Genomic DNA, 288,358 nt, shown 5'->3' with positions numbered 1-288,358 from the left:
GACTCAATCGGTTTGCATTTATTTATCCTGATGGCATCAGCCGTTGTATAACAAAAAGAATGGCCCTCACTCATTCTCCTCATCCTACTCCATCTCTACTTCTTACACTTGTAAACTTGATAAATCTTCATCCCGATTAAGAACTGTTTGCGCCTGAAAATAAAAGTTCAGCCTTTCAATAAACACCGATAGTTTCATTTGTTTCAGATGTCTTGACTGTATTCGCATTTCCCCATTCAGCGGCTTTTTAAACAGGTTCATACACTATTTCACTCTTCATAAAAGATCACGTGTGTTCATTTCTCAGGGCGGTACCGATTTAAAAAGGGTAAATGATGAAATGATTTTAAAAGTAATGGACATTCTTCAATAGTTAAATGAAAAGAGAAATTTATATTTTAAAAATGAGCTACTTACTTTAAGGATACATCTGAGTCATGCTTTTTGTTCTACCGAAATTCCAACCCTAAAAATGCAAAAACAGTCTTCTTTTTTCATTCACATGCCGAGATTTACTTAATATACTTATCATTACAAATAGGTGCCCGTCGGAATGACTCTTTTTGAGAGCAGTATTCAGCACACAAAATGAAATATATCTCAAGAACGACAGCGCATTTCAGAACGAAATTTGATACACATACATAAAAAGACTCGATGAATCGAATGATTAAAAAATCTCGATTTCTGTCATGGAAAAATGTCGAGAGAGTGGTTATTTCACTATGTTCATTCACTGAGTTCATTCAGTCGGGTACTAAATGTGTCTATTTCAACAAACATGTCTTTTCGTTCATTTTCATCGACATCCGTTTTGTGAAGCTAAATAACAAAGTGACGGAGGCATTTCGTTTTCTGGTTGACGACTGCACATCGACATTTCTAATTCAGAATATTTTGTGTTTAACTGACGATCTAGGTCATTCAGTCATTTAATGAACACGAATTAAGAATAAAGTACTTATTGCTAAATGAATTGGTTCGGTATTATCAAATGAGTTGTAGTACAGACAACTTCACTTGCATTTTTTATTTATTCTCTCTCTCTCTCTCTTTCTCTCTCTGTATATATATATATATATATATATATATATATATATATATATATATATATATATATATATATATATATATATATAACCACGAGGGGTCTCCCCGGAACTTTCTCGCATACTCTCTAATAAAACTGTTACACCAGAGAATGGCTGTAGATTAGTAACGAAATATGAACCTTCAGCGTGAACGTAGCCTTTTCACTGAGTCTATCGTGTGATCCTTGGCGATGAATCCCTGGCGTGCGGGTAATGGTATTCGAAAATCGGATTTGTGTTTTGGACACGTTTTTCCTAACTTATTGAAACCAACATCAGAATGACAGTTGTAGTAACAAAAATCACATACCAAATTGGATACATTTCAATCATTGCGTTTTTAAGTGATCGCGTTTCCATGCTTCTGAAAGTAGAGAGCGGCAGACAATCCACTTCGTTGCTCTGTTTCATTTCATTTCTGGCTGGATTTTGGCCCAAAATTTCTGAAGCATCTACACAAAAGATGCTAATTCGGAATTTTTTTCTATCTACCTCTTTACGTGTTATAGTTATTGTGCTCTTCGAATGGCCGGAAAGATTCAGTAACGGATTTTGCTAAAAAATGGATAGAAATCTACAAATAGGGCGTAAAGCCCATGCACAGATTGGATCCGCCTCGCTTAAAACGTTTTGTCTTTGTCGCAGACAGACAGACGGACGTAAATACATACCTATGGACGGACATGATGCCATTTTTCTTCGCTCAACTAGGTTTGAATCGTGGAGATGTGTCAAAATGTCGAGTTCCAATTCCTTGACGATAGCTAGATTTTCTGATACCCTTCGTGTGGGGAAAATAAAAATGCTTGAAGCTGATGGATATTTCTTTCCATGACAGGGAAAGGAGAAGCACGCAGCAGTGATTGCTTTCTGAATATCGTCCGGAAGGACCTTTCAAAGGATGCCGTCCTGTTCCATCTTTTCTAGGAAATTCCTTCTTTCTCCGGTTGGCCCTGAGGGTCTGACATTTTTATGGATCGATAATGAACACGAAGATGGTAATCGTTCAGGAATATGATTTTCTTCCTCTTCGAATATCATTTGTAACTTTTAAACGTGTCAGAAGGTAATAGAATGAAGGAAAACAAGAATTTCTCCTTTAAACTTAATTTTACATATTTAATCAATCATTTTAAATTAAATTCTCAAAAAAATGAATGATCCGAACTAAATAATATTTTCCAATCTTCGTATCTTTTTTAATGTGATTTGTTTTCTCAAGATTGCAATTAAAACATCACTTTTCAAAGCGAAAGTCTAGTATTCGCGAGGAAATTTAAAATCGACCGTTTTCAGGAAGAGGGAAATACACATTTTAAGAGACTGCATGAAAACATGGAAACGTGATATGTTTGATGCTTGATTCATCTATTTGTTTTTATTTTAAAATTGAACCCTATGCATGCAGATCTATAATATGCACCAAAAATAAACTTAAAATCCTGAATCCAATAACTAAATCAATAAAAAGCATTGTAAAACACGCTTGAAATTATTTTTTAGAAATTTATTAGAAAAAGAATTGTACACAAAAAAAGCTAGTATTGATTTTTTTGATGGAAAAGATTTATTTTTTAAAATTTTTAAATGGCACGAAATTGGTTTTACTACAATAAAATGCCCGGAAGATAAAGGGCTAACTAACTACAATTTTGATTCATTTTTGGAACAAAAAGTCTAATTGAAATTTTTAACAATAATTCCATGATCAGCTGTTAGCCAAGAAGTTCAAAATATGGTAGCTCTGGGTTCAATTGTCTGTCTTTCTGTCGAACTGTTTTTCCATCACGCAGTTGCAAACAGAAGCGAGCTTGTAAGCGTCATCAGGCTAAAAAAAAATAACCAACGGGAATGGTCTCCCCAGAACTTTCTCGCAGACTCTTCAATAAAAGTGAATTTGAGTTTTAGATCATTTTAATTTGCGTTTTTTCCCAACCGATCGAAATCAAAATTTGACACAGAACTGCAATTATAATCACAAAATCACTTACCAAACTTGATGTATTTACGTTTTTGAGTTATCGCATTTGCACGCTTCTGAAAGTACTGGTCGGAAGACAGTCAACCTGCTGTTAGATTTAATTGAAAACCTGATAAGAGTCTACAATATAGATGCTAAATCTGTGTACCGAATTTTATCCACCTAGCTCTACCACTTTTGTAATAACCGTATTGACTCAGATTAGAGCAGCCGCTGAGACATATTTCCTCTGAATAAATTTTGCTCACATTTTGACGGAAATCTACCAATTTGGTGAAAAAAAAAAAAAAACATATACAAATTTCATCCTTCTAGCTCAAAGCGTGTTTGAGTTATCTTTGGCACAGATAGACAGACGTTTCCAAAAATTTGTTTTTCTAAACTCAGAGAGTTTAAAACGTGTAGAATCGTCAAAATATCGTGTTCAATTTTTTTTTTTAATTTCTCTTAAGAGAAAATAAAAACATAAGACAAGTCTGTTAAAAATAACAACCCATTATATTTTATATTAGAATTTTAGGTTATACTGCCGTTTAAATTCTTGTATGATAATGTTGTCAATTTCATTTCAATGCTTCTTTGAATTCTTAATAAACATGTGTTTATGATTCTGATGGGGTTTCTATATGATGATGATTGAATTTGTTTTACATAAAGGTTTATTCTATTTTTTTTTCTCTTTTTTTCTTTTAATTAGTTTTTAAAAATGTATATCGCATGATTTCAAGTTGTTCTGAAAGACATGTAGCCGAAATTCAGAGTTCCAGAGTTCACTCCAAAATAGAGTAAATGTGAGTCTCCGATGTGGTTGACAAAGTTACAAAGAATTAATATCATGCATTAATTATTTAATATTTTTGAAATGCGACAAACTTTATATCTGACTTTAAAATTAAAAGGATTTGGCTCCTTAAGAGTAAAATAACTTTCTTTGTTTAAATTGCAGTCACTTCACAGATATTTTTCGGCATTACTAATTTCGGAGTTAACAAGTCACCATTGCTTCAGTTGTGTACCAAAATTCATGGTGACATGATAAAAATATTGCCATTGCTTCAGTTGTGTACCAAAATTCATGGTGACATGATCAAAATATTGCCTACCTCGGTGAAATGAGTGATGCAGACTTCAGAAATAATGCATTTGAGCTATGTAGTCCTTCTGTTGATGTAGTGCTCGAATTTGGAGAAGATGCTAGCTCAGATGTCGTCCACACAATCTGATTAGAATTCAAAATGACGTCCATCCCACTATAACATAGCTTTACTTCCAAACGGACATTTACCGTTAGAAGCCTAATTTTGCAAATTAAATTTAAAAAAGAAACCTCATTGTGTTCATTGCAGATAAAAAAAATAATAAAAAACCACAGCATATATTTTATCCTGAAGTATCCAAACTTATACTCACAAAAATAGCAAGATTTTTTTTTCAAGCAAGACAAATCCTTGCTAAAAATAATTACATTATATTAAAAATAAGATACTCGCCTACCTCAAATAAGATACTACTTTTTATTTTTCGGAAAATTCAAATGCGTCAAATATTTATTCCATTAAACTTGTTCTAAAAATATATCATTCGTTCAATGCGGCGGGAAAACAAAATGCCATATTTTTTAAACAATTTTGGGGGTTGACGTTTATTTTTAAACTTTTGTTCAAAAGAGCATTATGCAACGATAACATGCATACAACCAAATATTAAAAACAAACCAGCTGCAAGTGCACAGTTCGATTTAAAATTCCAGTATCAAATTTGAAATGAGGGAATTTAAAGGTTAAGATAACAAACCAAACATCAGGCTCTATGGTCGAATGCCATTAAGTGCCTCACGTGCTACCACCTCTCAGACAGACGTACGATTCGTCATTTGCTCTGAGCCCCTTTACTACCATTTCTGTGCACCATGAGGAGGCTAGAACCACTTTTCTTTCTCCTGTTTTCTTGGAATTTGCTACAGTCAGTTTCTCGTGAAAACTTTGGTTTCAGTTTGATTGGTCCCTTACATCTGAATTAAAAAACTGAACGTTTAAAAAAGAAACGAAATTCTAAAAATTAAACTATTAAAAATTAAACTTCGAAATCAGAAAAACTGGTAGGTCTCTTAAGTATACGGTTTTTTAAAATGCATTCTGCGTTCTGATAATAATGCAATCAAAATATTAGCTAGAAAGTGAGAGGTTTACGGGAGGAGCCAAATGAAATAGTTTTCATCCTTTCTTTCAAGAGGTCTGAGAATGGAATGGATTCAATGTTCCAATGCCACACAAAAAAAAAAAAAAAAAAAAAAAAACTGAATCGACCTACTTTAAGCAAATGAAAGCTATACACTGCAACTGTTTACTGTTTGGAACAGATTGAGCGATCAGTTCGAAACAGAGAAAAGAGTTCGATTCCTCTGAGGAAGAAAAGGTTCGATTCCACCCCCACCTCACCCCTCCTCCAATTCTCAAACACTGATTCTAGCAAATTTTACTTCTTGGCCACACCTAGAGCTTTATTATCAACCTGTTTGGGAAAAAAAAAAAGCCGAAATTTTTGTGAAAGACAGTCTTTGCTCTGAAGTCCTAATTTCATACTTTAAAAAGAAAGATACTTGTTTTCGGGTTACGGCCGATCCTTTTTACCTTGTGTCGAATTTTACAAGCACAATTAACTGTAGAGGGGGGGGGGACTGTATTTTTTTTTGCTTCAATCAGTGATTGCCTCATCCAAAAGAAATCACAGCGGAGGATCGTTTTCACTGTTATTATCCCACATTAACTGCGAACCGAAGTGGGTCTCTAAACTTTATTGAATGTCCGTCCGATTTCATTGCCTTTGGAAACCACACCAAATCCAGAGATCGATCGACAATATCCAACAATATAACCAACCTGTAAAAAATATGAGTGACCTGAATGTAAAAAATGCGAAAATATTCTGAAGTGCAAGCTAATATTGTTTATTATACATATTCAATAACTGGAATTAAGTTAAGAAAGTTTACTATAAAATCATCGAAGGTATTTTTCCCTCAACAATCTTGAATCCTAATACAATATAATGTTTTCCATTCATTTATCCTATAAAAATGTTTTTACACTTTTGGCTTGTTTAAAATTTTCTTGACAAAATATTTAATATAATATGAATCCATCTTCTTTTGTTATAAGTCATTCTTTGAAGCGATATATTAATAACTTTCTTTTCTCATATTTCATACCAAAGGAAGTAGTTTCACCAAAACTTTCTCGCGCTCTTTCTAATAAAGGTGATTTTCTCCAACCAAAAAAATGTGGAAACGAAATATCACCTTTTAACGTAAATTTGGCCTTTTTACTGAATCTATCATACGATCTTCGGCGAGTGTTTTTGTGATGAATAGCTGGCATGCGGTTAATAGTATCCGAAAATCGAATTTGTGTTTGAGACGTATTTTTCCCAACTGATTGAAACCAAATTTGACACAGAACTGCAATTGTAATCACAAAATCACATACAAAATTTGATATATTTAAGTCATTGCGTTTTTGAATGATCGCGTTTACATGCTTCTGAAAGTATACTGACTGAAAGACGTCCTACCCCTTGTCGGATAAAAAAAAAATTCTAATGCTGAAAGGACAAAAAATGAACCTTACATTGAACAGTAACAGCAATAGGGCCTAATTTGACCATTTTCTCTGGATTTTAATTTCAAATGTGAAAACCTGGCATCCGGTAAGGAACCTCACATTTTTGCACAGCTCTAGGAGAGCGGCATACGCATCTCAGAAATGACACAAATCAATAAAAAGTGATTGTAAGCATTCATGTTTACAATTCGATTCTGTGACAAATTTTGGTTTCAAGCGATTGGGGCGTGTCTGGAACACAAATCCACCTTTATCAGAGAGTATGAGAGAAAGGTTTTAGGGGGACCTCTCGCGCTGGATAGTTTATGATTGTTTTAACAAGATTTTGAATAATCGAGAATTTACTCTATTTATCGAGAAAAACGGAAAGAAAATGGTCACCTTGTGATTTGAATTTGTAATTCTTGCATGAAATGCAGGTTTCCACAAGTTCTTGATTTAGTGAATTCTTGATAATTGTATACAATCAGAAATTTCTTTAAGAAGGACTAATCAGAAGTTAAGGTTAGGGAATTTTTAATAATCTTAAATATGGCAAATTGATCCGAATGCAAAAAAGGATATTGCAATGCATCATGAGTGCGAATATTACAGGAAAGAAATGTTTAGTTATTATTTTAATCATTTTGTCGTGGAAAAACTGAAAAGGACCACTTCCTCTTTCAGAAAGCAGCCAAATTATGCCTAGACACGGCTGATAGAATACATTACTTCCGCATTTTGTTTTGATGGAAGTTACTAATATCTTCATTAATTTCTTTAAAAAATGTGCGGCCTTAATTTTTTTTGCCGGGGTTGTTCAGTTTGGCCGATTAATCAAAGAAACGGTCGAAAGGCAATGATTGTAACACTGCCTTTGCAACTTTTTCTCAAAACATCTTTGAGAAAAAGTTGCAGAGAACTGTACACGGTTTTTGCTTAAGGATAATGGAGTTCAAGCACCATTTAGCAAGTGTTTTTGCTTTTTTCAATAGGATGTTTGGATGCCTTCTCATTTCAGAACAATTAATTAAAAAAAACACACACACACATATGAAACGAGTAAACAGTTTACTCTCTTTTCGAGCTTCAATATGCAGAAAATATAAACAGAGTCTTTGTTTTACGAAAAGTGCGCAGTGTCTTACCTCATTGATATTTAACTCCTTCGCATTCAATGTCTATACTGATTCATGCATGAAATCATTGAATTTTTAATTTTAAATCTACAGTTGAGTGAAAGTATTTATTAATTTAAAATGCAAAAATCACTTAAAAAACGCATCCATTTCCTCATATTGTTATAGGAATTGAAATCATTTAATTAGGAAGTTTAGTAAATTCGCAGGTTAAGCGCGGCCATGTGCATCAAGTATCTACCATCTGTCGCATTGACAAGCCTGAGCGCCCCTTCCTTTACCCATTACTCCAACCTGATCTCTGCCACAGTCTCGTGCGCGTATAACGTAATCTCTGCATTTGCATGAATCGATGTATTTCATACTTCTGAGTCGTCATTGCAATAGAGCACTGAGATAGTGGATATTTTTGGAAAAAAATAGCCTAAACTGTTTCCGCAATAAGTTTAATTTTGGGACCAATGTAGGCGACTTTTAACTCTGCTGAAATTTATTTGTTCACTGGGTTTTTAAGACATTCTTTGTGGGCCATATTGGCCGCAGACCATCAGCTTGAGGCCCTTTCCAACGCTTTCACTTTCTTCTCAGGCGACCGTGACACGTGAGATAAACGAAGCAATAAATACTCACGACGAACCTTCCGTATGCAATGCAGAATGGAGTGGGAATCTGAATGCTCCAGAGTCCAAACCAAGGTTCTTAAGGAGATTTCGAAAGCTTTAGCCTAATTCTTCAATAAGAGTCGCGAAAAATATTTAGAAAACATTTCAAGAAAAAATATGAAAGAACATTAGTTAACAAATTTTATTTTTACTTTCTCTTATAATTAATTTGTCGTCGAAAAATTCGATATCGAGATTTCTTCAATTCCAAATTTAAAAAAAAAAACTCTTTATAATGATACCACCTGTTGCAATCATTCTCGTTGAAAATCCTGCAGATCCTCATCGATTCCGATTCTATAAAAACACTTTCAAAGTTATATATATGTACGTGTGTGTGTACTAATGATCTAATTTAAACCCTAATTAATTTCTTCATTTTTATCTTAATTCAGCCCTATTAACTTTATTTTAAACTTTTCTTATTTCCTAATCCGGCTCCCACTTTTTTATTTAATTAGTTCTACACGCGCTCGATGAAACTGCTGTTTACAGCAGTTTCATGTCATTCCACAAAAGCGTTTTACTATTGTGGAACCAACAGCGCCGAATGGAAGCAAAAAAAAAAAAAAAAAAAAAAAAATCCACGTTACGTCTCGGATATCAGTAATTCGTGATAGATTACTCTGCCGACTCTATGAAAGGACTACGACAATTTCATGCGGTTATTTATTTTGTCTACTAAATTTTCTACTCGTGCAATTTCTGAAAGATGTGGCAAAGACAGGTTGAGGTGCCCATAAAAAAAGATGGCTCCATTCTTTCTCAAATATACAAAAACAGAAGAAATTATGACGATGATGCGCTTATTTATTGAAGAGAAGAAAAAAGTTTTTTTTTTTTCTTACTAAAATGGTCGCAGTATATCCAACGAATATAAGATTTATACTATGGCCTGTTTATTCGTTATATCTGTAAGGATGAATATGAATGAAAATAAGCACTTGGCCAAAATAATTTCATTTGTTATGCTTATCTGTTAGATATAACGTCTGAAAGACGGTTGATTGCGCGTTAACTTTCAAATGAATACATCTTTCTTGCATCCACGCACATAATTTGCTTCTTTTACTTTCTCGTATACAAGGAATTGTGAAAGTACTGAAATCGTCAAAAAATTTGAATTTCATATTTTGACGAATTTCTACATTTTAGACCTCCCTGAATTCGAAAAACACATTTTAGCCTTTATGTATGTCCGTCCGTCTGTTTCTCTTTGAGCAACATCCATTCAGCAGAGGCCTGTCTCTGGCTGTTCAAAAATAAATTAGGACGATGATTAAAAAGCAGAGGAAGTTAGAAATTCAGCACAGAAATTTAACATCTATAGCATGTAAATACATGTATGTCAGTGAAATACTAATCCAAGTTCAAAGAAGGATTAACGGTCTGTCGGTTTGTATTTTCAGAAACGTGTAAACGCGATGACTTAAAAGCGCAATGACTTAAAGCATATCAAATTTGGTACGGAATTTTGCGATGACAAGTGTAGTTTTGTGTCAAATTAGTTTGGGAAATGAGTCTAAAACATGAATTCGATTTTTGGATATTATTAATGGCTTGTCAGGGATTCATTGTCAAAAAATTCGCCAAGAATTACACGATAGATTAAGTTAAAATGCTGAATTCTTGATAGAAGTTCTGTTCGTGTCTGTTGTGCGCCACTGCCGTGCAAGGCATAGTGAATTTATTTAAACCTCTCATTGGATGCCATATTTTATTTCCAACCTCAAAAAGATGGGAAGGATGCTAGCGATACTAAGCGCGTCTGGATTTTGATTTTTAAATTAATAACCACATTAAATGAAATGATTTAAATGCACTGAAATGAAGTACATGAGTCTATCATTCAAAGAAGAAAATTTAATACAAGGAATTGATAATAGCTTCTTAAAAAGTGAAAAAGTCAGAGCTTCAAGACTTCACATGAATAAAATAAAAATAACATTTTATCCTTAACTCGTTCTAAAAATGCAACTATTTTAGAAATGTTTCTTATTTAATTTTTAATGAACTGCATAAAGGGAGCAACGTTTCACATTTGAACAGTTCCTTCACTTACACACACGCACACACACACAAAAAATTATATTGAAGAGCCATTTCCCTAATTCGTGTGTCCGATCACTGACTGAGAACACGATTATTAAGCGAAATTCTATAAAAGCAAAAGCAAACAAAGAAAGCTAAAATGAGTCTTTTGATAATTGGTAATAAAATAGTCCATGAGTCGAATGAATTATTTTTCAAAGTAAAAGAAAATTTAAATTTCCTTCGAACAACTAATGTTATCATAACTAAATTTCAAAATACACTCAATGTTTTACATTCCGTCGATGCATTCAAAAGTTTCAAAATAAGCAACCGAGAGATATTGCCACTTTGAATAGCCTTCGGTAAGAATTGACCTCATCATTAACTGCAGAGACAAAATATCATGGCTAAACAATATCCGTAAACTCGAGCCATGAAGCAATCCTAACTTTTTGCGCTGAATAAGAGAGCTACGTACAGTCACGGAAAAAAAGGAGTCACCCAGCTTTATCCTGGCATCGTTTATTGTGTAATCATTAGAAAAATGTCATTCGAAAGAAATGAATGTAAGCTTTTAGATTTTGGAATTAAAAATTTCATGAAGGACAGTCTGTATATTGAAATTGCAATTTTTTGAATGACAGCACTCGTTTTTTTCCCATCAAATTTTAAACCTACATAAAAGATTTTTCAAGAAAATGAAGTTAGGCCTATTCGTTTCAAAATTATGAGTTAACGAAATTTGGATATTCGAATGTTAAAATTAAATTTTGAACTTTTATTCACATCTTATAAAGTAACATTGTTATTGATCTAAACTTTTTTTTGTTATGGAAATATAAGGTATTTTACATAAATATTTATTATTAAAAAGTAATTTTCCATATGCAAAATTTTAAAAATTAGGTTTAACATTTTTTCAAAATGGCAGCACACTGAAATCCGGTTCGAAGAACAAGACCATTTTATGGGGGGTGGGGGGTGGCATGAAAATTTCAATTCATTTCTCCGAGTAGTTTCTCCGTTACATAAAATTTTCTGTAGTGGCCGAAAAACGATGCATTCAGGGGTGCATTTATAAATTTCAGAATGTTGACAGTTTTTCATTTGGCATGGAAATGTTCTATTCATGCATTCCTTGAAACAAATATCGTTTTCTACGCTGTTCTGGTGTAATAATATATAATGATATTTCGACTGGGGCAAAGAATATGAAATCATTGCAAAAGAGTGTTTTCCATTGCCATAATATTTTATTATTAGTCCCTACTGTTAAATATAGGCTATAATCTCTATCTCTGTGACTAGCTGGAATTTTTACTTGTTATTTCATCATTTAAATCATATGTAAAATACAAAAAATTTCTGAAAAATGAAAATTCAATTTCTTTATAAATAATTTATCCGATTTAATTATTTAATTTTACAAACATTCTGAAAAATTATTTCTCTTAATAATTAATACGTAACGAATTCCACAATTTTCAACAAGAAAAACGCTGTTTATGTTTATTTAATGATTGTTAGATGTTTATTGAAATTCTCAACATTATTAGATTAATCTGCAGTCATTATAATTATTATAATATTCTACATAATCATAAATGGAATAAAAATATACAGGCATCAAAACGTTATTTAATGCAATGAGTATTTATATTTTGGATGAAAAATAAATATTACATTTATCCTCCGCACGCATTAAAATAATTTCAGTCATTCATAAAGTATCGATTCATATTTCAGTTTATTTATGAAGTTATTATTCACAAAGGATCGATTCATATTTTAGTGCGCCGCTGCTTTGGTCAGAATAAAATGATGCATATTTCTTAGTATTTAAATGAAAGGCAAAAGCATATAAAATGAAACTGAAAAACAATAAATTTTATTGGTTTACTACTTAAAGAGTTATTTTACACTCTTTTCTATAGAATTACAAACTTCCAAGAATCATTCATCAAAAAATGAAACTTCTATCTAATCTCAAACTTTTATGAATGGTTGTTGTTTTTAGTAAATGACTTTTGGATGTATTGTTATTCATTGCAATCCCTTTTATTACTTTTATTTTTCCATTTAATGTAGTTGGTTGATAAGCGTTGCATTTTTCTATGCCAATTTAACTAAATTTCTTTAAGCAAATTGGTTTTAATATAAATTTTTGATTATTAAACAAACTCTTTTTTTCAAGATATCCGATGGAATGATTATTCTTATAATTATATACATATATTAATTATTCTTATAGTTATATAAAATTATTCTTATACCTGCTTTCAAATTTCTATTCATATAAGAAGCAGCGAAATATGCGATGAGCTTTATTATTTTGTTTATTAAGGATATGAACAAACATTCAGGTGCCATGTCTTGCAGTTTCCACGTCTGCAACACGCTCGTATCCAGTATCTGTTATATGCTAATGCAATCAATGAGCATTTGCACAGAACACTGAGCTGACGGAAAAACCTTGAGAGATGGATTGATTTACACTCATTAGTGAATGGAGTGGTGTGTCTATTTATGAGAAGTAAGCAGAAGTAGTATTTGCTGATAAGTAATGCAGGAATAAAGCATAAAAAGAATAAAAATCAGTTCATTTTCTCTCTTTATTGGTCAGATATTAGTTTTACCACTAAAATCAAGAGTTCTTTTAAAGAAGGAAAATACATTAGATTTTATTTCTTTTACTCAAACAACAAGACTTTCCATTTTGGTGAAGCGTAAGGGCGATTCCTACTCAGGCGCAATTTTGAAGAAAAAAATTTAATAGCTTTGAATCTTTTTTTTTTTTTTTGAGAAAAAGAGTCTAAATTCTCCCAAAGTATTTTTTCTACAAATATAAATGATCACGGATGAAATAACAATCAATTTTAGCATGAATATTATAATATTGCATATACATTTAAAATGTTACAAAAGTAAAAAAAAAAAAAAAAAGAATGCTTATGCCGACGTTCTGAAAATATCTAAATATTCTACATTTAAATAACCCCTTAACAGAAAATGCCAAATATCTCCCAATGTAATCATGGTATATAAACCGTGGTATATCCAAATAATTTTTCCATGAGAAATAAAATAATGAGATGAAAAAAGTGTGTTGCCATTGGAAATTTCAAATCTTGTACATTTTTAAATGTGCAGACAATCCCATATGAAATTTTTAGGGGCAGCAACTTTTAGTATTCCTTACTACCTTTAAAACAGTACCTTTAGTTTTTTCACAGGATAATTGATAATAAATCTGGGTGACTCTTTTTTCTGCATGTTTATCGCTAATATAATGATGGCGTGCACTTTTTCCCGTATTTATAATCAGGATGAGGAACAATATAAAGCTGTAAACCTTTTTCTGCACTTTTATTCACTAACCTGAAGAAAACGAACCTGATAACGTTTACTGTTGAATAATGGCCCTTCTGTGTAATGATGGATCACAGATATAAAAATGGATACATTATTAAGATCATTGATATGTAGGAAAAATTAAAAATAACTCAGAAAATTTTCGGAAATAGTCCATGGGGAAAGTCTTAAGGACTAATGGAAGCGATTCAAGTCTTTCTTGGTCAATGCCGATACCATACCCCTTTGAACGAGCATCATTGTGCAAAGAATCTTTTATTTCTAGTAAGAAAACTCCTTTGTCACAGAATGTAATCATTTTATGTCACACAATGAAAATGTAAACATAAACGGAACCTACAGGAAAAACAACTTGTTCCTGCGATGGGCTGATTAATTTTTGAATTGGATAAAGCTCGGCTAAAGTAAACTTGGAGTACGAATATAAGAATGAAACTTTCCATTTCTAGAAGCTGAACCATTTTTAGATTTTTTTTAAAGGAAGGCTTAAGAGACTCAGTTTTAAAACTAATAGCTATATCATGACAAGCACGCCTGGCTTATTGGTTAGCAGTTTCTTTCCCTAGTTCCCCCGGTCCCCTTAAAATCCAGAAGATGTGTTCAGCTTTTAAGGAGCGCAAAACGTTTACAATTTCGCTAGTAAATGGTTGAATACGTCAGGTAAGAATTATCAGGGATGACTGACTTATCTGTTTGAATGGCAGAGAGCCATCATTTCCAGCATATTGTTCACACTTCTCAGCGGCTTCAAATGGGAAATAAATTTCTATGTATGTGAAAAGTACTTAAGTGTTCAAAAGATATGTCTTCCGAAACTCTACATGTTTAATGTCGTCTTATGCAAGTCACTGCAATAATTGCGCTTGAATGAATTTGTATATCATTGCCGGACGTATTTCTTCTTTTATTTGATTCAGAAACAAGTGTCTCTGCACGCTTTTAAACTTTTCCAAGGATTTATTTTAAAAATCCGATATATTGCACCACGAAATGCTAACTTAAATTCATTAAAATAGCCTTCGATTTATTGAAAGTTCTTGAAAACAGCTGCCTGACTAAAAAGTGCGAGATAAGTAAAGCAGTGCATCGCTTAAAAAACAGTTAATAATAAAAGCAGCTTCAAATTTTCGTTCAACAACTTCTTACACACTTTTATTTGTGTTTCCTGAATGTAAAGTAAAAAAATCTTGTAATCAATGCCATCCGGATGGGTTACAGCTCCGAGATTTTATATAATTGCAACTTCCTGATGAAAATAAACTTTTTTAAGAACCAGTTTTTCGATTAACTAAACAATATATTTTTTTTTCTTTACGAATGACGCCATATCGTCGTAAATTTAGGAAACAATAGATTTCAAGATTCCATAGTATGTAGGGTTCAATTGCAAATTAAACAAAAATAAATATAAATTAAAATTAAATCTACTCTTTATGCACTAAGAGTAGAGCTAGTAGAGAGTAAGTACAGAAGAGTGTATTTAAAAGTTTTTTTTTTTTATATTGCTATTAAATTTGTATCACAATTTGAATCGGCGTGTTTTACGCTTAAATTCGAAAGCGGATAGTCTAAATTCCTCAAGTAAAATGAATCGTTTCGAGGGCGATTCCGAATAGGATGCTCCCTTCAGGAAAGGGCTCATGAGAAATTGCTTTTCTTTTAGCATATTTACTTTCATTACAAATGTAAAGGTGGACTGAAATAATAGTGAATTACTTTAGGAACTTTTTTACTTTTCTTTATTTATTCAGATGTTTGCAATGCAGTTCAGAAAATGTTCGGTAAATTTGAAATTTGAGGAAATTGGATTTTGTCTAGTTATAAAGTAGTATATTCATGATTGCTATGCTTTTTAAACTATTTGGTTACGCTTGCGATTTTCATTTTAGTTTCATCCTCTGAATAAGGGATTGCTTCCCGTAGAGGCGCGTTCACTGAAGACGCAGATGCCCGCATTTGCTTCAATGGATTTAATAAAATCATTTTAAAAAATGTTCGATTATTAATAAAAATGCTAAAAAGTAGAAATTTTTTATTTTAGTTATTTTTACCTTTTTAGTTTTTAGTTTATAATTCATTTTTTAAATATTATAAATCATAAATATAAGTTTTAACGAAATTCATTCCAAGGGGACACCATTCGTATTGCTAGAAAATTTAATTAAATTAGTGGATACACTCATATACGTTCGAATAATGCGTAGAACAGAGTTTTGCTGTTATTATGAATGCACAAATAAATGTTCAAAATTTGTAAGCGGTGGCATCAAGGAAAATGAGTGAAGAATCCATTACAAAATTCCTTTTTCAACTCACGAGGCCAGTCTAGTGAAACAAAATCTATGGAATCGGGATTTTTGTGTATTATTTATTTTCATTTTCATTTTGAGAGTTCTGTTCAAATAAAAATGCTAATCACAAACTGCCATTTAAGTATAAAATCACTCATCTTCGCTTGCCATTGAAATGAAATACAAATGGATATCAAAGAGTACCGCGTCTAGGCTGCTCTCCATTCAGATGAGAAAAATTCCCAATGAAGCAGTCAATCGCTTAGTGTACAGTAGATTTACTGCGCAGAATAAGCATCGATGGTGTTAAAAACCAAATTCTATTCAATTATGGTATCGGGATTCAAATGCGTTGGGCTCGGGTTGTGAGCTATTTAGCGAGAGATAGAGGCATGACTTTCAAAACATCTGAATTTTACACCGACTCAGGAAAATTTATAAAATACTTAATAAAAGAACCCCTAGAATTATTCTTAAGGGATGGGGGTTATCCAAAGTAATTTAAATGAAAATTTTCCATCCATTTATGTCGGAGAGTTATTGCAAAAAACATTTCGAAAGGCAAATGGAAACTGAAAAGGATACCAAGAAGACATGTCTTGACCGAAAAATACACGGCCTTCTCGTTAATCCTTAAACTTTTTCTTTAAGACATGAATAATTTTTTTTTTGCATAAAATGCAGAAATGGTTTTTTTTTTTTTTCTTTCTGTCCTTAAATTCAGCGTATAGTTTAAATCCATCCTCGCGAATGAATCATGAAAAATTTAATAGTGAAATATTAGCGTAGGGATGATTTATAATGAAATGAATTTTTAATCGCTATGAGCCACAACTAAAATTATTTCTTGATCATCTCATTCATTACTTATTGATAAAAAATACCGTGAATTACTTCATTGTGCATCGTGATTTTTTTATTGGTTATTTTAAAGAAAGGATTTTCTTTCCACTATTTATCTTGAATTTTTTAAAGATGGCATTTTGTAATTCATTTTCCTCTCTTTATCCCTGATCTGTTAGAGTTTGAAATATTTTATGTCTTTTCGACATTATTTTAATAATTTCTGTCCGAGACACAGCTTTAACACTTTCGGAACTCAGCTATTCATTAACCGATTCGATTAAATTTCGATTCCACGTGTGTGGTGACACCTAGATACGAATTTGACAGCAAAAGTGATTCAAAGATTTCTTAATATATGAATTATGAATAAAAGAGTAAAGTGTTAAAAATAATTAAATAAAATTAATTCTACCGTTTAGTAGACTCATAAAAGCATGTTTTTTTAAAAAAAATTTATTTACCGAATTGTATATTAATCGAAAGTATTTCTAAATACAATCAGTCATTTGTATATTAACAAATATCATTTTTCATTCAAATATCCATCTTAGAAGAAATGAAGTAAACAATAAATGGCTATTTATTATATTCATCGAGGTTACTGAAAGTGATAGAAATCCATTTGTAACAACAACAACAACAAATGCCCACAGTTTCAGAATGCATCGAAAGAAAGAGAAATGATTGAACCGGAGGGGAGATTGTGATTGTTTACATATTGCAAATAACAGCAATGGGAAAAAAAATGAAAGAGCCCTTTTTAAATAAAAAAAGCAACTCAAATGATCTATAAGATCTTCAGACAAATGAAAAATATTTTAAAATAAAAGCTTCTTTTTACTTTTGAAAATCAATGTGCTGGCCCATATTATTGATTTTGTAGGCTGTTAAAATATTAATGTGGTATGCACATTTTTTTAAAAAAAATGAGTCTTTTAATTGATGAGAGCAAAAAACCTGAATTTAATTCAACAGCTTAAAATGATAGTTTGTGCTCCTTAAAACAGGTATATACAACAAAATAAAAGCAGAGGGGAAAATTCAATTTCGGACTTAATGTCCATAGAAAGCATTCCTTAAAATCTTTGTTTTAACATTGGGAAAAGCACACGACGAAACATTTTAATGGAAAAAAACTTTCAAAACATTACAAATCGGTACAATTAGTGAATTGCATTTGAAAATTTATTAGAAGACATTAAAACATTGTACATTGTACAAAGATGTAATTGATATAATAAAAAAAAGCCATTTTCTGAATTTTATTATATTTTACTCGAGGAGCTCATTCTTACAGAAGCCGAATAAAATTTAAATCCAACATATGTTGCTGAACTGATTCCTTTCGTCAGAATGCTTAAGCATTATTAATATAAATTCTACACGCTGGGAAGAGATGGAGAACTCCAAATCAAGAAAGATTTAAAAGGGAAATGCCGTTTCTTCGGACGACTGATGAAAATTGTCTTGAATGGAAAATATTTTCAGATGAGTATACTATTTTTGTTATTTTGTAGCTTCTTCAGTGTAAAGAAGCCTTTGTTAAGTGAAAAAAAAAAATGTTTTTCATTTAATACTCCTTCATTGTTTCCTTACTGTGAAGATGAAATTTTGCATTTGATTTTTCGCTCATTTCCTAAAGTGCAAAAGTTTTGAAATTTTGAATATTTGTTTGTTTTCGACGGCAATGCATTAATTATAGATAGTTTTAAAGAATACACCATTTATATATAATTTTAACAAAAATTATTTTTAGTAATATTCTTAGAACTAAGTTGTCAGTTTATCAAAGGATTTTATTGATCTTTTATCCCAATCAGGTAGCATCAAATAATGGGGAATTTAAGCAAAAATTAATTTTAAGCTTCCATAATATTTACAAGAATGATTAATAAATTGAAAAATTGAATTATTCCAGATACTTTGTGCCTTGTTTTGGTAATAATGACTGATTCAATCCTTTACAAATCAGTATAATATCGAATAGAATAATCTCTGTTATTTTGATTCTGGACTCTTGAAGATGACTAAGAAGTTGGCATTTCACTCTCCAAATTTCGTCAGCACAGTAGAAATAGTCTGATTCTCTAAGATAGATAGGATGCACACACGCAGTATATTTCATATATCACAGTTTCCATTGCCGATTATCAAGCCATCAGAATCCTCCAAAAGAGGCTTAAATTTCACTTTATAATAAATAACACATTTTGGTTTTTAATGTATGCAACGAACAGATGAACTGAAAGATAAAAGAAGTAAATATTTTTAGTACGAAAAAAAGAAAACATTTTTAACTTTAAATTGTCAAATAAGCAATGCATTATAAAGTGAATATGAAATGCTGTTGGCAGTCGAAAAAACCCGTAAAAATGTCATGTTAATGACTTTTTTCTGAACAGTTTTTGTGATTGCTCAGCATTTATGATTTTGCTCTTTCCATTTTTAATCCTCAGTTAAATACGGTTGGGTAAAAACCCGATATTTACTATATTAAACATGTTATTATTATATAAGAAGTAAATTGTTTAAAATTACTCAAACTCTAAAATGCTCACCAAAAATTTTAATTTACTGAAAATGCACGCTGTCGATGAATGAACGTATGGAACGATTTCAAAACCCAGTGGCTCAGATATATTCTGTGTAAGAATGGAATAATTCAAAAAAGCAAGCAGGTTGATCAAACTTTCGCGGTTGAAACTATTTACCTGACCTTGTGTACCTACTACTGACAGCACAAGAGTAATCGGAAATTTCATTTTAGCAATGCAACTTGAAGCTTGATCAAAACATCCATTCGTACACATATATCGTCTTTAGATATCGTCGGTGAAAGAAAGAACTCAATATCACACAACAGATATTTTCTTTCTTTTTGTTTAAGGATTTTTCTTTCATCAACAAAAGAACTCAACGCTCCGCTGCTCTACAAAGGAACAAATTTGTCCGCTAATACAGCACGGAAGACAAAGAAAACCGAGAATAACACCAGTTCCATTCATTCAACCCTCCCCAAGAAATATGTACGAATATAATAAAGAAATGTTTAAATAATAATGAATTTTATAGGTTAGAGTAAGACAAAACAAGACTGCATTTTAAACAGAAGTCATATCACAGCAGAAATCGACTCATTAATTGTTTCTTCAATTACCGTTTTATTTGTTATTTTGTGACGCTTTCACAATTAATCCGATCGCTGGAAGGTAATCTCTTCCAAATGTTATTAAGTTTTCTTCCTTCCAGTATTTTATTCTCAAGGTACTCTACACCCCTTCCCCCATCCATCTTCTGTCTAACATCACGTAACAATGGCGCGCGACCACTTGTCAAGTGACTTTTCAAAGGTCGCAGGAGAAAGTTTCGACTGGGGGCGGGGTTTTTCAGTTTTCTTGAACTTAAGTCAACCCAATTTCTCGAACGGATACCGCATATAAAAGGACTCGCGGATGACTAGAGCTTCATTCGTCAACTCCTTCTGCATTGGAAAGGTTCTCTTCCTGCCACAGTATGAACCAACTTGTGGTGAGTTGCATTTTCATTTCACCTACGCCGATATCATCTTCATTTCTGGCAGTCTCTTCCTCATTGCCGGAAGAATTCTTCTATTCATTTAGTTTTAATAAGCGAATAATATATATAGATATATATAAAAGTATTTCAATTTTGGCATCAGGAGTCTCTTTTGTTCCTTATATCAAAATACTGTGATTTCATTTCTAATCACTGAAACCAATTCCATGATTTCTTGCGCATAGACTCTAAAATAAATGATGTTTTAACAATAGAAATAACCCTTGAAATAGAATAATGTGTTTTTGTATTTTCTTGGTGGTTATACTGCGTGTTGTAAAGTTCTTTCATCCAACTGATACATCATGGTGTTTGTATGTCACACAGGAATTAACATTGTACTTTCTGGGAACCATTTTTGCAATTTCATTTAGCTTTTATTTCGATTTCGTTTCAGGCTTTTAATTTTTTTCCAGTTTAATTATTTGTTGCTTGCAATATTTTATTCTGTACTAGTGCTCTACAGACTGCTTAAGAAGTCTTTACAGGCATCATGCTTGGGTCGTGATGACCCCAGTTTCGATGAGTAGCTTCTCAGCTTTGTCCCTCCTCTTTGCCGAGAAATAGAGGCCATTATGGAAGACTCTAGGCTCGAAACCCGATTTCATGAAAGATATGAGGTGCACATGGGCCTACTACATGCTAAATATGACATCATGAGTTTTTTCTTTCGTCTGCGAAGAAACCAAACGTTCTTCCGCCGGTGTGGTGCGGAAACTTGGAGGAAGGAATCTGGGTTCAAGAGTCATCTTTTTTATCTGCGGTTTAAAATGATGCGCCATAACAGGCTCTTGCGTTACTTTGAAACGGATGTTAATAAAAATTCGCTTAATCATTACTTAATCAGCAATAAGAAAGAAAGTCATTGAAAAAAAAAGCTGCTACTGAATCTTTATAGAAACAACTTTGTACCATGTGTGGACCTTTTCTTATTTAATAAATATATGGAACAGAATGAATGTAATTTTTTTTTTATTTTCTTAAATCTTTCTTTTTTCAAAGAAAGTATTGAAAGACTTGTTTAACTCGGCGGCTGTTATTTTTTTAAAGTTCTTTTGCTTAATCTAGATTTATTCCAAGCGCCTTATTTAAAATTTTCAAGTTATTTTTGCAAAATAGCCAATAATGTTTGTTTATCTTAATTATAAATAAATGAAATACATTTTAGGTTGAGTAAAAATGCATGGATTATGTTCTAATGAACATTTTTATTAATGTTTATTATGGATGACCCAAATAATAAAAAGAAATCTTTTGAATTTAAAATGTCTTTTTATCTTTTTTTTATTATTGTAAAGAAAAACATAACTTTAAAAAAAATTCTGGATTTCTCACATACTTCAAAAATGTAGCAAATTTTATGTCAAACTTCTACGCATAGTAAAAGTAATCGAATATACCTTTGACTGATCAGGTCCAAAATTTAATGCAGGAAACACAAATCATAAATATCATTTCCAAAATTCTGCATTCCTTTAAGTTCTCGAACACGCAAAACGATAGGCAGGCATTATTCTAAAAATACGTTTTATGAGCTTAAGAAAGTTTAGAATGTAGAGATGTATTTTTAGAAAATTGAGATCTGGTGTTTACTTTTTCGTATACAATATAGAGAAAATATTAAAATTGCCAAAAAAATTTGAACTCGATATTGCGAATTTCTACCTTTTTCACCTCTCTGAGTTCGACATTTTTCACATTAGGTTTGTCCGTGACAAAGATAATTCAAAAACGCTTTGAGCGAGAGGGATGGAATTTGGTATAAGGGGTTCACATAAATTTGTTGATATTTTTTTTTTCAAATCTTGACCTAAACGCATTCAGAGGAAGTCTGTCTGACCGGCTGTTCGAATATAAGTTAACACGGTAGGCATAAAACGAAGAGAGCTATACATATTCAGTACCTATAATGTCGACACTTATCAAATTTTGAGCCCATTCCGATAAAGTGTTCATGGTCCGTCGGTCTGTACTTTCAGAAGCATGTAAACGCGTTTGGTCAAAAACGCCATGACTTCAATACACGAAATTCGATATATGATTTTGTGATTGCAATTGTATTTTCGTGTCAAATTTTGGATCAATCGGTTGGAGAAAAACGCATCTGAAACACAAATTTATTAGAGAATATGCGAGAAAGTTTGAGGGAAACTACTCCATCTGGTTTTAACTATAGCAGTAGTTTCTCTTCTTATCGGAGATTGTAAAATTTGAAAATTCATATTCCCCATTTTAATAATAAACAATTGATTAAATTTGAATTTCTAAGATTTAATTTTTAAAAAAAAGGCGTCCACTCAATCGTTTTTTGTAAACAACTACCACGGCATTGGATGAACTCTTTCGTGATTCGATTTCCTTAATGGATCCATCAGCTGCACGCATCTGCACCGTTGTCACAGATTGCAGAAAAGGCGAAGATCCGAGAAACGCTTTCGTTCCGCCAAGTGATTTGTAACCGGTTGGCCTTTCATGATCAATTGTTGGACAGTCTTTACAGGGCTTTGTCTGGACGTTTTCTGTGATGTGTGTCCTCCTCCGCACAAAACGCTGGCTTTCCAATCAAAACATGAATTCTGCAGGCCTGAAGAGTTTGTTAAACTCCTTCGTTTCTTCAAATAATTCTTTTGTTTCTGATTAACTATAATTCAAGGTCAGAGACGCATTTATTTGTATTTAAGGAAATAATTTTCCAGGGCTTATAAGAATGTCAGAAAACAGAAGTTTTTTTTACTTGCTGATCTTAAGTTAGCAACTATTTTGAAATTGAACAAATTTTGAATGGCTATTTATAGTCCTATAAACCTTTTTATTGAAAAAAGAACAGGAAAGTAGAATTTAATAGTTATTGTTTCCAAAGTGAACATTTTCAGAAATTACAAAATAGTCACATTAGTCAAAAATAAAATATGACTATCACCCTAATCAAAAAATTTTTTTATCAAATCTTTTATCTCTAGAAGACTTTGGTTTATTTTTAAATGTTGAAGACCCTCTTTGTTGAAATAGAACATTTTCACAAATAAGTAACAATTTTTGGTGTAAACAATACGATATTTTGTCGAACAGTGCAGGTTTTGAAGATATTTTGAAAAAAAAAAAAAAAACTGAATGTGAAATTAAACAATTTCTTTATATATCCCCTCTCGTCGCTCCAACATCTTGTGAGGTTCTTAGAAGTCATATCAGTTTAAAACTATTGAATAATTCAAAATTCCCCAGCTTTTTCAAAACATGAATATCAGGTAACAAAGAGTAGCGAGAAAAAAACTATTCTACCGTTGCTTGTTTGTCCTAAAACTGTATTTCACTCTCGTTTGCACAGAAACGAGAAATTTCGTCACATTCTAAATATTCAAGATTTAACTGAATTAGACAAATACAGTTTTGATGTTGGATCGATCTGATTGTTTCCCGAGATGAAAGTTCACAGAACTCTTACCTTTAAATGATAAAGACGAAAACTTTGATTCATTATAATACAAGTTTTGAAACAATTTCTCTTGATACCCCCATTTTTTTCCCCAAATTTTTTTATCATGAATTTAAAGTTGAAAAATAATTTAGAAAATCAAATAATAATTAATTATCTTTACCTTCACTTATGATAAAGATAAATGTGTATTTGCATGTGTATATGAGTGTGGAATGGGCGTTGCTGTACACGTAGATCGCTCGACCTGGAGCAACCGAATTTGGTACATATTTAATTTGGGAAGCGCAAATGTGGCCATCAGAGATTATTTTTTTTTGAAATTATAATTAGAATTTTAATTAAAAATCGTACAAAATTATTACATATTTCCGTGACAACTCCCAGAAATATTAAAATACCAAAATGATTTTTACATAATCTTAAAATTCAAAATAATGTCTTTTCAAAGATATCTATTACTTAGCGTTATAATTTATTTTTAATTTTTAATTAAATTTAAAAAAATATTTAAAACATAATTCTTTGCAATATATTTCGCAAAAAATAAAAATAAAATTTAACTTGCACGAGCATGTTATGCTGGCATGAAAAATTATTTTTATCAGTGTCATCATCATGCTGACAAAAACCGAAATTAAAAGACTAATTCTGCTGGCCAATTAAAACTAGGAAAGTTTAATTTTTAGCACGTGCCCGAATAAAATAAATATGAAAGGACATTTTTTAGATAACTAGATACAAGAATAAGATTTCCATGACTTTAAAATATCTCTATTGTAAGCATTATATCCGTCTTATAAACGTAGTTTAATAGGATGATGTTTATACGAGTTATATGGTTATTAAAATTTGGAGATTAAAATGATTTTGCTGAAGAAGTAATTCAATTAACTTTACTTAAAATATTTAATTTAAAATTTTGGCGACCATTAATCCTGGCGAACCATCTGATCGCTAATTGCACCTATTATTTCATCGCATATTTTGAGTCCCTAGCTTTCATTTCTTATTCATACTGAAAAATATATAAAATGCATAAGCTGTGATTCTAAATTGTTCTTCAAGGTTCCTCTTACAATCATGATTGGCAATTAAAAAACTTCTGAAAGCATTGAAGATCATGCTTCCTAAACTCATGTTGACTGCATAGTTTAATTTCATTACTGTATCACACTCAACCTGTTTCAATGTTAATGAAATATTTTTAAAAATGGAATTGGAACCTTTCCTAACTACTTCAACTTTATTTCACGACTCCGATTTGAAACCAATAATAAATAAAGTTCTTCTCTTTCGCAGATCGCCCTCCTTGTCTGCGCTGCGGTGGTTGCTAATGCCACCAGCTACAAAAGTGGTTACGGTGGTGGTTATGGCGGATACGGAGGCGGCCATGGAATTATCGTCAGCTCTGGCTACGGGAAAGGACTCAGCGGTTACGGTGGCGGTTATGGACTCGGTGGGTATGGTAAAGGACTTGGCGGCTATGGAGGTGGTTACGGACATGGAGGCTATGGAGGTAGTTACGGACATGGAGGCTATGGCGGCTATGGTAAAGGTCTAGGAGGATATGGCGGCTATGGACAGGGCGGATATGGAGGTTATGGCAAGGCGCTTGTCGGAGGATATGGAGGATATGGTCACGGAGGTTACGGAGGTTATGGTCTCGGCGGATATGGAGGACACGGTGGATACGGCCTTGGAGGTTATGGAAAAGGATATGGTGGTTATGGATATGGGCATCATTAAATTACTTCCTCTAATACAATGGGTGAGTATAAATTGATCCATGTATTTAAAATAGTTTTTAAATGGAAATATTTTGATTTTTATATCGAGATTTGGTTTTCTACTTCACTCTGGCTATATCAGAATAGTATTGCTCGTAAAAAATGTATGTAACACATTGACATGGCTATGTAATTATTTTTTTTATTATGTTATTAGAATAGTTCGCAAAGAATCAATTGACAGCACTTCAAAACAAAAGAACAACTCGTTTTCTTATAAATAAATATTGTTTATTTTGTAAAAGTATTTCAAAAATGTAGATGGAATTGGCTAACAGATAACTCTGTTAGCCCAAAAACTTTTTACATTTTTTTCACATTGAATTCTTCATGTCATGGATAGATTTAAGTCGTTATCGATTGATTAATTTTGATAACAGTTATTGTTCTACAAAATTAGATAGATTTTGTTATTATGATTTTTCTGAATGTGAATTCGATTTTTTCAGACTTACAGAATCTTTTCGATGTTACAATGAACTGATAGTATTTATAGCATTTCAAAGGTATTAAAGAGCACATAAACAAAGCTTATGACTTTTGAAATGGAAAATGTGAAATCGAATTTCGTTGCTAAGAGCTCATTTTGAAATCAGTTTTTTTTTTAAATTTATTTCTATACTTGTATGCATTACGAATTTTTTGTGAGAGTAATTAGGGTTCAGAGAGCCTAATATCGATTACAATTTTGATTAAAATTTAATTTTGTGATAAATATTCTATAAATAATTTTGACTTATAATAAGACTTTGATAGCGTACCTACGGCATTTTATATGTCCGCTGCTGCTTTTTCTAATCTAATAACATCTTCATCAATTTCAGACAGTAGAGCATCAGTGAAGCCAACCTACTCTCACGTGATGTGAAGATCCTGGAAATGGCTTAGATCGAAGGCAAAGAAGCTATGCGAATGCCAACTTTTGTAAATGTTTGTAGCAATAAACTCTCTTATTTAATTTCACGAATTCGTTATTTTCTTCGTTATTTTTAAACACTTTATCCATGGTTTGCATGAATATCTAAATCAGGCCTTTGAAATCGCTCATGACATTTGAAACTGTAAAATTTCAATTTATTCCAGCAAGCACAAAAACTGCATTAATATTTTTAAAAATTCATTTAAAATTATTCAATTAATTTTAAATGTTCAAGGTTATCTACCTGACATGCTCATATAATAAACTCGGTAATTTTTATTTAAAGATTAAACGAATTTTTCCCTATCTCCCTAGAAAATCGATTTTTAGAACAATTTAGTGCAGTAAGTCATGTTTTGGGACTTGGTGACATTTTTCAGAGAACCACTTATAAATTCTATTTGGAATCCTGTCTAGCTGTTGTTTCGAGCGATGAAAATATTTTCTTATCTGTTTAATAAATAAGAATGTTATTAGTCGCTTTGGTGATTCGCGGCTTTGCCGGGGAAATGGATTGTATATAATTTTCCACCATTCATTTATGCATAACTTTTGTGTTCATTGCACCCTCAGGAAATATTTTAAGTATCAAACTGAGATATTCCGTGTAGTTTTAATTGTCCTGCACCTATTGAGCAAAGGAACTCTCCTAATGCAGTCAAAGTCCGGAACATTATAAATCATTCAAAATGCATTATCTTCATTTGATATCATTACTATTATTTCACTTCTCATTAGTCATAGAAACCACACAGAAATAAAATAGAATCCTTTTTCCAGAATTTTGAATATTTGTTTTTTTTATGGCAACGCATTATTTATAGATAATTTTAATGAATACACTGTTTATAGATAATTACAGACAAACACTATTTGTAGGTAATAATTTTGGAACTTATTTAGCAGTTTATCAAACGATTTAATAGAATTTTCATCCCAATCAGGTAGCATCAAATAGTAGGGAATTTAAGCAAAAATTAATTTCAAGACTCCATAATAGTTACAGCAATGATTAATAAATTGAAAAAAATATAATATTAAAAATAAAAGAAACTCCTTTTTTTCTGCACAGTAACTGAGGTGGATTTTTAAAACTGTTTTTATTAAATTTATTCAAGATATTTTGTGCCTTGTTTTGGTAATAATAAGTGATTAATTTGTCGTAGTTAAGGTTGCGTGTAATTGTTGCTGACTCCAATTATTGCGATATGCTAGAAAAATAAGTTTATTTACATTTAACTTACGAAAATTTACATTTGATTTTGACTACAAGCTTCACTGAGGCGAGTGCGCGAACGTTCTGAAGAAAAAGGAAAGAATAATTTTTTAGAAGCATAACGCGTGTCAATATCCAGATGAAGGCAACGCGCCAGTTTCGTCACACACAGCCTCGACGGAGTTTACATATTCATATTGATATATGATTTATGATAGACATTCACCACAAAGTAAGCCTCCAATGACGAAGGGAACGAGAATGACTGGGAAGTGAATGCGGTCATGAAAAGAAAGTAATTACATATGAACTGAATGAATTACAATATTATAGAACAAGATTTTTAGAATATAAAAATGTTTTAAATTTCCTCACTCAGTCTCTAAAGAAAATGAATAACTCTGCCATATATGGTAATTTTATATATTTAAAGTTATCATTTTATTGCAAGTTTCCATTTCGCAAAGCTACTTTTGGTGGGTTTTTTCCGAAATTTCATTCGCAGGTTTGCATCGGTCTATGGTGACAATTACATTTTTACCATTTATATCTATTACAAAACTTTTATCTCTCCGAGATTTGACCAAGTGAGGTCCAGAATAAGGAGGAATGAATGGTGGTTTAACTCTGTCATTTCTAAAAAATATGTGACTGCATGAAGTCAAGCATGGATTTACGAAAAATTTAAAATTTCCATGAAGAATAGGATTTATTGGATTCAGTTTTTTCCTTATTGAAATTAAATTTATCACGTCAATGGGTGTTACAGTTGCATTCACAATAGAATCATCACTCAAGATATCAGATGGTAAACGCAATGTAGTACCACATGCGAGTTGAGAACTAGTAGCATTGATATCTTTTTTAATAGCAGTACGCAAACCCAGCATAACGATAAGCAAAGTTTCTGTCTACTTTATATTTTCGTGAGCCATAAGAGAACCCTTAAGATGTCTATGTGGTCTTTCTATCAAACCATTTGATTGTGGGTGGTATGCAGCTGAATGTATTCTGTGACTATCTAAAATATTCGTGATTGCACGAAAAAGTGTGGATTCAAAATTTCGACGTTGGTCTGTAGTGATTGTTATTGGTGTTCCAAATCTAGATATCCAACTATGCACAAATGCTCGTGCAGTGGTCACGGCTGTCATATTAATGGATGGAATCACCTCAGACCATCTGGTGAATCCACCCATAATGGTGACACAATACCGATAACCTTCAGAAATGGGAAGGGGTCCTATGAAATCGAGATGAATGTGAGAAAATTCGAACTTCCGATGCGGCAAAGGTGCTAAGAGGAGCTTTGATGTGCTGAAAAACCTTAGCACGTTGGTATTTGACACATGCACGTCCTCGATCTCTTATATCCGATTTTATTTTGGGCCATATGAATCGTTTCGAAATTAAATTTGTGGTAGCTAATGTACCAGAATCAGATAAAAAAAATGGACATATTCAAAAATTATTTGTCGAAATATCTTTGGAATGAAAGGTCTGGATTGGGATGGAGACGCATCACAAATTAGATGGATACCTTCTAGGGGAAAATAAAGTTTTTGTAATTTTAAAAGATGTGTCTGACTGTAATAATTGATGCGACTCAGAGTCATTTAATTGCTCTCGAGCAACTTTTTATAGTCCAATTTTGATGGAGTTGTGATTGCGTCGATTTCTATTTGCGAAAGAGCATCAGCAATTATGTTATCTCTTCCGTTAACATGGTGAATGTCGGTTGAAAATTGTGATATGTAAGCTAAATGTCTGAGCTGACGTGGCGTACATTTTTCTGGTTTCTGTTTGAATGCCGAAATGAGGGATTTCTGATCAGTGTAAATTGAGAAATTTCGACCCTCAAGCATATGACGGAATTTTTTAATCGATGCATAAATAGAATACAATTCCCGATCCTATGTGGACCAGTTTCTCTGACTTTTTTTTGAGTCTCATTGACAAAAAGGCAATTGGTTCCCATTTATCATGTATAATTGCATCAAAGAGCTTCCAATGGCTACATCTCATGCATCTGACCAAAGACTTAATTCAGCACTGGAAATGGAGTATTTTAGTAAGGTAGCATTAGCGAGAGCCTGCTTGGCCAAAGTAAATGCTTTATTTGCTTCATCAGACCATTAAAGTGGATTTTCTGGCTTTTTAAAAGGACAAGAGGATTTCTTTTTATTTTTGTGACCTACTAAGAATTTTTTGAAAGGGTCTAAAATCTAAAAAGCTTTAGGAATAAATCTCCTATAAAAATTATACATGCCCAAAAATCTATGCAATTGCGTAAAAGTTTGTGGTCTGGGAAACTTCTGAATAGCGCCAACACGATCAGGTAATGGTTGTAAACCATTTTCTGAAATTTGATATCCTAGAAACTAGATGCATCAAATTTACATTTAATTGTCAATCCATAATGATACAATTTAGTAAAAAGAGCTCTCAGATAGTGCAGATGCTCCTGACGAGTTTTTGAAGCTATTAAAATATCATCGATAAAGGCATATACACCTTACAAGTCTCTAGTTACTTCATCTGTAAACCTTTGAAAAGTGGCAGACACATTGTATATACCAAATTGCATTCTTGTGCTTTCAAAAAGACGGAAAGGAGTAACTATTACGGTTTTATGGATATCCTCGGGAGCTATAGGAATTTGGTGAAATGCTTTTACAAGATCGATGTGTAAAAAAACTTTATTACCATGTAATTCACTAATAAAATCAACTATGTATGGGATTGGATATTTGACCGTTTGGGCATTTAAAAAGCGATAATCGCCTACCGAACGCCAATTAAATGATCACTTTTTCGGAACCATATGTAATGAAAATAACTGTTTGCTGCTTGACGGGCGTATTTGGCCTAAATTAAGCATGTGTTGGAATTCCATTTTGACAATTTTCAGTCTATCAGGTGCCAGATGCCTAGCTTTAGCAAATACATGTGCACCAAATGTTTGTATATGATGCATTACATTATGCTGAACAGTTAACAGGAGCATTAAATTAGGAAATTCAGATAACAGTTTAGTATACTGATCATTGACGCGTATAGTTTTTACAGAAATACAACATTAACCTCTTTAAATACAGCATTACATTTTAATTTAGTATCTTTATCTACAAACAATGTTTTTTAGATCAGCTTTTAAGTTGAAATGATACAAAAAATCAGCACCCATTATTACTCTAGAAACATTACAAACATTAAATGGAAATATAAAACATTTTCGAAGTCCTAAATCTAAAGCTACCAATTTTTTCCCATAAACCTCTATTGGTGAACCGTTTGTAGCATGAAATATTTGAATGGTTTTTTTTTGTTTTTGTTTTTTTTTTCATTTTCATTTGCCGGGAAAATACAACAGTCACTTCCAGTATCTATAAAGAAAGAAAGATTTAGTTTTCTGTCATATATGAATAGGCGACAATGTAGTGATGTCTCAGTGGGCAGGAGGTTTGTCGCCTCTAAGTCCGCCCTTTTATATTTCCAGAGAAGGAGCACGGCTTAACACACTTCTTAGCGTTGTTTTGGAATTTTTCATGATACCAACAAATGTCTTTGGACGCAGAAGAGCTGCGCTTTCGAAAGCGAAAGTGATTCCGTCGCCGAGAGACACTTCTTGATCTGCACAAAGACACAACTTCTTTTCGAAGTGCTCTAATCTCTTCATGAGTGAGAATTAGCGCTATTCAAAATGGCACTAGAACCAGAGCTTGAAATTTTGCTTACCTCGGGTAGTGTCATTCCAAAATTCTATCAGCCGTTTTTGCTGCTTCAGGGGCATTTAGAGGAGTGATCGCTGTGAGAATAGATTGCACGTTACTTGGCATTTGTTGAAGAAAGAGTTCTAACAGTAGGGCATCTGAAATGTGGTGACATTCCGCACGCCTCTGCTCTCTGGACTTCCGATCTCCTGATTGCTCGCCGGTGAAGATTTCTTGAGATTTATATTCTCGTCTACTTTTTATGACCTCCGATTTCAGTTGCTGGAAAGGATCCTTTTTATCAGGATTGATTATGATGTCAGGAACAATAGACGCAGCTTCAGGTGGAATATGCGCAGCGCAGTAGTTGAATTTAGTTTTGCTTGCAGTTATCGGTTTTGGCACTGGTAGTTCAAACGTAGCTTCCACCATGAAAATCAAAGTCGCCGATCAGCACAATTAAATGGGGGTATCTTCACTGCAGACACTTCATCCATGTCGGATTTCTTTGAAAACGGAAGCATTCTTAATCAAATGACAGATGATAAAATTTTTAACGTAAGGAGGTCGCCTGTAGTTTATAGATTCATATTGATATATGATTTTTGATAGCCATTCACCACACATTCCTATACAAATATAAAAGTACAATACTTAATAGAAGAGCCTCCATTATTTTGAATCTTGAGACCTGAAGGTGACTAAGAAGTTGGTATTTCACTCTCTAAATTTCGCCAGCACAATAGAAATAGTCTGATTCTCTAAAATAGATAGGATGCACATACACAGTATATTTTAAGTTTAAACTGCTTAACAGTTTAAACTGCTAAGTAGCGAGCCATCGGAACGCTTCAAAACATGTTTAAATTTAGTTTTATAATAAATAAAAAATTTCATTTTTTTAATCTATGCAACGAAAAGATGAACTGAAAGAAAAAAGAGGTAAATGCTTTTAATACTAAAAAAAGCAAACACTTTTAACGTTAAATTGTCAAATAAGCAATGCATTATAAAATGAGATGTGAAATGCCTCTGACAGTCAAAAAAGAGCGTAAAAAAGTCACTAATGTGAACAGTTTCTGAGATTGCTCAGCATTTAGGGCTTTGCTCTTTCCATTTTAAATCCTCAGTTAAATATATGTGGGTAAAAACATGATATTTACTATATTAAATATGTTGTTATTATATAGCAAGTATATTGTTTAAAATTATTCAAACTCGAGAATGCACCCCCCCCCCCCCCCCGAAATTTTAATTTACTGAAAATGCACGCTGTCGATGAACGGATATGTGGAACAATTTCAAAACCTAGTTGCTCAAATATATTCTGTGTAAGAATGGAATAATTCAAAAAAGCAAGCAGGTTGATCAAACATTCGCGCATGAAACTATTTACCTGACTTTGTGTACCTGCTACTGACAGCACAAAATGAGTCGAAAATTTCATTTTAGCAATGCACCTTGAAGCTTGATCAAAACATCAATTTATCTTTAGATATCGTCAGAGAAAAAAAGAACTCAATATCACACAGCAGATATTTTTTTCTTTTTATTTAAGGATTTTTCTTAACCGACAGGCATCAACAACAAAAGGACTCAACGCTCCAGCGCACTACAAATTAACAAATTTGTTTGAAAATACAGCGTGGGAGACAAAGAAAACCAAGAATAGAGCCTGTTCCCTTCATTTAACCATCCTCAAGAAACATGTACTGATATAAATAAAAAAATTGTTAAATAATAATGAATTTTTATAGTTTAGATTAAGACAAAACATGGGCGCATTTTAAACAGAAGTCATGTCACAGCTGAAATCGACTTATTTTTTTATTTCTTCAACGAACGTCTTATTTGATATTTTTTGACGCTTTCACAATTAATTCGATCGCTCAAAGCCAATAACTTCCAAATATTATTAAGTTTCCTTCCTTCTTTCTTATTCTCAAGGTATTCTACACCCCTTCCCCCATCCATCTTCTTCGGTCGAACATCACGTAACAATGGCGCACGACCGCTTGTCAGATAACTTTTCAAATGTCGCAGGAGAAAGTTTCGACTGGGGGCGGGGTTTTTCACTTTTCTTGAACTGAAATCAACCCAATTTCTCGAACGGATACCGCATATAAAATGACTCGCGGATGACTAGAGCTTCATTCGTCAACTCTTTCTGCTTAAGAAAGGATCTCTTCCGACCACAGTATGAAACAATTTGTGGTAAGTTGCATTTTCATTTCATCTACGCTGATTCTATCCTCATTTCTGGCAAATACTCTTCATTTCTGGAAGAATTCTTCCATTAATTTAGATTTATATATATGTATAAAATGTAACTTGTAACAAGTAAAAATAAAATTTAACTTGCACGAGCATGTTATGCTGGCATGAAAAATTATTTTTATCAGTGTCATCATCATGCTGACAAAAACCGAAATTAAAAGACTAATTCTGCTGGCCAATTAAAACTAGGAAAGTTTAATTTTTAGCACGTGCCCGAATAAAATAAATATGAAAGGACATTTTTTAGATAACTAGATACAAGAATAAGATTTCCATGACTTTAAAATATCTCTATTGTAAGCATTATATCCGTCTTATAAACGTAGTTTAATAGGATGATGTTTATACGAGTTATATGGTTATTAAAATTTGGAGATTAAAATGATTTTGCTGAAGAAGTAATTCAATTAACTTTACTTAAAATATTTAATTTAAAATTTTGGCGACCATTAATCCTGGCGAACCATCTGATCGCTAATTGCACCTATTATTTCATCGCATATTTTGAGTCCCTAGCTTTCATTTCTTATTCATACTGAAAAATATATAAAATGCATAAGCTGTGATTCTAAATTGTTCTTCAAGGTTCCTCTTACAATCATGATTGGCAATTAAAAAACTTCTGAAAGCATTGAAGATCATGCTTCCTAAACTCATGTTGACTGCATAGTTTAATTTCATTACTGTATCACACTCAACCTGTTTCAATGTTAATGAAATATTTTTAAAAATGGAATTGGAACCTTTCCTAACTACTTCAACTTTATTTCACGACTCCGATTTGAAACCAATAATAAATAAAGTTCTTCTCTTTCGCAGATCGCCCTCCTTGTCTGCGCTGCGGTGGTTGCTAATGCCACCAGCTACAAAAGTGGTTACGGTGGTGGTTATGGCGGATACGGAGGCGGCCATGGAATTATCGTCAGCTCTGGCTACGGGAAAGGACTCAGCGGTTACGGTGGCGGTTATGGACTCGGTGGGTATGGTAAAGGACTTGGCGGCTATGGAGGTGGTTACGGACATGGAGGCTATGGAGGTAGTTACGGACATGGAGGCTATGGCGGCTATGGTAAAGGTCTAGGAGGATATGGCGGCTATGGACAGGGCGGATATGGAGGTTATGGCAAGGCGCTTGTCGGAGGATATGGAGGATATGGTCACGGAGGTTACGGAGGTTATGGTCTCGGCGGATATGGAGGACACGGTGGATACGGCCTTGGAGGTTATGGAAAAGGATATGGTGGTTATGGATATGGGCATCATTAAATTACTTCCTCTAATACAATGGGTGAGTATAAATTGATCCATGTATTTAAAATAGTTTTTAAATGGAAATATTTTGATTTTTATATCGAGATTTGGTTTTCTACTTCACTCTGGCTATATCAGAATAGTATTGCTCGTAAAAAATGTATGTAACACATTGACATGGCTATGTAATTATTTTTTTTATTATGTTATTAGAATAGTTCGCAAAGAATCAATTGACAGCACTTCAAAACAAAAGAACAACTCGTTTTCTTATAAATAAATATTGTTTATTTTGTAAAAGTATTTCAAAAATGTAGATGGAATTGGCTAACAGATAACTCTGTTAGCCCAAAAACTTTTTACATTTTTTTCACATTGAATTCTTCATGTCATGGATAGATTTAAGTCGTTATCGATTGATTAATTTTGATAACAGTTATTGTTCTACAAAATTAGATAGATTTTGTTATTATGATTTTTCTGAATGTGAATTCGATTTTTTCAGACTTACAGAATCTTTTCGATGTTACAATGAACTGATAGTATTTATAGCATTTCAAAGGTATTAAAGAGCACATAAACAAAGCTTATGACTTTTGAAATGGAAAATGTGAAATCGAATTTCGTTGCTAAGAGCTCATTTTGAAATCAGTTTTTTTTTTAAATTTATTTCTATACTTGTATGCATTACGAATTTTTTGTGAGAGTAATTAGGGTTCAGAGAGCCTAATATCGATTACAATTTTGATTAAAATTTAATTTTGTGATAAATATTCTATAAATAATTTTGACTTATAATAAGACTTTGATAGCGTACCTACGGCATTTTATATGTCCGCTGCTGCTTTTTCTAATCTAATAACATCTTCATCAATTTCAGACAGTAGAGCATCAGTGAAGCCAACCTACTCTCACGTGATGTGAAGATCCTGGAAATGGCTTAGATCGAAGGCAAAGAAGCTATGCGAATGCCAACTTTTGTAAATGTTTGTAGCAATAAACTCTCTTATTTAATTTCACGAATTCGTTATTTTCTTCGTTATTTTTAAACACTTTATCCATGGTTTGCATGAATATCTAAATCAGGCCTTTGAAATCGCTCATGACATTTGAAACTGTAAAATTTCAATTTATTCCAGCAAGCACAAAAACTGTATTAATATTTTTAAAAATTCATTTAAAATTATTCAATTAATTTTAAATGTTCAAGGTTATCTACCTGACATGCTCATATAATAAACTCGGTAATTTTTATTTAAAGATTAAACGAATTTTTCCCTATCTCCCTAGAAAATCGATTTTTAGAACAATTTAGTGCAGTAAGTCATGTTTTGGGACTTGGTGACATTTTTCAGAGAACCACTTATAAATTCTATTTGGAATCCTGTCTAGCTGTTGTTTCGAGCGATGAAAATATTTTCTTATCTGTTTAATAAATAAGAATGTTATTAGTCGCTTTGGTGATTCGCGGCTTTGCCGGGGAAATGGATTGTATATAATTTTCCACCATTCATTTATGCATAACTTTTGTGTTCATTGCACCCTCAGGAAATATTTTAAGTATCAAACTGAGATATTCCGTGTAGTTTTAATTGTCCTGCACCTATTGAGCAAAGGAACTCTCCTAATGCAGTCAAAGTCCGGAACATTATAAATCATTCAAAATGCATTATCTTCATTTGATATCATTACTATTATTTCACTTCTCATTAGTCATAGAAACCACACAGAAATAAAATAGAATCCTTTTTCCATAGTTTCAAGCAGGGAAGAAAATCCCATAAATAAATATTTGTTGAAACAATACAACGGTTTAAGTTTCAGTGTGTAATCATCAAATCTATTGTTGAAAATCATGTAGAAACATTTTTTTAATAGAATTACTTAATTGCGATAAAATTTTGCTTGACAATTTAAAAAAAAAAATAAACTTTAAAATGGTGAGAAAATTGGTTTTTTGAAATAGTATTTTCTGGCCAAATTTTTGAGTAATTTTTAATTAATTTGAAAATTCTGTTCACTTGTACAGATAGATGTTTTAATAGATGTGTACATATTTTCACCTTAAATGTAGATCAGTGCAAAATTCGGTAGTTTCAGATCAAACAGCTTGTCCTGTGGAACCCCACCGCATACATTCTCCTTTAATGTTAGAAAACAGAGTTTCAGCTAAAATTAATAGCAAATGTGAAGTTGAATATTTTATGGAACATTAGGTAGCATGCTACCATTGAAAGGAAGACCACGGAACATTAAAATAAGCATATTTCTTTAAACTAGTCGCCTTTAGAGACCAGTTTATTTGACCACATTATTGATTTTTAGGATGTTAAATGATTAATATGGAATACATTTTTTTTAAAAAAAAATCTATTCACTTTCTATTTAAAACAACTGAAAAACATAAATTCAATTAAATTTAGTTTATTGCAAAATAAAAAAGTGAATACATATATATAATCATCTTCGAAGGATGCTTTAAGATAATACGATGACAATTATATATATTTACACACTTTTTAATTATATATATATATATATTTCTAAATAATATCTTAATATATAAATATGAACATCCATCTCCATAGGCAAGTAGGGATTGCAATACCGGTATACCGCGATACCGAATACCGGTATTTTGAGCCATTTGTACAACTTTGTAATACCGGTATTCACAAGTTTAAATACCGTTTTTTTCGCTATTTTTTAGAATTTTTTTGAATTATCTCCACTATGTTCAGGGACCGCCAAAGTGGTATACGTTTTTGTTTTTATGTCTTCCTAACGGGCGAAATTAATTAGACTGTGAATACAAAGTTGCATCGTACAATCATGAGAAGTGATAAAATACTGTTTGACAACGGATTATAAAATCCTCCGTGCTTTTGCGCATGTGTTAGGATGGGTTTCATTTGACAAAATTGGGGTGAGAGGAAAGATGAAAGGAGGAGATGTTTACATTTAATAATGAAGACTTGCTGCTTTATGTGACATAGGCATTACAGATCATTAGAAAAGCAGAAGGAAAAAGGTACTAATGCACAGTAAAATATTTCAGAGCAACTTTTATTTAATACAAGGGACATAAACATTAATTTCTGTTCTTAAAATTTGGTAATTATTTTTTTTCAAAATAATAATTACCTTTTTTTATATTAAAATGTTTCTTTTTTATATGTTATTAAATTTTTTCAGGAATATTTTAATTCCTCGTTTTCTGCTTCTTGGTCACAATATTTAATGATATTATGTAAATTTTTCTTCATACGATTCCTGAAAGCCTTTTTGTCACTTTCGGCTACTCATCAATACAAAATTTTGAGTTAAAATAAAACGCTGTCAGAAACAACGCAACACTCACATACACGTGGAAAAAAAAAATTGAACTAAAAAGTATCTAATGGGGGGAAATCCATGGTCAAAGGTGAATACTGGTATATATTACATATTTTATATATATATATATATATATATATATATATATATACTGAAAAATCGCACAGAAGAAAAACATACCGAAATAGAAAATGTCTTACGGTATTTACATAATTATAATGATTTTAAAAATGAAAATGAAAAAGAAAAAAGCGACTCACCGGCTCAAATCTGGCCAAGTTTATAGTAAATTTTCTTAAAGTTTTTTACTCACAAACCTAGCGATAAATAGAAAATAAAAAAAATTCAACGAACCAAAATACAATACAGATATATCCAAAACCATCCGACGAGAAATCGATTTATTTGAAGATGAGGGATTTAGAGGCAAATACTTGGAAAAAGTATATCGCACATTGCTAACAGTACCACCAACTAGCGTAGATGCCGAAAGAGCGTTTTCGACAGCTGGTCATTTTCACACAAAATAACTTTTCAGGCTTAATGACATGCATTATGGATGCATTATGTTTTTTAAGATTGCCTTTCAAAAATTTGTAATAGCATCACAAACTGAATAGTGATATTTACACTTTTTTTGTGATTTAAATAAATAAGATGTTTCTTTACTTTTTTGCGATTATATACTGTTAAAATTTATAAATTACAAATTATTTTTTGTGATATTTACACTCTCTAATAAAACTGGCAAATAAAAGAAAGAAACATCTGTGTTTTCTTTCTTTTTCTAAAATTTCTACTACCGGTATTAATATCGGTATCAAGGTATTAAGATCCAAAAAATACCGAATACCGGTATTGAACTTTTGGTCCGATATTGTAATCCCTATATGCAAGTCATAACGATTACTTATCTGGCAACATTCAGACAAAATATTCTGTTTGAAACCTATTTCTTGACCTCTTTCATATCTTCTTCCCACTGACTGAATGCACTTTTTCATGACAAAAAGAAACATCTCTTGAAACAATACCACAACACTACTTCCATTTTTGAAAGGTGAGATAAACTCAAATGCATTAATGATAAAAGTTCGAAGTAAGCACCCGTTAAACATCGAAAACAAAAACGAATTGCAGGCTTCGTCTCACTGGTTCGCCCTTCAGCGGTCGAGGGCCAAAATTCGTAGTCAATAAATCAATTTTCAAATACTGACACCGAAAAAATTGATTTTTCTGGTATATTGATTTTTTATTCTGTCAATTGAAAATCGGTGCCACTTAAATCGCCAGTTGTATAGTTTAAGGAGTAGCATCTGTGCCAGTATTTACAAAGAGTAAATATTTTACTGATTCGCAACCAGTGGAAGAGGTCTCGCCAAAACGTTTTCGCAGTCTTTCTAAAAATGGAGAATTTATGTTTCAGATCCATTTTTTCCATACTGCTTGAAACTGAAGTTTGACAGAGAACTGCATTTGCAGTCCCAAGATCACACATCAAATTTGATATGTTTAAATCATTGCGTTTTTGAGTCATTCGCCCTTACAAGCTCCTGACAGTAGACATTGAACCCCTGGTTGGATTCGGTTCGACATTTGATGGGCGTCTGCCACATAAATGCTAAAACCGTTTGCCGAATTTTATCCATCCAGCTCTCTCCGATCTGTAGTTATATTGTTAACTGGCATTTGAACAGCCCGACAAACAAAATTCTTCTGAACGGATTTCGCTCAAAATTTGATTTATATCAAAATATTTTATGTGAAGACCGAATTGCATCCGTCGAGTTCAAAGCTTTTTTGAGTCATCTTCGTCACAGACAGACATTAGGGCCCAAAATCTGATTTTCACATTCAGATAGGTCTAAAAAATGGAGATTGTCAGAATCTCGAGTTCGAATTCTTTGACGATTGCAGTATTTTCTTTACACTTCGTACACGAAAGAAGGAGAAAAAGGAGACGGAGCATTCTAACAAACCTTCAAAGTCATGAAGACAAAAATCAAAGTTTTAAAAATGAATCATTAAACTTTTTTTTATCCTCTTCCAAATCAGATTACAAGGACTTTGCATTCCTTTATCTATCTTTGAGAAGAAGAGATGAAAGAATTAGCTACTTTAATTAAGAAAACACAATTTCAATCTTTTGGACTGCTATCCATCTCCAAAAACGCAGGCTTCGTGTCTATCTTTCTTTCCATTTTTAAAATTGCGCACTAAGGTAAAGATGAATACAAAATGAACTTCATGCGGTCCTTAGAAATGAAAAATAATTTGTAACGTTAATAAGTTTAATGCTGGCACTTTTTACTTTCTCATATACGAAATATTGAAAAAGGAGAGTCATCTTCAAAAAATACAAACTCGATATTATGGCGGATCTACACGTTTTAGACCTCTCCTTGTTCAAATGACACATTTTTTGTATTATGTCTCTCTGTTCGCCTGCGCAAAGATAACTCAAAAACGCTTTGAGCTAGACAGATGAAATTCGGTATACGGTCTTTATATCAAAATAGTATATATCTATCAAACTTTGAGCAAAATATGTTCAGAGGAAGCCTGTCCGGCTGTTTAAATGTAAGTTAACAATATAACTACAAATCGAAAAGAACAAGAGGGATAAAATTCGGTACATAAATTTAACATTTGTTGTGTAGGCATCAAACTTTGAGCCAAATCCAACAAGGGGTTGACTGTCTGTGCTTCCAGAAGCGTGTAAACGCGATAACTTTAAAAAAAAAAATGCCTTGACTTAAGTACATTAGATTTGGTACGTGATTCCGTGACTGCAACTGTAGCTCTGCGTCGAAATTTGGTTTCAGTCGGTTGAAGGAAAAATGCATGTAATACACAAGCTCATCTTTATTAGAGAGTACGCGAGAAAGTTTTCGGAAGACCACTACCGCTGGTTTCTGTTTTTAAATGGCCTGTAAAAAAAAGCAACAATTGGCATAACAATAGTTTGCAAGATTTTTCGGAGATGCTTTTACAGTTAGTATGAAAATAATATAATAAATATCGATGCGAATATGTTAGATTCGGATATTTCGCTATAAGAAGGATTATGAATTAAGTCAATGAAAGATAAAAACTAAGAATAAAAAATGTGTGCCAATGGTAAAGATAATGTGATCACTCCATTAATATGAAATATATAACAGCTACGCCTAACGAAGGAATGAATACCCACGAATGAATAAAAAGAAAGAAAGGAAGTCTTAAGATATTTCTACTTACTTTCTCAGTGGGCGATTATTCTAAAGAAAAAAGCTTACACGAGCATATTACAAATAGTTTTAACTGTAATTGTATGTATTTTTCAAGCATGCCGAGGATCACTCCATTCAAGAGTGCTGAAGGCTCGAATTGCTTCATTTGAGAGTCATATAATATGGATCAACATGTACTGAAAGTATCTTTTGGAAATGAGTTTTAAAAATAAAAAAAAAATTGCAACGATGTAAAAAAAAGCACTTGTATTAAAAAGTGCCATATTTACATGCAATCAAAATAAAGATAGGCAATTAAAATTTTTGTTATAAATACTTCAACTTCATCAGCAAATGGGATCTGCTCAGATTTTTGAACAAGTCATTCTATCATATCATCACTCATTTCCCTCGCCATTCTCTACTTCCAGAGTTTTCTCCTTTAGTATTATAGAATGATAAGAGCCTGTTTCTTTTCTATTTCTTTCATGGATCTGCAGTCAAAATGAAATTGGCTTAAGAATTCTGGATAAATCGTGGGCCCTCCCGTCTAACGCCAGCTGTGAAATGTCTCACAGAATGGAGGAATCCCTTGCAGTGTTTATAGGAAATATAATATAAACCGAATTCTATTACAATTGCCATGATTAAGAACACAATAGCAAGTCCATAAAAATCGTTTAAAGGTTAAAAAAGGCAATATTTGCAGAAAATTTCAAAAGTATTCCTTTAATATAAGAATTTGAAACCTATATTTAAAATACATTTGTAAATTTCGGCTCTAATCCACTTACCAAGATGAAGTGTGCAAAAGGTTCGTCTCCACACCTTCGCATTTCATTCATTATGCAATTAGTGAGGCCCATTGGTACATGGAAGTATCGAAATCACGTGAGCCGCACAGATGTCTTCTCATTATTAATATCTGATTCTTTTTTTTTTTTTTTTTCATTTCGATTGCCCCGGCCAAAATAGATGCCGCTGTTTGTTCTAGTATAACAAAAGTGACTCGCGTCATTTTCAGAAACCAGCGGGAGTGGTTTCCAACACACTTTCTTACATACTCTCTAAAAAAGGTGAATTTGTGTTATAGATGCTTTTTTTTTCCTGATCAATAAAATCCAAATTTGAAACAGAACTATATCAGCGGTCATAACACCGCATACCAAATTTAGTAAAATTAAGCCATTGCGTTTTTAAATAATCGCGTTTGCCTGCTCCTGAAAGTACAAAGCGGCTGACTTTCAACTTCTTGTTGCATTTCTCAAACTCTGTTAAGTATATACACTAAAGATATTCCATTTTTCCTATCTTCCTTTTATAGTTATCGTGCGCTCTGATAGCCGGACTTCTTCTGAACTGATTTGGCTAAAAATTTGATAGAAATTCACAAGTTTCGTCTCAGTTTTGGTATATGCCATTTGGTTACACGTTTTTATTTGCATGTATAAGCTTCACGCGACTCTTCCAAAGAGCAACAACGAGCCTTTGGAAAACACTTCTTGTTTTAAATATTTTTGATAAACATTGGTATGAAGACTGATATATGGCAGTAGTGGTTGCTAGAAGGAGATTTAAATGAAAAACGTAGAAAAATACCTTGATGGCCTTTGTATAAAAAATTCTACCATTCAAAATGCTATCAAAATATTTTTTTTCCTTGCATTGAAAAAATAGGATGGTAAAAATGGATTTTTATTTTTCGTGCAGAATTTTTATTATCTGATTTTTGTTACTGTGATATTCTTTAATGCATAACGTAGTTATAACGAACACTTTAATTTTTTTTTTAATTTCATGAAAAAAATAACTAAATTTTTAAAAATAATTTTCTTAAATTATATGCAGCTATTCAAAACACATTTATTTCTTTATATATAAAAAAAGTAGTCACACATTCCAGGGTTAAATTTAGACCCCCTAGCTTAAAGCGTTTTTTAGTTACTTTGTTCACAGGCATGCAGACTTAATGCCAGAAATATGTTTTTCGAACTCAGCGAGGTCTAAAACCTGGAGAGTCATCGATATCTCGTGTTCGAATTTTTTGACGGTTATAATCATTTCTCTACACTTCGTATGCAAGAAAGTAAAAAAAGTAGACAGGGAACTGCGTCGGAGGAGAGACGCAGCGGAAGATTGAATATTAAAACTGAACTTAAAGCATGGTTAGTACATTTTCAATCTCAAACAGTCAAACAGGCTTATCATTCAATTAGTTACACGTTTTAGATAACAAGCTCAAAATCTCAGTAAAATTTTTACAAAAGCTTTTGCTGCGTTCTTTTATACTGGCTGGGGTGTCGCAGAAGATCGCGAGTGTGACATATTTGCTTCCGAGAATACATTTTTTTCCCCTACTCGATTTGAATGAAAGAGCTAAATGAAGGTTCTGAAAAACTGGAGTTCACAAAAGAATTTTTTTCCGCTCATTTCAATTTTTCCTTTTCAGACCACTGCGAATTTCTTTCACAATCCTCACGGCATAACGCGCTCTCCACTTCCGCCACGCTTCTGATCCATTACACAGAAAAACTTTTGTTCTTAGCAACGTTTTCGCTCTAAAAAGTGTTTCGACTCGCTAAAGGGAGCCCCCAGTTGCATTCACAAATATTCCACTCTTATCTGTTTATTTGAAAAGGGATTGTTTCGGTGATCTATTTTGGTGCTCGAGTATAAATACTTGAAGTTTTAAGTCTCTCCATCGAATTCCAGTCCTCAGATTTGTAAGATTCTGTTTCCCTCGCAGCTTGGAAGTAAAATGCTGACTCTTCAAAGAACCGTGAGTATACTTTCATTCTTTCAACCGCATGGTATTCTTACATTTTTGATATGCGTATTTCTTATTTAACCTCAGCTATCCCACGTTTGAAAAGATGGTAATTTATTTCAGCCATGATGGCTTCTTCATGCATTTGCTTGTTTTTAATGACAGCACACTCCTCAAAGTTCTCCGAGAAGCAGGAGCTGCGGTCTGTTCAACGTTACAGAAATCCATTTCTTTCGTCTTCATGGGCTTGGACCTTTGATTAAGAAATAGGAAGTGTAATGAGAGGATGGAGAAAGTGAAAAGAGAAGTCAATATAGGAAATATTAGAAATCAAATTAAAATGGATTATTTTCTTCTCAATATGTGATTTAAGGGTAGTGCGTCTTCCCCGTGATCTGGGCGTCCCGGGTTCGAGTCCTGATTCGGGCATGGTTGCTCTTAACCCTGTGTTCTATCTGTGAGGTGTGTGAAAGAATCCCCCTGTAAAAAGGAGTTGTGCAAGCGAGTGTGTGAGTGTCATCTTCATATGAGCTAGAAGTCAGACTTCTGCCCTCGGGTGCTCAGGGCTTTTTACCCTCATAAGCGACTGCACCCCTCTTTTCGTTGTAACACGGACACAGAATCATCATGAAAAATACTAATTTACCAAAGTGATATATTCAAGTTCCTTAACACAGAAGAAGAAGTCGTCATCAAACACTTGGCCCTTTCATCTCTCAGCGATGCCCAAGTGTTTCATCTGGGTCCAGAAAAGTTGAAAGTGCTTTCTAAAACGAATAAAAGTTTTCTTATCTATTTCTCACTATCAAGAAATAGGGGGAAATCTGCAAGAAAAAATCAATCATTCAGTTGCTGAGAATGAAATAAACTAATTCATTCATTATTAGATCTACAGGCTTCAGATAAAACTGATGATATTATGACCCATTTATCAGCAACTATGAAGGAATTGCACCGGGATTGGCCTTCTCTATTAAAAATGGTATTGGAAAAATGAACCTTTTTCTTATCGGCATTTGGTTAGATAAGATCCAACCAAATGCCAATTTCAATTATTTTCAAAGAAAATTATAATGATTTCTTGGATTAATGAACTTTTTCTTAACATGTGTCTTAAAACTCACTGCGCTGGAAATAATGAATTAGGTTTTATTGAAATACGATTTTTTTTCTCTTCTTCCAAATATGGAAACTCTTCAGTTTTGGCTTAGAATGTAGAGTAGCAGTTGAAAATTTAATTCACTGCACTAGAATCTTTGAACTTTGAAGATGTAGCATTTACGATCCCTTTAATACTTATGATGCCAATTCTAATTATAATGTGCATTGTGTAAGTTGAGTTTTTAACCTCTGCTATTTTACATTTTCTCAAGATCAGTTTTGATTACGAAATTCATTGGGTGTGGTTTCTTCAAAACTTTCTCGCAGACTCTGTAATAAAGATGTTATCCCTCAACCTAATCCACTCAAAAAATTGTGGACCCAAGTTAAGGCAGAGAGCGCCTGCATAGCACTGGCGTATAATAGTTGCGAAATATCAACCTCTGGTTTAGATTTAGCATTTTTACTGAATCTGCGGACTGATCCTTGGCCATTAATCCCTGCCATGAGGTGAATTAGATCCGAAAATCTAATTCGCGCTTCAGACACTTTTTTCCGAAACCGAATGAAACTGAAACTACAATTGTAGTCACAAAATAACCTACCAAATATGATATATTTCAATCATATCATTTTTTGGATATCGCGTTTACATGTTTTCGAAAGTACAGACCGACCGATGTTCAACCTTTTGTTGGATTTGGCTCAAAATTCGATAAGAGTTTAATATATAGATGTTAAATTTATGTACTGAATTTTATCCATCTTTCTTGGTTTTGTAGTCATCGTGTGAGTTCATATTCGAACAGCCGGACAGATAGACTTCTAAACGGAGCTTGCTCAAAATTTGATAGGAGTCCACAAATTTGGTGTAAAGATCACATTTCATTCTTCTAGCTGAAAGCGTTTTTGAGCTGTCTTTATCATATGATGTCAAGAGCGTGTTTCTTGGATTCAAAGACGTCTAAAACGTGAAGACTTATCAAAATCTCAAAATTTTGTCGATTACGATGCTTTCTCTGACTTCGTATACTAGAAAGTAAAAAAAAGGAGATTTCTCTTTTGAAAAAGTAGTTTACAAAGTTTTTAACTACACTCATCCAAGTATTTCAGGTTTAATATTTATGAAGTAGTAAAGAATAGTTTTAGCTCGTAGCACAATGCCAACGTTTTCTTAACAAAATAATAATATAAATGATTATGTAATACTTCATTTATAAGGAAGAAAATGTCCAAATCTTAACCTATGCATTAAAATTAAATTTTAGCTTAATATCATAACGAAAGACTTTGCAATATACTTTTTTTATGATCCCAAAAATATCTGAACTCGTAATCTTTAAAAAAAGGTCAAGGTAAAGATGTCATTCGATTTGGAAGAATGTCCTCTTTAAAAATGTATTCGAATAAGGGGCAATCTAGATATTTCTTTTTGCAAAATCTTCAAATTTTCCGATTGTGACCCTAATTCTACATCTTTTTATTACTTCTGCATCATGAATATATATATATATATATATATATATATATATATATATATATATATATATATATATATATATATATATATATATATATATATATATATATATATATATATATATATATATATATATATATATATATATGTAATGATATTTTAAACTATAATTTCAATTTAATTAATTTCCAACATTTTATCTTAATTTAGCCCATAGTAAGTTCATTCGCTTATTTCGTGATCCCATTCCACTGTCTCTACTTAATTAATTCAAGAGAAGCTTTGTTAAACTACTGAATCAGCTAAAACCAACTTTCCCACACTCCGCGTGAAGAGATAAAATACCACTGATCAGGCAAATTCTTTTTTAAAATCTCTCTCTGTTTCCCCTACCTTCTCCGCGCATGTAACGAAAATCCCTATCGAAATCTCGTAATATATTAGTACTATGAAGAAATGTTTTCCCTATCAAAATCATAGGTTATATAAGACCAGGGATAAAATGTCCAAGAGCTTTTCCCTCATTCCTTTTCTGTGTCGTTCTGTGTGCTCATCGCTTGTACATATGCCTGCTCCTTCAAAATGAAATAAAACGACGCCACGAAATTAAAAGTATCTTCACTGTCTTCAAACTGCATTCTGCTTCACATAAAATAATGCTTACATATATATATATATATATATATACAGGGAGAGATAAAGCTTTTGTTTCGTTAAGAAAATGGCATTTTGGGGAAATCGAATGATATTGCGTTATCTAAGTACAAGGGGTGACTTTTATATTTTAATAATGTTTTATTTATTCATATACTTCATGCTATATAAATTTTGAACTCAACGCAGAATTTGCTTTTATACCTTTTTCTTTAACGAAAGATGGCGCAAATAATTTTTTTCAGCCGTCATAGATTCTCATTTGTCACAAGAGAAATTTCTCTTGAAATGGAACCGGAATAGAATTCGTTTGCATGTACGTTTGTTCAAAAACATTCTTTATTTTTTGTTCCATTTTAGCAATTTTTTTACTCCTGGTAGAGAATTATTTTGCCGAAAAAAAAAAAAAACCGGTAAAGCGCTTATTATTGTTTTTTTTTTGAAAATTTTTGTTCATTGCTACACATCTTAAAAACTATTCGATGGGAACGGATCGAATTTGGAATAGAAAAGTTTTAAGTATTTTCATTTTCGACTAAAATCAAAATTTTTATAAATTTCTATTAAAAAAATGTTTACTTGTAAATTTAAAAATAAACTAAAAAAAAGAAATATATTTTCATATTTTTAAGAATGCATAACTTTAGTCTTGCTTTATTAATATTTTAATGTAAATATGTAAATTGAGAATTATTGTCAAAAATTTCATATATCTTGAAAAAAAATTGGAATTATTTAAAATTAACATTAGGTACACAAAGGTTTAATTTTTTACGACTCAGCAACCGTTACTCAAAATTACAAAATGGCACGTGCATGTGAGCTATTTTATTCTGGAAAATTTAGATAAGCATTCTAAAATGAGTATTGCTGTTTGGAAAAAAAAAAAAAAAAAAAAAAAAAAACGAATTTTTGTAAATCTAAATATGAAGATAGCCTCTTATAGGTGGTATTCGAATTCGTTTAGACTAATTGCGCATCTTCTTTCTTTTCCCTTTTTTGGGGTAGGAAGGGAATAAAATCAGTCATTTTCTAACAATAATATTTATGCGATATAACATTTTTTCCGCATTCTTAAATTGCCAAATTGCGATTACTACGCCTAATTTATTCTTCATTTTACACTGAAAACAAATTTCTCGAGTTGCAGTGATGTATTGCCATCTATTGGATTTATTATGTATTAAAAGATCACCTTGTAAAAGTCAGTCGTTAATATAAAATCTACGTAAACGAAACATTTAATTCATGCGATGTTAAGATTTTTGAAAGAAAAATTATTGCTAGATACTTTCGAATATATTTTAAATATATTTACTTTTTTGTCATCATATAACAAAATAAGAGAATTAAAAAAAAAGTGGGCTGAAATATGGAAGAATATCAAACAAATGAAAATTTTAATCATCGTCTAAACTGTAAAAAGTTAGCGAAGGATGAATGCTTTTTTCTTAAAAGTTTTAGTAAATGAACAATAACAATTTAAAATAAAATAAGCACGATATTAAGAAATAATCTTTGATAAAATGTAGACGCAATTTTTTGTGACTACACTTTCTTTTTCCTTAAAACAACGAATTTGAAATGCAGTTAGAAGTCGAAATCCACAAAAAAGTTCAAATTATTCGTTACGATAATGCACTAATTATGGTGAATCATAAACTTGCAAATTAAAAATTATTCAGTATTAAAAAACGGTAAAAGAATGCTAATAATATAATTTAAAAAATTTAAAATCATATTTTTACTAGTGTACTAAACTGTAGAAAGTTTATTTTGATTTTGATTGTTTTCCACTTTCTAATCTTTAAATTTAAAATTTCTTAAACTTACTGTCAGGTTGTAAACTGTGGCTGGACGATCCTCTCGATTCTTTCCCTGACGAACTTTTAGGTCTGACACTCTTTCGGATCGCTGTTTAATCCAATTTGTCAGTGAAATCCTTAAATATTTACACGAAATGTCAGCTTTCGACTGAAGAGATATGGATTAAAATAGACTTAATTCTTTAATACTGTTAATAATGCAAAATAATAATAATAATAATAATTTGGATCCAAAAATTAAAAGACCACTTTTTAAAAAAAATTATCTATTTCGAATTTGCTCTATTCTAAGTTTACAGAACATTTTATGTGTAAAACAATTACACTTGATCAAAAAAGACCTGCAAATTAACAAATTACTTATACAGCAAATGATTCTTTTCAATTAATTTTAATTGCGTTTTTTAATCTAATATTTCTTTTTCCTATTTACAGCTCTTATGCTTGGCAACATTAGTTGGTGGATGCTGTGCGCAAATGTATGGACTGGGAGGAGGCCTTGGCATGTATGGAGGAGGCTTTCAAGGAGGATACACTGGCGGAAGCATGATGGGAGGCACTGGAATCGGCATGATGGGTGGAAGAGGCATCGGCATGATGGGTGGAAGAGGCATCGGCATGATGGGAGGCACTGGAATCGGTATGATGGGAGGAACTGGGATCGGCATGATGGGCGGAAGAGGAATTGACATGTTGGGAGGCGCAGGTATGATGGGAGGAAGAGGCATCGGCATGATGGGAGGAAGAGGTATTGGCATGTTGGGAGGCGCTGGCATGATGGGAGGAAGAGGCATTGGCATGATGGGAGGTACAGGCATGATGGGAGGAAGAGGCATTGGCATGATGGGAGGAAGAGGCATTGGCATGATGGGAGGAAGAGGCATCGGCATGATGAGTGGAAGAGGTATTGGCATGATGGGAGGTACAGGAATGATGGGAGGAAGAGGCGTCGGCATGATGGGTGGATTCAGTCCTATGATGGGATATGGATTGTTTGGACCCATGCTGGGAGGACTTGGATATTGAATAATGATTTTATAACAATTGATAGGCCATTGCTGTGAATTGTGTGTGCTGTGAATTTGACTCTGTGAATTTTGAAAATGTCGAAATAAAATATATATTAGCATACTTTTGCTTGCTTACTTTTTGTCCTTGTTTCCTTTTGATTTATATCTTTGGCATTAACTTAGATCATCTTAGACTTGCAATCCTCGGTCAATGTTTTTAAGAATCTGCTTTCATAACAGAACAAAGTTGGCTTCGGCAGTAAAACAGAATAAAACAGTATAATAACGAAATCTTTAATTTGGCCGATTCTTTTGGTCCCCTTCTATTAACCTCTTGTGCTAAAATGATGAGCAAGTCATGTTCAGTGTTGCAAAGACATGGCAATATTCATCATCCGTCTGAAATAGGCACCAATTAGAAAGTTAATGAAAATTTTAAAAATCCTCCAATCTGTCTAAAAGCAATGTAATAGTGATTTTCCCTTACATATATCCCGTCTAAAGAAGGGAAATAAAAACTTCAGTGAAGGTACACATTTAAAAAATGCAGATGGTGTGTGGGAAATATCTCGTGGCATGACATGCTTCCTGTTAATCTGATAATTGTAAGTTCCACTTTCTGAGATGAAACTTTTGTAATTTTATTAAAAATCCCAAAAATGTTTCTGAGCTAGTAAAAACTTTCCATTTTGTTTGTTTGTTCCAAAAGCACACAAATTTGAGTATGCTTTGAATACTTCTCCAGAATACGCGCTGCTGTGCGTGCAAAAATCTCAAAATGTAGATAAACTATAAAAAATTTCCATTTTATTTAGTTTTTTCTTTGCAAAAACATAAAATCACGATCATGTTTCCAGCTTCTTTTATATACTTTGAATATTTCTCCATGATCCGCTTTGCTATGGAGCATAATTTCAACAGCAACATGGTTTGGACTCCCTTAAAATGTTTTCTCAAAACATTCATTTATATAATATATAAAAAAGAATTTTTTGTTCGTATTTTATGCACTTATATTGTTTATGCGATAAAACTTTGCCAACTTATTGATTTGTACTTTAAAAATCTATATTTTTCACATGACCAGTCATTCACATTTTTTCTACATAAATACTTAATTCATAATGTTTTAAGAGATTTTGACTTTATATTAAGAGATTAACAATGCCAAAAAAAACCTTAAAACTCTTTGCATCTATTAATAGGTTTATCATTTAATGCTTGATGTGAAAATACATGCTACAAAAAATAACAATTAAAAAATAATCTCAGTTATTAAGAATTCAGATAACGGGCACCAAACAAATTTTCATGGAGCCAATGCATCGTGTGTATTGAAGAATGCTAATGTGTAGATAAACAAACGTACTGAAAAAAGAGAATGCACACACAAATAAACATAAGTTTAGAAGATATTACTATTGTTTTCATATTTTTTGTAAAATATTTTTTATTTGGTGTAGGTTTTATAATCTGCATTCATATCCTTTCTATTTCAAAAACCTTGTTCAAATTTTGTGCAACTAGCCGCCTTTGGTGATCCATTGACTCGTCCGGATTATTGACTTTTCATCTTTTTAGACTGTTAAATGTTTAATATGAAGGCATTTTCTTAAAAAAAAAATCATATAAATTTGTTTCATATGATTGAAAATGGGAATTAAATTTAATTCAGTTTGCTGCAAATTAAAAATAGCATACATTAGGAAATAGAAGCGGAAGTAAAAATCATGCCTTGAACTTAATAATTGCTAAAAACACGCAATTGAATACTTTGATGGATGAGCTTGAATTCTATCAAAGCATTTATAAACATTGCCGCAGATAATGTATAAAATTTAATTTAAAATACTGCGGGGAATTGAAATTATATCATTAAAAAGGAAATTTTTTGATTCTTCAAATAATACAAACACTTTTTTTTTTTATAAAATAATAGTTTTGGAAGATATGAATATAAATTTTCATTGGTAAGTCTTAACGATTATTTGTATCTTGGCGGTGAAGTATATTTTCGCTTTTGATGAAACATTCTGTTTGAAGCCTATTTATCGATTTCTTTTATGTCTTCTTTCATCTGTTTGTATGTGCTTTCTGGTGAAGCGGAAAACCATCCACAGAATACCAACAAAACGTTGAATTCAATGCAGCTGTAAAAACATTCAATGAAGCATTCGGAAATTCGTAGGATTATTAGTTTACAGTTGACTATTGACATTCAATAATAAATAATGTGCACGATTTCTGTGTCAAGTACTTTAACGTTTCATATATATATATATATATATATATATATATATATATATATATATATATATATATATATATAAATGCAATAAAAAAATTTCAAATTTACCAAGGAAAATAAAATCTTGTTCAATGAATTTTAACTAAAAATAATTTTAAAAAATATATAAGGCTTATGATGTGCCAGATGGGCACATTAAAATTATAAATTCGCAAAAATAGGAGACAAAATTGCTCCAAACAGTTAAAGAAATTGCATCAATTTTTAAAAACCATGTTTAATGGTATATTAAAATTTTTTCTTTTACACAACATTTTAAAATCAAAAATATCTGCAGAAAGCAATTTAATATCAGCCCTAGAAAATTCGTAAATTATATAAGTGACTAAGCAATGAAATAAACTTAATATTTCGGCAAAAAAAAAATTGTAATTGATAAAAATTATGTTTAATTTAACTTTGAAAAATCAAGATCAGAGAAAATAATACTGCAACGAAACTGATGTTACCATATAAAGCTATTTTTTTTTTTTTTTTTTTTTTAAATTTTAAGCTTGTTCAGAAATTAGGGCCGAAAAGTGTAAAACTTTTCAACCCCTTTAGAAGATTGTAAAAACTTTTTAATATAGCATTTAATCCTTTTAGGTGCTAATAAACATGTTTGACAAATTTCGTTCAAATAAAAAGATTGACTTCTAATTTTAAATGTATATAGATAGATAGGTTATCATAAACGTTATGAAATCTTGTAATAATTTTTTTCTTCAGGTAACTATCAGATAGTGCTATTAAAACAGAATCAAAATTTAACTTAATTAATAATTTTCTAATTATTAAATTCTGAAAGTGCTGTAACAGGACTGCAAAATTCCAAATATCTAGGTCAGCAGAAAGTGAGGGTAAAATCGATCCATCTTCACAGACATGAATGAGGCAAGTTAAATGGAAGTGTATAAAGAGATCCACACACAACTCAACAAGCAAAAGTTTTATTTCATTCGCACAGTTCGGCCTTTAAGAAATGAGATGCGAACAAATGCATAACGAAGCATTTCTGCTTCATAAAAAGGACTTGCTTTCAGCATTTTTATCTTCACCTGAAGAAAAGGAAAGGCGCGCGGAAAGTGCCAAATCCTAATCCACCGTATCCTAGCCCTCCGAGTCCATATCCTCTGAATTCTTTATCGCCAAAGCCTTTGCCACCAAACTCTTCATCGCCGACGCTCACACTTTTCCCAGTATCATGTCCGGTCCCATAACTGAAGCCCCTGCTGTACCCGGTCGATTTGACTCCGCCCTTGTGGCCTCCGTAACCCGTGCCTGCTTGATCTTTGGCGCCAATTCCGCCCTCTTTAACTCCGTGTCCTCCGTGAAGAACTTTTTCGTCGCCGAGAGTCGATGCATCATTCGTGCCTGATAACAGCAGGCAGGCGAAGATCTGCTGAAAGAAAAACATTCCAAAAATTGAGTCATATAGAAATTTAGTGAACTTATAAATAATTGAAATTTTTGTTATTCTGAAAAAGAACTCACGGAACTGTCATATATCGACACAATAGGACGTGTTTGGTGCTTTATAATACAGCAAAGGAATCCAGTTGGTCTTACTTTCAACCAAATTGGAAATAAAATATGACACAGGTCTAAAATGTTGACAGACTGCAAGTTGAATATTGACAAGTCTGTGTTTTCCAGGGGGCGCATTCGCGTACTCGCAAACGGTGGTCAACTCGTTTAAGCACTGCGTACAAACTTTGAGACATGTCTATCATTCTATTGATAAATCTAATTGCTTCATTTCATTCATTTAGCTGTTTGTGTTCAGGAGTTCTCGTGTTCACCTGGATAAGAACTAACAAAGTTCCCATTGACGGATTTGGTTTAGAATTTTTTAGAAATCTTCAAATTTCTTGAAAGCGGCTCATACCACATTTCATGCTCGAATTATCATGTTCAAAGAAGGATAAACACAATTCCAAAAATTTATTTTCTGACACTGGGAGGGAAAATGGATCCAAACCTTGAGGTCGAATTTTGGAACATTGCAATACTATTTCGTTGTATGTTTCGAATGAAATTAAGTGAATTCAACTGGATATTAAGCGTTGAGACTTATTTATTTTAACAGTATACTTCTTGAGCAACGCTTTTATTCGATCTTATATTTAGCAATCAGAATCAGATTAAACCTAATAAGTTCTGGAGCAACCCTTTTCCGTATTCTGTTTCCAATTTTCAAAACCAGACACTTTTTATAGTTCTTAATTTAATCTCGACATGGGTAATATTTAAGTAACAAATATTATTATCAGCAGATATGTGACAAAACATTCAATTGTAAATCCCCTTCATGGATTCGGTTTCGGTACATCGCGGATGAAAAAAAATTTTTTGAAGTAATTTAAATTTCAAAAAATCGTAAAAACAGTCAAAAAATTATAATGACCAGTTACACAATACTTAGAACACAAAGTCAGCCAGCCATATAAAAAAATTAGCCTATAAGGATTTGCAGGGCAGTTTGAAAAAATGAATAAAATCCATTCCATAGAATAATATTCCGAAATATAAATAATAGTTTATTTTAATTCGAAATGTTCCAGCATATGGCCTCTGTAAATGAAATGAAGGCGCAATTATATATTAAACTGAAATTGCCTCAAAAAAAAGTCATATCACACCCTTCTCACGTGACGGGTCACTTAGGCAGCACTCTACTTTACTTGTTTAATATCGGCCTGTCAAAGACGTCAGATCAAATTCTTGTTTTACCATTTGGCATTATATTATCAAACTAGTCACCTATGAGGACCAGATTATTGCGCCAAATGATTGAATTTTTGGTTGTTAAATCTTAATGACGAATTCAATTTCTTTTTTGAAACAATTTTACCTTGTTATTTGATAAGACTGAAAAACATGAATTTAATTGAATGAGTCAAAATAAAGTTTAACACGTACGAATTAAAAAAAAAGTATACATTACAAAATAAAAGTGGAAGTGGAAATCCTACTTCGGAATGAATGCCCAAAATCAAGCATTTTTTAAAAAAATCTTAATTTTAACATTGAATGCTTGGATGAATGAGTTTAAATTTATAGAAATGAACTGTCGCAAATTATGTATTACACTAAAAAATTAAAAGAAGTCTATGTCATTATAAAGGCAATGTTTCGAGTTTTAATATAAACCAATAATCATTTGCATAGGATAATAATCTTGGTTATCAATTTCCATCTGACAATGGTTAAGCTTAGCTGCTTATTTTTGAGTTAACTGCGTCGGCTGATAACAGCCGCAAGAGTATGAAGGAATGTTTATTCAGAACTACTGAATCAGACTTCATGATCTTAATAATAAAGTTATTTAATTTTCAGCTAAAAATTCTTTAATTAAAAATAATTCCTTTTCCCTTCTGTGTGGCAAAAGGTGAACCAACAGCAGCATATCGGAAACTTTACAGCTTCAATTTTCATCAGTGACTTAATGAACAACTATCATCAGTGTTAAGCAAATCGGTATGAAGGGCGTGGACCATTATATTATGTTTTCACTCCCCACATCCTATTCGACTTTAAAAAAAACGACAAAAACGCATTCATTTTTTATATTCAAAGCATACTTTCATCCCCTCTCCCCTCCTTCATACCAACATCGATTAAGCATATTTTACAAATGTCCCAATAAATAGGATCGTATAATAATTATATCCTCACTTCCTATAATAATGACAAAAATATGAAAAGGAGTACATCTCTACCAATAACAAAGTAGAATGTGTAATGGACCATTTGATTCAGAACCACCGAGCTTAGCAAATATATACTTTGGGGGCTAGAATGTGCTAGGGTCGATTTCTTTAAAAATATTGACAGAATTTTAAGAAATTAAAAATATGGCAAAGTTTTGTGTTTTCAGATTATTCGAAGAGGAGTGCGGAGCTTCAGCCTCAGAATTGAAATACTGTAGGCTCTCCACCATCTGATCTTCAGCTTAGTTAACATTCTAAAATAAAACGAAAAGTTATTTTTTGCATCATTAAGTTAATGTTTCTTCATTTAAAAAGTATGCGGATTCATAATGGGTAAACTATGCAAGATACTATGTTTCATGAAATAAAATGAAACGTTTTCATCTTAAAATGCTTTTACTATTTTAATTTTTTAATATTTTAGTCCCTAAGTACATAACGCAAATTTATATAGATCTAAGAGATTAAAAAGAATAGGAATAAAAATAATTTTTGTTTTTTTAAAAAATAAGGAGAGTAAAATATCAATGGAGTAAAAAAGGAGCCCTTGTAGAATTCCAATCTGTCCGGCATTTCTTTAAATCTAGTATGTCTATCACTTACATAACAGACATTTGAAAGTTTATGGATCTTAAAGACAATTGTAGGTTCGATTATTCCTTATATCTATTTTTGAAGAGTCTGAATATTGGAATGTGTGTTCAATTGAAAAGAAATGTAACCATAAATCATGTGGACTTGGCTTTTTTTTTTTTTTTTTTTTCAAAAATCGACTGAGCATATACATTGTTCTTTTGTTTGTTTGTTTTAAAAAAAGTCACAAACAAAATGCTTATCTCATGGTCAGTATTCAGGAAATATGTAACTGACTCTATGCAGGAAATGTGTGGAATTTTAGGAAACCTCATTTATCTAACCATGCATTTATCTATCTTGACAAACATATTTGCAATGATTTTATTCATGTTGTTGTTACTTATGGCACTTGTCATGGACAAGTTCGCTAGCGAAGTCAGTGCTTTAAGCCGAGTTCGTGCAGTAACTTCTCAGGACAAAGACCCCTGAGCACCCGAAGGCAGAAGTCTGACTTCTAGCTCATATGAAGATGACACTCACTTGCACAACCCCTTATTACAGGAGGGCTCTTTCACATACCTCACAAACAAAGTACAGGGCAAGGAGCAACCATGCCCCAACCAGGACTCAAACCCGGGACGCCCAAATTACAGGGAAAATGCGCTACCCAGTCAAGACACCTGCGGGTTTATTTATAAATTGAATGATTAAATTATAAATAACTGAAGGAATTTATTCACTCACTCTCGGCTGCGTGTACCCGATATTAAAAATTTCAGAAAACTGTTAAAATTAACTCGCGTAGATATGCTGTGAAAGTGAAATAAATTATCTCCTTTTTGTTTACTTTTATCTAATTTGACTCGTTACATATTTGTTTAGATTGAATTATATAAATAATTTTTCACTTTTTCATATACGTAATATAGAGGAAGTATAATAATCGTCAAAACTCGAGATTTTGACAAATCTCCATGTTTAAGACCTTTTTGAATTCGAAAAACACATTTGTGGAAAATGTCCGTCTGTCTGTCTCTCTGTATGTGACAAAGATAACTCAATAACATTTTTATCTAGACGATTGAAATTTTGTCTACGGTCTTCACACCAAATTTGTCAATTCTATCAAATTTTCAGTAAATTTTATTCCTAAGAAATCCGTCTGTCCGGCTGTTTGAAAATAAATTAACACGATAATTATTAAACGAAGAGAACTAAATAGATAATATTAGGTACACATATTTAGCATCTGTAGTGTAGACATCTGTCAAAGTTGAGACAAAACTAATTACGGATTGACTGTATGTCGGTCTGTACTTTCAGAAGCATGTAAACGCGATAATTCAAAAAGGCAATGACTTAACTATATCAAATTATCGAGGATTTTGTGACTACAAGTGCAGTTTTGTGTCAAATCTCTGTTTGGATCGATTAGGAAAAACGTGTCAATTTGACAAATTTGATTTTCGGTCACTGTTAGCCGCATACCAGGGATTAATCGCCAAAAAATCCGCCAAGTATGACACTATAGATTCAGTAAAATTCACGCCAAAAGTTAATTTTTTGTCATTATAGTACATCAAATTTATGCAAGGCGTTCTTTGGCATGGCAAGTTAATTAAAGAATATGCAAGAAAGGTTTTGGGAGACCATTCCCGTTGGCTTCAGACGTTTATTACAATGATAGGGTTTAGAAATTAAATACATTTATATTTTCTAAAAGGATGATACACTATTTCAGCATTTCCGGGAATTAATTATTAATGAACAGTTAAAGTAATAAATTTTGATTGCAGACGCATGTTGCCATCTGGTAATGATTTTGAGAAAAAAAATCTGTTTTGAAAGTTCATAATATTTGTCATAATATCTAATATATAAAAATCTCGTGTCACGGTGTTTGTGTTCGTACTCCTCCGAAACGGCTCGACCGATTTTTATGAAATTTTTTATGTGTATTTGGTAGGTATGATAATAGGTCGTAAAGTATATTTCATAACGCTAGGTAATTAGGGTGTCCCTATCCCGTCATTCCAAGTTTAATGTACGCTGATGAGATCAATGCTTGCTTGAAATCATCGCCACTGTGGCATAATGTTGAAAAAGTCCAGCTAAAAATAAACATGCGTCCAAATGCTACAAGATCCATCTGCTGACATATTCTCGGACCAATTGATAGATATCGGGGATGGAAAAGTTGCTGTCTATGAAAATACTGGATGCATAAAATCGCCCACTCATTTCTGCACTATCGTTGATTCGCAAAATGCTCTCATTGACCACATTTCCCGATGTACGCACATAATACTAAATAATGCGTGGCTGGTAGAAAGAGCCATTTTGGCAGCAAAAAATGTGGACGTCGACGATTTAAACTTCAAGATAAGCAGTCGTTGCCAGGCAACTTGGTATCATACAAATCGATCGATACAGTTTGCTATACTAACGATGCTGCAAATTATCCAATAGAGTTTTTGAACTCACTGGATTTGCCAGGCATATCACCACACTTTCTACGACTAAAAGTTGGATCTCCAATTATTTTACTTCGGAATTTGAATCCACCACGGCTGTGCAATGGCACGCGATTGGTCATTAAAAAATTGATGAAAAATGTTATCGAAACCACCATTTTGAATGGCAAATTTTGAGCTGGAAATGTTTTGCTGCCACGAATTCCAATGATTCTCAGAGACGTGCCAATTGAATTCAAACGCGTTCAAGTAGATTGGCATTCACAATGACAATCAATAAGTCGCAAGGCCATAAGATGTCTGTTTGCGGCTTAGATTTGGGCACACCATGTTTTTCACACGAACAATTATACGTGGCATGTTCTCTCGTGGGCAAACCATCGAGCTTATTTGTGTTGGCTAAAGACGGACTGACAAAAAATATCGTACACTCAATTGCTCTTCGAAATGAATATTGATTTTCGTTATTTCATTTTTATACTTTAGGACAAAAATATATTACTTTTTTCACTTTACGTTTAACTTCTAAGAGATCAAACAATATATATGTTCGTTACGTTAATCAAATACATTGTATTGAGAAAATGAATGGTTGGAGTTGGTTTGTTTTTTTGTTTTTATCGGCGATCATCGTCTACAGCGCTCCATTCTTCTTTCTGTCATAGATCCCATCCCCACACACTTACAATACATTCGTTAATTTTTCATGAACAAGTAAAATATTCAATAGAAATAATTTATATGGCAGAACAAAGTTCGCAGGGTCAGCTAGTGTATTAATATAATTTGGGAAATAGAACTGTAAACGTCGGAGACATTTTATTTATTAAAATTTTAATTAAAAATTAAGCAAAAAAAATTTTTTGTGTGTGAAATTATTATTACGCAAAAATAATTTTTACCCCATTTTAAAATTTAAGAAATGCCTTTTTAATAATAATAGAACAAAATTTTTTTGCCAATTTTTCCAATGATTTTTTGGAGGCAATTGCAACATTGCTGCACTAAAATTCAAGCCATTCTCATTGCTTCACCAAATATTTAATTGTGTGATTTTCTTCCACATTCGAAAGCTAAGGGAGAATTATTCTGTTTAATATCTGTGCTGTTTACATGATGTATGAAAAAATGAAGAACCGAATGAATTTCACTTTTAATAGCATTGTGATACCACAGGCTTTGTCTCTTTTAGACTGGTTCATATCAATAAAGAAAGCATGTGTAAGACCATTAAAATAACACGCCATTAATTTCTGTCACAATTTGATGCTTTAATATATTTCCTTAAGTAAATCATGAATATTAACTTAACGATAAGACAATTAATTAAATGTGAACACAACACCAGCTTTTTCTCAAATGTGGCTAATGAATTAATAAAATAAAGAGTAAAAAGAAGAAAATAGTTAAAAATAAAAAAAAAGATTGTTTTTACGTTCAATAATATATTGATTATTCATGCGCAGGAAATAAAAAGAATCATGGATCATGTTTTCTAGAAAATTACTTGGCATTAACCTCCATTACACAGAAACTCTATGTTTCTTTTCCAGACAAAAATGTAACAAACGTAACTGAGTATTTTTTATTTTATGATTATGAAAAATATGAATACTTTTTATCCAAAGCTTGTTAAAGTGACACGAATGAGTGTACTTATGCATTTCGTGCTGGGACTAAGCATGCATTTCAGATCCATTTCCATAGTAAAGTCCACGAAGGAATAAAAATTACGACGGTTTTACGTTACACTTCTTATTAACCTCTTAGAAAAGATATGGAAATCTTCTGCTGTAGTTTTAGTATCGCTAGTTATAAAGATTAAGGGAACAAGAACTCACCAAAAATACTGCTGAATTCATCTTGAACAAGTTCTGATTCTCACTCCTCGATGGAGGCGGCTAGAAGCGTTGTATGTCATTGTGAAGTTGTTCCTTCTTTATAAAGAGGGCTTTGCCATTAACATTTAAAAATAAAAAAAGGCTTTCTTGAAAGGTAATTAATCTGTTTGCTAGAAAACATTGGGTTCCTTTTGTGGAAACAAACTGAAATAGTGTAATGTCAATTTTTTTAAGGCAAAACAATAAATCATCATTGTCATCAGGACTATCATTATTTTTTCATTTTCGGCTATACGGTCGACTGGATCTGAAATGGCTGCACGTTTCGCCGATACACTTAATGTTACAGAATTAGACGAGAGTCATTTCATGCTCACTATCAAGGTCTGGTGTCATTAGCAAAAGCGGTGGCGTCTTAAAAAGTTATCTGATGATATTTTAAAGGGGGCCTACCTACAAATGAAACAGCCAAGAAATGTGTAGATCTTTTAAACTAATCACTTAAAAGCATGGAACTTTTCCTTACCCTTATCGGACCCAGAGAGTGTCTAAGCAGCCTCTATTTGCCTCCTACCACGTATAAAAAGCGTGCCGAACTGCTCCCGCATTTAGGCAAACAGCATGTATTTTATTGTGAATATATTTGGGGAAAAAATGAGGTGAAAAGTTACTTGAAAATAAGGCGAATATAGTCGATATGATCGCCTCAGCGAAATGTGTCAATGTTAAATTGCTGATTAAGAAGACTGTTGGCACTTTCGCTGCCATTACTCCTTCCCGGGATTCGGACCCCGTGTCTAGATAAGCTCTTCTCTACTACCTTTTAGCAAGAGTAGAGGAGAGATTACTCAGTTAGAGCGAGGGTCTAAGCCAGAAAAATCAGTGGTATAGTTGTTAAGGCAGTTCATACGGTCTAAATTCTTTGGATTTTAGTCAGATGGCTTTTGCCCAGAGACTCATTCCCGGAGGGGTGCTGGGGATGGTTAACGGGATGTAAAATTTTTCAAATTTGAATTTTGCTAACTGATTGCTTTTAATGTACTGTATCAAATTTACAGGAAAAGTTAGTATGTATTGATGATGAAAAATTCCCAGATAGTTGTTACGGATGTTACCTGTCTGCAATGACAATGGAAGAGCTACTACCGATGCCATTGTAGATCGCTTCGATTTATTATATCACCATCATCGATTTATAGTATCTTCATGATCAAGTTAACTTTAATATGTGGCAACTGCAAATCACCTTGGAAGCCAGAAAAAAAAAAAAAACAATATTCGGTCTTTTGGTGTGTGTGGGGGGGGGAGGGTGGAATATTCGCAATGAAAAAACTTTAAGTAAAAATATATTAATTCTATTGAAAAAATAAGAGGTTTTATTATTATGTACCTGTATATAAAAAGCTTCAATCCTGTCAGTTGCTATCTAATCAACAATTAAGACAGAGGTATGTGTTTCCTGCAGCTTTTTATTTTTAAATCATAATCCATTAAATAGTGTTAGCAAAAAAAAAAAAAAGAAACGCTTCTAAGGAAAAAAGTCTTTTAACGAAGAATATTTGATGCAATGCCGAAACAAAACCTGTCGTCATAATTCCTTTGGGCCAGCAACTTCGAGGCATTCAAACCGAATATTCGCACAGCTGAAAGAGATGGTGAGAAAGAGAAGATCAAAATCGTTTGGTTATGTTAAAACATGTAAAGAAAATGAAATAAAGGAGTGGGAAAGATGCAGCATAAAATTTATTCTCTTTTTTTTAGATAAATTCCTATAGGAAGAATACCTATTTATAGATTCTCATGAAAGAACTTCGGAAAAATTTCATATATATATATATATATATATATATATGCATGCACAGAGATTGTCCAAAATAATGAAAAACCCATACGAAAAAAAAAGCGTTTTGCTCATAAAATGGTGTGGAAGCACCCTTGGTAGTAAAAATGGTTTGAATCCTTCTTGAAATGGCCATATACAAGTTCCGCATAATGGCAAGTGGGATGTTGTACCATTCCATGTAGAAACTGCTCTCACTCCCGGAGAGGTGCTGGGGATGGTTAACGTAACTCTTTCTTCCAAAACAGATAACAGGGGCTCTATGATGTTCAAGTCCGGTGACTGGGAAGGTCAAGGAACGTGTGTAACTGAGTCCTCACGTTCCCGCAACCATGACTGAACAGTTCGACTACGATGAATTTAACAAAAGATACTGAATTGTTCGATAGCATTATAAACTTGCTTCAGTATGTAATATTTCATTTTTACTTGATTATATATGAAGTACAGAGAAGGTAATGTAATCGTCAAAAAAATTCGAACTCGACATTTTGATTCGTTCAGAAATCTCTGATTCCGAAAAACATAGTTTTGACCAAGTTATGCAAAATGTTTAGCAGAAAAGCATTAATACCGGCAAATAGCTGGTCGTCAACGGTGGATAGTAAATAATAATTATGTAGAAATGAAACACAGGCTTCTATTAAACCCATTTTTTAAAAAATATGCACATTATGTTTTAAAGGACAAAACACTTTAATATAAAATGTTACTATACATAAAATCCTCTTATCGCCTGCAACATTATTTTTTACATAAAATACTATTATCAGCTCAGAAATTTTTTTTAAAAATATATAAAATGTAATTAAAAGATATAAATGATAAATCGGTGGCACATGAGGAACATTTTTGTCTTCTGATAAAAGAATTATAATATTTGTAATGATTTCATCAATAGGAATAGCAAATCTAGAGATAAATAACCTTTTCTATATAAGTTTTAAAAAATACAAAATGAAAAAATAAAACGATTTTTCACTAAAAATTCACAGAAGCCTCGCTCACACTTTACAATATATGTGAGGAGAATTTCAAGAAAATCCATTCAATGGTTAGAAATTCTGCAACGTGTTTAAATTTCACATTTACATTTATTAAAAATTAGTAGTAAGAATGAAATTAAGTAAATAGAAAAATAAACCTTTGTCTCTTCTCTCCGATGGGTTCAAATATACGCAATCATAAATCAGTCATAAAGACGAGTTTGGGCTGCAGTTTCACAGTCATGAAACGATCGAAATCGCCATTCAGTTATAGATTTAAATATATCGCGAATATTCAGAAAATTCAGATGGATAATTTTTAACGTGATATAAACTTTTGTACCTAAATTATGTGCCTTCCAAAATATATGTAAGTATCATAATTTAGAATTTGCATCTTATAGGTGAATTATCGTGTAACTTGGATCTTACAATTCAGAGCTCAGTAGAAAAAAGAGAAAAAAAAATTATTTAATAAGTAAACCGCTAAAGAAAAAAGAAAAATTGAAGTTCTAAATGTCTCATAATAAACAAAATAATTGGAGGGGGGGCTTGAATTGTCTTTCTTTACAGAATTTTTTTTTTTAAATTTACACTGAACTGTTCAGCTATGATAAAATATACTCAATTAAAAATTATTATCTAATACCTTCGTAATACGCTTATGCATAAGAGAAATTATCAAAGCAATGAAAAATATTAATATACTATAAATATATCGAAAAAACTTTTAAAAATTAGAAAAAATTAATTTTATTAAAATTAGAGGATTAAAATTAGAATTATTAATCATTAACATTGGTATCAGTGAAAAGTTCATTTTTAGATTTTAAAGTTATTCAAAGATAGTTTATTTGAAAGTGGTGTAAAAATAATTTTCCTGCAGTTATACGTTCTGAAGTTATTCAGAAAAATGTTAATATTTTTATTACTTTTTAAATAAACATATAACTAAAAATTTAAAAAAAAAATGACTGGCTATTCAAGAAGTGGCAAAATCAGACTCTTTGCGCTAGGTGGTCTGTTCTGCTGGATGTTTTTACTCTCCCACATGTGAAGAATAGAGAAAGTATCGTCACTTTCAAAAAGTTTGCCTGTGATAACTTAAAAAGGGTTTGAGATAGATGGATGACACTTGGTGTGCGGTCTTCACATCATATGTTGAGCAAACTCCGCTCAAAGGAAGTTTGTTGAAAGGTTAGCGAACACTTCCGATCGAAGAGAATAAGATAAATAAAAAAAATTAAGTCAACAGACATTTATCTATCATCATTCAGACATCTATCAAATGTTGAGCCAAATCCAAGAAGGGGTTGAATGTCTGCCGGTCTGTACTTTCAGAAGCGTGTCAACGCGATAACTCAGAATGTACCAAATTTGATATGTCATTGTGTGGCGTAGTTCTGTGTTTACAATTGATTGGGAAGAAAAACATCTAAAAAAATTCACCTTTATTAGAGGGCGCGAGAGGAAGTTTTAGGGAGACCCTTCCCGCTGGAAGGTCTCCCTAAAACTTCAGTTTTAGGCAGAACTTACAGATGAAAAACAGTCTCAACTTCTTCCATTCATTATATTTGGTGAAACTGTTCCCTGCGGCTCATTTTTTTTCCATTTATCACTTGTTGTGGATACTTTAATGGTAGCTAAAATGAATGTATGCAAAATGATGGGGAAAATGTTAAATGGGGGGAAAAAAGTGACAACGAAACAAAAGATCGGGATGTACAACTCTGTTTATTAAGCAGATATCTTTGCTTTGAACGATGGAATGCTTGATACGATCAATGACACACAATGAAGAATGGCAGTGCTGAAAAACATCCGAGCTCTTCTCAACTCGATCTTCTGCCCACTGGTTCAATGCCTGAAAAATAATGTCGCCATGACTTTATATTTCAAACAACTTAACTACAACAGTTTTTATTCAGAATAAAAATTCCATACATTCGACAGTATAAACGAAAAAAGTAAATGAAACTTTAGAAATGATGCTTAAAATGTATAAACAGTGTTGGAAATTTCATATAAAACTTCAAAAATACAATTGTATTAGTTTGCTAAAAGTTTGAGATTCAGGTTCCCAGAAATTTCGATTCTATTTTATTTCAATTAAATCTGTTATGCATAGGTTTAAATACATGATGCATCGATAAAATGTTCATAGGACGCCAAATTATGATAACTATGAAGGCCATATTACTTTAATAACTTTTCATTTATGATATTTATTGTATACTTGAACCTTCCTTATAGAATCAAATCTCAAGACATCAGAGTGCCACTAAAAATGAACAGTCAAGGTCTTCGATTTTCTAGTGACACGCTACTTTTCGTCGTATTATAATATTTTGTTTGTGAAGTTTTATGAAGGGCAGGAAACGAACAACAGGACAGTCAGTGTTCACAGTACTAAAACCTCCTATCTGAATAAGATAAAATGACAGAGCTCTGTTAACATGAAAATTATTTAACTGATCACCTACTAGTCAGGAAAGAGTGATTGGCTTAGTGAATAGTGAAAGAGTACTCAAACACATGATAAAAGATCTCTTTAATGTTATAACACCAATGTCATTTCAGGTACCCTTGCGTCCTTACTTCTTAGTCCACTGCTCCACACAAGCCCTCGGACGTTCAGGGTCGGGTCAGTCATAACGACGACGGCCGTGACCTGGGCGAAAAAGGTCATCATTAGAAGAACAGTGGCGACGGTGGCTGTCCAAGTGGACATTAGCAAGCTGGGTCTTGAATACGACGTCTGGGGCCACGTCAGCAGGTAATTTTCGGTGACCATGGCAACGAGACGATAGGAAGCCATTTTCTTCAGTCCTCCGGCGGAGTCGTTGAATGCATGCCTACAGAATAATGAAACATGTCAGTTCATTGACTCATTTAAGCCAGAGTTTATGTTAAGGGATTGGCATTGCTCCTTATGTAGTTATTCGGTGACTGAGGAAGGAACACGTATGCTCTATTGTCGGAAAAATGGCTGAGCTTATGACGACTTGGGGGGACGCTTATAATCTAGGAAGAGAGATGCGTGCCCAACTTTCAGGGAAATGAGGGCCTGATGTAAGATTATGGTTGGAAGGTTGTACTTTTGAGATCCGATTTCATAGAAACCTTCTGGCTGAGTTCAATTCGTTGAAGTAGTGTGAAGCTTTGACCCCGAAAACCTGTCTCTACCTATGCGGTTTGCTTACAAGCAACGTTCGGAATCACAGTCCTATCTTGGGCAATAGCTCTTTTGCGGTAGCTCGGATGGTTTAGAGAATTTAAAAAATGGACGAACTTCGATTTTTAATATAAGGCAATAAAGTAATTAAAATTTCTCTTTTAAGTTTGTGCAATGATGAATTATTAAGTGAACTCGCACGGATTTCCCTCGCATGCAATGTTTTTATTTTAATCCGAAGAGCAAATACTGTGATTGTGTCAGAATCCTGATTTGGATGAACCTCCTCATGCAAGATCTCCCTGAGTCTGAAAAAATTTATTTATGAAGCTATGTCTGTCTGCTGCAGGTCTACTGACACGATTATGCGTGTATGCAAGAAGACAGAAGGACAAAATTCGACATGTGGGCATTACGACGAAATGGAAGCCGGTGTCCTGGCCTGGGGTAGCGCGTCTTCCTCGTGTTCTGGACGTCCCGGATTCGAGTCCTGGCTAGGGCATGATTGTTCTTTACCCTGCGTTCTAACTGTGAGCTGTGTGAAAGAGCTCTCTTGTAAAAAGGGGATGTGCAAGTGAGTGTGTGAGTGCCATTTTCTTACGAACTAAAATAGACTTCTACCCTCGGGTGCTCAGGGCTCCTTACCCTCAGAAGCTACTTCACCCCTCTTTCCCCGATCTCTTGGACTTGGTTTGAATTGGTGTTCAGTCCAAGTGGACAAGTAACAATAACGACGTCAAAATTGTAGATTTCTAGTAAATTATTAAAAAAAAAAAGTTTACGTGAAATATGTTTATCCAGCAGTCCACATTCATGTATACAGAATAACTAAAAAAAATGCAAAGAGCTGGGTGCGCAAATTGTCTCGTTATTCCGGCACTTGACTCATCTACGAGCTTTGGCGCTTCTTCTTTATTTCCTTGGAAGGATGCTCATTTTAAAAGAATAAATAGAAAGCTCCTTAATGAGCTAGTGTAGGAGAAGGTCGAGGGAGGCGCACTTCTTATTGAAAAGAAAAAGAACTGTAAGCAAAAATCCGATCTCGATATTTAGATCCAAAGTCTCAAAATAAAATTGATTGGCAATTTCTTGAATAGCATCTATCTGTTTGTTCGTCTGGGTATGTGTACAATGTCAAAGGTTCCCAAATCAAACGATTCACAAAGCATGCTCAGCTGACTGAGATTCAGCTTTTGGATTCACTGTCATTACATTATCCATTATACTAGCAACATTGACTAGCAAGCCGGTATTAGCAATTGATGGAAGTAGACATGCATATAACTTGAAGCCTGCAACCCTGTTATTTTCGAAAACAGAAAATAAATCGCCTAAGAAAAAGAACGGTTTTCTAAAAAAATAAATAAGAACTATTTTTGAAGATTTTTTTGTTACAGACACATTTTTGAGCATCCTTCTCTTCCGCCTATAAAAAAGATATTATTATTATTATTATTATTATTTTCCAGTAAAGAAGAATTTTAAAGCGCAATCTAAAATCATGATTCAGCCAGCAATTATTTTACTCGCAGAGATTTAAAGCCGCAACCTGCCTTCTATTTATTTCTGCATCGCCATGGAAGAAATAATGACGGAGGAATACCAAAGAGTCGGGAGGAAGACTCGCCCATGAACTCTTTGAGCGAATAGGAGATACAGAAATGAAATCAAAAGTGAAAAACGCATACAATTGTAAACGATTTCTAATAATCACATTTACAATATTTTCGAGCACAATATAGTTGGTTTTCGTTTTCTTCACTTTTAAAAGTGTTTTCCGAACAGAAAAAACAGTTCCCTTTATGGTGGTTAAAAACAGCTAAGAATCGTAATAAGAATAGGAACAAAGTAAAAGGAGGAAATTCATGTTTTATCTTCAATAATTTTGGTAAGAAATGACAGTTTTTAAATTGTTTCTTCAACTTGTACTGAATATTACACCTTTTTATTTAACTCGGCTTGTTTTATGCTTATAAAAATTTAATTCTGTAATCAATTTTTTACTCATTTCCTTTTCTGCTACCTTTTTAAATGCTGTGTACTTGTATATTCTCAGTGACAGTATATTATTGTAATTCTCTCAAAATAGATCATCCATTGACCCACTCATTACTTTAAGTATTGATGGCATGCTAAGAATACCACCTGACAGTAAATTAGAGAAGAAAAATGATGTCAAGTTTCCATAATATTTATAGTAATAAAATATGAATTACAAACTGAAGAGTATAAAATATAAAATAAAAAAATCTACTCTTCAAAATATAAATTTTAAAAAAAGTTTTTATCAAATTTTACAATTAGAAGAGAAAAAAAATGCTTAATAATGTGCTCGTGGCAAATAAATACGTGTCCAAGATGCAGATGCGCGTTATCTCCTCACAGATTGAAAATTTCGGAGAATCCCACCTGCATCCAAAGTGTCGTTTGAAGCTAGTGTAGGAAAATAAATCTATTTCATTTTTTTACTAAAATAAATGATTTATGAAAAAGGTGATTCGCAATTCTAAAATTTACTGTTAGAAATTGCTAATCGGAAACAGACGGTTATCTGGAAAAGAAAAATAATTATTTCTTTAATGGTTTCATTTTCTCGGACGCTTTTTTCTTGCCCACGCATTGCAACGTTTCGTTAATTCTTCCATTTGGAAAATTGCTATTATCGCCATCAGAGGCGCACGCACTGGTTGCCACAGCGCAACTCAAAAGTTCTAAGAAGCGATTGCACAAGGTGAGAGAAAAGGATAGAATACTTCCCTTCGCCACATTTGAAATGATTTTATTTATTTGTTTTTAACTTTTCAGACTAGTGTGTTGCTTGTAAATTGGAAAAAAAATCCTCTACAGGAGCAGATCATTGGATGTAGAGTCACCGAATTTTGAAGATAATTACTTTTCGAATAGTAGGTGCTTGTTAAAAATGCTCCTCCGGAATTTTTATTGAATTTTTAAATAATTAAAAATCAATGGAAGTTTAAACGCTTTCTTTACTAACAGTCATGATCGCTCAAAATCCATTTTTGCAACACTTTAAAATTTAAAAAATAGCATTTCTCAAAAATATCATTTTTATTTTTTCCCTTTTTTTTATATATTTAATAAAAATTTGCATTTTATAACACAATGATTGCTGCAATAGATTTTTACCACTCATTTGCCATCGCGTTAGTTAATAATCTATTTAATTGTGTGTTGAATCCAAAAAAAATTATTGGATTTATATTTCAAAAATATTTAATTTTCAAGATTTACTTGCATTTTCCTACCAGTTATTTAATGGAAATGTCTCGCATTTTAGAATACTTTTTTAATGGAAATACCTTAAAAAGGTTTAAAGAAATTCTGAAAAGTATTTTTTTTGGAGGGTAATTTTAAACCAAGGTTATTTTTTCACAACGGCTTTATCTATTTCGCTATAACTGATATTTCAAAATTCTCTTGCACTTCTTCACACTCTGCTCTCTCCTTCACACTTCCCATTTTTTTTAGTGAGGAAGGGGGGGGGGGCTTTGGTGGAAACTGTAATTTATCAGTCAGAGGCTCTGGCTAATTTAATGGTCAGTTTAAACTAAAATAATCATTTCAATAGGATAGATTCTCAGTCATCCGGCAATTCAGGAGAAAAAAGCGATTTCAGTCATCTCGGCAATAAACAATAGAATCTTAAATTATATTTCGTAAAATTTATTATTTGTAACATAATTTAGCTCATTTTGTAGACTACAAAATGTGCTTATCTGAAGTAAACAATACAACAGATTGTGCTATTAAACTGTGTTTCAGCTAAAGTGAGCTTCTATTCATCCTGCGCCACTGTTCATCCAGGACACCTCTGATTTCACATCTCTTGGATGACTGAGGGTCAGCTAGATATGGAAACTTGGTCTTTATTGAATAAAAGATAAACCATTCAATGAATTGTGACGAAGCTTTCTCATTTTTCAGAGAATTTGTGAGTAAAAGCTAGTTTAAAAGAACTGTTTTCATTTTTTTTTTTTTTTTTTTTTTTTTTGTTACGTACGCAATTTTTGAGACCTACTTTTGTCAATAAAGAATTATTGCTGAAAACTTTTCACCAAAATTTAATACATTATTGTCATCTCTGAACCAGAAGCACGAACATATAGCAATATGATATAAGGACATTTTTGGATGATTGCTTTAAAATTCGGAGATTTAATTGAAGTGGAAGGCAAAAGAAATGCACAAAAAGATGAAAAGGCGTTGATTAAGAGAAAAGAATAATACCAGAAAAAATAAAACGTGAAAATAAAGGCTTCAAACTTCCACCATAAAAAAACCCAACTGTAATTGCAATATGAATAACACACAACTGAGTATGCAAATGAAACTTTTAGTTTGATTCAAACAAAATATATTTCAGGTTAAGGAATGTGACTGTGTTCGGGAAGAATTTTTTGAAAAATACTCTAGAATCGTCATATTTTTGAATTTTTGCATTTGAAAAAATGTTTAAGAAACCAAAACATAACCAGTTAAAAGAGAATTTTTTTTACAATTGAAAAAAGGATTTCTTTCGTTTTTTGGTTAAAAAAAAAGGTATAAAGTAAGAAATCTTTCAGTTTAGAGGTTTATCAAAGGATTCACTTTAAATTTTGAAGATAGCTAACAATGACCTAGTTCTTGAACTAAATAATAAACTATATTTTTATCCACTCTTTAAATACTGACGTTTAATTGATCAATAATAAAAAATTTCAATTTTTTTCCCCATTGTTAAACATTAAAACAACTATTGAATATTTCTAAATGAATTGATTATTTATTCTCTAGTTCAGGAGCTGCAGAACATATTGAGAAATGGTTATACCAAATTGGAACAAAAGAATATACAGGGTGTTGCCGAATTCGACCGACACATTCTGAGGGGAGATAGAGGCATCAAGAGGACAAAAAATGACCATACAACATAGGGTCCCAAATGACGTTTAGTATGTAAAAATCGCAAAAATATAGGGAGTCTGAAAATTTGTGAAAAATGTAATAAATTAATTTTAAAAAAATTGCAAATAACGTTTCAACTATGAATTTTTTAAGTGAAAGTACACTGTTAATTTTTTTTTTTCATGCAGGTAAATGCAGATTGGATGATTCAGGGGGTCGTAAATGAATGGAAACGAAAATGCAAATTGCCCTTATTTGCAAAAATATTAAAACTTGAAGTAAACTAAAAGTTTGAAAATGTAAATAATTTTATACTCTTTCATTTGATATAAGTGTGTAGTGTGAAAACTGAAGAGATTTTTAAGATATTCAAGAAAAACTAAAATGGGCACCTGAAAACTTGCTGCAACATCGATACCGATGTTTGCAGAGAGTATTGCCAAATGCGAAAGATAAATGGTGGGAGTATTAGGCATTAAGGTGATCAAAAATTACAATAAAACGTAGGGTAGCAGTTAACATTTTTCAGTAAAAATCGCAAATCAGGTGGAGTTCGCACGCTGGATGCTTAATGCCATGCAGGAAAATGCACACTTTTCTGTTAGAGTTTTATTCTCAGATTAAGTCTGCTTTACGTGAGAAGGAGTCTTCAACAGGCATAATGCAGGTATTTGGTCATTTGTAAATGCCCACATCACTATCTAGTTGATCATACAACTTAAGTTTAATATTAATGTCTGGGTAGAGTCACCTATTGGGACTGTATCTTCTGCACGAAAGCCTCAGAGACGCAAGTATTCTGTTTTCTTGCAGCACGTTCCAGTGCGCCAGAACACTGGTTAGCGCATGATGGTGCACCAGCACATTTTAGTTACATTCGTGAAATCTGTTTGCAAATGAAGTTTAATGACCATCAATTCTGCAATGCTCATTGATGAATACTTTCTCTCTGCTGTTATATTCCTTAAACGCATGAATAATTTACATTCGAGAAAGCTTCTACTCGATTACTTTGTTTCCAATCCTCGCATTCATAGAGCCACTTTCTTCGTCAGACGCATTGTCTTTTCGAAATCTGTTTCTGCAATTTTCACAGAAAAATGTTGACTGCTCCCCTATGCTTTATGATAAATTTGATCACCTTAATGCCTAATACTCCCAGCATTTATCTTTCGCATTTGGCAATACTCTCTGCAAACATCGGTACTGATGTTGCAGCAAGTTTTCAGGTGCCCATTTTAGTTTTTCTTGAATATCTTAAAAATCTCTTCAGTTTTCACACTACACACTTATATCGAATGAAAGAGTATAAAATTCCTTACATTTCAAACTTTTAGTTTTCTTCAAGTTTTAATATTTTTGCCAATAAGGGTTTTAAACTACTCTTTCATTTCCAGTAATTTACGAACCCCTGGATCATTAAATCGGCTTGTTACCTGCATGAAAAAAAAACTTTCAACGGTGTACTTTCACTTTAAAAATATTCATAGTTGAAACATCATTTGTTATTTTTTTTTATTAATTTTTTACATTTTTCAACAATTTTAGACTTCCTCTATTTTTGCGATTTTTACCTACTAAATGTCGTTTAGGAACCCATGTTGTGTGGGGATTTTTTATCCTCTTGATGCCTACTATCACCCCTCTGAATTTGTCGGTCGATTCGGCAACACCCAGTATATTAGGTTTTATTTCCATGAGGTTTTACGTAAGGAAATTCTATTAAAGATTTGAATTTGAGAAAATAACATTAAAACGAATATAAATGCAAATATAAAAAGTAAGAGTACCTTTCCCCAAAATTAAATTAGAAAACAAAATTCAAAACGCTTTTATAAAGACAACTGTTCAAACATTAAGAATATTAAATTTTAAAAATCGACTTCTTAAGGTGGTCACTTACTTTAATTATAATAGCAATTCGTCTTATTTTTGAAGTGACCAACATCAGCGTTTCTCTCAATGAACAACAGAACGCAGAAGCAAGTTTCCTGTCAAGATTAAAACCTTAGCTCAGTAAAGCAAAAGTGTCAAAAAGGCTTTCAATGAATATCTTACTACAACGCTTATTGCACTGTCTGTACGCACGTGATTCGAGCAGAAACGAAGAAAAACGCAAGATTGGATCCGAAATTCTATATTTATGCATTTGTTCACAAGAGTAAATGTTCCATCTCATGTTTTTATAGTAATCGTTGCTTTTTTGAATCAACATTATGCGCATACGCAAGAATAAATAGACAAATATGCGGAAGGATTTGGTCCACAATTTGATATACTTCTACAATTCCGAAGATTCATTCAACTGAATCTAACTAACTTCCAGTTTTAACTATAATGCCCATGCATATACGAATGGATCCACAGATTTCCCATAAACAGATTTTCTCCAAAATCTGACTGAAATCTACAATTTTGGTATTATGTTCACATACCAAATTTCATTCATATAGCTCTTTGCGCTTTTGAGTCATCGTCTATACACACAGACTAACATACAAACAAACATTATTCCAAAAAATGTGTTTTGGGATTCAAGAAATGCTGAAATTCAGCTAAAAGACAGCAGCTTCTTTGTTTATGTGTATGCGAGAAAATAAAAAAAATAAAAAAATCTTTTGAAAAGCCGTAATGCTTTTGTCGTAATCTACGGCGTGCAACAGAAAAGGAAAGGAGCATCTTACCTGTGTTCCGAGGTGAATTTCCTGCAGCGGAATGAAGCAGAAGTGACTGGTGGCCCACTTTCGTGAGGAAGTTCGGACTCGGGTATTTCCGGAACCAGGAAATATTCCATTCCACGGAAGAAAGCCGAGAGTGACTTCTTTTTCGGACACGCCTTCAGTGGAAGCTTTCTTTGTTCCAGTTCGAGTCTGTTTGTATGTGCGTGCTATCGTGAGGATTCGATTATTTAATCCGCTGCTTCAGAAACGTAGGACAAGTTCTGTGACTTGAATGCAAATCCTTTATACCGTTTCGATTGCTTTAAAAATGCTTTTCTTACAGGAAGCAGTTGCATGAATTTCGAATTTGGCGTGGCAAAATTCTGAGTATTTAACTTAATAAATTTATTAAAAACAGTTTTTTAAACACACTTATCATATCCCAGCCATTTTTTTTTTAACTATTTACTTTTTAATCCTTTAACCGCTCTTTAGCGTCCAGCTTATTCGCCCAGATTAACTTTTTTAAGTTCTTCAATGATAAGATTGAAAAACTTGAATAAATCAAAAGTAATTATAAGGTGTGCGCATAAAAAATTATCTACGTACTACGAAATAAAAGCGGAACCGAGAATCCTACTTCGTAAGTGATGTCCGAAGGAGAAAATATTTTAAATCTTAATTTTAACATTGGTAAAAACACGCGATCGAATGTTTTGATGGATGACTTAGAATCTCATCTTACCTTTAAAAATTAATAGTTACAGATTGTGCGTTGCGTTTAAAAGAGGTATCAAAAATAAAACAGAAATGAAGCTGGCTTCATCACAGAAATAATGAATCGAGTTTTAATATAATACAAACCTGATTTTTGTGAGATAGGGTCATGAATTTCCATAAGTCAGTCATAACCATGACCCATCTCACGATTATTAAGCCTGCTTTCTCACTCTATTCAATTTTATTGAGTTCTTTGACATCTTCTTTCTTCCGAGAGAAGAGTTTTAAGTGATCCCTATCCAGAGCATTTCTAATAATATTTTCCGACTTCTGTCATTAGCGAAGCGTTGAATGAAATGCAGCGGTAAAATCCTTCAGTGAATCAGTTTGAAGTATTAGTATAGTGATTTGTTTACACTTCACTGTTGCCATTCGATAATATGTAATAACACCCATTACTGTGCCGCGTTTTATACATAAAGATAGTTCATGACTTTTTATAATAAATTATCTGGAATCTTGTAACCAGCTTCTTTTTCAAGTTCGCTAAGAGTTGGTGTTACAAATATAGAATCGAAATGTAATCAAATGAATTATTTAACTAGCAAAATAGAAAACCTAGGCCGCTAAAGCCAGTGAAAAATGGATTTAGAAATTTCATCGTTAAAAACATGAAACAGGTTCTTGAATAATAGAATTTAAAAACAGAAAATTTCCAAAATTTTCATTATTTATAGAAAATATATAAGAAAAAAATTGTAGCAGTTATAACAAGTAAAAATTAAGCAGTTTTAAATTGTTTTTTACTTATTTGACAAAGCATTTGACAGATTAGAATCTCAGCCAGTTTTTTATTTTTTATTTATCAAATGATACCTTTTCAGAACCAGAAAAAAGCAAAGAACATTTAGATCTAGCAAATTTATGAACGTCTGAGTGTTTGCAAAAGTGATGCACTCACAAGATGAATGAAATTTTATTAAATTTCAAGATTAGATCTCCAGTTTCAAAAATGTCTCATTCATTTTTCGTTATAACTTATCGAGATATTGTATCGAATTTCGCTAAAATGCCGGCATGGAAGTTGTCATAGATCCTATATGCTATATCTACGTATTAAGAACTTGCCATTATCTCAATGAATCAATGGCGTCTTAATCAGTTCGAGCTTGTCTGCATTCCAATTTTGTGGACACACGAACACAGGCACGCATCAATGTATGACCGATAGGAATTTTTTACCACCTTCTGACAAAGCATATCATGTTTACGTTAAAATACATTAATTGTTGAAAATTTAAATTAAAACTTCTGAGAATTCATTAAAACTAAAAAGATTTTTGCATAAATTTTCTACATTGAAAATAATTACGGTTTGACATCAAATACTGCATACAAGAAAATACTTTTATAAACGCCATATCTTTGTTATTTTGTGCATACACTTCGTCGGAAACGAACTTCAGGGAGCGAGTAAGGAAACGTGCGTCATAAGAGGCGCCGATAAAGAAAGAATCGCAACATAAACAAATATACAGTACACTCCCGGATAACAAAAATCGCGGATAATCCGAAAAAAAAGCTAAAACCGGGTATAGCAAAAGAGAAAACAGTCATTCCAACTTTGAAAAATCGTTTTATGTACAATAAAACGTAAAATAAACAGCAGGAAATGTTTAACGAACGTTTAATATTTTAGTATATCACTCAAAACTAACCTAAAATGCATTTTGTTAATGAAAACAGAAAAGTGCTTTGTCTTACGAGAGGCGTCAAGGATACACAGAAAAATTAATACATATGTACTGTTTTAATACTGTAATGTATTATGTAATTACAAACGCATAACTGTAAAACTACACCTTTTTGAAGAAATCAGTCATTTGTGTTTGCTTCTTGCTTTGGAAGCATTTTCTCTTTGCTGGGAATAAAAAAAAAAAAAAAAAAAAAAAAACTTTGTGCGGCAGGCGCGGATAATCGGGAGTCTACTGTATAACAAACATAAATGTGCATAAACAAATATCCCAACTTCGCAATCTTATTAAAACGAACTACTGTCTTGCTATTCGACGAAAATGAAAAATACCAATTAAAAATTGAAATTCGATACATTTTATTCTAAGCACATGTTTATTTCCCCGTTAACAATTGGCCCTGAAGACAGGCATATTTGAGCTTTTCAAATCATCGCATCAGATACACAGATCATAAAATACTCGACAGATGGTCGGACTCATTAGATTTTTAATGAAAAATTAAAACGTTAACACTGCTTTTTTTCTCAAAAACTTCAGAGTGGGTTTGTGGTTTATGTGGAATGGACTAGTTGGGAAACAGGAAATGGTTTACGTAGAATAGTTATTTCACATAAACCATTTTTACATAAGTGTAAAATTCGAAAAAATAAGATTTTCAAGGTTAGCAACTTTGTATCTGTACATAATTTTTCTCTAGTTTTAATAAATTCTTCAAAATAATTTTTTGCATGTATCATTCAACCATACGTGTGTGCAGTTTGTTTCTGAATTTACGTTCTGGAGAATTGCGGCGATATTAAATAATTGAGTGTGTGTGCTAGCACTCTATGACCTAGAGCTATCAGATTGGCCCTTGTGTACCCTGGATGCACCTCGACGCATTTTTTGTTTTTTTAAATTTTAATCAGGATCTTAATAAATTTCGGCGCGAATACCTTACGGAACCATTATCTCACAAAACTGATTTTCAAATCATTTTAAAATTAAAATAATAATAATAATAATCTTTTCAAGGGTACCAATGTTTTAATCTATAAATTAAATTCCCATTTTGATTAATTTTTTAAAAAAAATATTGTAATCATATTTTTCAATAATTTATTTTACGCAATACAAAAATAAAATTTAACCAGTGCAGTCACGTTAGGAGTACATGGTAAAAATTAGCTTTTATCAGCGCGTTACCATCACGGTGACAAAAATTCACTCTTATTTAAACTAAGCCTTGGAAAGTGCACTGTTCAGCACGTGTTTACATGAAATGAAATAAATATGAAATGTGATATTGAAATATGAAATATGATATATTTTCTAAAATAAAATTTATGCGAGAAAACCTTAGTCATGTTTTAAAATAATTATTTTATTCATTCAATAATTCAGTTTTATTTAAGGCATATAAAGTTTCATATATACAGGACAGCCACTCTAATGAGGGTTTAACAGCTCATTTCTAAAACTTTATTAACTGATATTATCGAAATGTATTAAATAATTAAGTGATAGCTAGTTTGAATGAATAAATGTTCTAGAGAATAAAGAGTTCTAAATCTTAAAACAGACGCTCTGTTTTGTGAGACATATTTAATAAAATATTCTTGAGACACTAGTATTTAAATTTTTTTTAAAAAAAAAAGTTCATTCCACTTCTTGCAATGAAAACACTGAATGAATTACGAAAATGTGAATGTTTCTATTATATTAAAATGCAAGACTTTAGACTTCTGCATCGATCGTTATGAAAAAAATATACCCATCAGGACTTGGAATTTTCCTAAGGCCGGTTGTATAGAATAATTTTAAATACGGATTGTCCTGAAATAATGTTATTCAAAACCTTTGCAGCTCGGTCAGGCTGATAGCAGAAGATTGAAACGTTAGATTGTCAAGATAATTTTAATAAACATGATTTATAGGATAGGATAGGATATTAATAAAATTTAGACTTCATCATTCTTTGCAGAAGAACATTTGTTTAATGAAATAAAATAATATTTAGAACATTAAAATCTTTTCGAAGGTAAAACTGAACTGTATGGGCAATCAGAAAAATCTTTATTGAATAATTTTTTGAAATATTGCATAAATTATCAGAAAAATTACTCTGCTGTACACAGAAGATTACATTGCCGAAGCATTCCATTTTCAGGTTATATTTGTAGAGAAATATGTTTCATTTCAGCAAAAAAAAAAGTTTTCGTATTTATTGAAATTTTATCTCTTCCATTTCAAATTCACATTTACGCTTGCGGTAACTGATAGCAAATGAGAGAGATATGCATAGTAGAATGAATAAAATATCGTTTGATTTTTATAATAAGATGAGTTATATGGCTATCGAATTTTGAAGGCTAGAAATATTTTGCTCAAGAAGCAGAGACAAAAATTTTCAATTAAATAAAATTTTAATTCCAATTAAATGCTTAGATTAAGAAAAATAAGAGCGAAATACGATAAAAAGAATGATAAGATTTTCAATTAAATAAATATTTGATTGAAAATTTTAGTGAGCATTACTTTTAGCGAACCAGCTAGTCGCCAAAAGTGACTAGTTTTCAATAGAATTTTACTGAATATGGTATATAGTATCAAAGGACTATAAAAAATTTAGATTTCATAATTGTGTCAAGTACATTTATTGATTAAAATGAATTATTATTTACTATATCTAAACCTTTTTGAAGATAAAACTGAATTTTATGATGAACCAGAGAACTTTTTATTGAATAATTCTTTGAAATATCGCCCAGATTGCTACTAAAAAAATATTCTGCGTTACACATAAGATTATAATGATAAAGGATTCGATTTTCTGCAATCGTATTTTTTAAAAAATGGATTTGGTTTCACGAAGAAAAAAAACTTTCGTATTTATTGAAATTTTATCTCTTCCATTTCAAATACAAATTTAAATCTTGCAGTAACTGATAGCAAATGAGAGAGATATGCATAGTAGAATGAATAAAATATCGTTAGGTTTCTATAATGATATGAGTTTATGGCTATCGAATTTTGAACCTTAGAAATGTTTTACTTAAGAAACTATAAAGGAACCAAGATTTATAAACATTTAATTGAAAGTTTTAGGCCGCATTACTGCTGGCGAACCCCACTGGTCGTCAAAAGCGGCTAGTATGAGATATATTTTCGATTTTTTCACGCACGACACTTATTCAAAATTTTTCTCGGCTGTATTTAAGTATAAGCACGGAAGTAAAGAAGTTTTTGAGACAGTTATTTATACCTTTAACTTTTCATTAGTAAAGAACCCTGAAAATTCCACCCCAAACCATGCTGAACATGTGAGTCAGTATCAAATAATATAATAAAAATAAATTTGAATCATATTACCATTATGTTAATTAACAGGATTAATGGAAAAAAATCATTTTCTTAAAAGACAAATCGATTAACGATTAAAAACAAAATAACTGCTTCCAATTCCGTACATCCATTTTTGAGGTGCCTCACAGATAATCGGGTGAACTGGCGAATGAAAGTAATCCGAATCCCTGCCTGCCAGGACTGATAGCTATTATTCATCAGTTAAAAATCCGAATTGTGGCGCAATTGAAAAATCTTGTCCAGAAGTGGCCTGTCCTTTAAAAAACAGCGCAGGTGTGTCAGCAAGAGGCCCGTTTGATTTTCTGTCCTCAATTTCACTGAGGGAAACGGAAGCTTTATTGTGTGTGTGTGTGTGTGTGTGTGTGTGTGTGTGTGTGTGTGTGTGTGTGTGTGTGTGTGTGTGTGTGTGTGTGTGTGTGTGTGTGTGTGTGTGTGTGTGTGTGTGTGTGTGTGTGTGTGTGTGTGTGTGTAAGCAAGAAGCGACAAGGTACGTCAATCTACAGCACGACACAAGAGCGAAAAAGAGAGGGAAATATTTTCCTCCATCATCATATACTATAAGATTCTGATAGGGATTTCTTCATACGTGTCGATTTAGGATAGGGAAATCTAAGTATCTTTTAAAAAGAATTCGCTTAGCTTGACAATTTCTTATCCCTTCATTCGGAGCGTTGGAACCGATGATTTAAGCATTTTTACATACTTCTGTAGCATTAATTAAATAAAAAATGTTGGAATTGGATGAGGAAATGAGAGAACACTTTGAAATGGTCTAAATTAAGATAAATTGGGAATTAATTAGGATTTAATTTAGATTTAAAAATATCATTATATATGTTACGGCCAAAGCCCGAAGTATGGCCAGTTCGCGAATTGGCTGGCCAATTCGCGAACTGGCCAAGAGGTTTGGCCAAAGTCCGAAATACTTGCAATTAATATTGTATTTTCTACTTTGGCAGGCCATTTCGCGAAGCGGCCGGGAATCCTTGGCCAAAGCCCGATTTGATAATCTGTACTTATAAATAAAGCTCAATATATGTTTGTGAGTGCGTGCGTGTGTGTGTTGGCGCTCTACAGTCCAAACCGTATGACATACAGTTATCAAATTTGGCATATATATACCTTGGAGGTCGGGAATGTGCACCATGGAGCGATTTTTTAAAATTTTTACTTAGAATTGTATTTAAAAATTAAGCGTAATTTCGGGGTTTTGTCGCTATAACCAGAAAATATTACAGCACAAAATCGATTTTTGCATCAAATTAAAGTTTAAAATTTAATTTATGAATTATGCTTCGATTAAATTATGCTAAAATTTAATCTGCACGAGCACGTCAAATTAAAAAAAATGGCTTTTATCAACGTGTTGCCATCGCATTGATAGAAGTTTAAATTAAAAAATAAATCAACTATTATTGCAGATTTAATAAACAAAATTGTAATTTTCGGCAGGTGTCTGTTAAAATGAAAAAAAAAAATGGAATAATATATTTTCTGAAAAGTAAAAGGAGGAAAATTTTTCTATGAGCTTTGACAATACCTATATTATTAATTCAATAAAACAATTTAATTTAAGGCAAACATAGTTTAATATATTTATAATCATTCTAATCAGCGACCATCAGCTAATTTGGGGCATACATTTGCTAACAAAATGGTCTAAAGGAACTAAATAATTATATTTACTATAACTTTAGTCAATAAATGCTCCGATGAATCAGAAATTTTAAATTTTTACATAGGTCCTCTGCCCTTTGAATCATATTTAACAAAATATTCTTGAAACACCAATATTTTTAATAAAAATTGTTGAACTCCAAACAACTAAATCAATCTGACTGATTTATGAAATTTCAATATCACTCTTGTATAAAAACTGGCGATTTTAGACTACTTCACCGACTGTCTCAATGAAGATACGCTAATCCTCTGCAGAGTTTCTCGACAGTGATTGGCCTATGATTATAAAAATGTTGATTGTTCTAAAACTGATGCATATAAACTTCATAAATCGGTCAGATTCATCGCAGAAGATAAGGACGTTTATTCATTTATTTAAAAGTCGTTGTCAAGAGTATTTCGTAGAATATGATTCCTTGGGACCAAAGGATTGTGTAAAATTTAAAATTCGTAATTTTTTATAAGTTTATTTATTCACTGAAATAAAATAAAATATTTTTATTTGCATCGTCCTTTTGAAAGTAAAAAATTAATTTTAAGATGAATCAGAGAAATTTTTGTTGAATAATTCTTTAAGATATTATATAAATTATTCTGCAGTGCACATATAATTTCACTGCCGAACGACTCTGATTTCAATGTTCATATTTAAAAAAAGACATGGTTAGCTTAAATATAAAAAGCTTTTATATTGATTGCAGTTTAACATTTCCACTTTAATCTAAAGAAGAAATTTTATGCATACTGACAGAACCTTAGAAAAAGTAGTACAATGAAACAGAACTGTTTAAGGCCTCCATACAAGTACGACTGAATCATATAATTACCAAAATATGATGCTCAAAAATATTTAGCAGAAAAAGATACTAAGAGAACAAGTTACATTAACTGAAAATTTTAGCGATCATTAATTCTGGTGAACCGGCTGGTCGCCAAAGGCGACTAGTGGTAAATAAATATAATGACATTCATACATAAAATATAAATAAGGACATGTTGTAGGTGAAATTCGACAGATGACACCAACAAATAAATGTCTTTAAATGATATTAATAACATAACTATTTGTCCTTCATATTTGTTTTAATTAGCCCTTATTTTTGCTATTTGTCTTTTCAAAAAATTTCATATTTTTTAAAGCGATTTTCGGGAGACAATGTGATCTGGGATCTTTAACATTAGGTCCATGGAGCAGAAAAAGACTAAGGATCACCCTTAAAGGTAATTGAAAACTGAATACTCAATTTGCCTTTGTATTTCTACACGATACACAACGCCTTTGCCCAAGATATAATTCGTTCATTTTTGAAGGGTACAAATCTAATCTTCACGCTATCACGTTGTTACAGTATATATGTTCACTGAATAATTTCTATTATAGCTTTAATATGAGAACAGAATAACACGAGATCATATTTTTATATATTACAAGCTTATTTTTAACTCAGAGGTGTCACTTATATTTGAACTCGTTTCTAAAACAATTGTACTTAAAAAAAAAAAAACTGTACAAAGAAGTACTCATTTTTAAATACTTCATTTTTAACAGGGTGTAAAACAATCTGCTCTTGATTCCTTTCTTCCTACTTTGGCCGATCGTCCCAAGCCATTTCGCGAATTGGCCGGCCAAAGCCCGAAATCAAGAAAAGATCGGACATTGGCCGGTAAGTTTACAGCAACGTTGGCCATATCGCGAATTGGCCGATTTCGGGCTTTGGCCGTAACATATATATAGTGTGAAATCAGTTTGTTTATTTGTATCTTTGATCTTATACAATTCCACACCCCTTGACGGCTTCAAACGAAATTTGATACACATATTTCTTCGCCTCTCGAAGGATTTATTGTGCTATTAAAAGGTTTCTACGGCCCTCTAAAGAAAGTGAAATGGAGGATGAAAAATTTTACGTTTTTCCGCCACAGTTTATTAAAAGCATTGTACAAAAATTATTTTTACAACTTCGTAAAAATTAAAATTTGGGTTTTCCGTAACACAGATTTCATCTTTACATGACTATTTTTCTAATTTTAATCAAGTTTTCAGAATGAATACAAACACAATTTATAATAGTTTCTTTTCTCTGCTGAAATATTAAGTCTATTTTCTGTTTAATTGTACTTAATACTTTCTTCGCCTTTCCCAGTGTTGAAGTTAAGTCACTTTTCTCTAATATTTCCGTCCGCTTTTAACACGTAGTTTATTATTATTATTTGAATTGAATTTGCACATGCCTTAGTTCTTTGGACGCTGTCTTTTAAAATTATTGTAATTTTTTAAACTGTTTGATTCAGGAGAATTTACAATTATAATGCGCCCGATTGTGTCTAAATCAAAATCCTTAAATGCGTGCGAATAGAGATGTGAAATCAAGACAACAATATTTCCACAAAAACCCAATACAGCCAAAAAATATTTTCAAAATGCGTGACCGCATTTTCAATACTCATAGTGAACCTTGGTCAAAGTTGTCCATTAGGAATTATCAAAATTTTGTTATTACTGGAACTCTGTTTTAATGTTATAAAATAAATCAAAACAGCAACATTAATACTGAAAAATTACTCTCAAAGATACTTTGGAAATATGGTTTGTACAAGCCTCTTTCTAATTAAAAAATATTGCATAAGAATTAACTTGCTGGTTATTCTATGTTAAGTTGAGCTGTAATCGATTTTTATGAGATATCAAAATCATTATTGCCGCATTATTTTTAATAGAGGTTACAAATTTCATTTTAAAACGTCTTATTATTACAATCCCTCAATAATCGAATTTATTTCATTGTCCCATCTGTATAGCCAAAATTTAAGGATCTATCAAGTCATTGAGACCTCTTAATTCCAGAAAAATAACTTATTTTGCTGGCATGTAGTTTCTTTGCAGATCACACGAGGGCCCGGTGGCTTGGTGGTAAGGTCTCGGTTTCAGAACTGCAAAGTTTTGTGTTCAAGACCCCATTTCACCATGACCGCCGTCTAAGCGGGACTGGTACACATCGAGGCCAAACATATTCCCGCTGGTGTGGTGTGTAAGTTTGAAAAGGGGGTTCCAGCTCAGGTGTCGTCCTCGTCATTTGAAGGCTGTTCAGAATTACGAGGTCCCTCACAAAATAGCTCTAGCGTTGCTTTAAAACTGGACGTGAATGTAACTAAACTAAACTGCTGTTCAAACAAAAAGTTCATTTTTCAAATCACCAGGAGTTACTCAGGGAACAGCCAAGAAACTCCTAATTTGATCAAAATTCAACCAAAAGTCAGTTCAGTTTGGACTGCAGGACATTCAAATATTACTTGAAATAAAAAGGTGGATACCCTCATAAAAGGAGTCGAGGAGTTGAACCCTATTTTGACTGAACTACCATTATTATCACATATTACCAGAAAATCACGCTTCCACCAAACTTATCAAAATAGAAAATATTAAGGAATTCTAGGGGATCTTTTTCCCTCTTATGCCTGACACCATGGCTGAAAAACAGAAGAGAAAATATAATAACAACAAGCCTGATTATCCGGATGGTTGATGCTCTAGACCTATTGAATAAATTTGGAATTTATGCAACTCTTATTGTATCTTTTGTAATAAAAAAAATAATAATGACTCTATTCTTTTGTGTTGGTTAAAAACTGCAACACATAGAAGGAAAACTAGAATAAGCTGGATCAACAATTAATATAATCTTTCAAAATGTTTCTCCAAGAAAAAAAATTGCTTTTAGGGGGTGCGAACTGCAAATTCTTTTTTGATTATTGGAATTTTTTAACGTATACTGATTTCGATTATTTTTTTTTTATATTGGGAGATGGTTACCCTTTTTTTGCCTAATCAGTTGATAAGAAAATAAACTATTAAGCATCTGAGATCAAAAGGCCATTAGATTGCTTTTAACTGGCATTGTTAATTTTTTTAGTTAAAATTTAATGCCTTAGAAACGCCACTAAGAACCTACCGGGTGTCCCAAAAACACCAAAATACTATGGGAAATATCTACAATTGTTGCAACTACTGGAAACTCCAAATGTATCCAGAAAAATGTTTTGTAGTCGACCTCTCAACATGAAAGTACCATTATGATGCCTCGTGTCATCTTATGTAGATCTCCATGTCTTAGAAACAAACTATTAAATATTTACGTTTAACTTTCTCCAAAACAAACCATAATGGGATTGACTTAAAGAATCTCCGGATCAAAACCCTCAGCAAAATCAGAGACTTAAAATCTATTGTATACAAAACAAATGGACCCAGAAAAAAGGATCTTATCAATATCTGCAATAATAATATCTATAGTTTATTTTTTATGGTAGTGCAGTTACTAATAAATTTTCTAAAACTCTCTTCAAAGCCTGCAATGACATTCAAACAATGACTCTAAGAATTGCTCTTAGTCTTCTTCGGTGAACTCCAAACGCTGTCTTGATGAAAATTAATGATTAAGAAATTCTTTCGTTTAAAAACAAAAGATAAGCTTCCCAGTTCTTTATAAAACAAATCGCAAATGGTGCTTATTCGTTTATATGTAATAAAAACTCCAACTGGGGGGGGGACATCATATATGAGGATGAGAATCTTCCGGCATGGTGGTTGGTTTTCGTCAACCGCGTGGGTACTGAAATGATGCGAGGGTCCGCTACCTCCTACCGATGATGGTATGTGTTTCCGGGGAAAGGGTTGTACCGTGGCTGGTGATGGCCTTTAGAACTCAGCCTCAGTTCCCACCAAAGCTGTCTTGGTGATCTGGTCATTCAGATTTATCCGTGTGTCTCATGGCGAGTCGGCGTAGTCAATCTGTGGTATATAATATTTCTCAATACATACAACTGATCAAAAAAGATGAAATAAAGCTTTATAGCATGCTCCAAGAATTGGAAGAATTTCTTCTAGCCAAATTATATTTCTTCCTGGTCCTCCCATTTGTCGGAATGAAATTTGAAAAATATTTCTCTCCAGGTTCAGTTTCCAAAATGAAGCTCAACCTCCTTCAATCCCAAAAATTCTCTTTCAAGAAATTCTTTACAAACAATTTCAAGATTATTTTGTCATCGCCACAAATGCACCTGAATCTCAGTTTGTCGCTTCTACCGCAGGCCTTTCAAACACTCGGTCCTTAGTTATCGAATTCATCCAATTAATTCCATTTTCTCATGCGAAGCTTTAACAATCTGTCATGCCATTAATAAGCTCGTAATTCTCGGGAAAAAATCTGCTGTTAATAGATAGGGTTTTTTTTTTTTTTTTTTTTTTTTTTGTCCTTTAAAACTTGATAATTTTATCTATCAAATCTCCGATAATTATTCCTATTAAACCCCCAAAAAAAATTCTAATTAGAACAAATCTAAAACAAAGAATCGTATTGGACTGGACTCGAATGAAAGGGCAGATTATCTCGCAAAAATGGTCATGGAGTCGTATCCCATAATTTAAGTGAATTGTTATTGAAGATTAAATCTCTCATTATCAAAAAATCTCGTTTCAAAATATGCCCCATATTTATTGAAATAGCAAGTACCAAGAAGTTCGAGACGATATTCCATCCGTTGTATCCCTTACTACACGGCTTAAAAATAGAAAAGGAGATATAATAACAGCACGTCTAATTACCCGAATGATCATACCAGCTGTATTGAATAAATTTGGACTTCATAATAACCTGCACCGTCTCTCCTGCAACCAGGAAAATGACATCGAGTGTATTCCCGTGCACTGTTTGAAATCTTCAATTCAAAGAACATACCTTTGGAGCAAGCTCACTTTCAATCACGAAAAAATCTCGTCTCTTAAAATTTTGATGAAAAAAAATTGTTTTCCATAGGCTTTCAAATTGTTTTTCGTTCACTGATTTTTTTTTTATTATTATTATTTTTTTTTTTTTTTGTATCATTTGACTCTGACTCTCTGGCATTAGAGGATGACAGCCTTTGCTGCTAAATATCCAATTTATCCATTTCAATAATAATAATGATAACAGAAGGTTGAAACATGATATCGTTGAAAAGATATTTTTTAAACTTTAACTTGATATAAAATTTATTTTTGTGCGATAATATTTTTCTGTGTTATCGTGAGAAAAATGCCAAAACTTTGCTTAGTTTTTAAATTATTAAAAAAATTTTTAAAATAATTCCCAGGGGCATGTTCTCCACTTTTAAGATAAACATGCGCCAAATTTGGCAGCTGAAGGTCAAACGGTCTGGCCTATACTATGTGTATAACACACACACTCATCTTTATTATGAGTCTAGATTAAGATTTCGTATTGGGAATAAATTATTAGCTCATTATTAAGCGAGGTTTTTTTTCTGTTTCATTCCCCCCTCCCCCCCTTTTTTTTTCCTCTTTTTTTTCAGAGCTCAATTCTCATACAAATATATTCAGAAAAAGGGACCTTTGATTTCCTAATTATACTTAAAATATGTGGTATTTTAAACCAATAAGAAATTGCCTCATTTTAAATTTTTATATTATAAATTTTATTTTATTTCTGAAGCATTATTTTTAAAACTAAAAGAATATCTCAATATCTTAGCATAAATGAATATTTCTAATAAAAATTCATTTATGTAGTTTTCTCACACTTAGTAACAAAAAAAAAAAAATCTGAAGAAGCTTTGTGTTAAAGTGGCAATTTATTTACATTTCAAACTAAAAATATTTTAAAGAAAAAATCAACTTATTAAAAAAAAAATTACTTAAAAAAATTATTTTAATTCGAACATACATTTTTTTCTATTAAAAAGAAATCCACGATACTGTGAAAATGAAATTGATGTTATAATTAAAATCTAGTTATAATTAAAATTTCATTGTTAATTTTAATGGGGCTTAAAAATAAGCCATATATTTGTTTTTAAAATAATCAGAAAAATTATTTCTACGCTTTGGTGCTTTTAAATTATGTAAAGAAGAAACATACCATTGAATTTACGATGCCAGGTTAACTTTTTAAATCCCATTCCCCTAATTCAGAAATTAACATCAATGATTATGAATTGGCAGCAGGTATTTTCCTGCTGTTATTTGTGTAAGGGGAAGGTCGCTTCCATTTCATTTTCATGAAAGTAAAACTACACTGGGCTCTGGGGCAACGAAATTTATACGTTAAATGGACTCAAAGTATTAAATTAAGTGGATATCCACCATTTCAAGCATAGAAAAATATTATTAATTGTAATAATTATGACATTCATATTCATTTAATGGATATCATATAGGAAATGTTTTTGAAACGCTAAACTTTCTGAGAAACTTCTTCAAGAAATATATACAGGATGTAACTGAATTTATTTTCACACTTAAAGGGTAGATAAAATACATATAAATTCATTTTCATACTTAGATAGGTAGATTACTTAGGTAGATAAGGTAGATACTTAGATTAGGGAGATAAAAAAGTTTCTTCACACTTTTTTATGGCAATATGGGATCGGAGATGAGGACTGCTGCAACTGTTCACAACTGCCCACATCGACGTTGTTGGTGGCACATTTGTGCACTTACATTAGTACTGTGGCAATTTGGAATGAGCGAGGATAGAACTTGGAAACTTGTGGTCCACAGCCGAGTAACATGACCACAATACAAAAGCAATTGCTCGGGTAGCGTAGCTGTTAACTGGCTTATAAGCTTTCACCACAGACTCTCCCTCCAGTGAGTCGAACGATATGACTGTTGAGTGGTGATGTATTAGCTGTTGAGTCGAATGTGCCTGTACCCATTTGAGTAGCGCCAAATAGAGATGACGAATATTTTCAGAGCGGTTATTACGTAACCAATATCAAAAAGTCACAAATACAAGTGATCAATACTTTTCAAAGAGGGGTGTGATTCAAATCCTTGATAAGATCTTACTGATGATATTTCGATTACAGGTTTTGGATCACGATAGAAAGTAACAATCGATACGATATCACTGAAATTTGCCGGAGCGGTGACTTTACTGGAAAGTAAGAATCGATACGATCTGTCCAATGGAAGCTCTCGAAAGAAATCTGTGATTTAATCGAAAAGTGAACGGACCGGTAATTGGAATTATCGTATCGTATCATTGAATTGCATATCACTGAAATTTATCGGAGCTTTGATTTTACCGGAAAATGCGAGGCTTCACTGGAAAATGCGAAGTCACCGCTCCACTTTACGGGAATGACCGATATTCGTATTTGATGATGCGCTATTCCATACAGATCATTTTTAATTGCTCGTGACATGATTGACTTTGATTACATGTACTCTGTTTACTGCTGGCGCCATCTATTGGTAGAATATAGGACTAAAGTAAACATTTTAAAGAAATGACATATATTTTTAACTCATCTTTTCCAGAAAATGCTTCACTCTAATAAATAAATAGTTTTGAGAAAAAAAAAATTAAGAAGTAAGCTGAAACAGATGAATTAATTCAATCACACGTTAATTAAATTAGTAAATTAAGTATTAATTACAATTAATTAATTTTATATTTAATATTAAGTAATAATTTTTAATTAATAATATGATTGAAATAACATATATTTGGAACGCATATTTAAAAATAACAATAGCAATATTATTTGTTATTCAAAAAATCGTGGATTATGCATCTCTAGCGCCAAGCGTTATGGCGAGCGTGTGTGGGCGAGTGGTTGTTGTTGCTGCGTCAAGTGAGTCTAACGACTTTAGGTTGCTGCGGTCTTTTTTTTTATGTTGCTTCTTTATGTGAGTCTGACGACTTTAGTTTGCTGTGGGTAGATGGCGCCACAACAGCTGTACGAAGGTTGAAGGTTCATCGTTCGAGGTCAGCTTATAAGCTATTCACTTATAAGCTGGCTTATAAGCCAGTTAACAGCTACGCTACACGAGCTATTGCTTTTGTATTGTGGTCATATTACTCGGCTGCGAACCACAACGTCCGAGGTTCTATCCTCGCTCTTTCCAAATCGCTACAATATTATGTAAGTAAAGAATTTTCTATCTATTTCCTCTGCATTTTTGTTTATTCCGCATTCCATGACTTTTCATTTCTGTCCCCACATATCTTTCCAAAAAAAAAATGCTTCTTTATATGTATTTTACCTATCCTTAAAGTTTTGCCCATGAATTCAGAGGCATCTCCGTATATCTATTTCTGCAGAGACCTTTGAACGTGAAAGAAGTTTTGCTCGCGTAGCTTTGAGCCATGGTCATTATCACACGTTTGCTTCGGAGAGTTTCTGTTCATTCTTATGTTAAAATTGAAAGTTTTCATATGTGATAAATAGGTCCTTTATAACTGCTTAGGTGGCTTTTTTCTGGAAAGTACGTCAGTGAGTAAGAAACTTTCCTTATCCATCAATGGAATCTTGCTATCGAACTTCAGTGGGATTAGACAAATAGAATTTTATCAATAATATTCCTGATTTTCAGATATAGCTAGATAATAATTTGTAAAATATTCGCCATCCCTAGACTTAATAAAAACTTTTTAATTAGTGTGAATGAAATTGCATTTATTCGCAACAAATATTTAAAAATAACAATACTGAAACTATTCTTTATTAAAAAAGTCAAATTAGCATCTCTAATTCCAGAGTCAAAATTCATCCCTCAGATTTATCAGATTGTTCAGAAATTAGTACATTTGTTAATAGACTAAACAAAATCACGATAATGTTTCACAAAATTTTAACGAACCGAAAAATAACATCATAAAGTTTTCGTTTTCATTCTGAATGAAAAATGGTTCTGGCTGCACCATCTGGTGGTGCCGTTTCAAGATGTTTTTCAATCACGTTAGTTCTCTTCTTGCGAGTTGCTTCTCTTCATTGTTATTTGTTTTGTTGAACTTCTGTATGGAGCAATGATGGTTGTCAGCTGCTAAATGTGTTCCAGGTGTTGGAATTCTCTTTGTTCAACTAAGAATGATATTCCGTAGTTGTTTTTCTTAAATATAAAATGTTGTGCCTTGTCCGTCAAGCTGATTCTGTGATAATAGAAGTTGAAGTTGATTCAAAAGCTAAAGGAAAACAATGTCTTGATAAAGTAAAATTTTTTGTTTGTTTACTCAGATGTGATCTGCATTCGCGAAGAGAACAAAGCAGCTTCATTTATAACTCCTTCAAATTTCAATAATATTTAAAATTTATTAAATTCTAGACAATAATTGTTAATTTAGTAAATAAATTAATATGATATATTTTTAACAATGTTCTCTATTTTATCTTTAAAAGTATTTATTAGATTAGTAGTATATTTTATTTATATTAAAAAGATCATTCTATTATATCCAGTCTTTGAACTACTTAATAGAATGGCTCTCCTAAAATGCAATACATATGGATATTTAGCAGAAATTTGATATGTAATAAAGTAAACAAATCCATAAAAATATTAATTTTTTTTTAAATTGGAGATTACATTTTTATATTATTATTTATTAAGTGTTACAAAATTGTGCACAGTTCTTAAAAGTAGATAAAATATTTTTTTTTTTTTTTACATTTGCTTATAGTTGTATATATTAAGATGCAAATCTTTTTTCTTTATTTTTTCTTACCTCTAAGATTATATATATATTATTATTTACTGTCTGTTTGTTTTTATTTGTTATCTATAGATATGGCAGAAAGTGTTTGGATGAAATTCTTTATTAAATTATGTAAAATCTTGGTTAATAATGCACATGTATTTATTTCACTTTTTTAAAGTGTATGAGTATGTTTACTATAGAATACATTAACTATATCTATGATCATATCATCTAGCACATTCTGAAATTATTTAGACTACAAAATAAAATTATTTTCCAGATTTGGAAAATAATTGCAATTTCATGTGTGTATTTGTCTATCATATTAATTTGCATGTATTTTCTGAATGATAATCTAAATATTTTCAAACAAAAACATGAAATTAGATTGAATAAATTCCTGTAGCATATCTTTTATTTTGTATTAAAATATTAATCCCATGTTATATTTCTATTAATGCAGGATTAAAATCGAACTATATTTATTCTAACATCATTACAAATTCCAAAATATAAAAAACTCGCACTATTTCATTAATTTTTAAGAAATTAATTCTGGAATGTCTCAATGAATATTGAACAAGATTGCAAAAAAATATTTCCATGCTGAAATCAAAAATTAATAAATATTGAATTTAATAGGTCATAGGTTGACTATATTAAAATTTGATGAGATATTACCTATCTTATGAAGGATTGCTAAATTTCTGCTCATGACAGTTTTTTCTTTTGAGAAACTGAATGTTTGAAATTCAGGAATTCAATATACTTTAATTGAATATTTCTTTTGTTTACTGAGAAATAATACCCATGCTAAGTTCTTTCTGGTGAATAATACTTATGTAAATGAAATTGTTCAGTAATATGCAAAATTATTAATTTTAATTAATTATTAAGCTTGTTCGATTGTGTTAAAATTGTGTAGAATTATACAGATTATTTCATAGTCCCTTGCTAAAGATACATATGTAATATTAAAAAATCATTATAAAAATTAGTATGGTTCCCCCCCCCCTTGTCTTTTTTTTTTTTAAATCTTTTAGACATTTTTTTTTTATGATTTAATATTATAATTTTATTTCTTTCAAATTATCTACAGCATTTCAGCTTGTCAAAAATTAAATATTAAGGTGAATAATTAATTATAATAAACATGCATTCTTTCCTTTTGTCTCCTTTTTATTTTTATATTAATTGTATTTGTCTTATATACAATTTTTTTTTATTTAGAAATGGAGCTACAATATATACTTGTTTATACTTTGTAGTGAGACATCTAAAACAAGTGCATGTATCAGTTTGTCAAAAAGAAGGCATAATTACACATACCTCATCGCATTTAACATTTCGTGTATTTATCAATATGAAAGGTTAACGAATTGTTGACCTACTGACTATCCAAACATTGTATAATCTATCCATTAATATTAAATGTTTATTTTTTTTATTATTTTGGTGCCTTTTAATTTTTATTTAAAATCTAAGTTTTCCTTAATTTGAAATTTTAGGTTAACACATTCACAAACAGTATGATTACAATCTCCTTTTGCACATATGTGAATTAATTGCACCATAAATACAGATGATAGCTGTACCTACAAATATGTGCTTTTTAGCTGTCATACCCTTTAGGATATTATTCTATAAAAATTTCAAAAAATAAATCATTTTAAGCAAGGAGATAGAGATATGACATTGCTACTTCTACTCATATTTTAAAATTGTCTGTGAAGGTGTTAAGAAGTTTTTAAGTCTAAACAGAAAGTTTTTGAAGTGAAAGTAAGATAATAAGAAGTCATAATACTGTTCTAATCATATTAGCTAGTTGTGAAGAAGGGATCTTTTAAAGTAGTAAAACTTCTAAATTCTCTACTTGCATTTTGCCATGATAAAGAATAGTAGTATTGAAGTTCAAATGCCTGTGTTCTTGCAGAAAAATGCTTCAGATTGTTCGGCCTAAGTAACATATTTGCTGGTTTTTGTATTATTCAATAAATTTTTATATAAATAAAATTTTAGAAATGTTATGAATATAGAGTCTAATGTAACACAAAATACTGTTTTCTTAAAACATAGTGAATTTGCTGGTAGTTATATAATTTAAGCCTACAACTTTGGATAGACTTGTATTTCAAGCCAATATTTTAGACCATTTATCATTTCTGCTTAAAAGTAACCATAAAGAAAATATTTTTAACATATATAAGTTACACTTGAACTATAATCTTTTGTGATTCTCAGTTTTTTTTTATTTACTATATTTCCATTTTATATTGTTAAAAGTTTATATATTTAGAAAACTATTTATGTATCTCATAGGTTTGTGAAGTTCTTGGAATTATTGAGTGTGATTACATGGGTCTGCAATATGTTGGGCCCCATGGTGAAAATTTATGGCTGAATTTGCGCAATCAAATAAGGAGACAGCTCCCTGGTCCTCCACCTTATCGTCTGCAGCTTCGAATGAAATTTTTTGTTCCTCCACATCTTATTCTTCAAGATATTACTCGGTAAAGTATTTATAATTGTATTTGATGAAATGTCTGTATTTCAAATGTTTGGGTTCATAACCAGTTCTAGTTTTAGAATTTGCAGTTGGAAATAATTTTTTATTTTTACTTTGTTTTCAGCCAACATTCAACCTGAGTATATACATATATAAACATTTTTTAAAAATGTTAGTGAATTACATGATACCTTTTTTTTTATTATTATTTTTCACTTTTAAGTCATTAATTAATATATACTTAAAGGAAACTTAAAATAATTTTTTCAAACTTATTACTGAGTAATAATGGGGTGTGGAATTAAAATTTAAATAAATCAATTAGTAAGTAAATTCTGAAAAAGTTAAATTGTGTACAGTCATAGAAAATACAAACGTGTAACAAAAGCAAGTGAAAAGATTCCATTTCAGAGTAAGGCATTTCATTAATTACATCCATTGAGAATTCAGTTAAAAAGTATATTAGAAAGAGAAATGAGTAATATCTATTAAATACATGTTTGTTTTATAACAGTAAATAATTTCTATATTTAAATCAAAAAATTTTATTATTTAAAAGCCTCTGTAGAAAAGAGTTAAATTATATTAAAATTACTATAAAGGACAAAAAAAAAATCTTGATGTTTTGAACAAAGCTACTTCAGAACTCAATTCAGACTGAATTTCCATTCATTATTGTTATGCTATGGTATTCAAGTGAGGGAGAAAGAAAAAAAAATCTTAATTCTGAATATAATTTATTTGAAAAATCTTCTTACTTTATTAATTATTATTATTATTATTTTCATGAACATCAAATGGTAGTTAATATCTGTATATATTTGCAAAACTAACTTAGATCTGTTAAAACAAGTCATATTTTTGTGAGCTAATAATGCATAAAAAAGTAATGCAAAATAATGAAAAGAGCATAACTTGATTAATTTGAAACTGCTGCATCAATTTGATTTATTATTTGAATTAAGAAAAACATCTTGAATTAAACTCGAATTTGAATTTAAAAAAATCTTCTGAAAATGCAAGAAGAGAAAATAACAAATTTTCATTTAAAATTGACTAAAAATTATTAATTCATTATATTTAACAATTTTAATAAATAGTGCTTAAAGAATGAAAAAATTTTTTTCTTTAAAAAATAAGGAAATTGCATGTATTCATAAAAAAAAATATTTTAACTAAGTTTATTATTATTATAATTTTTTTAATTCAGATTTTTTTTATTGAATATATTAAATAGTGGTCAAGTATGGAAGGGAATTGATCATCTTAAAATACTATTTATTCCTGATCATGTGGGCATAAAGTACAAAGCCCTATTGGAAGTTACAAAAATGATCTACTATAAAATCCCTATAGTAATCATTCCATTTGGCTAAAGGCTATCCTTATTTACAACAGTGTTTTTTAGTCCTAAAAGTTACTTAAACCATAGAAATTGTCATCAAAATGCTAGTAATTATTCTGCATTCAAATATGATTATATTATATTCTTCAAAATATTTTATATTTGCTGCCATTCTGTAAAGTAATTATGTTGTGTGAACATACAAAAATCCTGAATTTCAATTTGTTGCAAAAGATGCAATTTTCTTTTTCATTCTGAAATAATGACGAAAAAATTACTAAAGATTTCCTTAGTGAAAAATAATTCATTTAATAATATTCTGAATTGAAAAGAAATATGGAGATACATTTCAGCTTGTGAAATTCATCTTAAGTTTAATGAGAAAACAAGACATTTGTGCCTATAAAATTTTCATTCCAATTTTTCAAATTTGGCAAAATGTTTATCTATCTCTAAAAACAGAATATATTCTAATTAATTATATTTCAAAGGCACTTTTTAATGTAGCAACCATTTTTCTTTTCTTTTTTCTAATATTATGACATTTTTTTTAATTTTATTTTTCTTTAAAAAGTTCTTAGAAGTATACAGTACTTAAATATTTTGTATAAAAAATACAGAGTTACTCATTCAAAAGTTAATGATGTTTGCAGTATCCTTTGAAGTTTAAAATTAATTTGCTATCTTATAAAATGGCAAGAACTTTCACTAGGTTAGATGTTTCTTTATGAAATGTGTTGCGAATACCAGGATTCGATTAAAAAAAATTGATCAAAGGTTTGATTTTGATTCGGACCACTATGCATTTGAAGGTGCAACAATGCTTATTAGAGATGTTGAAGAAAAGAAAGATGATAAAATGTAAACTAACATAAACAAACTCTCGTACTACATTTATGTTCATTGGTATTTATATATTTGTTGTATGTGGTTTTAAAATAAACTTTGCTGTTCTCTGAATTAATTGGAGATTTTTTAAAGACTTAACTTCCAATTAGAATATCAATTTAGTATGTATTACTTTTAACATTTGTTAAGAAAACTAAAACTTTTAAATTGATAAGCTTTTAAAAATTGATTCCATTTAAGTATATTAAATAATTTTCTGTAAATATAAATGCTTTTGTTTATGTTAACAGAGCAACATGAACCAAATAGATATGCTGCCATGTGTTGTAGTTTGAATGCACTGCAACGTTCCATAATAATCCTGATGTGATTAAAATCTTGTAGTTCAAAATTTTGATCCTAATTATAACATAGTATTGTTTTCCATGACTTAAGATAAACATCAGGCATGTTGATATTTTTAATAATTTTGATATTTTTTTAATGTATCTGAATATTAGTATATATATAAATATAACAGGGGGAGGGGCATGGGTTAGAAAATTGAGTTCTGGATAAGATTTAGCATAATGGCCTTTAGAATGCTCATTCATGAAAATATTAAAGAGCAATAGACAGGTAATTTCAAGAAAATTGTCCTCGAACTTTCAGCATAGCTCATATCTTAATAATGTATGGCTGTTGCCGAGGTGCAAACAGCATAGTTGGCAAAGCGCTGGAGCAGTATTCGCGATACCCGCGTTACTGCTCCAAAAAATATGGATTATTTAAAAAAAAATTATTTAAATAGAATTGCAGACAGCGTTAATTACGTTATAATTCTTTTATCAATCAAAAATAAACATTCATTCACTTCATGCTTAAATCATAAGTTTAATTTAAGCAGGAAAAATAATTTCAAACAATTTAAATGATAATAAACATTAATTATAATTGCTGACATCATAAAAATATTTCATACATTTTATATTACATACAAAAACAGAAGTGATAATTATCATAAAAGCATTGGAAACAAGATAGATGTATTTTGACATCTTGCATAATTGATAAATAATGATTGTCCACAGGAGAAAGGATCCGATACGATCCAAGGAACCGATTTGAAAACCTTCATTTATTTTCAAAAAACCAGCAGGAAGTGGCCTCTCCAAAACTTTCTCACATACTGTCTTATAAAGATGTCATTCCAGAGAATGCCTTACAAGGCATTGGCGTACAATAGTTTCAAAATATTAACTTTTGGCATGGATTTAGCATTTTGACTGAATCTTTTGTTTCATCCTTGGCAAGTTTTTTTGATGATTAATTTGTGTTCTAGACACGCTTTTCTCAACCGATTGACACTAAAATTTTTCAAAAAACTACACTTGTTGTGACAAAAATCCCTGAATAAATTTCATACTTCATGAAATAATTTCATTGTTTCATTGCATTTTTGAGTTGTGTTTACATGTTTCTGAAAGTACAGACTGTTGGATGTGAATTAAAAACTTGATAGGTGTCTACACTATAGATGTTAAATTTGTATTCTGAATTTTATTTATCTAGTTATTTTCTTTTTGTAATTATTCTGCTAACATATATTCGAGCAGACGGATTTCCACTGATCAGATTTTACTCAAAACTTGGTAGAAATCAGGAAATTCTGTATAAAGACTGTATACCAAATTTCAATAATCTAGCTCAAAGAGTTTTTTTTTTTTTTTTCAGTTATCATTGTCACAGTCGGAAAGATGAACATTTTCTAAAAATGTGTTTCTCGAGCTTAGGGAACTCTAAAACGTGGAGATTTGTCAGAATCTCCAGTTCGAATTTTTGACTATTACTATATTATCTATACGAGAAAATAATATTCGTTTTTCTTCTGAAAATCAGGCAACATATGAAGCATATCATATCGTGTTATTAAAAATTGGCATCTGCGTATGCCTTCCATAACTGAACACTTGCTTTCTACTTTTTTCCTTTTGACTGTTAATATTGATAATGTTTGCTGATACGATTTTATTAATTTCAGCTACCCTCTAATTACCAATATAAATACAGCTTTGTTGAGTTATAACAAATAATTTGTGATTATTAAAATTCAAACATTTAAAACTGTCAATGATTTTAAGTTGAAAATATTTATTTAAATTATTTTTTATTGTTTAAAATTAGATTTATAATTATTTTAACACTTTAAAATTAAATTGTAATTCAAGAGTCGTATAAATGACAAATATTTTTTTTTAAAAAATAAGTAATAACTTACATATTAAGAGAAAATGCATTTATTTTTCTATACAAAAATGAGTATCATATTAATTGAAATTATTGTTAATTTAATTAATTTTAAATATTTAAAAAAACACACATTTATATTTTTAATTATTTTTCTTCGAAAAATTTAATTATAATCCAAGAATTAAATAAATAAATTTTAATTTTTGCATAAAAAATACAAAACATATTAATTAAAACTGTTTGTAAATTGTTAAATTTATTTGAAATAATTTAGAAAGAAAAAAAAAAGCAATAGGCCAGAACCGAATTTTGGTCTTATGAATGCTATTCCGACTGTGCTATTTGGGCCGCAGCAACGGCGAAATTATTAATATATCAGATATGCTGAAAGTTTGAATGCCATTTTCTCAAAATTGGCTGGCTGTTGCGCTTTGATATTTTAATGAATGAACATCCTTCATTATACTAAACATCATCTTGAACTCAATTTTCCAACCCATGCCTTCCTCTTCTAAAGGTTAAAATCAAAATTTACTTGTTAGCCTTGTAAAATGTTATTTTAAATTTTTGTAGGTGCCTTTTTTTTTTTTTTTGGCCAATTAGTGGTTTTTCAAGTTTACTTTGAGTTTTAATAATCTTGATCGATTTACAAGGCTTTTCTCAATCTATCCAAGCTGCTGATTGCTGTTTAAGTTTTCTTGTTCAACCAAAATAATTGTAAATTAAACTTTAAAAAAAAAAGAATGAATCAAATAAAACATTTAATAGTGCGAGATTTATATGCTTAGTGCACTTGTATATATTTATATTTTCACTCTGTGAATGGAAAAGCTCCGTATATGTAAATTTTACTTGAGTTGTTTCTTGTTTGTAAATCTAAGATTTTGTTAGTGATTTGTCATTTTCTTTCTGATGCTCCAGAATTTTGAACATTTTGTATTCTAAAAGTGGTGATAAGTCAATATTTTTAGGGCTTGATTATCAGTTAATAAATTGTTTTAATTAAATTTTGAAAACATATTAGTGATATTGCCTATTAGCAAATTTGGGGAAAAAAGAAGTTAATTTCGGGATTCTATAATTTTTTTTTTTTTACAATCAATTATTAAAGACTGAGAATTAAAGAAATTTCTACTTCTTAGTACTCTAATGAAAGTCTGTTTTTAAAAATTGTTTTTATTAAATTTATTTCAGTATGAGCAAGTTTTTTTTATTTTTCTTTTGCTTTCTTGCCTTGCATAAAATATTCATGATAGTTTTTTCCATAGGCATTATTTTTACCTGGATGTTCGACAAACATTCATTGAAAATAGATTACGAGTGCCCTCTACCCACCAGATTTGTCATTTAACTGCCCTTATTGCACAGATAGAACTTGGTGACCTTGATGAAACAGTTGGATCAGCAGCTGCACTCCTTCAGTATCCCAAGTATCTACCAACAAATTATTTGATGAACTGTTCCGAAGATTCTGAGCACCCGCCTCAATTGCGTGTTAGATGGCGTTCTGGAGGAAGCACAGATGCCAGTAGTAACAACCATAGCTCTAGTGAGGAAATTATTACAGAATCAACAGATGAAGAACAACAACAAGTAAGCATTTTCCTTCTTTTATCTGTATAAATAAAAATAAATTCTTACATAGTTTCTATTCTATAGAAATCCTACTCAATGTGTTTTCTTCAAATTTTGTTTACAAACAATGTAGAACACAAGAAAAATTTCATGACATTTAACTAAACAGTTAAGTTTTTTATTAATTAAAATTGCTTATATTATTTTTTATCATTCATATTGAATGAAACTATAACAAGTATTTTAAATGTTTTAAATCATTTGCTTCTATTTTGTCATTTTAAATACTTTGTTAAATCTTACACCATTCTTTAAACAATATTAAAATTTTATGGGAGAGGGGAGAAGCTTTTTTTTTTTTTTTTTCTAAAAATTTAACAATGCAAAGTTTTAAGGTATGAAAATTGCTTGATACAGTTGTTCTTATTTAAATTTTTAAAAAAAGTGGAAGATTTTATATATTTTATATAAAAATATTTCCTATATTATATATATTTAAATAATGATTTTTTAATGTGCATTGTCTTCCATCAAATGTTAGTATTAAACATTTTTTATTTTACTATCTCACATTCAACATTCCACTATTTAGCAGTCAACTTTTGATTTGTAATGTGATAACTATAACCTTTGCAATGTTATGAATATTTTTCTTATATTTCCATTTAGCTTGCATGTGTTGAAGCCAATAGTTTTAGTAAAAGTTTCAATGAATAATTTTTTAATTAGTTACATTTTTTTAAAAATTATTATTTAGATATGAAACTATTTTCATTTTGAGTAAACTGCATGTATCCGTATGTCTGTTAATAAAATTTAAAAATTATTCATTGAGTGTTAGTTTATTTTTAACAAGCAAGATAATTGATTTTCAACAATGTTTTTTCGAGATATAAATTATTAAAGGCTTAACAAAAAATAAGAAAGGCTAGTGGAAAAGCCTATAACAAAATCAAATTATCTATCACGTTTCCTACTTTAAGAAAAGAATAAAGGTGGGATTTTATTTCATTGTGTTGTCTTTTTTGAGTATTTTTCTTAAATATAATTCATTTTAGTTAAGAAAAAAAAAAAGGTGTTGTTGTTTTGATTGTAAAATGTTTCCAAGCATTGTGAAATGTTGCCTTTGACTAAAACAGTCTTTGAATTTTTTATGTCCTTTATAGGTTAGCATTGAAACAGACAGAACTGCAGTGATACGCCTATGTCAGAAAGTGATGAAAGAGCACCTACTGCTCAAAGGAATGACAGCCAGTGCTGCGGTGTACCAGTTTCTCAAAGAAACTTCAGAGCTTGAAGACTTTGGCATGGAGCAGTATTTTGTGAAAAACAGAAATGGGGAAACTCTGAGAATTGGTGTTGGACCCACAGGAATCCTGATTCATGATCTAAATCTGGTTTTGAAGCATAAGTAAGTAATGGCTCATCTTGCCAATCATAATCTTTTTGAGGTTTTTCTATTAATGGAACCCTATCATTGCCAAGTTTGAATGTTGATATCAATAATAATTACTAAGAATACTAGAGTTTGTTGGGTTTTCTGAGGTTTTGTTAATGCAAAACGACTTCAGGCTTTAATTAATGAAAAATAACCTTTTTTTTAATGCTTTAGATAATTTCTATTCATTAGTTTTGATCTATTTGGCTTTTAAATGCCAGTTTGATGCTACAAAACAAATCTGAACATGAAAATTGCATGTGTTTTAAATTCAACTTAGTTTTATTTCCATTAATTATAGTTACTTTTAAGCCTTCAGATATTTATTCACTAAACATATTGCATAAAAATATAATATACACTGTAGAGGTGTTAGATTTTTACCTTGTGAAAGAAATTGATTCAAAAATAATTTGAAATTATAAAATTTTTTATTTCTGTATTGATTTAGAAATTTCTCTGTATATTTTTTAACTAGCTATTACCCGCGACTTCGCACGCGTGGAAATTTTGATGTGTATGTATTAGAACTGACGGTCTGATCAGCAGTCGGCAGTGTGTCTAAAATCGCCTGCTAGTAAAACGACAACGCCGCCCATCACCGCCTGGTTGCCGCGGATGTCCTGCAGACTGCGGTTGAACTCCTCTAATGCATGCTTGTGCGCCATTGTACACTCGTCCTATACTTTTAACTTGCACTGCTCCAAAAGGACTCCCCTGCCGCTGTTTTTGTTCACGTTGCATGTTGAGGTATCTTCGCTTGCAAGATTAAGCGGCAATTTGAAAACGGAATGTACAGTCCTTCCACCGCTAAGCAAAGTTGCAGCAATGCCCAATGAAGCTATAGCCAGAGCTCCTTCACAACTTCGCCTGATAATTCCCCTCTTCGCTGCGGTGGGAATAGGCCGAAATCAGCGAGACGTTTTCCAGATATGGAAATCATTTTATCCTCAATCAATACCAAAGTTCCGTTAATGATTAGTTCATGCAAGTGCCATCCAGCCTATTCACGATATCTTCTGATAAAGCGTCCTTGTATTTATCCCACAGCTGGAAGGGGTTTGATAGTCCGCAAGTGCTCACTAAAATTGCAAACCGGTCCTCTAGCTACTTTCATAGCCCGAGCGTTTTACTCCACATCGAACGATTAAATTTGCATTTTCTGGGCATTTCGAAAAACTATCAAATAATAACAAATAAAAAATTAAAACTTACCTAAAAAACGATGCACTTAACTATAAGCATATACGAAAAATATATAGCTAACAAAAATACAATTAAATTACAAAAGCACGCAACTAACCTAAGAGCAATTTATTTAATAGTATACCTGAAACAAAACAAGACAGCAAATCAAGTCTATTTTATTTATCTATCGAAATTGAGATAGCTACAACAGTATAATACACATAATTTTTAAACTTTCAATTAAAATGAAAACACAGTTGTCAACAATCAGAGTACACTGCGCATGCATGAATTTTCAACGCCATTTGGGGTGACGCAAATGCGTGAATTTTCTACGCCAGTTGGGGTAACGCAATGCAGATTAGAAATTTTCAATTACTTATATCCATGTTTTATTTTAATTTAAAAGTACTTCAGAATGAATCCGAACGATTGATTAATTAAGAATTTTTAATTTTAAATGCATCAAACACTAAGAAAATAAACAGAATCGTTTGAAATATTCAGTCGAAAACATGTTAAGCCTAATCTCGTTAGAGTGGGGGAAAAAAACTGAAACCTTATTCGTTTTTGCCGGGATTTGGCCTCTGATTTTTGGCGAGAAAGTTAGTTTTTAATTAATAAAAAAATTAACCACTCAATTAACCGAAATAAATAGTAGCTATGTCCTATTCCAGACTGTAATCTACCTCTGTGCTAAATTTCATCCAATTCCGTTCTGATCGATTGACTAACAAACATCCATCCATCCATCCAAACTTTCACATTTATAATCTTAATATATATAAATTACGTGTCACGTTGTTTGTCCGCGATGGACTCCTAAACTACTTAACCGATTTTAATCAATTTTGCACACCGCAGTTTGATTTAACTTAAAAGATAGGATAGCCCTTTTTTTGAATTTTTAATTAGAATTTTAATTATTAATTAAAAATTAACTTTCCCGCCAAAAAAATCGTTTCATTTTCCCCACCGCCAATCTTATATTAATATACAGTGAAAGTCAAAAGAAAGTAAACACCAACTTTTCATGTATAAAATGCTTTATTTCAAATGCATTATTGACTTATAATGTAAAACAAATACTTAAAATTAAATGTTCATTTAATTAGAATTTAACAGCTTATAAATGTTAAGCTAAAACAAAATACAAAAAGAAATAGCTCAATTTAAACAAATGTCTAGCCAACTTTCTGAGTCAAAAAAAAGTAAACAGATAACTCTGATAGCAAAATAGAATGAAAAAAATTAGCAATTAATACTTTGTTTGCTTTCCTTTAGATTTTATTACAGCTTTTAACCTTCTAGGCATAGATGCTACCAATTTTTTCGTCAGTTCGATCGGGATTTTCTGCCATTCTTCCAAGATAGTTTTTTTCAATTCTTCTTTATTTGAAACCGTTCTTTGGCGTACTTTTTTATCTAAATATGCCCATAAATGTTCAATGGGGTTGAGGTCTGGAGACTGCGGAGGATGGTCTAAAGTCTTGGGTGTCCGATATAGTAACCATTCTTTTACAATTTTAGATGTGTGTTTTGGATCGTTGTCATGCTGGAAGATCCAAGTTCGTGACAGTCCTAATTTCTCAACACTGGGGCCAACATTTTCTTTTAAAATATTTAAGTAGCCTATTTTATCCATCGTAGATTCGATAAATACCAAATTTCCGACCCCTGCTGCCGCCATACATCCCCAGACCATAATAGAGCCACCCCCATGTTTAATTGTTTTAACTGTACATTTATCATCAAATTCTTCGTTCTTCGATCGCCATATTTTCGACTGCTTTTTAGGGGCCAAAATTTCAAATTTTTTTTCATCACTAAATAAAATATTATTCCAAAAATTTAAATCATTTTTTTTCGTACTTCCTAGCAAAATTCAGGCGCTTATTTTGATTTGTTTTCGATATGAATGGCTTTTTACGCGGTATCCTACCATGTTACCCATGATCATTAAGAGTTCTTCTTATAGTACTTGCGCTTACTGATTTTCCTGATGTCTGAGATACATTTTGCGCTATCTTTACAGCACTTTCAGCTGGATTTTGTTTTATCTCTCGTACTACAGTTCTAACTTCTGCATCAGTAAGTCTTCTTGGTCTTCCTGTTCTTTCAAAATCCTTAATCTGCTTATACTTCGTATATTTGTCAATGATTTTTTTTACCGTGCAATGATTCCTTTGGACAATTTGTCCTATTTCACGTAATGATTTTCCGTTTTTCTTCAAATTTATTATTATTTTTCTCGTTTCTAGTGATGTTTGTTTCCACATATCCAGTTTTCTAAAAATGTTCCAGAAAATTTCAGAAATTAACAGAAGAGCGAAATGTACATCAAGAATTCACTTTTGTTTAAGATTCTGTGAAAAAAAAGTGGTGGCACTTACAAAATTGATAACGTTATAGTGAAAGACTTGTCAGTGTTTACTTTTTTTTGACGCTCAAAAATGGGTGTATTTTTTGATTAAGCGGCTTATTTCTTCTTGTAATTACAATTTGTTTAATATTTATAACGATTTAAATATTTTAATATTAATTATTTAACTATGCAATATTAATTTATGTTACAAGTCAATAATATATTTGCTATATATTGTTTCACACATGAAAAATTAGTGTTTACTTTTTTTTGACTCGCACTGTATATAAATTACGTGTCACGTTGTTTGTCCGCGATGGACTCCTAAACTACTTAACCGATTTTACTCAAATTTGCACAAAGTGTGCAGTTTGATCTAACTTAAAAGATAGGATAGCCCTTTTTTTGAATTTTGAATTAGAATTTTAATTATTAATTTAAAACTAACTTTTCCACCAAAAAAATCTTTTCATTTTCCCCACCGCCAAATGAGTACGGTTTCAGTTTTTTTTCCCAACAGTCACGAGGCTTGGCTTAAGATTTTTCGGCTGATTATTTGAAACGATTCTATTTATTTTCTTAATGTTTGATGCATTTAAAATTAAACATTGTTAATTAATCGATCTTTCAGATTCATTCTTAAGTACTTTTGAATTAAAATAAAACAGAATAAAGGAAATTAAAAATTTCTAATCTGCATAGCATTACAACAACTGGCGTAGAAAAACTCACGTATTTGCCTTACAGTAACTGGCGTTGAAAATTCACGCATGCGCATTGTGTTCTGATTGTTGACATGACAACCATTATCAACGGATGATTTAATTTATTTTTAGGTTAGTTGCATGTTTTTGTAATTAAATTGTATTTATGTTAGTTATATATTTTTTGTATACGCTTATAGTTTTAAGTACATCGTTTTTTTAGTTTTTTTTAAACTTGTTTTCAACCGATTACTTTAAACGATTCGTTTTATTTTCTTAGTGTTTGATGCATTTAAAATTAAACATTGTTAATTAATCGTTCTGGTCATAATGAATCTGAGAATATTTTGTTGACAAATTCTTGAAATATTACATAAATTAGGAAAGATCTTCTTTAGTGTCCATAAAGTTTAAACGCTCAGTGACTGTTTTCAGTGATCATATTACAAAAAAATACTTTGTTTCAGTAAAAAATATTATTATATTAATTGCAGATTAATCCTTTCCATTTTAATTTATAGTATAAATTCTATGGGAACTAACAGAAAATTAGAGAGATACATATTACGTTATGACTGAAGGCGTTTATAATATTATGAGAGAATTATATGACTATCAAAATTTGAAGTTTTAAAATATTTTGATGAAGAAGCTATTAAAGTAGGAATTGCATAAAATAGTTAATTATTAAAATTTTAACGAACATTAAGATTGCGAACCGGCTGGTCGCCAAAGGCGGCTAGTAGTAGTATAGATTTAACAAATATTTGGAACAATATATCTATTCAGTATACCTTTCAGGGATTTATGTTAAGCTAATTACATAGCATACCAAGATCTTCATACATTATGCTACTATTATTATATATACATGTTTTGATATTTCATTTAATTCAAATACCCAATATGAAAAGCATTCATTGCAGCAAATCAAATTGAAAATTTAATTTGTAAATTTTTCATGTTCTGTTTATTTATGATTTGATTAGAGTAATATCTGTTCAGGTCTTAAAAATTCCTTTTCAAACAAAACGTTTAATGATTTTGGAACGGTGCAGGATTAAGTATCTCAAATTTTTATCATGGGTTTGTTTATTTTGTATGTTGAAAAAATATTAATTACAATTTACCAGATTGTTTGAATATCATTGAAAATAAATAAATTTTAATATAAATTATGAATATTTCTGTCTTACATGAAAAAAAAGTTTCATGAAAAAATTTCTTAGAATTCAAGATAAGAAAAATTTATTTTCCTCACAACCTCTGACTTTTATAACTGTTTTTAGGGAATGCTAAATTGAAAGTGAGGGAAACCGTGTTTTAGTTTTGAACGTGTTAGTAGTTTTCTATAATATTTGCTTTCTTATTAATGCTCTGAATTTTTTCTCTTACATATTGCTTCATTGAAATTATTGAATAGATAAAATAAGCATAAAGCATATTTTTTCTGGAAAGAGAAATAGATTTAAGAGTATTTGGGAATTAACATGTTTTATTTCATGATTTTAAAAATGTAAAAAAATTGGGCATGTAAATTAGTAAAAAGTGGGAGCTCCAATTTTTTTTCATAATAAAATGAAGAGTTTTTTTATTGTGTTATGAATGTTATAATGAATATTTTACGATATCTCCATTAAGTTTAAAAGCCTAAAAATATTAAATATGTGGGTCACCCACCTCGCTCTTATTACCCTATAAATATCTTTTTCACTTCAATAACAAAAATATCATTAAAAACTGTAAATAAAGAAACTCCCTTAATGTGCTGTATCTGATTGAAAAACTTCAGAAATGGAATTTTTACAAAATTTTCTATTTTTAATGTTTTATAGTAGATTAAATATGTAATCAGTAAGAATTAGCTTTATTCAGCATTTATATTATTAATTATATGCAAGCTGTTTAATTTGTAACAGAAATCAACTTATCTTTTAAAATTTTGCTCTGTTGTATAATTTTTTAAGCATGTTTTAGCATGCATGATGCAAGCAGGATAGACTGTTGGATTTAAATTTGGCATTAATTAATTCTTTCTTACTAAACACTAATTACATTGAGTTTTTTCAAAATTTTAAATCAGATTTTTAATAAATTAAAAAAAAATTAAAATGTGACCATTTCAACATCCTCAAAGATTTCAAAAAAAATTATTGCAAAAAAAAAATTAAATAAGCTTTTAGTGATGTCAGTTTTATTATTATAAAATGTTAATTTTAATTCAATTTTTTTAAATAATGCAGTAGATTGTTATTAGTTATTTACTTTTGAAATGCTCAATTAGTCCGTCAGAGCTATCCTTAAAAAAAAAAAGTATTTTTTTTAAATATTAAATTTTTAAAATTTGCTCACAGTTTTATTTCTAGTTTAATTTAAGTATCTTATTCTATATATAATTTTGGTATAATTTTATGAATTTGTAAGCTTGCTTTAGAAACTATGGCAAAATAATATAAAAACACAAGTGATAAAATTAAAAAAATATTTTTAACAGCATTATTGTATTATAATGTTTTGGGCTTTAGGTTTGAAATTTTTTTTCTCCCTCTTTATAATATAATTTATCTTCATAAATGGTTTAACAGAATGGGAATATCATGAAATGTTTCCACTTTCGATATCATTGAGCAAAAATTATTACCGAGCTTTTAATATGGTGACCTATTTTAGTTAATAAGTTTGAATTTCCTTTGTTTCTCATGATATCTGTTTGTTATAAGGATTTGCTTCTTAAGAGCATGAATACTGACCTCCAAATAAAGTTCAGTTCCTTGATGATAGCAGCTTCCTGTTAAGATAATAGAAATATTTTCTGCTTATCTTTAGGCTCAAGGTTATTTAAATTCACCCAAGGTTTTGAATTACAATGGAATTTTATCAAATGACATATTATTAATAGTATATCATTTATCACACTTCTTAAGGGATATATATATATATATATATATATATATATATATATATATATATATATATATATATATATATATACACAAAAGTATTAGAATCAAGTTAATAGGAAAAACAAAAATAAAATAAAAGTTAAACCAAAAAAATTATTTAAAAAATATTAAAAAAAGAATCCGGCCTGAAGACTTTTTCAAGGGTCACCCTCAGGCAGGGATTCAAATAAAGGGATTTTTTCTGTGAGGACATACAGACATTGTCTAATAATGATTCCTCGTGACCCGAAAATCCCCTGAAATTATGCTCAAGAGATATACAATTTTAACAGAAAGGAAATACAAAATAACAAATTAGAAAAAAACCACAACAAAGTAAAAATACAATAACAAAAATAACAATAAAAACAAAAACAGCATTAAAATTAAAATTAAAAACGAAAAGGCCAGAACTTACAATCCAACAGTCAAGGAAACTTTAAACAATCGATTGTGATTTCCTGTTTTTAAAAAAGTTAACGGTAAATTATGTAAACAGAGGTAGGCACCCAGCGCCATCTATTGAGTGATCCAATATGCAAGTAAAGTTCTATTTTAATTTAAGCCAAAGGATTAATCCCAAACCATACCTTGTTTAATTAAAAATTGACATTACAGTAATTTCTAGGAAAATCATTTTTAAGGAGGATATTTGATGCTTCAATATAAGAATTTTTATTATTGCAAACCCTTTTGATCCTGTTAACTTGTGAGAAAATTAGATTTTTGAAAATTTTAGAGTTTAGATTGGAATGGTAGTTACATAGTTTTGTTATTTTAAAGTTGAAATCATCCCTTTTATCGTATATACCAACTATTGTTTTATCATTAGCAATTTCGATTTTTAAATCCAGAAAGGTAGCCTCAAGTTGATTTTTATTTGTATCTTTTAGAATTAAATCTTTTGGATAGCAATTAGTAATAATATTAGTATTGTCGAAGTTAATCAAAAGTAGGTCATCAATATATCTCCACCCGTTTATTAAATTATATTTAATTATTTTTTTCTCATAGTAATGCAGGAAAATATTAGCTAAAGCACTTGAGAAAGCTGTCCCCATTGGAATGCCCTTGACTTGTTTATAAAAATTAATACCATTAAACACGTAATTTTCAGTAATATTAAAATTACATAACTCAAGCCAGTTATTTTTAGGAATGATATTTTCATTTAAATATTCGTCATATATAAAAGTGCAGACCTTTATTAATTTTTCATGAGGTAGATTAGTGTATAAATTTTCGAAATCAAAAGTATTAAGTTTATTAATGTTGTTATCTTTAAGAAAATCCAATACTTCTTTGTTACTAGAAATAATAAAGTTGTCTTCATTTTTTATTTTGTCCAGGATAATTTTTAAGTATTTAAAGAAATGTTTACCCGTATAGTAATTATAACTGCAAGTGCTACAGGTTACGAATCTGAATTTTAATGGATTTTTATGAAATTTAACTGTTGGGAATAAATAAGGATAGTTAAGAGAGCAAGTCTTAGTTTTGGTTTTTTTTGCGAAAGCTAGCATTCTTTTATCTAATTCCTTTTTCCCGGTGTTCTTTAACATATAAGTTGCATTAGAGTTATATTCATTAATTAAAAGTTCTTTATAATAATATTTACAAATTAAACAGAAATTATTTGCTGATTTATCTATTACTGTAATAACAAATTTTTCTTTTAAATTTTTTATTTCATTTTTTAATGTTTTACTAAAATAAATCCCACGTTCTTTAGATCTGTCAAAATCAGTATTCAATTTTATTTTAATTTCCTTTAAAATTCTCACTTTCCATTCCCCGAAACCTTCCGCAGGCCAATGGTATTTTCTAGATAATTTGGCAATAAAAACATCCAAATCATTACCAATAGAAATCAAAATTTTGTTATGGTTTATTTTTTCTCTTAATCTAAATTTTGTTCCTCTTCCCATTCTGCAGTCACATAATTCTATCCATTTTTGTTAGCCATTTACATTTTTCTTTTATCTATGAGAATTTTTCTTTAGGTTTTCAAAAATTCTGCATGAAAAAGATAATTATAGAATTGTCATAAATAATTAAAAATTGCTGAAATTTACATTTTGATTAAATAATGCTACATTTTGCTGATTTGAAGTAATGTTTCAAATCTTCTGTCACACACACACAAATTAACTTCAAACCTATAATCTGAAATATAAAATGATAATATTTTATACTTGATTGTAGTAGCTGTTGCATTGTATTCTGTGTATAAATGAATTGTACATGTTGCATTTGCAATAAGAATGCTAGCCTTAAGTCATTATGTTAATAAAAGCTAAAATTGTACCATGAAATTAAAATCCAAACAAAGCAGTTTTCTTTAGTATAATATTAATATTAGTAAAAGAATAGATTTGAAGGATTTGATAAAATATTAGCTTTACTACAATTATAAAAAGCATTATTATAAAGGGTTGAAATTAATTAAATTTAAGGAAAATTAATTTAATGTGAAAATATTTTTTAAGAAGGAACTTAGTTATTTTTTATTTTAATATTGTAAAAATGAGTTATATTCGATAATATGCACCTAAGTAACTGAAGAAAAAAATTTAAAATTTCAATTAATTTTTATCAACATTCTAAAAAAAAATCTGAGTGAGTTTTATTAACTAAGAAATAATTAGTTTCAAAAATTGATAGCTCCAGGCGCAGTAATTTTCTCTGAAAAACACTTAGAACGAGTTTAGAATCATGCAGTTTACAGTAAATATACAAGTCTAAAAATATTTTTAAGTGGAGCACAACAGTAGCTAGGAATGAAGATTCACGAAGATGTGGTACCCTTTGGGAGATGCACATTTCAGGAATGCAACTATAAAAACTTAATGCTGTTTTGAGGCAGTGTCTTGGAATATTTTTAATCAAGTTCAGAAAGTGTAATTTAAATGTATAAGTTTTATTTTTAGTGAAGTCTGAACTATTTTGTTTCACCAACATAATCAAAGGGGCAACAAAACATTTGGTTATTAAAAATTTAATAGAAGTAAGAATAGCAGCTTTTCTTGCAATTTCTATCTTATTTGAATGATGTTAGAGAAAATGGGAGATTTTTGAAAAAATATATTAAAATTGAAGATGTGCCTGTATAGACGGATTTTTATTGTATATTAACATTTCAGATATGATTGCCACAGATTAATTAATAAAATTGTCATCGAAAATCTCATGATCATTGGCAGAATGCTTTAAAAAAAAAATGTTGTACATTTTAGATGGAAATATATAGTAATATTAAAAATTTTGTTTCCTTGCTGTGGAATCTTCTTAATTCATAATGTTTATTAGCACTCAAATCAAAAACTAATCACTAAAATAGGATTGAAACAAATAATGATTTGCTAATAGGGGGGGAAATGTAACACCAGTTTAAAAATAAAGCTGGAAGAAAATGTTAGCAGTAGCCTTCAATGAATCAGTGTTAGTAAAAAGTGATAAAAGTTTCAGATCTTCTCTCATTTACCTTTACTATAATACAACATAAAAAAACTACTAAAATGTGAAGTTATCATGAATGACTCATGATTCAATTTTATTTATGATTAGATTGATTCACTTACTGATAACTTGATTAATTTGAACATTAAAAAAATCAGTCTGGAAGGCGAAATTAGGATTGGTGCATCTGATAGTGAAACAGATTAAAGGAAACTTAACTTCACGCAGCATTACAGATTTCCTTGGCCAGTTCTATTACAGATGAGATGCTCTGTATTCAGCTATATTTAAATTGCTCTGTACCGCATAATAAAAAGTTAAAAATGTGTAATTATTGAAATCAGATAAAACTTTAAAAAATAATTTAATATACATAAAGTTTATTGCAATGTTTTTTTCCATTTCTACATTGATAGCATCCCTTATGCGTCCATTCATCTGGCCACCCATGCAGGTCGATGTTTCTTTCTGAATTTTGTTAATGAGAGTGGAGAGTCTTCTGCCCTGGGATTCAAACTAGAAAACTGTCACTCTGCCAGTGCTTTGTACAGAGCTGTTACTGAGAAGCATGCTTTTTATAGCTGTGAGACTGTGAGAAATGCTGTCACTTCTCAATATATCAGAGACTTGAAAGGAACTATTGCTTCATTGTTCAATGAAAACACTGCACTTGGGAAAAACTATGTTTTTGACATCCAGAAAACATGCCGAGAGGTTTATGATCACACAAGACGTGTCATGTATCAGATGGAATCTGCTGGGAAGCAGAATTCTCTAAATACTCCCCTTGTTGAAAATAATGATTTGAAAGAACAGAGCTGCCATGCAACGGCTTGTAAGGTGAGTGGATTACTCAATTCGCTGTCAACAATTGTGCATATATAATATCTTATGTGTTAAAAAAGAATTGTTTAATTATTATGAACCTTTACTATAATTTATCTTACTAGTCGCCTTTGACAACTAGCTTGGTTGCCTGGTTTATTAATTTTTTTAGGCCGTTAAACTATAAATATGGAATTGCATTTTCTTTTTAAAAAATCACTTTTTTTATATATCCGAAAAATGAATTGAATTCAATGAAGGCGCTATCAATTACTATGGGTGCAAATTAAAAATGCATATATACATAACGAAAGTGAAAAACCTATATAATAAAGCAATTTTATAAACCTTAATTTTAGCATTGCAAAAGCATGCGATCAAATGTTAAGATAAATGAATTTGTATTTTAGCTATTGGTTTGAACTGCATATGTTCTTGAACATCCTGTTTAATGTTTCATTCAAATAGCGTAATTATGCAAGGAGTAAACCAAAGACTGGATTTCCTACTTTGCTAAAATCTGTTTCAAAGCCTTGTTTGACAAATAACATAAGACGAACTCTAACTTATCAATTTATTATAGTTGTTTATTGCATCAATTGGCATAATATGTTTATAACAGTGATTTTTATTATGATGAAATTCAAAACAATATATATTACTTCTTCGACTCATTGAATCGCCTTATTTTGCAGCTTCTAAAATTCATTTAATGATTTTTTTTTTTTTTTAAATTTTGAAGCAATGCGATATATTTTTTCCGGCTGGCTTCAATTGGCATTTTTACTTTTTCGTATACAAAATTTAGAAAAGGGATTGCAATTGTCAAAGAATTAGAACTCAAGGAAAAAATTGCTTCCCTAGCTTTTATTTAAATTTAAAAAATTTTAAAGCAGTTCATTGAATAAAATTCCGTTGATGACTTTTATTAAATTTTGAAGCAAGGCGATATATTTTCTCCGGCTGGCTTCAAGAAATGCTTTTTTTTTTTTTTTTTAATGCTTCAACTGGCATTTTTACGTTCTCGTATGCAAAATTTAGAAAAGAGATTGCAATTGTCAAAAAATTGGAACTCGAGACTTTAACGAATCTTGACGTTTCAAACCTCCTCGAGTTTGAAAAATACATTGTCTGCCTGTGACGCAACGGATGAAACTTCTTCACGCCAAATTTGTAGATTTCTATCAAATTTTGAGCAACAACCGTTTTGGAGGAAGTCTGTTAGAATATAAGTTAGCATGACAACTACGAAACAAAGAGGGCTAAATTGATAAAATTCAGTACACAGATCTATTGTATTGACATATTTCAAATTTTGAGTCAAATCCAACTAGGGATTTTTGTATTTAGGTCTGTACTTTCAGAAACATGTAACTCAAAAATGCAATGAATTAAATATATCAAATTTGGTATTAATTTTTATGACTGTAAGTGTAGTTTTGATCCATTTGAAAGAATGCGTCTAAAACCAAATTCGCTTTTCTGATACTCCAACCTTCATGTCAGGGATTAATTGCCAAGGATCTGACAATAGAAACAGTTTAAATCATGCCCAAGATTAATATTTCGTAACTGTTGTATACCAATGCCACACAAGGCATCTTCTGGATGTATGCGAGAAAGTTTTGGGAGGACACTCCCTCGGATTTATTTTCGTCGTGCTTCTAACTAGAGAACTGATTTCTTTAACTTTATTTATTTTTGACTTCATGAATTTGCTTTCAACTAGACTGAACTTTGCTGAAAACTAGGACTTGCGAAAGCATTTTCATATCTTCATAAAATATAGATATAAAATTTCTTCTGTGATTTTAAGTAAGAATTTTTACTTATAGGTTAAAAAGCAGATTTTCATTAAATTTTAGAAATGTTAAACATTAAAAAATAATAATAATAAAGGCTTTTACTAATTTTTAGAGATAAGAGGCAATGAGACAATTTCATTTCAGTAAGATAATTTGTTAACACAGTAATTTTTTTGTATTAAAAATGATCTAAAAATTTAGAACATGGGATTGTCATCAATTTCATGGCAATTTTGCAAGTCGTAGAATGATAGCCAACATCAATTATCAGAAATATTAAAATTGCACTGTGAAAGTCACTACACCACACCATAAAGATGAATGTTTGAAGTGTTGACACAAGAGTTTCTTCAAAATAGCTTTTGAACGGAAATTTTTTCGAACTCTGTAAACTAACTTTCTGACTAATCTACATATATATATGTATGTGTGCATGTTTAGAGACATGTCAATAAACTGGAGATTCACTTATATTCCCTTATGTTTCTGGTTAGGTTAAATCTTAATGTCTATCAATGTATAGTGTTAGAACATCAAATAGCGCACTCTGCGTTCACGCCATATATATACAGTGCCCGAAAAAATTATAAGGACACACGAAAAACCGCCAAATCTAGAAACCTTGTTTACAGAATCGTATGCAAATTTTTGAAGCAAAAATAGAAGTAAAACTAAAATATTTTATGCGTAAAGTAATTAAAATTTTCAATTTTAAATCTGCTAAAATTTAAATTTTGATTTTTAAACCTAAATGAAAACGGAAAAAAGTATAAGGACATTGCTTTTTCTCCAGTAATTATTTAAAAATTTGCATATTTGAAAGCATAAAATGACAATTCCGAGTTAAAAGATTCATTTGCGAAAAGAATTTCCCACTCGGCGACTTTCAGTGGGAATTTTTAAACGATGCCCAAAGGAACTCAACTTTCTGACTCTGAAAATGGAAAAATTGTTACTTTTCGAGAATGTGGATTAAATGGATGGGAAATTTCAAAAAGAATCAAGAGATCTAAAACGGTTGTTTATAATTTTCTAAAAAATCCTGGGATGTATGGTATAAAAGCGAACTGGGAGACCAGAAATTCTCACCCGTCGACAAAAAAGAATGATTGTAAAGAGAGCTTGCGAGAAAAGAGAAACCGCAAGACAAAATTTGAGTTTACCATGCTCAACAAGGACTGTTCAAAATGTTTTGAGTAAACATCCTCAAGTTTCTTATGGGAAATTAGTGCCACGCCCCCCTCTTACAAATCATCATAAGAAAAGAAGAGTTTACTTTGCCAAAAAATACATTTCTCTTGGTCAAAAGTGGGCTGATGTAATTTTTTTGGACGAAGAAAAGTTCAATCTTGATGGACCTGATGGTTTTCGTTATTTTTGGTATGATCTGCGAAAGACCAAGGAAGTGTTTTCTAGGCGTCAATATGGTGGTGGCTCGGTTATCGTATGGGGCGCTTTTGCAGCAAATGGAACCACTCCAATTGTAGTTATCAACCGTAAAATGAATTCGGACAGGTATATTGATATGTTAGGAGAAAATTTGTTACTTGAAGCGCCACTAATTACTTCAGGGGACTATATTTTTCAGCAGGATAATGCTTCGATACACGTTTCTACGAGTGGAAAACTCTGGTTTGAAGCTAATTCTGTAAATTTACTTGATTGGCCGGCGAGAAGTCCAGATCTTAAACCAATCGAAAACTTATGGGGACTTCTAGCCCGAGAGGTTTATAAAAACGGCACACAGTATCAATGTACACAAGATCTTGTCGTCGCTATCAAAGACGCTTTGGAAAAAATATCTGTGGACATTTTAAAAGATCTTTCAGAATCTATGACCTCTCGGCTTATTCAAGTGATTGAAAAAAAAGGTAGTTTTCTTGATTATTGAAACATTTTTTAAGTATTTTACAACATGTCCTTATAATTTTTTCCGTATTTCCTTTAATGTTAAATTTTGTAAAATCAATATTTTGAAGCTAAATTATGTTTTTTATATGGTATAAGTGTTATCTCAAAATTATGCAGCAGAATTAAGAAATATAAAAAGTTCATTTAGGTGAAATGGAAATAAAGCATATTTTCATGCAATTACATGTTGTCCTTATACTTTTTTCACGCACTGTAAATGCACAATGCTTTTTGATTTGGCTTTGGTTGAACGCAAAACCAAATGAATCAGTTTGTTTTCTTCTGCTCTGCATAGTCATGTATTTGGAACTTTCTTTTTATTTAAGAAAGTGTTCTTTTAGCAAAAATTTTAATTTTTATCCAGTAATAATAATGTAAGTTAAATTTCAACTCATTATAATGAGGAAACATTGGACCAATTCTTAAAATTAAGTAAAGCTCTGAACTTCATTCCTGTAGACTTCAAAATATTATTTTGTGTCGTCAGTCTCTTTCACAGACAGAAAATGTTTTATGTGATGGCATTGTTGCAGGTTGATAAATTTAATGCTAATCAATATTTTTTCCATTTTGCAGGAGATCCAAGAACGATTAGCAGCATTTCAAGATTCTATGTTGTGTCGAATCTGCATGGATTCTGATGTGAGCACTGTTTTCTTTCCGTGCAGGCACGTAGCATGTTGTAGTACGTGCGCTCCCCTCTGCCACAACTGTCCATTGTGTCGAAGTAGTATTTCCGAAACTCAGCATGTATATCTTCCTTACACGGGATGTGAACTTTCCAGCTTTAAAAAGGAAAGGAAATCCTCTGTTGATGTGAAGTCAGAAAGCTGAAACTTTTACTCATAACTGTGAATCTTTATTCAGGAAAGAAGAGGCTGCATTCAAGGACAACTCAAGTTGATATAATTAGAAAGCTTTGAACAGTCATAATGCTGGTGCATTTATAATATACATTTTTATGCATTAACAGAGCCCATCAAGTTTTTATCATTGTTTATTTTAAATACAATTACATTACCAATATTTGTTTTTTAAGTTGAATTTCTTTCAGTGTAAAAATTATATTTAATATACATATTCAGGATCATTTAGCTGGATTGAATAGATTTTCAAAGTATGCAACTTGAGTTGTCACTGACATCAGATAAATTATTTATATTAACATATTAAAATATCTAGTTTTAGTGAGTTACTGAAAAACATTATTTATTTGTTGTTATTAATCAGGTTTTATAAGTAACTTATATGTAGTAATGAAATATGACTTATGGAGTTACTTGTTTTATTAATAATTCAAATTTTTTAAATGCAATAAAAATAGTATTAAGGTTGAATTAATATTCACTTGGGCAAATTTAATATAAAAATTTCTGCATTGCATGGCAATACTTAATATGTGTAATTGTAGTTTTTAATGAAAATTTTATTCATCTTTTTAAAATTATTACGAAGAACGTGATTTCTTAGAACATAAAAATGATACTCATTATTAAAAGAAAAAAAATTATGATTTGTGTCAGTATTAATTTTTATTAATACAAGTATTTTTAAGTGTTGTATTTTAATCTTTATAGCCTATGAATTTACTTTTGACATTAAATTCCTCCTTATTTTACATAAATGTTTCATCTTAAATTATTAATTTATATAACAATATTCAGTTTTGTTATTTCCACAGGTAATTCTAAAACTTATTTTTATAAATGAAGAAAGCCATTTTAATTTGTGTACCAGTTTTGAAAATCATATTTCTCCAAAATGTGCTTGCTATCTTGACATTTGAGTATTTAAAACTAGAATTTTAAATCCTGCATTAAGTGAAAACTAATAGTTATTAAAAACTCTACAAATGATAATCGCACAATTTTAAAACGTGATATTATATACTATTTATAAAAGTATCACCTTATTCTAAATGTTGCATAGTATTTTTGACCTGTAAAGTGTTTGTGTATAATGATTGTGCACTTTAGATTTTGGTGAATATGCGATTAAAAAGGCTATTTTCTAAGATTTATTTCTTTATTAGTCAGAAAGGACATTTTTGATTCTTAGGTGACAATCTATACTTACGTATTATATTTTTAAAATTAAGGATACATTAGAAAAAAAGATTAGTGTCTTCCAAAAAAATATGTTGCAATGAGTTGGGTGTTTGCCAGTATTTTTATGTGCACAAACTGTAATTATCTGAAAATAAAGAATAGGTTTAAGAAATGTGTGGATTCTCTTTTTCTACATACAATGGAAGAGTTTTGACTTCATGTCTCCTAAAATCTTTATTGTTGTTTAAACAGTCATTATTTGCATATAATTTAAATGTTGTACATCTTTTTTTAATAGAATTCAAGCAAGGAGGGTACTTTAATAAATTTTTTTTTAGTTGTAGAAGAAAAATTTTGAATTAAATTGTGAGCAGTGCATATTTACTTAGAATACTGCAATATAATTTTTTGGCAAACTTGTTTGGGTTTTAAATTTATCTATCAAAGAATACTTGAATGTAAAAAAATTATACTCATTCAGGGTTCACAGCATTCTAAGTAGATGATTTTTAGGTATACATACATATTCAGTAAGCTAAACTTTTATGCAGCTCTAAATTATTTAAGACATTCTAAATTTACATTCTCTGTCAAAGAAAGAAATGCAATTTCCAAAAATATCTATGAAAGGCAATAATATAAAAACTCCAATGAATGGCCAACTTCCTTGAAAAATAAAATTTATAATTAAAAAGGCTCTTTTGTATTCTTGCATTAATCAGGATATTCTGATTAATGTAACAAAAGGTACTTATTATAATCTATTTATTTTTAATAATGAAAATTATTATTTCTGGAGTTATGTTTTATTAATTATATAAAATTTCAAAATAAACGATAAAAAAATTAAAGTCTGAATTAATAAACAAAAATAAGAATTAAAAGCAGAATTAGTAAGCAGGTTACTACTAAGATTTCTAAAGGTGTCTTCATTATATGGTAAAATTTATTTAACAGATAGCTAATATTGATTCGATCTGCCAGATTCAAAAGAAACTGATAGGCAATTGAGTGAAAATTTTTCTTTGACCAATAAAAAGTATTACTGAAAATCATTAATTTTCTTTTATTTACAACTGCATAAGTTATTTTATACAAGATGAAATCAATTTATATAATGAAGATACATGCAAATGCATAAAGTCACATGATAGACAAATAGTTTTTAATTTCAAACAAATCATCAATGAAAGTTTTTAGTCCATATAACTAGATTTTTTTTTTGTTCAATTTAATTTTTTTATGAAGTTTTAGATTTTTGTTTAATTTTAACAAACATAGAGGAAAACGTAACATTTTCACACACGTAAGTACTTTATCAAATATTTAGAGCTGTGCAATAAATTTATACACAGAGTTAACAAACTCGTACTGTGAAATACTATCAAAGAAATATTTAAACTTTGAATAGATTTAAGTTCGTTAGAAGAAACTTTATACACATTATTTGAAGTAGAAAATACTTCAAAGATTTTAAAATAAGCTCTTTCTTACAAGTTAAAAGGGAGTTGAAAATAAAGAAGGCATTGAAATGGAACCAATTGTTAATGAGACCAGATTTCATAAGCATTTTTTTATAATCTACAAATAAAGACAAGTAAAAGCAACAAACTACACAAACATCGGTAAAATTTGGCACTTAAACAGTGAATAATGGCTTAAATTAAATTAAAACTCAAAACTTTATATTTCCAAACATCATTTCTTACCAAATTACAAATAAATTTCATATCACATAATTGACAGATGACGAGTGCAAAAACAACAACAACAAAATCAAAATTAGATATGATTTGATTAGAAAATTTTACACAAAATCATTATCTTTTCCGTGGGTTGGAACATTTAGCATTCTAAAACCTTCAAACCAGTCTCCATAAAAATAAAAACTCCCTAGATACAGAACTTTTCTTTTGTTAAAAAAAATATGGCAGCTTTTTCAAGTCAATAAATATAGCAGTCATCTGCATATCCAAGTTGTATGTAAAGTTTGTTTTAGACAATCAAGATAGATAAGGTACCTAGGAAGAAAGGAATGTTGTAAATTAACAAAATCCATAAATGAAATATTTTTTTTCTATTATCTAACTAGAACCAGAAAAATTGCGTCAATCATAATAACTCCACCAAGATAGTAAACTGTAACAACATAAAATATGTAGATCATTCTAGAATCTAATTATAGATTCTATTATGCTATTTTTCCTAATCAAAAGTAATTATTTCTAAAATTATTTAATCAAGTTAGGGAAAAGATTATGATAAAATCTTTGATGAAAATTATAATAACCAGTATATTTTTGAGCAAGCTGTACAAGTTGATTGCAGGTAACAATTTAATATCACAACCTTAAAATATTGTATAACACCATATTTTGAACTTTGTAATAACAAGAGTATTGCTATGAATAATGACTATGAATCTATCCTAAACAAAGCAAAGAAATAAAATTAGTATATGTATTTATCATCCAGAATACATATTAAATAGATTCTTTCTCATTACCAGAAGAAAGGTTTAGAAGAAATAATACAACTCTCACCACTTGACATGGAACAAAAAACACTTTTATAATATCAAAGGTTTTTTTTTTTTTTTTTTTTTTTTTTTTTGCTGATACAAGGGACACTATTTTTAAATGAACATCTATATTAAGCATAACATCAAAAGCGATGGCATTTCTTAGCTCACATAGCATACATTGTGGAGATACTTTTCCTTTACGAAATAAATACCCGCAAGAGGACATATTTAAGGGTCATTAGCTTCTTTTTTTTAGCTGATTTCATAAAGAATTATTTAGGTGTTTAGACATGACAGTTCAAATAACGTCAAATCTATATTTTTAACTTACTGCACACAGCATTAAGACACTAATGCTCATCAAACAACTGAGGAAAGGATAAAGAGTTAAAGATTAAGAAAATATTTAATGCCATTTGAAATCTATTGCAACATGCTAGCATATAGAAGTTATATGCATAATGGTGAGGACAAATTGCTAAGAGGTAACAGCATATACATTTCAGCACCAAAAAGAATACTTCTCTTGGATCATAATATAATTAAAGATAAGATTTTATTTTTTGCATAAATCAGTCATACTGTGTGTGTGTGTGTGATATTTTAAAATTTAATTTAATCCTAATTCAGCCCATGTCAAAGTCATTCCAAAATATTCTCTTATTTCCTGATCCCATTCCACATTTCTGTTTAATTAATTCAACTGAAGCTTTCTAAAAATGATGCGCCATCAGTTCCACGTGCCGAGTGAAAATGATCTCTCCGTTGTCCTTGTCAAGGTCAACACGTGTATTGAATCGACATGTGGTGGAAATCTCATGTTAATTTCAGTTGGCCTTCATTCTCTTTTCGCCTCGAGTTGTGTGTTATTCGCTCTTGCTTGCAAATAATGCTTACATATGTATGTGTGTGTGTAATAATATTTAAAAATTTAATTTAATCCTAATTAAATTCCTAAATTTTTAGCCTAAATCAGCCCATGTCAAAGTCATTCAAAAATATTCTCTTATTTCCTGATCTCATTCCACTTTTCCTAATTAATTCAACTGAAGCTTTGTAAAAATGATTGCGTCAGCGGTTCCCACGTGCCGAGTGAAGGGATAGAAAATCGCTGATGTAAACAGATTAATCTAAAGGATCCCTCTGTTTCTCTTGTCAAGATTGACACTTGTGAGAAATTCCAATCAGAATCGATACATGTCAGAAATCTCATGTTATTAGACGAAGGATGAAATATTCATCAAATTTCCATCATTTTTTTCGTTCTGTGTTGTGTGTGTGTGCTCGTCGCTCCTGCTTGTATATATGCGTATTATAAGCATATAATTTTCTAATCAGAAGGCAGTCTCGATGACATTGAAGAGACTTTCGATTTTTTGACGTCGTTTTATTTCATCCCGAAAGAGCACGCATTATGTACAAGATGGAGCGACGAACACACAACACAAAACCACACAGAGCGAGAAAAAAAAAAAAAAAAGAAAAGAAATGAAGGTAAACTGAACATTTTATCCCTGATCTTATATAACATGAGATTTCTAAAACGTGTCCATTCTGATTTGAATTTCTCATACGTGGCGACCTTAACAAGAGAAACAGAGGGATCCCTTCACTCGGCACGTGGGAACCACTGACGCAATCATTTTTACAAAGCTTCAGTTGAATTAATTAGAAAGAAAAAGTGGAATAGGATCAGGAAATAAGAGAATATTTTAAAGTGAAGTTAATATGGACTAAATTGAGCTAAAAATTGAGAAATTAATTAAGTTTAAATTAAATATTATCATTACACACACAATTATATTCCAAAAGTTAACATTTTGTTGTCCCTACCCTTAACCTCATTTTATTATAAAAATAGGCTGTAAAAAATTTCACTAGAACTGGATAACTGCAAGGCGACCTTCAAATACTATAAAGTTGAAATAATTTTTGAAAAATCATGAAATATTTTTAAATATGTTTTATTAATAACATACATTTTTTACTAGGGAAACACATTCTCATTTAGAGCAATAATTTTTGCATCCAAGGTGAATGAATATTTTTTTTATTATGAGTGAATTAAGAAGCAGTTGGGTAATTTTTAATCTTCAGCGTTGATCTGTAAAAGAAATTGCTTCTTATTTTCATTTCCTGCGAGAAAGCTATCACATTCTTAAGCTAGTTTGAATCTCTTTTTGCAGCATCATTTTTCTGTTTCAAAAGATTTTTGTTGAGGAAACGATGCTGAAAATCCCATGTCATGGGAGATTCAATTGACAAAATCAACGTCAATGATGACTCTTTTGAAAAGGAGTAGGCAGCAGGCTGTCTTGTGTGTTTTCTTCTTTTGGCATGACTAGTAAGTGCTTGTTTTCCCACATTACTTTGGTTTATTATTTGGCGCAGTATGGTCAACATTATGGCTCTTGCGCCATAAAACCCCAAACAATCCAATTGGTTTATTATCTTCTTACAAAGCGAGCAGCATGCAACAAATGGATTTTGCGGAAATTCTCAAACCCATTCAGCAAAATCAGGATTGATTTTTTTTTTAATCCATTCCATTGGTATTAAATATGGATTTTGAGCAACTGATTGTTAAAAAAAATCTCTAATTTACTTTAAATAAGATGACAGTTTCTTAAATAGAAAACAAACCATCCAATAAATTCAAGCATGGTAGAATTCTGCAGATTGGATATTCTCACCAGAGAAATGTATTCTATTCGTTCAAGCAGTTACAGAAGTCTCGCGCATGCTCATTAGCCACGCTTCGGGAACCTCACGGGAAAATCAGTCAACTGCCTCGCATAATCGAAACTTGATTGATCTATACAGAAAAGAAAAGAGAAAAAAAAGGGGGGAGGGGGAAAGAGAAAAAAAAAAAAGAAAAGGGGTGAGTCTCCGCATTATACAATCGCGAATGGTATTGTTTCGTATTTGGAAGCTATGACTGCGATCCTTCATTTTTGCACTCGTTAGAGATCGACATTTTTTAAATGGGAAAAAAATAACTAAAAAAAAAACTTAAAATTCCCTGCGTTATTCCCGATTTTTATGGAAATTTTTTTATTTTCCTACATTTTCCCGGTTTTTCAGTCTATTTTTAAATTCCCTGTGTTTTCCTAGCTCTCTCAGCAGCATGGCAACACTATAACAAGTATTTTGCATTATGATTAAAATTCGGGGATTATGTTTGTTAAACGATATTCATCTATATTATCACCAGTCTATCAATCTTTTCAAAATCTGCAAGTGCTGGGGGCAACTCTACATCCCAGAGCAGTACTAATGCCAACAATATGTAAATCCCATTTCTATCACCAATTTTGCACCTAGCGAAAATTTCAAAATTAAAAGAGTAAATTAAAAAAAAAATTTAAAAAAATAGTAAAGCAGCAGTAACAATTCTTAGTTTTTGAAATTGTTACTGCTGCTGTGGTAGTTGCTATTCGCTCATCAATGACAGAAGAATTTTAACTGTGAAAAATTTTATTTACCAAAATTATAGTGCACTTAAAGACTACTGCATGCCTTAATACTCGAAGTACTTCAAAAAAAGGCCATCTCACAAATGGAACTTGACCTCATCTTGTCTACTATCGATTACAACATCAATAGCTGACAAGAACTAGTGCTAGTAAGAGCTAAAAGTCCTAAGTATTAAAATTACAAGCCCTCCAAGATTAACACTAGCAATAATTCCCTAAGGCAAACATTGAAACATAGACAACAATTTCTAATAAATATTTATTGGAAAAATTCTAGTTGTTTTATTAACACAATTACTAATATTAGATATTTAGGGTGAAGAGGATAGTCAAACACTAACAAAAAGACCTCTTAAGGATTATTGTAGAAATAGTAACAGCACCAAGACACTTATTTCACTCAGAAGTGGCTTATTAATGGAGAAAATTCATTGGCCCCAAAATTTGCCTAGGACAAAAAGCTTTTCAAAACTTCATGAACAAACAGAGTCACATCACAGTTGTCCAATTAAGTCAAAGGTTTTGTTTGTTTGTTGTCATTGTTGTTGACTGAAACAAGACAGGGGGAGGGGGTGGAAGTTAAACAATAAGAAAAATGAAAAACAAGCTCCCTTTATATATAAAATATATGAAACAACTTTTATTAGAAGAGTAAGTAATGGAGGGGTTAACTTGAAATCATATTTGATCTTTTATTTCAATTTTTAAAAAATGTTAAATTTTTAGTAGCTTTTACAGATTCTTTGTTAAATTCCATGACCAATCAATAGGCTGACACTTTTATCAAATAATAAAATATTATACTTTATCAAACAGGCCAGAAATAAAGAGAATGCATTTTGAACTACACACTTTTAAAATGGGCTTATCTCTAAATTTAGCTCAGAAAGTATTTATTTTAGATATGCAGTTTTCAAATGATACTGTAGTTTAATGTTGATTTGGTGGAGTTTACTGGTGTAGAAACCACTTTTGATTATACTGCATCAAACATGTGATGATGGCTCAAATCTTACTTTAAAAATTATGTTATGACCTGCCAATTTGTATAATCTGGGGAAAAAATGCAATCTCATGGTACCATTTAATGATTTCTTACTGATTGCTTTATTTGTATTCACATCACATAAATTTTTCTATCATGTGAATTAGATCCTGAAATAGTTTTAGACAAAACAGAGAAATGTGAGGAAAAATGATTTCTAAATAAAAAATTTTAAAAAAACATTATCAGATATTTAAAAAAATATATTACTTTTCATCCAATTTCAGCTCTTTCATCAATTTTGCTACGGCACATCGGACATACTTCAAGTTGCAAGGCACACTGGACACAGAATCCCCTACAACAGACGAAAGCAAGAAGCATTAAATCATACATCAATAAAGGATTTGCGAGTTTAATATAAAGCACTAGAATGATTGAAGCACTTATTTAAAAAAGAACCTGATTGAAAGCTATGATGTATTAAAATCAACAGATATTATAAACATGGTAAATATCACTGCATATGGCATTACATAGCTTATTGTCTTGTTCAAGCCAGAATTATCTTGTATTGCTTTATTGTCTTGTTGCCACAAGCTCAACAGGCAATAAAATCACATTTGCATGCTTGGCTCACAAGATAGCCCAAATTAACTATAAAGAAACATTGGCAATAATAGAAGCATGCCACAATACTTAACATATTTTGAAGCATTATTTAAATGTTTATGCAATATAATTACTTAGCTCTTATGCATGAGCATATTGAGCATGAAACATGTTTTAATTGACAATAATAAATTAGAAACACATTTAAATAACTAATCTAATTTCACACTGTCAATTAAGAATAATATCTTTCAGATATGCACTACAATGGATCAAATGGATCATTGCTTTTTTTTTTTTTTTCTTTTCTCAAACTTGGCAATTGTACAGTATGCAAAGAAGATACATTGTATTGATTAGTTTTTTTTTAAAAGCATCCAAAAGTTAAAATTAGGCAAACATTATCATTGCCAATAATTCTGTAACTTGTTTGTACTCTTTGAAAATTTAAATTTTCATTTTTAAAAACAATTGAATGAAAAAAAAATGATAGTTTAACCAATATTTAAATCAATAAATCAAATTGTTAAAACAACATGCAAGCCAAAGATACATTCACAAGGGAATTACTTTACTTACGTATGTTGACAAGGATCTAATCTAATAGTTGCAGATCCATCAAAACACAAGGAGCAAGAATCTTCTTTCACACTGGTCTGCCTCAATTTTTCAAGCCTTATATGTCTGAAAATTTTCAAGAACTTCTATAATAACATTCAGATTGATGAGTCTACAGTATATAGTCAAGAAGCAAGTATTCATACCTGGGAAGTATAATCTTCTCTTCATCTGACAAAGTGGCACAATTATTAAAACACTGGAAGTTTATGTTTGCTGGAGGGAATTTAAATGGCATTCGACCAAAATTGAATTCACACTGTTGGAATGACATGAAGCTGGCTGCAGCAAAGAATCCGGATCTAAAAAGAATTGATTCCATTATGAAATCTGAGAAAAGTAGCAAGAAATGCATACTTGCAACAAACATTAATTAAAAATTAATGTTTGTTTATTTTTACTGAAATAAGTCACAAATAAAAATGAAGTTTTATGAAAATTTTAAATTAATCTTTTATTATAAGAAAAAACTTTATTCAAAACTTTTTTACTTTTAAAAATACTTTTTAAAAACACTTTTCTGAAGGCATTTTTACAATGTTTTTATATCTACATTCAGTAACATCATTGAAGTGATTCATTTTGGAAATGATTAGTCAAAATGCTTATGTTCCATCTGTTTTTAGAATTTTTTAAAGGGAAAAATACAAATTTATTTTTTAACACAACCAACTACAAGACAATTTAATGAATCAACCTGATGCATAACAGTAAAAATAGGTATACCGCATTTGAAAAGTGAGCAGAAGAATGAAATTATGTTTGCATCAAATAATTTTTAACTCTTTTCTAACAATAAATTTAGTGGAAATAAATAAACAGTCATGCAGACAGACTTGTTGCATTGACTTTTCTTCATTAACATCAATAACTATTGATATGCATTTCCTAGAAGAAAATCAACAATTAACCAATTGAAATATTGGTAACACTGTCTTTTCACAATTCCACATGATATGATCAAACTATCACAGTAAATAAATGAGATATATAAAGCGGACAAAATAAAATCATATATTTTTCACCAAACAAAACCCTGATCTAAATTTCATTCCAATCATATTATAAAGAGGAATTAAAATTTATTCAAATATCTTTTTAGATGTTGTTTTGAATTCATGGAAGGTAAAAAAATGAATTGATCTACATTTAACAAGCATCCCAATAGTTATGTAAATGGTGTTCAAATTTAAACAAGAAAGGGAGGGGGGCATTTAATGACTACAATGTTAACTAATATTAGGTGAAATTGGGAAGCGAGCACAAAATTAAAAATAGATCACGTCTTTTTCTATTTGTGCTATAATGGTAATGAAGAAAACTGTTCTTAATGACAAAAAATAATAAATAAATAAAGCATACTTGGCATTTTGGAATAATTGGGAACAAGGAGGCAGCTGATTTCCATTTAAATAAAATATGACATATGAATGTTCCACATTTAATAAACATCCTAACACATCACCTAGAAAGGAGAAAAAAGTATACATGTTTAATATGAACACAAACCAGCGAGCATACTTTTTAAAAAACTATTCTGAATGCTGCTAACTCAAATCCATTATTTAAAATGAAGTATTAACTGTTTGAAGTAACCAATATTTTCACTAGGAAGATGGATTGTATTTCAAGGAATTAGATTACATCCCAATTTTAGCTTTAAATAAAAATAAAAAAAAGGAATGATGAAAAATATTGAATCCCTATCGTAACAAAACTTTTTAAAATTCATTTCTTGCTTTAATTACAGAAATTATGTAAATATGAGCTTTTTAATGACAATTAGTTTTAAAATGCACATTTCTGTCATTAAACTTTTCAGTTTTCAGACATTAATTCATAAGATGATATTCTACATATCCAAAACTTATTTTTCTAACAGAAATAATAAGGAGATGATAAGTTACTGGCAACTGGATTTTCAATCTCAAAGTGGTATATTAAAGGCACAGTTGGCCCTTTTAGGGATGATAGATTTCTTCTTTTTATTAGATTATACTATAATCAGACCTGATAAAGAGGCAGAAAGTTTACCTTTGCTGCTTCAAGTTGTTTTTCAATTTTATTACATGAGCATATTGCTTGATGAAAATTTTTAAAGTATAATAATATTATTTACCTTAGCCTATATACATATGGGTGTAATAAATCACTTTTTAACTATGTCCTTTAAAAGGAAATTCTAGTAACATTCACTGTCTTTTTTTAGAGGTTGTATCCTCATTCCAATATTTTGATTCTATTTGCCATTAATTCCATTCTTAGTAAAGTCAAACAAAGAAAAATTACAGGCTGTCACAGCCATACTTAGTTGAAGCCATATGTCACAGCCACACACTGAAGAAGAGAGTCATAAATCTGCCATGCACATTTTCAATAAATATTACTATTCATCCTATTAAACCCATCATCTGGATTTGAGACAAGAATTAAAGAGATCACTGCTGCAAAAAATAAGAAATAAACATGCTCCCCATCATCTGGATTTGAGAAAAGAAATTAAAGAGATTACAATGATATATATTTAAAGAAACCTCTGCTCTTATTATCGTGCATGCTGATTTATACATTATAAATCACTTTTTAACCACAGCTTTCAAAGTAAAATTATTACTTTTAACACCATGCTTGTTTCTCAAATGATTCTTTTTATAATTATATACCAAAAACAGGTACTTCCTATTTAAAAGTTGTTGAAAGTCCCATTGCTAATTTGATATATACTTTCTATGATTTGGTGTTCAATGCTGATATGTACAGTTTGGTGCTACACATTCACAAAATTATGTGCTAGAAGTAAACAAATTTTCATTTAAAATTCAGAATACAATATCTTTTGATCTGTAAACATCATGAGAAGAATATAATAAAGGATATTTAATGGCGAGAAAGATGACTACTTATCGCTTAAACTATCTTCATAAAATATATTCATGCCAATGAATTTTCAGATGTCTGTATGTGTGTGCATAATTAAGTTTGAGATTTTTTTTTTTTTAATGAAGGAGAATTTGTTCCCTCCTGATTCACTCATAAATATTATAATCTATGCCATTCAGAAAAATTTTTCAGTCCATCCAAATTAAAATAGTAATAATATCTTCACATGCCTCTTAATCAATAACACTCAAATAATATCACAATCTATCTCTTATCTCATTCTGTCTCCATGAAGAGATGACGATTAATGATGCAACTAAATTATTTTGAGTACACTGCATTATTTTCCATATGTTTACTCCTTTTTTTGAATAAGAAAATATATGCTGGTGCATATGCTAATTCCGATGCCAAACAATATCACAATTAGCATGGACAAAATATGAATGCAAGTTTTAAAAACTTTGCCACAAACCTGTTATATCCAAAAAGATGCTTCAAGTTCATATGGATCAAAAATCCAATTTTCAAATAACTCTGCAATTTTTTGGTAATGAAATGCTATTTAAGTGCAATCTATAGCAAAATGAATATTCAACACACACACAATATATTATATATGTTACAATAAAAACCCGAAATCAGTCAAAATGCGAATTAACTATTAAAAACTCATTTTAACTAACAGCACTAGAGAAAACATGTTCTACTTGACAGCGCTAGGAAGAACCCGAATTAAATAGGGAAAACGCATTCCTGATACCGCAAGGGAGAACCCGTTTTATTTTTATTTTGATTGATTTGTTAGAAAACATAATTTAATTTAAAATTATTGTATTAATCTATACTTACTAATACAGCGTTTAAGGAAAGAAAGGAAAAACTACTTGAATATTGTTTAATACAGTACTGTTATTATAAGTTGCTTATTTCGATATGGCAAACTGCTGTGACATTTAGAATTGCAAAGAGACCCATTTTTCATACAGAAATATCTCTTTGAAGAACAATCTTTTTCTCAGCGAAATTTCCTGATTTGGTAATCGCTCGAGTCAAGAAAATTTGCGGCGATACATCAAATTAAGATCTGAAAATCAGTGAATTTGTTAAATTTTTATATCAGACTTGTACCCTGATCAGCTGTAGTCTACTGTATAAATACTTAAAAAGTTAATATAAGTAACAACCATATATTTATTGAATAAATACTGAACTTTTTCAAATATAATTTCTGACTTTGATTGCAATTTGTTCAGAACTCTATTTTCGTGGCAATTTTGTACAGGCTATCTAATTTTTTTTTTCAAGCACTACACTGATGAGATTTCACAAAACAGCTTTTACTCTATTAACATCTGGAATGGGAACAAAGTCATTACCTCCAATATCAAACTCAGGATGGATTGCATCGGAGATCTTTTTCATTTGTTTGGCTTCAATTATTCAAGTTTCTTTGGCTTCCTCTTTAATTAAAAAAATGTTGATCGACTTACTAGCAAGCATAAGCTCCTCTGATTTTGCTTATTCAGTTCCTTGCTCTTCTGCATTTCTGCCCTCGGAAATTTTCTGAAGTTCCTCCTCGTCTTCTTTTTTTTATATAATATCTGATGGCAAGATTGTGGCTGTCATTCCAACTCTTGGTTCAATCTCAAACATAGATTTGTATGGTGATTGTTTTACTCTTGAATGTACAGCTCTGTTTTTCATGAATTGTACAAAATGAAGACCATAGGACCATTTTGTATTTTGATTATCCATCATCCATGAAGCCAACATAATTTCTACGTCTTGGTTGGCCCTTTCAATTGAACCCTGCGACTGGCTGTGATGAGATTTCCCACAAACAATCTTCAATTCTGGCTAATACTGGTCTATAACGGATAGAGCATAATAACTGCTCTATAACAGAATTTACAAACTCTCTTCCATTATCAAATTGCAGTATACAAGGAGCTCCTAATGTCAAAAGATATCAAATACTTGCAAAGCAAACTCATCCATTCCTTTGCTATGAAGTGGTCATAGTAACACAAACTTTGCTGAATGTTCCTATTAAATCGTAACAAACCTAATTCATTACCTGCCTGAGATTGCATGTCAATCAAATCCAATTGGCAGCATATACTCATTTATGAGTGAATAATAGGTTTAGAAATAAAACCAAACCTTTCCTTTTAAAAATTTTTTCTGTTGACATGTTTCATACATCGATAAAAAAAAATTTGTATAATCTTAGTAGTTATATTAGCAAATTTTCTTGAATTTTCAATTTTAATTCTGTCCCCACTCCCATTTCCTATGGCCACATGTGCTAATTTGATAGCATTAAAAATTTCTTCAATTGGTAAATAATATTTTATGGGCTCATTTGAAGAAAGCAACTTTTTTATTCCACTGATTTCAAGAGTGTCAAACCTTTTTAATCTGCGGTACTGAATTGAAGGCTTGCTAATAGCAGATTTTGCTTCTTCAATCTCATATAAGAGAGTGTTGAATGTATAATAGCTTTACAGTAATTCTGTTTTGTTTTTTTTAATGTAAAAAAACTGTAATTGTCAAAAAAATTAATTTTTTTCCCGATTTTTGGTGAAAAAAACATTAACATTTTTTCTATCATCATAAATGAATCAACAGCACAAACACGTTCCAGCAAGAATAAAACAAGATGACGGCTTTTGCTTTGAAAATTTCACAAGCAAGAAATCTAGATTCACACGGTTTTAATTGGATAACACATGAAAACGGGTTCTCCCTAGTGCTGTCAGTTAAAACGCATTTTCCCTATTTAATTCGAGTTATCCCAGAACTGATTGTTAAAACATGTTTTCCCCAGTTAATTCATGTTTTGGCTGATTTCAGGTTTTCACTGTAACGTGTGTGCGAGAGAGAGAGCAACAGATAGTTTGACACCAAGACATTCTTGGAAGTCAATGAGGGTATTGTAATGAGTGTTTTTCAAATACCTCCATAAAAAGAAATCCAAACACAACAAATTTGGGGATTGCGAGAATTATCAAAAAATCCACCTTGTCCTATCAGTGATTTTCATTTGATGTGTCCAGGTAATTCCACAGATAAGTGGTAAAATGTGCAAAAGAATCATCATGTTGAAACCATATTATACTTTGAATAGATGTAGAGTTTGGGGCCAGTTATTCCACCAATGTCTCTTGCAGGAAAACTGAGTATGTACATCTATCTAAATGATGAGTGAGAATGGTCAATTTGATAGTCATGCATCATATCCAGAGCCCACATACTGATAAAAAAAACTCTCCACTGGTGTGCATATGCTCTTGTTGCATACAGGATCTTATGTGACAAACACTTTAATCATTTAAACAGCAAGATACGAGACTGGCTTGGAATACAGAAAAAATTTAAATTCATAAAATAATGAATTGAGTCAAACATAAAATACAAAGAAGTAAAATGAATATAATTTTCTGAACAATATAATTTTTAAAAAGTATATAAAAAATGCTTGAGATATTAAAAATATTTGTAGAATTATTACAAAAAAAATTAATTAATTTCAAGAACGATAAAACTTGATTCTGAAAACATTGAAATCTCATTTCTACAAAAATGTGTCATGTTTTAATAGCTTATCTCATGTGAGTTTCGCTTTGTTGATGAATAGCATGTACATGGAAAGGTTTGACAGCAGCAAACTCTGTATACAGAGAATAATCTTCCATATTTAATGCTTGCGTTCTCCATAAAGTAAAATGGGTACATGCTTTCATCATGTAAACATGAAATAAGTGAATGCCTCAGGACCAGATCATATGACATAGATTTCATGCTGGTAGACAGATTCAGTTCAAATGGACATAAAGCAATTTCTTCCAATACAGGGATTCTGGTCTGCTCCACGTTACATTTGCTAGCCTTGAAAGATCCATCTTTGTAGAGATTGTATTAAACACACAGGAAGATTTGTAGGCTTGGTAGTTTCCAATTCATATATCAGTCCCTGTACAAACTTTAAATAGGTTATCAGTTTCTATCTGCTGCTTTATATATTAGATGGATATCTTGTAGTTCTGCACTTGTAAAGTATTGCATGATACTTAAATTCCAGCAGACAAATGACACTGAGTGCCATAGTCTGCAGCCTCTACTAATACTTAAGGACATCATTTGCAAATTTACATTCAATAACAAAAAAAAAATCTTAATTTCAGACATACACTTAAACCATCATATCAGTTTGAAAAATCATAACAATTAATGTGCAGTAAAAAAAGTACCAGGCTTCCAACAAGGATGAGAATGAGAACTGCTAGCAGCATTGTGCCAAATCAGTTGCCGACATCCATCATAAGCTAAAGAGTATTCATCATCACCTATTCCATAACCCTCCTAAAACAAAAAGAAAATAATTTATGTATATACAAAGAATTTTTTTTTTTCCTTAGATATTATTTTTAGAATATAAACTAAATTAAAAATTCAGCTATTGAGTTAGAGAAACAAAATGATAGTACCTACATGATTTAGGAACTTGCTATTACGTGTGGCCCATCCAATTTGCATTACACCTGAAGTGACAATAGTGACTTCATAGTACCACACACCAGAATCCACTTGAAAAGTGCATCGCACACTTTCAAAGGAAGATGCATCACACCGAGCCTGAAAAATTTTTTAATATTTTTTTTAAAAATTTATGGATTTAGCTTGATTTTTTCAATTATGCTAAATATTAATTCTACAATAACAGCACTTATATTGTCTTGCATGATACGTTCTGTGTGGTCATTGAAAGCTATTTGAAAAATATAACAGCAAAATATCTTTACAAAAACATAATAATATTTACAAGCATTTTTGTACAAATTTCATGTTTGAGTAAGTAAAACTACTATCAAAACATTTATGTTTTCATGTAAATAAAAGGGCCTCTCATAAAAAAAGAAATGTTTTTTTCTTTAAATGGATAGGTAATTTGTATCTTTAGGTAAATAAAAAAGCCCTTTCACATAAAGTAAAAAATTAATGCTTTTACTTTAAGAACTTGTAAAAAAAATTTGAAAATTCAGAAGATTCTCATATAACACAATTAAAAAGTCATCTATTGAATGAATAACCACCTAAGGAAATTTTGCAGTAAATAAAATTTATCTACAAAGAAGCCAGTTGCAAATAAATTTATTCTACTGTTTGGTTTCCAACAATGCTAATCCTTACAACACAAAACTTTTTATCATGTTATATAGGAGACTACTCTATATCTATATTCTATATTACTATACAAGGAATTTAGAAATGTATTTTTATAAAAAGAAAATACAATTAACAAACAGAACACACACATCTAATATTAAAAACATGTTTTAAATAATAATACAAAAAAAAAAAGATACTGAACATGGGAGAAAATGGTATTTTAACATCCATTGCGCATTGCGAAATAAAACTTTTCACATATTGTATAAACATATATAAAAATTCACAATCCAAACTGAAAATCATTACTTACAGACAAGCCATCAGCAGAAATCTTTAAATATTCACTCACATCATTACTATTGAGCATAGCATTTAAATTCGTCCTATCCACATTTTCATATGTAAATGGTCTTCCCTACAAAAAAAAAAAAAAAAAAAAAAAAAAAAGAAATGCCTGTTATTGAACTATTTCTGACATTATAAATTTATTTTGAAGAAAATAGACACAAACAAAATGCATATATATAGATAAAGTGTAAAGTATATTAAGTGAAATATCTATAAAGAATATCAATGAACTCTTATAAAATGATTCTTCATACATCATTTAGATTTGGTTAGTAAAAAGACAAGCCAGATACTTTCCATAAAAAAAAGCAAAAAGTTTCCCTTAAGTATATAAAAAGGAATTAAAAAGATAAAATCTTAAATATATATAACTTACTTTTATTTTTTGTAACATATTAACATTACATACATTTGCATTTTAACATATGATATTTAAATGAAAATAAATGTTGTATGAGTATTGATTTTCATTAAAAAAAATCAGAGTATTCATGTATGAATCATCATTCTTGTCAAAGAATATTATTATTATACTTATACTAAACAAGCAAAACTTGTAAAAGGAAAAAAAAATGAAGGAAAAAGTAAGGATAATTTTGAGATCTGTTCCTTTGCTTTTTATTCTTTTATTTTCTTAAGAGCTAAACCGAATTTTATATCTTGACAACAATTTTGGAGATACTGCACAACATTAGCAGCAATCAAAGAACTGAGCAAACATGTTATCAGCACTAATGCTAAGATAAATATGGGAATGTTTTTAGCCTTTTATGTATTTCAGATGAGAACTACCATAGAGCTGAGATACTGATAGGAGTAGTGTAAGACAAGATAAAATCATGCGACTTGTGGACAGAATTTGTGTTCACTGTAACCGCATTCTCCGTTCCCCATTATATTTCAATGGCAGATTTTTTCTCGCTTTTAACTGTTGGATTTTAAAATTTATTTAAGCCATGGTTAACTATTGCTGTGCAATTGGATGCAAAGAAAAAGTTTCTAAGGATAGTTCTGTATCATTTCACAGGTATGTACAATAAATATATTCTGTTTATATCCATTTTAAGTCAATTTAAAATTTCGTAACCTCCATCACTCAGTGATTTTGGTGTTAAAACTGAATAATATTTCATAGTTTGGTTTAATTATTGTATTAAATTTATTTAATTTGTTATTAAGCTTCATTTAAACTGATGTAACTGCATTATATTTTGTTACTTGCTTTATTTTAATCTCGAATGTGTTGCAAGTACTTGGCTGCAAGCTTGGCATGATTTTTTCTTGACAATACAAGTGTTTACATAAACACTATTGACAGATTAATAATTGTGTATTTATTTTAGTGCAAATAAAGTTCCTTATTACTTCCAATATGTTGTTTCTTTTTTACCATAAATATTCAAATCGTATTATACCGTAAAAGATATTAAATCATCATTGTGAATGAAATAGTGAAACTAAAACGTTTTATTGAAAATGTTATATAATAAAATTTCATAAATGTGCTAGCAGTAATTGCATGTTTTTTATAAATTTTCTAAAAAGAAACTAGTGGATATTCTAAAGATAAACTATTAAAGAAAGAAACGCTATCTTTACAGATAAAAATTTTGTCTGAATGTTAACATTTATTAATAACTTGCGATATGCACATACCCTAAAATCCCCGTTTTCGTAAAAATTTCGAATTTCCTTATTATTTTATATTAAATCAACATATTTAAGATTCCAAAAATGATTTAATTTTGTTTCTGCGGTAGTTAGAAGCAAAGCTACCGCCAACACTATAAACCAGAAGCGAAATATTTAAAACTGATATTAACAAGGAGAAGGCACAAGGTTTAAAATTGAGTTTGGAATCAGATTTTGTATAATGATAGTATATATTTAGAATGTTTATTAATGAAAATATTAAGACTCAATAGTCAACCTTAAAACTTTCAAATTAGCTTATATACTAATAATGTGTTACCCGAACGAGCGCTCGAGTAGTGTAGTGGTTAGGGCACTGGCGTAGCATTCAGGAAACCTGGGTTCGATTCTGAGCTAGAGTTTTTTTTTTTTTTTTTTTTTTTTCCCTAAACTATTTAAAAATAATTCACCAGTTTTAATTAATATATTTTTCATTTTTTATGCAAAAATAAATATTATTCAGAATATTCAAGGAAAAAAAAAAAGACTTGGGTCACTTTTATAATCTGCTTTTATTATAAAATGTTTTTTTTTTTTTAAATCTGTATGAGATAATGATAAAAGTATTTGAACATGTAATGTAAAATTAAAAGATGCTTTTGGGTAAAGAAAAGAAATAAAATGTTTACTTAAAGAAGAAAAATACTCACTTTTAATTAATGCACAAAAATAAAGTAAAAAAGTAAACATAATTTAAATCAATAAACTCGGCTACTGATGTAAAAAAGAAAACATTATTTTCAAAACCAGTTTGCTTAGTTTTCACAGAATTAGTGTATATATATATATATATATATATATATATATATAAAAATTATTTAGGAAATGTTAACCGGAAATCAAAACCGTAAGTAACTGTTTTATGTTTAAGTGTCTTGAAAAAGAATTAAAATTCTGAATGCAGGAAATTCTATTATCACAAATAGATACACTACTAAATATTTTAAATATCTTACAGCAACTAGGGGAAATTTAATTTTTAATATAAAAGATATTTGATGGAAAAAAGCTAAAAAAAGCAATCTGGACTTTGTTGACAAGAGACAGTTCTAAATATTTTATAAAACTGTTTTTTGCCAAAAACAAACCCAGTTTCAGTTCCTACATGATTTAGTATATCTATTAACACTTTTTTTAAAAAAATCTTTCTTTGTAACCTTTGTTATTCTCCCATACCTCTAGATAAAAACAAAACAAAATACATTTCATTTTTTAAAAAATCTAAATTCATCCAAGGTTCTGCAACAGTTATCTTTAAATGCTGTTAACCATAATTTACAAGATAATTTAAATTATTAAAATTAACATATTCAAAAAGGAATCCACTTTAAGCTTTGGCTAACTGATAATAATTTTAACAATTAATAAACAATTAATCTTAATTAATGGTTTTTCAGAAAAGTAGTTTAATTTTGAATTTTCAATTGAGAATTTAAAAATTTGTAAGAAGTTAAATAAAGGGTATTATCATTTTTATATAACATACATATGTGTATATATTATATAAAAGTTTAGAAAAGATATCATTTTTATTTATTCCTTTTTCTATAAACTCTGGACTATGAATTAGACTAAAAATTTATTCTTCTATTTCTGCTGGCATTTACAGTCTAATGGCATAACTAAATGGTGGTTTGCAGGCATATATCATATTGCTATTATGTTATATATATATAAGGAGGAGAAAACAGCAGTTGGAAAAATATTTTTTTTGAATGAGTAAGAAAATTTAATGCTCATTTTAAGTAATTCTTTACATTAAAAAAAAAAAAAAAAAAAAAAAAAACTCCATTACAAGAAAAAATTTTTAAAAGAGTAATACTTACTTCTTTTATGACTGCCAAAATGTTTCATATAGAAAGAGAAGAAAACAAAATTAAAATGCATGAACCAAAAATTATTTCTATAACTGACAGTTACATAATTTTTAGCTATAGAAGTAGATATGACAAAATTGAAATAAAAACAGAAACAATTATTAGCCTTTTCCTAAAATCTAGTTATAATTTCAAATGATTCAGTTTATAAATATGATTATATATATAATATAAAAGCATATACATTTTTAAGCAGATCCAAGTCTGAAAAGAGAGAAGACATGACTTTTGAAAATTTTAAAACTTTGCTTTATTCTAACACGGGAGGCATAATTTACATAAAGCAAGAAGCGACAAGATACATTCATCTACAGCACAACACAAGAGTAAAAACAAGAGCAAAATATTTTTCCCAGTGATTTTATACTATGAGATACTGATAGCGATTCTTTGACACATGTAGATTTAGACAAGGGAAATAAATATAGGTATCTTTTAAAAGAATTTGCAAAGCACGACAGATTTTTATCCTTTTACTTTGAGTATGGAAACTTGACGATTTCAGCAGTTTTACAGAGCTCGTGCAGCATTAATTAAATAAAAAAGGTGGAATTGGATCAGAAAATAAGATAACATTTTAGAATTAAGTTAATATGGGTTAAATTAAGATAAAAATTAGGATATTAATTAAGATTTTAGGTTTAAGATATCATTACATATATATATGTACAATATTAAAAATTTTGCTAAGGGTTTTTATTTATTTATTTTGAAAAAAAAGTGTTTAAATTATGAGAATTGCTATATTTACTGTTTCTTTTTACATGTGTTAAAAACTGCAAGTTGAATCAAAAACCCATTTTAATGTACATAATGCCTTTACATTTTACCTTTAAAGTATTAGATATGAAACTGAAATATATTTATAAGCAAGCATTGAAAATGGAGTGGATGGAGAACAGCCACCAGCATATTTAAGGAATATGGCCAGCTATCATCGCTGAAATATTTACAGTAGGCAAAATCCTATCAAAAGGGCTTTTTTGACTTTACAAGTTTATAGATTTTTTTGGTCTAATAGCAATAAATATTACTTCGTAAAATACAAAGTAATTAAATTAAAAATATACATGGATTTCAATATCCTTTCTGGCATAAATACATCTGAACTAAAAAGCTTAGAACACAATAATAACTATAAAGTTACATATGAGAAATATAATGAGTATATTTCCCAATATGAGAAAGTAAATAATCTTTCAGATTACCCCTGCAAAAAAAATTGGACAATAGATGGTTGAAGATAGCTGGTTAAAACTTAAGCGAAACTGAGTGGGTTGATAAACAAGTTTGACCTTGAAGCTGTCACAATGAAAGCTTATTTAACAAAATAAAATAAAAGACATTGAAATTGAATGGATGAACAAAAATTAGATAAAGATTCGAAACATGACATTTCAATTTTATAAGTGATAAATCAGTTTTAAAAGTCAGTACTATTATTTAACAGAACAACTAAATCAGGAAGCAATTTTTATCATTAATGAAAATGAATAAAGGAATAAATATATTCGAATTAGAAAAATCAGAATTAGAGTAGAGGAGAAAAATCAACATGCAACAAAAACAGTACATTGGAATGGATACATAAGAAGATTACAAATAACAAATTCAAATTTTTTCACCTGCGAAATTTGCAGAGAAAATCAAACATAACAAAATTCGTAAAAATTTTAAATAATGGATAAATTATTATAAAATAAAATTTGAAAGTGTGATAAAGAGATATATTAATAAAATAGACTGTAATAATGTATTCATTTTTTTTAATATGCTTTTTCTTGTATAAAGATTTTTACCAAATCATGAGAGTGGAAAAATGTGTATTTATTCACCTATTCCTTACAATTATGTAAATTATTTTTGAAATTACATATTTTTGAAAATATCATATTATAAATTTGAAATAAATAATAAAAAATTAAAATTTAAAATGAAAAATAAAATGCTATTTGCAACTGTCAAACACTAAACCTTGATGCCTAACTCGAGGCCTTAAGATGTGCAGATTCAAAAGTGTCATTAGCACAATGTCTTCCATTTTAATATTATATAATTTTAATGATGTAATGTTCTAAAATCAGTTATGTTTAAAGTTCACCTTTTAAATCTTCTTTTAACTGATAGAAGAAAAGAAAAAGAAAAAGATTTGCTGGTATCAAGAAGAAAATATACCTGGTATCTAATGGTAATACAATTTGTAAAAGAACTGAGTAAAGCATTTTTTTAAAACAGCTGGATGTACACAAAATTATTCCAAATTATTTTGAATACACTTCACCATTGAAAAATATATTAGGAAAGTGCATAGACTAATTTTATCTTAAAAAATAAACACTTTATAATCACTTTTGAGAAAAACAAGAAACAACCATAATCTAATTTTTTTAATGTAGAATAATAAATTCGAATCAAATAAATTAAGCTCTTCATTAACTAAATAATTATCCGATTTTATACAAATTTACACATAAAATACTACCAGAAATCAGTGAATATTTTTCACCAGCATTGAATTCAAACTATATAAAATATTTTAAGAGTTTCATTCGAAAAATCTGCTTAAAAGATTTTCATTGTACATCTGAAATTATTTAATTACACTGTAATTAGTAATATAAGGGGGAAAAAAGGGTTATACTTAGGGATTGCAATACCGGACCAAAATTTCATTACCGGTATTCGGTATTTTTAAATCTTAATACCGGGATACCGGTTTTAATACCGGTATTAGAAATTTTGGAAAAAGAAAGAAAACACAGGTGTTTCTTTTTTTTTATTTGCCAGTTTTGTTAGAGAGTGTAAATATCACCAAAAATAATTTGTAACTTATATAAATTATAACAGTATATAATCACAAAAAAGTAAAGAAACATCTTTTTTATTTAAATCAAAAAAAAGTGTAAATATCACTATTCAGTTTGTGGTACTATTCCAAATTTTTGAAATGTGATCTAAAAAAACGTAATGCATCAATTGTACTGTCATTTAGCCTGAAAAGTAATTTTGTGTAAAAATTATCAGCTGTCGAAAACGCTCTTTCGGCATCTACGCTAGTTGGTGGTACTGTTAGCAATGCGCAATATACTTTTTCCATGTATTTACCTCTAAATCCCTCATCTACAAATAAATCGATTTCTCTTCGGATGGTTTTGGATATAGCTGATTTCGGTATTGTATTTTGGTTCGTTGAAATTTTTTTATTTATTGCTAATTCTAATTTTGGTTCAAGAGACAATTCCTTTTCACTATCCACAGTAGTGACATCATAATCTTCGGTAGTTGAACCGAATTCTGAATGTGGATAGGTTTGTGGGAAAAAGTTTTTTAGAAACTTTACTCTAACTTAATCAGATTTGGATTGGTTATTTTCTTTTCTTCTTTTCATTTTCATTTTTAAAATCATTAGAATTATGTAAATACCATAAGACATTTTCTATTTCGGTATGCCTTTCTTCTGTGCGATTTTTCAATTTATTATAGTTGGAATCCGAAGTTTCTATATCCACAGTATTTGGATTCTTCTGTTCTTTATATTTTTTTTATAATACATCTATTACTCCGAACTGAATTCCATGTGCATAGCACAACTGCTGATTTGCACTAATCAACTTTCCAACTTTTTTTTATAATTGTTGCTCCATCACTCGTTATGGATACAATATTTTCTTTCAGGGATAATCCATGTTTCGCTACTTTAGATTTAAGCAATTAATTACGCCATTCATTAGCTAATTAATTTCGCCCGTTAGGGAGGCATCAAAACAAAAACGTATACTATATTGCTATGTTGGCGATCCCTGAACATATAGTGGAGACAATTTTGAAAATTTCTAGTAAATACCGAAAAACCGGTATTTAAACTTGTGAATACCGGTATTACAAAATTGTACAAATGGCTCAAAATACCGGTATTCGGTATCCCGGTATACCGGTATTGCAATCCCTAGTTATACTCTACTTCATTAACATTCCAATCTCTCGATAAAAAATAAGATCATATGTAATCAAAGCTATATAAAAATCAGGCTAATTTTATCAAATATGTAAATATAAGATGTTTTTTCTTCAGAGATTTTTCCAAACACTTTCAATCTGCTCAATTATTTTTATTAATAACTTTTCCTAACTAACTAATCTTGATAGCACTGAAAAGTTTCTTGCCTGTTGAACAAGTAAGTGCAATAGCTTTATAATCAATTTCAGCAATTTCCTTTCCTAAGAGAAATTTCTTTTTCCTGAAAGAGATCAAGAAATCAAAGTCTAAATTTTGTTCTGCCATTAATAACTCTTTTGTCATTTGTTTCCCCTAAAGAAAGGTGATATTTTAAATGGACTGATATTGCTTTCTCAATTCTTTAATAATATTTACCTATTGGATTCCGCCAGAGTGCTTTATGTGATCATAGACAATATGACGTAAAATGATGTCATATAGACTATATGACGTCATTAAAATTTCCCCACTTCAATAGATGCTTGTTCACAAAAAAGAACAAAAATTTTCAAAACTCACCAATTTTTTAAAAAATTTACTGTCTTTAAATGAAGAATTAAAAAAGCCATCATCCAATCTCATTTTCTTGACATGAAAATTATCAAAATCAAGTAAAGTTGATTTGACTAGGAAATCTATAAACTTCATCAGAATAGATCTTCATACTCTCTTTTATCCTTTCTGATGAAAGTGTAACACAAAGCAAGATTCATTTTTCACACTTATTGTTCGTTACTAAAGCAAAATTTCTTACTGACACAAAATTTACTAAATTCATTACGCATTCCAATATTTAAATATTCACAAACGATTCATGCTTGAAAAGCATAAAAATGTTGTCGGGTATAGCCTTTGTGAAATGCAAGTCTTTCAATAATTTGTCCCTTCTTATGTCTACCCTCACTTTATTAACTGCAGAACAAGATTGACAATTAGAAAAATCTCGTACGCATTAGCAATTCACTGAAGAAATAATTTCAATTGAGAATTTATTTTTTTTTCAAAAAAAAAAATTAAAATAAATAAAGGCACAATTGTAGTTATAAACTTATATATATCATACACATAAAGCGGTAAAAATGGGTCATACTTGATACATTTGAAGAAAGGGCTTAATATGCTCTGCCTTAAATAAATACAAAATCATTCAGTATATTCACTTATAGAAATCTATAAAGAATCGATTGTATATTTTCCGGCATATTATTAAGAAGTTCTAAACATCTGCACAAAAATTAACCAAAATGAAATTATTTAAATAATTCACTAATGGAAAGTTACTAAATGATGTTAAAATATAACTAGCAAATACTCTATAAGCAAGTAATTATGTGTAGAAAATTAAGGATGACCTGAAGTTACTGTTAAAAACATAATATGAATACATTAAATTATTTCTAAAAAGAGTGGATTTCCTCCTTATCTAAACAAGCAAAAGGAGGTGAATCAAGTAAATGAATAGGATATATTTTCCCCATTCTATCAGTATGTCTCTTAACTGAAATAAAACCCTTTTCCCTGACCTTTTGATTTATAAAATCTGTTAAACATTAAAAGACCTCCACATCGCAAAGAAAATACAGCCTATAATCAGACAGCAAATCTAGCAAAGTTAAATGTTGTTGTTTTTTTTACTAGAAGAAAAATATAAGCATCTGGATTAAAAAATAAGCATTTTTAAGGCCCTTATATAAAGACCTTTGATGGTCACAATATAAAGATCATGAAAAATAAATAGTTTTTAAGGAATTTTAATAACACTAGGCACCCTCATCGAAAAAGAGCTATGATTAAATATATAATAACTTTACTCACTAATTAACATAGAAGAAAATAAAGTATAATTAAGCATAATATGGAGATAAAAAGTATTCAGTTTGATACTGATTTTTAGGGGGCACAACATGAGCAATAAAATAAGAGTTCGATGTTTGCACTTTTTGAGATATCACAAACAGATGCTCTCACAACATCTGAACACTTAGGGTAATCTAAATCACTGTCACTGCAATAGCACATAGGCAGAAATCCGAATCTCAATAGACATTACAATACATCACATCTCTTAAGAGGTTCTCCCATTAATACAATAGAGATAATCTGACTTCACAATATTGCATGACTTGCGATGAAAGCAAGAACCCATCGTCTTATCTGGCAACCTCTCACCGATGCCCTCAATGTGAATGCATTGCAACCTTTTCTGTTTCCCAATTCCAATACAATTCTTTTATTTTCATAATAATAAAAATGTAACTCAGGGATATAAATAATTATGAATAATGACAAACTCTTTGAGATATGAGGTAATAAGGGATAATAATAAACATCATCAAACCCAGAGATCAAATCATCAACATATTAGAAGGTTGAATGTATATACACAAGGGAAATGAGCTTTAATTAAAAAATTTATGTTAAATATGTTGAAATAATCAATTTGCAATTTCAGAAAATGGAAGCAGCCAAGCAACAAGCCGAAAGGAATTCACTGCTTCAAGTTATATTTTTTAACACTACTTACTATCAAAGATATATATAAAAAAAAAAAATTCAAAAACTATGTACAGATTTTTAATAAAAACTCACACAAATTATCTAAGCACCACTGGGCACAAAATCCTACTTGCTTCTGTGCATAATTTGGACTGTTAACATAAGCTTCAAGTCTTTCTAAAGGATTTTCTGGCTTTGACTGGAGTTGCTGATTTATTGTGACTTTATTGACACCTAAAATAAAATAAATAAATAAATGCTTTGGGTTTCATTCTGACATATGTAGTAGTTGATTTAAGGTTTTTTTTTTTTTTTTTTTTTGTCCCTAACGAATATTGCAATCTAAAATAATACATCAAAACTCAAACAAGAGTTTCCAGTTTACTGAAGATAAGGGGGGAATTGGATCGCAAGGACTTTCTAAGAAAATTTTGAGATAGTAAAATTATACATTTTTGGCATGAAATTTAAATGATAAAACATAGCTTACTACATTTAGATGCATAAGTGAAGAGTGATTAGGACCTTGTTCAACTCAACTTGCAGTTGATAAGCCAAAATTTAGTTTAAAGTGGATTCCGAGATCTCAAGTCGTAGACAAGCATTAACCATTAGAATCTAATAATTAGATGCAAATTCCATGCAAACTATTATCAGCTTGTCATTTCAAAACACATTAACAATTTAGATGAAATGAAATTTACTAACCAAACAGTTTTTAATCTTACTATGATCAAGGGTTGGTAAGAAAAACAGGGAATTATATAGATAAATACAAATCAACAAGCATTATATTTAAACTAATGAATTGCAAACAATCAGATTAAAATTATTTCAAATTTATAAACTGTTCTGTTAAAGCCACAATTCCTATAAACATTTGATTCTGCTATGTACTGAAAATCTCTTTTTCCTTTCCATTTCACTAAGTTTGTTCACAAATTGCAGCACAAAAAAAAAGTATCTTTAATATTTGCGCACTCTTTAAATCATCTAGTTTGTGTTTCCTTTTCTTTATTCTTTTAATTATTTAGAGGTTTGATCTTTGTTCATCCACATTTTTTAATACATTCAGAAATGACATTTTCTGCATATAAGATTTTACTCACTTAGAAATTATCTACCCCACTGCATTCTTTTATTTCATCTAAAATCAAATGTCTTACAATATCTTTCTTTTTTTAAAAGTTTTATTTAAGGAAAATCCCGTTTCAACTATGACTTGATCATGGGACTGTATAATCAGAATCTTAATTATCTATCATAATTTCAAATAAAACTTCTGACTTTCTAAATATTTTGATGTTAATTTATCAATTTAATATTTAAATATTTCAATCTCCTCAAATTTTACTGAATTGCAAGCCACATCATTCAAAAAGTAATTGAATTCGATTAAGATAGAATAACATTCTTTTTCTTCTAGTCACTAACATTCGTAAGCACACAAAAATAAATAGCCTTCATTATGTAATAACAAGAATGGTTTGTTTGGACACATTCGTGCTTCACTAAATCTTGTATTAACCTTGATGATATCGGCATACCACACTTTGTTTAAAAAATATCGAATTTGGAAATGTTATTTATAATTATTAACTTTTAAAACATTCTTTTTATTACAATGGAAATTTTCAAGCAGCAAATGACTATCTTTATTTAAAAAAATCTGAACCAAAAATAGCAAACCAGACTGTATCTTTTGTAGAATGGCAAAAATGATTGGATAGTTTTGATTAATAATATGATCATTAGATCATGGTCTTAGTTTGGCAGATAGGGTCAACTTTGCAACAAATAAAGATGATTTAAATTTTAATGCAAGTAACTTGTCCTTTCCTACATTCTCCAGAAGTCATTTCACATTTTATCCCATTTGTTTAACAGTAGTTGCATTCTCTAACCACTAATTCTTGAAATGATATTAAATAATTTTGATGTGACAGTAATTAAATTTTGAAGTGATTTTGTAATTAGTGAATTTGAATTAATTTACACTCTAATTTTCAAGCATTGAAAATTAGAGTGAAAGAGATTAAATTTGAATTAATTTAATCTCTTTAATTTTCAAGCGTAATTTTGAATGAAAATTGAAAATTTGATTAAAAAAGTATTATTAACAATAAATTTTAATGCATACTATTTCCAGTAATTGACAACCACATACTAGAGACTATTAATTAAAAAAAAACTTTGAGAACAATTTATAACTTTTACCCCAAACTTTCTAACAACATGGCGTATCTTGCAAAGGGAAAGACAGAAAACTTGTACCTGGTAACAGTAGAACTGCTTGAGGTCTTGGCCGAGGAAAACCTTAAAATTTCAGATTACAGAAATACTATATCTAAATATAAGAACTATGACAACGATTTCTTTAAGGAATTCTTAAATACCATAATAGAAGAACGAAAGCAAAAAAGAAGCCAAACAAAAGAAGAAATCCTATGCAAAAAGAAAGAAAAAAAAGGGATATTGTGAGTGAAGATTGAAGAGCAAGAGCAAATGCAGGTAAAAGTAATAGAAGAAAAACACAAGAAAGAATTTTAAAAACTGTGTGTGTTTGAAATGGCGAAACTCAAATTGCTGCTCAAAGTTCCAAAATTTTCACCACCAACATGCTGTTTTAGATGTTGAACCATCTTGGTTCAAAATGAAGAAATTAATTCCCCACTTTAACACATAAGATGATATGTGATTATATTTAGAATTGTTTGAAAGGCAACTGAGTTTTCTTAAAATGCTTCAATCCAGATGGATTGCATACCTTATTGAAGCACTGCAAACAGAAGTGTCCAAGGAAATTGCCAGAGAACCTATAGAAGTTCCCTAGGACCACTCCTACATTAAAGAAATGCTGCTAAAGTGTTGTAAATTTAGCGCACAAAACTTTTGGCAACTTTTCTGTTATCATAGAAAAAACTCTGAAGAACATGGTGTGATTTTTATTTTGAGCTTAGAACCTATTGTGAAGGCTGGTTCTTCAAACTTAGAACTGCAGATTTTGTGAAATTAAAAGATTTGATTATAGCTGACCAAATTAAGAAGAGAACCACTCCACATTATAAGGACCACTGCTTGGATGATTGGTCTGTATGGAATTCACCAGGTGAATTGGCTGACAAATTAGACGTCTACGACAATCTACAAAGAAATGAGACGAAAGACCCTACTTCTTCCACTTATCTGAAAGGGAAAACTTACCAAAAACTAAGGAATGATTCAACCAAATACAGTTTTGCAAAGACAAATCACAGGAGAGAAGTAAATTCTAAAATCCAGGGACATAAATTTGAGATGAGAGACCAATTTTGAATTTATACAGATAAGATACACCTGGCTTCATCAAGTCATCTCACCATGTCCCTTGCAGACGGCCATTCTTCTGAAGTAGAAACTTATAAAAGCCATATAAACATAGAACTAAAAATTTCAATAATGACAACTCTCACTACCTTGCCTGAAACCAAGGGAAATCATACTCTTTTGGGAATAGCCTTTTTACAAGAGGTTCGAGTGGTTTTGAACAACAAAGAACTGAACTGGTTTTTCAGTAACAAGCCACAAGTAAAATACCCATTTGCTAAGGAGGAACACCTCCTGACCCTTGAGAATCCAATCCAGTCCAGTCTTGTGGCATGCAGGGGAATTCTACCCCAACCAGTCCTTATCTACTTTGTTCAGACGAAGCTGGGCACCTAATTTTTGAACAGCACAAAAGATTTAACTCAATTCTGGAGCAGTATGAATCTAATTTCAGACCAGGGGAAGATGCAACTCCTTACATAGAACACAAGAAAGGAAATTGATTCACTCCTTGTGAGTAATCAAAGAGTTTGATTTGCCATATGTGGCTCCTGTTGTGCATTGATGACAGGAAACTTAATGCTGTTACAAAATCTAATCCATATCCACTGCCATGAATGGATGATCTTTTACAAAATGCAAAACATACTGCTTTCATGTCAACTACAGATTTAAAGATGGGTTATCAGATTACAACAAGATCAGAATGTATCCATCTGATAAAAACAAAACAGCTTTTAATTGCCTTTTGATGTTTATTGATTTAACCAAATGCTGTTTTGTTTAAAAACAGCACCAACAAGGTTCCAAAAACTGATGGACCTTTTCGTAAATGGACTAAAAGTAAATACTTTAACCTATCTAGATGATGTTATTTTAATGTCTTCTACCTTTGAAGAACATTTAGAAGACTTATGAATAGTTTTTGATAGACTCAAAAAATTCAAGTTGAATGCCAACAGAAATAAGTGTCAATTTTGTTGTGATAAAATTAAGTATTTTGGACATTATATTAGTAAGGAAGGTATATCAATTGATCAAAAAAACCACAAATAGCTGCCTTTGTAAATATGCCATCACCCAAATCTGTCAAACAAGTTCAGAGATTTATAACACAAACATTATATTATAGAAACATGTTCGGAATATTAACAATACATTCCAAATTTTTCTCAAATTGCAAAACCACTAATTGATCTAATGAAGAGAAATGACTTGTGGAAGAAGAATGATGAGCAAGAAAATGCTTTCAAAGAGTTAAAATCAAATTTAGTGAGTTTGCCTAGCCTAAAACATGATGATGGAATCAAATCATGCCTCCTCCAGACGGATGCCAGTAAAGTGGTTCTTGGAGATGTATTATTCCAAAGAGAAAAAGACATATAGTGTATATAGAATACTAACCTCACCGGAATGAAATTAATCTATCATAGAAAGGGAAGCTATTGAATTTGTATGGACTCTTGTAAAGTTTAGAGGTTATGTAGAGGGTCAAACCCTTATACTTGCTTCTCATCAACAGCCATTAAAATTTTTAATGTCTCTGAAGTCTCCCTCTGTTAGACTTTCATGGTGAGCCTTATAAATCCAAACACATAACCTAACAATCAACTATATTCCTGGACGATCAAATTTCATTGCCGACTTGTCATCTCAACCAACATCTGAACTGAAAAGCAAAAACTGTGAATTAATGCTATATACTGATAGACTTCCCCACACATTCACCAAAAGAAATTCGTGAGATGAAGAACTGAAGAAAATCATCGAATATTTCGAAGTTAAAAAATTCATCATGATAACCCAAGTGCAGGTCATTATGGGTAGATCGAATGCATGACAGAATTTCAAAAAGATATTAGTGAACTGGTATGCAATCTTACATCGGTGACTATGCAAGAAATTGCTTAGAATGTAATCATTATAAATCGTTGAATCAAAGTCAGCTAAAATACTAAGAATATCTGTATATTTGCAATGTTTTGAGACAGTCTCCACTGGTTCATTTGGTTCTTTGCCTGAAAATAAAAATGGCAAATGCTGGATTTTAATTGTAGAATGTGACACAACCTTAATCGAAGAAATCATATTACAATATGGTCAACCCAAAAGATTAATCAGCAAAATCGGTAGCCAGTTTGTGAGTGCAAAGCAAGCAAGCGCTGAAAGCAAATCAAGATGTAACATCTGTATACCACACCCAAGTCAATCCTGTCGAGAGAAAAAAAAAATTGGGACTTAAAACCATGGATTGCCATCTTGGAATAAGATCGACATGATAAATGGGAAGATAAACTTCCTGCTATACATTTCACATTGAACAGTGTCAAGTGTGATTCTACAGATGGAACTACTGATTACTTGGATGGGAAATGAGAACTATAGACGACATGACTAATGATTTCTGAGATATCATAAATGTTGAAAATTTTCTGCCACCATATTTAAAAAGACTGGGTAACTTTTTTGCAAAAATTTGTTGAGTACTAAAACAAAACAAGATAAGAGAAATGTTTATGGTAATAAATATCATTGTAAAGTTCCCCAATATCTGTCAGGTGATAAAGTCTGGGTAGCTCTACATCCAGTCAGTTAAAGACTGCCAAAATCATGCACAAGAAAGATGGACTTTACATTTTTGTTACAATGCAGTCCTCAAAAACTTATAAAGTGCCCCATCTGGATAATCCTAGTGAAGTTCATGTACAACATCATACTTCCACTCTCTGGCATGGCAAGAAAAATGATGCTATATCAATGATCCAAAAATGTAAAACTGCTGGTTCCTTACCGAGGACAATTTTTCGGAACCAGAAGGGGAGTGTAACAAATAAAAGGAGCAGCTAGAGAGAGAAACAAGAAGTCAACTTGTAGCCATCGGAAATGCAGCGTCATTAGAATTTGCCTAAATTCTTTTATGTGTTAATTGCGTTATGACTGTAGCTCATTAGATTTTAAATGCAATTATATTTGATCTAGCTAGTATCTGTCTTTCTTAAAACACTCAGTCACAACATCTTTTATTAAGATGAATTACTCTTTCACACTAAAAGTTAAACCATTTATTTTATTAAGCACTGTGTCTACTATAAGAAAATTGGAACTAAATTGAACTTGAAGAAAAAATCTTGCACCAAGATTATGAAAAAGATTTATAGTACAAAAGCTAAAAATAATGTGATCAGTTAGAAAGTTTTTTTTTTTTTTTAATTATTTGTCTGTTTTTACATACACTGTTCTAATCTTGCATAATTTTTTGTTGCTGCTATAGCTCAATGACACATATGAGATACATTTATCTTATTTAACTTATAATCTTTTCTGATAACAAAATCTTTGAGAATTATTTTTAGCTATAATAAGTATAAATAATATTTTTATATGAAAATTTTTGTTGTATACCTCCATATATAGAAACTATTTTTCTAAAGAAAATCTATGGCTCCAGAAAAGTCTTAAATATATAAATTTTCCTTACTTGTTTGTGCAAATTTTTCTAAGGCAATTAGTGAGAATAGGATCACAGATGTGTTCATGCTAGGATCCTTAAAAAGAAAGGAAAAAAATGCAAACAATCAAAATTTCAATAATTAAAAAGATTTAATATTAAAATTTAAAATCATTCTCAGTTAACAACACAAGCATTAAAATAAATGAATACATACAAAAATACTTTAACTAAATTTACAAATTTCATTAAACAAAATTTATAACAAACCTGAACACAATGCTTGTAATCCAAAATAAAATATTTCCTATATTGCACTTCAATTTCCATATTCAAAATAGTAAGATAAATGTTAACCAGTTTCAACCACTGGTACATTTTTTCCCAATTTTTGTTTCATATGAAAGTTTATGACCTCTAGATGTGGCATGCTCTCCCCCACAATTCATTTTTGAGAGGAATTGAAAAAATTATACTTCATTATGGAAAGGAAATAAAAAAATAAAAAGAATAACACTCTATAAGGGGGGAAAATGTGATAGTTTTCAAGAAAACACTAAAAAACACTATTAGAACAGCTATCAAAATTTTTTATTTCATATGAAAACTTCTGTCTCCTAGATATGCCAAGAGAATAATCTACCCTTACCATTCTTTGATTTCAAAAGAAATCAAAAATACAATTTTTCATTATATATTTTCTATGAAGAAACATCTTGACAAAGTTCCCTGATGCAATCATTGTATCAATCTCAATTTGCTTCATATGAATACTCAAGATCATTTAATATGTCACCAAAGGTCTTTCCTATCCATTTTGAGAAATGCTGCAAATTAAAATAAACACAATACATAACCTCCACAACTGTGATGGAAACTTTGACAATCTTCACTTTCAAATACAACTAATCAATATAATATTATTGCTCTATCATTATTGCACACTTTTCCTAATATTATTGTTATTATACTTCTATTACAATTTTGTTGTGATGCAATTAAGTTGACTGACATGATTAAACTAATCTTATCATTACTAGCCATCTCCGGCAACCATATTAATGATATTAATTATATAACATTAATATAGGTAGGTTGACAAAATTTTGATGAAATCACATGTTCTTCATTATTTTTAATTATAGCAGCATAATAATGATAGAGCATTCCGGTTTGGTTAGTCAAGTGGCTATCATTTTGCAGTCTTTTTCCTGATTTTTCTAGGTTTTATTTTTAAAAAATTAGTCTGCCTTTTTCTGGACATGCTTAAAAACTTCAAAATTATCCTGTTTCATATTCTTTCGCATATTTATTGCACAGTATGCTCTTAATAGTATATATAAATTAGTTCTTTTATCTTTTTAGCATAAATCAATGTAAGTGTAAATAAAATTTAAAGTTTAGAAAACATAACAAAAAGTCATTTTTCAATTTCTATACTTAAAATAAGCTTTATTACCAAAGCTTCATTTCCAATACTAACAATGTATGGATGTCGAAATAAGTTTTTAGGCAACCAGTTTTATTCACAAAAGATATAATACAAAATTGCATATGCATAGGCAGAATGTTTAGTAATGAAATAATCTGTTTACTTCTGTAGGGCTTTTTCTATTCATACCCTTTACCTAGACTCAAATTAAAGCGAAATAATTCCACAAATAGAAAAAAAAAAATATTTACTAATATATAATGAAAAATTATTGAAAAAAAATATTAGCAATAATGCTATGCACCTTTAATTTAAAAGGAGTATTGCATCAAAATAAAAAATAAAAAAATTATTCAACAATTCTTATTCTGCCTGTAGAAACGAATGTTAATTTAACCATTTAAATTATTTTGACTAGGAGCATGAAAACTAAAATATATTTTCGATCTAAATACAATGAATTCATAAGTAATAAAAAACATTGGATTAACATTGTAATCTCACAAATTATGCAAGAAATCACAATGAATTAGTACATTTTTTAAAACAATAAATAGAGTGATGTATATAATCTATACTTATAATAAAGCTCAATGTGTGTGTCTGTGTGTCTACAAGCCAGACCTTTTGACATGCAGCTACCGTATTTGGTACATGTATACCTTGAAGGTCGGAAAAGTGCACCTGGGGTCCCGTTTTTCGAATTTTTAATTAGAATGTTAATTATTAATTAAAAACTAACTTTCCCGCCAATAAAATTCTCATTTCCCCATCACCAAATGAATAAGGCTACAGTTCTTCTTTTCCACGCTAATAAGGTTAGGCTTAACATTTTTTGGCCGATTATTTCAAACGATTCTGTTTATTTTGTTAATGTTTGATGCATTTAAAATTAAATATTGTTAATCAATCGATATTTCGGATTCATTCTAAAGTACTTTTGAATTAAAATAAAACAGAATAAAGGAAATTAAAAATATCTAATTTGCATAGCGTTACCCAACTGGCGTAGAAAAATTCACGCATGCGCATTGTGTTCTGATTGTTGACAACTACTTTCAACGGATGTGAATTTGATTTAAATTATTTTTAGGTTAGTTGTGTGCTTTTGTAATTAAATTCTATTTATGTTATATATTTTTCGTATATGCTTATAATTTTAAGTACATCGTTTTTAAGTAGTTTTTTTTTAACCTGTTTTCGAACGATTATTTATTTTCTTAATGTCTGATGCATTTAAAATTAAACATTTTTAATAAATCGATCTGCTCATGATCAATCTGTGAAAATTATGTTGACAAATTCTTGAGATATTACATAAATTAAGAAAGATATTCTTTAGTGCCCATAAGGTTTAAATGCTCAGTGACTCTGTTTTCAGTAATCATATTATAAAAAATGCTTTGTTTCAGTAAAAATTATTATTATATTAATTGCAGATTAATCATTTCCACTTTAATTTAAAACATAAATTCAATGGGAGCTAACAGAAAATTAGAGAGATACATATTACGTTATGACTGAAGGCTTTTATAATATTATGAGTGAATTATATGACTATCAAAATTTGAAGTTTTAAATATTTTGATAAAGAAACTATTAAAGTAGGAATTACATACAATATTTAATTATTAAAATTTTAACGAGCTTTAAGATTGGCGAAACGGCTGGTCACCAAAGGCAGCTAGTATAAAAATAAAACAAACAATGACTAGTACATTCACAACTAAAACAACATATATAACAATTTGAAATAGAATTCATCATAAACTAGATACAAGGGAGCTGCACTTAAAAATAGAAAGAACTTCTCAAATATACAATAATAATTCAATAAAGACAAAATTTAAAAATAAACATCTCATCATATGGCACATGCGCAGTTTGTTTCCGACTCTGAATAAATGGCTGATTTTCAATGATTTGCAACATTGTTTCATACCACTTATGCAAAAAATAAAATTCAATTTTAGAATAAATTCCCATGATTTTTTCCGAATCTAGAATTCCCTGACCATTCATTTTTATTTGGTTAGCTGACAACTTGGATTAATTATGCTTGCAATGGAAGGGAAAATATTTGGGATGGAAATTAGTGAAAGCTGGCCAGTTGTTGAGATTGAGGGCTCTATCTCAATTTTACTTTATAGTATCTCTCAAAAAAGAAATAAGAAGAAAGTAGACAACCCTTAATGGCCTATTTAGGAGAAAGAACTTTCAGGAGAAATAAAAATTACCAAAGTATATATAAATCAAATATTTTATTTAGTGACTTTCATTCTCTCTCTGCAAAGAATTTTTTTCTGCAGAGAATGCACATTGAAGTAATGCATTTGGATTTTCTCTAGGAAAAGAATGGTAGTTGAGAAAAATGAACAATTGATTTTATGACTACTGGTAGCATCAATTTTACTATCTTAAGGCTTATTCAATGTTTATAATTCGGATTATTTCATTTATGCTGTAAAAATAAGATATAACAGCATTGAAGCACTATAAATACAATGTTTCTTCTTTATAATTTTTGTTTATTGACTTGGAAAATATTTTACTAGTAAGTTATTTTCATTCGATTTACTTTTAGCTTTATTTGTTTTTGTATATTCTTATAGATTTTTTATGAAATTCATAAAACCACTGATAGCATTCATTTCACTTAAAATAAAAATTGAAGCAACTTGTACAATTTTGTAGCTAGGGGATTGATTCATTAAATTTGTTTAATACAGAAATACAATTGACCAAAAACACAACAAAAAAATCTGAAAATGTTGCATGACACAACGAACAAATGAAAAATATGCAAAGAGTTAAATAGTTATTGTACAGAAAAAAATTATCAAAACTACAGCTCCAATGGCTTTTATATTCATTTCAAAATATGCATAAAAGTAAGAAATCAATACTGATATGATTTTCTCAAAGACACTTTAAGAAATACATTGACACTTTAAGAAATACACACTTTAAGAAATATAAATTTAAATATATACATGACAACAAATATAAAAGAAAAGGCAATTCTTTATTGCAAATATATTGCATTAGCATATATTAGTAAACTTTCTTTAATGGTCAAGGGACCTTTGTGGCATATTTTGGATACATCAATGGGTTTTTGGAGGAGAGGGGGTTTACAGGTCTTTCATGGACATAACTCAACTGGCATTTGAGAATCAATCACATTGGCATAATAAGTACTTTCATTTTGTGCATGAGATTCAAATGCGGAAGAAATTTTTAAGACCTGGGACCTCCTTTTTTCCAGATGAATATTTCTGTGCTATTTGACAACCCCCCCCCCCTTTTTTTTTTAAAAAAGCTTCCTCTGACACTAGCTTTTCCCTTGGACTTAACTGTTTGTCATTAATATTTTTTTTCCCAGAAAAACTTCTGCTTTGAAGCTGCTGCTGTTTCTTGCCATTGAATCCCAGTTTCTTAAAGAAATTTCTGCCTACTTTAGCTTTAAGATAGTCCTTCCTTAGATACAACGGAAATGCAGATTTCATTAGAGACATAAGCTCACACTTTACATTTGGAATGGCATCAAATGACTCTGAAATGACTATTTGTTTGTGAAGAGACGACGAGCTCATGGTGCTAAACTCAGCTCAACTTTAAAAGCTCATGAAAACAGGTAAGCATAGCACATGTTTTTTTTTTTTTTGACATAAATGGAAGCTGTCTGGAATTTTTAACTTCAAATCACCAACTATCCACTAGTTTCTTCTGCTGTAGTTGCTATAAACTGGCAGCAGGATACTTGTGTCCATCCAAGTCATGAGGACCTTTTTCTGCAACTCGCCAAACAGGAGGCCTTTTACTAACATCAAAGAAACAGTATGTTTCCAATAAACAGGATTAATTACCTATACTGATTGCAATAGCAAATTATGAAAGAGCATTTTCTTCTATTATGTTTGTGGACATTCATCAACATATACTTTCAATACATATTTGGAGAATTTCTTTACAGCATCCAATCTTGATTTCCAAGCTGAAATGAAAAGCATCCATCCTCATCCAATAAATACAAATTTTGTGGAAAGATGACTTTTGTAGGCGTAATAAACTGCACATTTTTTTTTTTTTTTAATGAGAAAAGATTTTTTAAAAAATGGAGGTTTTGAAGAATCACATCCTTCTTAACATTATTTTAAATAACAGATAATAAACAAATAACTGATCATTAAAGGTGGCTAGGTTAAACAATTTTGGAAAGAATGAAATTCTATGAATTGATTAAAAGATGGAATTTTTGAATTAAGCAAACAACTGATTTACTAAATAGCAGGGAGAAAATATTTTTATAGCTAATTTTTACTTTAAAATTCGCCAACATAAATTGGTAATTGCTATATGCATTGATTATTTTTATTTAATATATTCATAAAACTGTTCTCCATGGTGATGAAAGAAATAGTATGAGAAAAATAATGTAATATTGTAGTAACATGAACATTACAGTTACTAATGAATACTGTAGTAACATCCAACATTACAGTTTCTTCATTACTAATAACAATATGAAAAACACATATACTTTTACTTCTAATATTAGCCTGTGTTTGCTTTAACATATATTGATGAAGATTTTATTATTTGGAAGAAATTTAAAAGTGATAAGGAATTATTTCATACTTTTTTTATGGCAGCACAGTTTTTTATTAATAAAAATTAAACATTTAATTCATCACAAAAATTTTCCTGGTTTTCTGAAATGAAAGCCAAATTTGAAGCATTTATAATACAAAAATTACAACTATATGAAATCAAATTTAGATGGCTACATGATGCAAATAATCACATAAAGTAAAAAAATACACTTCATTGTTAGCACATGGAAGGAATGCCAGTACCAGGCTTGCCACTCAAATGAAAATCCCAAGGGAAAAAAAATATTTTGTATTTTCCCTGTATGCATATGCAATATAAGAAGAAATGTCTGAATAACAAATTTTAATTATAATGGAATAACAATATTTCATAGTTTTAAATAGTTAAAAAAGCAAGGTTCTTTCAAAGCAAGGTTTAAATAGTTAAAAAAGCAAGGTTCTTTCAAAGCAAGGTTTAAATAGTTAAAAAAGCAAGGTTTAAATCCACAATAAATGTGGATTTAAACAAGATGCAGATTTAAACAAGACGAGACAGTAAAATTTTTGGGCATGTGTTCAAATATTTTTTATAATATTCTTCACATATATAAATCATTGCTTTAAAAACAAAAGATTTTTTCCCCCCAATTTCCAGTACTTTTACCAATAATCAAGTAACTTGCAGACACTATTCAAATGTCGATACTTTTCCTCAACCTTAGATTTTTAGGATCAACAAGCTTTATCAAAAATAAATATCTAATATTTTTGCTTCTTCAATTGTGCTTCTTTTGATGCAATGTTCTTTATTAATTGCTTAATAAAAATGAAAAGACTTTCATATAAAAAAAGTATCATTGTCTGAAATTTTTAAAGAAATTGTTGAAGAATATTTAAGAGTAGTTAATTTAGGTCATAATCAATTTATCTGACAAGCATTTAAAATATATCACTCATGGCAGATCCAGAAAAAGTTTCTTTTTAATTCAAATCTATGTATTTATCTGGGGGAACGGCAGTGCCCCCGCCAAGTCGAGCAAAAACAAGCGGCACGGTCGTACCATCCTTTTCTCGAAGCAGTTCAGGCCATTTTCGACCCCCTATAACTTCGTTGTGGATAAAACTAGAAGCCTGAATTTTCAGTAACAAAGCAGGCATTATATAAACACGGTATATTTCAAATTTCATTAAATTTGAACAGGTAGTTTAAGAATTATAACTAGTCAAAGTTTGTGAATTTTGTCACTGACTGACTGACTGACCGATCATCAAAACTCTAAGGCATTTCTAGCAGACATAGAAGCTTCAAATTTAAAATACAATTAGTGTTTAGTGTTCAAATCAAGGAAAAACTAAAATATGCGTGAAATAATGGACGGATCGATAAATTACTCGAAGTTTCGAGCATTATCCATTTTGTCGGCAAATTCGTCGCCAAGTCGCCAAATGGTCGCCAATTTTGTCACCAAGCTCTGGGATCACTAGCTCGGCATCCGACAGCATCCAATACAGATTACTGTAAAACGGTCTTTCTTATGATGACACTATTTGCGATGGGAAGCAAAATTACAGATTTGTAACAATATCAAATTTGAAATAATTCAATTTGAAGCTGCAAACGCAATGGGTGACTTTCAGAGAATCAATCTGGTAGAAAAAGAGCAAATTAATCTTCAAAGTATGATCGCAAAACCTAATGCCGATTAAAAAAGAGTCTTCGATATGATCACAAATAAAATGGACACAACTCATAATAACGCTGACGTTTTACGCTGTTTTGTGGGTGGAACTGGAAAAAGCTTTTTAATAAAAACTCTGAAAGTTTGGGTTAAGACGCATTTAAACAAAAAAAGTGGCAGTTAGTGCTCCAATAGGAATAGCTGCATTCAATGTGAATGGATTGACTATACATAGACTGTTGCAGCTGCCTGTAGAACACAAGCAAACACCGAAATACAAGTCACTTTCTGATGAAATGCTCCAAGTTCTGAGATCAGATTTTAAAGAAGTGGTGTTGTTTATGATAGACGAAGTGTCGATGATATCCAATGATACTTTAACATATATTCATTTACGCTTATCTGAAATATTCGACACAAGCGACGATCAGAATGGGTGGTTGGGGAAAAAAAAACTTCTTGAAGTTTTCGGAGATCACTTACAGCTTCCGACGGTAAGAGGAAAGTCATCTTTTGAAAAACTATCAACTGCTGAAACTAACAAGTTGTTAGGTTCCCTCAGTATACCGAATCTGTGGATTGAACTGTTCATATACGATGAACTGACAATTAACGTGCGACAGCTTAATGACTCTGACTTTGTTGAAATGCTAAATAGAATAATATTAGGTGTGACTACACAAAAAGACCGCGACTTACTCTCAACTAGATTAATAACTCTCAAATCTAATTCAAATGAAAACAGATTAATTGAAGTAATTGAACACCTCTCGAAACTTCCTGATGATACCGTTTGCTTATTACCTACAAAAAACGTATCAACAATTAAATACTGCAATGCTTAAATCTCTTCCACATCCGAAATAAAACTTAAAGCTGTAGATAGCATAGATTGCCCTAGATACCTAACAAAAAGAGCTCGTGAATGCATAAAAAAAATATGAAGACGATGTTTCTATGACTGCAGGCCTAGAAGAGAACATAATTATAAAAATAGGAGTAAAAGTCATGTTAAGGCGAAATATTGACGTGAGTCTTGGTTTAATTAATAGTTCTATCAGTATCGCGCAAAGAGTAAAGGTTGATCCTGAAAATACAAAAATAATTAAGAAAATATACATTGCATTTAATAAAGAACATGTTTACGAGCTTAGTCCGGTCAAAACTAAATTTGAAATTATTAATAGAGCTTATGTTCATCGCGAACAGTTTCCCATACGTTTAGTCTATGCTGTAATAATGCACAAAAGTCAGGGCCTAAGTCTAAATAATGCACTAATGGATATCGGTTCTGCAGTATTCACATCCGGTCAAGCTTACGTGGCACTTTCGAGAGTTACAAGTCTGTACCACTTACATCTAATAAATGTTGACTTTGGAAGTATTAAAGCGCAGAAATCTTCAATTTGTGAATACAACAGACTAAGAAGCATTTACCGTCCAGACTTGTCAAAAATTGTAACATCAAAGCTTACGAGAAAAACACATAGAGACAGGGAGTGGGCTTTGAGAAAAACCGTAGCTGAAGCTCAAGAATTAGTACTGGAAAAGAAAAAGAGGAAGACTGCATACAAAATAAGAAAAGGACTATCAACAAAAAGAAATTAGATGACATCAAAAACATAACTTGTAAAAAAACCAAGTCTCGCAACTCAGTTCTTCTATCGTAAAAAGTTGTGAGATCCATGTAATACCAAGTCGGTCAATTTATTCAGTTCATACTTAAGGGTCCTTCTGTCTTAAGTTATTACATAATTAGCTAACCTAACAACATCTTATAGTGACCATATCAATATTAAAAATCTTTTATGGTTTAAATAAATAGATTGACTTGGCAATCGCACTAAACAATCTAATTTAATATAATATTTAATGTAATCTAATTTAATGTAAAGATACATTGTGTTTTCATGCGATGGCCAAGTCAATCTATTTATTTAAACCATAAAAGAATTTTACTATTGATATGGTCACTATAAGATGTTGTTAGGTTAGCTAATTACGTAATAACTGAAGACAGAAGGACCCTTAAGTATGAACTGAATAAATTGACCGACTTGGTATTACATGGATCTCACAACTTTTTACGATAGAAGAACTGAGTTGCGAGACTTGGTTTTTTTTAGATGTTTTTGATGGCATTTATATAATCAAAAACCTTTTTAGTGTACTTTTGCAAACACTGATATTTTTCACCTAGCATACAAAACAAAACTTCAGTGGAAACTCAGAAGAACCTCTAACTTCTAGGAAATCAGCAAATGGAATAACTTTAAATATTCTATACATTGCTTTTAGAATAATATCAACTTTCCATTCAATGCATTTATTATGTTCGTGCTGAAACACACATCGGATTTATGTGCAATCTATAAGTACTCAGATCAAAAAATTTTACATTCTCAGTTCTTTTCTAATATGTTTGGGAAAAAAAAAATTTTTTTATTTACATTTGGTCCATCCATATTAATTGGCAAAAGCAACTGTATATATAAATCTGATAAAAGTTCTCAAGCAATCTTTGGTCAGTGGTATATCTTAAAAATATTGAGGCCCAATCTTCCAATATCTTGTGGAAATTCTTGGTTGTGGATTATTGGTTGATTAACACCATTATCTTATAGTAAGAGACATTTTGTATTTTTGAGAAAAGCCGTTCAAAACTTTGTCAAAGAATATTACAATTTTCTTTTTATTGCTTAAAGGTTTCTTAAGAGACAGTTAAACTAATCCATAATAAATAATGTAAAACTTTTTTGTAGACCTAAAATACATATTTTGGCAAATGCACTATCAGTGAATAAATGTGAAATTTTTGATATATAAGTGAATGCATTAAAGGTCGAATGTGATGCAAAACCATTAATGACAATAAAAGTTCAGATTTAAATGATTATTCTGGAACTAAAACTTTGAAAATGGTTTATTTTCAAGCAGCAAATTTAACATTTTCAGATTCGGCATATATCTTCTCCTGCATTCCTTTTACATAAAAAGTCCAATATTAATTATGACTTTTTTGGACTAGCATGCAATTATGTATGCTTTCCATTTTTGGCATGACTAATAAGTGCCTGTTTTCCCATATTACACAAGCTTATTATCTTCTTACAAAGTGAACAGTGCACAGCAAATGGATTTTGCAGAACTTCTCAAACCCATTCAGCAAAGTCAGGATTTATATTTTTATCCATCCAATCTGTATTAAATATGGATTTTGATCAACTCACTGTTCAAAAAAATTCTTTAATCTACTCTAAATAAGCTCATATTTCTTAAATAATAAACAAACCATTTAATAAACTCAAGTGTGAGTCACTAAACATCACCATGATGCTTCCGCAAATTGAATGCTGATATTTCTGCCAAAGAGATTAATTCTCTAACGCAGTTATAGCCATCTTGTGCATTCTCATTAACTGCAATTCAGGAATTTCATGTAAAAAGAATAAACGTTTCTGAAATCGAAATTAGACTGATCTATATAGAAGAAAAGCGAAACTAGTAGAAAAGGGAAGAGTTTTTGCGATTACACAGTTTTGTTTTTGGTGCTATGGCTATAATCTTTTGTTCTTTTAATGTTCAAAAATCAGCATTTTTTAGATTAAAAAAAAAGAAATTTAAAATTCCCTGTATTTTCCTAGTTTCTATTGAAATTTTCAAATTTCTCTGCTTTTTTCCTGTTTTCGAGATGATTTTTAAATTCTCGATATTTTCCCAGTGTTCCCGGTGCCGTGGCAACCCTGCAGTTAACACAAAACTCTTGACTCTATTGGTACCATTGTATTGCAATTACACTTTAAGCTTAAAGTACACATAACTGTAATTTTCCTTTGAACAATACAGACAGATCTTTACTGAGTTGATAATTAGCAGTTTTGGTTGCTAATCCGAGTAACTACATCATGAATATGAATAAAAAAATTGAGTTAGATGTGTTTTAAATCTAAAGCATGCATACAACCTAATGCACCATAACAATGTCAGTGAAGTGCAAAGGGTTACAAAAGACATTTCTAAAGCATTCATTTATATAAGCAATATTTTTATATAAAATATCAATGAACAAAACCTATTAATATCTGCAATTTTATTTTTAATGAAATGAAAACATCAAACGATTCTTATGCCTCCTACAATTTTCAAAAAAATTACACTGTACTATAAAATTTTTAAACTATCAAAAATTAATATAAAATTTCATTAAATATACGAGTGAAAACTTGGAGGTAAATAAATATGATTTAAAGTAACACTAATATATTTAGTTTAAAGGAATACCAAAAATTAAATAATCTCTTCTATGAAACTAAATATTTTTAATGCACAAAAGCTATGCTTGGAAACACATACATAAAAACATAGTATGGACACATATGTGTTTAACACTATACATGGGAATATCATTTATAGTAATCTAATATAAAATACTGTGCATGGGAATATAGTTTTTAGTAAAAATTATATTGAAAACCACCTTCATTAAAACCATCTTCCTTATGTTTCATATCACTTATAAGAGAAATCTGAATAAAATCTGTTCAACAGTTTGGATTTCTATAATCAATAAACAATTTATAAATTCCACTTTTGTTTATATAGACAATCTTAAATTTAATAAGAAAATGATTTTAAAATGTTCAAATTTATATTATGAAAAATACATGTCATAGTTAGTATATTATAAAAATAATATGAAACAAAATGTTTACTAAAAACTAACTTACAAGATTAGTGAAGAGGTAATCCATTGCATCTTGAGTTAAAAGAGCTATGCTACTTGGACCTATAAAACAAATAAAGCAATTGTAAATTGCAAAAATAATAGGCAAAGATGCTTTCAGGCATGATAATGAATAAATATCAATATTGATTCTTAAAACAAAGATTTCAAATTAATGTGCCATAATTTTACTCTTTATATTACTTGGACTTAAACAATAAAATCTAAATTATAAAAGAAATTCATAGAAGTTCAAAATCTACAACCTGAGGAATCAGAATTTGTACATGTATTTACATTCATGAAAATAAAAGATTGTTGTCTCTAAATGTGTTGCATAGGATGATTATTATAAAGGAAAGAAAATTATAAGGCTGAAATTTTATTACATAAATTATATGCATTACAAAAAAAGTACCATTTCATAAGTAAACTAAAATATTTAGATTATTAGCAGAAGAAAAATATGCAACTTGTAAGTTCCACAATTCATTTAAAGAATGAACAACAGGAATTTATAAGAACTTAATGATTCACTAAAGCTAAAAAAATTCATTATTAAAATTTTGAGGCAAGCCATTACTTATCTTTGAATGGCAACATTAAAATTAAAAAAAAAAAACATTTTTTCAGATTGTTTTATTTAATGTTTTTACAGTGGCATTTAATTAATGATCAGCTAATTAATACAGCAGCAAAATATTATTGGAAATGTTCTGGAGAGTACTCATTGTGTCACCAAAAACTCAATTCAGTCAGAGGAAAGAAGTAAAAGAAAAAAAATACAAATAAGCAGGTGATAATTTAAATAAGCACAAAAATGGACATAATCTTCAGGAAACAGATAATGACTTATAGAAATTTATGTTTGTATCTTCCAAAGCTATTTTCCAAAAAAATGGTTTTTGTATTATCTTATAACTTAAAACATTAAATTATTTGATGATACAAATTTCATTTCCAAAAAATTCTTTTTTTAATTTTAATTTGATGCACAATCTGTAATAATGTTTTTAGTGTTATAATGAAATTTAAACTAATCCATCAAAACATTCAACCATATACTTTTGCCAATCATCAACTCTGAACTAGGATTTCTCCTTCCGACTTTATTTCACAGAACTTTTATTTATTAATTTGCAAAAGCAGCAAATTTGTAGAAGACTGATCAATTAAATTCATATTTTTCAGTTGTATCAAATAACAAGGAAAAATTTTAAGAAAAATTCATTTTATAACAATCGTTCAGCAACCTAAAAAGTCAATAATCTGGCAAACAAGAGGTCACCAAAAGTGGCTAATTATTTAAATATTCATTGATATATGATAACAATAATATGAGATGTCAGGCCTAAGATGGAATAGTCTGCACCAAAATTATTATTGACAATGGGAAAAAAACAATTATAACATATCAAATTATTCCTCATTTTATTATTTAGAATTATTTTCTTAACAATGATAACAGTACAGAGACTAGATAATAGAAAGTATACTTGAGTGCAAGGCTGACCATCTGGGGGGGGGGGGGTGAATGCTGTGCATTGGGCCCCAGGATTAAGGGGGTCCCAACATGGTCAAGAACTAAAATAATATTCTGAAAAATAATAGTGGAATGTAAAGAAGATAGAAGAAATTTAATTGAAACAGACCTTAATTTACAGATATATTACAGCCCACTGCAAGCGTGCAACATATTATAAACCTAAAATAGGTAGATTAACGGTCCTACTAAGGTAGCATACAGTAATTTTAAAGTTCATACTATAAAATGTTTAATATTGCTAGATCTAATCATGCACATGACAATGAAATATCCCTCTAGGTGTCAAAAATGAAAATTAGCAGAAAAGAAGAAAAGCTAAATTTCAAGAGGGCACAAGTAGATCTGTTTTCTTTCTATGAAGTAATTTTGGCAATGAAATTGCTTTGACTTCAGAAGTTACAATTCAAACTTCAACTGGACAAGAAAGTTCCACACAAAGTATACAATCTTGTAATGGAAATTTAGAAATGGTGAAATTTGTTGAAGAATCGAATGTTTATACAAATATGATCGAATCGGAAAATAACGATGAAAATGACGATAACAAATATAGTAAAGTGCATATAAGTCATATAGGCTTATGGTCAAATATTATATCTGATACATGGCTGTTTATACGGCTTCATTCTGTGGTAATGGGGCAACTGGCTGCAATTAAAGAGGAATTTAGATATTATTTTTTAACATTATAATTGATACTGTTATTGCATGGGAGATAGATTTAAAAGTGTCAAATTAATTCATGCTTTTCTAAATTAATTATTTAAATCATTAATCAATTAAAAACATTGTTAAAAAAGTTTTAAAACAAAGAAGTAAATGAAAACATAATCCAGAAAATTGGTTTGTTGACAGATTTGATTTCAAATAAAAGGGATGTAAATAACGAACAAGACAAACTGCAATACATAATAAATAATATTTTTAATGAATTGTTTTTAAATATTTTAACTATCTTAAAACTTTATGTTGCCAGTTACTACAAAGAGCTCTGAGCACTCTTTTAGCAAATTAAAATTAATAAATGTCTTTGGTCAAGCATGTGTGCAGAAAACATTTAAATGCATTTGCTATACTAAGCAACAAAAAAGAAATTGCAAAAAATTGCAATTTTTCTGAAGTAATTACTAACAAAAACAAAATCAAGTATTAAATTTACAATAGCAATACATGTTCGTGTTTATAATTTTGTTACAAAAAATTTGTTATATAATAAGTAAATTTGCAAACATTCTCAAGTTTGATAGGAAAAATTGGAAGGAGGAGCTCTTTCACAAAATTTACAAACTAATTTCAAAACCAAATTTTTTCTCTTAATTTTTTTAATACAATGTAATTTCCCTTATACATGATTACCAATTATGTTCAATTTATAATTTTTTATGTGTGTGTGTGTGTGTGTGTGTGTGCATGCACAATGATATTTTAAAGTCTAATTTAAAATCTTATATCCTAATTTTTATCTTAATTTAGCCATATTAACTTCATTCTAATATATTCTCTTATTTCCTGATCCAATTCATTTTTTTTTTAAATTTAATTCTACACTTGCTCTAGAAAACAGGTGGATTCAGCATTTTCTAATATTCTGAGTGAAGGGAAAAAACTCTTTAATGCTTACAACATTTTTTCAAATATACCTAAAATTTCCTGACATAAATTGACACATGTCAAAGAATTCCCTATCAAAATCTCATAGTAAAATGATCAAAGCAAAAAATTTATGTCTCTCCTGGTCTTGTGTTTTGATGTAGACTGACATGTTCCTTACCGCCTATTCTTTATATAATTAGAGACCTCAAGCAAGGCCGTGAATGCCACGAGTACACAGATTTTTATTTTCAGAACCTCAACATAGAAAGAAAAAAAAGAAGGAGGAAAAACCTGAATAAGCCAGGAATCTCTTTTGGATGGCCAATTAAATACAAAATGTAAGAGAGGGTATTTTTTTAAATTGAAATTAATTTTGAAGTTGGGTTTGCACTTTTATTTCATTGTGCATACATTATTTAATTTTCACCCACAGTAATTTATAGTAAACTGTTTCAGTTCAAGTTATGCTTATCAATGTATCAAATAACAAGATGAAATTTTAAAATGCATGCTATATTAATCATTTAGCAGTCTAAAAATTAAATAATCTGGGCAAACAAGCTGGTTGCCAAAGGTGGCTAGTTAACTTAAAGTACACAGTTTTTACATTATTTTACACAAAGTTGGAAATCTTGCAATTTTGAAATGCTACAATGCTAATTGTGATCATTTGAAAATAATATAATTGCAATTTGAAAATAATATAATTGCAATTTGAAAACAATATAATTGAAATTGTTTTTCCTCTTTGCACTTGCTATTTTATAGAGTGATGATTGAATTTAATAACACAAATTAAAGATTTTCAAAATGGTAAAATAATAAGGCAGGAAAACATATGTTTAATGAAATAATTCAGAAAAGTGTTTAATTTACAAAAATTTATGTAACAAAAAAATATATTATTATATGCAATAGGACATTAAAGAATAGGGTTCAATTTTCAAATGTGAATACCAGGATGGCACATTTATAGTTTAAAAGAAAATGAAGGATATTTCTGTTCTTACAAGATGTCACAACTTTCAGTGACAAGTTTTATTAATTTACGCAAATATAATATTAATTACCAGCAAGTTTTTCAGCAATACAGCCCAAAATAACACAGATGTTTCTGTGCCGAGTAGGATTGAATTTTCCCTGAAGAGCTTGTTCTTTAGATAAGCAAAACACTTTTGAAAGCTTTGCAATTGATTCCTAAAAAGGAAAAGGAACCATTAAAATACATTAATTTAACTTTTAATGATAAAACTGGATAAGAAATTTTTTATTCCTGGAAAGCATATTTTTTACAAAAAACCTGAATATTGATACATTTTTTTAAAATTTTTTTTACAAAATATTGATTTGAAAAATTCTATGAAAAATGAATACTTTTCTACAGATTGTTTTGATTTTTAACATTCAATTGTTGATGTATGAAAAACAATGAATGAAGATTATACTATATATCATTAGTATTAGCCATGTGGAAAGATTCCACTTCCTTCGATAATCAATGTTAACATTATTTGGATGAAAGCTTTCTCCATGTTTGACATTTAATATGCCATAGATGCTCGAAATTAATATTAAATGAGAATACAAGGCACCCATTTTACAAGATATCTTGCTATCTATTACTTGATAAGATGACATGTTTTTAAAAATTTTCAACACACATTTTCAACTTGTTTCTTAAAAAGTTTATTGTAATAAAAATGGAAATAGTTCCAATCAATCATATTATATATATATATATGCCTGAGAGCTCAAAGTATTCATCAAAAAAAATTGTAGTCTTAAAAGAAGAAAAAAACATCTTAAACTGATTTGGAGAAATTTTCATAAATTCTGAATGAAGAATTCAAATTTTGGCTCATACATTTCTTAAATCTTTATGCAGTAAGAGCAATAGTATTAAAACAAATTATAATGGGAATAAGAATTTCAAGTTATGTCCACGCATTCAATTGTATGCAAAAGACATATTATATATTTAATTTATGGAACTATAGGACACCTTTTAACTGAGCCGCTCAGAAGCCAATGCGGCTAAGTCCATTTTTTGATATTTTCTGATTTTTGGAAATTTTGATGAAATAAATAATAATCTTCTTAGTTATTAAAGGATTTACTCGTTGGTTACTTTTTTCTAGGTTAGACAGCCCTTTTTTTAATAGCTTCTGAATATATTGTATAATAATTTCAGAAGCCATTGTGAATAAGTCCACCTTTTATCAATATTTTTTTACATGAACTTTGAAATAAAAATTAAATTCTTCTTCTTCTTTCGATATTTGTTGGTAACACTGAAAAACAAGAAATTCATAGTAACTGTAACCGTTACTTCTAATTAGAATTGTTTGAGTTTTATGCACGTGCGTCAAAACACAAAAATATTACGTTGAAGTGTTTGCGAAAATTATTGTGTTATCAAAAACATTAAATAAATTTTTTTTTAATAACTGTAAAAGCTCTGACTTTCTAAAATAATAAAAAAGATTTATTGTAAGGGCATAAAAATTAAAAATGGAAATAGAACACAGTGAAAGTGATACGATATTTCATCCTAATTCAAGGAGAGTTAACCGTATTGATTCTGATACATCGTCAGATAACGAAGATACAGAATATAATCAAAATAACAGAAAAGTTGGTAGAAAACTCAGCAGGAATCCTGGAAAATGGTCTAGAAATGCTGAGAAACAAAAAAGGATACAAGGTAAACAATATCAAAATAGAAATAAAAGAATAATTCCTGCAAAGAAATTTGATAATAAACCTTGTAACTGTTTACGACTTTGTAATCACAAGATAACCTTTTATCAAAGAAAACAGGCGGTGAAAAATTTTTACAAGCTTAATGATCATTATAAGCAAAATATTTTTTTAAGTGGGTTAATTAGAGTTCATGCTATCAAAAGACATGAATAACACCAGACCCAGGAATAACACCAAAGGACCAAGATCTTAATCTTTTGAATATTTTATTAGACTTAACGGCCAAGATGTTGGTGTTTGCAAAAAATATTTTATAGAAACATATCAAATAAGTAACGGGCGACTATATAATTGCTGTTCAAAGGAAGATCTGAAGGACCACCGGGGGCAACATATTCCAGGTAACAAAATAGATGATTCCCATGTAAGAAAACATATAAGTTCCTTTCCTGCTATTTCAAGCCATTATACAAGAGGTCATAACCCAGACGCAGATGCTTAAATCCAGACCTTTCTATTGCAAAAATGTATAACCTGTATGTCGAACAATGTAATGAAGAGCAAATTGTACCAGTAAAGGAAAAGTTTTATTACCATAGATTTTCGACAAAATTTAACTTACATTTTAAGCAACCTTCAAAAGATACTTGTGCAAAATGTGATTATTTGGTAATAAAAAAACAATCTACAATAGATGAAGAAAAAAATGCAGCTGAAGTTGAACATGACCAACACTTGCTAAATGCAGAAATTGCCCGAAATAGTATGGCTAATGATCGATTAAGAGCTTCAGACGAAATATACGTGTTTAGTTTTGATTTAGAAAAAGCATTACCATTTCCGAAACTATCCACATCAGTGGCTTATTACAAGAGAAACTTATATGTATACAATCTTGGTTGCCATGATTTAAAGACTAACGAGGGCTACATGTATGTTTGGCCTATAACCCAAGCATCGCGGGGTTCACAAGAAGTGTCATCGTGTTTAACTAAACACATTAAATTGTAAGCAAAGGACTTTCAAAAAATTATAATGTATTCAGATTCATGTTCAGGACAGAATCGAAATATAAAATCTATGTTAAGTTTACTGAAATTGGTTCAGAGTGAAGATATAAAAGCTGAATCAATTGAGCTTAAATTTTTATTAAGTGGGCACAGTTATTTGCCTAATGATGCTGATTTTGTAGTTATAGAAGCTTATGCAAAAAAAAATTACGTATATTTATAACCCTAGTGACTGGTATCATATAATACAAAATGGTAAAAGAAAGAACCCTTTCAGAGTTGTCGAAATGAATCCACAAGAATTTCTTTCCACAAAACCATTGGAAGAAGCTGTTACTAACAGAAAAAAATCAACAAGTGGACTAACAGTCAATTGGCTTAATATGAGATGGATAAAATTGGAAAGGTCAAACCCAAGCAGCATTAAGTTCAAATATAATTTTGACGAGGATGATACCTTTCATGTAATTGATATAAAAAAAATAGGTAGGCCAGTAAATTTAAAAAATATAACTCAACCTATATTATATCCTAATGGCAGAACAATTTCAAGAGAAACAAAAAAAGACATCATGTGTTTATTAAAGTATATACCTCCAATTAAATACGACTTTTACAGGACATTAAGGACAACACGTGGAGATCAAGATTTACATTTAAATAACTCGTAAGAAGATGATGTTTGTTATGATGAATAAACATAAAACTTATGACAATAAATGTTATTTTATTATTTTTACATAAATTTCTTATCTTTTTCAGCTGCCAAAAGGTATAAGTCCTAAAATTTTTAAGATGCTGTCATTATTTCAATAAATACTTACGTTTTTATTTACACATCCTGTACATATCTTGTTTTTTGGCAGAGTTTACACCTTGAAAAAATACTTTATACACTTTTCTAATTAAATTAATAAACCAAGAATTTTAAAAATTAATGTATCAAGAAACATTAATTTTCTCAATTTCTGTGTTTTGGACTTAACCGCATTGGCTTCTGAGTGACTCAACTATCAAAATTATCACACAACAAACATGACACATGTCCAAATTAATAACATAATCTTGTAACATCTCATCAAATAGTAATTTATTAACAAAACAATATTCCAATTGGGAACATCAAATGAAAATTTCATTAAATCCTCTACATTTGAGAAAAATGATTATTTATATTCTAAGTAGGGTTTGATTTCCTGATAAAGAAATTATATTTTAAATATAAAATGAGTGATGCACATATTTTCATAAAACTGGCTTTTTTTTAAACATTTTTTTAACTGGCTCACATAAAATTGAAAATTTACATAGAATTTTTTGCAATCAGTAGTCATGGTTAAAAAGATCCACTTTATGAAAGAAAAGCATGAGATATCCTAATGTGAATAAGAAAAGAATCTGCTATACCTGATCTGTTTAATTTGCTTAAACTTCCCTATTCCAAATTGGTAACTTTAGCCACTACTCTGTGAAAAGAGAAATTCATCTCAATTTCCCTTATCTTTGTGGAAGGAGAAATCATTTTTATCTGCAAATTAGGATATTTTATTAGCAATTGACATATCAATATTCGAGTCAGACTGGACGAGGATTCGGCAGGCATCGCATTTTTTTTAACCCTATTACTAATCTTCTGTTGTTGTTGTTGTTTCTAATCTCTCTTGTCTAGACAAGCCCACTGACTTTAAGATGTCATTTGTGGTTTAAGCCAAGGGTACGTCTCTTGTTTTTTCAAGAGCGCCATCTAGGGCCAAGAGAACGACTTAGCTACACACACGTTACAACCCTTTTTACGCGGCGGACTTCATTCACTCATCTACAGATCGTCATTTAAACCTGAATCAGAGAACGATCACCCCTGATCCAGTAGCCCCATCTCGAAGACTTTGTGACCAGTACCCCCAATGGTATCATGGAGGACTTTGTGACCACGTCAGATTAATACGCGCGTCAGCCACCAAGCACGCGGGGTGACTTCGGCCGGCGGGGTTCGAATTCGCAACCAAAGAGACGCGAATCTAACGCCCTACCAACCAGGCTATCCCGGCCCACTCATCTTCTAATTCAACTAATTAAAAAGTATATTCTTGCATTCATATAGATAGAACAATCAAATTAAATTCACAGACATGTTAGGAGGATGTCGCTTTTCTACATTAAATTCAAACAGAAAATTTTTTACCAAGTTTTTATTTTTAATCAATAATGAATTCATCCGCGTTATCCATAATCTCATTTTGCCATCTAATGTGCAAATTTTCAATGCTGGACCGATGAAAATCATTTGGTTTTTGAACAAAATATTTGGAGATACTATTTGGGATATCATTCGAATTTTCAAATTTTTCGCCTTTTAGAAAAAAATGTTGAAGCAATCGTAATAGATGTAAATCCGATGACGCAAATGCAAGCAAGTACGGTCGGTGAAGCAATACCTCTCATCCCAATTAATCAATTTTTTCCGGGTTCGTCTTGCATTATACTGTTGCAAAATAATACCTTTTCTGTTGATAACTATTGGATATTTTTCAAGTAAAGATTGATTTACTGATCCAATTGTTCACAGTAAATGTCTGCATTTAGTTTGTCCAAGGTTCAGCACTTCAAAATGAACGACTCCGCGAATACTTCACCAAACACACAAAAGCGCCTTTTGGAGAAAAAGCCACTGCCTTTTGCGTTTTGGTTTATCATAGAGGACCCATTTTTCATCTCCAGTGATCAAGCGATCAAAAAATGCTTCTATATTGTGCCCCTGAAGCAATAAGTTGCATATGGTGGATCGGTTAGCTTTGTTTTCTTCGGGCAGATTATGCGGGACCCAAACACCTACTCTTTTTACTTTGCTAATCTGCTGCAAATGTTTTTAGATGGTTGCCCAAGGTTAGTTAAGAGTGTTTGACAATTCTTGATTATCTGACACAGATCTGCTTTCACTTCTGCCTTGTTGGTCTTCTTGATCGGTATCTGTCGGAAAGATCGAAATTGCCGGATTCAAATTTAGAAAATCACCTTTGGCATTTACAGAAGTCTAATACATTCGGATAAACATCGCAAACCATTACGTTGCTACCCATTTGAAACTCAAAAAGCATACAATATGTACCTCTTCTAGTATTTGGCTGGCCATTTCGCCACAAATCGCAAAAAAAGGAGGTATTTAATTACTTAGAAGTAAATAAGTCATTCTAACCACAAAATGTCTTTGACATGATTTTGAAGTACATAAAGAGCCGATAAAAACCAACAACATGCTTAAAAACGACATTACATTCCAGTCCCACTAATAATTCTACAATGGACAGAACTGACCTGAAAGATTAAATGTTAAGCAGTTTCAGAATAAGACACTACGCATTTGATTAATGCTTGAAATATGACTGCTGTCATTAGACAGTTATTATATGTAGCAATTAACAGAAAGTAGATCAATTCATTTCGCCTGGAGTTTCGTCAAGATGTTACAGTTGCTTTTTTACAAATTGTGAAAAGAAAATGAACTGCGGACGATACCAACCATTGCATTAGAAAAGTGATGGTCATTATTTCATAGCAAAAATTTAAGGCAGATACGGACAATATGAGGACAGTGCAAGATAAGAGTGTAAGACCCCAAAAAAGTAGCATTTGAACTGTTTTTCAGAATACCATGAAATAAATTTAGAAATTATAGCAAAAATACATTTTTTGTGCATACGTGCACCTGTGTTTTCATATTTGAGAAAAAAACAATCTTTTCTTTTGACAAAATTTATTATTTTTTTAGTGAAATCGTATTTATGTGTAAAAATAAAAATTTCATTTTTTGCCCTTCTCTTTTGTTTAGTCAGCTCATTACTATATTCTATTTTTACGATTAACATAAAAGGTTTAGTCAGAAATGACTTAATTCCTAACCAAAAAATTAATAATAATAGTAACATATAATTTTTTTTATATACAGTAGACTCCCGATTATCCGCGGAGCGGATTATCCGCGCCTGCCGCACTAAGTGTTTGTTTTTGCTTCCAAGCAAAGAGTAAATGCTTCCAAAGCAAGAAGCAAACACAAATGACTGATTTCTTCAAAAATGTGTAGTTTTACAGTTATGCTTTTGTAATTACATAATACATTATAGTATTAAAATAGTACATATGTATTAATTTTTCTGTGTATCCTTGACGCCTCTCGTAAGTACAAAGCACTTTTCTGTTTTCATTAACAAAATGCATTTTAGGTTAGTTTTGAGTGATATACTAAAATATGAAGCGTTAGTTAAACATTTCCTGCTGTTTATTTTACGTTTTATTGTACATAAAAAGATTTTTCAAAGTTGGAATGACTGTTTTCTCTTTTGCTATACCCATTTTTAGCTTTTTTCGGATTATTCGCGATTTTTGTTATCCGCGGCGGCCGCGCCACCCAATTCCGCGGATAATCGGGAGTGTACTGTATATATTTTAATTATTTCCATCTTTAACGTAAAGTACTAAAAGGTAACAAATCCAAAAAATATTTTTTAAAAATCTGGATTTGAATTTAACCTGAAAAAGATTAATGCCATCACTAAATAAACATTGACAAAGTGTTGCAGATATGTCAGCATATAGATCATATTTTCTCAAATTCAAATTTACTTCTTGGCATCAAGCTACTTCCTAGAAAAAAGGTTTACTCAGAGTGATAACTATTTATTAATGACAGTTGTTGTAACAATGATTTTGACCCTATGATGCTAGAAAGCTGTAGCATGAATCAAAACCTGAGAAGCAGTAAAACATGAATGATACATAATCATATGGGATGAACTGCTTAGAATCTCAAGATTCTACCAAGTATGATAACACAAACTTTAGCATCATGAAAGGATTTAGTATATCACAAACCTAACATTTCTCAACTATGTTCAATATTTGAATGCAATACCATGTAAGTTATAAGATAGCATACTTTTGAAGGAAGAGGACATTCATCCAAGAGCAGAGTTATAACAGCTGGTCCCAGCGGATCATCCATGGGAATAACATTAGCCATGGAATGTACAACAGTCAGCCAACCAATTTCTTTGTCAGCTATGCAGTGAATTTGAGCCATAGAAGGAGGGGGTTCAATATCACTAAAAACATAAAATGTATCTGAAAATCATTAAAAGAGAGAAAAATGACATACAGTACATTTACCATATGCTGAAGTGAAAAAATTCATTGAATTATTTTTTAAACCTTTAATTCAGAAGTCTACCCAAATACTGTGGAAAAGGACTTGGAAATTTTAATCTTATAGTGTCATATTTTCAGTGGCTTTCAATTTCAATGCCTAATAGCTGGGAGCTTTATTAATAAATAATACAAGAATTTAAATAATAAATGCTTCATGATATTCAATGATAAAGGATTCAGGACATTGCAAATTAACAGATTTATTATAATATTAATACAAATAATAAATTTTTGATAAGTACCAAGTACCTGACATGCCATTTGTCTATGATAATTTCCTATAAATTTGTTTAACACTTCTATATAATGAAAATACAGTTACAGATGACTCTAATCATTTGCAGGGTAAGAAATTCAACTTAAATATTGTGATTCTTTTACTTGCTACTTTAAATGAAAACAATGGAAGTATACTTTAGATTTAACATGATGAATATTACCTTTTATTTAATTTTTTATTTTTTCATTTCTGTAAAGCATTTCTCAATAATAGCAATTTTGTCTATTAAACTGAAAACTTCTTCCAGATCATAGAATTATCAGATAATTTCTAATGATAGAAATCTCTTATACATTAATTGAGGACTTTTTACAGACTTTTTTTAATCAGCATACATTCTGAACATTTAATAATTTTTTTTATTTAAGGAATAAAATACCTTGAAGGCTAGAATTGTTGTTAAGGAAACAAATAATTAACAGATAATTCAATCTTTTAGGCTGTGTGCTAGGATACAGTATTAAGACATTTTAATTTCATAAAAAAAAAAATTGTAATGCAACACTTTTAGCTTTTAAAAGAAGAAAATATTAATATTTTCAAAAGGCAATTCATTTATTCATTAAAGTAATAAAGTCATTCTATTACTTAAAAAAAATGCAAAAAAATGATATTTGAGGAATACACCGCTTCAAAAACAAGTGATTTTGAGAGATATAGCATGTTTAAAAGGTAGAGAAAGCATCAAAGAAGAATTTTATATTTTCAGATTATTAGAATATTTTAATCACTTGGCAAAACTGTTGTGAAAGAATATTAATAGAATGTTTAATGAAGTAATTTGTATGAACTGGCCTGAACAATGGTAAAATAACTCAAAGATTTGAAAATAGGCAAACTATTTATGAATTTCTGTGAACACATTGTTCACTACTCATGAGTAAATTGGTGTTTTCATAATTGTGGCATTAAATCAATCAATAATCTTTTTAAAAATTCAACGAATAAAACTAAATATAAGACTATGAATGTTGCCCTTGCTTATGTTTATCCCCGAATGCATTCAAGCAATTAAAGTAAATCTATTAATAGTTGACAAAATTTTAAATAAATTCAAAATTTTAATACAGGTTTGGTAAAAGCAATGGAACAAATTTATTACATTTAAAGAATATTTTGAAGAAAATATAAGTAATATTGACAAATTAATTCAAATGTTACATTTTATTTATGATTATAGAAACATTTGACTATCATTAGTAACATAGAATAATAGCAAGCAAATAGTAACTTACTTATCAACAAAAGTTCTTATTACACATAAAGTTTCCATAACTAATTTATCAACAGACTGCCTTGATACCATAAGGTCCAAAGCCCTCTGAACAGGATCATATTGACCACCATAAGGGGTCACATGGGTCGTTTCGGCAGACAAAGAATTCACAGACAATCTTGGAGGCTGTGTGATGGTTTCTTCGTCAGATTCAGATTGCCTTTCTTTGCAGACACAAATTCCCATTTTATAATTGGAAGATCACATAGTTAATAATCAATCCAGACATGTCAAAGAGCTATATGTAAACACTTCAAAGTCGTTTTTTTCTTTCTGGAACTACTACAGTTTGCCTTGCTTCTTTCCATTAATTCTCAATGTAGGAATTTTGGAACAGATAGATTACGAATGTTGAAAAGGGCATAGTTCATTGGTCAAGAATTAATTTGAAAAAAAAAAATGCTTTTTAATCTGTATCAAGAGCAAGTATTGTCTCCAGCATGGAAGGTCCTCAAATGTCAATGCAACCTTTTAAAAAAAAGTATCATTTTTTTTAATAAAGAAAATTTAAAAAACATATTACTGCAGTGATTTTCAATACATTAGATGCTTCCTATAAGAGATACAAGAAATAAAAGCATAGAGGAACAAGGATGCAAAAAGAAAATATGTTTTATTATTCAAAATCAAGTTACTCCTTAAAAATAGATTTTCAATAAATAAATACACATTACAAAAGAAATATTATGATACGAACAATTTTAAATACAAAAATAAATTGAAAGATGGTCAAAATTAAAGGAAAAATAATTTAAGATCACTATTCAATTTATTAGCAATTTTTTTTACAGTATAAAAAATTATTTTAATGTTTTTGCACATAAAAATCTTTTTCGCTTTTTTTTTTTTTGGAAAACAACAAGACAAACTGCTTATTTGACATGATTCCTTTAAATAACACATTTTATATAAGGTCATAACAAGATCAATATATATAGAGAGAATTATCAGATTTTTTGGGTGGCTGTTACACAAATCCTTTATTTATAACTTATATTAACAAATATTTCTATTATTAGTTGGTAAGGGTCAAAACTAATCTAGGTTAAAAGAATAGGAACAAAGTTATAATGTGTACTCAAAATTGTTTAAATGAATAAAATTTCACTAATTTTTTTAAATGAAAAAATAAATACCATAGTAAAAATTGTACATAATTCAAATAATGATTTCATGAGTTATATGGTGCAAGAGAATTTGAACAAAGATGTTGGCACTTTTTTCACTGAAAACTCTAAGTGAGAAAGGAGAACAGACAAGGCAGGAACACTCAAAAACATAGTTCAGTTAACAAAGCTAAAGTTTCAAGTGATTCTCTTTTCTTTTAAATCAGATTTGCTTTAAATTTAATATTTTTAAAATCTAGCAGATAATGAAAAAAAAATCATTTTGGAGATCAGACTGGAAGCAATGCATTACAATCTAACCTATGATAATTACACAATTAATATATTAATGTACCTTAATAATTTGAAAATGAATAACCCTTATAAAGGGTCCACTACTTGAAGCACCTAAATTTACTTATTTCTCAAACTATAAAATGCAAATATAAATGGAAAATAATAGCTTATTATTTACTTTTAACTTAAGTGGCAGCATGATTCAAATAAATCCATAATAATTACTTATGGTACATAATCTGAGTGCATGTTTTTTGACATGAAACTTACACTAATTTTTTTTTCTAGTAAAAAAAAAAGTTGCAAAAAATTTCCAATAATTTTCTAATGGCTATATCTTAAACTATTTACTTAATATTTTAAAAAATTAAAGAGAAAGCAGGCATATAATCCTCAAATAAAATTAGATATGCATAAGCTAGGACACTGCATCGATCATGCTATTCGCAGTGACGGATTTTGACAATTAACCACGGGTGCTGAAATATTTTGAGGGCCCTCCTGGAGAAACTATATTGATGACAAGAAAGTAATGGACCTAAACTTATCTGAGCTTTTGATTTTATCTTCATGTTTGCTTTCTAACATTGTTTTATATCTTGAAGGCAATTCATGTATGTTATATAACATATCTACAGGTTTTATTTTTCCTTATTTCTACAGAAAATTTACTTTTATCAACACTCATAACATACTTTTATGAATATTCAAATTTTATATTAAATTGGGAGAAAAAATTTAAAAAATATATACTTCGGAATTTATTTTTTTTCTTAAATAAGTTTTTAAAAAAAGATAGCTTATTTCTTTTAACTAGCAGGAATTGTCTCCCCGCAGTTTTCCAGTATATTCTCTAATAAAGATATCACCTCCCTACCCCCATAAAATCATGGGCATTAGACAATACTGTCAATACCACAAATGCTCAGATTTTTATTTTTAGACACCCACATATGAATACAGTGAAAACCAAATATTCAATATAAATGCCTTTTTTTTACCAACTGAAATCAAAATTTAATATAGAACTGCCGTATCACTATTACATATCAAATTTTATATATCTAAATCACTGTGTGATTTAAATTATATTAACATGTATGCAGAAGTACAAATTAATAAACAATCAACTCTGACAGATTTAATTCAAAATTCAATAAGTATCTAATTTTAAATGCTTAAATTTGTATACTGATTTTATTCATATTGCTATTTACTACCTATATGTTCACTTGTACTCAAACAGCCAAACAGACCGATTTCATATATAAATTCATATATAAATTTATATATATATATATGGATTTCACTCAAAATTTGATAGAAATCTTCAAATCTGTAGTAAAGACCACACAACCAAATTTCACTTTATTTAGCTTAAGAGATTTTTGAGCAATTGTGTTTCTGGGAAGTCTAAAATTTTGAGATTCATCAAAGTCTTGAATTTTTTAATGATTACAATACTTTCTCTTTGGTATTTCATTATTTTAATAAATAAAAATGGACTTGAGTTCATAAATCACTTAAATTTTTTTATGAATTATAAGCAGAAAAGAAAAATCATACTATAGCATCAGAATTTGACAACTGACATAAACAATTACTATTCAAAATTAACCCTTTTCATTGGATAAGTAAAAAAAACTGGTAGATATTCTTTTTATGCTATTAACTTAAATATATATTAACTACTTACAGCAACCAGTATTCACCCTTCATATTAAAAGTAATAATTTACCTATTTCAACTATCTTTGATCAACTGTATTTTACCAAGACAAATTAAATAATATTTTAAAGCATTCTTGCACAATAAACATAGAACATACTGACTGATTAGCTATGGATGCAAAGAGACAATATTAATTGGCAAATAAAACTTAAATAATCTGTCTGGTTGTTAAGGGTGAGGGCTGAGTTTGATTTTATAGTAACTCTAAAAATGGAATGGAAGTGCAGACAAGAGACCACTGATGACTTATCTGAGATCATGATTTTTCTGTGAAATAAAAACTGGCGAAACCTAACTGACGGTTGAGGCTGAGTGACTTATCAATTTTTTCCTAATAATTTTAATTACAGATTGTTGATTTAATAATATTCTTTGTTATTATCATATATATATATATATATTAGAAACTCCCTCAATGCTTTCAAAATTATTTGATAAACTTTTTTTTTTTTTACTCTGTATTCCTGTCAGTATTTATTACCACCAATATTTCATTTGAATCCTTTTAAACGTTCATTTCATACAATATATATGGAAATAGATTTTGAAGCCCCTTGTAGATCTCAAGGAATAAGGCAACCTCCTCCATCATCTGTGTGGAAAACTACCACTGATTGTACAACAGGACTCTATGATGGAAAGAGAATATTTATGTCTTCATTCCCTGTTCTTTTATTTTGTTTATTCTGGGTTTTTTTCAGCTAAGGATAAAAACTAAGATAGGAAAGACTGGGATAGACTTTTTGGAAATAACTTAATCTAGAATTTTGTGGGATTTTTTTTTATTAGTAACTCTTATTATCTTTATTAAGAGTTGCACAAACTATTTGCTCTTGAATCTGAATTTTGCCACTGATTATCTTATTTCATAGCATTGATATTTTTAAAACTTATATATATAATAGTTTATTTTATAATGTAAATGCAATTATAGTTAATCTTTTACTGTAAATTTATTATATTAGAAATGGCACTGAGAAGTTTACTAAATCTTTCCAAAGCATACAAATGTTACAATTACCTTAAGACAGCGAATCTTAGAATGTAGATAACAGAAATATTGGGGAATATCCTCCTAATAAAGAATGCCAGTATAAAGCAGTATTTCTCCATTTTACAAAAAATTTTACTCATTTACTGCAATACTTCCTTAATCACACTTTTCGAAACTCTAATGACATAATGTTCAAGCTGATGGAATACCCGCAGAATAAAAATGGTGAATGTGAACTTCACAAAATTTTACCTCCATATCCTTTATAGGTCAAAATAGATATCTTACCACTTCTTCTGAACAAGTTTAAATTTTAAAATATAATGTGCCACAAAGGTTTAAGCCAAGAAATGTCTTTATGCAAATAATATAACAAATACTAAAACTGACATAACTGATGAAATTATCATCATTTTTTTTATTCATGTATGTTATGGCTCGAAGCAATTAGTAAACTAATATAATTAAATATTATTATTAAAATACTAACTTATTCTTATAATAATAATATATTAAATATTTTATATACAATAATATATTAAATTTAAATCAATAAATCTATAACAATATCTGATATAATTAATATTAGTTTCTATAGCAGTATATTATCCCTTAAATTGTATTTATTTATCATTTATTTCATGGATTGTTTTCAAATTTATTTTTTAATTATGATTATTATCTTTTTCTTTTCTTCGATCAAATTTTGTTAGAAAAGTGATATTAATGTTTACAAACATTGGAAGTTTAAAAAATTGTTAAGTGGATAAATACTGTAAAAATGTTAAAGAGAAAATGCAAAATTGCGATTAAATTATCCCAGTGACAATAACATCTATATTATTTCAAAATTCATATATGTATTCTAATAATATATTTTTTGTCCCTCTTTCCAAAAATTAGACTGAAATGCTCAGGAAAATGCTGTATAAAAATATTTTTATAGTACGAGAAGAAATAATGCTTTATCTGCTTTTAATATTTATAGAAATTACAAATCAAATGGGCGATAGAATCAGATAGCAAAAGAACTATAATTTGTATTCTAGAATCAAAATTTTATACATAAAATGTTACATTACAAGCAAAATAAATATATTACGTTAAAAACAGCATATTTATGATTACAGCAGTCAACAATCAATAACATCAAAATAATAAAAGCAGGAAAATGTTTATACTTAAACATTTATTTTGTAAAATTGTTCAGCTCAATACAGAATAAGGGGGAAACAAAAGTTAAGAGCCATAATGTAATTTTTTTCTCAAATATAGCCAATTTTTACCATTCAATAGTGCAGACAAGATGTACAAGAACTGTTATATTATTTCCTGATTATTCATTACAGTATCGACCAAATAGGAAAATATATGGTTTGACGCAAAAATCTAAAGGACCAAAATATAGAAATTAAATGATGTTAACTTACAGCTTTTCCGAGTAATTATACTACCTTTAATCCAAGTAAAGATTTCTTTTGAGTAAAAAATTATCATTCCATTCGTAAAACCGAAATTTTACCAGATCGCAAGCTGTCGCTCAGGTTTTTAGTTTTCGATTATTAAGAAAATCGGATAACATTGCCAGAAATATTCTCGAAATAGTTGACACATGTGTTCCGTAAGAATAAAAAAATATGTGCATGAAAGTATCTATTAGCAAAATCAAATTTTGTTACAAAAATACTGGTTAATAATCATTAAATAAAATGTTATGATCAATGTATCATTAGACAACATTAATAATTTTTATCATGATAAAAACAGAATTTTTTAAATATTTTATAATGACTTCTGAATTTAATAATTTTATTTGAAAATAAAAGAAAATGTCTTGTTAAAATAAACATGAATTTTGACACTTTAATAATCTGTATTAATACTGCTATTGATTTGATATTTCAAATAAAAAAATATTAACTTTATCTGTGTCTATGTAGCAACAAATCATTATTTTTAAATTTGTTTTGATTTCGATTATGTCTTGAGTAAGGATAAAATTAACTTTAAGAAATAACAGGCTTTGTTATCAAAAATGTAGTATTCTCCACATTTCAGTCAGTCTATATGGTTAAATTTATGACGACAATTTGGCTAAAAAGCTAATCTACATCTCTAAGGATAACCTAAAAGTAGTAGTGTTAAAAATATTGAATCTGCTTTCATCTGTCTATTTTCTTTAATTGAGAAGTGATTTAACTTTATTAATCAAAGCTTAGTATGTATCAATTTTTTAAATCCACTCTATCTGTTTCAAAATTAAGCACTAACATTATTCAAAAATTACTCGGATCTCGTCTGCAGATCAGATGGAATTCAAAAAATTCAAAAGATGATAATTTAAAAAATATACGTAACATTGGTATTATTGCCCACATTGACGCAGGTAAAACAACCACCACAGAAAGAATGTTATATTACTCAGGATTCACTAATATGATGGGAGAAGTTCATGATGGTGACACAGTAATGGATTACATGATTCAAGAGAGAGAACGTGGCATCACAATATCGTCTGCTGCTATAACATTTCAATGGAAAAATCATAAAATAAACTTAATTGACACACCCGGGCATGTGGATTTTACTTTTGAAGTAGAACGTTCATTAAGTGTTCTGGATGGAGCTGTTGTCATATTAGATGCATCAGCTGGAGTAGAAGTTCAGACATTGAAAGTTTGGGAACAAGCAAATCGATATGGTGTTCCAAGCATAATATATTTAAATAAATTAGATAAACCTGCAGCAGACATTGACATGTGCTTGTCATCTATTAAAAAAAAGTTGAAAGTAAAACCACTCTTGTTACACACACCTGTTGGAAAAGGTAAAGAATTTGAAGGAGTTGTTGAACCACTTTTTCTGAAAAAACACTTGTGGAGCAGAAAAGGTATTGAAAAAGATGGGGTGAATTTTTTATCCCAGGATTTATCTTGTAATCAAGAAGATTCTAATTTTAAACTTATCATGGAAGAAAGAACAAAAATCATTGAAAATGTTGCTGATTTAGATGATATATTGGCAGATAAGTATTTAACAGAAGGTATTGAATGCTTAAATACTGTAGATTTACAAAGTGCTTTAAAACGTATTACTGTAAAGAAAATTGCAATTCCTGTATTTTGTGGAAGTTCTTATAAAAATATTGCTGTTCAATTACTAATGGATGCAATTGTTGCTTATCTTCCAAGTCCTTGTGAAAGAAACCGTGATGTTTTCAGTCTTGATACAGATGAACTGTGTGCTTTAGCTTTTAAAATAATTCATAATAAAAATAAAGAACCCTTGACATTTTTAAGACTCTATTCTGGCTGCTTAAAAAGTGGTCAACGTGTTTATAATAAAGGTAAGGGTATCTTTGAAAAAGTAGGCAAACTTATGGTGCCTTTAGCTGATAATTTCAAAGAAGTTCCATTCTCCTCCTCAGGAAATATTGTTGTAGCCACAGGTTTCAAGGAAGTTGTTACTGGAGATTTGTTATTTTCTTCAGGTTCCTATGCATCAAAAATTTTTTCAGAGCAAAGTGATGTATTAGGCCCTTTGATACAGGTTCCAGACCCTGTTTTCTTTTGTACTATTGAACCTCCTTCAGTCGGATTTCAGAAACGTTTAGAATTTGCTTTGCAGTGTTTGCAACGCGAAGATCCAACATTTCAAGTCGAATTTGATGAAGCAATTGGACAAACTATTATAATGGGAATGGGTGAATTGCACATTGATGTAATCAAAGAAAGAATTCGTGTTGAATATGGCATCAATGTATATTTAGGTCCCCTTCAGATAGCATATAGAGAAACTCTTGGGAAAATTGTCGAACACACCCATGTTCTTGATAGAGCTATTAGTGGATCCAAACATTTTGCTAAAATCACAATGAAACTTTATCCTCAGAAATCTTCCTTAAAACATATCAATGTGATAGTAACTAAAGATAATAATTTAGGGAAAATACGATCTGATTATTTAAAAGCTATTAATGAAGGCATAAAAAGTGCTTTAAACAATGGACCTCTTCTGAGTTTTCCTGTTATTGATGTTGGAATTGATTTACTTTGGCTTGAAGTAGGGAAAGGTACTTCCTTAACTATGTTATCTGCAGCTGCTTCACAGTGTGTCATGGCTGCCTTACGAAAGTCAGAAATGTGTCTTTTAGAACCAATCATGAAGCTATCCATTGGTGTCAATAAAGGGTATGCTGGTAGAGTTTTAAATGATTTGTCGCAGAAACGTAGTCAAATCTTAAACATGGAACTGCGTGATGATGTAGAAATAATACAAGCTCTAACTCCTCTTTCAGAACTTAGAGGGTATTCTACTCAACTTCGAGCTTTAACTTCTGGTACATGCTCCTTTACTTTAGAATTTTCAAATTATCAAAAAATGGAATCTAGTGAGCAGGAAAAAACTATATTGGAAGTCACTGGTTTCCACTCTTTGTGATGAAAGATTTCATTTGATTATTTAGTATTTATTAATTAATAATAAAGGATTGGCATTTAATTTTTTTTAAAAAATAGGATTGTCTTTCTTTAAACTATATATAAACAGGGTAAACAGATGTTTGTTTTCTGCTTGTAAGTTTGAAGCCTGCTCATAAGTTGGTGCTACATTTCATGAATTCTGTCTTTTTCACTGCTCATTAATACCAATTTTTTAACATTAGTACATATATTAAAATGATTATTAGTTTATTTTCAATGGAATGATTTTAATTAAACAACCTTTTGATCTTTATTCATGATTAGTAAGTCTTTGAATTGTAAACAATTGACTGAGAATTTTTGTCTGGAAAGAATGTATCTTAAATTTAAAATATATGTATATATATTAAATGATTATTTAAGAGGGAGAAATCTTCAGTTTGTGAAATTGATCCTTATTTATTTCTTTTATCTGTTTATGTTTTTAATAAAATGTATATTTACAAATTTCAGAAATTTCATATTGAATAAAATTCCTGGAGAATACAATGTCCTCTCTCCAACTCTGAGGGTTTTGTTTTGAATATATTTTTGAACATATATTTTTTTAATAGTTTAGATAACAGTGATATATTTACTTAATTCCTTTTATATTTTAATCTAAAATTTCAATAATATAATAATTAAACTTGTTATAAAAATTTATTAAATTTTTTGGATTTTATATATTTTTTTACAAATACATGCATCTTTTTTTTTCTTCAAAAATTTATTCAGAATTCCAAATTTATATTCAAGTCAAAATCAGAATATTAAAAAAAAAATTCTGTAACTTTCCAACTTATTATTATAAAGGCAAAAATATTGCTAAGCAGATAAAACCAGTAGAATATTTTCTAATGAAGTTGTTATAAAGTAAAATGCCAATGATGGCAGTTTTAACTGTGATATCAAGTTGGCACTTTTTTTTTTCCCCATTTATTGACTCTAGTATGTGACCAGTCAAACTTATGCTAGTCTTATTTTCTATGTTATTTTATTTTTAGTTTGAAATATGAATGGGGAGATAAACTTTTATATAACAAATTTCAAACTACAGATGGCCATATTTATGGAATATATATATCAGCAGCATGACTGATTGACATTTTATCCATGAATCCTCCATCAGACAACAAATCATCAATAATAAACAATTCCAAAAATAAAGCAACTCATTTTCACAAAAAGAATAACTCATGTCTTTTCAAATTAAACTTTTTTTTTTTTTTCCAAGTTTAACAGAGCTATATATAAGCTGACACCCACATTTTAGTTTTAGAGAAAGTACCAAAAATTCTCGCCTTATACCTAGAAATATGTGATATTTGCCATGCTTAATTTTTAATTTATTGTAATAAATTAAGTATCAATTTAATTTTAGAAATATAAATAAATAACTAGACAGAGAATAAGCTTAATGGCTTCAGAATAATAGATTGTATACTTGTAATAAAAGTCATGGTTTTTTAGATGCAAAGAGAAATCTCTCTTCTTTTTGAGCCTTGCTACAGTTTTTTAAAAATATAAAATATTTTTTTTAAGCTGACATAACCAATTGGAAAAAGAAATCAGTGATTTGAATGCTTAAACTTTCAGCAAATTATATACATTGGATGTTTAAATATCCTTATATTTCAGTTAAACTTTATAAAAAGTGCCTGTTTAGATTTTGTTAATTTATAATCCTTCAAAAAATTATCTATATTTTCCAAAAATAAGAATTGGCAATTAAATAATTTTATTCATTCTAACAAATGATTTCTTTAAGCAGAGCCTTCTGAGAGCAGCACTTTTATCAGTAGATAACATGCATAATTTATTGTGTCATTCAATATGCTATATGTGTTTAATACCATTCTGAATTAACATATTCACAGAGATAAATGCAATAACACTCAGATTTATAAGCCATATTATGTATTCATTAATATATTTTGAAATTATGCAATATTTAGTAATAGCTTATTAATTCATTGTTTATATTCATTTTGTTTTGTATATTTAAGAATTTTCATTATTGTGTCATGTAATATTTTATATAAATAATTTGACTTCTGTAACTTGTAGACTTATCATAGAGAATTATGATTAACTCTGCTATTCTATTCAGGTCTATTTGATTCAAAATATTTTTGAACTACTTATGAAAATTGACAATATCAAAGTATCATTTTAGATTAATCAAATTTATTATCCAATACCATTTTCCGTATCCATAAAAATTTGCTAATGTATATTACTAATTTAATCAGAATTGATAAAAATAATTTCCTTGAAACAGTTTCATTTTGTTACTGTTGTTTTAAAAGAATTAGATAAACTTTAGTTAACCTTACGAGTGGCAACTTAAATATGAATTTACAAAATGAAATAGAAAAGTAGGTATTTTAATATTATGTTTCAGTCTCTATCAACCTTTAAAAGTAGGCATTAAGTATAGGTTAATGAAAAATCTTACAACCTTTTTTATTATTATTATTTAGGATGTATACTGAAAAAGAAATATACATATCACTCTATATCACATTTTAACTTCTTTAAATTCTACTTATTAAACAAATTTTAGATATTGCCATATTGTTTACATGCATAATACTGTGCATTTGCAAAGGAAGTAGTTTTTAATGAATTGTCATGAAACTTTCTCTAAAATCTTTCTTTTAGTTTTCAATTCTCTGTATTTACTGCTGAGGCTATAGCAATCTTGTGCTTTACAATGCGTATTGAGCGAAAGCACCCGTTGCTTCTCTGTATTTACTGCTGATGCAGTAACAATCTTTTGTGCTTTACAACGCATATTGAGTGAAAGCACCCATTGTTTCTGCATATACACTGACAGTATGAGTGTTTTGCAGCAGTTAAACCAAACTGATTCCTGTAATAATCCAATTATTTGTGATATTTTTCTACTTTTGGAGGATCTGAAAAGCAAAGGATTTGACATAATATTTTGTTGGGTACCCAGTCACATGGGAAATAAAGGTAATGAGTTGGCAGATTCTGCCGCTAATTCTGCATCAACCCCACTTAACAGATTAGTCCCTTTGGCTGATGTTAAATGTTACATAAAGAAGCATATTTACAAAATGTGGCAGCAACAATGGGATTTGCAGGAAAATAACAAATTGCATTCATTAAAACCCACACTTAGCAAATGGGTCTAGTGCCTCAATTAGGAGAAGGACATTATTCTGACCCGTCTTCGAATTGGGCATGCACGTTTTACACATAAATATTTACTTTTTGGTGAACCCACACCTATTTGTGGTGCATGCCGGAAACACTATTCAGCTGTGCATATTTTAATTGAGTGCCCAGTTTTTAACTTCCAACGTCAATCCTTTTATAATACAACAATTTTATCTCCGAACGATCTTGTGGGGGAAAATCCTCACTTTTTTTACAATCGATAGGCTTTTTACATCATATATGATTAGCTTTATAGTGTGCCACTTGCTTTTAAGTACTTAACCATTTTTTAAAATGAATTATGTGTATTTTAGAACTTTTTTTCACTGTAATTTTATATATTCACCATATGTTTGGCATAGCATAGCCATGTCTGGCTTTTGCGCCATTAAAATCCAATCAATCATTTAGTTTTCAATATTTGAAAGAAAATCTGTTCCGTAGTTTGAATTTGTATAAGGAACAGAAAACAGTTTTAGTCATAGATTGGTCACCTTTCAAAAATTTGATTATTTTTAAATAATATTAATTTAGACATTAAGAAATGATAAATGAGAGTATTATTCATGCAATTTTTAAACGAATTTGTTTACATATTTTCATCTGCTGAATCTTCTATTGAAAAACACACAAGTCTGTTTATATTTAAGTGATATTTTCCTTGTTGAAATTTATTTATTCAAATGTTTTTATATTAATTTTGTTCATTAGATCTGTTACAAAGTATTGAAAATTATTTTCATTTAGATGATTTTAAAAAATTATTACTGATTTTGGATTATGAATACATAAAATCATGTTCTACTTTTTGTTCCATAAAAGGAATAAAAATATGTAATTTTCATATGTGTAGGTTTAAATGTTATCTTTACAAAAACTAGAGAAAACACACACACATTTGAAAATAAAGCATTCAGTTGATTAGATATTTAATTGATTTACAACAGTTTAAAATTTAACATTTTAAAAATTAGTATTTAAACTAAATTGATAACATTTTTATATGTTATCAGATCTTTCAGTTTGCAATAATACTTTATCTTTGAAAAATATAAATAAGCATACAAAACGAAAAAGCTGAATCAGTTGCTTTAATGATGAAATCAAAACAGTATTTCACTGATCTTTTATATGAAAATTAAATTAATATGATCTACAAAAATTAAAAAAAAAAAAAACGATGAAATGATGAGTAAAGGAAATGCTATTAATTATGTAATTATAATTCTTTACACAGAATATGTAGCATCATGAAAAGTGTTTAAAAAGTGCTTAATTTCCTCAAGAAGTGCAAAAAAAAAAATTCCCCCACTCTTCCTGCAGACATTGAATACAATAAATCAAAAAAAATCTTTCATAATCATAAATCTTTGTCTACCAGAAATATCATGAAAGAAAACCAACGAAAAGGAAGAATCCGGAAAATAGATCCAAAAGTTTCAACACTTAAATAATGCTTAGTGAACTTTTCTCTGTATGTTGAAATACTGGAATTGTTATTCCAAAAAGCATAATATGAAATATGCCAAAATTGTTGCAACTCGAAAAATGTTTGAACTTTTTACTTTTGGTGTTCTAAATAGTGAAGAATTTATTTTAATTATGCCTAATAACTTTATGTTTAACCCATTACGGGTTTTAAAAAATATGCATATTGGCCTAGATCTACGAAAAATAACAATAAAGTGCAATGTGCAAAAGAAATAGATACATTAGATGTGGGAGTAGTTGTTCTAGAAAATATGTATGAAGAAAGATATGTATGATAATTAGCCATTATTATCCTAATTACTGTAAAAACCTCTTCAGCATATTACACATTCAATCATCATTCTCATTAATATGTTGTTTAGAGTGATCTCTTGAAGGACCTATGAAAAGAATTTTACTATACGATTAATTGCAGTTGTAAATTATAATAATCGATTGTGAAAATTTTCTCACATCCAATGTGATAAAATTTCCATTCGAAGATATGAGTTTTCAATAATAGTGATTTCTGTTGCGGTGTACTTTTAAAAAAACTCCCATTCCTTTGAAAATTATCCATTGTTGAACCAATCTTGTTAAATGTTTTTTTTATTATTTTCAAAAAAATTCTGCTAGGTCTAAAATTTAAAAAGAAATTTTTAAAAACCTTTATTATTCAGATTATATCATTTTTTAGGGTATTTTTCCTACTTTTGTAACTTACACAATTTTTTTTGGTTTCCAGTGAAATTTCTTTCCAATGTATAATGGTTTGCCTGACTGACAGAGTAACACACAGTTTAAAATATTAAAGTTAAGAACATGAAATTCAGCAAGAAATAACTTTGAGGATGTTAGAAGCTCTCTAAGGATGGATTTGGCAAAATTTTAACTCATTTATTTTGGTAGCCTCAGAAAATTTGCATTAACTCTGATAGTAATAGAAAGATTTTTCCTATTCAACTTTCTGATGCTCTACATAATATTTTGAAAGATGTCATCTTCTTTGAACTCTTTAGAAAAATACAGCCACCCGCAATTCATCAATAAAATTTTACCACTTTCCTAGGTTTTTAGAACAGAAGAAACAAATTTTTTGTCAGTACATGTGTTAGTAATTACTCTGATAAAGAAACCAGATACAAAAATCTGTTAGTGGACACAAAGCGGAAAGTAGTTGTAAATTATCCTCCATAGAAAATTAATACTGTGGATTTTCTCTTGAATGTATTCAGCAACCCACATATAATATACAGTATAGAAAGGAAAATACGAGCTAAATTCCAAAAGCAATGGGAAACGGTAAACTGAAAATTATACTTGAATATTCTGAGAAAATGCTGTAAATTTTGTTAAAAAAGAAAAGAACAAAAAAAATTAACAATTTGATTTTGCATAAGCTGTGGATTTGCGCATATATGTATTGATATGCGACATTTTTTACAAATATATCTGCATTTTTGAAGAATTTTTTTTTCTTATAAAATATTTTTATTTTACTTCTTGAATAAAATATACTGTGATCTTTGATTTTTTTTAAAGGGGGATACTTAGAAAAAGAAATTTCTGACATGAAAGAAGGAATTATTGCAAAAAGCTAATGAAACAAAGGATTTTTTACTCTTGTTGAATTACAATAAAATTCAAAGAAAAAAAAATTTTTACAAGATGAAGAATCCGAAATTTCATTGAGAAATTTTTAAAAATTGTAAGAATAGTGTTCCTCTACTTCTTTCCCCATGATTCTATGCTTATTAAATTTTTCTTTAATAATCTTTTTAAAATTATATGCATAAAGAAATAAAAATCATTAAAACATAAAAGTTAATTATATTTTTTCTGATTTTTTTTATATTAACTTAAATTTAAAATTGTTGTGATAAAAATCTGATATATATACCTGATATTGATAAATTAAGTTTTAACTAATACATAATCGTTAACTGATTGATTGTGGTTCTTTTGTATAATTAACATAGACATTTGTGTTAGGGAATAGTCTTCAGTGTTTACAACATATATTAATTCTATTCAATTTGCTCTTAATTCAAATTTTCAGAATGTTCTTGTATTAATTATTGCTTAAAGATATTCTCAGTAAGAAATGAGGCTAGACACAATCTCTAAACAAAGCTGTAACCATTTTTAGAATTCTCATATCATATTAAAATATTTTGATTAAAATTCAAAAAATTCTAAAAAGAGGAAAATCCTGTGCATAGAAAATAATTGAGTTTTATTACCCATATGTGTATGGATGTGCTTTTATTTTTTCTTCCCCACCTGCTAAGGTGCTTCAAAACTGCTTCATTTTTTAATCCATTTTTAACTACATATCCTGTTATAGTTCGATTCAAGAACAAAGAAAGTATGAGAGCATAATGAATTATAAGGCAGGATTCATATTTCAATGTAGTCAAAATCTGTCTCTCTTAGTATCAAATAAGCAATTACAATATTTGTATACAAAAATAAAAAGAAACAGATTTCTGTTGAGTGGTTTTATTCAAAAGAAGTAATGAGATTAAGAAATAAAAATGTAACATGAAAATATATAAAATCTTTACTATATTATAAAAAAAACCCTGAAAAGCTAAATATTTATTTTCATTTATTTACATGGGAGTTATTAAATTATTGTTTTAATTATTGTTATTTTCCTGCTAGTAGTAATATTATTAATCTTTATATTAATAATTTTCATGAGGATAGACCCAATTCCCAAGCTGACAACATTTAACAATTCATCAAACTGGCATTATACTATGGTCCTTCTCTTTATTCTGAGATGCAATTTTAACTTTTCCTGCCAGAATGGAAGAAAAACAACTTATCTTTGTTATTATCTAGTTAACATATTATGGGATCTAGCATCAGTAATCCATACCCAGTCAGAAAAAAAAAATGCAACGTAATGCTTGATTGTAAATAAAAAATTTATTTGAACAGGCATTTAAATTACAAAGTCTTTATTTGTATTAATCTTCAGATGATTCTTCATCTTCAGACGATTCTTCATCTGCTGTTTGCAGCCAATTTATAAAAGTTGCAGTCTAAAAATAAAAGAAAATTTTAATAAAAATGATGTATATATATTACTTTAAAAATGGCTAAACATTAGTAACTAAAACAAAATTGCAAGCTAAAATATAAAGGTTTTGCAGAATGTGTAAAGTCTAAAATTATTTATACGCAGATGATATTATTGATTGTATAAACATCAGAAGTGTTCAAAGAAAACTTGCATAAAAATATCACATAATATATGATAGATGAACATACATTTCTCTAAACAAAGTACACAATCTTATGACCTGAAAATATGCAGAAATTACAGAAGATGTTCAAAATTGTGTCCACCTACTTTCTTAAAGATTACTAACATGTTTTGATGCAACATGTTTGATGTATGTAACATGTTTTGATAGTTATATGCAACAAGAATATGCATTAAAAACTATAAAACTCAGCATCGTACACACATTTTTCAACAGTTTTACAATACTGCCATTATAAATATACTATCATTTCTTTTTGTCATCATTTCTTATTATGGAATGAAAATTTTATAAAAATTATATCGAAAGAGAATGCCTAATAAAATGAAGTGGCAGCAGCTGTTGCAAAGTTATATATTTTTAAAAAACTGCTGCTTTAATTCAAATAAGAGCAAAAAAAACTCACCAGTTTTCTGACTTTGTCACTTTCTGGAGAAAGATCTTTAAACCATTTTATTATCACAGATTCTTTCAGAAGTTCTTTATCATACCAAAAATGAATCACTTTTATCAAGGCAGGAGCTATGTCTTCATTACTTTTCATAAATTCCTGTGAACACGGCAAAAAGTTTTATAATTGAAAATCATTAAGAATAAAAGTACAGTAAAAAATGCTTAAAACATACACACACAAAACTAATAACTTTCTATTAATATTAAACTTAATACTAGACGACCTTTTCTAAAATTTTATTTAACTTTTAATCCCGCTTCTAATTATATATGTAAAATACATCTTTCAAATAACTTTATAAGAGTTTTTACAAACGAATGGAACAATAAATTTAAAAAAGTTAATAGTTTTTTTGTTTCCCCTCCATAAACATACATCATTAATACACATGATTATCTTTCAAATATTGCCTAATATTAGATCAAGCTACCAAATTGTTTTTTATTATTATTATTTTTAAAAAATCCTTTCTTTTACATTTAAGATATTTTTACTTAAAATAGATTTGAAGTCATTTCAATAATGTAGTAAGAAGTTCAAATCAACATTTCATATGTAGCAGCTAATAATTCTGAATGCTGTAGGATATCAATAAATAATTATCCCAGTTTTGCCAGCGTATTTGCATAAAATACTCAACAATGCTATCATATTTTGTAATATTCAGAATATTGAAGAGATATATAGTATTTTGTGCTAATAAGATTGTATTCAACTTCCCAATTGATACATTTTGAAATTTGAATTAGTGTACTTAAAAATGATTTATTTATATCATTTTATACTGGATGCATCTACATTTCATTTCAGATTTCGGAACTAGTTTAATCTTAAAAAAAAATAGATAAAAATAAAGAAACAGTTAATGATTCTTTTTTTAATATTTTATAAACTTGATTTATAGCTTACTTAATTAATGATATATATGTTACTTCGCAGCCTTATCTATTATATTAGAAATAATTTTCAGAAATTTTAATTGGACTTACGATAGCTTCAGTTCAATAAAAACATAAATTACAGATTTTTTTTTTAAACTTGCACATTTTAGATTTTATTGAGATAATAAATTGATTTAAATAATATTATATGTTACAGCTTCACGCTGATAGATGGCGTATCTGTCGAGTACAAAGTTTTTGTTAATTCTTTTTTGTATCGGAACGCAGTGTGTGTAAAAACACGTGTTAAGGCACGTGCAACGTAATTCCACTAAAGTTCTATTTTTACCCCATAAATAATCTAAATATTATTTTAATTAATTAATTGTATCAAAAGTAATAATAATTCAAATTAAATACCAAATTTCATTACGTTAGAGCTTACTTGCGCTCGTCCAAACTAGTTTCAATTAAATTTAACTTTTCCCTAAACTAACAAATTAAAGTAACTATTCCAAATTATGATGTGGAGGTGCTCGTGCCCACTTTGTCACATCGCGGAACTCCGAAACATCACGACGTTGCCGTTGCCGTGTGTAAAAACGATTCTGTGACCTAGACGTGGCACCAATTGTGAAAGGTGTCCTAATCTGTAATAGTCTACATGAAGCGGCACAAAAAATGTGTCCGAAAATAAAATGGTGTTCACCAGAAAGAATGAGTATTATTTGAAAAGAATTACATTAAGTGGTCCGTCGAGCCGAAGTATTGAACCACCGAGTTTGAGAAAAGTTGGCAAGTGTTTCGGTTTTGCCGCATGTGCTTACTTGATATTGTTCTCAGTGATTTCTGAATCGTTAGAGTGATCTCCAACGGATATAAAGTGTAAATTCCTATGATTGGATTATTGTGTCCGTTTTGGTTTCAGGGTAACTGTGAGTATACTTTTGTTTTCAAAATTCGTGTATTAGTTTCGTTTTTATGAGTTGCATTTATTCAGAGTTCTCTTTTCAAAATGCTTTCAAAACTTAAAAGAGTGAATTAATTGAAGTTGCCGAAGAATTAGAAATTGATATTCCTGCAGGTGCCAAAGTAATTACTATTAAAGATTTAATTGAAAAGAGCGAGATCTATAAAGATAATTAAGAATTCGTAAAAACTGTGGTTGAGTCAGTAATTCAAAAGAAAAAAGATTACGAGAAAAATGAAGCACAGAAACTAGAATTGCAAAAACTTAAACTCGCGCAATTAGAAAAATAACTTGAGCTTGCGAATTTACAAAAAGATGTAACACAAAAGGTTAATGTGACAAATAGCGATTCTGATTCTAATTTTAATTTAGAAAGTTTGATAAAAAAAAAAGTGTCAAAACTTTAACTATTCCAGTTCCTACACGAGCAGAGTCGTATAATTTATTTTTCCAATCGCTAGAAAGAGCTTTCAAAACCAAAAATGTCCCAGAACAATTCAAATCGGAGATCCTATTAAATACCTTAGGCGAAAAAGTTGCCAATTTAATGATATATTTAAATGAAGATGAATTGTGTATGTGTGACAAATTAAAGGAATTAGTATTAAAAGAATTTCAATCCACCCCACAAGAGGTTTTAAATAATTTCCGTAAAGCCAAAAAACGTCCAAACGAAAGCTATATCCAATTTGCATCGCGATTTAGTGCAGCCTTTGATAATTATTGTCAATTAAGAAAGGTAAATGATTTCAAGGAAGTTTGTGAACTCATGGTTTCCGAAAAAATATTTGATTTATTAGATTGTGAACTACAAATTCATTTTGGCGTGAAACAAGGAGAATGTTGGTATGTGCCACCAGATTTGGCCAGGCATTGCGATATTTATGTATCGTCAAAATTCAAAAACGATAGAAATGTGTTTTCACGACCGCAAGTTGTAAACCATTTTCAAAAATATCGTAAAGAGTACAGTCCACAAAAAGCATTCGTAGCGGAAGTTAAAATATATGCTCGTTAATGCTCAAAAATATGCTCATTAATGAGAGAATAGAGGTCGTTAAAAATAAGCAATTATGTTTTAATTGTTTAAATCACCATAAAATTGCTAATTGTTATTCAAAATCCAATTGTTCTATTTGCAAAAAACGACATAACACTCTTTTGCACTTGGGAAATACTCAAAGCGAAACTGAAACTCGTTCGCAAAATGCTAACGCGGGATTAAATCCAAGGTCAAATGTATTCGTTCCGAGAACTGAAAATCCTAGTCATAATTCTTCACAACTGACGAATGAGTCACCTGCGAACAGTAAGCATTCATTCACTGCTACCAACTTAAATCTAAACAAAATGGTTTTATTAAGTACTGCAAATGTGATGCTTCAAAATAATGTAGGAATGTTTATGAGTGCACGTGCGTTACTGGATGTCGGTAGTATGAGTCATTTCATTCCAAAACGGTTAGCCAATAAACTGAATTTGAAAAAAAAAAAAAAAAAAAAGACGAAACATTGTGGTTTCTGGACTAAATCAATCATCTTCTGTTATTGACTGGATCGGAAAAACGAAAATTTCGAACGCAAGCAGAAGCTTTGAAAAGAGAACTGAGCTATTGGTAGTACCTCATATAACAGATTGTATCCCCTCCAAACAATTTGACATTGATACGCTAGAATTAGATAGTTTCAATTTACCGGATGTGAGTTTCAATGAACCTGGACAGGTGGATATTTTACTAGGTGCCCAAATATTCTATGAACTTTTAAGATCGGGTCAAATTAGGTTTCCGGGAACAGACATCGTTTTTCAAAATACTGTGTTTGGGTTTGTTGCTACCGTAAGTGTTCCAGTCGAAAACGAAACTACTGTCCATTGTGGTTTAGTGGGAAGATTTGGATGTAAATTTAAGGAAATTTTGACCAATTGAAGATGTTGAGGGGGATAAATTACAAAATGACGAGAGTTTAATATGTGAAGATCATTTCATGAAAACACATTTCAGAAATGACGATGGAAGCTATGTTGTTAAAATGCCGTTTAAAATAGACCCCCCATGTTTAGGCGAGTCAAAACACATTGCTACTAAAATATTTAAATCACTTTGGCAACGTTTGAAGAGAGAACCAGAGTATAGGCAATTATACAGCGAATTTTTAACTGAGTATGAGAATTTGGGGTATATGCAGGCAACTTGCGAAACTCCAAGGTACATTATGCCTCATCATGGCGTTTTTAGGCCAGAAAATAGTACTACAAAATTACGCGTTGTTTTTAACGCATCAGAGGCAACGTCATCTGGACAATCGCTTAATAATAATTTGTATTCAGGATCTGTTGTCCAAGATGATTTGTTCGCTATTTTGTTGAGGTTTCGAAAACATTCTATAGTTTTCACCGCCGATATAAAAAAGATGTATCGTCAAATTTGGATACATCCAGATCAGTGTGATTTACAATGTATTTTATGGAAGGATTTAGAGTAAGAGAAATTACGTGTATTTAAGTTGCTCACTGTTACCTACGGAACCAAATGCACTCCTTATTTGGCGACCAGAGTACTAAAACAAATATGCTGTGATGAGCAGAACAATTATCCATTAGCCGCTGCTGCTGGCAAGGATTTTTACGTCGACGATATACTCAGTGGTACCGAGGATTTATCTTCTGCCATTGAACTACAAAACCAGTTAATACATTTGTTAAAATCAGCTGGTATGGAGCTTCACAAGTGGAGCTCAAATAATCCTGTTTTGTTACAAAAAGTTCCAACGTCGGACCGAGAATACAATTTCGATAATCCTAACTTGGCAACTTTAAAAACTTTGGGATTACAATTCAATCCTGAAAAGGATACATTTAGTTTTAGTGTTCAAAAAATTGTGAGTCCTGCAACAAAAAGAACAATGCTATCGGACATATCCAGATTGTTTGATCCTTTAGGTCTCTTAGGACCTTTGATAATCACAGCGAAGATGTTCTTGCAGAAGTTGTGGATTTTGAGAATTGATTGGGACGATGAAGTACCCTTACACTTAAATAGAGAGTGGGAAAAATTTAGTTCTGAACTGAGTCAATTGAAAAATTTAAACATAGATCGTCATGTTTTATGTTCTGAAGCTCTGAAAGTAGACCTGATAGGCTTCGGAGATGCTTCGAAAAATGCGTATGGTTGTGCCGTCTACACCAGGTCTTTGTCAAGGTCTGGTGAGATAAAGGTGCTACTCTTATGCAGCAAATCTCGAGTGGCTCCCATCAAAGAAATTAGTATCCCACGTTTGGAGCTGTGTGCAGCGGATCTGCTTTCCAAGCTTACCATTAAGGTTCTGTCATCCTTGCAACTAGACATTCATGGAGTACATTTGTACTCGGACTCTACCGTGGTGCTTGCTTGGATCAAAACTCCACCTACATCGTTGAAAACTTTTGTTGCTAGTCGAGTCACTAGGATTCAAGAGTATACTAAAGATGTCCAATGGCATTATGTAAATACTGCTGAGAATCCTGCAGATTGATATCACGAGGAGATTTTCCTTCAAAGATCCAACAGTTGGACATTTGGTGGAATGGACCGTCTTTTCTTTCATCTATTAGCTGGCCAAACTTCAATGACGATCCTGGTGTCTCAGATGGTGAATATCTTCTTGAGGTGTAAAGAACTCTGAACTGAATAATGATCCTATGATTAATCTTTCCATTTGTAAGAATCCTAGTTTTTTACAGTGTCTATTAGAAATAAGTAATAATTATAGTAAAATTGTTCGTGTTTTAAGTTATGTTTTCAGGTTTATCAAGAACCTAAAAGGAGCAGTGAAGACCACAGGTCCACTGAATGCTAAGGAGTTAAACTATGCAGAGACATTTTTAATTAAAAATGTCCAAATCCAAGAGTTTGCTAAAGACGTCAGTAATCTCCCAAAAACACCACTGTGTGCCTCCTGGTTACCAACGATGTGTTTCGCGCACGGTGTTGGGGTGGTAACTCCGTACCTCAATGTATGCCTCCTGCTAGTAAATTAAAAACTTTGAATCCTTTCTTGGATTCTAAAGGATTGTTAAGAGTCGGAGGACGGTTGGGTAATAGTAATTTTAGTTTTAATAAAAAGCATCAAATAATTTTGCCAAAAGGCCATAGATTAACTTTAATTATAATAAAACATTTTCATAATAAATATTTACATGTTGGTGCTTCTTCTTTACTCTATCTTGTTAGAGAAAAATTTTGGCCTCTAAATGGACGTAATAGCTGCAGAAAAATCGTTCATCAATGTATCATTTATTTCAAAGCCAACCAATTGAAACCTTCTCAAATCATGTGCAATTTGCCCAAGGAAAGAGTGTCTCCAGATTTTGCTTTTAATTGTGCTGGTGCCGATTTCTGTGGGCTGTTTTATATTAAGAATAAGGTTCAGCGTAAAGGTGCTTTACAGAAAATTTATATTTGTATTTTTGTACGTTTTTGTTTTAAAGCTGTTCATATAGAAATTGTTTCAGATTTGACTTCCAATTCCTTTATAGCGACTCTAAAACAATTCATGGCTTGAAGAGTTAAATGTGCGAAACTGTTTTCAGATAATGCTAAGAATTTTGTAGGAGCTAATAGAGAAATTAAAAAACTTCATGAAATGGTTAGACAACCAGATGAAAAGCTGCAGAAGGTATTGAGTGGAAATTTATTCCACCAAGATCCCCACACTTTGGCGGTCTTTGGGAGGCAGCTATAAAGTCATTTAAATATCATCTAAAACGAGTTGTTAAGGGAATAAGCTTAACTTATGAAGAGTTCTTAACGGTAATTGTGCAAATTGAGGGAATTTTAAATTCTCCACCACTTTGCCCCTTGTCAGCTAACGAGGACGATTTTGAGGTTCTTACTCCTGCACATTTCTTAGTAAATAGGTCTTTAACCTCTTTAAATGAGCCTGATTTAACAAATTTAAAAGAAAGTCATCTCAAGAGATGGCAAAAGGTAATTAGACTTGTACAATGTATGTCGAAATTTTGGCATCGTAATTATTTAAGTCAATTACAACAGAGATCTAAATGGATGTTTGACAAAAATAATGTAAAATTAGGAGATTTAGTGTTATTAATCGAAGATAATTTGCCTTGTTATAAATGGGCTATGGGTAGGATAGTTAAAATTTATTTTGGTGATAAGAAAATTCGTGTTGTTGTTAAGATTAAAACGCAGTCTAGTACTTGTAAAAGAGCCATTTCTAAAATTTGTGTATTGCCTATGGAACATAATTAGTTTGTAATATTTAATTTTGTAATTTGTAAGTTTTTATTTGTTATTTCTTAGAGATATTTATTATTATGTTTCTTGTGTGTTTTTTTACTAGATTTGTGTAAAAGTTGTAATATTGTTTATGTTATTGAGCATTGTAATCTCTTGAAACCCTGGGGTTTCAAGATGGGGAGTATGTTACAGCTTCACGCTGATAGATGGCGTATCTGTCGAGTACAAAGTTTTTATTAATTCTTTTTTGTATTGGAACACAGTGTGTGTAAGAACGATTCTGTGACCTAGACGTGGCACTAATTGTGAAAGGTGTCCTAATCTGTAATAGTCTACATGAAGTGGCACAAAAAATGTGTCTGAAAATAAAATGGTGTTCACCAGAAAGAATGAGTATTATTTGAAGAGAATTACATAAAGGATGAAGTATTTAGCCACTGAAAATGAGTAGTAAACAGTCAAATGAGTAGTAAAAGTTTGAAATACAAAAGGAAATATTATTAACATTTTAAATAACATTGCCACAGAATGGCAAGAGACAGTTGTTCAAATAGTTTTCACAAAGAATATAAAAATCAAGAAAAAATAGTCATAAGTATAATAGCCAAACAAATATTATGAAAAATTATGCTTAAAATGCAAGAAAGCTCTAAATTTGAAAGACATATTTCTTAAACTACAGAATTAATTAATTTTAGAGATTTTGAAGTCAATTAGAAATATATGCAATAATTTCAAACTTTATTAAAATGTTTAAAGTAAAATGTTTGAAATTTTCTAATTGTTCAACAAACAAAAGAACATTGTTGGCAACTGTTTGTATGTTCTTTAATATTCTTCTACAATTGTGCCAAAGACTATTACTACATCCCTAGTTTTAAAATATTGCTCATAAAATAAAACTTCATACTATTGAGCATCAACTAATTAAACAAATATAAACCGATACATAATATATATGATATAAAATAAAGAGTCTTTCTACTTTTTATGTATACACCTCCCCTTTTCCATAAGAAGCAAATGTCAATAATGTCAATAATCAAGAAACAAGAACAAGGTTCTGGTCATTGTTTAGTTGAACAATTAATTTTTTTTAGTCCAAAAATTAGCTTATAAAAAAAAGATACTTTATATCATCTTATTACTTAGAACTTCTATAAAATATAAATCTTTTACAGAAAACAGAATTATTGCTCCAACTCATAGGAGAGAAAAAAACCCCACATAACAGCAATTCTAAACCAGAGATACTTTGAAGTTTTTATTACAAGATGAAAGAAAGTTTTAAAACAAATACAGTCAAGTAATCAATTTTTATTTCTAGAAGAGTATCAAGGGAAACAAAAGGCTTTTTTCATAAGCACATATTGTTCGAATGAAATGTTGACTGAATGAAAAATGTTAAGATAACATTGCAGCAAAAACCTCAAATTTCTTTATGCCAGAAACTCATGTATTCTATTCCATAGATTGCATTTTGCACATTATTTAATTTTTAATTGCTTTTAAGATTTAAGAACATATGAAGTAGAAAATAAGGATAATTATGTTCTTTCAGAGCTACAAAATCCATCAGGTACTTTTATTTAATTTTCAACTAAAACAACTTGCATCTGAAAGCAACGATCATCAGATATTGATTAAAATTTCTTCATGCAAGAAAGATTACCCAATATTCTAATAGTTTATTTGAAATGGTATTTGCTCAATCACATCTAAGCTCATTTTAAGAATCAAATTGCATGCATTTTTAGAAATATATAGAAGTATACAAAATAACATAAAGCGATATAAAATAAAATAGTGATCCTATTTGGTATGAATTTCTAAAAAAGGAAAACCCTTTCTTGCAATTTGCATTATCTTGAAAAAATTACATCTTCAACAAATAAAGATGTGAAACAACCATTACATAAATAAGTCAAGCAGTTACCTCTATAGATGAAAGGCAGTCCAATTGGGATTCAGTACTTCTAATGTACTTTGAAATAAGTGGATGAAAAAACTGCAACGACGGTTTCATAGATGACAAATATTGTTGTGGCGTAGAAACTTGCAAACTATCTAAGGGTAACTTCAATAGTGCCTTAATTAATAAAGTGTTGACTTCCTTTATAGTTATATTATAAGCATGCCTAAAATAGAAAAAGGCAGATAAATCATTTTACTAAAAACTGAATGGGGTAGAGGGAATAAAATTAATCAATTTCTTTCACACAAAATGTAATATAACTTTTACATTTTTTTTTTTTTTTTTGCATAATTTGACATTAATTAGAAATAATAACATTTCTCAGAAGTAAACCTGCATAGAAAAAAACTTTTCAATATAAAGACATTATAAAAAAATATACTGTATTAAAAAGTACATGTTACCACGAAAATTATATTAGCAATTTATCTTTAACACACTGCATGTGGGACTTTTACATTTTTTGCAGGTGTGCAACTATGTAAAAATATTACTAAGTTGATTTACACTCACTGCACATATAAATGCATAAAGAAATATGCCTCCATGCAACATGCTAAAAATAGAATATCAGTCTTTGTGAATACTGAGCAATAGATGGATAAAATAAATGAAGCCAACATATTATCAACTCGTACAAAATAATCATTATACTGCAGATAGACTTAAATTTATTAAATATGATTGTGAATTAATAAAGTATTCTAAAACATCTATTTTACAATATTAATTATAAAGCCACAATATTATCACAAAGCAATTTAAATTAGTTTTTTTTTTTCGTTTTTTTTTTTCAAAAATGATACAATAAAATAGCAAAACAATTACCAACCATCTGATTTTTTAAAATAAATAATTAAAAACAATGGGAAGAAATAATGAAATCATTGCATTTATCTAAATAATTATAAGATATGGCATACTAAAATGTCAAACAGACTTTTTACCAAAAAAAATTCTTTATGCCAAATTACAAATATTTAAATCATTCTGTAATGAAAAATACTGTCAATCAAGAAAATATCGTGATTTTTACTCACTTGGATGCATTTATTTCTAGAATAGTGTTTTCACTATTTACTTTCTCTTCAATTCCTCTTTGAAGACTTTCCAGAACTTCATTGTAAAATTCTGAAATAAAAATAATAAATGCACCTTTGAATTTATGCAAATATATATAATTTACTTACTTCTTTATTTTCAAAGAGCTATAATTGATTTACAACTTTATGTTTTGATAGTCACTAAAATGAAGGGATTAAGAAATCTGTCAAGTTATTTTTAGTCACAGAAAACAAAATACTTACGATTAGTTTCATCATCATAACCTCCACCTTCACTTTCATCACTAACTTCTTCACCAGGACTGATAATCTCAGAACCTGAACTCTCTGATTCTTCATCATCATCAACACTTTCATCAATAGTTTTTCCCCAAATATCTTCAAGTACATCTTCATCTTCCTCATCACTCTCCACAGTAGTTTTGCATATATAACCATGACCTTTCTTCCCCACCACACTGAAATCGCATGCTAAAAAAAAAAATGAATGCATCACATTGCAGTTATGTCAATATTAAATAGACCTATACATATTTGTAAAATTCATTTTAATGTTATGTAAACTAATTTGTAAATCATGTAAATTTGCTATTGCAGATTCTTCTGATTTTCAAATCATGTTAATTAAAACTAAGCAATGAAATAGAATTAAATTTGAAAGAAACTAATTTCTTAAAATTATCACCTCTATGTAAATCTACAAAAAATCTGCATGAATTATTTAACATATTTGAATGAGAACTAGATGTTTGCTTTGAAACAGACCATTTTTAAAAAATACAATTAAATAAAGAAATCAATGCATCGAGCTTGAAATCATAAAAGGAAAAGGTTTCATAAAAAAAACTTTAATTTTTATTAATACATTTAATACTATTCTTATTTTGGAATTCAAAACCTCAAATTTAATGCAATCAAAAATTTTAATTTAATAAACATTCAAATAATATCAATTCTAAACAATAATTATTCTTAATTTAATATGTAATTTCTAAAAATCCAAGGTGCAAAGCACATTTTCAAATGTTTATCATTTGCTGGTACTCACAAAAAAATGTGATTAAAATTAAGCCAGCAGGAGTTTCTCCCAAAAATTTTCTTGCATACTCTCTAATAACAGTAGTATCCTCCTTGTCTGAAAATGATAGACATTAGGCATGGCCATGAATACCTTGCATGGCATCAATGAACAACAATTGAGAAACGTATATCTTCAGCAGGTACCTAACATTTTTTTAATCTGGCATGCACTTTTTTTTCCCTGACAGATGGTTAATACACAAGTATCCGAGAATGGAATAAATATTTTAGGAATAAATATGGAAATAATAATGGAATAAATATTATAAATATTTTTTCCAGCTAAAAGAAACCAAAATCTTGCATAGAACTACAATTGTAGTAATAAGATCACAAACCAAATTTCATTTATTTATGTAAAGCAAGTACAGACTGACTTTTTGTCAAATTTGGATCAAAACTTCATATGAATCCACTGTAAACTAAATTTCAGTTACCCCAAGTCCTTACATGTATACAAAAGTACAGATGATAGGCAATCCACTTTTTAATGGATTTTGATTCAAAATTTGGCATGAATATACATCTTAGATAATAAATCCAAGAACCAAATTGTATCTATCAAACTCCTTTTAGTTACATAGCTATTGTGTTCACTTACACTGAAAGAGTTGGACAAGCAGACTTCCTTTAAATTCAAAATTAGGAGAAAAAATTTATAAATTTGGTATTATATCCATCTAGCTTAAAGTATTTTTAAGTTGCTGTATTTGCAAATAGACATAATTAAAAATGTTTTTTGAAATCGGAGGAGGTTTGAAGCGTGAAGACTCACCAAAATCTTGAATTTGGATTCTTTAACTATCACAATGCTTTCTTGTTGTATATTTCATATATGAAAAAGTATTCAGATTTATATATAAAAATTCACAAACTCATTAAATGAATCAAAAAGATACAATAAATAAAAAAGTACACTCAGGATTCAGAATAAGATTTTTGTAACAAAAAAAGCATTTAATTATATATTAAATATATACATACATACACACATACATACAGAGGCGATGAGTTAAAAATTCCTTTTAGTGCAGCATTTCTAGAGAATAGATACTTTCTTCAAAAATGCTGAAACTATTTCCTTGGTCTTAAATAATGGGATAATCTTTTGCAGTGGTAACTTGGCTGATAGAAACTTGCCAATGCTTATCTTAAAATTGAAATCTGCAAACATAAAACAATTTTTACTTAGTCCCCACTAACCCAGCCCAACTGTATGTGCAAATTTCATACTAGCTTGCCACTTTCTCTTTTAAAAAACCAGTGCAGGATGCAAAGCAAAGATATCCTTGGTGTTAATTCATTTTACATCTTACACCCCTCATTTGAAACAAAAACCAGCTCACCAATATAGTATTATATATAAGAAATATATTATATATAAGAAACAAATTCTGAAATATATCTGTAATACGATTTAATGAAACCAAAATATAAATCGCACACCAAAAAAAAAAAAAAAAGCTTTAAAATATATTATAAAGTGTTCTTCTACAGAATTTGATTTTTAAATTTCTATATTGCGGTATTTGAGAGATGAAAATTCAAATATTATTAATTCAATTTCAGTCACTCTAATTTGTAACATTTGTAGAAATTTCGATACAACATAGAATATTTTTCTTGAACTTCTATTTATCAAAAAATATGCAGACCTTTGCTTTGCAATAAAATAATCATAGGGTTTTCACCTATTCCACTCAATTGTTGTATATACAAAGGTGTTTCTGATTAAATCCTTTGGGATCAAATATCATTCTACTGGTATGACGAGGACGTATGGAGAGAGGAGTGACTTGTGCATCATTCTCATCATCTGACCATAAAGCAAAATTTCAAGGTCTGCCCCAAACTAGCCCTACCATAGTTTAGTTATTGTAACATCTTTTATTTTTAAACTAAGCATTATCAAAAACTTATCCCTTTTTTTAAAGAGGAAACATGCATTTACTTTTATCCTGATCTGACTTAAGATTAGCATCAAAATCATCTTCTCCAAAGCTATCTTCATCAACAAAAACTTCAGCTTGGAGTCTTGTTAATGCAGGCACTACAATGTTTTCATCAATAACAACCTGTGTGACAATTAAAATGATTATTAAAAATGACAAATATACAATTTCTTACATGAACATCTTTTGGGAAAAGTCATAAAAAAATATTTAACAGGGTGCATAGTGAGAAATTGTTGCAAAAATTAAACAATTTTAAAGCATCTTAGTGAGAAAAATAAAACCCTTTGTACATAGATATGTATGTAAACTGGCATATTTTCTAAGCACAGGACATTTTCTGTTTTATAATAATGCACACTATTGATTGAAAAAAAATTAATTAATTTTAAATGAGTATTTTTCAAATTTTAAAATTTATTTCTGTATTTGTATAATGTCTTCCATTACAAAACAAATAATAAAGATGACTTTTCGATTTCAGCATTTCTTAAAATTATCAATTCATTTAGATGGACCCATCATCCTTAAAAATGTTGATAGTGATGTAGAAGCATAGCATGACCAAAAGTTTTGTATTTGATTTTTATACACTCATGTCCATAAATTAAGGCTAATTCAAAGTCACGCGAAAATCGAACTCTAAAATACATATGTCACCCGTAAAATGTCTACACACATCTTCAAAAATCATATGCAAATTGCAAGAAGCCACCAGATTACACCGATAATACGTCACAATGATGAGAGTGTAAGAGAGTGATGTATAAAAAATACAGGCAAAGAAATAAAATTGCTTGCAAGCGCTTTATAAGCCTTTCAGTGCAATAACCGCATAGTTATGATACAAATGACGAATTTGGATGACTTTTTACGGGGTAGAATTATCGGTCGTCTGAAATGTAGGCGTACCCAGCTGGAAGTATCCAAGGAATTTGGAATCGCCCAGAGTGTCATCTCCATGCTTTGGCAACGATTCCAAGATGATGTTAATGTGAGTAGACGTTACAGCACAGGTCGCCCCCGAGTTACAACGCTGAATGAGGACCGGTATTTGGCATTACTGCCAAAAGAAACAGACGGAGCACAGCATCAGACCTATCCCGTCAGCTCTCTTTAGTCACAGGTACGACAGTTTCACGGCAGACCGTGTACAGACGCTTAGGATAGATTGGTCTATATACTCGTAGGCCTGTCAGATGTGTTCCACTTACTGCAACTCACTGTCGCCTGCGGTTTGCCTGGAGTAGGCAGCATGCATTTCGGACACCGCAACAGTGGGCTTGTGTGATGTTTTCCGACGAGTCCAAGTTTAGCTTGCAGTCTGATTCTTCCCGGACTTTCATATGGAGAGCGCCAGGTACCCGTTACCACCAAGAGAACATCATTGAACGACACCCTTACGGTGGTGCAAGATTACTCGTTTGGGGAAGAATTAGTCTGTGTTCCAGAACTGACCTGCATGTTCAAATTGGAACCCTGACAAGCCACATCTATCTGGACGTCATTCTAGAACAACATGTGCGTCTGTTTCGGGGTGCCATGGGCACAGAATTCGTGTTTATGGATGACAACGCCCATCCTCACCGTGCAATCAGCCAGAGAATGCCTTCGATCGGAGGATATCACCCGTATTGACTGGCCAGCATTCTCATTGGACTTGCATTCCGCAGAGCATGCATGGGACATGCTTGGCCGACGAGTTCTAGCCCGTCAACCACCTCCTACATGCCTACCGGAACTTTGGAGAGCATTGCTGATGAGTGGTGTAACATTCGCCAAGATCAGACCGATAATTTGATACTCAGCATGCCTAGGCGTTGTATGGACTGTATTGCATCGTCTGGGAGATATACTATGTATTAACCATCATACCAACCATGTAATGTTGTTTTTTGTAAATAGTTTTTTTTTTTTTTTGTAATTTGCTCCAGGGAGCAAAAAATCGCAATTCTTATTAATGATATCAAACATATAGCATCTTTTTTGCTCTTTACCCTTTGTTTAACAAATAGGCTTTACACAACGGGGCACATTTGTTTTGCTTCCGACTCTTTCTTTTCCTGAACTTGCATTATCCTTAATTATGCATATGCAACAAATAAGATTCAACATGGCTAGGATGGAAAGTATAAAGTTCCTTCTGCACTAACCCACTATGCTTCGTAATTTTATTTGCAGTCTTATAAAACTAAAGTATTCCAAATTACCATCAAATGACTGGCAAAACTGCCACAAAATTGATGATATACAATGCCATGTTCTAAATGAGTTTTTTTAAGTCATTTTTTAATAGAAAACAATAGCAACATTCAGAAATGGTCAGATAATAAAAAATCATCATCTTACTTCTGAAGTTTAGTAAAGGCTTTGTTTGAATGCTTAGCTTTCTGAAAACTAATAAAAACTTGCTTTTTACCTATAAGCAACATTTTTACTTTAAGATAATTACAGAAATGCTTGATTATATATTTGATGGAGAAATGTAAATATGGTAAAAAGTCCCAGTTTCCATAAATAATGGAAACAAATTCATTAAGTTGAAGGAGGAAAAAAAAGCTTTGTACTTAGAATCAAAAAAAAAAAAAAAAATACAACCAATTTGTACATTAAAATCTTAAATTTCTCTATTCAGAGTCAAAAACAAGTTCAAAAACTGTAAAACTGAAGTTAGTACTTTCAACCTTTTTCACTATGTAAATTTATTCATTTAATTTTGCAGATAATATTTTTATTGATCAACTGTCAAACATTTTTTTATGGTTTGCACAGAAATGAATAATGTTCCTAGAGACATACTTAGAAAAATAAAGAACTGCAGAAGAATTGTCATTCTCCCTGTATTGCTATCCATTATTACATATTACAGAATTGCTTTAGAGATTAGAGAACAGCACTTTTTTGGCCCATTTTAAAAATATACTTTGCAATATAATACAAGGCTTTTGAAAGAATATTTCTTATGGATACCAGCAATTATATTCATATTTTAAAAAATACTTTAGCTCTGATTACTTATAGTTCATGAATGATTTTTATATTTGCTGATTTATACTTTCTATTAGAATGCACCTGTCTTCAATATTTGTATGTTTTGGATTAGTGAAATGTTTCAGCTTAAAAATATTGTCATTTATCCTTTCTGCTTATTCTTGAAACAGATCATTATTGTCGAATTCTTATATTATGATTCAGTGCTTTAATAAAAATAATACCTGAAAAATTTATGATTCCTCAGCAAACTTTAAAATTGCCATTTTTCAAATGAAAATGCAGTTCTGTGTCAAAGAAAATAGGTGATTAGTTAACTGCTGATATGAAAAAAATATTCTTTAGGTAACACTCAAAAGTTGAAAAAAAAAAAAATTACCAAATAAGAATAGATTTCAGATTGAAAAAATATACTAGCCATTGAAGTATGTCCATTTACTAAAGAAGAAAAACTTTTAAAGTGAACTTTGAATGCAAACATATTGCAAAATAACTTATCTATTTAAATTAACTAGAAAACAAAGATTGCATTTGCATCAAAATTGCTGTTTTGATCAGAATTCTCATCACAATCTACAGTACAGTCTAAACACTGCTTTTCAACATTAAAGGTGATTTAATCTTTTCTGAGAAATACTATAAAAACCTGGATAGATAAATGCATTTGCAATAGGAATATTTATTTATTTTATTATTATTATTTTGCTTCACTGAAGTAAAAAAGCTTTAATTTTAGATAAATGCATTTGCAATAGGAATATTTATTTATTTTATTATTATTATTTTGCTTCACTGAAGTAAAAAAGCTTTAATTTTATTTCCCAATCAAATTTAATAGTGCTAATACATAATGAATAATAGCACTTTTTTCTTTTTGTTTAAAACACTTTTTTTTAATAATGCAAAACAAATTTTTGCACACATGTATTTATTTTAATCCAACACTGCAAGATTTTTATTTATTTATTCTATTACATTTATGTAAATCATAGTTAAAAAATAAGAAATATGGGAAAAATCTAAAAAAAATGTTTAATTTACATTTTAATTAAAATTAACTAATTAAAAAGTAGAAGAGCTTAATTTAATTCCTTTATTAAAAACTTGCCTTCTTTAAATAAAAGTTGAATAATTATTTTAATTTTTAAGTTATTCAACTTTTTTTTTAAATTGCAAGAATATAATATTTATCATGTGTGTATGTGTGCCATGGGAAGTATGCTTCCCACCAAATTCATCAATATTTGTATGGAATTTTGTAGTTTTGTGTAAGTTCTGTCAAATTTTTTAATCAGACGCAAACTTAGATGCTTCATTTTTTTATCTCATGCAAAATGGTGTGTCTTGATTTGTTACTTAATTATTAATTAACCAAATTAATTAATTAAAAGAAACTTATCTAATAAGCTAAATGAATCACTTTTCTTAAGCCAATCACAATCCTAAAAATATTTTAATACATCATGACTAGAAAAAAATAGCCCTTTAAAGGGTTAAATAAAAATTGTTCAACTCCAATCAGCTAAATCACTAAAACGGACTAATACATGAAACTTGAATATCACTCTTCTATAAAAACTGGCGATTTTAGATCTATTCATTGATTGTCTCAAAGAAGATATGGCAATCTTCTGCCAAGGTTCCTCGACAGTGATTGGCCTATGATTATGAAAATATTGATTGCTCTAAAATTGATATATAAAAACTTCAAAAATCTGTTAGATTTCATCGCAGAAGATAGAAATGTTTATTTAAAAGTTGAAGTGCCAAGAATATTTCACAGACGAAGCTTAGGACAAAGCTTCATGATTTTTTCATAAATACATTTATTGATTGAAATAAAATAAAAAAATTTTATTTACATCATTTAAATATTTTGAAAGCGAAACTAAAAATTGAATTTTACGATGAACGAGAGAAATTTTTGTTGAATAATTTTTTAAGATATTATATAAATTACGAAAATTATTCTGCAGTGCACATACAACTTCAATACCAAACGACTGAGCTTTCAGTTTTCATATTTAAAAAAACACAATTGGTTTCAGTAAAAAATGTTTTTATATTAATTGCAATTTAACATTTCCACTCTAATTTAAAGTTGAAATGTTATGGGTTCTGACAGAAAATTAGAGAAAGAGATAACTAGTACAACAAATAGAACTGTTTTACACCTACATAACAGTGACTGAATTATATGACTATCAAAATCTGAAGCTTAAAAATATCTTGCAGAAAAAGCTTTTAAGAGACAAAGTTACATAAAATATTTAATTTAAAATTATAGTGATAATTAATACTGGTGAACCGACTAGTCGCCAAAGGTGGCTAGTATATAATATGTCTTTTTCAGACAAGAACAACATAAATATATTTTAACATTGTTAAAAGATGCTTCAATTCATCTAAAACAAATAAAAACAAATATATAATTCTGTCAAATTTTGAATTTTTTTCAAATTTTGTATTTGTTTAAAGATATTAATTTAAAATAAAATTTGAAAATTGCATACATTGAATAATATTTCACCAGAATGTTAGAATTATATAAAATGAAAGAATTACTTCACTTCCTAAAATACATCCAGCATTTATCTGTACATTTTTCTGCAGCTTGACATTTTCTCCAAGAAGGCACATATTTAAATTACATCCATCTCCAACACTGACTCTATTCCAGAGATAAGACCCCTTGATTACAACATTTTCACCTTCAATAAATACAGATTTAAAAGTTTGACAAATATGTAGCAATAACATCTTTTAAAAAATCGACTTTTCAAACAATACAGTTTAAAACTAATGATGAAGATTGCATTGGAGACAGAAAAGAGCCAATAAATAAGATCTACGTTTATGTGAGCTATAAATAAAACACTCATTTTTACAGAAACTTGAGTTAATTTGAATATCATACTTAAAAAAGAGGCAAGTACAGAAATAAAATCTTTTTCTGCTACCTTAATCCCAAGTTAAAGATTTTTTTAAAAAATAAATATAGAGATAGATAGATCCAGGTATTTAGAAACAGACACAAAATGAATGCCAGATAAATTAATTCTAAATCTTTTATTAATAAAGATTTATTTAAATTCATTCCATATGCTTAATTCACCCATTATGTTTGCCCAAAAATTTTTTTAATAACCCATATACAGGATAATATAAAACTCAAAAGACTAATGTTGCGAGAGGAGTGAAATTCTAACAATTTGCAGATACAGTGTATGGGCCAGAATATAAATAAAGACTAAAATCTTCCAACAAAACATCAGTATTACCTGTACAGAAATAGTTATTTTCTTAGCTACCCCAGACTCAAGTATGTGCTTATACTAGTTACAAATAAGTATTATTCTAATGTCTATTTTACTAAAATCAAATTAAGATAAAAATTTAATTAATTAAAAACTATTTAATTAAACACAAAGCAATACCTATAATGCAGTTTCTTCCGATAACTGAATTTTCAATAAATGTATTGTCACCTATCGCAGCTCCTTTTCCTATCACTACATTCTGTTTAAGCTGACAATTTCTATACAAAATTTAAAAAAAAATTAGTTTAATATAAAATACAAAATAAAACCAACATAACCATAATTTTATTTATTTGTTTAATACGGTTGCCACACTAATCTCGAAAAAAAATTGGTACGACCGGAGTTTAACCCCCTGCTTGGTGCAATTTTCACAAATCATCAACAACGGTGTTGCGCCGTGTTTTGTGAAATGTTCAAAATTGAGGGAGCAGATGTCCAATCATAGCGCATAATAAAGGCAAAAGATAATAGGTCTTTGCCAGTCTAGAGAAACTTGGCGAAGAAGGGTGTTAAACGCCGGTTCACCCAAAAAATTCCCTATTTTTTTTTTCCCTACGTATATTCAAGATACGAGGAAATGCGCGATTAGCACTCATGTGTTAGTTATAATGGAATATGGCTTGATGGAGTGGAAAAAGCATGGAAAGGAAACAAGAATTTAAAATTAATTAAAATAATAGCATATTAAAAGAAAGTTTTTATATTTACATACAGAGGAAATAAATTTATCTTTATTTATTTATTTATTATCTAAAAATTTAGCAAAACAAAATTTATATATTTAGGGAATGGATATATTACCTCTTATGCTCTTAAATTGTAAATCACACAAAATAAAAGACTTGGGTGAAATAAAACGCGAAACTTTTTTGCTATCAAGATACAAATCATTTAATGATTACTTAACAAAAAAATTACAATTCAAGCCTGCTTTTATTATTATTATTATTTATTTATTCCTTTTTGACGATTCATGTATTTGAGCATCCATTTCTGCAACTTTTACAAATGTTTCAGCCGTCAGTTTCATGGAGCTAATCAGTAACAAATAAAGTATGACATTTTTTTTTTAATGTTCCAAAGTATATTTTTTAGCTATTTCATTTTCAGCAAACATATGTGAAAGCATTTTCGATTCACCACTCATTGAATGCAATAAAGGACGAATGTGACGCAACAAGTTTTTAATGTTCACAAAAATTCAGCTTTAAATGATTGTGCTTGAACTAAAAAATTCGAAATCGGTTTATTTTCGGACATTAAATTTGACGTCTTTGTATTTGACGTGTCATCCTTTCCTCTACTCCTCTTAAGCCCCGTTCCTTTACGATACGATCGTAAATCTGCCATCTGACCCATTGCAGGACCACTCGACTGAGACGTCGACAGGGAGCTTCCCACAAACTGTCGGAAAAATGAACAGAGATCAAAGAACCCCGGAAAACCACAAGTGAGGAAAAAGAGGGCAAAATGCGCCGAATTCAAATCGCGCACGGACCGTCGCAACGCGGCTTCAGATACTAAATCCAACATCAATGATGAATCTTTTGAACCGGCACGCAGTCTTCTACGATTTCCTTTTTTAGCATGGCTTGTAATTGGCTGTTTTCTTAAGCTTCTTACAAAGCAAGGAGTAGGAAATAAATGGATTTTGCGGAGCTTCTTGAACCCATTCAGCAAAATCAGGATTTTTTATATCCAATTCATATTTTGAGCAGCTCATTGTTTTTTGTTTTTTTAATCTTTAATTATTTTAAACAAGCTTAAAGTTTTAATAAATTCAATTCAAATATTCAATCAATAAGTCACAATAAAAAGCAAAGCATTAAAAATACTCAAGTGTAGTAGATTCACGGCTAAATCGCAACAAGGTTGTGAATTAGATGGTCGAATCGATTTTATTCGTAGGTAAGTAGTTATTGCGAAAGTCAAAATGGGTTTTATCATACCCAACCGTGTTGCTTGTTTCTTCCGCAGTTATGTTGTTGGATAGATATAAAAACCAAAATCCAGGATTTCAAGTATCTGACTACTTTTTTTATTGTTTTGTTTTAAAACCTATTTATTTGGATTTCCAAATTTGTGTTTGCTTTATTTTTACAAATAACATGTATAGAAAAGCGTATTGTGATTAGCAACAGCGCTGTGTCTACAATACACTGGCGGTTAAATCACAACACGCTGTCTATGAGACATGTGTATGGTGGAGCAAAATGTAAATTAATTTATAATTTTGAGTATCGTTTATGTAATGAAGTGATAGAAAATATCAGGTTCCGTTTTCAGTATTTCTATACAGGCGAATAGCTTCTCGCCAGAGAAAGGTATTCTATTCTTAGACGCAATTCCAGAAATCTCGCGCATGCTCATTAGCTACAATTTGGGAATCACGAAAAAGAACAACTGTATCGCAAATCGAAACTGAAATTATCTACACAGACAGTAGAAAAAAGTCAATTTCTGCATTACATAATCGCGAGTGACATTGTTTCGTTTTTGAAAGCTATGATTATGATCTTTTATTCTTGCAATCATCAGAAATCGGTATTTCTAAGATAAGAAAAAAAAAAAAAACTAAGAAAATATTCCCTGTATTTTCCAGATTTTAAAGAAAGTTTTCAAATTTCCGTACATTTTCCCTGTTTTTTTTAAAACGATTTTCGAATTCCCTGTGTTTTTCCGGTTTTCCAGGTTCACACGGTGGCGTGGCAACCCTGTTTAAACAAAAACTTTAACAAAGAACACACTTATTATATTATATTATTATTATATCATATTATATATATTTATATATATGATGATGATGATGAAACTTAGAAAAATTAAGCACATTATTCAAAATAAAATCTAAACATTTTGCTTTAAATAAAAAAAAAAAAGTTTACTGATTTCCACACTTTAACGATATTATTTTTTTAGGAATATTTTATTACAAAAATCTGTAATTTCATTTTAATCATTAATAATCATTTTAAATTATTTTGAATAGGCATTAATTTTGTGTTTTAAAGATGCAACAAAGTTATGTTTATTTGTATCATGCTTCTAACAACAACTGTAGATAAAGTATTGAAATTTCTTTGAATTAAATGTAAAACTTTAACTCCGATTTAGTCATTTTGTATTTGCACCTGATTTAATTAGCTGGTTGTAAGAATTTGACAAAATTTTCATTATGATATCTTCATTTTGGAAGTACTAAGGAAAATAAAATGCCTATTGAACGAATTGCAGTTAATTTTATTAAAGAAAAACTTGTAAAAACAACTCGGATTGTTCTAAAATATGATGAATTCCTAATCATCAAGATATTTTCTATTACATTCTACATATTTCTTGAATAATCGTATTTAACATTTAATTAAATTGGTAAGTTTTCCTATTATGCCAGAGGAAGATAAATTGAATAATTTTTTTACATTAAAATTCTCAGAAATTGGCAACTGAGTGAAGAAAAACAGTCATTTTACTATACCCACATTCATTTTCTAAAATTAACTAACATGAATGTTAATTAACTTTCTAACATTATTTACTTATTTGAAATAATATTGGTTTGGATAGCCAAGAAATATTGCTTCAAAATATTTTAAAATTATGTAAAAATATAATATCAATGCATCAAATAAATCTCAAAGGAGTAGGGAAGAGGAATTTAGTGAATTGTAAATATTTTTTTTTCCCAAGCTATTTTGAATTTCAAAATTAAATTAAGAACTGTACATGATATTTAGGAATAATTATCAAAATTTTAATTTCAATCAGAAGTTTTTTAAATTAATTTATTTTAAAATGACACAAAATGTGAAGAAATTTATCATAAGCCTTCTAGTATATCTTCTGTAGCATTTGATTGATTTTCAATCACCTTCTGGATAGAATTTGAAATTTTATTTCTTATATATTCTGAATTACAATACAATATTTTAATATTTCCAGCCTTAATTATCAGCTAATTTAATTAAATTTTGATTCTATACCAACAGCAACACTTGGAAATAAGTTTGAGAAAAAATTTATTCGAAAACCATTAAAAAAATGCTTCCTAGTACATTTTAAAAAAATAATTAATTTATTGCCTTTTATTTGTTTTCTCATATTTAATTTTTTCTAAAGAATAAAAAATGCAAGAGAAAAAGTTTAAGAAGCCTAAAATAAAGCATTAAGAAATTCAAATAATGTATATATAATTTTAATCCTTAGAGAACACAAATGCTTAATTTTAATTTTTTTTTATTTAAAAAAAGCAGAATCACCAAAATTTATTGAACTATAAGCATTGAATTTAATATTAGTCTAGTCTTTCTGTCAGGCAAAAGATCAGATTCACAAATATTTCATTTTCCTTTTTCCAGTTTAGTATTTTTTAAGAATTTTTATTTTTAACTTAACAACTAATGATATATTAACTATAAATAAGGATACATATTATCTATATTTCATAACAGAATTAGGAATAAAATTAACTTTATCATTAATTTTTTTTTAAACTATCAGACCTTCCAACTTCAACACCTGGCTGCTTGTAAATATTATGCTCAGAATGAGAAAATGTACATCCATGGGATTCAATTAAATCGGGAACAATAGGATGAGTCCACCTAGACATGATGTCTTGGCTACAAAAAGAATTTAAGAAAAATTCGTATAATAACAAAAGATTTTTTAAAGATTTAAGCTGAAATAATAAACACTGAATAACCAGCAAATAATAAGTGAAAACAATAAAATTATTCCTCATCACACAATTTATTACAGAATTCTAACTATAAAAAAATACAATTATTCAATTAAAAATATATCATTTTTAAATAGTGGTTCATAGATTCTGCAACATTATTCATCAGTAATACGTCTTGAAATATTAAAACTTGACAAATTTATATCAATAATGAAAAACAAATTTATATCAATAAAAATTATTATGCCGTATATAACAAAAATGCACAGAAGCAATATCTGTAAAAAAAGTTTGTAAATAAGTAAGTCACAGCTGTATCCCAATACAAGCCGATGCAAGAAACAACAATTAAAAAAAGGCTTATAACACTGCAAAAGATTTATTTTCCATAGAAAAATACAGTCCATATAATGCGACGAATCGCCGGAGAAATAAAAGAAAAATATGAAAATAAAATTATATAAAAATTCATAAAGACATAAGACAACTTTAACCAGGCAGAGTGGCTAGTCAACCGGGAATCTTCAGCGAATTTCACGCAGAAAAAATCAGGGAAATTTATTATAAAAATGGAAATTTCTTTATAAATTGTTGATTTTTATCGAACATGATAATTTTCTGGTATTTTTTCATAAACAGAATGAAATAGGCGTTGAACAGAACTCTCAAAGATATAAAAAACAACAAAATATTCGGCGGCACTCTGTTACTCCTTCCCGTCATTTCACGTTCAACGTACGCTGTTGAGATCAACGCTTGCTTGAAATCATCGCCACTGTGACGTAATGTTGAAAAAGTCCAGCTAAAAATAAACATGCGCATCCAAATGCTACAAGATCGATCTGCTGACACATCCTCGGACCAATTGTTAGATATCGGCGATGGAAAAGTTGCTATCTATAAATATACTGGATGCATAAAATTGTCCACAAATTTCTGCACTATCGTTGATTTGCAAAATGCTCTCATTGACCGCATATTTCCCGATGTACGCACACAATACATAAATCATGCGTGGCTGGCAGAAAGAGCCATTTTCGAAGCAAAAAATGTGTACGTCGACGATTTAAACTTCAAGATACAGCAGTCGTTGCCAGGCGACTTGGCATCATATAAATCGATCGATACAGTTTGTGATGCTAACGAAGCTATAAATTATACAACAGAGTTTTTGAACTCACTGGATTTGCCAGGCATGTTACCACACCTTCTACGACAGAAAGTTGGATCTCCGGATATTTTACTTCGGCATGTTGGAAAACTGTATGGATAAGAGAGACCATATTGGAAGAAAACAAATCATTTCACTCTTAAGCATTCAGCCAATGTGCATATATTTTTTAGCATTATATAAGCACATTAGCTGAGCATTTTTCATGATAAATGCAACAAACAGTTCTGAGATATGAATGATTGGCCAAAAGTTGGTCTAAATGGGCATGTATCTTCTAGAGGTGGTTTATATATTTGCAAAAAAATAGGGGGGAAGGGTTTTAGACAATTGAAGCTTATCTGAAATTCAATAAATATTATAATTTTTTTTTTTTTTTTTTTTTTTTTAGAATTACATTTTATTGCACATTGATTTCAGTAAAAAGAGTAGAACAATTTCTCAAATAAAATTAGTAACATATTGTGAGGTAAGTAAAGAGAATAAAATAAAGCAATATTATTTTTAAAATATTAGAAACATCCAAAAAATGTTTTTTTTTTGTTTGTTTTTAATTTGGAAATGTCAAGGAAATTTAAACAGCAGAAATGCTGGCCACCCTGCCAGGATAGAGGCATTTACCTCCGAGAAGACAGTATCAGAGGATACCATTGCCACTCAAATAGAAGTAAAGCTCAAAAGATTGAGCAACTTCAAGTCAAAATGGCTAAAATAAAGGTGGAATATTATGAGATTGGAACTTCTGAAAATTTGGAAACTATCAAGCTTGATATTGAAGAAATAAATGAATCAATCAAAAAGACAGAGGCAGGTCTAAAATTTTTATGTATTCTTTGAAAAATACAGAAAATGTACATTTTAATCAACCAATATTCCTAGAAAACTTGCCACCAAAGGCAGAAATAGCATTAATAGATATATGGTTTCAGTAAAAATTCAATAAATTTGGTACAGTATTCTGTTAATAAATTTATTAAGTAATGCCTTATTTATTAAATAATGCATTTTAAAGTAAAAATAATAAACATTTACCTGACAGCATCATACATATACAGATTTGCTATGTTAGCACCATAACCAACATCTGCAATGTGTATGTACATAGAATTCCCTAAAAGCTGTAAATGTATAAAAAGAAATGATTAAATATATTGCATCAAAAAGTTAATTTTTTCATATAAATAATATCTGGAATTGAAACAATACTCATAACACAAAATTATTATACACAAATATTTTATATATTATTAAATATCTACTATTTCGAAATAAATATTTGATTTCAGATTTTACGTCTTTTTTTATTTACTTCTAAAATAAATATTTTTTGAAACAACATAAAGTATATTTTAAAATTATTCTGGCAAAGCAATATATCTTTTTAATGCCATCTGATTTTTTTTTCAAAATTTGGTCTTTATTTTAATTAAAACAAAATTCAATTACATAAATAACTCTTAATTATAAGAAATGCATAATTTGATAATGATAAAATGTTTTAGAATAGATACCAAACAATTTATTCTCCATCCTTAATTTTGAGTTAGTAATTTGCATCTTGATTTTGAGCAAATCTTATAAAAGAATAAACACTAATATATATATGCACAATATATATATAATTCTGAAATAGAATTTCATATTTTGCATTTATTCACACACCCTTTGGGATCTTATAAAATGATTAGCTAATATATTTGTATTTTAATCATTTTAAGAAATACTTTAATGTACAATTTTTGAAATAAGGAAGATGAAAAAAATTGTGAGATGACCAATTCCTGAAAAAAAAATAGCCCTATTTCTTTCCCTTATTTACAAAATTTCAAAACTTATTTCATCATTTCATTAAAAAAATAAACAAAAGCAATACAATAATATATATATATATAAAAGAAATAACTACGGAGTTCAAAATAATTTTCTTAAAATAAATAAAAATCATGATGTGTTTGTTTCTGCAATTCTTCCCAGACCACAAGACCAATTTGAAGTTTGGCACAATCATTTCTTATTAGTTGAGAAAAAGCACTAATTTCTTATTAGTTGAGAAAAAGCACTAATTTCTTATTAGTTGAGAAAAAACACTAATTTCTTATTAGTTGAGAAAAAACACTATAGGTATTCTTACCACAACAAGAGGAATGAAACATTCTTAACATTCGACCCAGTTCTTCAAACCATTTAGAAGGTTAAGACTCTTGAATATATATATATATATATATATATATATATATATATATATATATATATATATATATATATATATATATATAACACTATTAAATTTTTGAAATTTGTAGAGTTTTCTAAAATTGTTTACAGTATTTTAAAGCACTGTAAAGTAATTTATAAAACCAAAGTTTCTAAACCAATCTAAAATTTTTGAAATCTTTGTAATACACTCTGAAGAATCTTTTTTTTTTTTCCAATACAGAAGATCTTAGAAGTTCTTCAACAATACACAAAGGGCAAGATCAGTTGCTGCAGTCTGAACTAAAAAGCACGGAAATTAAAATCAACGAACAACGTCTAAAATTTAAATTCTAGTTTTTAGTGAAATTTCAAAGCAATATTATCACTGAAAAGTAAATGAACTTTAATTCAGTGATATGGTGATGCTTGAAAGCAAAGAGACCATTGTTTAAATTTAATAGATAAAGAAAAAAAAGAATTAAATCTACAATATGTTAATTTGGATAAACATATACTCTGCAGCATTGCATAATCCTTTCAAAACAAAATTTGAATTATATCCTAAATTTTATTTGAAAAAAATTTTTCTATTAAAATATTTCAATTAAAAATAATTTCCATTTTAAAGTTACAAGAAGTTTAGCTGTTAATTTAGCTGTTCATGGTTGATAGAAGCAAATTTCACATACAGTATTCCAACAGCTGTAATGAACAAAAGCCACCCAAAATACTATTTAAAAATATTAATCAGACTTTTTATCTCTTTCAATGAATACAAAAATTCTTTGAAAACCACAATAATTTGCTGCTATATTTTTGGAATGGCAGAAATTCTCTTTCATGTTGTCAATATTATTTACTATATTACATATAATGGCAATTTTTTTTAATCAAACTTTTATCTGAAATTACCATGAAATGAAAATGCATTATACGTAATGCAGTAGTATGTACATGCATCAGAATAATCAAAATTTTAAAAAATATAATTCAATGAATCAGTTATATTTTGGTCACTGATGCAACAAAAATTAAGGGAAGCCTTAATTTAAGCTAATACAATAAAGAATTCTAAGCAAAAAGGAAGGAAGAGAAGGAGAAAAAAAAATTTCAGTTTAAAGAATATACATATATGAAATCACTTATTAAACAAATCAAGTTCAGGGAAAACGTACCTCTTCATTAACAAGAAGTCCTCTTACAAAATCATCCATGCTTTGGTAATCAAAATTATCCGAAAACAATGGAGGCACACAGGGAGAACAAATACTAATATAGCTATCTAAAAGATTGTAGTGGACAGTTACTTCATCATTTTCTTGAAATACTTCCTGAAATAATTAAATAATGCTTTTATTTAGATAATCAAAATACTGATTAATTTTAAATACACTTAAATAAAACATGCTTAAAACTAAACAACAGTAATTGCCATTATTTACATTGACTGGATAAAAAAAATAATTCTCAGCTATAGAATTTAAAATAAAGTTTTCAGAGAAGTCAATTAATAATACTCTAAAAAATTATGCTATTTCTTTCTTTCTACCTCTGACTCACTCTTTTTTTTTTTTTTTTCTTTTTTTCCCATCCTCAAAAATATATAACAAACTTATAATAAAAATATATAATAATCTCAAACTATAGTAAACTTAAAACCAATAAATAAAACTTTGACTTTCTTGAGAGAAGTGCTACATGGAAATAAATGTAACTAATTAAATCATCTCTTCATAACCATGTTTATGCTACAAGTTACAATTAATATCTGATGCTTCCTTTAGATCAGTGCTTACTGACAACAGCACATTATTTTGGGGAATAATACCTGTTGAGGAAACAACTTCACCAGCTTTCCAAAAACTTCAATATCTCAAGCAATGCGAGAAGGGTGCATATCTATACATTTCTTACTAATTATATAAGTGATATGAAATTTTTTTCAATATCTTGATAGATATTATAAAAATGCTCTTGCCAAAAGTCCATTCAATGACAGCAATATGATATCATGACCTCGAGTCAATCAATTAGAACTCATTGATTACTCAAGATGGAATGATAACAAATCATTTTATCAAGAATTTATTTTAGGTTATAATCAGACCAAATTCCAGACTAGATTTAATTACAGCAAATTTACTATTCTTTAAAATTGTTCCATATGTGTTATTTGTTTTGAATATTTTAATATAAAAGATATTCAATAAAAAGTTTTAAAAATTGCAATATTTTTTTAAGCTGATATATTTTGATCACTTTATAAGCCACAGGAATTTTTTTGGTTGTGAAAGCAAAGCTAATCTAAATAGTTTGATCTTTATTTTAGCAAAAAGTAGAAATCTATTTTTGGGTGACAGTGAAAATAACATTCGGCAAATATTTTTAAGAACATAGAAAAGGTTAAGATATTTTATGCTTTTGACAGGTGACATATGATTCATGCGCAAAAATTTGGTTTTTAGAAAGCCACATATTAAAAAATCAAACCTGGAGATATTTTTTTATATCTTTGATACAAAAATATGTTTATTCTCAGCAGTGCATAGATGCCACTTGAGTTCTTTTGTGAATATTTCTATAACTAAATTTCTAATACTAAATAATAATTATAAATAATAAATAATAAAATAAATAATAAATTTCTAATAACTAAATTTCTATAACTAGGAAGAGATTAAAAGAAGACATGTATTTTACAATTCCATACATTATTTTTTCTTCTGACTGACTAATACACATTCATCATATTAAATTCCATATTCAAATTAACTGGGAAGTAGAATTAATCTGAATGCCATTTTCAGAATACTCATATTTAACTTTTTTTTAATTTGAAATGTTTGTAGATAACTAAAAAAATAAAGTACAAATGACACGTTTAATTCAAATCTATAGAATTTTCTTCTATCGGGAAAATAAATCAGCAATCAGAAACCTTCCAGCTATGCTGAGGAATCAAATAAATTTACACAAAATAAGGTATTGAAGAAAAAAAAAAAAATTTTTTTTTTTTTGGTTCTATTCCAAAATATGTGAATTTTTTTTTTTTTTAAATAAATTCTTTACTTCTAAGTACAATTCAAAAAAATCAAGTACATTTGCTTAAAATTCATAGTAATAGAAATTATAGAGAGAAGGATTGAGCTCATTTTTATGGTACAACCCAAGGTCTCACCTACGCACAAAAATGTTGCTCCATGTGGTTCATATGGACAGAAAAATGAATAAATGAATGTACAAAATCAAAGTTTGGTCAAATGAAATGTAATAAATATTGAATTATTTACCTACTGAATTATAATAAATTTTAAAATCAATTAACAGCATTATAATAAGCAATTAAATATCTCAAAAAATGAAAAATTTAAATAATTAATCAGTGATATATTTTGTGTTCTAAAAGTTCTTCTAACATTTGCTATGAGGCTCAGTATTGCTTAGTTATGGTCCCTTTTCAGTGCAAACAATGAAAATCCAAAACATGCAACTCAAAGAGTACCTTTTCTCAAAATATCTAGAACCCTCTGCCAGGTGGCCTGCGAATTTTAAAAACATATATATACACATATTCAGAATAACATTAGACCTTTTCAAACAGCGGGGGAGAGGTATTTTATTTCATATCTTCCAGTGATGTTGGTTGTCCTTCCAAAAATCGCAATCTCTCATAACTTTTTTTTTTGTTTTTGTTGAGTATTATTCAGCTAATTAATCAAACCTTATAAGAAGTTTCCATCGATGATTTGGGCAATACTTTAACCTTCTTCAATAGGTGGGTTAAGGGGTGTACTTGTATGGACATCAATCTTTGTTTTATGAACACAAGACTCTTAACACAAAGGCATAGTTGCAATTATCCTTACTGTTCCATGCAGTTTTCAAATACTTGAAATATAATTCATATTTCCAAATGTTTTTAAAATTAATCGAAACTTGTCCACACTAACTCATTCACATAGACGAACTTAATGTTTAATGCAATGAATCCTTTAGATTTAAAAATAAAGAAAACACTTCTTACAGCACAGCTGGTAGAGGGGGGGGGGGGTATCTATTAAGAAGTTTAATAAAACTGGAGCCACACAATTTAAATTAAACATGAGCATTTAATTCAACATTTAATTTTCCCAACTAAGAATAAGATAAAATTTGAAAATTAGAGAAGTGCTCCAAACTTTTTACCAACTTAATACTTTTGTAAGCAATATTCCTAAAAATCAAAAACTTTTCTTTTGACACAATATTTTTTTATTAAAAAATTTCTAACTATCGTAATTAGCATTATCTCTAATTCATAAACAAGAAATTTAAACAAATTGCAAGTTAAGTGGAAAGGATTAAAAAAAAATCTGCATAATAAAAGAAACATACACATATAAAGCAATTTACTTACCAAAGGTATAAGAGAGGTTTTAACTTTATTGATTCTCTGGTAGTATCTTATTCTATTGGATTTGGATTCTACAGCAACCAAAAAGCAATGCTCTTTACACTTTGTTTTATGTTTTGGCGATGCTTTTCTGTACAACAAGGTAATGGCAGAATTTTTATCAGCTTGCCTACATTTCCTGAAACATAAATGCATTTAGTAAAGTCAGGAACAAAGCCAGTTAATGTAATAACAATAAGAAGTATTAATTCTATTTGCTTAGAATATTATATTTTAGATCTTCTAACAAAAATACAAGCCAAATTCAACCATAAATATATGATTTAGAACAGCTCTAATATGTGATAAATGCCATATACTTAGGATAGAAAGCAGAATAATTTTGAAAACCCTATAATGAGAATACAAAAACAATCACTTTATAAAAAATACACAAGGATTTACAAACTAAGAATCTGTTAAATTTTGAAAAAAAAAAAAAATTTAAAACAGTTTTATGATATAATACTGTTAACATAATACTATTATGTTGAAAGTAACAAACATAATATGGTAGCATTAACAGTACTGTTAACATAATACTATTGTCACTTAAAACTATAGTATAGAACTCAATGACACACACAAGAGGCAGAGCTAAACCAATTTATTAACTGAACTCTGAACTCAAAACACAGTAATTGACAAATCTTCTGCTTTTATACCAGCAGAGAAAGTTCCAGAATACTCTTCTGGAGACAGTAAGAAAAGTCCAGAACACTTGTCTGGTAAACTAAAGAAATGTCCAGTATCTTCTGGAACATGAAATAAAGGAAAACATGAAATCAAGGAATTAAGTATTTACATATACTATTAATCGCATTGTCTCTAGCGGGATTTGAACCCAGGTCTCTTGATCATGAGACCAGTGCCATAACCATTCGGCCATGGAGATTCGACTGTCTTTCTTCAATGCGGCATTGCTCCCTCCTTAGAAGAACAGCGTCTCGATGTTATGACATTTCATTGTGTGCCTCTAGTTCTTCATCGAGTCACAGAGCCAGTATAAGTTGTCGTGTCTTCACGGTGAGTAGTCTCTTGAGAAATGTCTCTTTCCGGAACCTCCATAATTTTATAAGAATGTTGATCGTCTTGTTCTTCTGGGTCATGGTATGGCTTCATGCGTAAAACGTGGACAACTTCCTTCGGTTTCCGCCTTCTAGAATTAGGATCGAAATCGGCTACTTCATAAATGACGTCGGACAACCGCCTCAAAACTTGATAAGGGCCGAAGTACCTCTTGGGGAGCTTCTCGGAAAGCCCTTTTTTACGAACTGGAATAAAAATCCGCACTAAATCCCCTGGTTCGTTTGCCACTATCCGATGTTTGGAGTCATAATGCCGGCGATCTTTCTGCTGAGCCTCGAGAGTTCGTGAACGAGCTAATTGTCTCGATTCTTCTGCCTTATTGATCAGATGACTAACGTAATCGTCTTCCTGGCTGAACTCGTTGGGGCAGAGAGGAAACATCGTATCCAACGGCGTTTCAGCTTCTCGCCCATGTAGTAGGTAGAAAGGCGTAAAACCTGTCGTGTCCTGCTTGGCAGTGTTGTAGGCGAATGTGACGAATGGCAATATCTGGTCCAAGTTCTTCTGTCGACATCAACATACACAGAAAGCATATCTGCTAGCGTTTTGTTGAATCGCTCTGTGAGGCCATTTGTTTGCGGATGATAGGCTGTAGTCATTCGATGAGTGATATTGCACAGTCTATTAATATCGGACACCAGCTTGGAAAGGAATACTTGACCACGGTCTGTAATGATAACTCGTGGAGCTCCATGTTTCAAGATTATGTCCTCTAATAGGAATTGGGCTATTTGTGTAGCTTCCGCCGTCGGTAAAGCTCTGGTGACTGCGTACCGTGTCAAATAATCGGTGCATACTAAAATCCATTTGTTGCCGTCGTCAGATTTTGGAAATCGTCCTAGAAAGTCGATTCCGATGCGATGGAAAGGAGCAGCAGCTGGTGGAATAGGCACCAGACGACCTGGTGGCTTCTGAGGAATAGATTTTCTCCTTTGACATTCTCGGCAGTGCATCACATATCTTCGAACATTTCTGTACAAACCTGGCCAATGAAATCGCTTTCTTATTCTGTCATACGTCCTGGTGAATCCTAGATCGTCATGGAGAGATTCTAGAATACTGAGCCGTAAATGCTTCGGGATCACTGGTAGGAATTTCCTTCCGGACGGATCAAAATTCTTCTTGTAGAGGACTCCTTCGACTAATTCAAACTTTCCCAGCCTACTTGTTTTGGTACTTTGTTGGTAATCAGTCGTGGGATCATTATGAAAAGTGCCGTTAGATAGCAGATGAATTCAGATGCCATTGAGCTCACGATACAAGTGTATTTATATAGACGAAAAGACGATGGAAAGAGGTAGACGGAGATGGCTATAGAGAACGTGTACCAAACAGACCCTAATGTTCATTTTTAAGTTTTCTTTTGGATCTTATTATGTTTTATTCAAGACGAATAAACAAAGTTGTTTCGAAAACCTGTTCTCTGTTATTTCTCCAACAAGAAAGGTTATGGGCCCCAGCAAGCTATTAAGCAACTCTGGATTGTAAACCAACGAAAAAAGTTAGAAATTATTTTTCAAGTTTTTGGACTTGCATACAATATGATAAAAGAAAACGAAATGACCATCGTGTCCTTGCCAAAGCTTGGTGACTTCAATTACAACAGCTGGAAAAGTGACATGAAAGTTCTACTTGTGGAAAAAGGTTGCTGGGAATTTATTATTGGAACAGCAAAGCCATGTCCAGATGATGTGTCTGATAGAGATAAACAGGTATACGAGCTAAGGAAACAAAGGGCGTATACTACTATCTACATGGGTGTCGAAAGAAAGTATCAAACCCTAATCTCCGACACTGAAGATGGAAAAATAGCATGGGAGACATTAAAAGAAAATTTTGAACCCATCTCCAGAGCCCGCCTAGCAAGTCTAAAAGATGAATTTTTCAGCAGCAGATTCGATCCTACCCAAGAAACAATAGGCATCTACTGTAAGAAGACAATGGAAAGAAATCTGAAGATACAAGAAGCAGGTTTCAGGATGCCCGATATTTTGGTATGTTTCCAATTAATTCGGTTTCTACCTCCTGAACACGACAACTTAGTGCAGATACTCTACAGGTTGAAAGATGCAGAATTCACTATTGGCGAAGTTACGAAACAACTAATTACAGAATCTGGAAGGATCGAACTGAAGATGAAAGATGAAAACGACTACCAATCTGCTGCTAATGCATACGCTTCAAGGGTTAAGAAGTCTGAAAATAATCAACAGAAGTACAAGAATACGGAGACAATGCAGAGATCCTACAGCAGTGGAAACATGATGGACCCTGGTATACGAAGAAAGGTCGGAAGCTCAAGTTATCAGCGTTCCTTGTTTTGTAAGAATTGTAATAGAAAAGGTCACTCCGAAGACAGATGTTATAAGAAAAAGGATGCACCGCATGACAAGTCATTCTACTGTAACTCCAATGGTCTAGCCAAAGATGGATTCGAATCTTCAACGACTACCAGAGAGAAACCGGCCGAGTTCCTCGTGGATACTGCAGCTACAAGTCACATATGTAATAAAATGGACTGGTTTGTAAATTTCAAGCATATTAGTCCAACCGAAGTCCTCGTTGGGGAAAATGACTGTAATGCAAAAGCTGTTGGGATTGGAGACATCTACTTCACTATATTGGACGTTAAGGGTAAAGTAGAAATTAAATTGAAAAATGTATTGTATGTACCTAATATGAGAAGAAATTTAATATGTGGAGCCCAAATTGAAATGGCTGGAAATTTTATAGAATGGGGCCGTGGTAAAATGATTGTATACGATTCACGTAATGAATATTTTTTTACGGTAAATAGAATAGACAAATTGTATATTGTATATAGTTATCCAACTAAATGTAAAGCATTTAATAAGAATATTGCTTTAGCTACAAACCTAAAGTTAAAGGATATCCATCGAAGATTTTGTCATGTTAATATTCCTTTAATTCAGAGTATGCATAGAAATAATTCTGTCAAAGGTATTGAAATTTTAAATAATTCTAAAGTTGATAATTGTAGTAGCTGTAAAATAGCTAAATCAACTAGATCTTCTTTAAGGAAAAATTATAAATATTTTCGAACTACTAAAAAGTGTTTAGATAGAGTTCAGTGTGATTTATGGGGTCCCGCCCCAGTGACTTCGTTGGGAGGAAATAAATATTTTCTATCTTTCATAGATGATTATTCACGAAAAGTAGATGTGTATATAATAAAAAGTAAAGTTGAAGTTTTTGAATGCTTTAAGAAATATCTAGCAAAGGTAGAAAGGGAATTAAATTCTAAACTTAAATGTGTAAGAACCGACAATGGTCTTGAATTTTGTCATAAAGAGTTTCAGGATTTCTTAAGTAAATTGGGGATTAAAATGGAAAGAACCAGTATTTACACGCCAGAGCAAAATGGGATTACTGAAACATTTAATCGAACAGCAATGGATGGTGTTAGAGCAATGCTGCATGATAGTGGTTTAAGGCCGAAATTTTGGAATGAAGCTCTTTTGGCATTCGTACATATTCGAAATAGATGTGAAAATAAGTTAACAATGCATCAAACTCCAATTGAAATATGGTCTGGTTTCAAACCGTCAGTAAAGCATTTCAGAATTTTCGGATCCTTGGCCTACGTGCATGTTCCTTAAATAAAAAGAAACAAACTCCAAGCGAGAGCTGAACTTGGCATTTTAGTTGGATATGCATTGCGGACTAGAGGTTACCGGATATTTTTACCGAAAGAGAAGAAAGTTATTGAGACGATTCATGTATTTATTGATGAAAGTAAAAACGGTGTAGAATCTTTATTTGGAAAAAATAAATCGTATGAGTATGTGAGATATAACTTGAATTCTGTAAATGAGGTAGATGATAATTCAGTTGAGATTAAAAAGTCACATAAATTAAGTAGTCTTAATATAGAAGACTGGGAAAGAAAGGAATGTCCTAGATCTAAAAGTATGCGTATAGATGTGTATTATTACCCTCCTTCTAGTAAAATAAGACTTCGTTCCTTAAATGATGTTAGAAAATATTGTAAGAAATTTAATATAGCATTTGAACCCAAAAAATTTTCATTTAAAGCAATGACTAAACATCCTGTTATTAATCAAAGTTCAAATAGTGGTTCGAGAAGTGAGGAAAGTTCAAACTCGGACGAGATCAAAGAACTTTTAGATTTTGAATGTTATAACTTGGATTTACCTAAAACTTTTAACGATACTCTAAAAAGTAAGGATAAAGAAAAATGGGATTTGGCAATGAAGGAAGAAATTGAAATGATAGAAAAACGAAATGTCTGGGAATTAGTAGATTCACCTCGTGATAAGACGATAATAGGGAGTAAATGGGTTTATAATATTAAACATGACGAGAATAACAAACCCAGGAAATATAAAGCTAGACTCGTAGCATTAGGTTTTAAACAAAAAGCTGGAATCTATTATAATGAAACCTTTTCTCCGGTTGTAAATTTTTCAATTGTGAAATTATTGTTTATCTTATTGGTATGTTTGTTGAAATGGTATCATGTACAAGTTGATGTAAAGTCTGCATTTTTGTATGGAAAATTAAATGAATTAGTTTATTTAAAGCAGCCTCCAGGACATATAGTGAAAGGACAAGAAGACAAAGTTTACTTGCTACACAAGTCTCTATATGGCTTGCATCAAAGTAGCAGATATTGGAATGATGAACTAAACGGTATTCTTCATTATTTAAATTTTAAAAAATTATTGTGGTCAAATTGTGTGTATCGATATAACGATGTCATTTTAATTGTATATGTAGATGATATTATTGTATTTGGAAAATGTATAAGCAAGATTAACAAAGCTATAGCCCTAATTAAAAATAAATTAGACTTAACTGAACTAGGTCCAGTAAAGTTTTTATTGGGAGTTAATTTTGAAATGAATAATAATTCATTATTTATACATTAAAAAACATACATAGAGAAGTTAATGTCAAAATTTAAAGATTTTCCAAAATCTTGCGTTAATTTGCCTATAAAACTAGGTATTAAACTTCCGGATAAAATTGAAGAAAAAGATATTGAAGAAAATGAATTGATGAAAAAGTTTCCTTACAGGTCCTTAATTGGTTGTTTATCTTTTTTGGCTGATAGGACAAGACCTGATATTAGTTTTTCAGTAAATTTGATGTCACAATTCTCCAACGGTTATACTTTCGGACATTGGAGAATTATAGCTGATATAATGAATTATGTATTTAGAACAAAAGATTATAAAATTAATCTTTCAAATGCTAAAAATACAAGGTTAACTTGTTATACGGATGCTAATTGAGGCTGCAGCTTGACAAACCGTTATTCCACTCGTGGATATTTAATGCAATTTGCAGATGTAATATAGTTGGCGTTCAAGTAAGCAAAAGTGCATTGCACTAAGCTCAATGGAATCTGAGTTCATCTGAGTGTGAAAGTGCTAAAGAAATAGTTTGGTTTTCGCGAGTAATTAATGAACTTCAAGTTTTACCTAATAAAATTGTGCCTAGAATATATTGTGATAACCAGACACCAATTTATTTTTCCAAAAATAATTGTGAAAATTTTAAAATTAAGCATATAGATATACGATATATACGATTCATTAGAAGTTTCATTGAGGAAAATTTAATTGATTTATGTTATGTTGAATCGAAACGAAATCTTTCAGATTTCTTAACAAAACCATTGTTAATAAATAAATTTAAAGAAATTATAAAACTCCTATTTTTCAAGGGAGTAACTCACACGACTGTGGGGCCGTATGTTGGTAATCAGTCGTGGGATCATTATGAAAAGTGCCGTAAGGTAGCAGATGAATTCAGATGCCATTGAGCTCACGATACAAGTGTATTTATATAGACGAAAAGACGATGGAAAGAGGTAGACGGAGATGGCTATAGAGAACGTATACCAAACAGGCCCTAATGTTCATTTTTAAGTTTTCTTTTGGATCTTATTATGTTTTATTCATGACGAATAAACAAAGTTGTTTCGAAAACCTGTTCTCTGTTATTTCTCCAACAATTATTTTGGCCACTACCGGATCTTTCATCTGTTCTTCCGAGAGATTAGTGAATGAAGTGGCACCTATGGAATCCCCATACCATGAAGCACCGACTTTTAATGGGTTTCTGGATAGACTATCAGCATCTTTGTGTTTCCTTCCACTTTTGTACACCACTGACACGTCGTATTCTTGGAGTCGCAGCTCCCATCTAGCGAGTCTTCCAGAGGGATCCTTCAGTCCTGCCAGCCAACACAGGGAATGATGGTCAGTGACGATCTTGAAAGCCTTTCCAAAGAGATATGGCCGAAACTTAGTTATAGCCCATATGGCCGCAAGACATTCTCTTTCAGTTGTGGAATAGTTTTTCTCAGCCTTCGTCAGAGTCCGCGAGGCATAAGCTATTACTTTTTTCTTCCCATCTTGGATTTGGACTAATACTGCGCCGATTCCGTATCCACTCGCGTCGGTGTGAAGTTCCGTTGGTGCAGTTTCGTCATAAAGGCCCAAGACAGAATCGGAGGTAAGATATTTCTTCAAAGTATTAAAAGCTTCCACTTGTTCAGGTCCCCAACAGAATTTTTTGTCCCCCTTCAGTAACAACTGTAGAGGTTCGGCTTTATGACAAAAGTCCTTGATAAATCGACGATAGTAAGAGCAAAGTCCCAGAAAGCTTCTGATGTCATGAATATTCCTAGGCACGGGAAAGTCACTCACGGCCTTTTTTTCTGGGTCCGGTCGTACGCCATCACTGGATACTAGGTGATCCAAGACCTTTATCTCCTCTGCTCCAAAGCGACATTTTTTTGGATTAAGGATAAGGCCTGCGTACTGTATACACTGAAGGACGGTATTCGACCTCTGAGGATGTTCATCGAATGTTTCTGAGAACACCACAATGTCATCTAAATAGCAATGGCGCATTTTCCATTTTAAATTTCGCAGAAGATTATCCATCATCCTTTCAAAAGTTGCAGGAGCATTGCATAAGCCAAATGGCATCACTTTAAACTCGTTCAATCCCTCAAGTGTAATAAAAGCCGTTTTCTCACGATCGGCTTCATCGACTTCTATTTGCCAGTAACCGGAGTAGAGATCCATAGACGAAAAATATTTTGCCCCCTTCAGTCAATCCAAGGTGTCGTCAATACGCGATAATGGATACAAGTCTTTCTTGGTAATTTTGTTGGGTCGGCGATAATCAACACAAAAACGCCAGCTTCCATCTTTTTTCCTGACCAAGACGACTGGAGATGACCATGGACTTTCTGATGATTGAATGATGTTTTTCTCTAACATTTTGGTTACCTCCTCACTGATAATGCGGCGTTCGGATGGGGACACTCTGTAAGCTCTCTGACTGATAGGTAAGTGGTCGCCTGTGTTTATTCGGTGTTTAACATTGAGTTGGTTTCCGTTCTTGAACGTCCTTTCTTGATCGAAAATTTCTGAAAACCTCTGGAGTAGATGAAACATTCTTTCTTTTTGGTCGATCCTCAAATCCAGAGCTATCATCGTGGTATAATCGATGACACCCAACTTTGCCTTTGAAGTGGTCGTGGAATAAGGCGATCCTTCATCTATGGTATTTACACAGTCTTCGTGTAAAGGTTCGGCATACCCGATGCACATGCCTTTAGGGAGGATCTGAGGTTCTTCTTGTCCATTGACAACCCATACTTTGGCCTTTCCATTAAGGAGCGTAACTATAGTAGACGGAATAGCAACTTCCTTGTTCAAGAGGAGCATCCTATTTTCCTCTACTAGTACGTCGATAGCTCGAAGATTCTTACGGCCTAAGACAGTAATCTTTCTGATAGAACGAGCAGGTACTGTATAGTCTTCTATCGTGAATAAACAGCTGGAGTCTGGAGTTTGGGATTCCCGAAGGACGTCTTGAAACAAGAGCTCCGAACGGCAACAATCTATAACAGCTTGAGAAGCGCCCAAAAAGTCCCAACCAAGGATGATATCGTGACTGCACTGCGTCAAAACAATAAATTCAAAAGCCTGAAGTCTGCCACTGATTTCGAGACGAAGCGTACATTTTCCCACTGGTCCCACGTAATTTCCATCGGCGACTTTTAAAAGAACATTGTTAGTTGTTGGAAACATAACTTTCTTCAGTAGGCGACGATACTTCTCCGAGATAACAGAAAATGAGGCTCCACAGTCCACAAGGGCAGATACTGGCTAATTGTCGACGATTACTTCAATATTGTTCCCAGACATCATCGGAGGATTTTTGTCACTAGCGGCCTTACCCCCAAGACAGGTCGCACCGCTTAGCTTTCTTCATTTCTCCGGCTAGGAGATTGACTGGATCTTCTATATGGCGACGGAGATCTGTAGCGGCGTGTCGGCGATCGTCCTCGTGATGGGCTGGGCGACAAACTTCGGACTGCTGGTCAGCTGTACTAGTCAGCATAGCGTACCTCATTCGACGTCTGACGGCCGAAATCTCTCCTATTAGCCCGATATGCCTCAAAAACAGCTTTGCGACCTCGGCAGTATCGAACTACATGGCCAGGCCGGCCACAATGGAAACAGACGGGTCCTCTATCAGGAGTGCGCCAGACATCTGTCTTCCTCTATGGTTGCTGTGCTACGGGCGTAGGTCGTCTGGCAACGTCAGCATAGGAAGGTCGGCGTCTTGGTTTGACCTTTGTCCACTCTGGTGCTGTCTGTGACAAAGGAGCCAAAGCATTTTCTACTTCCTCTCGAACAATGGCTTCAATGCCTTGGTCTTGGAGTTTGGGATCAACTACTGGAGATATGAGGCGCTGGACCTCCTCTAGCACTATTTGACGTATTAGTAATGCCAGATCCAGTTTTTCGTCAGTTGCAGCCATTGGTACGACATTTGGAAGCCTTTCAAATTTCCTACTCCGGATTCTCTTTTGCTGCATCTCTTCGATCTTTCTACATCATTTAATAAAGTCCTCTGTAGTGGTTATTTCTTTCGTCAGTAGTGCCTGGTAAACATCTTCGGCGACTCCTTGCATAAGATGAGACACTTTCTCTTCTTCTGACATATCTGGTTTGACTTCATGGCATAACCCTAACACGCTTTGAATGTACGACTGCGTGCTTTCGCCAGATTTTTGAGCTCTACTCTTAAGATCCTCTTCTACCTTCTTTACATAGTGATGTGTTTCTCCAAATGCCTCTTTTAGCATTGATTTGAAAATATCCCAGGAAGTCAATTTCTCTTCATTATTTTCGAACCATTGCTTTGCTGTGCCATACAGGAAAAAGAACACATTTGCTAGACAAGTCATGTCATCCCATCTGTTGAATTTTGATACTCTGTCATATTCCTTCAGCCATTTGCTTGGGTCTTGTTCAACGTCTCCTTTAAATACAGATGGATTTCTGTATTGTGGCTGTGCAGATGTCAGGATGGCAGGTTTAGTTTCCTGTTCTGCAGGCATTTTCCTTGTCCTTCTGGGTGGTGGGAAATAAAGTCCAAATTCTGGTTCAAGGCCTTTAAGGCGATCGCTTCTTCGTAAATTCGTTTCCACGCTGACTGGAATCGTACCCGGCGCCTCCACCAAAGAATGTCACGTAGAACTATAGTATAGAACTCAATGACACACGCAAGAGGTAGAGCTAAACCAATTTATTAACTGAACTCTGAACTCAAAACACAGTAATTGACAAATCTTCTGCTTTTATACCAGCAGAGAAAGTTCCAGAATACTCTTCTGGAGACAGTAAGAAAAGTCCAGAACACTTGTCTGGTAAACTAAAGAAATGTCCAGTATCTTCTGGAACATGAAATAAAGGAAAACATGAAATCAAGGAATTAAGTATTTACATATACTATTAATCGCATTGTCTCTAGCGGGATTCGAACCCAGGTCTCTTGATCATGAGACCAGTGCCATGACCATTCGGCCATGGAGATTCGACTGTCTTTCTTCAATGCGGCACTATTATGTTATCTAAAAAATAGAAACAACTGCCAAAAATATATAATTCGAACAACAAAAAAATGTAAAAATATATGGGAAAATTTACACATACCAATTATGGTTCTTAGAAAATAAGTAAAATGATCATAAAAATTTTATCACATTTTTATAAGCCTTAGTGCCTTTTCGCTCATATGTCGTACCAATGCATATGTAGCATTAGTTACTCAAGCTATAATCAGATTATACAAAATAAGTTGAGGTAAATTCTTCCAAATTGAATAGGTACCAAATTAAGGTAGAATAAATAAGCACGTCTTTTCATCTGATATATGCTCTTTCAAGAAGAGTAATTAGATATGTCATATTAGCCCTCCTTATGGCTAAACCATTTCCAATAGCATTACAAAAAATGTGTACATAAAACACTGTAATATTCTGGTAATACAGTGGTATATTGATACTTCCCTTTTCAAAAAATGAAAAGTTATGCATGTCCTTTTAAAATAATTCCTGTCCAGACTATTGCTTTAGTTTATATTGATCAACTTTTGGATGATACTAATGGAAGAACAGATAGTTCCAGATTAATGCATAATATACTAGAGCATTAAGTGTGTGATGATAAACAAAATCTATTTCCTAATGGAAAAAATGCATTTCACCATTATTGTCCAGTCCAGCTGACATGGTTACAATACCACTCATATTTCTTCTTTTAGTTAGAAATATTCAATGAATTATATCTAACTTGACTAATGGACAAAAAGAACCAATATGGTTTAATCTTTAGACCTGACATGATGTTTGCCTATATTATTTGTAGCATTTGGGCAGTAGGTTCCATTAGTCTATAATTTCCGTACAGTGATTCTCAAAGATAAATTTTGTCTTCAAAATCTTTTCCACAACAGTGCAGTAATAAATTTGGCAATTCTATGCTCATAAGCGACATCTCTAATTGAACATCTTTTCTAATTAACCCATAATATTTCCATAGGTTAAAAAATATACCTGTTTTTTTTATTTGCATTATTTGCTATATCAAGATAAACATTGTTAAATAAGATTTTATATTGCATTCACACTTTTATTAAACTCTCATAGTTCAATTCTAAAAAATTCAGACAAACATGTATCAGTTTTCAAAATTTAAATAAATGCTCATCTAATAATCTGGTGAATTGAGTTATATTAACATAACCATTATGAATTCTTAAAAATATTTTATTGGTTCTCAGTAATTATTAATTTATGTATTCTAGCATTAGAAAAATTTCTCTATTATATAAAAAGTATATATAAGTGGGAATACAAGATGTTTTATATTAATGTTTAATTAGGTAACTCACTAACACTTTTTCAAATAGTCCTGCTTCACCCAATATTGGCCCTACTTGTATCACTTTGATGGATCAAAACATATGTTTATTCATTAAAAAAAATCAGTAAAACCTATTTCTTATACCTGGTAATTAAATCAGCTTATTCTGATCACTCATATTTTATTTTTCGCATGTGAAATTCAGCATTTTATTTTTTATTTATGAACAACAGTGGAATATTTAATAAAAAAAAACATAACATTTCAATTCCTGCAAAAGTAGACCTTTCAAGAGAAATTTTATATCTTCAACCAGAAATCCTAAAACATGTTTCTATCAAGTTAAATGAAATAAATGCAAAAATAAGATGAAATTTTCTTATAAAATGGATAGAAATTAATTATATAATTAGAGCTATTGCTTTATAATCTACCCATAGAAAGGGGAAGGGTATAAAAAAACAGCATAAGAGAAAGCCAAATAATATAATCTATAGTTATAAAAGCAAGAGTTTATGTATAGACGATGATCAGACAAATCTATCATATCTACAATCATCAAATTTGGCACTCAGTTAGGTGCACTGGTGACTCAAAACACTTTGAAGCCCGAATTTTAAAACTGAATTTTTATTTAATTTTTTTGTGTTGTTTTGGGTGATTTTTCACATATATTTCCTCGTAGCAGGACTTCTATTGAACATAGCAGAAAAAAAATTTTGCACTGACAAAAAAGGCAAACAATTGTCATTCTAAAAATTTTGCTTTGGGCCTCTGACATAATATACTGAATTTTAAAAAATTTCTAAAAACTGTCTATTTTTCAAAAAAATATGAAAAATTGAAAAACCAAAATTACTGCATTTGATATTCTATTTTCATTAATATTTGATATATTTATAGGTGATTATTTGAATAATTATCTTTAATCTAAAACAAAATGCCTTTATTGATTAACGTTTAATTGTTTTTTCAGATTTCAAAGATTCTTTTCGCTCATATGATCAGTAAAGAACAGAAACTTTCTCGTAATAAAGTTTTGACTCTTCATTGATTTAGAATGTTGTCAATAGCAAGAATCATGAAAATTTGTGCATAAAAAATGCTGAAAACAAATTTTTACTGAATTTTTTAACTCTCATTCGGCAGTAGCTTAATTATATAAAATACATGATTAGATTCACAAAAAACTGGGACTTTTGGGTTGTTGTTGAGGAAAAAATGAATTTAAATAATCCAGTTTTAATTGTAAATTGAAAACTAAAAAGATTAATATGTTATTTATGACATTTAGCTTCAACAAAAGATATGTTCACTGGAATTTTCTTAATACTAACCAAATTGCAACACAACAGAATTATTAGACATTAGTTCTCCAAATGGCAAGATACATTTTATACCATGTATACCTCTGACAAGAAGGACAGTAGAATATAAATAACATATCTGACAGTCATAAGCACAGATATTAAATGGTGAATTTTTGAATCAATATAATTGTTGTTGAGGTCAGTCAATGTTTCTTCACCTAGGAAATATAAAATGAAGGTGTTTGTTTTTTCCCCCATTTTTCTAGAAAATGGAGAGTGGTGATAGGCAGGTGATCACTAATGACACATCTAAAGTGATCACTACTCCTAAAGTTTTAATTCACAGTCTAATAGCCCTCATTCAACTTATTAATTTAAAAAAAGTTACAAGGTTTCTCTCACAGGATGAGTAGTGAGAAATTGTTGCAAAAATTAAGCACTTTTAATTTTTAAGCCCCTTTTTACATCATACATTCATAAGCCTGCATATTTTCTAAGCCTAAAATATTTTTTGTTTTATAATAATGAAAAATTTTTAATTTAAATGTGTATTTTTTAAATTTTAATATTTATTTCTGCCGCACTGCAGAAGTAGAATGTCTTCTATAGAAAAACAAATTTTTTGTTTAGACAAAAATATAAAAATAAAAAAGTAATCATTACCAAAAAAATTAAGTTAACTTTTATAAGATTAATAATAAAAATCTTGTATCTTTATCAACACTTTTTAAAATAAAAAATATCTAATTTAGATGGATATATCATTTCTGAAAATGTTAACACTGATGTAGAAACATATGAATTACTAAAAATCTGATCAAAAAGCATAAGATCCAAAATTTTACATTTGATTCTTATATGTGTAGCAACAAATAAATTCTAGCATGGTTGGGATGGAAAGCATAAATTTTCTCTTAGACTAAATCACGATATTTAGCAATTTAGAAACTTTATCTGCAAATTTATAAAGCAAAAAGCTCAAGCATTCCAGGATGGATACCATCATAAGATTGGCAAAATTAATGACAGATCAATGTCATATTCTAATTCAGTTTTTTTTTAGACCAAATTTATTTAACAGAAAACAATAATAGTGTTTAAAATTGTTCAGACTATATAAAAATTAATTTAGTAAAGGTCTCTTTGGAACATTTCACATATCAAAAACTTAATTTAAAAACCTGCTTTTTAATCTATATACAAAAATACATTTAAAAATAAACTTCTTATTTTAGCTTTTAAAAAATTACAAAAGAATGTGATTATATATTTTATGAAGAAATGAAAATGTTTACATAAGTAACAGAGGCAAATTCATGAAGTTGTAAAGCAAAAATAAAAAATGATAATTAATGCATTTTTTAAAGTATTTTTTGGAGCTAGCACAAAATAATATATCCCATTGTCTCAAAATTTAACAACACTCCACAAGCTCAGAATCTTATTCAGTGAACTGCTTTAAAATTTTAAATTTTAAATTAAAGCAAAGAAAGGATTTTTTTATCACAACAGTAACACATTTAATGTGACTCATTGATGAAGCCATAGTATAGTTTTAAATATCATTACAATAAAAATCATTATAAATTATGTTTAAAATTTATTTTAAAAAAATTACTAAGATTTTTTTTAAAATGCATTCATTTAAACAAAATCAGTACCATTGGAAAGTCACCTTTTTAAACTTTTAAATGGTGTAAAAAATAACTTTTGCATGATAATAAGCTTTGATGTTATGGCAGAAAGATGTTAAAATGCTGTTTTTATTTAATTAAACTTCTAATTAAATCTTCTTTCTCCATTCTCAGTAGGCCTTAAATAACCAAAAAGAAGCTTTCTGCCAAATTCCATGATCCTAACTTCAAAGGTTTGTGCTGTCAATCAGGACAGGCTTTTAGATGTATGAAAAGATTTTTTCAATGAGAGACACACAAAATGTTTATAAGAGTTTCAAAAACAGAAAAAGCAAAAATCGTAATAAAAATGATAGAATCTGAGCCCTAATAAATAAAAGTTTTGAAAAATCTAATCTCCCCCCCCCCCCTTTCTTGTTTAAAAATTTTAAATACCAGATCTAAAAGGGTTATATATATATATATAACCCTTATATATAAACCCTTTAAAAGGGTTTATATATAAGGGTTATAAACAATTTAAAGGGTTATATATATATATATATATATATATATATATATATATATATATATATATATATATATATACATAAATTAAAATTTTTCGGCATTGATCCAGGAAATAAAAATTTTGAAATGGATGGAGACATTAAAAAGAAAACATGATAACTAAAAACACCTATGGCTTCAAGCTAAAATTTCATCATACGAGATTTTATACAATCGACTACTGTAATTACAGTAGTGAATTGTAATTATCACAGCAATTAATTAAATTCAGTATAGTATGATAAAACGTCATTAAATAATCTGTTCAAGAGATCACTCACAAACAATATATTGATAAGAATTGTTTTTAGAGCAGCTTCCCTCATATTTGATACATCTCTTTGGTGCACCAAATTCATGCTGTTGAATTCTTATTTTCTATTGAACAGATCAAACTGTATATATTTCGTTAACGCATAAAAAGTTGAAACATACATTTATCAAGCATAACCAAGACAAATTCTGAACCATCTTTTAATTCTAATGAAGATAAAACTTTTTTCGAGAAAAAAGAAGTATGATATAGAATGTATTTTGTACTATCCTTTCCAAATAACTTCCCAGTATTACAATAAAAAATATAGCATATTGTTAAAATGGGAAAAAAGCATTAAGTGTTATCTTAATACATGTGGGTGGGCACCCCTCAAAATTTTCCTTTGCACTTCTTGAGAAAATTAAGCAGTCTTTATGAACCTTTTTCTAAAATTATGTACTTTTAAGATTTAAAAATGGTTTTCAAATTTATGCATTTTAAGCATCTTTCATGGTGTTCCTTTTATTTGTCTCACTTTTATTTGGAAACTGCCTTTGGCAACCACCTGTTTACCCATCATTTTAATTGTATCAATTCACTAGTGGTAAACAATTTTGATGAATTACATCTAATTACAGTGAAGGAAAATACTATCTTAAATCATAGTTATACAATAAACACAAAGTATTCTGATCAGTTATCTGTACTTCAAAACAGGAGAAAATAATTAGTGATTAGTATAGTTTTTGAGTTTGGAAGTGCTGTCATTTGTTTTGTGACATCTTTCAAAAATGGAGAGTTGTTTAGATCACTAATAACATTTTAAAACCATTCTGTTGATTACATATTACATTTCCCTAATATCCTGTCTCTATCTTTAAAAATCCAATTATATCACAGTAATATTATAGCATGAAACAGCAAAACAACATCAATGTATAAAAATGAGGGCAATTTAAAAAATTTTTCACCAGCGATTGATTTTGCAGCTAATAGATAAATATAGCAAAATTTCAACAATTTTTATGAAAAGTATGCATTATTCTGAAATCTATATAAAATGGAGAAAAAAAATCTGAATCTTCATATCTTAATCTTTAATAATTACAAAAAAAAATTAGGATGAAATATGATAGCCTTAAAAAAACATGTGTCGAGAACAAAATGAATTTATTTACACAAGTTCGTGCAATAATATTTACTTTCCAACATGATCACATGAAGATTCAGGGTACTTGTCAAATCAGCAGAACAGGTTTTTATACCTTCTTTGAGGAAAGTTGTCAGTGAAGCAAAATTTCCCTTAATGCTCCTTTGAAGCTCTTTAGTAATCTGAAAGTTTTCTGATATTTCTTTTAATGAATTAAAGGCAGGAACATCTACATTTAAAGATGCATTTTGTTATCCTTACTCCCTGGAATTCTAGCATCCTCCATTTCTTCCAAGTCCCTTGATAAATCATTGAAAAAGATTTTCAGTTGTGAAAATGTTGTATCCTTGTGCCCTTTGATGTAGAATGTGGCTTAGAGAGGAATGATTTTACTTTGAATAGAAGAACTGGCTAGAATACCAAAATAATAACTCCAGACTATTTAGGAACTTCAGAATATGTTTAGGCCTATTTTACATTATTGCTGGCAATTTCTTTGAAAAAGGTATAGAAAACCTGACTCACAAGAGCTAATGATTGCATCTTCATGGTGGTTATGCAAGAAATAACTATGATAGTGCATAATTTTTATAATGAATTCATTTTGCTCTTTAAGTTTGCCTCATTTTTTTCACAGCTCTCTGAGGTCATAAAAAAGCCCTCATATTATTAACTTAAATGAAATTGAATTTCACATCAACAATGAAATATATTGTTATTAAGTAAAATTAAAATTTTAAAAAAATAATTAAAAATAAAAATACATACTCCAAAAAAATAATAAAATCAAGTTTAAAGTTTAAGTAAAGTAATTATTTTGGTATAGCAATACAGTTGCAAATTATCACTGGAAAGTACCAAAATTTAGCTAAAATTAATAAAGTCTAATTAAAAAATTTTAAAAAATGTTTTGAGGTGCAAAATTCCACTTTTCAAAAGATATATGCATCATGTTTGGTAATTAAAGATCTAATGTTCAGGCCTTAAGTGTATCAACACACACACATACATATGTACACATAGACAAATATACATTCATCTATAGTATTAGTAGAGATATACAAATTAACAAAACCTTTTAATATGGTAAAAGAAAATTTCACATATATATTTAAGAAACAATAACATTAAATATGGTTTGCCTACTTTGAAAATAGCTATCAGGAAAAGTACTTTAAAAAAAAACACTTGGTGAGTTAAACATGTGTAATTTACTATTTAAACTTGATCAAATTTGACTCATTTTCTTTCAGTTAATATTTAAAAAGATCTTTCTCACTCAACAAAAACCTACCTGTGGTCTTCTAAAATATCATTCAGAGGAAAAGTTGTGATGATTGCACCATTAAGGAGGATAAAATCTGATCGAATGAGTGCTTTTGCATCAAGAGCTCTCATAATGTCTCCCATGGAAAGAAAGCCAGAATCGCTAATAACAGTCACAGACATTGGAGAATCTTTATCAGACCAATGAGAAGAACTGAAAAGAACAGTATTTCATAACTGAAACATAATTAATCTTTTATTAACAACACTACAGTCACTTTCCAAAGGATAATAATGAATATAAGTTTTAACTACTAATATTCTTATCTAAATTATTTACACTTAATTTTAGTTCATAAACTTAAAATATAATTCAAAGATTTTATGATTCAACACAAATTAAATTAACTTCAAACAAACAACTTCAAAGCAATTAACTTCTAATTGCATGTAATCTTACGTAGTACTGAAGCACTTTCTTATTCTTCATGTAAAATGCAAGATAAATTCTAGCAATAAAATAGTGTACATTAACTAATATATTTTCAGTATTTTATGTGAGCACATTAAATAGCACTTTACATGGATTATATATGAATTAGAATTAATGCATATGTTACACCTTGACTTGTGAAAAATCTTGACTAGTGAATAGACATTCTTTAAACTTTTTTATCAAATACCAAGAACCATTATTATAGTTTTGTGACAATTTAATGAATAGCTTTTTTTTTATTTATTGAAAAGTAAGCTTGAATATATAAAAAATATTATTCTGTCTTAGTAAAATCATAGATACCATTCATTGCAGCAACCCAAGATTGGCATTTTTCAATTACTCTACTTCACTAAAAAGAAAAATGTATAAATTTCCAGAATTCTTTTATCTTGATTTCCCTCCCTTTAGAAATTTTCTTCATTCAGTTTTTTTTTCTTCTTTTTTTTTTTCTGCATGTCATGTTATTTTGTACAGGTACTATTTTAATTCAAAACTATACATCAATTGCTTATATGTTTGATTCAAGTGGCAAAAAAGATTTCAAGAATAGCATGAAGAACATTTTATTTAATATCATTACATATTGTGATAAGTAAAAAATTGAGAATTATTTATTCTTTTTGCATATCCAACAAAACTTGCTAGTCAAGTTCTCAGTTTTTCTATTAGCACCATTAAAAAGATACACCGAGATGCAGAAGATGAAATTCATCCAAATTTTGCTTCACCTTTTTAAAAAAAATGTTTTTGAATGTTGCATTATAAGATAAACTATGAATGACTTTTATGTAAAAGAAAGAAAAATCACATTTTTGAGTAAATTGCTTCCAGTTTTGAAAGAAAGATGAAAAAAACGCGAATTTCAAATGGAATAAGGAAACTTTATGCCAAATTCTACATAAAATTGGACATAAATAGAAAAGATGCCAAAATAAATAGAAAGTATTATTTGAATATAAGAATATAATTTTAAACAATTTTTGAGAAGTACAAGAAGATATTTTTCAAAAGATATTTATAATTTATATTGATGAAACTTAAGAAAAAAGAAACGATATTTCATAAGTATTGGCAATTGGGAAATGGAGATGATAAACTCCAAACTGGATATGCTTTGATGATTTGCGTCACATTATTGTGCTGTGTGCAAGGCATTAGATTGAATTTTTGAGTAAAGCAAATTTCATCTAACACCACCAAAGGAGACTCACACAGACAAATGAAATCACAAATTTTTGAGAAGTGAGCACAGGAAAAAACTGTAGTTGCAATTAATAATATACCCTATCATATCATACAAGTTAATAAATTCCAATAGCTGCAAAAAAAAAATTTTTTTTTAATTAGCTTGTAGTCGAATTCAATCAATTATTTACCTAAAGGTTTAAAAATAGAAATGTTACAACTTGTAAAATTAAATGCCCTCAAGTTTAAGGCATAAATATGATATTATATTGCATGGAAATAACTTTCAAATATTTCACCATCCACTCACTATACAACTAAAACTTTAATGTAATTAAATATATTTATAATATGATATAAACATTAACAGAAAGTTTTAAAATATAAATCCCACAACAACAATTGTGGATATGCATAAATAACTCCAAGAAATGACAAAGATAGTAAATATAAATTCAGTGAGAGGGGGCGAATTTTGTAAGCCTTTTGAAAAACTTGAAATTTAGGAAAAAGAGTATAACAAAAAAAATGCAAACCTTTAATAAATAATATAGAAAGTAATAGTTGGCTCATGAAACCACCAGTTCAGAGAAAGGTATGAATGAAAATATTTAAAAATAAGTTTAAATTATTTTATATAATATATTCAGAATAATATTTTTATTAAAAAAAAATCAGTAATATCCATATTTTAAAAAATGTTATAATTTAAAAAATTATATTACCATACATTTTAAATTTTTTTCCCATTTTAAGGCATTTTATATTTACATCAAAAAAGTAAAAATAAAAAGTTTTGTATAAAGTTAACTCTCAATTAGCTCCTATTATTAACATCAAAATGTGTTTAAAAATTCAATACGAAATTTAAAAAAAGGCATTTTAACATAAAAATGAATGTGTAGTAGAAAAGTGAATTAAATTTTTAAAACCGAAATATTTCTTTTATTCAGTCATAATTTAATGTTTATGCCACCTTATAGTAAATAAAAAATTTAATTGCAAATTTGTGCCTTTTTTGGCCAATACTGAAAGCTATCCAAGGTTATAATGCCTCCAATTCCACGAATAAAAGTGCAAAAACATAAATAACATCTATTTTTAATATTAAAATGAATTCAACATAAGATATGCAACAATAATTATTTTGTATAGTTTCTAATGAACAAAAAAAAAAAAGGTTTCTCTTACTAAAAAGTTTCAAGAAATTTCTTTCATTATATATTTTATAAAAATTATAGTAAATTATTATTTAACAGCCAAAGAATTTTTTAAATAGAAATTTTTTTTATATTAATTGCTCTAATAATATATTCAAATACATACTTTATATAATTTCTAATGATATTATTATGAGAACAACAGAAAATAAAAGTTTCCTGAATTCCTGCATCTTCAAGAGACTGCAAAAGATAATCCATGAAAGTTCCATTGACAACTGGCAAGAGGAACTGGAACAGAAATTATAAACCTATTTTAATAAATACTTCCCTAACATAAAGCAACAAATAATAAAAATAATCAGCCTTAAGATATAAACTGCCTTAAAAGTAAAGTTATAATATTTACTCTTTTATAAATTGATTTTATAAGTATGTGCAGAATTTAATAAACTTAGTCAAGATGTTTAAGATAATTCTGAATAAAAGCTGTCTGCCAACATTCCAAAAGAGAAGAAAGAATACAGAAATTTCAAATTTTCTGAGAAAACTTCCATATAATCTAGACTACAGCTTGTTAATTTTTTATTGATATTTTAATTTAAAAAATTGTTATCAATATTTCTGCTTTTCTTTTTTTTTTCAAAAAACATTTAAAATTCAACCTTTATGACTGTGAATAAAAGAGCTAAAATTTAATCATTAACTTTCCAGAAACAAATTTTGTTATTTGAAATTACCAATGTGAATAAAAATGTTTTATTCAACTTAGTTTGGTCTATAAAGAAAATTAACTTCAACGCACTTTTAACAGATTTTTATTTTAATAAAAAATGTTAGTTACTAATTACTTTTATAATATTTTTTTGATAATAAACAATAATTTGATGACAAAGATGCAACACACATTAATACACTAATTAATACAATTTTCCATTTTATTAAATTTAGTCTTACCAATGGCTGAGAATTTGTAAGAGGTGAGAATTTTTTGTTGAAATTATCAGCAACTATCACAGCTTGTGATATTTCTTGCTGTTTTAGATCGTCTTTCACATTAAGCATGGTTTTAATTTGCAGAATACTAATTCCTAACTGATTTCACCATGCAGTTGTTAAATGACGTTCACATTTGACCCACGGGAGCGCAAATTTTCCAACCGGAAAATGAATGGCAGAATCCGAATCCGAGAGTCAGCTCTAGAACGACAATTTAACTCACGAGCAAAGCATTTGCAGATAAACTATCTCTCCATATTTTCCTTCAACACTTGAAATTTTTTGACATTTATTAATTGGAGATATTGTAGAACGCTGGGATGATAGCCTTTGTAGCTAAAAATCCCTAAATCCTCCTCATTCAAACAAACGACAATTTAGATCCCTGAATTTGAATTAATTGGATCCATTTATTTCGAAGGACGACTTTTTCAGAGAGGGAAGGAAGAGAGAAATTGTTAACCAGTTGTTCCGATTGTTTTTCTGCTTCCTTTTTAATCCTAATCAGATGAGTTTTATTTTAAAAACAAAGAACACTTTATATGAAGCTCACACTGCTTCGAAGGTTGTTAGTTGTGTTTAATGATATCAACTAAAATAATTAATTGTTTTATATCAAATAAAGTATTGCAGAAAAATATTTTTACAAAAAGGAAATTTCAAAAATTCTCGGTAATTTACTAGAGCATTTTGTATTCGCATATGTTAAATTTGATTGGCATTTTGAATGCTTTCTTCCGAATTAAAATCTAGTTAAAATGACAGTATTATACTTTAACTTTAAAATTAAAGAAAAATGTAGCGTGATTTTCTTCGTCATCCTAAATTCCATCCCTCTAACTTTGAACAATACGATTTTTTTTTTAAGAAATCGTATTATTTAAAGTTTTTTTATCTGATTTAAAAATTTGTTGCGGTTTTTTTAAATAGTTTTCCTCGTGCCATCTGGGCAGTGATGATTTCATAGGGCACGCTAAGATGATTTATTTCAAAGTAGTTATGAACTCTAATTTATTTTTTCATTGTTTCTCTGTTTTTAAATTAAATCTTCCCCTTCATACCATTTAATTTAGCAAGATTTGCGTCTTCATAGCAGCGACAAAATTTTGCGCCACCTCTTCTCTTTCAGCTTCTTAATTCTATGATCCAATTAAAAGCTGCCACAATAAATAATATGCATATCATTCACTTTAATATAATAAAGTAATGTATGCAATAATTTCATTTGATTTTGAGACACAAAACTGCAATTTGCATGTGACCAACTATTACTACCGCTCAGTAGTGTTATCAAGAGAGAATAAATTAAAGGATTGCTTGAAACCTTTTCATACATAATTATTTAACAATTTTCTATAACTAAACGAAGTTTGAAGTTTAAAAATAAATCAATTTGTAGAAAAACCCTCAATAATTAAACCTGAGAAATGGGAATGAGTTATTGTCAAATGTACCGCTCAAAGGCTACAAATGTATTATTTTAGACATCTGATGAAAAAATATTATTATTCAATTAGAAACGTAAATTTGTGTTGAATGATTAAAAAAAAAGTGATTAGTTAAAACATTGATTGAACTGTTATCATGCGCATATTTTTTTTAGATTGCTACAATAATTTAAATATTATATCAACAATATAGCTTCAAAATGGCAATATTATTCTTGTGTGCGCTCGAAAGTCGAAGTCTCGTAAGTCATTTATCAACAATAACGATATACCATGTCAATAAGTACATTTTAATATAATTATTCTCATGATTTTTTTTTCTGTTCAATTACTTACAAATGAAATAATTTTTTTGCTTCAGTTAACTTGATTTTAAATTGGAAGGTGTTGATTCTAACCATGGAACTATTGATATTTGCATTCTCTGTTAAAAATATTAACGATTTCTGTAAGTGTTGCCCGATTATGAACATCGGAATTATTTACATGAATGTAAATGAGCTTTAAGATTCTGACTTTCACTTGCAATAAAACTTCATTTGATGACTTTAAGAGCTAAATCTTAAATGGGTAAGTTGGAGAATATTATTGCATATTTGAGAATTTCATATTCTAGAAAACTTTAAGTTGCATTTCATGGTTTATTTTGCATTAACGGAAAATAAATTCTGAAGCAAAGATCAAATATTTATCTTGTAAGAACTGAAGCATTTGATTGATTAATAATTGCTATTTTGTTGTGCATTTAGTACACTAAATTTAAAAAGTAAAAAGTTTAGTAAAAAAAGAAGGAAGAAATGTAATTTATATTGCAATTTGCACAATGCATTAGATTAAGAAACGTAACCAAATCCCCAAATTTGCTGTTCAAAATTGTATATCATATTGAGAATTTATTGTATTATACTGTAACAACAATGTTTAAACTCTTTTTTTTTTCTGACATTTTTGAAATTTCTTCATGTACTATATATATATACACAGACTTAGTGTATTCATCAAGGAATCCATCAGATTTATTGAAATATTATATAAAATAAAAGTAATGAATTGAATTTCTTCATCTGTGAGATTTCATTGTTGGAAAAGTTTTTGTAAGATTTTGAGCAAACACAAGAAAATGTTTCTATTTTTATTATAATTGTCACGAACTTTTAAAGAGTTCTAACCATAGAAAACATAAAACTGAGAATGTTTATAACATTATTTTTGTGTATTAATTGCATAACTGTAATTATTTGCCAAAAAACAATGTCCTTGAAATATGTTTAAACAAGCAGCAATCACAAGAGATTTTTTTTTATCATCAAGCAATGAAATGTTCTGTTAAGTAAATATTTCATAATATTTGTCTCTTAAATCTGCTTATATAGATATTAAATTACTATCAATAAAAAATTTATTATCTTGAAAAGAGGGCCTCAAAATTTACATTGCATAAAGGGCTTTGGGTACTTATTAATTAACAGTAAAAGAACCAAAAGTTGCCAAATGTAGCACTTAAACCAAATTAATTGCAACCCTATGAGTGCACTTCTAAATTGTGAGGGAAAAAATAAGCATCTGTTTGCACTGTTTATACAAAATTTACAGGGGAAAAAATTTTTATTTATTAAACTTGTTATTTGTTTTCGCTAACAAATCTCCAGTACTTCATTGTTAATTAATAAGTACTGGGCTTTCCGTAGCTTAAACCTGCTGCCAATCATAAATGTGTTTCTACTATTGATTGCAATATCGGACCAAATGTTCTATACCGGTATTCGATATTTTTTAGATCTTAATACCAGGATACCATTGGAAGAAATTTTATAAAAAGAAAGAAAATACAAGTGTTTCTTTGTTTTATTTGCTAGTTTTATTTGAGAGTGTAAATATCGCAAAAAGTAATTTGTAACAGTATATAAAGAATCACAAAAAAGTGTAAATATCACTATTCAGTCTGTGCTACTATTACAAATTTTTGAAATGTGATCTTAAAAAACATAATGCATCAATTGTACTGTTATTAAGCCTGGAACGTAATTTTGTGCAAAAATTACCAGCTGTCGAAAACACTGTTTTGGCATCTACGCTAGTTGGTGCAATGCACGATATACTTTTTACAAGTATTTACTTCTAAATCCCTCATCTTCAAATAAATCGATTTCTCGTCAGATTGTTTTGGATATAAATGATTTCTGTATTGTTTTTGGTTTGTTGAAATACTATTATTTATTGTTAATTTTAATTTTTTGTTCAAGAGACAATTCCTTTTTACTATCGACATTATTGCCATCATAATCTTCGATAACTGTACCAAATTCTTCTGAATATGGATAGGTTTGTGGATAAAAAAAATTTCAGAAAATTTACTATAAATTTGATCAGATTTGAATTGGTTAGTCTCTTTTCTTCTTTTTCATTTTCAAAATCATTATAATTATGTAAATACCGTAAGACATTTTCTATTTCGGTATGCCTTTCTTCTGTGCAATTTTTCATTGTAATATATAATTTTTCAGATAGTGATGTGTGTTGTTCTTTCAGTGACTGCTGAGTGAAATTTATTGTTGCATTGGCTGTTAATAAATTAGAATCTCTCCGACATAATGCCTCAACAGCCAATTTTATTGGAAATAGAGCTAATACAGTGTTGAATATCAAGTCGAATTCACTATCTGAAAAATTAATTTGCAGGTTTAAGTTTGGATTAGATTTCTCAGTTTCAAAAATCATTCCATCAACAGGAGTAAACTCTTAGAAGTAAAAAAAATTCTAGTAAATGCCGAAAAATGGTATTTAAATTTGTGAATACCTGTATTACAAAATTGTACAAATGGCTCAAAATACCGGTATTTAGTATCCCGGTATTGCAATCCCTAGTTTCTACTGCCATCTAGTATTTCATATGTGCTACTAAATTGCTGCCATATATGTGTCAACTATTATAACCTTATATTATTTGGAAACTTAGTAGTGTAAGTTGCTGCTGTGCATTTTGGCTAGTGTTGATTTAATGGAAAATTACCAGTTAATTTGTAATCATTAAAAGTTATTGCCATAAGTTGCTTGTTTATTTTATCAGATAATGATGAAACCATTCCTTTCTTTAACAACTTCTATGTGCCAGTTTTGATACTTTTTTTAAAAAATGAAACTATAATAAGAAAAAGTTGTAAATCATATAAGGGGAAAAAATGATTAAGATTTAAATAAAACATTAAAATATGTGTAAAGATAGATGATTTTTTTAGAAATTGCTTTATTTCTTTTGCTTTATAGGAATTGCTTTATTTCTTTTATTGCATATTAATTATTCAGCTAAAAATGAATCATTTTATGTTATTTTAGTAGTGCATAACACAGAAGATAAATATTTTAGGCTATTTAGAGATAAACAATGCCATAAAACAGGAGCATGAAATAATAGATTCAAAATAATAAGGCAAAAAAAAAAAAAATGTAGCCAAATCTAAAAAACTTGCCAAACTGTCTATTATAATAAGAAATTTATAAAAATTATTAATATATTTGGTAACATCATTAAGTTACTGCTATGCACCTAATTCTTCTATATGGCCAAAGATTATTTTTTTCTTATGCAGTTTTATATTGATTTCTTCATCATCATCATCGGCTAGACAGCCCAGTGTGGGTCAGTGCCTTCCTCTGAATTTCACTGCATTCTATTTTTGACACTTGTACACCAATTTCCTTCCTGGATAGCCAGGAAATCTGTCTCAACTGACTCCATCCATCTCATTTTGGGTCTACTCCTTTCCTACTTGTTAGAGGTTTATGTAAATGAATTTTTTCTTTTTAATCTAGAATCGTCATGCATTCTAAATATATGAGCCACCCAGTTTATTCGATTTATTTTTATAAAATTTATAATATCTGGCTCCCTATAGATTTTATATAGCTCAAAGTTATATCTTCTCTAAACATTGTTGATTTCTATCCCACCAAGAATTCTTCTCGCAGAATTTTTCTTTCAAAAATGACTATTTTATTTTCTCTAGTTTTGGTGAGGGCCCAGGTCTCTCAGCCATAGGTAAGTATTGGTCTAATTAAGATTTCATATAGTAAAAATTAAGGTTTTAAAAATTAGGTACATTTAGTACATTTAGTAACATTTTGTATTAGTAAACATTTGTATTACTTGATAGTAGTGAAGATTTAAAAAATCGTTTTAGTCCATAAAAGGCTTTATTTGCATTCATTAGACCATCTTGAATCTCCTTGATGATGCTATTGTCATCAGTAACTTTAGAACCAAGATATGTAAAACTGAACAACCTGAAATTTCTGAGAACCAATTTCTAGATGAGATTCAAGGGAGTTTCCATTACTTAATACAGGCATATATTTGATGTTTATGATATAAGTCCTATGCTATTAGCAGCATACTCTAAAGAAAGAAAAGCATCTTTTAAGGCAGAATCAGTTCTTGAAATGATGTCAATATTGTCTGCATAGGCCAAAATTTGTGTTGATTTTGAGAATGTTTTGCCTCTAATGTTAATTCCTTAATCTCTTATGACTTTCTCTAAAGCAATGTTAAAAAGAAGACAGGATAAAGAATCACCCTGGCTGACTCCATTATTGCCACTAATTTCTTCTGATAAAGATCCTAAGAATTTGACCCTGCAAGAGTGGTATTGGACATACTTGCAACTACAAGTCTAATTAGTTTAGGTGGTATTTGAAATTCAGCCGAGTTTCATGCAAGTGATTTCTATTAATACTATCAAAAGCTTCTTTGAAGTCTATAAAAAGATGATGTATAATGATACCAAATTCTCCAGTGTTTTCCAAAATTTGCTTAAGTGCAAAAATCTGATCTTTAGTAGATTTTCCCTTGCGAAAATCATATTGATAACTTCCAATTTGAGGGTCTATATATTGTGTAAGTCTTTTGTATATGTTAGACAAAATTTTATAAGTGGTACATAACAAATTGATACCTTTATAACTAGAACAATTCTTTGTACCACCTTTTTTTATATATTGGTATATAACGCTTGTGTTCCAATCAGAAGACAGTATTTCAGCGTTTTAGATATCAGTGATAAAGTTATAGATTAACTTTAGAAATACTGGTTCATGATCTTTCAACAGCTCAGCTGCGATACGGTCATGCCCAGTTGCTTTGTTGTTGTTGTTGTTTTACTTTTTATATAGCAGTTTCAATTTCCTCAAGTTCAGGTGGAGGTACATCTTCACTATTTTGGTCTTCAAAAATAATTTCAGAACTGCAGGGTCATCGATCATGTTTACTGAGTATATCATGGAAATGTTCACTCCATCTGTTAAGAATAGCCTGTTTGTCAGGCAAATTTAGACCATCTTTACTTTTACAGAGGTTAGATGTTTGTTTAAAGTCCATACAACTTCTATTTATTTTTCTGTAGAAAGCTCTGCTTTCATTTATTATCTTCAAGGACTCAATGTCTTTAAAATGTTCTTCCTCAAAAGCTTGTTTCTTGCTCTTAGGTAGTCTTTTTTTCCTATCTATTGTGTTGTCTATATTCATCATTAAATCTAGTGTTCGCATGAATCATTCTCTTGTAAGCAGTGTTTTTAATATTTATAGCTGCTGCATACTCATCATCAAACCAATCCTTATGTGAGCTCTTTTTCTTTTTACCAATAATGCTACCAGCAACACTGCATATGTTTTCTTTCAATTGCGTCCAATTCGTCTCAACTGTGTCATTCTCGGAATGTATATTAGTAAGTGCAGCTTCAACACCCTCAATATATTTTGTTTTTATATCTTTTAATTTTAGTTTATTGCAGTTAAACTCCTGTAAAATTATTCCTTTTTTATTTTTTGTCATAGATATTCTCTCTCTCTCAGTTTGGCAATCACCAAAAAATGATCAGAGTCAGTGTTAACTCCTTTGTAAGTTCGAATATCCAATAATTAGAATAATGTCTTGCATCAATAAGCACGTGATCTATTTAATTGGCAAACGATCATCTGGTGCTCTCCAAGTTGCTTTGTGAATATTTTTATGAAGAAAGCAAGTACTCCTAATTATCATATATTGATTTCTTATTTCTTGAAAAATATGCTTTTAAACATTTCTTAAAGAGTTAATATTGAGCTAAAAAAGAATATGCTTTTAATGTTTTAAAATGTTGTCTTTATAACAGAAAAAATTGCACTTTTTAATATGTGCAGCGTATATATTGGTATATGAATGATTATTACTTTATAATATTGTTATGATGAAAATTATATATTTAAATAAGTTTGATGAATATTGTAGTGTATATTTTCTTATATTAGATTTCTTAGGTAATTATGCATATGCATACATGACTTTTAGAAAAGAATTTAATCCTACTTATTTCATTAAGCATTAAGTTATTTCAAATTTCTTTCAGTGAGTCAAAAGAGGAATGGCATAATAGAACATGCAATATAGTTGATTACATCTCATATAGAAGTATCATTTTCAGTTTTATATTTTAATAGGTAAGTGCTTCAAATTTAATATTAAATTACCATCAATTTTTTTATGATTATATTATTACTATTGTTTCATTTGGTATTTATGACATTGTAATCTAAAGATAAAAAAAATCAATAGTTAATTTTATGTTGCTTTTTTTTAAATTTGTGTTTAAAGAATAATAGATGAATAGAATTTAATAAATGTCAAATTTTCTGAATTGCATGTTCACAGTGTGCTAAAAAGAAAAACCAAGAATTCTTTATGATTTTCACTATTTGGTGATATTTTTGATTTGTATAATGCCTTTTAACATTAAAAGTGAATGTCTCTGTATCTCTGTTGGAATTATATTAACATTTTTATTGATTTTGTATTATTATTCAAAAAAGAATTTTTTTTAACTTTGACTTTTTTGCAGCTTTTCTCTGATTTTCTTAATTATTTTAAGTATATATACTGGAAAAAGCAGACCAATTTTTATGGCTGGAGATCTGCCAAAGTTTTATTTTGCAATCTCTCTAAAAATTTTTATACGCTAGGGGAAGCAAGTGTTATTGATATTGTATCTAGAAATCAAAAGAAATAATATGTGAAATAAAAATTCATGTCTATTACTAATAAAGAGTGAAGTCTGTTGGTAATCAACAGGACATTGAATTTAAAGCTTCCAAATTTAGTACAGATACACTTTAGAGGGTGAGAATCGAAAGAAATTTGATTTTTGAATTTTGGTTCAAATTTAAACTATTTAAAAAGTAAAAGAAATTTAAATTTTTTTAACCGATAACTTTTTAAAAAATTACCACATTCACAAAAAAAAAAAAAAAAAAACCCTTTTGAAAAATGATAGCAGTTAACTGCATTAATTTTCTGTCAACAGCAGATTAATTTTACCTACTGTCTAACATTCACATATAAATTGATGTACCCCTGAAGATTATCACTCTTTAATTTTTGATGTATGAAAATGTTTGATATTTGATTTTGGTGTCAATTATTTCATCTAAAATATTATCTAAAACTTCACATTTTTTTAATACATTTTAGTTGTTTGAATCTTTAGTATAATCCGTCATATTCTTCAGAAATTTCATTTGGAAACTACTTCAGTAAATAATTTGAATTTCAAAATATGAGTATAAGGCTCAACCATAATGACTACTCTAAATAACTTTTGAATTTTATAGTTAAATAAGTGATCTGACAATGACATTGAAAATAGTTTGAATGAATTAAAAATATATGAAATTTGGGCAGTTGTCACACCTGGGGGAACTCTTGTCACAGTTCCTTTCTATAAATAATGTACATTAAAGTGTTTTTGAATTTCTCTGAAAAATAGAAGGTAGTAGAGGCGTGAGAACAGACAGCCTTTAATGAGGATTCAAAAAGCAAGCATTTTCATATGAAATGAAAATTTTCGAGATTAACTCAATGGTTTTATGGATAACACAGTCTTGATCTTTTTTCCCCTATAGAATGACAGTGACATACTGTTTCTGAAACTTCTCTTGAAAATTGACGATAGAGGAGGGCAGGTCACTATCGATGAATATCCATAGGAAGCAAAAATTAAGATCAGATCAGTAGTTGAGGCTGGGAGAATGATTCTATGGTTTTCCTTATTATTTTAAACATATAAATAATTTAAGTTTATTTAATATTATTTGTCATATTATTAGGAAGCTTTTTAATTTTTATTTTGTATCAGTTTGAATTATATTAATTACCAGGTTTAGCATTATAAAATTTGAAGTGTATAAATTTGAAAATCATTTTTTAGCACTTTAAAGGTGCTTAGTTTTTTGAGGAGAGGGAGAAGAAAAAAAGGTCCTTAAAAATGCTTGATTTTCTCAAGAAATGCAAAACAAAATATTTTTGTTTCATTTTGTTTCCACACACATAGATATAATAATTCACAAGCACAGTCATAAAGGCATGTTTTCTGGATGCTTCAAGAAAGGAAACCAACAAAAGGGAAAAATTCCAAGAAGGAATCCAAGGTGAAGTAAATCCGGGTTCTATCGCATATTAAGACAATGCTTAATGAGCCTTCTTCCCCACCCAAGGAATATTTCTTTCTATTCTTTGCTGTTTATCAAAATACAAGAATAGTTATCCGGAAGAGAGGCAATATGAAATACATATCTATCATACTTGTTACAATTCGAAAAATATTTTGAAACATATTGAATTTTGCAAGAATTATTTTAGGTATTGAAAATAATTTTTAAATCATGTTGGTGTTTGTTTAACCTTTTATGTGTTGATAAAAAAGAATGTGTGGATTGGCCGGATCAATAAGAATGCAGCAGGTTCAATTTTGTGTATCAGAGATTTATTGAACTTGGAAGAAGTTACTATAAGGGCATTTACAGTGAAATCTCTTTATATAATATTCAATCATTTTAGAGCAATCCCTTGAATGCCCTCTGAAAGGGATTTTATTACATTATATTGAATTGCAATTGATTTTGTTAGTCAATTGTGTAAAATCTACTATTTTATCTAAATGAATGCATTTTTTTTTTTTTAAGTTTTAGTAGTTTTTGAATAAATAGTTTTTGTCACAATTTGTTATAATGATTATTCTAATGAAATTCAAAACAATATCTTTACTTCTTCAAATCATTGAGACATATTATTTTACCGCTGTAAAAGTTGTGATAAAAGAAATAAAAATGTTTTCTTTGCTTTAATTTAAACTTTAAAAAATTTAATTAGTTCATGAAATAAAATTCATTTTTATATTAATTTATTTCATTTTTACATAGGTTCATTTTTACACGTGGCAGACACTTTTCAATAATATTTTTATAAATTTAGTTTCAAGGTTGTAGTTTTTTCATAGAATTATATTAGTCTTTCATATAATATAAAAGATAATAGTATAAATATTTCAAATATTAATGAGTATTTACTAAAAATTTTCTGTAGCCTTTGTATATCTAAACATGCTATAGAATGGTGAATGCTATTTAGGACAAAGTATGAAGAGAAAGTTATGAAAAGACTTTTATTTAAAAGGCATGCATTTTACAGAAATTCAAATGTTATTTAGAAAAAAAAATAAAAAAAGTATGATATGGGAAATTTTTATTCAAAATATGCGAAGGAAAGTGAATGTTTTAAAATTATGTTTTCATAATCTTCATTTTCATTGTATTATCTTCTTTATCATTCTATTGAATGTTCTAATTGTCTACTACTTCATCTAAAATTCCTTAAGTATATTATGGAATGTCTGACTCTACTGGTAACAGATGCATTATTTGGTACTTGTTTATCTTTTTGGCCTCTGCAATAAATTACCAAAAAATGAAAACTTTTGGGAATCATCCTGGTGAAATCTTGACATCTTATATATAATGGAACTTGGGAATTTTACCATAATTGTAAAATTGCCAAATTTACTCAGGAATGCAATCATCTTGGCATCTTATGTATAATATAGCTTTGTGATTTTGCTATAATCTGAAAATCTTCAAGCAAATATGTGTCTGTAAAATTAAACATGTACCCTTTGTTTTCTTTTTTAAAAAGTGATAATTGTGTATTAATCACATGTCAGAATTAATTTCCAAAAATGCCATGCAACTCATAGCAAAAGTTTGATAATGCTTGCCTAAGACATATAATTAAAGCTCACCAATGGCATATGGTTAAACTAAAAATTCCCTAGTGGTACGCAGTTAATAGATAAATATCAAAAAAAAAATGATCTGACTCTGAAAATTTCCATAATTTTTGAGAAAAATTACTTTATAGTTATAGGTTGTAATTACAGACGTTTGAATCTGCCTTATGGTAAGACCATAGTTTTATCATAATTAGAATTCATATACTGATCTTTAATATATAAAAAAATAATTATTGATATTTGATTGATTTTTTTTTTCAAGAGAGTAAATAAACACTTTATAAAGTTAAATGTCATGCTATACATTTTTTCATTTTGCTCTTTACAAAGTAATCAGTGCAGATTAAAGCTATTAAAGCTATTTATATTGTTGCCTTGTCACTTCTTTTTTATTTTCTTTTCGTTTTTTAATCATCTAGTGTTTTTTTTTTAAATTTATTTATTTAACTTCTTCTTTTGTTTTAATCATACTGACCCTACTTTCCCCCCATTTATTTGTATTCACCTCGTTATAAGACTGATTTCTGTATTTTCAAAACTTATCTTTTCTAATTTAAAGATTCAGTTTTTGTCATTTTATTGCTTAACTCTTCTAATTATGATGTACTCTCTCTAAAAAGTCCATCTCATTGTTTAAGGACATCTGACTGAGAATTTAAAACATTATGTGAAACAATAATAGCAAGCAATAACCATCACCTAAGAATAGAGGAGCCCGAGACTATTTGGCACCAAGGGCAAGTTGGCGCTCAGTTAAAAGACACTAAATGACAGTAGAAGTGAGAACAGAATGAACAGGAAGTATGACTTCATATGCTCAGAAGTTTTTAGTCATTTTCATATGCAGATACTAGAGGTTGTTATTTTTTGCTTGAGAAGTAATTATTTTCTACTCACTTGATTTTCTTCTAGAATATACAGTATTACCAATGAAGTTTATTACGTGTTACATTTAGTGTTTTGATGTTCATGAACGTATTCATGAGAATATGTCTTTAATTAATTTAATATTTCATTTTAAAAAATGGAATCAAAATAAAAAGGGCATGTTGGCACCAAGCCGGGCAGGGCATGTTGCCCTTGTGTTTTGAATGATGTCAATGACTGATATTTTTTTCAGAGTCATGGTTAGGAAAAGAAAGAGGATGAGAAATCGAGCTTCGATTCCCCAGGCTCATTTTTGAAGCAGTAAAAGTTATATTTAATAAAGAACTGTCATATTCAAAGGTTGCTAAAAGTTTGGGATACCTTTTGTTCACTAAATTGGTTCTGTTAAAAAGCCGGGAATGCCTATCAACCACCTGCTAACACGATAATTTTTGAGCGATTAGGAGGAAGCAGATCTTGCAGAGTATGTAAAACAAGTGTCAGATTTTTATATTGGTCCCGGTCCAAAAGAAATACGCAAATTTATTTTTGCTCTTTCATTAAAATGGAAAGTGCTTGATTCATGGAAGGAAAATCGATAAGTAGGCGAGGACTCATTCTGCTTTCTTTATCTGTTAGAAAGTTTGAAGCAACCAGTCAGGCCACCTCATTTAATAAAACAAACGTTGCAGCATTTTTTTAATGCAGTGTTACAACGGACCATTCTTAAGCCACATCTAATGTATCTCATTGATTCTTCGCTTTTGGATTGCATTTGTTCTAATCTATGCCTACTGATCCCGACGAAACTTCCGCTGCAAAGTATGAAAGAACTGGCCCTTAACTGCTGCAGTTGTCATCATCCGTAGATTCTGAAGTTTTGATCCCACACACTGTTTCACCATTGGAAGAACTATAGCCATTATCAGAAGCTGGCACACGACACACACACCCAGCTACAAAAAGAATGAAGGAAGAGGCAAGCTGCTATTTTGACAAATACTCTTCATGAAAGATGCACTTCAGGCAAAGAACAAGCCTTTACAATAAAAAGATTAAAAACAATGTGAAAACCAAGACAAAAGTCGTGCACAATATGAAAAATGAAGAATGGAAGTTGAAAAATAGGACATTGGCAAAAGATGAAATGCAGAGCAAGAAAATGATATTTAGGAGGCAAATCTTTCATTCCGAAACTGGAGAAGATGAATTAGTGTCTCCCAGTGATGAAGAAGATATGATAACAACTGTAATTTGTTTGAGGACTCGGATTATTTGAATTTAGAGAAAGATCCAGTGGTTGGTGATTTAATATTAGTAAAACTGTTAATTGAAGATTTTAAAAAATTCAACATTTTTCGTGGCTAAAGTTTTGAAGCCCCCAAGAATGGAAGGTGAGCTTCCTCAAGAAAAGTTTTAAAATGACGAATGCATTTATTTTTCAAAATAAGGCTGAAATAGCAGTCTTTTCAAGGGATGATTTAAATTGGTTTTGCCACCGCCTTTGGACATTGAAGCAACAAAGAGACAAAAAACATTTTTGCGATTTGACGTCAATCTCAGTTTATTGTATCTTGATTAAATGTTTCTAAATTCGAAAAAGAGAGTGCAATTTTTAGTTAAATTAATTTATTTAAGCTTTAGTTCAATAAAAGTTCCTAATCAAAACATACTTTTAAAAAATTCTTTTTGAATAGGTACTACAGTATAATTAAGAAAAGAACAAATATATAAGGTCAACCTGTCCTACGTATGGTGCCAACATATTCTGACCAAGGGTCAAATTGACACTGATGGAGTTAGCTCATTCAACTCAATATTGTTATCTTATTTTTTTTAACCAAATTGTTATTAATTCCGTTTTGTACTACCCGAAAGATGTAAGAATGTTTTGGAATACATATTAGCTATTTAATCATTACCAAAAAAATAAGAAAAATTTGCAATCCACATTGGTGTTAACCAGTCCTGGTCTCCCCTGCATAATGTTGAATTTTTTTTTTTTTTTTTTTTGATTATCAGTGGATTAATTTTTATATCTATAATTGGATAAATGTGATATCTAAAAAGAAATTTTTCATAGCTGCTCAATCTTAAATCTTTTTAATATAATGAATTGCAAAGCAAACAAGAAAAATATCTGAGAGGAGAATCCATTCAACTTCAAAGAATTCATTTTATTCAAATTTTACATAAATTTTTAACACATTTTTATCATTTGTGTCTTTCTGCCATATGACAGGTTTTCAGCCTTGTAATTGAATACAACTGTTTCTAAAATTTCAGTATGAGACAGTTGCAGGTTATTTCTGCAAGATTTTCAAATTCCTTATTGTTGCTGTGGTATTGTAGAAAAACGAGAGTACCATCTCTGGTATTTGCCTTATAATTTTACCACTTCTACTACAGTGTCTTCCAAACTAATTTGGAAGTAAACTTATTAAAGCCTTCTCACATGCAGTATACTATTAATATTACTTTAGTAACTTTTCCAAATGAAAAATGGGAATAAATTTTCACATTTAATCAAGATACAATATAATATATATTGTATCTTGCAATATAATTAATTATATTGTTATCCAATATAGTTAATTATATTGTTTCCAATAATTATATTGGAAACAATATAATTAACTATATTGGATTTCAGTTTTATTTTATCTTTATTTCATTAATGCAATTTTGATTTATCAGGGATAAATAAAAATCGTATTTTCTTTGCATTCTAATGTCTTAATTTTTATTTCCTCCAACTCTGTATTAATGTTATAAAAAGAAATATATTTAGAAAATAATTTTTTAATATATTTTGACCCTTCCCCAAAGGCTTTTGCATGCCACTGATGTCCTTAGAATTCCACCAGTGCAAAAATGAAAGCAGATATTTTTTTAGAGCTTTAAGATCTGCTTTGAAAAAACATTGAATTTTTATTCTTGCAATTTTAAACTTATTTCATTTTAAAATTGAAATTAGCTGGAAACTTTAGGATATGAAAATTTTTATAATGTCATTCATTCCTTTCCTTGGAGCTTGTTATTCTCTTTATTACTTAGTCTTCATGCCCATAACAAATTTAAGAAAATAATTCATCACTAGCTTTCACTTTCCTATATGCCTCTTTATTACAACTTGAAACATGATTTTTTTAATTATACTGTAATGATGCATGATAATTTTTAACCTAAAAATGACTGTCGCATTTTTAAAGAAATCTTTTAAAATAAGAATTAAATTAAGGCTTTTCTTTTCAGATTAAGAAAAAAATGTCTGAATCTAAAGAAGCAACCAGGTATGATGTTTGCTTCATACAATCAGTTGAAGATTCAAGTGAACCAACAGAGAACTTGAAACGTGCTTTTGAGGCTATGGATTTTAACCAATTAGAGCCTATGTGGGTGACTCCAGAAGAATGTCTCAGAGTTACTCAAAAAGAGTCCAAATTGTATGTTATGGATCCTTTTGAAGGAGAAGTTTTTGAACACTTAAAATCTTTAAGCTGTCGCATTCTTGGACCCCTTTGTATTTTATATTGTTTACAGAATAACAGCAGTTTACCAAAAAGGCCTAATCCTGTGTACAGTGTTTCTATGCGTAAAATAACTGTCTCATGTTCAAATATAAATAATGAAAAGCGAGAAGCTATGCGCATCAAAATAGAACTTATGGGAGGATTCTTCAGCAAAGATTTAACAAAAAGTGTTTCGCATCTTATTGTTGGTATGAATTGATTTGTGTTTGCTTATTCTATAAACTTAATTGTTTTTTGTAGAAATATTTATCTTACCAAACAATATTTGAATCATATCTCCGTTTGAGAGGCGGGGGGGGGGGAGCTTACTTTTACTAAATTTTTTTTGCTTTAAAATAAAATCTAATTCATTTTGTAGAATATCTCAAAAGTTATTGTTTGACACAAAGAAATGCTGTGTTTACCAAACTACACCTTGCAGCTTGTACTATATATATACACACAAAAGTATCTATGTTTAATCTTGTGTGCTAATTCTCTTGGGTTCTCGTTCTGCTGTCATCAATGGCAGGTTTGGTTTATTTGAATTTGCTCAAGAATTTATAAATGACTTTGCCTTATGAATTTATTTCATGCTTATATGTACACAACCCACTCTGACCTAGTCTACCCAACATTGAGAACTTCTAATTATGTATATATATTAAAATCAAATAATGCTTTCTTATATGCCAATATCTTTGATGCACATCATTATATTACAGAAAAGTTACGTATTTCCAAGATAAATTGTAATTTTTAGGCACTATCTATTTATGCAAATTGCTGTCTAATTACTATATATTGGAATTAAATACAATGGAATCTATGCAGAGTAATAGTACCATCTATAATGATAATCCTTTCTTATATCAATATATCCTTTGTTGTGTTTTTCTTCATTCTCCTTCACTTAATTCTAATATCTTAATTCATATTTTCTTGATATATTTTTTATTCTGCTTATAGCAGTAATTACATTTTGGATGCATTTATCTATAATGATAATTTTATTTCTTTAAAAATATGGTACTGTTAGTTCGAAATGTTTCTCTTAGATAATGACATCTGATGCCTTAGACTATGTGATAATTGGGGAATCAAGAGAGATTGTAAAAAACCCGAGCTTGTCATAGGGAACTGGTTAACAATTAGTATATGTATATAAGTTTGTTTCTTTTAATTTTAAATATAAGCAGTTAAACCAAGTCATTTTTAGTTTGCACATTGAACTTGTTAGTTGGTCTTAATGTGTTAAAGCCTTGAATAGCATTTTACTCAGGCGTTTGGAGGAAAGCTATAAATATTTCCAGAAACTGATCAAGGACAAAAACAAGCAGATATTGCTAAAAAGTATGAGATTTCTCAGTTAATGAGAGCTCATTTTTTTTTAAGAAAAAGTAAATATACTGAAAATGTACTGGTAAAAGGTAAATGAATAAAAAACTAAAATAATTTAAGATGTCATAGATGATAATATAAAATACACTGAAATGGCTCAATGAGATAAGAGCACAAAACTCTCCTATTAAGGATCAATTATTTCCATTTTATACATGCTTTTATGGTTTAACTAAAACTTGTACTTTAAAATTTAAAAAACAAAATTAAATAGCTTGAAATATATATAAAAAAAATATATCTTGGCAAGTAATTGTAAGAGAAATCAATCTGTGTAATATAATTAGTAAGTATATTAGCATGTATGCATATGCACAAACAATAAATGTACAAATGCTTAAACTGTCTACAGTAACATTATGAATAATTTTTACTATATTGTAGTAAAAATGATTTTTTTTTTTTTTTTTGATATTGAGCAAAGATACTACAGTGCATTTTTTTTTTTTTTTTATATAACATGCATATGAGATATTCATTTTACTGGAAGCATTTATTCACATGGCTATAAAATTATTTTGAGTAAGAAAATTGTTTAATTATTTCAGGTTAAGAAATCAGAAGAATTATTCAAGTGTTAAGAAATAATTTTTCTTATTCATAATTGGCAATTGATTTTATAACAAATTTTAATTGTGTTCATTTCAAAATTGATATTATTGGCTGCCTATAAATTAATTTTTTTCTCTGTCTAAAAATATATATACATATATTACATTATTTTTGAAACTGAAATTGGATTTATTCTGTTCAAGTTCTTTGCTTAATTGAATGAATTAATATATTGGAATTTCACTACTTGTTTTTACTATAAAATGCAATTCTCAGACAGGGTGGGTGTAAGCCACTAGATATTAGTCTATTACTTTCCAGTGTACACAAAGCACAAATTTCTAAAAGTATATAAGGCTGAAGATTTTTAAAGAGCATTTTATGTATACCAATATAATAAATTTCAAAAATTTTTCTGAAAATTCAAATTTTTTTACGATTTAAACAATGATTTGCAATTTGTCTAAATTATTTCAAACTTAATTTAGTTTTAAAAACTAAAATTGAAAATATCTGCTATTTTCAGATTTTTGTATGAGAAAAAGCTCTTAATTAGAAAAAAAGTAAAAGATATGCTTTTGAAATATATGCTTTTTTTAAAGTCCATTTTAACACATGTTTATTTCTGCTAAAAAAAAACCCTTTGTATGAATGACATGATTCTTAAAAAAAGGGGGGAGGGGTGATTATTTTATTTTACATTATAAAACAGAAAATATCCTATGCCATGGAAATATATATGCTTGCATAAACAAAGATGCTTAGAAGTACTTTTTTTCCCCTGCATTTTTCTCCTACTATTCTGAATAAGTAATTATTTCTAAGATATTTGATGATCAGATCTCTAAAGTATTTCATGATTATTATTATTGGTTTTTAAAAATAGAAAAAAAAATTCTTAGTTTATTTAATTACATATTTGGATAATATTTTATATGAGACTGATTATTTTTAATTGGACTTGAACATATATTTTTTATTTCTTTTTCATCGTAGGTAATATTTAGACAAATATTAAAATGTTAAGGAGGAAGTATTCATGTAATATTTGGATTAAGATTTAAAAAAATGTCAAAAAGTAAAAATCATACTATGTTTAAACAGAAGTAAAATATGTGAAAAAGAAAATAATCATGTAATATTTAGATAAAAATAAAAAATATTAGAAAAAAATAGCCTCATAACATTAAAAAAAAAAATTAAGGAAAGTGGTCCCCCCCCCAACATAAATAGTCAGTCATGGTGGAGTTAAAATTGTGGAAAACTTCATGTATAATGAGGATTACATTAATTGATTCTATTATAGTGCAACTGAAATCCTTATTATTCAGTAGAACTTCATATACTTCTATACTCATATATCTCTATTTGCACATCATATGAAGTGCAAGTAGAGTAAAATTTTAAAAGATTTAGAAACTTGTCATCTATTGAAAAATTTCAAAATAAAGTAAATATCCTAGAATTGTTTATATAATATCTTGAATTGCATTCAAATAATTGAAATATTTTCATTAGACTTCCTTTGATTATAAGGGATATTATTTGTTAATAAGAAGATAACAAAATCATTATGGTCATATATAAATCACAATGCTTCCTACCATCTCACATGATTGAAGCACTCTTTTAGGAATGTTGAATTATCATTATTATATGTTTTTGTATGAAATGTTTAATTTGTGTTTCTTTTTAGGAGAGGTTGGCTCCAAAAAATACCGTGTTGCTGCCAATTTCGGCTTGTCCATCATGATGCCCGAGTGGGTGGAAGAGGTATGGGAAACTGGTCAACATCAGCTTATTCATGCATCAGATAAGGTGTATGATAAATACAAATGTCCTGTATTCAGAGGCTTAGTCATAACTGTCTCTCAACTGACAGTTAGTGAAAGGTCCAGCATCCAATCTTTAGTGGAGGAGAATGGTGGTTCCTATTTAGCCCCTCTGAAAGCTAATCAAACCACTCATCTAGTTCTCACTGAACCAACAGGGGATAAATACAGGTATGCAAAAAATTGGAAGATATTTTGTGTGAATATTAATTGGATTTATGATAGTGTGAAGTCAGGATACTGCCAAGATGAGAACCTATATAAAATAGATGATTCATCATCCCAGTATTGTCAATTGAAACGGTCCACCCCAAACAGAGACATGACATCTAATGAATTGCCATTAGTAGATTGCAGTGCTATAACTAATGTTTCAATAATTACACATTTGGATGAAACTGTGAGAAGTGATACATCAATAGTTGTCAATCGAAAGAATTCATGGACATCTGCTTTGGAATCATTTGATCTCTCGTCTTTGCCAAAGTATGGACAGTTTTTAGATGGATGCAAGATTTTCCTTACTGGGTTCAATTCCATTCAGTTGGACAAACTAAGAAAGATAATCAATGCTGGAGGAGGAATGAGGTTCAATACGTATAGTGAGAGTATTTCTCATGTTGTATGTGGTCATCTTACAGAAGAATTTTTGCAAAGCCTTAAAGCTAGCTCACTAAAACCTTACATTGTAAATCTTAAATGGTTATTGGAATGCTGTAAAAATGAAAAATTAATGGATGAGAAATCATTTCTTTGTATGGATAGTACGCTATTAAGCCCAGAGAAGGATATACCCGAAATTAAACCTATTTCCATGAGTCAAGCATCAAAATCCTTCCCCAGGAAAGATGATGCTACTTGTGACATTTTAACAGACATATTAAAGCAATATGTGGGCAAGGAAGATAGTGATGATACAGATGCAAACAAATCAAGAGTTAGCAAGAAATCAGTTGAGAAGGATGGTCAACAATCAAAAGCAGAATTTAGATCAACTGCTTATAAAGCTCTTATGAATGATAAAGATGTAAATATTGTAGACTTGGCTGATGAAGATGAAAGTACTTCGAGTTCAGTTCAGTTATTTGCTGGTCTTAAGTTTATTGTTGTTGGCTTTGGTGAAAAAGATTCTGGGATTCTCGCTAAGATGATAGAAGATCATTCTGGTAGTGTTTATATCAATGATCCTGCTTTTGAAGCTGATATTGCTGTTGTGCCCATAATATGGCAAGATCTTTCTTGTCATGCTGCAAATGTCATCACTAACTGTTGGCTACAAAAATGTATCGAAGACAGTCGAATTTATGATTTTGATGAAAATGAATTATTTAAACCTGTTGTTATACCACCAGGAAAAAGACCATTTGAGTCGTTTGTAATATCCGTCAGTCAGTATAGTGGTACTGAACGAGACTGTTTGATGCATCTGGCCGAAGTTCTAGGTGCCACTTGTCAAGAATATTTTGTACGTAAAGCAAATCGCTCCAGGGGAATTTTGTCTAACACCCATCTTATAGTGGCAACTCCTGAAGGCAGTAAATATGAGGCTTCAAAAAAGTGGAAGATCCCAGCTGTCAAGAAACAGTGGGTTCTTAATGCAGCTAAATCAGGTTCTATTCCACCAGTTGAAAAATATCTTGTTGATAATCCTCCTTTATTACAAATAAATGAAGACATTCATGAGACATCCATAACAGGTAAAGAAAATATAAATTGCAATGACATTCATCAAGGATGCATAGAATTGCCAGTTCTTCAAGCTGGGCAAAGTCCATCAAAGTCTTGCAGAGGTAGAATTGAAAAACCAATTACTGTTTGTTCTAGTCATGTAGAAGAACAAGATATGCCAGATTTAATTGAAACTAGGCAAAACCTGTCTAAATGTCTTGAAAAATCTATTAGTGACTGCACTGAAAATCGTATGGGAAATCAAAATATGCCAATAAAGGATGAATTTCACAGCATTGATTCTAAATCTCGTCAAAATATAGCTGAGAATTCTAATAATGATTGTAATATGAATTTGAAAGAAAATTTAAGTACGTCAAAGCTAGATAAGAATATTGGTTTGGAATTTGCGAAGCCATTTGATATGATTAATACTTCTACTCCACAGAGAAATGTAATGGAATTAAACTGTGAGAATAAAAAAGGAGTCTCCCCAATGCTTTCAAAGACAGAAACTACTTTCAATGAAAGTTTGAATTTGGATCAGTCATATAAACATAAGTTTCAAGTCAGTGACCTTCTGAAGGATTTAGATACTAGTGCTAGCCAAGAACATAGCTTTACGGCTAGTGCCAAAAGAAAGAGTTTGCCTGTTGAAGAACTTTTTGGTCGAAATCTTGCATCAGCTATAAGAGGTGTAAATAATAAAATATTGTTCCCTAGTGATGGTAAATTAGACTTTGATAAAAATAGTTTCATCGAAAGTGAGCCTAAGTCATCAGATACGAGCAATGTTATGAAAGGAGTAATTCTCTGTGTTGCTAAAAAATTATCCAGCATACAAAATGAGTTAACTGAAATAGTTGTTTCTTTAGGTGGTAGTTACTTGTGGTCGTACGACAATTCCTGTACTCATTTTGTATTCACGGGAAAAGTTAATGATTTAGCTAGAGACTTCAGAGAAGCCAGATCAAATGGGAAAAAAATAGTTTGTCCTGAATGGGTTTATGCTTGCAGAGACAAAAATGCTCTTGTTGATGAAGAATTGTATCCCCATACTTTAAAAATAAGCATGTCTTTAACGGATGAAATTGCAATTGTTAAAAGCTCTTCGGCAAAGGATGATAAATTATCTACACAAATCAAAGATGTTAATCCACCTGTTAGTGCAGCTGATTTCAATCAACAATTAAATGATCTTTTAGTTGCAGCAAAATCGGCTAAGAAGCGCCACTCCAAGCGCCAGTTCAACTCGGTGTCGAGTAGTCCTAATCAAGAGGCAGGAACTCTGCTCAAATTGCAACAGAAACATATTTCGGATTCATTTATAAAACCCATCCATCAAGAAGAAATTGGAACTGAAGAGCAAGATACAGGTTCTCAGTCTCAAAGTTATCCAGTTGTTTGGGATGACCCTACTGGGAGACTAGAACGAGAAAGAATAGCCGCATTGGCTGCAGCAAGCGAATCTAAAAGAAACTGTGAAAATGTGGTGAATTCTTCTACAAATTTCAATAATGTAGGCTGCTCTAAAAGAATCTCCACCAGTTCTGATATAAAGAAAAGTCCATTGGATGAAGTTTTCACCAAGTCCAGAGAGACTAGCTGTTATCCTGATATTAGAAAATTCATGTTTACTAATATTCCAGAGCCAAAGAAAATCAGATTTGTTGAAATCATCCAGGAACTTGGTGGTGAGGTTTCTGATGAGAAAGCATTTGATATAACAGCAACACATCTTATTCTAGAAAAACCAATCAAAAATGAAAAACTGTTGTCCAGTGTTGCTTCTGGAAAATGGATACTTCACCCACAGTACTTGACGATTTGTGAAGATAAAAAAGAATTTGTACCTGAGGAAGATTTTGAATGGGGTGGGCCTTTCACAGAAGAATTTTTACAGAACTTGCCAAATAGTGCTAGGAAGATTGCCTTTTGCCCACACCGTTGGAGAGCCAAACTCAACAAGCAAACAAATTTAAAAGGGGCTTTTCATAATTGGGTTGTACTCATTATTGCTGATGATAAAACTAAACAGTCAACATACACTAAAATTTTAGAAGCTGGTGGTGCTCAAGTGATCTCCAGCAATCAAGAATCGGATAGACTTACCCATGTGATTGTTGATATGAAAAAGAGAAGCCTATCACAAGTAGATTTGAGTTCTTATGTGAGTAACAAAATTAGATGCGTAAAGCCAGAATATCTGGCATTTTACCTCATAGAGGATCCAGAACCTGATATAGAAAATTTCTTGATACCTGAAGTGAAGGACTTGTCTTCTTCAGAGCAGTCATCTAAACGTCGGAATCTTAGCATTGCTACTAGAGGTAGCAAAAGGACTCGAATGTCATGATTTTATTCTGAAAGTGCTTAACTTATTTGGTGCTTTTCTGTTGACAGAAGTATTAACCCAAGCTTAAATGTAAATGACCATGAAATTATTATTTTTTAAAAAATATATCACTGTGACTTTATATTTGGAAAATATTTTCCCCGCTATTTTATTGATAGAAGAATATCAATTATATTATACTTCACATATGCACTGACTGACTGTGTATGTCCTGACTTTATAATACTGATTTTGTAAATATTTTTCTTGAGATGAATTTATTTTATTTACAAGAAATGAATTAAAATTATCATTTGATTATGTGTGGTGTTTTGTTCCAGCTTCCACATTCTTTTTAGCCAAAACATACTAAAATCCTAGTTTGCATTCATCTTCATCATCCATCCGACATTCAGGGGCATTCGCTTTGAGAGTATATCATTTATACAAAATCAAGTCATTTGTAAATACAGTGCATAAAGGAAACTGTAGAAAAGCTCTTAGTCAGTGAATTTTAAAAGGAAAAGATGCATTAAATATACAGTTTAGTGTCACCATTATTGCATATCAATCATTACTATACAGTCTATATTTAATGGAATACAAATTTACAGGAGAAAAAAAAGATGAATGAATTGCATTACAAACCATACACAGTATACCAGAAATAATAGCAAATAAGATAGTACGAGTAAAAAAAAAAAGTTGAAGTAATTAAAGATAAGTGTTCAAAGGACTTGTCACATTAAGTTAAATAAACTTCAGATACAGCAATGTTGTTGTCTATGATAAATTTGTATTTCAATAAATGTGTGTTGTACAGTTTTTTTCTTTATGTTTCCTTTTCTTAATTACATAGGCATACATAGTGGTCACCCGTTTAAGATCTCATTTCCAATTGTAAAAATTATCTTTATTTCTTATGCTTGGTATACCTTTAAAGCTTGTCCTGGAGCTTTCGAATTATTCTGTATTGACTGTTGACGCTAAAGGCTAAAGTTGTAGCTTATAGTTAGAAAATCATAGATGATTCATTAAAAATGTTCAGTTGCATTAAAGGTAAGGTTTTGCAAGTTAATTATGTTCAATGTCAGCTTTTTTGCAGGCATTCAGAGAATAATAGATTTCTTGCCAAATTTTTAGAGTAACTCTGGTGTTTATAAATCTGCTATATAGATAGTTAATCAAAGTATGAAATTTATGTTGGTATACACTCAGTTGAATGAAGCTTTAAAGACTATCTGTGGTTTGTCCAAACCAATCAAAATGTCCACTAACTCATTTACAACTTGTATGTGACTGTTGCTAAACTAAACCAGTGTTGCCAGTGCATATAAAAAGTAACAGGGTGCATAGCATCATTAAAAATTCCTTATACAAGGGCCTTAAAAATGCTTGTATTTTATCCAGGGGCTTACAAGTTCCTTCTGATGGGGTGGGGGGATCCATTTCACCATGCTAGAATGCCCAATTATAGACTATTTTCTTGTGATGTCAGATCTTTCTATGTTTAACGGATTTCAATCAATCTGGAAGTCAATGGAAAAGGTATTATCTCAATTTTAGGAAATACTGATAGAATGGGAAAAAAATATCTTTTTCATTTACTTGACTGTTCTTCTCACCTCCTTTGTCTTATTTAGGTGGGGAGGGTATATTCTTTTTTAAGCATAATTTTTATGTATTCATATAAAACCCCTAGTGTTGATTTTTAACACTGAATTGGCGTTTTTGTACACATGATTATTTATTTGTAGAATATTTTTTATAGTTCAACATCATTTAGTCACTTATTTTAGTATTTCTTCTTCGGGTCATTTTTATGCAAAGCTTTAGAGCTTTTTAACTATATGCTGAAAACTGTGTGTTTCATATATTGAAATACACATATTTCAATATATTTGGGCGAGACTTTGTAACTGCGTGAAAGAATGGGATACATTTCACTGGCGGGAAGATTCAATCTGCAGAAGAAGCTCGGTGATGTTTAGTCTACCGTAATTGAGTTTATTGAATAGTTATTATTATTTGAGGAACTGTCAGCTTTTTCACAGTACATTTGAGAATTTTTTTTTAAGCAATGAACTGCTCAAATCCGTATTAAATACGAATTGGAAAAATCCATTTGCTGCTTACTGCTCGCTTTGTAAGAAGATAGTATGGTTTAGTATATGGGAAAACAGGCACTTACTAATCATGCCATAAGAGGAAAACATACAAGAATGCCTGCCAGTTTCAAAAGTTGGCATATCAAATCCGAAAACATCAAATTTCATGTCCGATAATAAACCGATTTCAAACTTTTTAGTTCAAGAACAATTATTTAAAGCTGAATTTTTATGGACATTAAAACTTATTGTATCACATTCGTTCTTTAATGCATCCAATGATATAGTGGAAACATTTTCACCTATGTTCACTGAGAGTGAAATAGTTTTAAAATGTACGTTAGACGGTATAAAAATGTCATACCTTATTTGTTAAGGATGAGCTCCATGAAACTGATAGCTGAAAAAATCAGCAGAAATTGATGTCCAAATTCAGGAATGGGCAAAAATGAGTAAATTAAAAAAAAAAAATGTAATTTTGCTTTGTTTTTTTATTAAGGTTAATCATTAAACGAGTTGTATCGTAATAAAAAATTTTGTATTTTATTTCACCTGAGTTCTTAATTTTGTGTGACTTGCAGTTAAAGAACATGAGAGAACATTTTGCTAAATTCTTGATAATAAATATAGAGAACCTTTTTTTTGTAGGTAATTATAAACCTTCATTTAATATGTTATTATTTCTAATAACGTTAAATCCTTGCTTTTTCCACTCCTTAAAATCATATTGCATTCTAACTAGCACCTGAACATTCCTCTCCTATTCACGCATCTTGAATACAGGGAAGTTTTTTCCAACTCTGATATATTCCAAATATGAATACACTGAATGATTTAAAGCCTCCAAAAATAGAAGTAAATCGAAATGTTATCTGTAGGTCATTTATTACTCTTGCTAAAAGGTTTCAAAAATAAATTCTTTTTATAAATAAAAATTTCTTTTTTACTTTTTCCTATATAAACTATTCAAAGAGAAAAAGAAATGTAATCGCTAAAAAATTCGAACTCGAGATTTTACCCAATCTTCCCAGTTCAAACATCTGAATAAAACATTTTTTGAATGAATCCTTCTGTGAATACCATAACACAGAAAGCTTTAAATATCAAACAAACTTAACACCAAATTTTAAACAAAATCCATTTCCAAGAATCGCCCCCACCCCCACGTTTATCGGAGTACAAGTGGACAGGATAACTTCAAAATGCAAAGCGCTACAACTTGGCACACAATTTTAGCATCTAAAGAGTAGATCCATATTAAAATTTTGAACCTATGAAATCGTAGACCAGTTACAAATTTTGGATTCAATTGGCCGAACAAAAATTTCTGAATATACTCTTTTTTTATTATTATTATATTGGGCCTCTAAAGATAAAAAGTTGTGTGCTCTTGTCTTTCACAGCCTTCTCCAAGGTTCCTCATTTTTATGTCGGAAGGAGGGGCGATATATATTTTGGGGAATATGCACTGAATTATTGGAGATATATTTTCAGCTCGTTCCGCATGCTCAGAGCGTATTTAGCAATTTTCCCAGCTGTATCAGAGTGATGATCCATTTTTTGGATTTTTCAGTCAATTGCTAATACCAGTTTAATTTTTCTAATAATGCGCAATCGATAACTGAGTACAAGTATAAAAGTTGCATTTCACAAAAGAAATATCCGATAAAATTGTACGCTTATCAAGAGCTATTGTCAGTAGCGTATTTAAATATATATAAAAAAAAAGTTAGAATACATCTCCAATTAAGTTTTCATCTTTGCAGAATAGTTTTGGCAAAGAACAAGTGTGGAGGAAAAGAAAAAGTGAAATGAAACATCCTCTGATAAAAAGAATGGAATTTATAGATTTCTTGATCAGGTCACCTTTATTCGACTTTGATAATTTTAATGTTAGGAAAATGAAATTGGATTAGCTATTTTTATGCTTTATCTAAAGGCCATAATTTAAAAAAAAAAAAATTATTATGAGTTTTAAAAAGAAATTGTGAAAAAAAAAAATTTAAATTGTGAGAAATTTGAATGAAGGATATGTTTTACAATATGTAATCTATGACTATACAAAAACTGGCGGATTACTCACACTAAAATTTACTAAAAGAACTGAAAATTTTAGAAACCTCAGAACCAAATATTGCCAATTTTTGTGCAAACAGATGGCAAAAGAAATAGTTGTCAATGCCATAAAGTTCGGATCGATCTCTTTAGGGAAAAAGAAATTTCTCTTTGAAAGCAAATTGCTGAAATCAAAAATAAAGCCAATTTACTTGTTAGGCAAGCTAGAAACTTTCCACTGCGAACAAAGTAATTCGAATTGGAAAAAGTTATTTGTGAGAAAATTGAAAGAATTTCCCAAACCTCTGAAGGAAACAACTTTTTATTTACATCTATCTATATCTATACTTATATATAAAGCTCAATGTGTGTGTTGGCGCTCTACAGAAAACCTACAGCTACCAAATTTGGTACATGTATAGCTTAGAGGTCAAGAATGTGCACCTGGGGTCCCTTTTTTTGAATTTTTAATTAGAATTTTAATTATTAATTAAAAACTAACTTTCCCGCCAAAAAAATCTTTTCATTTTCCCCAACGCCAAATGAGTAAGGCTTCAGTTTTGTTTTGTTTTCTCAACAGTAATGAGGCTAAGGTTAACATTTTTCGGCCGATTATTTCAAACGATTCTGTTTATTTTTTTTTAATGTTTTATGCATTTAAAATTAAACATTGTTAATTAATCGATCTTTCAGATTCATTCGGAAGTACTTTTGAATTAAAATAACACAGAATAAAGGAAATTAAAAATGTCTAATCTGCATAGCGTTACCCCGACTGGCGTAGAAAAATTCACGCATTTGCGTTACCGTAACTGGCGTTGAAAATTCACTCATGCGCATTGTGTTCTGATTGTTGACAATATTATCAACGGATGATTCTTGAATTAAATTATTTTTAGGTTAGTTGCATGCTTTTGTAATTAAATTGCATTTACGTTAGTTATATATTTTTTGTATATGCTTATAGTTTTAAGTACATCGTTTTTTAAGTAGTTTTTTAAAACCTGTTTTCGACCGATTATTTTAAACGATTCATTTTATTTTCTTAGTGTTTGATGCATTTAAAATTAAACATTGTTAATTAATCGATCTGTTCATGATGAATCTGAGAAAATTTTGTTGACAAATTCTTGAGATATTACATAAATTAAGAAAGATATTCTTTAGTGCCCATAAAGTTTAAACGCTCAGTGACTCCGTTGTCAGTAATGATATTATAAAAATATGCTTTGTTTCAGTCAAAAATATTATTATATTAATTGCAGATTAATTCTTTTCACTTTAATTTAAAGCATAAATTCTACGAGAGCTAACAGAAAATTAGAGTAATATATATTACGTTATGACTGAAGGACTTTATAATATTATGAGTGAATTATATGACTATCAAAATGTGAAGTTTTAAAATATTTTGATGAAGAATCTATTAAAGTAGGTATTGCTTAAAATATTCAATTATTAAAATTTAAACGAACATTAAGATAGACGAACCGGCTGGTCGCCAAAGGCGGCTTGTACTTATATAAATCTCAATGTGTGTGTGTGTGTGTTGGCGCTCTACAGGCCAGATCATTTGACATACAGCTACCAAATTTGGTACATGTATACCTTGTAGGCCGGAAATGTGCACCTGGGGTCCCTTTTTTGAATTTTTAATTAGAATTTTAATTATTAATTAAAAACTAACTTTCCCGCCAAAAAAATATTTTTCATTTTCCCCACCGCCAAATAAGTAAGGCTTCAGTTTTTTGTTTTTTTTCCCACACTAATGAGGCTAGGGTTAATATTTTTCGGCCGATTATTTCAAACGATTCTGTTTATTTTCTTAATGTTTGATGCATTTAAAATTAATCATTATTTATTGAAAGATTCATTCTGAAGTACTTTTGAATTAAAATAAAACAGAATAAAGGAAATTAAAAATTTCTAATCTGCATAGCGTTACCCCAACTGGCGTAGAAAAATTCACGCATTTGCGTTACCATAACTGATGTTGAAAATTCACGCATACGCATTGTGTTCTGATAGTTGACACCTATTTTCAACGCATTCGGACATGATTTAAATTATTTTTAGGTTAGTTGTATGCTTTTGTAATTAAATTGCATTTATGTTAGTTATATATATTTGTATATGCTTATATTCCAAGCAAAGAGAAAATGCTTCCAAAGCAAGAAGCAAACACAAATGACTGATTTCTTCAAAAAGGTGTAGTTTTACAGTTATGCTTTTGTAATTACATAATACATTACAGTATTAAAACAGTACATATTAGGGTTTATACAAAAACCGACTTTTTGAAAAACCGGTTTTCAAATTCGATATTTCCAAAAAAGCCGGTTTTCGAATTTTTGTCAAAAAAATTTAATAGATAAAAATAAAATATTTTTCCCTATTCTATTTTTTTAATTTTATTTTACTTTATATAAAATAACAAAAAAAAACGAAACCAATATCAAAGTCAAAATATAAAAAAAACAAAATTAAAGATTACATATTCATATTACTTACACAAAATAACGAAAACCAAACAAAAATTTCAAATAATATTTATATTATTTTCACTAATTTTAATTTCTCCTAAGAAAATAGGATTTTAAAAAACATAAAATATCCACTGAACGGTGGCTAAGTCTCGTTCTTAATTTGGACACAATATTGTCTGAAATTGAAAATACTCGTTCACTAGTTACTGAGTTTGGCATCAAATTACAAATCTAAGTTTTTTGTTCTTTTATTCGTTTGTTCAAATAATGAAAATTCAGCTTTCAGTGTCTTTAGATTTGCAAGTTTTTCTTCAGGGTCTTCAAGAAACTAAACAATTATATTATTTCCGACAGTTGTTTTATGAACTGCTTTCAAATGATTATGTAGATTGTTCATAGATGATCCTTTGCAGCTCAACATTTTATTACAATGATTTTAGATTGCCTTGTATATCCCGAACTTTTTGAAAATATCAAACTTCCAACTTGCTCATTTTTATCTAAAAAGGAAATTAAAGTTTTTGAATAAATATTTTTGACGTTTATTTTATAATTTTATTATTTTAACTATTAATATTAATGCAATTTAAAATAATCTAATCTACACATTTTCTAGGAATTTTGAAGAAAAAAAAAAACCTTTTTAATCTAATTTTGATGCTTGCTAAAGACATAATTTATGTTAAAACGTTGCGAAAGAAAATATGGAATATTTTAACACCTTGTGTTTTATTTAAAATTCCATTAAACAGATGCCAGAACTTCTTATTTTACACTAATTTTTGATAGAAGAAATTTATATAATAAAATTTAAATTTTAAAATGTAAAATAGAAAATATAAACATTAAAATTAAACATACTTAATATTTACGTTAATTTTAAAAAATATAATAACTTTATATTTTTGTTTCCAGTTTTCAACTTCACAGTATTAAGCAAACCTGTCGTGACTCGAGATGGATCAGATTCTGAGACCACATTTCGACAATTCCATTTCATTAAGGGGTGAGACGCGGAACGATGAGCACATTTGACCTTCGATTTCTCGCATTAGATACTTTTTAGTTCTGTTTTTTTTTTCACGTGTATGTGAGTGTTATGTCATTTCTGACAGCATTTGATTTTAAATGAATATTTCGTATTGATATGGCTAGTCCAAGTGGTGTAAAAAAGCATTCAGGAGTGGTACGAAGAATATATGATATCATTAAATACTGCGATCAAGAAGCAGAAAACGGGGAATTATTTAGGAATTATTTATTCCTTTCACACGCTCTTCGAAACGAGCCAGTCAAATTGCTGACGTTTCTGTAGCATCGACTTCATACCGATAGAACAAAACATCCGACGAGAAGCAAGAGATGAACTTTATCAAACTTTTGTTTCACCTACAAAAAAAAAGTGAAAAGGGATGTTCATGAAAAACATAAATTGACGAATTCGAGGCGCAACTGTGCAGTGCACAAGCACTGGCCAACGCAACTTGCAATGTTGAAAAAAATGTGTTTGCTGCCCGCTGCATAGAATGAATAGCAAATCAAATAAGTTCAAAATTAATTTTTACATAATAATATGAATTCTTAAAACCGGTTTTCAAATCTGACAAATTTACTTTAAAAAACCGGTTTTGAAAACCGTCAAACCATAGTACATATGTATTGATTTTTCTGTGTATCCATGACGCCTCTCGTAAGTACAAAGAACACTTTTCTGTTTTCATTAACAAAATGCATTTTAGGTTAGTTTTGAATGATATACTAAAATATTAAGCGTTAGTTAAACATTTTCTGCTGTTTATTTTATGTTTTATTGTACATAAAACGATTTTTCGAAGTTGGAATGACTGTTTTCTCTTTTGCTATACCCGTTTTTAGCTTTTTTCGGATTATCCGCGATTTTTATTATCCGCAGCGGCCGTGCCACACAATTCCGCGGATAATCGAGAGTGTACTGTATATCGTTTTTTAAGTAGTTTATTTTAATATGTTTTCGACCGATTATTTTAAACGATTCTGTTTATTTTCTTAATGCTTGATGCATTTAAAATTAAACATTGTTAATTAATCGATCTGCTCATGATGAATCTGAGAAAATGTTGTTGACCAATTCTTGAGATATTACATAAATTAAGAAAGATATTCTTTAGTGCCCATAAAGTTTAAACGCTCATTGACTCTGTTTTCAGTAATCCTATTATAAAAAAATGCTTTGTTTCAGTAAAAAATATTATTATATTAATTGCAGATTCATCCTTTCCACTTTAATTTAAAGCATAAATTCCACGGGAGCTAACAGAAACTTAAAGAGTTACATATTACGTTATGACTGAAGGCCTTTATAATATTATGAGCGAATTATATGACTATCAAAATGTGAAGTTTTAAAATATTTTGATGAAGAAGTTATTAAAGTAAGAATTGCATAAAATAGTTAATTATTAAAATTTTAACGAACATTAAGAGTGGCGAACCGGCTGGTCGCCAAAGGCGGCTTGTACTTATATAAAGCTCAATGTGTTTGTGTGTTGGCGCTCTACAGGCCAGATCGTTCGACCTACAGCTACCAATTTTGGCACATGCGCACCTTGGAGGTCGGGAATGTGCACCTGGGGACCCTTTTTTTTAATTAGTATTTTAGTTATTAATTAAAAACTAACTTTCCCACTAAAAATTCTTTTCATTTCCCAACTTCCAAATGAAGAAGGCTTCAGTTTTTTTTTTTTTTTCCCACGCTCATAAGGATAGGCTCAACATATTTTCGAACGATTCTGTTTATTTTCTTGGTGTTTAATGCATTTAAAATGAAACATTGTTAATTAATCGATCTTTCAGATTCATTTTGTAGTACTGTTGAATTAAAATAAAACAGAATAAAGGAAATTAAAAATTTCTAATCTGCGTATCGTTACCCCAACTGGCGTAGAAAATTCACGCATTTGCGTTACCATAATTGGCATTGAAAATTCACGCATGCGCATTGTGTTCTGATTGTTGACAATTATTTTCAACGGATGCGGACTTGATTTAAATTATCTTTAGGTTAGTTTTATGCTTTTAAATTTTATTTATGGTAGTCATATATTTTTTTTGTATATGCTTATATTTTAAGTACATACGTTTTTTAAGTAGTTTTTTTTAACCTGTTTTCGACTGATTATTTTAAACGATTGAGTTTATTTTCTTAGTGTTTGATGCATTTAAAATCGAACACTGTTAATTAATCGATCTGCTCATGATTATCTTAGAAAATTTTGTTGACAAATTCTTGAGATATTACATAAATTAAGAAAGATATTCTTTAGTGTCCATAATGTTTAAATGCTCAGTGACTCTATTTTCAGTAATCATATTATTAAAAAAAATGCTTTGTTTCAGTAAAAAATATTATTATATTAATTGCAGATTGATCCTTTCCACTTTAATTTAAAGCATAAATTCCACGGGAGCTAACAGAAATTAGAGAGATACATATTACATTATGACTATAGGCCTTTATAATATTACTAGCTTTTACCCGCGACTTCGTTCGCGTGGAAATTTTGATGTGTATGTATGAGAACTGACGGTCTGATCAACACTTGGCAGTGTCTGTCTAAAATCGCCTGCGAGCACAGCCGCCGTCTGATTGCTGTGGATATCTTGCAGGCTGCGGTTTAACGCCTCTCATACATGCTTGTGCGACATTGTGCACTCGTCTTATACTATTAACTTGCACTGCGGCAAAAGGACTCCTCGGTCGTTGTTTTTGGTGATGTTGCATGTTGGGGTATGTTCGCTTGCAACATTAAGCTGCAATTTGCAAACGGAATGTTCAATATGGCCACTGTTAAGCAAAGTTGCAGCAATGCTCAAGGAAGATACAGCCAGAGCTATATTGCGGTCTTTGCAGAGTTGGGCACAAACGTCTTACCCGTACCCTCTGTGTGTCAAGAAAGAATAATCCTTCCTCTCCACCATTTACTCGGTTCAGAACCGTTTCGTAGATTTGACGCTGCTCGGAAAGTAATCGTGGTATCATTTCATTGATCTGCTCTTCTAAAACCGCCGTGTCGTAGTTTAGCTCCTTCACAATTTTGCTTGATAAGTCCCCTCTTCGCTGCAGTTGGGGTAGACCGAAATCAGTGAGACATTTTCCAGATATGGAAATCATTTTATCCTCAATCAATACCAAAGCTTCGTTAATGATTAGGTTATTATGAGTGCCATCCAGCCTATGCACGATATCTTTTGATAAAGCGTCTTTGTATTTATCCCACAGCCGAAAGGGGTTTGAAGTCCACAAGTGCTGACTAAAATTGCAAAAAGGTCTTCTTACTTTCATAGTTCGAGCTTTATTACTCCTCTTCGAAAGATTAGATTTGCTTTTTCTGGGCATTTCGAAAAACTATCAAATAATAACAAATAAAAAAGATTAAAACTAACCTAAAAACCGATGCACTTAAAACTATAAGCATATGCGAAAAATATATAATTAACATAAATACAATTTAGTTACAAAAACACACAACTAACCTAAAAACAATTGATTTACATTGTAACCTGAAATAAAAAAAACTAAAAACAACAACAACAACAAAAAACCAGCGAGTCCGTATTTCTTTAAAATCAAGTTAAGTCTATTTTATTTATCGATCTAAATTGAGATAGCTACAACAGTATAATATACATATTTTTTAACTTTTAATTAAAATGAAAACATAGTTGTCAACAATCAGAACACACTGCGCATGCGTGAATTTTCAACGTCAGTTGGGGTAACGCAATGCAGATTAGAAATTTTTAATTTCCTTTAATCTGTTTCAATTTAATTTAAAAGTACTTCAGAATGAATCCGGAAGATCGATTAATAACAATGTTTAATTTTAAATGCATCAAACACCAAGAAAATAAACAGAATCCTTTGAAATAATCGGTCGAAAATATATTAAGCCTAACCTCATTAGTGTGGGGGGGGGGGGGAAACTGAAGCCTTGCTCATTTTTTGCGTGATTTGGCCTCGGATTTTTTGGCGGAAAAGTTAGTTTTTAATTAATAAAAAATTAATCACTCAATTAACCGGAATAATTAGTAGCATATGTCCTATTCCAGACTATAATCTATCTCTGTGCTAAATCTCATCCAATTCCGTTCAACCATTCTGGCGTGATTGACTAACAAACATCCATCCATCCAAAATTCACATTTATAATAGTAGTATAGATGAGTCAAATATATGACTATCAAAATTTGAAGTTTTAAAATATTTTAATGAAGAAACTATTAAAGTAGGAATTACATAAAATATTTAATTATTAAAATTTTAAAGAACATTAAGATTGGATAACCGGCTGGTCGCCAAAGGTGGCTAGTATTTAATAAAATTGGCTTTAGATTTTTATATTTGAGATTTGTTTCCTTATGTTCTCGGTCTTTCGAGGAATTGGAATGCTAATAAATTGCCATTTTATTCTAATATTACTGTCTGTAGTGCAATTAAGTAATTTAAGACACGCTTCGAAAATCTTTTAGTAAAATTTTTCAAACGACCCTTTAAAAAAATTTAATAATTTTATTATTGGTGAAAAATATTCTGTAATTCCGTGTAGCAATCTATGTTTATATTTGTATAAAACTTGCCACTTATTTAATGCCCACCTTAATTTATTTCTTCGAACTCGTAATTCTATAATTAAAATTACTACTTTAAATGTGGTTCTTATTTTTTCTTTAAAAGTTCTTAGAAGGCACTTATAAAGTGCTTATATTTTGAGGTAAAATTAGTCTATGCATCCAGGAAAACTGCTATCAATAGTGCAATGCTATTCTTCTAACTGCTCTAAAACCAAGCGCTTTGCGTGAACAGTAGCGATTGCTGGGTATTGAATACTTTTTCACGCATATGGATCTTGTCGGCGGCGTATTACCACATTAAAATATAATACACAATCCAATTACTACTGCTTTCTCCACTCCAAAAAAATCCGAACATTTTTTTCCTTTTATTTTCAATATGTATTGTTTATTCACCAATGGTAAAGTTTTACAGCACCATAATTTGATATTTATAATGCATACATTTGGGCATTAAAAATTGAATAAATAACAAGTAAGTAACTTAAATACTCTATATACAGACAAAAACTTTCTTTTAAGAAAGAAGAAAATTAATAATTCAATTGCGTTTGGTAAATCTCAAAACAAATGTTAACACATAATCAGATGTCTCAATTTGTATATTCATATGGAGTATCCCGTCTTTTATGTTTCCTGCGTACAACACAATTTCTTCTTCACAAGTTGTCTGCAGTATTTAAAATTCTCTAAGGGTAATGGTAGGCTGAACCAAAGTGACCAAATAAAACGCGATTTCATTTCTTCTCGTTACCTAAGCAATACGGTATGGAGTTTCTGCAAGTATTGGACATTTATGATAGAATAATTTTCGAACATATACATGAGAAAGCAGAGTCTTCGCCGGACGCACATTTACACCCATAGGCCACGACGGTTTTTGCTGGACGCAAATATGCACCCATAGCAGTCAAAAGGTTAGAAATATCTTTCTGTTCAATTTTGGATTTGATTGAAATTTTGAATTAGAGGAACAGCCTTTACATCGGGCTTTGAAAAAGCTATGGAAATTTTAGAGCTTGTAGCAGTTGCTATATTATTACAAAACATTATTCTGTACTACTTTAAAATATAACTTTACAAAAAAAAGCATTTTTTAACTTTAATTTTCTAAAAACTCTTTCCTTTTTCAATCTTATTGTTTTTGGAACAATTTTCGAAAACATTCTATAAATGTTTTTTTATAATGTTGCCATTGCAGTCTACATAAAGTTGTCAAAACAAAAATTATGTGATTTTAAAAAGTTACAAATTTAAAGTGGCTTTTATCTTATTTTTCAATCAGCTTAACAAAATCAGTCTATTAAGGTAGCTCTCCAACAACCAGAATGTGGTGAGTAAATAACCGCAGGAGTCACTGCTTTGAACACACGTACAATCACAATTTGATGTATTGTAAATTTTGATATTAAAAAATATAAATTTTTCGTTTAATACGACAGAACGTTTATGTGT

The 288,358-nt window shown here is 30.1% G+C and overlaps 10 protein-coding genes across 16 annotated transcripts; 6 read left to right on the top strand and 4 right to left on the bottom strand.

Annotated features, from left to right (window-relative positions):
• The first annotated feature begins 20,424 nt into the window (after window positions 1-20,424).
• On the top strand, window positions 20,425-26,777 carry LOC129972395 (acanthoscurrin-2-like). Its single transcript, XM_056086519.1, has 3 exons — window positions 20,425-20,543; window positions 25,327-25,795; window positions 26,639-26,777. Exons 1-2 carry the CDS (start codon window positions 20,529-20,531, stop codon window positions 25,771-25,773), a joined length of 462 nt encoding a protein of 153 aa, XP_055942494.1. The 5' UTR covers window positions 20,425-20,528; the 3' UTR covers window positions 25,774-25,795; window positions 26,639-26,777.
• Window positions 26,778-33,788: 7,011 nt separating this feature from the next.
• Window positions 33,789-36,209, top strand: LOC129972449 (acanthoscurrin-2-like). The gene is made up of 3 exons (XM_056086591.1): window positions 33,789-33,876; window positions 34,759-35,227; window positions 36,071-36,209. The coding sequence occupies exons 1-2, from the start codon at window positions 33,862-33,864 to the stop codon at window positions 35,203-35,205; spliced, it is 462 nt and encodes a 153-aa protein (XP_055942566.1). The 5' UTR covers window positions 33,789-33,861; the 3' UTR covers window positions 35,206-35,227; window positions 36,071-36,209.
• Window positions 36,210-50,211: 14,002 nt separating this feature from the next.
• Window positions 50,212-50,592, top strand: LOC129971254 (uncharacterized). The gene has a single exon (XM_056084848.1). The coding sequence runs from the start codon at window positions 50,212-50,214 to the stop codon at window positions 50,590-50,592; it is 381 nt and encodes a 126-aa protein (XP_055940823.1).
• A 3,205-nt stretch (window positions 50,593-53,797) lies between these two features.
• On the bottom strand, window positions 53,798-61,549 carry LOC129972942 (uncharacterized). 2 transcript variants are annotated; one of them, XM_056087264.1, is made up of 2 exons: window positions 61,468-61,549; window positions 53,798-54,265 (listed from the first exon to the last, which is right to left on the bottom strand). In XM_056087264.1, exons 1-2 carry the CDS (start codon window positions 61,486-61,488, stop codon window positions 53,918-53,920), a joined length of 369 nt encoding a protein of 122 aa, XP_055943239.1. In that variant the 5' UTR covers window positions 61,489-61,549; the 3' UTR covers window positions 53,798-53,917. The 2 variants fall into 2 exon arrangements, with proteins under 2 accessions (XP_055943239.1, XP_055943242.1); XM_056087267.1 differs by having other exon boundaries at window positions 53,798-54,262; window positions 61,468-61,538.
• A 4,459-nt stretch (window positions 61,550-66,008) lies between these two features.
• Window positions 66,009-75,167, bottom strand: LOC129971253 (uncharacterized). The gene is made up of 3 exons (XM_056084847.1): window positions 75,058-75,167; window positions 66,892-67,148; window positions 66,009-66,157 (listed from the first exon to the last, which is right to left on the bottom strand). Exons 1-3 carry the CDS (start codon window positions 75,165-75,167, stop codon window positions 66,126-66,128), a joined length of 399 nt encoding a protein of 132 aa, XP_055940822.1. The 3' UTR covers window positions 66,009-66,125.
• A 17,148-nt stretch (window positions 75,168-92,315) lies between these two features.
• LOC129972303 (E3 ubiquitin-protein ligase MYLIP-like) lies at window positions 92,316-120,380 on the top strand. The gene is made up of 6 exons (XM_056086390.1): window positions 92,316-92,532; window positions 95,339-95,529; window positions 101,217-101,541; window positions 102,690-102,934; window positions 114,036-114,459; window positions 118,737-120,380. Exons 1-6 carry the CDS (start codon window positions 92,446-92,448, stop codon window positions 118,992-118,994), a joined length of 1,530 nt encoding a protein of 509 aa, XP_055942365.1. The 5' UTR covers window positions 92,316-92,445; the 3' UTR covers window positions 118,995-120,380.
• Window positions 120,381-121,405: 1,025 nt separating this feature from the next.
• Window positions 121,406-185,368, bottom strand: LOC129971607 (RING finger and SPRY domain-containing protein 1-like). Of its 2 annotated transcripts, none has more exons than XM_056085537.1 (16): window positions 185,240-185,368; window positions 179,641-180,149; window positions 177,857-178,022; window positions 170,284-170,410; window positions 166,079-166,137; window positions 153,676-153,742; window positions 146,985-147,125; window positions 140,348-140,358; window positions 136,792-136,896; window positions 135,801-135,944; window positions 135,560-135,671; window positions 129,786-129,888; window positions 128,570-128,725; window positions 128,385-128,489; window positions 127,464-127,551; window positions 121,406-122,229 (listed from the first exon to the last, which is right to left on the bottom strand). In XM_056085537.1, the coding sequence occupies exons 2-15, from the start codon at window positions 179,865-179,867 to the stop codon at window positions 127,467-127,469; spliced, it is 1,608 nt and encodes a 535-aa protein (XP_055941512.1). In that variant the 5' UTR covers window positions 179,868-180,149; window positions 185,240-185,368; the 3' UTR covers window positions 121,406-122,229; window positions 127,464-127,466. The 2 variants fall into 2 exon arrangements, with proteins under 2 accessions (XP_055941512.1, XP_055941514.1); XM_056085539.1 differs by having other exon boundaries at window positions 185,264-185,368.
• A 387-nt stretch (window positions 185,369-185,755) lies between these two features.
• Window positions 185,756-188,653, top strand: LOC129973003 (ribosome-releasing factor 2, mitochondrial-like). The gene has a single exon (XM_056087341.1). The coding sequence runs from the start codon at window positions 186,030-186,032 to the stop codon at window positions 188,247-188,249; it is 2,220 nt and encodes a 739-aa protein (XP_055943316.1). The 5' UTR covers window positions 185,756-186,029; the 3' UTR covers window positions 188,250-188,653.
• A 7,196-nt stretch (window positions 188,654-195,849) lies between these two features.
• LOC129971206 (translation initiation factor eIF-2B subunit epsilon-like) lies at window positions 195,850-251,078 on the bottom strand. The gene is made up of 15 exons (XM_056084781.1): window positions 250,899-251,078; window positions 250,108-250,232; window positions 247,126-247,311; window positions 228,583-228,757; window positions 225,362-225,517; window positions 223,023-223,108; window positions 220,638-220,757; window positions 216,253-216,353; window positions 215,381-215,526; window positions 209,824-209,947; window positions 207,036-207,263; window positions 206,769-206,859; window positions 205,690-205,891; window positions 196,616-196,759; window positions 195,850-195,984 (listed from the first exon to the last, which is right to left on the bottom strand). Exons 1-15 carry the CDS (start codon window positions 251,004-251,006, stop codon window positions 195,910-195,912), a joined length of 2,067 nt encoding a protein of 688 aa, XP_055940756.1. The 5' UTR covers window positions 251,007-251,078; the 3' UTR covers window positions 195,850-195,909.
• Window positions 251,079-252,611: 1,533 nt separating this feature from the next.
• Window positions 252,612-274,962, top strand: LOC129971475 (DNA topoisomerase 2-binding protein 1-A-like). Of its 5 annotated transcripts, none has more exons than XM_056085279.1 (5): window positions 252,616-252,958; window positions 258,767-258,857; window positions 263,116-263,278; window positions 266,600-267,065; window positions 270,506-274,962. In XM_056085279.1, exons 4-5 carry the CDS (start codon window positions 266,612-266,614, stop codon window positions 274,663-274,665), a joined length of 4,614 nt encoding a protein of 1,537 aa, XP_055941254.1. In that variant the 5' UTR covers window positions 252,616-252,958; window positions 258,767-258,857; window positions 263,116-263,278; window positions 266,600-266,611; the 3' UTR covers window positions 274,666-274,962. The 5 variants fall into 5 exon arrangements, with proteins under 5 accessions (XP_055941256.1, XP_055941254.1, XP_055941255.1 ...); XM_056085280.1 differs by having other exon boundaries at window positions 263,116-263,355; XM_056085281.1 differs by lacking the exon at window positions 263,116-263,278 and having other exon boundaries at window positions 252,612-252,630.
• Window positions 274,963-288,358: the final 13,396 nt, after the last annotated feature.

Source organism: Argiope bruennichi, chromosome 6 (assembly GCF_947563725.1).
Source record: "Argiope bruennichi chromosome 6, qqArgBrue1.1, whole genome shotgun sequence".
Lineage (NCBI taxonomy): Eukaryota > Metazoa > Arthropoda > Arachnida > Araneae > Araneidae > Argiope > Argiope bruennichi.
This window is presented reverse-complemented; position numbering and strand designations above follow the sequence as displayed.

Coding starts and splice junctions, on each gene's coding strand:
- LOC129971254 (XM_056084848.1), top strand. CDS start 50,212: ATGGGAGGAACTGGGATCGGCATGATGGGCGGAAGAGGAATTGACATG.
- LOC129972942 (XM_056087264.1), bottom strand. CDS start 61,488: ATGAATTCAGCAGTATTTTTG. Junction 54,266..61,467: donor TGAATTCAGCAGTATTTTTG/GTGAGTTCTTGT, acceptor TTTTTCTTTCAG/CAGATCTTCGCCTGCCTGCT.
- LOC129971253 (XM_056084847.1), bottom strand. CDS start 75,167: ATGGAATATTTCCTGGTTCCGGAAATACCCGAGTCCGAACTTCCTCAC. Junction 67,149..75,057: donor AAATTCACCTCGGAACACAG/GTAAGATGCTCC, acceptor ATTATTCTGTAG/GCATGCATTCAACGACTCCG. Junction 66,158..66,891: donor GTGGAGCAGTGGACTAAGAA/GTAAGGACGCAA, acceptor ATTATTTTTCAG/GCATTGAACCAGTGGGCAGA.
- LOC129972303 (XM_056086390.1), top strand. CDS start 92,446: ATGTTGTGCCTTGTCCGTCAAGCTGATTCTGTGATAATAGAAGTTGAA. Junction 101,542..102,689: donor CAGATGAAGAACAACAACAA/GTAAGCATTTTC, acceptor TGTCCTTTATAG/GTTAGCATTGAAACAGACAG. Junction 102,935..114,035: donor AATCTGGTTTTGAAGCATAA/GTAAGTAATGGC, acceptor CTACATTGATAG/CATCCCTTATGCGTCCATTC.
- LOC129971607 (XM_056085537.1), bottom strand. CDS start 179,867: ATGGGAATTTGTGTCTGCAAAGAAAGGCAATCTGAATCTGACGAAGAA. Junction 166,138..170,283: donor TATTGCTGAAAAACTTGCTG/GTAATTAATATT, acceptor TTTGTTTTATAG/GTCCAAGTAGCATAGCTCTT. Junction 129,889..135,559: donor TCATCCTTGTTGGAAGCCTG/GTACTTTTTTTA, acceptor TCTCCTTTCTAG/GTGATGTGTTAGGATGTTTA.
- LOC129973003 (XM_056087341.1), top strand. CDS start 186,030: ATGTATCAATTTTTTAAATCCACTCTATCTGTTTCAAAATTAAGCACT.
- LOC129971206 (XM_056084781.1), bottom strand. CDS start 251,006: ATGCTTAATGTGAAAGACGATCTAAAACAGCAAGAAATATCACAAGCT. Junction 247,312..250,107: donor ATCATTAGAAATTATATAAA/GTATGTATTTGA, acceptor TGTTCTTTTCAG/TTCTTCTCATTGGTCTGATA. Junction 205,892..206,768: donor CTAGAAATAAATGCATCCAA/GTGAGTAAAAAT, acceptor TTTCTATTTTAG/GCATGCTTATAATATAACTA.
- LOC129971475 (XM_056085281.1), top strand. CDS start 266,612: ATGTCTGAATCTAAAGAAGCAACCAGGTATGATGTTTGCTTCATACAA. Junction 267,066..270,505: donor TGTTTCGCATCTTATTGTTG/GTATGAATTGAT, acceptor GTTTCTTTTTAG/GAGAGGTTGGCTCCAAAAAA.